Source organism: Manis javanica, chromosome 2 (assembly GCF_040802235.1).
Source record: "Manis javanica isolate MJ-LG chromosome 2, MJ_LKY, whole genome shotgun sequence".
Taxonomy (NCBI): domain Eukaryota; kingdom Metazoa; phylum Chordata; class Mammalia; order Pholidota; family Manidae; genus Manis; species Manis javanica.
The window spans coordinates 21,328,620-21,591,086 of NC_133157.1; the positions used below are offsets into that span (position 1 = coordinate 21,328,620).

The 262,467-nt window shown below is 38.2% G+C and overlaps 1 protein-coding gene across 12 annotated transcripts; it reads left to right on the forward strand.

Annotated features, from left to right (window-relative positions):
• The first annotated feature begins 115,391 nt into the window (after positions 1–115,391).
• Positions 115,392–243,098, forward strand: LPAR1 (lysophosphatidic acid receptor 1). Of its 12 annotated transcripts, none has more exons than XR_005063784.2 (5): positions 117,091–117,269; positions 163,397–163,556; positions 184,655–185,402; positions 191,928–192,017; positions 235,004–235,119. XR_005063784.2 is itself a non-coding variant. In XM_037027450.2 (5 exons), exons 3-5 carry the CDS (start codon positions 163,512–163,514, stop codon positions 235,303–235,305), a joined length of 1,095 nt encoding a protein of 364 aa, XP_036883345.1. In that variant the 5' UTR covers positions 117,091–117,269; positions 158,538–158,609; positions 163,397–163,511; the 3' UTR covers positions 235,306–243,098. The 12 variants fall into 12 exon arrangements, 11 of the variants coding, with proteins under 11 accessions (XP_017534225.1, XP_017534223.1, XP_073082447.1 ...); XM_037027450.2 differs by lacking the exon at positions 191,928–192,017 and adding an exon at positions 158,538–158,609 and having other exon boundaries at positions 235,004–243,098; XM_017678736.3 differs by lacking the exons at positions 117,091–117,269; positions 191,928–192,017 and adding an exon at positions 115,392–115,547 and having other exon boundaries at positions 235,004–243,098.
• Positions 243,099–262,467: the final 19,369 nt, after the last annotated feature.

Consider the following 262,467-nt stretch of genomic DNA (forward strand, 5'->3'; position numbering starts at 1 on the left):
CTAGAGTTCAAAGCCAAAGGTAATCAAGGGAATTTAAATCTCCTAGGAATATACAAGATCATGGGCAAGGAACTGGACTTTGACCAAACTGACATTTGGGTCACTGGGAATTGGTTAAAGAAATGGTGGCACATGCATAAAATTTATTAATTCTCCACATTGGGATAAACTCTAACCTCTAACTCCATCATTCCAAATGATGCTGTAGGAGAATTTTTAGTGAAATGGACAACAATTTTTGACATTGCTTAGTGAAAGTGGAAGGTCATCTCTTGGTAGTAGATTTATGGCTGAATATAACATTTTCTATTGCTTATTTGAACATTTTTTTATAATAAATTTGTTTACTAATATAATTAAAAAGGAAAAATTTATTCTAAGAAGAAAAGATACCTGGATTCTGTATTTTCTAGGTTTTTGTATATCTGGAATGATTATTCTTTCTTTCACACAGGAATAACTACTTGTGTGAAGATAATCTTCTCGTGTCATGACTTTATGCCCCCAAAATCCTATAGACTTCTTTATTTCCTTTGGCTTTTTTATTGGAGAGAATTTTGAGACCAGCACAATGTTGGTTTTCTTTTCTTTTCTTTTTAAAAAATTTTCCTTTGTGGATAACATTCCCTCTGCCCCTGTAAGCTTCTAGGATATTTTCTTTATTGTTGTGATTCAGAAATTTTAGATGGGTCTCTTTTGGTAATTCTGCGTAGCACATGTCAATCTCTTTTAATATGAATATTATAATCTTTATGTTTTGAAGCTCAGGAAGGTTATTACTTCTAAAATTGTTCTGATCTTGGTGTGATCATGACTAACTCTTTTGATTAGATTTTCATCTAAATCCTCTATATTTTTAACTTCTCACATAATTTTCAGCCCATCATCCTTTACAGCTACATTTTTAGAAGATTCTTCAAGTTGTTTTCCACATTTGCTTTCTTCCCATATCATTTCTTCTCTTCTCTGCCTCTGTTGCAGATTTTAATTCTGCAATTTTGGTAATAATTTCTATTTTGTTCTTCCTTATCTCACTCAGTTCCCTGTTCATCTCTGTTCTCTTCACATCTAGTTTTTTTGCACTATCTTACCTGTTCCTGTTCTTCCTTTTTTTCATTTGCTCTGACCTCTTGCACCCTATTAAGGATGCCAATTTTTCTAAAATTTTCCTTTGCTTCCCACCAAATACCATTTTCAGAGAGGTAATTTTCTTTTAAGTCCTCAGAGTGAAAATGTTTTCCTTGTGATATTTATATTTTCCATACACATTTTTTTCTTCTGTTTAAAAAAAATGAAGATATAAATTTTTACAAAAATTGGAATAAAAAACTTGTAAAACATTAAAAAAATTTTTTAAATTAAAGTTGAAATTAAAGATTAAAATTTAAAAAAAATTTCTTTTTTTAAAAAAAGACCTATTCAGACGTGGTATGTATTATCCCTTGCCCAAGGAGATGTGTTCAGGAAAAAGTTGCTCATGTTTATATTCAAGAGATTTTGCCTATGTTTTCTTCTAAGAGTTTTATGCTTTTATGACTTATATTCAGGTCTTTGATCCATTTTGAGTTTAGTTTTGTGTATGGAGTTAGACAGTAATCCAGTTTCATTCTCTTACATGTAGCTGTCCAGATTTGCCAACACCAGTTGTTGAAGAGGCTGTCATTTCTCCACTGTCTATCCAAGGCTCCTTTATCGTATATTAATTGGCCATATATGTGTGGGTTTATATCTGGACTCTCTATTCTGTTCCATTGATCTATGGTTCTGTTCTTGTGCCACTACCATATTGTCTTGATTACTGTGGTTTTGTAGTAGAGTTCAAGTTGGGGAGCATAATAACCCCCCCCACCACTTTATTCTTCCTTCTAAGGATTGTTTTGGCTATTCAGGGTCTTTAGTGGTTTCATTTTTTATCCATTCAGTGACTCTATGTCTCTTGATTGATGCATTCAGGCCATTTACATTTAGAGTGATAATTCATAAGTATGTACTTATTGCCATTGCAGGCTTTAGATTCCTGATTACGAAAGGTTCAAGGGTAACTTCCTTACTATCTAACAGTCTAATTTATCTCACTTAGTATGCTATTACAAGAACAATCTAAGAGTTCTTTTTTTTCCCCTCCTTTTTCTTCCTCCTCCATTCTTTATATATTAAGTATCATTCTGTACTCTTTGTTTATCCCTTGACTGACTTTGGGGTTGTTGATTTGATTTTGCATCTGCTTAGCAATTACTTGTGGTTTTATTTCCTCTGGTGACAGCTATTTAGCCTTAGAAACACTTCCATCTAGAGCAGTCTCTCCAAATTACACTGTAGAGGGGGTTTGTAGGAGGTAAATTCTCTCACCTTTTGCTTATCTGGAAATTGTTTAATCCCTCCTTCAAATTTAAATGATATTTTTGCCAGGTAGAGTATTCTTTATTGGATGCCCTTCTGTTTCATTGCATTAAATGTATCATGCTACTCCTCCTGGCCTGTAAGGTTTCTGTTGAGAAGTCTGATGATAGCGTGATGGGTTTTCCTTTGTATGTGATCTTTTTTCTCTCCCTGGCCGCTTTTAATACTGTCCTTATCCTTGATCTTTGCCATTTTAATTATTATATATCTTGGTGTTGTCTTCCTTGGGTCTCTTGTGTTGGGAGATCTGTGTACCTCTATGGCCTGCGAGACTGTCTGTTTCCCAAAATTGGGGAAGTTTTCAGCAATTACCTCCTCAAAGACACTTTCTATTGCTTTTTCTCTCTCTTCTTCTTCTGGTACCCCTATAATGCGAATATTGTTCCATTTGGATTAGTCACACAGTTCTCTTAATAGTCTTTCATTCCTAGAGATCTTTTTTTCTCTCTGTGCCTCAGCTTCTTTGTATTCCTGTTCTCTATTTCATTTGCTATCTCCTCTACTTCATCGAATCAGTTTTTAAATCTCCCCATTGTATGTTTCATTTCAGATACCTTATTCTTCAACATTTGTATCTCATTCCTGAATTTCTCCTTGAGTTCTTGGATATTTTTCTGTACCTCCATGAGCATGTTTATGATTTTTATTTTGAAATCTCTTTCAGGAAGATTGATGAGTTCAGTTTCACTTGGCCCTCTTTCTGGTATTTGTGGGATTTTGGTTTGAACCAGGTTCCTGTGACGTTTCATATTTGTAGGTGGCGCCCTCTAGTGCCCAGAAGCTCTACTCTCTGGAGCTGCTCAGCCCCTGAAGCAATGGCAGGAGTGACAGGCGAGTGGCACTGGTGCCTGTCGGGAAGAAAGAGGTCTTTCCTGCTTCCCAGCTGCAGTGCCAGTCTCCACTGCCAGAGCCTGCGGGCTCAGTGAGCAGGGAGAAGCCTCTATGCTCTGCACTTATAGCTGCTGTAGGTGGGGCTGCCCTCTGGCTGGCCTGGTGCAATGATGGGGGCAGACAGTTTGTGTACCAGTGTCGGAGCTGCATAGCCAGCCAGGGGGATGGAGTGCCTGAGGCTCCTGAAAGTTCCTAACCTGCAGAGTATGCCCAGACAATTTTGTCCACCTGTCCTTTATCCTGAGTAGCAAGCTCTGTGCAATCCTTGCCCCTTTCGCAGCCCTCTCACTTTTAGGAAGTCTATCAGGCTGCTTGCCTTTCTTTTGTTCCAGAGCTGCCATATGTAGGTCCCTGTTTTCCACAAGTGGCTGGAATCTCAGTTTTTCCAAGTATTCTGCCTCTCTTAGCTTTCCAACCCCTCTAATTTCCAGAGCACCATGTAATGTAGGCTCATGCTCCCAGAGCATATCTTCAGGGCTCGGTGTTCAGCAGTCCTAGGCCTCCATTCCCTCCCTGCTCTGTTTCTCTTCCTCTCTCTGGTGAGTTAGGGTGGGGGAAGGGTTTGGGTCTCTCCGGGTCATGGCTTTGGTACTTTACCCTTTTCTTTGAGGTCTGCTCTTTTCCCCAGTTGTAGGCAGTCTGCCACAGCCTTCTTTCCTGTTCCTCTTTTATGATTAGATGTACTTGCTATATTTTTATATTATATGTGGTTTTGAGAGAAGGTTTGTGTCTCACCTCTTACACTGCCATCTTTAAGCCTCTACCCACTTGTTTGTTTTTGATTTTGTTTCCCTTGCCTGAAGAGATGTGTCCAGAAAAAAACTGCTCATATGCTCATGTTCAGGAGATTTTTGCTGATGTTTTCTTCTAAGAGTTTTATGTTTTCATGTCTTACATTTAGGCCCTTAATCCATTCTGTGTTTACTTTTCTGTATGGGGTTAAACAGTAATCCAGTCTCATTCTCTTGCATGCAGCTGTTCAGTTTTCCCAATACCAATTATTGAAGAGGCTATCTTTTCCCCATTGTATATTCATGGGGAATATTGTATATTAATTGTATATCATCATATATGAATTGGCCTTATATGTGTGGGTTTATATCTGGGTTCTCTATTCTGTTCCATTGATCTATGGATCTGTTCTTGTGTCAGTAACATATTGTTTTTATTACTCTAGCTTTGTAGGATAGCTTGAAGTCAGGAAACATAACACCCCCAGTGTTGTTCTTCTTTCTCAGCACTGATTTGGCTATTCAGGGTCTTTTGTGGTTCCATATGAAATTTAGGATTATTTGCTCTAGTTCATTGAAAAATGCCATTGGTATTTTGAGAGGGATTGAACTGAATCTGTATATTGCTTTCTGTAGGGTAGACATTTTGACAATGTTAATTCTTCCTTTCCATGAACATGGGATAGATTTCCATTTATTTGTGACTTCTTTAATTTCTCCCATGAGTGTCTTATAGTTTTCAGAATACAGGTCTTTCATCTCCTTGGTTAACTTTATTCCTAGGTATTTTATTCTTTGTGATGCAACTGTAAATGGAATTGTTTCCTTTCTGCTAGTTCCTTGTTAGTATATAGGACTGTAACAGATTTCAGTGTATTGATTTTGCATCCTGCAACTTTGCTGAATCCAGTTATTAGTTCTGATAGTTTTTTGGTTGAGTTTTGAGGGTTTCCTATATATAATATCATGTCATCTGCAAATAGTGAGTTTAACTTCTTCGTTACCAATCTGGATGCCTTTTGTCTCTTTATCTTGCCATGGCTAGGACCTCCAGTACTATGTTGAATAAAAGAGGTGAGAGTGGACATCCTTGTCTTATTCCTCATCTTTCAGCTTTTTGCCATTGAATATGTTAGCTGTGGGTTTGCTATATGTGGCCTTTATTATGTTAGGTATTTACTCTCTATATCCATTTTGTTGAGACTTTATCATGAATGGATATTGAATTTTGTCAAATGCTTTCTCAGATCATGTGGTTTTTATGTTTATTTTTGTTAATGTGGTGTATGATGATTGATTTATGAATATTATAGCTTCCTTGAATCCTTTGAATAAATGCAAGTTGGTTGTGATGGATGGTCCTTTTGCTGTATTTTGAATTTCATTTGCTAATACTTTGTTGAGGATTATCCCTATGTTCATCAGGGATATTGGTTTAAAATTTTCTATTTTTGTAGTGTCTTTGTCTGGTTTTGATATTAGAGTGATGTTGGCTTCATAGAATGAATTTGGAAATATTTTCTTGTCTTCTACCTTTTGGAATACTTTAAGAAGAATGGGTATTAACTCTTCTTTCAATGTTTGTTAGAATTCAGCTGTGATGCCATCTGGTCCTGAAATTTTGTTTGTTGAGAGTTTTTGACTACCAATTCAGTTTCATTGCTGGTAATTGGTCTGTTCAGATTTTGTGTTTCTTCTTGGGTCAGTCTTGGAAGGTTGTACTCTTCTAGGACTTAAGCCAGTTCTTCAAGTCATCCAATTTATAGGCATATAAGTTTTCTTAGAATTCTCTAATAATTCTTTGTATTTCTGTGGCATCCATTGTGACTATTCCTTTTTCATTTCTGACTTTATTTGTGTACTCTTTCTTTTTCTCTTGATAAGTCTGGCTAGGGGTTTGTTTATTTTGTTTATTTTTTCAAAGAACCAGCTCTTGATTTCATTGATATTTTCTATTGTTTTATTCTTCTCTATTTTATTTATTTCTTCTCTGATCTTTATTATGTCCCTTCTTCTACTAACTTTGAGATTCATTTGTTCTTCTTTTTCTAGTGTTTTAAATTGTGAATTTGATGTTGACTATTTCAGGATTGTACACCAACCAGCTCAGACTCTGGGAAGTCCTCTTACACTAGGGAGACAGTATGTCTCTGCCTCAGTCACATTACCTGCTCATGCTGGCAAATGGAAATGGGCTTCTGTGTTCCTCTGGAGTTGTGGTGGGGGTTGCCAATCCTGAAACTTTGGATTCCAAGTGCTTTTCTCCATGCAAATCAATCCATTTTCACTACTCCCTATTCATCCACTTAGATTGTTTATTTGAATTGTTCTTGTTTCTTGAGGTAAGCCTGTATTGCATCCCACAAATTTTGAACTGTTGTGTTTTTGTTTTTATTTGTCTCCATGTTAACTGCTTAATATCTGTTTTAATTTGTTCGTTGATCCATTGATTATTCAGAAGCATGTTGTTTAGTCTCTGTGTGTTTGTTGGCATTTTTGTTTTCTTTGTGTAATTTATTTCTAGTTTCATACCATTGTGGTCTGAGCAGTTGCTTGATACAATTTCAATCTTTTTAAATTTACTGTGGCTCTTACAGAGTAGTATGTTAGTGTCTATTGATCTTATTTGCTGGTTTCATAGTTCCCTGAATCTTCATCAGAATGTTAGTGTTTTCAGGAAAGTTTGCTAAGCAGATACATTTTATACTGAAGCCTTATATTTCTCTCTATTTGGTAGAGATAACCAAGTGTTGTGCTCAATTGAAATATTTTACTTCAACATAGTTTTCTCACATAATTACTTATTCTACCCCATTCTTGCAATGTCTTGATTAATCTTTCCTTTCATTTCCTTTTAAACTTCTTAAAATCCTTTTTGGAGTTTGGAGAGACATAAATAGTAAATGAATATATGAAATGAATTTTTATTTTAACAAAAGTAGCCAAATCACTAAGATTAAAATGGTATATAAGTTCAAAAGTGAATAACATTCAGAATTTCCAAGCCAGGTTGCAAACAATGAATGCTTCTGTATATTATTAGGCTAATTATCTCATCAGCATCCTGCATAAGCACTATTATATTTATCTCTGTGCCAAGAATAAATGGACTGCAACCCATAGAGGACTTAATGGTTTGATGTTCACACTGTACTCTTGTCTTGAAGAAGTTCATGGCCATTTATAGACTTTTCATTCAGTTTGAGATAGTGTCCTGAGGAAGGAAGGGTTTCTATCTCTCTAGACAGTAGGTTGTCAGGGGCTTTCAAGTGGACATATAGGTATTCTTGACCATATGTTTTCTAGCCCAGATCTGTCTACTTCCAGATTCTTTGTTGTTGTTTTTATCTCTGTGCCATGATGCTTCAGTATTACCAGATAGTCCTGTCCCCCAAACAAGGATGGTCTGTCTTACACTCTGCAGAGAAATAGTATACTGTGATAACTGTACTCAGATGCAGACACTTTGGGTGCTGTCATAGCTGCTATGAAATCTTATTCTGTCCAAGTTCTCAAAAGTATAATAAATGCTCAGAGAACATTTCAAGACTAAGGGAAACTTTCAGACAGTTGTCTCTGTAATTTCCTTTTCCCAGATTTGTTCAAGAATATGGAAGGATATAGATTATTTCTTAGGGTATATGTATTCCACATACCATTAGGTGCTACCTATCCTAAAAAACAAACAAGGGTAGTGGTAATTTCTTCTACTTTTATAAATATTTAATCTGGCATCCCTAAATAAGAGATTAGTCTGGTGAAAGCTGATGTGACTGTTACAACTCTCAGTGAAAATTGTCAAGAAGTTGATGTTTTAGGTTCATATATTGCTAGAGTGTATGTAACAAATGGAGTTAATCTTTGCTGTCAAACATATTTTGGGTTTTACCATGTTTAATAAGTGTGTGCACACTGTTTGGCTTAGGTCTTCTTTATGTTCCTGGTCTGTCTTTCATAAAAAGGTTGTTAATGCTCAGCCAGAAAGCTTTGTCAACAGAAAAATGTTGTAGACCCTGGAATTTTACTTTAACAAGGCAAAATAGAATTTATGCTATACTTCAGCTTTTGTCTAAGAGTTAAGTTATTGAGGAACTAGAAACATGCCATAGAGCCTAAGGACCATATACTTTACTTCTAAATAATGCTGTGAGACAGGGATCTATATCTGTATGTATGTATGTATGTATGTATGTATGTATGTATGTATGTATGTATCTATCATCTATCTGTCTGTCTATCTATCTATCTATCTATCTATCTATCTATCTATCTATCTATCTATCAACTATAGAGAGAGAGGTGGAGAGGGAAAGAGATTATATGGTTGGCACAAACTACTACAGAGAGAAGGGTAATTTGAGTGTGGTTGATTTAAAACAATAACTTATCTAATTGCTTAATTCAACTGATTTTTAAGTCATCTTAATTTTTTGTCTCCTTTATTTTGGTGACAAATATACCCATTTTCCCATCTTGTGCCCTGTATTTCTCATCAATTTTTACAGACAGTAAGTGTTGCTGTACACACATGCATTACTCTTCTATTAATGCATTACTGTGCACATCAAAGAAGATATGGTAGAAGAATGTTGTTCTGGTCCATGTCTTCACTGTGCCCTTTGGGTGACAAAAAACCTTAAGAGAACCAACAGTTCAGAGAGAGTACTAACCACGAGATCATAAAAAATGCCAGCAAGAGAGTATGATGCAAATATTCACACTACCATAAAGATACTTTCTGTATCTCTCAGTACAATATATTTTACGGATTTCATATATCTGAATTGGTAGTATACAAAGTGGTGAAGAGTCTGGAGTCAGGCTTCCTGGCTTAAATCTCAGCTCTACCACTTCCTAGCTTTGTGATCTTGGGAAGATTGCTTAACCTTTTTGGTGGTAGTAGCAAAGGCTGCCAAACTGGACCTCTGGTGTGAATTTGTCTGAGGTTAGGGTGCTCAGCCTTCCCTAGTTCCTGTCCATTGCTTAAGCCTGCTTCTCCAAATTTCAGCAGTTTTAAAAAGCTTTTATCACTTAATTCAGCCATAATTTATTCTGTTGCTTATAGATATAGCTCAATGTACACAGCTGTCTAAAAATAGCATGACCATATTTTCATACATTTTAGTTCCTTTCTACTACCTAACTTCTGTTAGGCATATTGTCCAAACTTGGACACCTAACAGTCCAGGCCATTGCACACTGGTGCTCTATGCCAGTCAGCAGTTCAGTGTTTGCAGTGTCATTAACTTGATCTATAAAATAATAGTCTGGAATTATATGATAATTCTTTTCACCATTCTCCTAGCACATGTTTAGTGAATAAATACCAGTGCTAGGTCTATGGTTATTACAGTTGCATTATTTTTTAAATGAATTCTATTGCACATATATTAATATTTTATTTTCATTAAAAATCAGAACATTGTAGATTAAAGACTAGTCCCCCTTGACCACCCATATTCCAGTTCCGCCCTACACCTTCTTAGGTTAACTTTCTAGATACCGTTTTCTACCTATAAAAAATAATAGAAACTAGATGGAAAATAGGAAGTCACTCTGTATTTTCTGGGTGTAAATATTTAATGTAGGTAATGTGACTTACATGACTATTGGGCCATAAGAAAAACTGGAGGAATGAAGGGCATGCTACTTCTAATGGCTTTATCAGTTAGAGGATTAGTTGTATGCAACAGAAATGTACTCTGGCTGATTGAAGCCGAGGAAGATTTGATGACAGTTGCTCCGAATGTTGAAGTCATAGGAAGATCTTCTGTGTATCCTCTGCTGAGTGAAAGACTATTTCAGGAATGTACACCAAACAGCTCAGACCCTGGGAAGTCCTCTTACACTACAGAGACAGTATGTCTCTGCCGCAGACACATTACCTGTTCATGCTGGCAAATGGAAATGGGCTTCTTCGTTTCTCTGGAGTTGTGGTGGGGGCTGCCAGTCTTGAAACTTTGGATTCCAAGTGCTTTTCTCCATGCAAATCCACCCATCTTCACTACTACTAATTCATCTATCCTACCAAAATCCCATTCTCCATCTAGTATTCCTGTGACAGAATGGAAAAAGGGCATAAGGGAAATTCTGGAATCATGATGATGTACTGGGATGAATGCAGAGATTGACAGCACAGTGCAGAGACATTAAGACTACTGTATAAAGAATATTTCTTATGTAATGTACAGTCTCCACTGAATGAACTAAGTAATCAGTGGTCACTTGTACACCATTGCCATAGGAACTTTCTAGTCTCTGTCTCCTGAATCACAATGGACCATTCTTTTTTTTAAATGATATTGAAGCATTGCTTTCAGCTTTGAGCAGCATAATATTTAAGTGAAAACAGTGAAAGAGGATCAGAATAAGAATTCTTTTTTTATTGAAGTATAACTGATATACAATATTATATTGGTTTCAAATATACAAAATAGTGATTTGACAGTTATTTAACATTATTAGATGCTAACCCCAACTAGTATAGTTACTGTATGTCAACATAGAATGATATTATCAAATTATTAACTATATTCTTTATGCTGTACTTTCATCCCCATGACTAATTTATATTATGATTGAGATTTTGTGCCTCTGTATCCCCTTCACCTATTTCACCCACCCACCCCAACTCCTCCCCTAAGGTAACCACCAGTCACTTCTCAGGGTCTATGAGTCTACTGATGTTTTGTTCATTTTGTTTTGTTTTGTTTTGTTTTCGTATTCTACCAATAAGTGAAATCATATGGTATTTGTCTATCTCCATCTGGCTTGTTTCACTTGATATCCTCTAGGTCCATCCATGTTGTTGCAAATGGCAAGATTTCTTTCCTTTTTATGGCTGAATAATATTCATTGTATGTATGTACCACATCTTTATCCATTCATCTATTGATGGATACTTTGGTTGCTTCCATATCTTGGCTATTGTAAAAAAGTCAGGAATAAACATAGAGGTGCATATATCTTTTCAAATCAGAGATTGTGTTTTTTTCAGGTAGATTCCCAGAAGTGAAATTATTGGGTTGAATGAGATTTCTATTTTTAGTGTTTCAAATATCCATACTGAGAACAAGAATTCTTGATACACCATTAGTATACAATATTGTAGAGGAGTTATTGCCAATGCAATAATATTCAAGCAGTCTGGGAGCCTTAAGAACTTTTCTTCTTCATATCCATGATTGGTTATAAAAGATCTATAAATAAGGGAACTATTGTCTCAGTTTCCCTAGGAATGTCCTAGGTTTATAGTTGTTGTCCCAGTGCAATGATCTATAGTGTCCCAGTTGAATGATCAATTATAATTACTCTGTTTATGAAAGTCTCCCTCCCTCTGGGTATCATTATCACAATAAATCTCTATGGATCATCAGATTCCTAGTTAATGTAACCAATATTCCCTGATGTTTGGGGCAGATCTTTTCTGATTGTTTGTTTTCTACTCTTATCTTTTGAAATAATACTTTGGGATCCTTACTGCCCCTTAAGCACACTCTCATCTGGGATGCTGAATTTGATTACTTTTTCTTCTATTAACATTAGCAGGCAGGCACTATGTTCTTTTATTCTCTCTTCCATGATTAGAATTCTGAATGGTTCATACCTAAAATTATAAGCTTGGCACATTCTGGAAATTTATAATGGCTAGGGGAAAACTCATGATATAATGTTAAATAAAAGGATAAGGATCTTAAACTATTTCCATGTGTGGTACTAATTATGATTTTTTAAATAGCTATGACTGGAGACATAGTAATCTGAACCAGTAACAGTTCTTATCATTTCATGAGAAGCTTATAAATTGAATATTATTTTGTCTTTTACTCAAGCAAATTATTTTTATTCCACAATTGGTACAATGTCATATTTCAAAATCAGAAAAAGAATGTAAAAATCATGCATTGGTCTTAATTGTCTCTTTTGCCTTATGGAGTTCAATGTCTAGCAAGTTTTAGAAGCACCCCATCAATCCTTTAGTAGATGGGTTTTAGATTAATGACAAACTCCGTCACCTTTTCTTATTTACATATGAACAGAGATTCTGAAAGACAGATTTTCTGGGCTTCCCTATGGTGACTTAAGTGTTTCCACCAGAGGAAGTGGAGTCAAGGTCTCTTGTTATTTAGAAAACCTCTCATTAGAGACTTTCAGGAACTCCTAAATTTGTCAAGCTTTGCATCAACCATTTCACACTGGATCCTAGGCAATTTGCCTGGGGGTTCGTGTGCCACTGGAATAGATAGCTGGCTCTAGGCCCATCTGATGTTTCCTCTTCATATTCCAAACATGGGTTTTATTATCTAATCCAGACATAAAACAGTCAGTTAAACATGTGGGTGATCTCTGAGGAACTTGCAAGAATTCTCATCTCTTCTGAGGCGGCAAGCTTGATGAGAAAAGAACATGAGTTTCCAAGTCAGGTTGACCTGGGTTTGAATCTTTAATCTACAACTTACTAGCTTTGTGTCTTTGGACAACTCATTTTTTTTAAATGCCTATAACTCTGTTTTCTTATGCTAATCACAACTCCTCACTGATTGTTGGTAACACTTTTAAAGTTTCTTTGGTGGTGCCCACTTGGTGACAGCTACTTTGTAATTGTCAGGCCAATGGTCTGCTCTAGCAGCTGGGGTTCCATGATGGGCAAGTGTCTTACTTTTCAATTGGTTTTCCATGAATGCAGAGGCATACTCATTCCAGAAGGTGTCAGTCTTATTTCCAAATGCCAGGTGGAGAAGGGGGACGGGCAAGCAGAGTCCTGCTGCTTTGGCTGCTGCCACGTGTTGCCATTGTAACGCTGGTCCTGCCCAGGTGGACGGACGCCTGTCTGTAGCTGAGGAAATGCTCTTGAACGTCTGGATTCCTGTCAGGGGTGCAGTGGTTCCTGGCCGGGCTACCACGTTCTGTGCTTGGTCACTGTTCTTCAAGAAGCTCCACACTGTGCCAGAGCAGCTGACTCTGCAGGGCTTCCTGTCTCAGCCGCCTGCTGCCTTTCTCCCTAAAACCTAGGCTTGTCTTGAGACTGCATCATCTACCCAAGAAAAACTGCCCTGTAAAATTTTTCTTCCTCAATGGTTTCTCCTTTGGTGCACTTGGTGCTTTCTTCCAGCATCTCTTGCTCAAGGGCACCCTGGTCCATCACAGATTTCCTTGGCCTTGGATTTGCGGGGAATAGGACTGCAGTCTCCATCCTTGCCTTTTTTAAAATTCTGGGCTTCTTATGCAAGTTGATGCAGTCTCTGCCGAGCACTGTCAGGGAAAATGGGCAACCTTTCCCTAGGTGAAAAGTGGCTGCTGGTTTTATATTTGCATGATCAAGAGCGGCTGCAGAAGTGAACATCACAGATCGCAGACCAGATCCTAGGGAAGTTTTTTCTAAGTCTCTTTTTAAACCTAGAATAAAAACAAAACAAAACAAGTAAAGCCCCTGTGTCTGATCAGTCACCCCACTAGTTATTATATTTTGTAAATTCTAAGATAACATTGACAGTGGATGCAGGCTTATTTTAGGTTCTACTAAGGAAAATACAAAAGCAAGCAAGTGAACAATAAAACCTTTGCCAAATAAACTGCAAAGCATCACTGACTGTAACACCCATCCCATCTCAGAGATGTTAAAATATGAAAACCAAAGAAAAATCAAAAACCCAAACCAAAACCTGAGTTCAGAGTTGAAGAAAAACAGATGACTGTCCCGTCAGTAAGAAAGAGCCTCCTTACCTCAGTTAGTGGTTAGGAGACTAACCAGGCCAGACAGCACGCTGAAGATTCAGGGTTAAAGGTTTGGGGTAAGGAGGCAAGGAGGAGGGAATAACGGGGCTTTCCCTTGGTATTAAATGCAAGCATGTTAAATTCATGAGTGAGAAACCCGCCGTTTTAAGCCTTTGTTTCCAACTTGGAATATATATATATATATATATATATATATATTTCTCCTTTCTTTCCATCTGGACTTTGTTGAAAACCTCAGGTCAAGCCAGCTTGAAAAAAAATACAGCGGAGTTACCTTCTACAGTATGACATCATGTCTCCTCTGTTTCTCATTATAAAGTTAGTTTCAGATGTTAAAATCATATCCTTTCACCCCTCTTTGCTTTCTTCTTTCCCTCCCTCTCAACAATCCTATCTTGATGAAATACCATTGTTTTTACAGTCGAATCATAGTGTCATACACACAAAATTATTAACCTGACATTGGAAAAACACATCTCATGACTAAGAATTCAGCTTCTATAATTTTTCACTCTATGGAGTATTTAATGTATTTCTTTACCAGCTGCTAGTTTACCTCTTATTTTAACTCCCCAGTTTTGCCCTACATACAAGGAGGTTATGTTTTTTAAAATGAAAAACTTTGAATTTATTAAAAAAAATCACATAATTTCTTAGGCAATATTTGAAGTTATAACATAATTTATACAAAATGTATAAAAGAAATAGTGATGTAATTTAAAAAATTTAAAAGTAGTAGAAAGATGTCACAATGATGCTTATTCTTTCCACTGGAAAATATAGAAAGGCTGTATAAAAATTTTGACTATAATGTACAATAGTATCTAAAATCTTAAAAAACAACAAAATTATATTATTGAAATTTATAAGAATTTATAGTGAAACTACAACTTCAAATACAGCTCAAGCTATCATTAAGATTATTTGAGTAATTATAGCCCCTGACTTTTTATTAAAGAGGCACATTTGTGAAAGGTACTGATTAATGTTAGTGAAAAATAGCAAGGTAGCCATTTCTAAAATAAGCTATTTTTTAAAAGAATTATAACAATGGGATGTGTAATGCTATCATGTACCACTAGTCTGCCATCTCTAAGCATCTATTCAGGGAGAAGTTGTAGAAAGCTAGAAAAAGGGTAAAGGGAAATTAGCAGAAGGGCTGGTTATGGGAGGAATGTACCAAATAGGCAAAGTGTATTAGGTAAAAACAGACAGAAACAAGGTGGGAGATCTGATTTATAAATATGTATAAAACTTTGTATCTTATAAAGAAAACATATTCTTTATATACTTATACTTAATATATATTTGTATATATATTTATATATTTAAAAATTATGTCATCAAGTAATAAAGTAAAAATGTTGTCAGTTTAAGAAATAGAAATAACTCAACTTCCATTGCTTGATCCACTGAAAAAAATTATAAATTTAAAATAAGTAAGTCAGCTAGTTTAAAAATATTTTTAATATTTTTATTTTATTTTAATATTTTAATTGTATTATTTTAATTTTAATAAATATTTTAATGCTTAAAAATATTTAAAAATAAAGGTAAAAGCAGAAGTTAACCAAGACAGAGAAAACAGAGTAACTGCCAATAAAGTTTACCAGGTACAAAACGCCTAATGTTATGAATTAACATTGCATCTAATTCTAAATAAAAGTTATAAAAAAAATCTATAAGATTATATAATATTTGATACTAACAAGTATAAAAACTGGTAGTTTTGTAGGAGAAAACATTGCTCAAACTGAGTCAGAATAAAGAAAAATTGAACAGAAACAATAATAACCTTCCAAGTAACTGCAAATGTTGAAAAAGAATTATCTCCAAGGTGGATAAGGACTTAAGACATTTTTATGTGTGAGTATTTTCAAGCCTTCCAATAACTGGTTATTGCCACAATACATGAAATATTCAGGAGTACATAAGAGGAAGGAAAGTTCTGAATTCATTGTGCAATAGTAGCTAACACTGATAACAAAATCTAACAAAATATGCAGACAAAATTAAAATTCTATATTTATAATCAGTGAGGCAAACCTTCATAAAATACTTATCACAGGAAAAATGTTCTGCATTTACAATTATAGAGGCAAGAAAAATCTACTTAAAATGTTTATGAAAGATAAAAATGAAATCTCTATTTACCACTATAGAGGGGTAAAAACTACCTAAAATTTTTACAGCCCCAAAGTAGTACTACATTAAAAGAAATATGCTTTCTAAGAATATGGAATAATTTAATATTAGAAACTCTGCTAACATAATAAACATGACGTCATTAGATCAAAGGAAGGAAACCATTTGAACATTCTAATATATTATGGAGATGAATTTTCTAGACCTATTTTCTATACCTGGACATGCAAAATTCTATACCTATCCAACATATAATTCAAGGAAAACTAAGATAAACAGACAATGTCTTAATATGATAGTAAATATCTCTCTCAAACTAACACCAACATCACACTTACTAGTAAATACTAAATGCATTTTATGAAGACTACAAAAAGCACAGGAATACTAGCTTTTATCACTTTTCTTTCAGTTTTGAGATATAATTGGCCTACAACACTGTGTAAGTTTATTCAGCCCTTTTTAAAGATACTTTTCTGGCAGTTTGAGCCAAGAATAAGGCAGTAGTATCACTATTTCTTAGTGACATTCTCAGTAAAAACAAGCAAGAAGAAGAAATACTAGGGAGAAAAAAAGAGTAGTAACAATAAAGAAGCCCAGTTAAAAGAACTATACTATTATTTTCCCATATATGAGAAAGAGCCTATTGGTTAGTATGGTGGGAAAATATACAATTAAAATTTCTTCAAAAATAATTTTTTAATTAATTAAGGAAAAAATAAAACAATGAGAGAGAATGTATTCAAATAAAAATGAATAAATGGAGATTAACATGGTTTTGATAATATGACCCAATATATTATCAGTTCTCTTCAGACTAATTTATGTATTTAATGTAACTCCAAGCAAGACCCCAAGTTGGGTATTTTGAATCTATCAATTGTTGTGTGTGTATGTGTGTGTATTTTTAATTATATAAAGGCAATAATGTGCAATAAACATTTTTAAACATTGTTTTTATTGCAGTGCAATGAGTACAGTGACATGTTCAAATCTAGATTCACAAATCAGTGAATTTTCACAAATATATATGCCCCTTGTGACCACCGTACAAGAGACAGAACATTTTCATGTTGCTAGAAAGTTCCCTCGTGCTCCCTCCCAGTCAATAGTTCCAATACAGAGGTAATTACATTATGATTACTATCATCACAGATTAGTTTTGTCTTGTATTGAATTGCATAAAAATGCAATCCTACAGTAGTCTTTTTGACATTCATTTATATAGGAGTGTATATCATAAAAAGTCTTGTTCTTTTTTATTGCTGTATAACAGTCCATTGTACGATCATAGCACAACTTGTTTATCCTTTCTCCCATTCTCCTATTTATCCATTCTTCTAAATAACATTAGGGTTAGTGCCAGTTTTTGGCTACTGGGAATAAAATTGCTATAAACATTCTTTATCAAATCTTTTTGTGGCCATATGTAATTATATCTTAGATGTAAACATTGGAATTGAATTGCTAGATCATAGGGTAGATGAATGTTTAACTCAGTTAGAAACTGACAAACATCTTGCCAAAGTGTTTTTTTAAATCATTTTCACTCCCATCAACATTGTGTGTGAAGCCCAGTTGCTCCACATTCTCAGTAGCACTTTATATTGTCAGTCTTTTAACTTTAGCCATTCTAGTGGTGTGACATGATACCTCACTGCTGTTTTAATTTTCATTTTCCTTAGTCTATTGGTGCTGCTATTAAAAGAATACCATATATGGGGTGACTTAAACAAAAGCACTACTTTCTTTCTTCTTTTCCTTAATTTTTTTAATGTACAGTTCCATTTACACGAAACATCCAGAAGAAGCAAATCCACAGGCAAAAAGTAGATTAGTAGTTGCCAGGGATAGGGGGAAAAGAGAAATGTGCAGTGACTACTGATGGATACAGTTTCTCTTTGGGGTGATGAAAATGTTTCAGAATTAGATGGTAATGATAGTTGCACAACCTCATGAATATGCTAAACCCCAAAGAATTGTACACAATTTAAAGTGGTGATTATTATGCTGAATATTTTCTCAATGAAGAAAGTGAAAAGAAAGAAATAGAATAATAATATTAATTTAAAAAAAACAAGAACAAAAAACCAGCTAGCTCTCTGGTTTCCTCTACTTTTCCCTTTGCTTCCTTGTTCTTCAGAATAATTCTAAACACCATTGAGTCTTTACTCTTGTAACTGTCAATCAGGGAATGAGTGGGGATGTCATAGTCCCAGTACCTCAAATGGCCAATTCCGAGTCCCCCAGCCTCCTGGTTGGACTCTCATTCCCACAATTTGCTATTGATTCAGGACATCAGGAGCCACATTTAAGTAACAGTGAAGTAGATAATACTTCATGGAGAAATTTTTGGTACCAGACAGCTTCCAGACATGGCTAGGGGTTCTGTAATTTGAAGAGTATGAGGATTAAGAGTGGATGAAAAAGAAATTTAGTGACTATATAAACATCAAAGAGACAGGAGCTTGGACTACAGTTCTAGCTCTGATTTTTTGTTCCTGAGTGATTTCTGGCAAATTCCTTTTACCCCTTTACATTCAACTCCCCATTTCCATCCTATTGTTCCTTACAGGACTAAAGGCCCAGTCTCTCCAAGTTCCAGCTTGATAGTTTGATGTCTGACCTCAGACAAGTGGATATCATTTCTCAGGTCCTCAATTACCTCATTTATATGTGGAGAAGATTAGACTTGTCATGTGACCCTCTCTACACTCCACATCAGAAATCTTTATTTTCTTTTCTTGCTCCTTCATCTGTAGGCCTAGGTTTGTGTTTCTATTGTAGAGTGTTCTTTGTTCATGTCATCTCACGTTCCTTGGATTCCAAACTGGGTCTAGGTCAGTGATCCTTAAACTAGACTGTATGTGTATGAAAATTATTAATTAAAGATATCTCATCTCTCATTCTCTGCTTTTAAAAAAATTCCTTTTTCTCTGTGTTTTAATTTGTTTCTATTGACCTGTCTTCAAGTTCACTGATTCTTTCTTCTACTGTATCTAGGCTGATTTTAAGTCCATCCAAAGCATTCCTAATCTAAAATATTTTAGAATTCCCATTGTATTGCTGTTAGTGTTTCCATTCCTCTGTTGAAATTCTTCATCTATTCATCCATTATATTTGCTCTAATTTCAAAAACATCTGGTAGTGATTTTATAGATATTTTCAGCTAATCCCACATTTGGATCATCTATAGTTCTTCTATTGATTATATTTTTCCTTTGAATAAAAGTTACATTTTCTACCTTTCTTCCATAGAGACTGGAGTAAATATTACTTTCCCCCAGGAAGGGCATATCCTTCTGATAAGCAGCCAGAATGTGGGTCAGGAGTCTTTTTGCTTTGGTCCTATCAGGAATTTAAGTGGGTTGGGGCTGGTTTGAGGCCTTCACAGTTTCAGGTTGCATTTCTTTTCAAATTTCTTATACGTGCCCTCTTTCTTCTAGTGGACTTTGGGATCTCTGTTTTCTGACCTTGCCTCCAGCTTCCCAGATGCTTCTGCCAGACACTGAGAAGTCCAGTGGGAAGAATTACTGGCAGGAATTAGTAGCTATGTATTTGGGGCTCCTACAGTTCTATTCCATTACACCATATCACATGGTATATTCATTATACTAGTCAAAAATTTAACTGGTTTCTCCTTACCTCAACAGATTCTTTCTGCCTAAACTCAGCAAGTGCTCCTGGCAGGAGGAAAGCAATCCATGCCTCCTGCTCACCCAAGAAGGGCCTGTCTCTCTCTGGAAGTCTTTTCATTTATAGCTTTCCAATATGTTAAAACAGGAATTTTTAGTTTATCCATACTTTTCTAATTGTGCTGGTGAGAGCAATGGTCTGTCACAATCTTCTACATCTTAACATGAAATAAAACTCTGCAGTAAAATTGTGGGAAAAGAATTAGAAGGTGACATTTGCATCATGGAATTTTAGAACATATTATAATTTCATATTGTGGTACTGGCCTAAAAGTAGACCAATGTAGTTTAGTAAAACAGAATAGAAAGTCAAGAAACAGACAAGGTTTTAGCTTGTGGTAAAGATCATTTTCCTAAAAAATTTTCAATGTGAATATTCAGTATAAGGGAAAAAGTACCTATTTGTAAAAAAAATAAAGTTAAAGCCTTTACTCACCTAATAGTCTGAAAGAAGATTGCTTGGGTGTTAATTTGAAAAATGAATCCACAAGAAATCAATTCTAAAAAGTACACAAGAATTAGATTATGCATATAGGGTCAATAAAATATTTATAAACATAAAATCAAAGAAAAATTAGTAAAGGAGAGTAAATAATAGAATCTTTCTACCTCAGAATTATTATAAGCAAATTTAAAAGTCCAATGCTAAAACATAAATTATATTTGTAAAATAAATGATGAAGTCTTATCCTTTACACATAAAGAGCTCTTATAAATCAGGAGGAAAAAGGCAAACAGGAAAATGTCTTAACAGGTAATTCATAAAAAAGACATACAAATGTCTTACAAATATGTATGCATCATTAGTAGTGAAAGATTACTCTTACAACATTTTTTGTTTCTTTTCCCCCTGTGGAGGAAAAACCTTGATATTTTAATAGGCTTAAATGATCATTTTAAAAGGAATAAAAACTTAGGGAATGAATTATCTAAAACACAGTTAACATGAAATATTTCAGAAACCTGATTGGCTTCTATTCAGGTTACTTCACTGGCTAAATTTTTTTGTTGTCCATTTTGTGGTACTGATTTTAATATGCTTCTTTGTACAAACTGATTTTCCCCAGAACTCCCCAGAGTATTGGTCTGGATAGAGTCACTATAGTAATAAATTCCACTGGCACTTACCCAAGGTTGACAAAGGAAGTCTAGCCTTTCCAGGTCTTACTTTGTTATTTCATTGGTGTCTTACTTTAGGTTGTGTTCTACCTTGCGCATCCATCTGAATGATGTTTATGAAGCCTCCTGAGAGTTGCCATTCAGCATCACCACTGCTGCTGGATCCACCATGAGAACGTTGGTGAGACTGCCAAAAGGTGGCTTCCCAAATCCTCGGGCCCTTGGGGTGCCTGAATGTTACTGTAGGTCCTTCAGTCCTCACCAGATCAAAGCTGTGGTGTATATGGGCAGATGGGAGGAGTCTGTGCCACATCTTGCCACCTGGGTCATTCTATGCTCCTTTCTCTTCCTTGGGGAAATAGCTCCTTTACCTCTTTCATTCAGTCCTTCCATCTAATCTAAGGTTCCAGGCTAGGAACCAAGTGTAAGGTTGAAGGCACTGGGGGGAGGGGTGAGCACGTCGGACACTGATGATGTGCCAAAGTCCCCAACCTGAAAAATGTGCCTTGGGCTAGCCAGTCCTCGCGCCACTGTAAATCTAAGCTCTGCCTCCCACTACTTTCTTTAAAAACTCGCTGCCTGTCTATTTATGCATGACTTTCCTAGCCTCCATTTCTGTAGACTGAGAAACCTCGCCCGGGAATTGCATTCAAATAAACTACCTGGCCCTTTGTTGCCTCTCTTTGCCTGCTTATTTCAGCTGGAATTTATCTTACACCAAGACCAAGTTATACCCTTTTAACTCATCCCAATTAGAGGGCGGTATACCAAGCAAAGTTCATTTGAATTTCTCCCCACATGAATGAATGCAGATTTCTGGTCTACCTTGTATCTGTCATATCCAAATATTGATGAATCTCCTTTAAGATCATTTATAATACACAAGAATACATTCATAGACTGCATTAGAAACAAAGGATATTTCATTCCATGATCAATTTTTGAATTTTCCTTCACGCATGGTGGAAACTTTACTTCGACACTGACTGTATTGCTAATACCTGTTTGGCCTCAGCTAACCCATTTTGCTCCATGGCCCTCATTTTCTTTCTCCATATGGTAAGTAAATATCTTTACCTATATCCAGTGATAAAGCAAAGCACTACTGGTTAACTATAGTGAAACAAGTGGCTGAGAAGCCCAAGACAGGCATAATGAAAATCTTTAAGACTTGAAACCAATAAATCAACTAACAAGGCAAAAACCTCCTGAAGAAAGAAGACTGGCCTGAGCTGTTGTCCCTTAGGGAATATTAGTTTTACCTTTTCTGCTAACGTGATGGCAACCAGGCTGGGAACTTTGTACAGATTATTTATTCAATGTGACAGTCCCTCCTCCTCTTTCTCTCCCTCCAACCCTTTACCCATGACCTTTCCAGACTCTCCAAGGTTTTTTTTTAAACAAACCTCATGAAAGAATCAGAATTTGGTGAAAAGGCATTGATTACCTGAGTTACCTTTATTTCTCTTTGTCTAAAAGAAGCTTTAAACATTTCCCAGGTGCTCTTTGCCTGTGGAATTTAATGGCAGCCAGCAGTAGCCTTGTTAAATTATCTCAGTGATGCTCAGAAGAAAAACCAAAGTTCTGTAGATCCAACTGCTTGTGTGGTAGAAGGAAAAATGAATTTTTCAAAAAAGCCTGTTGATTATAGCTTTCTGTTGTTAGAAGAGTGTTTGCTCAATGGGAAATGGAAGGTCACACATCTTCCACTTTTGGAACAAAAAGGTAGAGTTATAATGCCCTAGAAAAAATAAGACCTCCTTCCTCCATGAGCTGCTCAAACCCTGCACGCTTGAATAATGTGCTAAGGTAAGTAGGGAGGCCTGCGATGCAGTAATTACTCCAAGGAGGCTTCAGGGAAAAGGGTACGTTCCAGACACCTACTCATTTACAATTGAGTTTAATGAGACAGTAATTTACAGCTTTGGGAGTGGAAGTATGGAAAGGTCCCTGCCAGGAACTGGGCAGACTCTTTAAAATCCTGGAGTTTAATGAAGGCATTGGAGGGTAGAATCATACAGCCGAACTTGTGTAATTCCATCTGCTCAGGGCTTGGACAGGAAGTAAATGACAGGGCATTTGGGACCTACATCTGGAAACAACATGTTTCAAAAGATTTTATAAACCTTGAAGTAAAAGAAGAAGAAAGAAAAAAAAATAGAGGTGAAAGGGCATAATAATGGGGGGAGGGGAAAGCATAACAGAAAAGGGCCTTTGCAGGTTCTTTTTAGTTTAGAGAAATAACATTTTCTAATGTCAAGGTCAGGCATTGATAATAATTGACAAAGCATGCTTGTCAATCCCAATATGAAAACAGAAAGGACTGAGGTTTCCTCTCTTGATAGGGTTTGGGGGAGGACTACAGAGAAGTTCAGGATCCACTGGAATTACCTAAACACCCCTTTTCAGTCTTCCAGTCATGTTACTGGCACCTTCTTTATTGTTGTCATTTCTTGGTTCATAATATACTTGGTTAATTTTACTTTTTGTTCTCTGGTGTTTTTTAAATACAGCTATCATCTGAAGGGAGTTTGTCCCAAATAGATATAAATGGCTCAATGTACAATTATGGAGTATGGGGGCAAAAAGTAGCTGTTTGACTGGCTTTTTATGTCATACCAGTGATTGACATATACATAAATCAGGATTTGTTTTTATTTTTTGTTATCCTATTTTGACTCTCCCAAGAGAAAACCTCATGCTCCTCAATTTCTAAAGCTCAGAATCAGTCTCCTGTTTGTAACCAAGTTTCTACAGTCTTTTTCCTTCTCTAGTTGTTTCCGAAGTTGGAAAGAAAGTTAAAGGACCAATGAGGGTAGACCACATGACATCTCTTGACTTTCTAGAGCATGGATCCAGGTTAAAACGCATCCCATCATCAGGCTATTACAAAATATTTCAGAAGGGAATATTATGTGATTGTGTGCCAGGTAGGAAGAGATATTGACTCACGCACAGCAAACTGTTCTACCTATCATGACCCCAGTCACATTCACAGTCATAATCAATGATAACAGTGCTTGAGCATTTACTCTGCTAGGTGATTACATGTTTTATTTCATTAATTCTTTCACTAACCCTGAAAGTACAAAATAGGTCCCGCTTTTATTCCATTTTTCAGATGAGAAAACTGAGGCTCACCTAAGTTAATAGGTCAAGGTCACTAGGATAGTAGGTAGAAGGAGAATTCAGACTGAAGTCTGTCTGATTCAAGAGCCTGTAATCTTAACTCATATGTTATCTTACCTTGAATTTATGTTCGGATATCAGATCATAGAGATTTTAAAAAGATTTGTCCAGAAGACAGAGTGATGGTCCTAAAGCATCTAGGAAACCATTCTATTCATTCCATTCTCCAAAAGCAAGAAATTCTATTTCTATGAAGTATCTCATATGATATTTGGACTACTAAAAACAGAAAAAAAAGTGTTTTTTCTCATGTAACATCTTTTTACCATAGATCTTAGAATCTGGCTCAAAGCAAAGGGGAATTTGGTACTCAAAACTGTATTTTTCTATTTTCTAGAAAACAAGTTGTTTTGTTGTTTTCTGTGTCTTAATTTTGAACCCAATCTTTTGCTGACTAAAAAACATAAACAAGTTTTTAAGTTTCTCAGATATATAGTCTATCTTTTGAAAGTCTAGACAAAATATGTACACTGGAATAATAATTATTCTTTGGAAAGCTATGTATGCCTATCCACAATAAGAAACATGTGACAAGGTATTCAGTTATGGTTTCAATACATGTGAACTGAGAAGGACTTTCAAGTTAAATAAATCTTCACACGTGTGACAAAAACAAGCTTTGGTACACTATTGCTAATGCCAGCTGTGAAATCTGAGACCAGAAGTGGTAATGAGGGTGGAAAAAAATGGAAAATTTTAATATTAAGCTCTTATTTCTCTCTCTTTCTGGTCTGTAGAGTTAATAGCCTGATTGTTGGAATTTCTTTTGGTACTGCTAGCTCATTCCTAGTTTTAAGAATATTATACTGCTAACCTTAGAAAAACCAATCTCTTACTTGGTAAAAGCATACTAGTTTATCCACAAATAGAAGTAGTTTCTCTCTTTAGAAGATCACAGAACAGTTAAGTTAAGTAAGCAGTCTTCTATTCCCTGGACCAGTAAATACCAACTTGTGTGAGATTGTTGAAATTAGATGTTACTTCCACATACCAGAGTTGTGATATATAATTTTTGAATACCTTTGGCAGAGTCAGACACAAATTAAAATAAAAATCAATTCTGTTCCCTGATTCTCTTTTTTATCCTTTGGAGAAGTACATGGATGTCCCATTATCCAGCATGATTGGGGGTTGAACTCTGTTCCATTAAATAGATTTTTTCTCCCCCGGAAATTTACCTCTACAAATGCAGGCTTTAAAAAATTGCAACCAGATCCTATGGGTATCTTTCTAAAATCTATGAGTTCTCTGTCTACCTTCTTGAAAAGAATATACTACATACAACTTAGTCTTGTCTTCACAGTCTCAGATCATTGTTCTAAACAACTGTCCTGTGTCACCCTGTATTCAGCTATTGGAGGAGAATCGCAGTAGAGGTGTGCAGGGCTGTGTTAAGGCTAAGTGCAAGCACACTAGATCATTTAAGTTCTTGCAAAGGCTTTTGGGAATTGTGTGTGCATGTGTGTGGGGGTGTGTTCTCTCTAATACCATTCTCATACTTGGTGGTTTCTAAGCTTCTGTGGCTAGAATACCTAATCCTAAACTTGTGGCTCTGAGAGAACCCACTAAGCTCCTTGTGTGTAAGCTCAGGCTTTTCAACATCTGCTTAGGTAATTTAGAGGCTGTGGTTGTTTGGTTTCTCATTCTGGGTGGTGTAGTAAATGTCCAAGACTGCCAGATTACTCACCTCTAAGTAAGCAGGCGATTTCTCTAACGTTATACTTATTTTGCAAACTGTTAAATGATTTCACAACTCTCCATCTCAAATCTTCCTTCTTTTATACACCCTACTTCACAAAGTTACTGGCATCTATTCCAGTCACCCCTAACAAAGGCCCAGGTTAGAGCATGAAGCTTTGGGGTACATGATTTTAAAGTCAGGTACATTTGGGTTTGAATCTCTGCTTCCCAGCTTAAAAATAACATAATCTTAGGCATGGTAATTTATAGAACAGATTTAACAAATATTTATTGAATATCTGTTATGTGAAAAGCAAGGTTCTGGGCCCTTGGGATAGAGTCTTTGGAGATTACAGCCTAGCTGGGGGAGATAGGCAACCAAGTGAATATATGGTGTGTCAGATAGGGGTGGGCAAGGGGTGTGGGAGACAGAGGGTGTGAGCAATGGAGATAGTTTGAGGAGGTTTGTGAAAGCTACTTTATTGGAATGCTTGGGATGAAAGCCTGAGGAATACATTCAAGAGAGAATGGTAAGAGTGGGATCTGAGACACCACATATATTCAGACTTTCATAGTTTTTGCAGAAGAGGAAGGCAGAGACGTGCTGTGGTAGCTGGAAGGGAATGTGAGGTCAAGTGAGGGTTTTATTTTAAGATCTAGCATTTTTGTGTGCTGATGTGAATGACAGTAGAGACAGGGAAACTGAAGATGCAGGGAGAGAGGAAACAATTGTTGAAGTAGCATTCTTGAGCTGGCAAGAGGGATGAGATGTACCACACAAGTGAAGGGCTTGGCCTCAGCTTGGAGGCCAAGAGTTCATCCATGGCCACAGGAGGGGTGGCCAAGAGGAAGGGCCTGCACGAGAATGTGTCCGGAGATGTGGTAGTGGGAGTATGTCAAAACCTTTTTTGTTTGCTCCTGAGTTTTTCAGTGAAAAGGAAAGCAGACCCACTATAAAACTATTAGAAGACAACATATACAAAAATCTCCTGAATATAAACATGAGCAACTTTTTCCTGAATGCATCTCCTCAAGCAAGGGAAACAAAAGCAAAAATGAACACGTGGGACTACATCAACCTAAAAAGCTTTTGTACAGCAAAGGACACCATCAGCAGAACAAAAAGGCATCCTACAGTATGAGAGAATATATTTGTAAATGACATAAGCGACCTTGTAAACAAGGTGTTAACCTCCAAAATATATGAAGAACTCACATGCCTCAACAACTAAAAAACAAATAACCTGATTAAAAAATGGGCAGAGGATATGAACAGATAATTCTCTAAAGAACAAATTCAGATGGCCAACAGGCACATGAAAAGATGCTCCACATTACTAATTATCAGTGAAATGCAAATAAAAACCACATTGAGATATCACCTCACACCAGTTAGGATGGCCAGCATTGAAAAGACTAAGAATAACAAATGCTGGCAAGGATGTGGAGAAAGGGGAACCCTCCTACACTGCTGGTGGGAATGTAAGGTAGTTCAACCATTGTGGACAGCAATTTGGAGGTCCCAAACAACTAAAAATAGAAATACCATTTCACCCATGAATTCCACTCCTAGGAATTTACCCAAAGAATACAAGTTCTTAGACTCAAAAAGACATATGCAGAGGGGCGGAGCCAGGATGGCGGCGTGAGTAGAGCAGCAGAAATCTCCTCCCAAAACCACATATATCTATGAAAATATAACAAAGACAACCCTTCCTAAAATAGAGACCAGAGGACACAGGACAACATCCAAACCACATCCACACCTGCGAGAACCCAGCACCTCGCAAAGGGGGTAAGATACAAGCCCTGGCCTGGTGGGTCCCGAGCACCCCTCCCCCCAGCTCCCAGCAGGAGGAGAGAGGTCTGAGCAGGAGGAAGAAGGAGCCCAGGACTGCTGAACACCCAACCCCAGCCATCCGGGCCAGAGCGCAGACACAGTGCATGTGTGGGGCCTTGGATACTAGGGAAACAGGGCAGCAAGTCCGGTGAGCAGGTGCCCAAGGCTGGCGCTGGAGAATAAAGAAAAATGAGCAGCCATTTATTTATTTATTTTTTTGGTGGTCATTGTTTTGTTTTGGTGGCTGCTTTTTGAAAGTTTTAAAGGGGCAGGGTGGGACACTTAGTCCAGAGGTAGGGAATCCTGGGATCTCTGGGCACTCTAATCCCCTGGGCTGCAGGGAGCACGGAGGCCCCTTATGGAGATAAATACTCTCCTGGCCGCTACCCCTCCAATGCAACTCCACCACTTTGGAGCAGCAGCCCGAGCCAGGCTACGCCCACAGCAACAGTGGAGATAAACTCCATAGCAGCCAGGCAGGAAATAGAAGCCCTGTCTGCATGCAGCTAGCCAGCACAAGCCACTAGAGGTCGCTATTCTCCCAGGAGAGGAAGGCCACAAACCAACAAGAAGGGAAGTTCTTCCAGCTGTCACTAGTCCCAGCTCTGCAAACTAATCCTATCACCATGAAAAGACAAAATTACAGGCAAACCAAGATCATAGAGACACCAGAGAAGGAGACAGACCTAACCAGTCTTCCTGACAAAGAATTCAAAATAAAAATCATAAACATGCTGACATAGATGCAGAGAAAAATGCAAGAACAATTGGATGAAGTCCGGAGGGAGATCACAGATGCCAGAAAGGAGATCACAGAAATGAAACAAACTCTGGAAGGATTTATAAGCAGAATGGATAAGATGCAAGAGGCCATTGATGGAACTGAAACCAGAGAACAGGAACGCATAGAAGCTGACATTGAGAGAAATAAAAGGATCTCCAGGAAAGAAACAATATTAAGAGAACTGTGTGACCAATCCAAAAGGAACAATATCCATATTATAGGGGTACCAGAAGAAAAAGGGAGAGGAAAAGGCATGGAAAGTATCTTGGAAGAAATAATTGCTGAAAACTTCCCCAAACTGGGGGAGGAATAATCGAACAGACCATGGAAATACACAGAACCCCTAACAGAAAGGATCCAAGGAGGACAACACCAAGACACATAATAATTAAAATGGTAAAGATCAAGGACAAGGAAAGAGAGAAAAATGCCACCTACAAAGGAAGACCCATCAGGCTAACATCAGACTTCTCGACAGAAACCCTACAGGCCAGAAGAGAATGGCATGATATATTTAATGCAATGAAACAGAAGGGCCTTGAACCAAGGATACTGTATCCAGCACGACTATCGTTAAATATGATGGCGGGATTAAACAATTCCCAGACAAGCAAAAGCTGAGGGAATTTGCTTCCCACAAACCACCTCTACAGGGCATCTTACAGGGACTGCTCTAGATGGGAGCACTCCTAGAAAGAGCACAGAACAAAACACCCAACATATGAAGAATGGAGGAGGAGGAATAAGAAGGAAGAGAAGAAAAGAATCTCCAGACAGTGTATATAACAGCTCAATAAGCGAGCTAAGTTAGGCAGTAAGATACTAGAGAGACCAACCTTGAACCTTTGGTAATCATGAATTTAAAGCCTGCAATGGCAATAAGTACTTATCTTTCAATAGTCACCCTAAATGTAAAAGGACTGAATGCACCAATCAAAAGACACAGAGTAATGGAATGGATAAAAAAGCAAGACCCATCTATATGCTGCTTACAAGAAACTCACCTCAAACCCAAAGACATGTACAGACTAAAATTCAAGGGATGGAAAAACATATTTCAGGCAAACAACAGCGAGAAGAAAGCAGGGGTTGCAGTACTAATATCAGACAAAATAGACTTCAAAACAAAGAAAGTAATAAGAGATAAAGAAGGACACTACATAATGATAAAGGGCTCAGTCCAACAAGAGGATATAATCATTCTAAATATATATGCACCCAACACAGGAGCACCAGTATATGTGAAACAAATACTAACAGAACTAAAGGGGGAAATAGACTGCAATGCATTCACTTTAGGAGACTTCGACACACCACTCACCCCAAAGGATAGATCCACCAGGCAAAAAATACGTAAGGACATGGAAGCAATGAACAACACAGTAGAGCAGATGGACCTAATAGACATCTACAGAACTCTACATCCAAAAGCAACAGGATATACATTCTTCTCAAGTGCACATGGAACATTCTCCAGAATAGACCACATACTAGCCCACAAAAAGAGCCTCAGCAAAATCCAAAATATTGAAATTCTACCAACCAATTTTTCAGACCACAAAGGTATAAAAGTAGAAATAAATTCTACAAAGAAAACAAAAAGGCTCACAAACACATGGAGGCTTAACAACATGCTCCTAAATAATCAATGGATCAACAAACAAATTAAAATAGAGATCAAGGAATATATAGAAACAAATGACAACAACAACACAAAGTCCCAACTTCTGTGGGACGCAGCGAAAGCAGTCCTAAGAGGAAAGTATATAGCGATCCAGGCACACTTGAAGAAGGAAGAACAATCCCAAATGAATAGTCTAACATCACAATTATCGAAATTGGAAAAAGAAGAACAAATGAGGCCTAAAGTCAGCAGAAGGAGGGACATAATAAAGATCAGAGAAGAAATAAACAAAATTGAGAAGAATAAAACAATAGCAAAAATCAATGAAACCAAGAGCTGGTTCTTTGAGAAAATAAACAAAATAGATAAGCCTCTAGCCAAAGTTATTAAGAGAAAAAGAGAATCAACACAAATCAACAGAATCAAAAATGAGAACGGAAAAATCACGACAGACTCCACAGAAATACAAAGAATTATTAAAGACTACTGGAAAACCTAGAAGAAATGGACAACTTCCTAGAAAAATACAACCTTCCAAGACTGACCAAGGAAGAAACACAGAAGTTAAACAAACCAATTACAAGCAAAGAAATTGAAACAGTAATCAAAAAACTACCCAAGAACAAAGCACACGGGCCGGACGGATTTACCTCCGAATTTTATCAGACACACAAGGAAGACATAATACCCATTCTCCTTAAAGTTTTCCAAAAAATAGAACAGGAGGGAACTCCCAAACCTATTCTGTGAAGCCAACATCACCCTAATACCAAAACCAGGCAAAGACCCCACCAAGGAAGAAAATTACAGACCAATATCCCTGATGAATGTAGATGCAAAAATACTTAATAAAATATTAGTAAACCGAATTCAAAAGTATATCAAAAGGATCATACACCATGACCAAGTGGGATTCATCCCAGGGATGCAAGGATGGTACAACATTCGAAAGTCCATCAACATCATCCACCACATGAACAGAAAGAAAGACAAAAACCACATGATCATCTCCATAGATGCTGAAAAAGCATTTGACAAAATTCAACATCCATTCATGATAAAAACTCTCAGCAAAATGGGAATAGAGGACAAGTTCCTCAACATAATAAAGGCCATATATCATAAACCCACAGCCAACATTATACTGAACAGCGAGAAGCTGAAAGCTTTTCCTCTGAGATTGGGAACTAGACAGGGATGCCCACTCTCCCCACTGTTATTTAACATAGTACTCGAGGTCCTAGCCATGGCAATCAGACAAAACAAAGAAATACAAGGAATCCAGATTGGTAGAGAAGAAGTTAAACTGTCACTATTTGCAGATGACATGATATTGTACATAAAAAACCCTAAAGACTCCACCCCAAAACTTCTAGAACTGATATCAAAATACAGCAAAGTTGCAGGATACAAAATTAACACACAGAAATCTGTAGCTTTCCTATACACTAACAATGAACCAATAGAAAGAGAAATCAGGAAAACAATTCCATTCACAATTGCATCAAAAAGAATAAAATACCTAGGAATAAATCTAACCAAAGAAGTGAGTGACCTGTACTCTGAAAACTACAAGTCACTCAAGAGAAATTAAAGGGGACACTAACAAATGGAAACTCATCCCATGCTCGTGGCTAGGAAGAATCAATATCGTCAAAATGGCCATCCTGCCCAAAGCAATATACAGATTTGATGCAATCCCTATCAAATTACCAGCAACATTCTTCAATGAACTGGAACAAATAATTCAAAAATTCATATGGAAACACCAAATTCTCCGAATAGCCAAAGCAATCCTGAGAAAGAAGAATAAAGTAGGGGGGATCTCACTCCCCAACTTCAAGCTCTACTATAAAGCCATAGTAATCAAGACAATTTGGTATTGGCACAAGAACAGAGCCACAGACCAGTGGAACGGACTAGAGACTCCAGACATTAACCCACACATATATGGTCAATTAATATTCGATAAAGGGGCCATGGACATACAATGGCGAAATGACAGACTCTTCAACAGATGGTGCTGGCAAAACTGGACAGCTACATGTAGGAGAATGAAACTGGACCATTTTCTAACCCCATATACAAAAGTAAATTCAAAATGGATCAAAGACCTGAATGTAAGTCATGAAAACATTAAACTCGTGGAAAGAAACATAGGCAAAAACCTCTTAGACATAAACATGAGTGACCTCTTCTTGAACATATCTCCTCAGGCAAGGAAAACAACAGCAAAAATGAACAAGTGGGACTATATTAAGCTGAAAAGCTTCTGTACAGCAAAAGACATCATCAATAGAACAAAAAGGTACCCTACAGTATGGGAGAATATATTTGAAAATGACAGATCCAATAAAGGCTTGACATCCAAAATATATAAAGAGCTCACATGCCTCAACAAAGAAAAATCAAATAATCCAATTAAAAAATGGGCAGAGGAACTGATCAGACAGTTCTCCAAAAACGAAATACAGATAGCCAACAGACACATGAAAAGATGCTCTACATCGCTAATTATCAGAGAAATGCAAATTAAAACTACAGTGAGATATCACCTCACACCAGTAAGGATGGCTGCCATCCAAAAGACAAACAACAGCAAATGTTGGCGAGGCTGTGGAGAAAGGGGAACCCTCCTACACTGCTGGTGGGAATGTAAATTAGTTCAACCATTGTGGAAAGCAGTATGGAGGTTCATCAAAATGCTCAAAACAGACCTACCATTTGACCCAGGAATTCCACTCCTAGCAATTTACCCTAAGAATGCAGCAATCAAGTTTGAGAAAGACAGATGCACCCCTATATTTATCGCAGCACTATTTACAATAGCCAAGAATTGGAAGCAACCTAAATGTCCATCGGTAGATGAATGGATAAAGAAGATGTGGTGCATATACACAATGGAATACTACTCAGCCATAAGAAGAGGGGAAATCCTACTATTTGCAGCAACATGGATAGACGTGGAGGGTATTATGCTCAGTGAAATAAGCCAAGTGGAGAAAGAGAAATACCAAATGACTTCACTCATCTGTGGAGTATAAGAACAAAGGAAAAACTGAAGGAACAAAACAGCAGCGGAATCACAGAACCCAAGAATGGACTAACAGGTACCAAAGGGAAAGGGACTGGGGAGGATGGGTGGGTAGAGAGGGATAAGTAGGGGGAAGAAGAATGGGCGTATTAAGATTACCATGCATGGGGGGGTGGGAGAATGGGGAGGGCTGTGCAACACAGAGAAGACAAGTAGTGATTCTACAACATTTTGCTATGCTGATGGACAGTGACTGTGAAGGGGTTTTTAGTGGGGACCTGGTATAGGGGAGAGCCTAGTAAACATAATATTCATCATGTAAGTATAGATTAAAGATAACAAAAAAAAAAGAAAAGAAAGAAGGAGAAGGGGGATTACTCCCTGATAGGATAAAATGAACTCTAAATCAACGATTAATGCATGCTTTAAATATCCTTAATTTTGATCACTTAAAGGGTGTCAGATGATCCGCTAAGGATGTACACTTTTCTGGTAACATGCCTTTCTCTTAAAAAAAAAAAAGCAGTTCCTGGGTGGTGACCTCCAATGAGTTCTACACGATGGTATAAAGGGCATATCAAAGTGTGGGCAAAGGGTCTGTTTGTGTTTATACAGAGGATCAAAGCCTAATTTGGCTACCCAGAAAATGAACTAAGATACGATATGAAGAAGAACTTCCAACGTCAGCACTCTCTGGAGGAGACATACCAGAAGATGATCATCAAAAACCTCAACAAAGATCCAGGCGATGCTGCAGTTGTAGCTGCATTCATCCCACCGGTTCCTGGACTTGCCATTGGAATGAAGAAGGAGATATCTAAGCTGGCCTGTGCATACAGTAAAACAACAAATCTGACTGGATCTATACTGTTGGAACTCAACCAAGAATTAGGAGAAGTGCAAGTTGCAGCGCTCCAAAATCTTACAACTACAGACTATCTACTGTTAAAAGAACATATGGGATGTGAACAGTTCCCAGGAATGGGTTGTTTTGTCTGATTTCTCTCAGACTGTTCAAGTACAGTTGGACAATATCCATCATATCATAGACAAATTCTCACAAATGCCTAGGGTGCCTAACTGGTTTTCTTGGCTTCACTGGAGATGGCTGGTAATTATAGATCTGCATTGGTTATGTAACTGTATTCCTATTATGTTAATGTGTGTGCGCAATTTAATTAGTAGCTTAAAACCTATACATGCTTAAGTTACTCTACAATAAGATATGTCAAAGAAATAATCTTCCCATGTTTTCTTCCATCTGCTACCTGTATAGCTTTTCTTTTTCCTTCCTAATTACAACCCTTAAATAGAATTCGTGCCTCATATCGAATTCACTGAGTATCATAACTCCTCCAAGTGGCAAAGAAACCTCAAGACAAATGCTGGGCATAGAAGCCACAGGGCATAAACCTGCAAAGAAGTAAAAAGCTAACCTTTTCAAACAATATGGCTTCTCTCCACTTACCAACTTTACATTTCCCTGTATGGCCCCGGAAGATGACTGGTTAGCCAGAGATGGGTAAGATTCCTCAAGGGAGGAACAACCTAAGACAGGCACAGTTGCAGGGGGGCCATCAGGTGAGAAATTGGGAATCAACAGAGGTAAGGCTTAGAACCTCACCCCCCCTGTTTTGAGAGAAATCTTCTGCATCCGTGGATGTATTATTGCCCTTGTTTAGCTTGGGTTAACACATAAGTCTACAGGCACACACCTGATCATCTACATTTGCTCTCTTACAACACCAAACTATGTTTTCTACCTTTATCTTGCATCTACCTACCACTTCAGCATTTTATTTAAAAAAATAATAATAATAAAGGGAGAAATGTGGGATTCACACATAAATCAAGTATAAAAATCAAACGAATATTCATATTTGACCTGATTGTTTATAGTTCATAATGCGTGATCAAAACCGAAAGTTTCTGTGATGACTGCCCTTGTACTGTTCACCATGTAAGAACTTGTTCACTATGTAAGAATTTGTTCACTATGTAAGAACTTGTTCGTTATGCTTCAGAAGATTGGAGACTGACGAGAATTAGGCTGGGGGTGGATTAATGATTGTGCATTGAGCATTGACTCCCCCATACAGAATTTTATTGTTGTTAACAACCATTTGATCAATAAAAATGAGAGATGCCCTCTCAAAAAAAAAAAAAAAGACATATGCACCCCTATGTTTACCGCAGCACTATTTACAATAGCCAAGATATGGAAGCAACTTAAGTGTCCATCAGTAGATGAGTGGGTAAAGAAGATGTGGTACGTATACACAATGGAATATTATTCAGCCATAAGAAGAAAACAAATCCCACCATTTGCAACAACATGGATGGAGCCACAGGGTATTATGCTCAGTGAAATAAGCCAGGCAGAGAAAGGCAAGTACCAAATGATTTCCCTCATTTGTGGAGTATAACGATGAAGCAAAACTGAAGGAACAAAACATCAGCAGACGCAGAGACTCCACGAAAGGACTAGGTAGCGGTTACCAAAGGGGATGGGTGGGGGAGGGTGGGTAGGGAGGGAGGGAGAAGGGGATTGAGGGGTATTATGATTGGCACACATGGTGTGGGGGATCACAAGGAAAACAGTGTAGCACAAAGAAGACAAATAGTGAATCTGTTTTTTTTTTTTGTTTTTTTTTAGTGTAGCATCTTACTACACTGATGGACAGTGACTGCCTTGGGGTATGGGGGGCAGATTTAATAATATGGGTGAATGCAGTAACCACGTTGTTTTTTTATGTGAAACCTTCATAAGCGTGTATATCAATAATACCTTAAAAAAATACTAACAGCAAAAAAAAAGCAGACTCATCATCTGAGAGAGTACTTGAGGAGGGAGTGTTGGAGGTGGGAGGAGAGAGAAAATGGTACAAACTAGTCATCTTAGAGAATAGACAAGTTGAATTGTCAGGAGGTCCTACGGGACCGTTGAGATTGGTGATCATCATTGTAAAGCTAGACCAGCTATTTTCTTTTTATGCAACATATTTCCCTTATTTTTCTACCTTTTTTTTTAAAGGTTGTAATTCTGTCATTGTGTCTGAGAAGCATTGGATATTTTCTGTTTCCATCCTCCCCTCCACATCCCCCTTCACAATTTCTTTCCCTTATTCCTCTGCCCCTGAGGAAAATTAGTGGTTTTCTCTTGAATTTCCAGAACAGTTTACACACACCTTTATCATAGCACTCTTCAATAAACTGCAATCATTTCTCCTCAAGGCTGCCTCCATCTTCATCCCTGGTATGCATGAATTCCTATTCCTGGCCTCTAAGTACAATATCTTCATATTATAGACTTTTTAGGTAAATATCCAATGAATGGACAAAGAAGGAAAAAAATAAAAGCTCTGTCTCTTATTTCTTTATTTACAGTCCTTATAAGTGTCCTATTTCTGGTATTCAAAGATTAAAAAGCAAATTTTCCCTTCAGTGTATATCCTGAGAGATGAATTAACAGTGGTTTTTCTTTGGACTATTTTAGAGATTCCATTTATTTACTGAATATTTGTTATTTTTCTTCTGGTATGTCTGAACAGTGAAGAATATTTCTTGGCACCCCTTTAACAAGACCAAGTCAAGAAAGATTTATTTTCTAACAACTGTTTCCCTTCCAGATAATGGCAAATTACACAAAACATTTCTAGGTCAGCCGAGGCAACTGAGAAATCTTGACTTTGACCGCGGCTGAGGCAATTTGCTTTGGAGATGGCTGGAGGCACAGAGAGGTTCCCGAAGCCCGTTGGGGGGCTGTAATTGATTTCAGATGTGCTCTGAATAACACTGAAGATAAATGTCCCAGAGGTAGATTACTGGAGAGCTCTTTTGCTGTTTCTAATAAAATTTTCTTAAAAATTCCAAGTTTTTTCTACAGATGCATATAATAATTATAGCATGAATTAGCAGGCCTTAATGAAAACACGTTTGTTAATAATTTTCCATTTCCCCCAATTATGAAAGGAATTCATGGTCTTGGTGGAAAAATGGAAAATTACAGATAACTATGAAGAGCAAAATAGAATCACTAGATAGTTACATACATGTGTTTATCTAGTTGAGATCATACAGTACGTAGTTTATGTATTAATTTTTCTGTAATATATCCTCAGCCTTTGTTCTCATCATTACAATTTTTAAAAAATATAAATTCAGTATCAGGAGTTTTATTGTGTAATTTTTTTTTTCAGTTTTCCATGTAACCTTGGGAATTCATAGATGTGTTTGGGGGCCACCACAGGGCCTGGGGGAGCAGGAATTGGGAGGGAGGCCATTGAGTTGGTCAAGGTCTAGGCTTCCCTTGTACTTTACAAACAAAGTAGCTCCACATTTAACAAATTTTTATATTGGGCTTCTGTACAAATTTCTGTTGAAGAAGGGTGCCCAAGCATATCCAAATTTGAAACTGATTACTGGTGAGTCATCATTTACTTAACTATTTCATATTTGTTGCATATCCAGTTTTTCTGTAGTTTAGGTAATATCATGGACAACTTTGTACATACATACACATATATAATTATGTAATGTAAATATATCAAATATAATTAATGAAATATAAATATGCAAATAAATATATACTATTTATTTTAAATTTACAAAACATATAAACATATAATTATTTCTCTGGGATGCGTAAGTAGATACAGACGTAGATACTGGGTCAGGCATAGATAACTCTTATATTGCTTGATAAATGTGGCGTGGAGAATGGTTGTGCATCTTTACCTCCTAATAACGTACAAAAGGATCTGTTTCATTGTACGCAGATTACCTTTTCTTGGTGTTATTTTCCATTTTCTGATTGGAAAACTGATGTGTTCATCAGTTATTTTAGCAAACAATTCTTTCATTATGGTGCGGTCAAACTTTTATTCACACGATTACAAGCGATATTTTCTTGTATGAATTTTCTTTGCTAATATTTTTATTGGAGCATTGGTATTTTTCCAATGGATTTTAAGATTTGTAATATGCTTTGTGTATTAAGGGTATTAACCTTTTTCTTATATGTGGCTCTTTTTCCAGTTTGTCACTTAAGTGTTATGAATTTTTAAATATCATTTAACATATTTTGCGGAGTCGAATTTATCAGTTATGCTTTAGAAATCTTGCCATGGTCTTTGACTTGGAAAATCTCTTTCCATTTACTTAAACATTCATCTATTTCTGATAATCTAATAGTTTCATTTAAAAAGTTAACATTCATTTGTAAGAATTTGGGATTAAGATGTGTTTTGTTCTGAATTTATAATAATTAATTTTTATGTTATTTTTTGAATAATCCATACTAGCCTTATTGGATTATTAGTACATGAGGATGCAATTGATTTTACGTATTGATCTTTTATACAATTTAGCTAAACTGTATTGTTTGCAGTGGGAGTTTATTTGAAGAGTTTTTTGGAGTTTTAAATGTTTAGAAATTTCAGCAAATAATCATTTTTTATTTCTTCCTCTCCAAACTGTGTGCCACTTATCTTTTCTTATTTCCCTACTCCTCTGGCTAGGGTGTGTGGTACAATGTTGAATAGAAGTATTGATTGTGGGTATCCTTATCATGTTCCTGTCTTCAAGCAAATGCTCTAACTTCTCAGTACTCAGGGTGATTGCTGCAGGCTTTCAGTAGATTCTGTTTATCAGGTTAAGGAAGTTGACTTTTATTTTTATTTGTAAAGAGTTCTTTAAAATCATGAATATTTTTTGAATAATAAAAAATTATTTCCCTCACCCTTTAAGATGATCATGTCTTTCCTATTTTATTTTGTTGCTGTGATTGAATTACACTAAGTTTTCAGATGTGAACCCATCTGAAATTGGGCACCATGCATTATGTATTTAATCCATTGCTAGATTCAATTTGATAATATTTTATTTAGTTACTTTTAAATCTGTATTTTAAAAAAAGACCAGCTTATTCTCCTTCCTTCTAGTACTTCAGTATGCCTTTGGAATTGAGGTTATATAAGCATTATGAAGTGAGTTGGAGAACATTGCTTGTTTTTCTATTCTCTGGAAAAAATATTTCATAGAATTTGTCTGCAAAGCCGACTGGGCATGAATGTGCACAGGTGCACAGGTATATCATAATAACAGACTTCACTCTGGTAGGTTGTCTGCAGAGGTGAACATGAGCAATGGGGTGAGAGGATCCCATCCTCCCTCGTTTACATGTGAAACTCCTCCAATAGACAGAGTCTATTTACCTTTCTTTGAACCTGGATCAGTGTGCCTTGTTTTGGCTAATGGAATGCAGGTATCAGTGTGCTGTGCTAGTTGTGGGCCTTTAAAGACTGGGCAGCTTCTGTTTTGGTTCTCTTGAGATAAGCCACTGTGTAAAGAAACTCATGCTAGATTATCAACAGATGAGAATCTACCGAGTGAGAGAGGGAGAGATGGAGAGATCCTGCCAGTCTCAGACCAGCCCTGCCATCTCAGGTGAAGCATTGGACACACGATCAAAGCCAGCTTGGAACCTCCAGCCTCAGCTGAGCTTCTGGTCAACCCATGAGGTAGAACTACTCTGTCCTGAGCCCTACCAAAATTTCAGAATCATGAGAAAAAATGATTTTTATACTAAATTCAATTGTTATACTTTGGTCTGTTTCTGTCTCTTATCATTTAGTGTGATTTATTATAAACCTGGGTTTTTTTCTGCCCATCTCTCACTTTGTTCTTAATATCACTTCATTACGTATTTTAATCTGGTACCGTAAGTCCACCTTCTTGTTTTTTCAAAATATCATCACTCTTACCATCTGGTTTTTCTTTCAGGTGAACTTCAGAATATTTTTTTCTGTTTCCTAAACCCTTTGGAATTTTCATTAGAATATCATTAAATTTATGAATTATTTAGGGAAGAATATTTGCATGATTATCTTCACAATGTAAATCATGAGTTGTCATTCCATTATCTTCAAATATTTTTATATCTCTTAGTCATTTTTATAGTCTTTGCATATTTTATTTACTCCTTTATTCACACATTCATCCATTATTAATCCAGAAGGCACATTTCTTATTAAGCTCAAAGTTGTAGCTCACTGCTCACAAGTGTATAGGATTTTACAGAATGTGCTTTATGTATTAATCCTGTTACCTGGTATTATTTTATTCTCTATTTCACACGCTTTTTCTATTTATTTTTATTTTATTATAGTTCTACTGTATTAAGGCCACTTTGAGTCATACTGTGTGCATTAATGGGCGAGGCTTTATCCCCCAGCTTGCTTGGTCATTAGATGCAGGCTGCCTTGGGAAGGGTGTGACTGAGCAAAGGAGTTCTTGGTGGATGGGGCTGACCCTGCAGCTGCTCTCAGCCAGAGGTTCACTGCTGACCACTTTCTTGTAGCTGAACAGCAACTCCATTCCTGTAGGGGGACCTGGGCGGTGTATTGCTGTGATCACCACAGCCGAGTTCCGAGAAAGTTGGGGAGTCACATTCTTTGCCCTGCCAAGTGGGGTGGACAAGGTGGCTCTTTTATAACATCTGCTGCTTCTCGCTGTTCTGAATTCTGTTTTTCTGAACCACAGCTTTTCCTCTTTTCCATGATGGGTGTTTATTTAACTTGCTTTAAAGTCACTGGAGAAGCTTGACTTACAGCTTTGATGTTAAGAGTGACTGCAAGACCCTCAGCATGTAGCTGTTCACACGTAAGCCACAGCAAGGCACAGCCCTGACAGAGCGAGAGGCCTCATTTCTGGCACTGGAAGGAGCCCCCAATTAAATTGCGTTCACAGTTTTACATGGACTCGAACCCTCTCTGCATGCTGCTGCCACTGTCTTATCTGTCTGCTCTGCTTTGTGGCTTGCAGATTGGCATCTAGCTCTAACTCCCTGACTTCCTGTAGGTAAATAGGCCTAAAACATCGTTATTGCACAGTTGGCTGCCATTTACATTTCTCTACAGGCAGAAGATGATGTCTCTGATATTTTCAATGGATATTTTTGTCCCTGAAGCAATTTAATCATATTTGGCTGATGCCATCATTTAAAAAGAATCCAAAGCACAATAAACTATCTTTCTTTTTTTATATTACTTGTTTTTCCAATCATCTCAAGTAAGTTCACCTTAAGGCCATTATCTAATAAAAGGAGGCAAATTTAGAAATGAAATTGTGAGTAGCAGAACCCCAAATAGGTTTATATTAAAACAAATGATAGCAAAGTTATATGCATTGAATTTCCAAGGAAATGTATAAATCTACTTATAATCAGATATTCTCATCAAGTAATTTAAAATAGTAATCTGTGATCAGGATATTTTAAACACTCTTAGGTAATGGTAACTGTTTATTTTAACAATGCTTACTTAGATTTTGGTCCTACCAAATTTGCTTTTAAAACTCAGTGTATTATATACCCTTTCCCAGCATTCCATTAGGGTATTACTAATATATAAAACTAAATAAATGAAGCCCCTAGAAACTATGGCTAATAGGAGACCATGCTCCAGAGAACAGAAGGAAATTCCACCAGCTGCCATGACACAGAAGCTGGGTTAAAACTCAAAAGATTCTGACCTATATGCTCCCCTACAATGCCAGAGAGCATGGCAGAATAAGGCAGAAGGAGATCCGAACTCACCTCTACTCTTTGTCCTTAGTGATGGCTAAGAGAAAGGTTGCCAGCCAGAAAAAGGTCAGCCCCCTTCCCCACCTAAAACACATGAATTTTTTGGTAAAATACATTTTTCTCTCTGCCTCTGTCTTTCTGTCTCTCTCCCTCTCTGTCTTTCTGTCTCTGTCTCTCAAATTACAAGCCCCCATCAAGTGTCCTCCTTCTTCACTCATGGCAGCAACCTGACAGTTGCACAAACTAAAGGACAGGAATACAGTGATGTGTTATTTCCCAAGACGTGTATTTACTTCCACTGAAAGGTTATATGTCGGTGAAGAAATGAAGGCTGTGGAGAGTGCAAGGGAGGTTTTTGGGGTAACCTGCTTGAACAAAATAAAGCCCCAGGCTGCATCCCATTTCCTATTAGGTCAGAGATCTGAGCCACACTGGATGGCTGTGGACATCTGTGGGTCTGAGAGGAAGATCTGGTTAGGATGTAGACAAGTACAGGAAGAGCGAGGATAATGTCCCCATTCTGGCAGTAGGCTCAAGTAAGGTCTGAATAGATATCTCCTCATTTAAGCATGAAAAACAAAACTAAATAACATTAGGTCAATGCCACAGTATTCAATTTTCATTTTCATACCATTATAACATAAGCACTTTTGTTACTAGAAACTAAACATATTTTAATGACTATGTATTATACCAAACAGATATATTAATATTTTCTTACTCTATTCTCATCAAATATTTATATTATTTTTCACTAACATAAAAACATAACAACCAAATCTGTGATAAAGAGTCAATTCTAAAGATCAAATCAAATTTTTATTAGAAGATAATCCTAGAACTGGGATTATTGGTATGACCATTACTTTTTAAATTATCTTACCACATATTATCTAGTTGCTTTCTAAAATACTGTAGCACTTTTTGCCACCACCACCAGTGTATAAGAAGTGACTGGTGGTTACCAGGGGAGAGGGGTTGGGATGGGTGGGTGGGTGGGGGGAGGGGGTAATAGGGTACAAAAATTCTCAGTCATAATATAAGTTGGTCATGGGGATGGCAGTACAGCGTGGAGAATATAGCAATGATTCTGTAACATCTTCCTGTGTTGATAGACAGTAACTGCACTAGAGGGGGTGAGGATTTAATAATATTGGTAACTGTTGAACCACTGTGTTGTATACTTGAAACCAATAAAAGATTGCATATCAACAATATTTCAATAAAAAATACTTTTGAAGAATAGAAATATCATCACTATAATAAAATTAATCACTATCCTAAGAACACTAATAATTTTTGTTGGGTCAATAGTAAAACTTATAATAATAATTATTATTACTTTTTTATTAAGGTATTGATATACAACCTTATGAAAGTTTCACATGAGCAACATTGTGGTTACTACATTCACCCATATTATCAAGTCCCCCCCAGATACCCCATTGCAGTCACTGTCCATCAGCATAGTAAGATGCTATACAGTCACTACTTGCCTTCTCTGTGCTATATTGCCTTCCCCGTAACCCCCCTATATTATGTGTGTTCATCATAATGCCCTTTAATCCCCTTGTCCCTCCCTCCCCACCCATCTTCCCCACCCCCTTCCCTTTGTAACTGTTAGTCTCTTCTTGGAGTCTGTGAGTCTGCTGCTGTTTTGTTCCTTCAGTTTTGCTTCATTGTTATACTCCACGAATGAGGGAAATCATTTGATATTTGTCTTTCTCTGCCTTGCTTATTTCACTGGGCATAATACCCTCTAGCTCCATCCATGTTGTTGCAAATGGTGGGATTTGTTTCTTCTTATGGCTGAATAATATTCCATTGTGTATATGTGCCACATCTTCTTCATCCATTCATCTACTGATGGACACTTAGGTTGCTTCCATATCTTGGCTATTGTAAAAAGTGCTGCGGTAAACATAGGGGTGCCTATGTCTTTTTGAATCTGGGATCTTGTTTTCTTTGGGTAAATTCCTAGAAGTGGAATTCCTGGGTCAAATGGTATTTCTAATTTTAGTTTTTTGAGGAGCCTCCATATTGCTTTCCACAATGGTTGAACTAGTTTACATTCCCACCAGTAGTGTAAGAGGGTTCCCCTTTCTCTGCATCCTTGCCAGCATTTGTTGTTCCTAGTCTTTTCTATGTCAGCCATCGTAACTGGTGTGAGGTGGTATCTCACTGTGGTTTTAATTTGTATTTCCCTGTAATTAGCAATGTGGAGCATCTTTTCATGTGCCTGTTGGTCATCTGAATTTCTTCTTTGGAGAAGTGTGTTCATATCCTCTGCCCATTTTTTGCTTTTTGGGTTGAGGGAAAAAATAATTATTATAGTGACAGTAATAGAGAATATTTCATATTTTACAAACTTTTCACATATCCATATTTGCAACATATTGTGAAATAAAAGTGTAATTTATAATAAAGCAGCATGTATTTCTGATCCTAATTTTGTTAAAAATATGTACATATTCAAAGACATACAAATATATGCATAGTTAAAAGATAAATGTATATTCCAAAATGTACACTGGTGAAATTATGAGTAATTCTTAATTTTTTAAAATAAAATCTCTTTATTTGAAAACTATAACATTTATTTATTCTTTCTTTAATCACCACACTTAATATTTTTTTATATTTTAAAGCAACCTAAAGAGAATTAAAGGCAAATATCAGACATAACCATTTTTAAATGGTTAATACATTTACTGTGTAAAGAACCCATGTAATTTTATCAGAAAAGTTAATACATTTAATATATAAAGAACCTATGTAATTTTATCACATAGGAAACCTTTAGTGGAATGGTAAAAGGTTATGGCATTTGATCCTCATAATCTTAAGCAAATGGGACAGAATTTTTTTTCAGATGAAGAAACTATTATTTGGAGAAGTTTGGGGGATTTTCCTAAACTCAAACAGTTAATAATTTATGAAGCCAGAAGTAGAATTATAATTTTCTGAATATGAATAGGCAGCTGTAGACTCTTAAACCAATTAATATTCCATTTTTAAGGACAAACAGCCAACTAAAACAGCTGCAGTCCCCTGTAACCAGAAAAATGAGGAGAGAATGCCTTGGAGAAAATGAAGTCAAAACTTGGAAAATCAAGTGGTGATGGGAACCCCTCAGGTTGCTATCTGCTGGTGGGTGTGCTCGTTCACGGTGCAGCCAGCGGTGTGAGGGCACCCTGAAGCCCAGAGGGGTGGTACCCGTGGAAAGAACAACTCCAGCTGGCCTCTGGCTCCCACGCTGGAGGGCCAGGCCATGCTGGATGTGCTCCAGTTACCCCGAGAGGCAATAGGCACAACCATGCTAGTGTGTCAGCTTCAGGGCCAGACCTTCTCCTGACTCATAAACACAGTCCAAAAGTGTAGCTGCAGAGCCAAGTCTCCATTCCCTACTCACACATTTCTGTTGAAATTTTAACTATTTCAAATTCAGTTGCTTAAAATGGCTTATTCTGCTTAACAGACTTGCTTTGCTCTCCTGTGTCTAGGTAGCAGCTGTTCTAAGAAGCAGGTATCCTAGAGCACTCCTGTTCTAGGGAGTGGCTTTCAGGTGGACCAGGTTAGTTACTTCGGCTTCCTCGAGTACTGACTGTGTTGGACTAGCTGTTGGACCTCGGCCCCATCTTCACTAATACCCAGAGAAGAACTTCCCAATCATGAAATAGAACCAAATATACAAGGTGACCTAGGTCTAGATACAGTAGCGTAGGGTCCAGGAAGTGGATGGGGGAGTCTTAAACCCTTAGCCAGCATTCATAGTGGGTATAGGTTAATGATGCCTCTTTATGAAATTTTGGAATCTGGGCTAAGAAGGGGAGGAGAAACCAAGCCTAGGAAATTTTGATGGATAGTTTAAGATGGTCACAGTTGGTGTCGGAATGGCAAAGCAGGAGAGGGAGAGAAAGCGAAAACCAGAGAGGTGGTGGTCAAGTGAGTAATAAAATATCTAGCGTCTTGTTAAGGGTGACAGAAAAAATGGTAAAGTGCACTATCATGTTTATTTAATTAATTTATTTGCCTGTTCAGCATCCATTTTGAGTTTCTTTTGTTAGTAGCACCCGAATTTCCATTTGGAAATTATCTTTCTCCCATTAAATTTAGTCTAATGGTCAACAAGGATCAGTTGGAAAGTGTCTGCCTGAAATTTTGAACTATGAGCAGAATGATGAAAGACTATGAACTATAGGAGTTAATTCATTAGAGCATCAGTTCCTGGGGCAACAGTGTACTTCCTGCTGCCTAAACTCCCCGGAACAGGCTAGTTTCTGTAAGTTCTATGCCTGTTTCTGAGACTTTCTTCAATCCTGTGAGCTCCCCCATATCCTTCCAATAAATTCCCTATTGCTTAAGTTAGTTGTGTATATGCTGATCACAGCCAAAGAAACTTACCTAATACTCGAATACTCCGGATTAGGCAAAGTAGTTAAGGTTGAGGCATGTGGTGTTCACAGTACTCACAGTGAACTGAAACAAAACAGGCACTTCCATTTGGGGGAGGAGAATGAAGCTGTAATTCCAGAAAATTCAGATGATCAGGAGAGGAAGATGTCATTGGAGGCAGATACAGCAAAGTAATAGATTTACTTCATAATTTATTTAGAGCTGGGCTGGAGATGTGAGTTCATTTCTTTTTCCCTCCAGCATTGTATTATGAAAAATTTCAAACACAGAGCGAAGTTGAACAAATTTTACAGTGAATATTCCTATGCCCACTATCTACGTTCTATTGTGAACATTTTACTATACTGGCTTTGTCAAAATCCATTTATCCATCCCTCTAAGCAACTATCAATCCATCTTTTTTTGATAATGCAATTCAAAGTGAATTACAGACCTCAATATACTGACATCAGCATACTGTATCATGTATATCACTAACAAGAGTTGAATATTAATTTACAGTCTTTTCTTTTGTTGTAAAACTTACATACAATAAATGAACAAGTCTTAGGTGTTAATTTCCTGAGTTTTAACAAATGCATACACTTGTATATGCCCTATTAAGTACATTTAACAATGTACTCTTAAGATAGAGCATTACCTTTATCTCAGAACATTCCATTGTGCTTCTTCCTAGACAATTCCTACCTCTGCTCTACTTCCCCCGACCCTGAAGTCAGCCACTCTGATTTTTTTTTTTTTTATCACAGAGATGATTTCCTGTAAGTGGGAAGCAAGTGAGGCAACAGGACAAAACCAGTTCAATACTAAACAAAACACTCGGGAAGAGTGTTCTGGCTAGATAAGCACTTGGGGTGGAGGCACTGACTTCCCCGGAGTGAGCTCTAGTCACAGTCTGACGGCCTCTTGTTCCAGGACAGTGCGGAAGAGGCTAAGGTCTTCCTGACCCAGCATTCAGTTGGTTTCGCCTTTAAGTAAAGGTTGCACACATACCTAAATAATATCTGTTTGTAGGTATGTGAATGGTTACTTATATGTTATGTCAAATTATCTGTAAGAGTCCTCAGATGTCTGAGGAAAGGAAAGCATATGCTAAATAAATGTTTGGCAGCTCTGCTTGTGTCGCTTTGATTACTAACTAGGAGGCATATACTCGTTTCAACTCTTGTCCATTTGCTACAGAATGCTTGCCTGAGAAGATTGGAAAGAGGGAGGAAGAGTGAGTGCAGTTTTAAATTCACAGATGGCAGGCTCTGGACAGCGGGAGGGGTGGACGGGAGTCTGGTGCAGGACACAATGTCCTCCCTCTGCTCTGCTCTTTTGTCCCGTAGTAGGCTCCGCAGCGGTCTGTGGTTGTCATGAACTGGGGAAGCTCCAGATTCAGGTGTCTTCTGTATACTTCTCTACTGCTTTTCCCTGCCCTTGACAGAGGGTGATCTGACCACATAGCATTACTCAGTTTTAAGCTTGCCCCCACAGGCACAGGCAGGCTCCTTAGTTCTTTCAAAGCATCTCTTTACCTGGAAGTAAAAATGTATGTGGTTCAATGCGACCTTCTCACATCTGTTAGGATAATTATTATCAAAAAGACAAGATATAATAAATGTTGGCAAAGATGTAGAGAAAGGGGAACTCATACACTTTTGGTAAGGATATAAATTGATATAGCCATTATAGAAAACAATATGGAGGTTCCTCAAAAAATTAAAAATGGAACTATCATTCTACCATGTGATCTACCATATGATCCAGCAATCCACTCCTGGTATATCTGAAGGAAATGAAATCACTATCTCAAAGAGATATCTGCACTTCTGTATTCATTACAACATTGTTCAGAATAGCTGAGATATGGAAACAACCTAAATGCCTTTGGGAGATAAATGGATAAAGAAAGTGTGGTATACCCATATAATGGACTATTATTCAACCTTAAAGAAGAAGGAAATCCTGCCATTTATGACAACATGGATGAAACTGGAGAGGATTATACTAAGTGATACAAGTCAGAGAAAGATAAATACTGTATAGTATCACTTATATGTGGAATATTAAAAAAAACCAATTTCATAGAAATGAAGAATAGAATGGTGATTGCCAGGGACTGGGGGAAGGGGTAATAGGGAGAAGAAAGTCAAAATAAATAAACTTATAGCTGTAAGATGAGTGAGTTCTGAGAAGGTAATGTATAGTGTGGTAACTTAATAATACGGTATTATACTCTTGGAATTGGCTGAGAGTGGATCTTGAGCATTCTTACCACACAAACACATGAAAGAGTTAACTGTGTGATGTTAATGTTAGATGAGTTCATTATTTTAATCTTACTAATCATTTCATAATGTCCAATCACAATATTAAATCATTATGTTGTACACTTTAAATATAAAATTATAGTTGTCTATTATTCCTTAATAAAGTTGGGGAAAAAAAGAAATAAAATGTATGAGGTTAAAAAATGTATAGGTTAAAAAAAGGTATGCAGTTTCTCAATATTAGGATATTATTCTTTTTCTTCTGGAGGCCTATCATTTATCTACTCTGTAAGAGCATCCTCTTTTTGGTGACCCTCCTTAAAAATATTCAGTAGGGCTGAATCAAGATGGTATCAGGTCTAGGAATTCTGAACCCTTTTGAGGCACTGACTGGAAGGGTTAAAAATGACAATGTGTGGGTGGCTGACCATCACATAGCCCTAATCACTTTGAGATTTTTTTGGTTGTGATCCAGAAATCATGGAAGCAAACAGACATCATATATATTTTCACATATAATTTTTCTTATAAAAGTAATTTCAGTGCTCCAAAAAAAGAGAAAAATGTCCATAACTCATCACCTTCATAATTGTTATTAGCATTTGTTATATTAGCTTTGTAACTATGCTTTGTAAATAGGATAGGCTTATTATGTTTGCACATTTTATGTTGTTTTTGCCTTTATTATTCACTTATAAGAAGTTTCTCAGGTTGCATCTTTTAAAAGTATATTGAACTTTAATTAGAAAATTGTTTTCTATGGGTTCTGTCACTGAGCTAACTTAGTATAGGATGTTTAATTATTTCCCCACTCCTGGTCATTTCAGGTTGTCTCTGTATTTTACTGGTATAAACACTGTGGTGGACACCTTTTTGCACATAATGTTTCCATGCTTTGGCACATATGTGCATGTATGGATGGAAACTACTAGTGAGGGCTATTACTGTTTGCTGAGGAAGACGTATGCCCTACCCTCAACATGTGAAGTTCAGGTAGTGAGGAGTACATAAACAAGGAAAGGTTGGCTGGTGAAGATAGTGAAACGTGCTCTCTGCCTGTACCATGATTGGCAGCTCTCTGTTCCACCAGGAACTCTGAGGTACGGGAGCCTCTTCTGCTGTGAACATGCTGCTGTCCTTTTGCAACTTAGTATTTCAAATACTTTTAATTGCTTAAAATATTATTTGTCATTTTGTATTTGGGCTGCTGCCTATTTTTTTTTTTTTACTTATCTTTCCAGTTTTAAATGTGACTCCAAAATTTTTATGTATGATAACAGTACAAATAATGTATATTTCCCTTATAATTATTAATCAGTGTCATTATCTCTACTAATGAATCCATACTTTCTGCTTTGAATCCCAGAGTTGTAAGTCATGTTTGTTAACCTAAATTTATAGTGTTCTACTCCTTTTTGTGCCTTCCCCTATGTATTTTTTTCCTTCCCCTCTATTTTTGAATTACTATTTTAAGAGGTTTTCATTAAATAGAATTTCTAGGTTTAATTACACAAGTATTTTGTGGCTCTTTATTCATATTACTATACATGAAGATGCACCATTTATTGTACCATCATCTATATTCAGTGCTTTTTTTCAAAACAAAGCTATTAATATATATTTTGAAATAGAGCTTTTAACAGTATAATACTGTATAGCAGGAAGACACAGCAGCAACTGAAAAAGTAGTTTTTGTCTCATTAAAAGAATTTTATTGCTTATTAAAAGGATTTATTGGTTTGTAACCCAGAGGTTGCTGACCTCTACCATGTCAGAAGTAACTTCCCTTTAATTATAAGTGAAAAGATCTGAGCCCTCATTATTTCCTGATGGACCACAAGAAAGTTAGGCTTTTCCCATTTTTCCCCTCCCGGAAATCCCTGGGACTCCCCATAGAATACCTGAGTGTTTTTCAGATCAGTCCTAGATTTCATTCACTGCATACTTGGACCAGTGACCTCTCTCTGGCCTGCATCCATGATCTTTGGATGGTAACTTATTATTTCTTAACTAGCTTCTAAGGACATGGCAGCTCATCCTATATAGCTTCAACCCAAATATGGACATAGGCCCATCAATTAATACCCAGAACTCTTAACCAAACTCTACTAACAATACCAGATAACCAAATGAATTTCAATATAGAAAAGAAAATACTGGATATAGAAAAGAGTATTTCTAAATGCATAAATCAAAACCTATTTCCCATTTCCAGCATTCTCTATGGCATCTATCTTGTCACTCGCTATTACCAAGTTGTAGGAACTGTTTCATCTCCTCTAAATGGGTATCTTTGACCTTGTGCCCTGCAAGAGAGGCCAGCCTCTCAGTTCCTCCACAATCTAGCAAAGGGAAAAATCTTCCCCCATCCCTCACTTGTAGCTCAACATCCTAATTAAAAACCAACCTAACAAAAATCTGCAGGTAAACAACTTTATCTGTAATGAAGCCTTCATAAATTCCAAAGAACATATACTAAAAGACATGGAGACTGAATCTTAAAATTCTTTAACCAAACACACATCCATAAGGACATTTTAAAAAATACTGTGTGAAATAAGTATTGATTCAAATTGAAGTGTAACTACTGAGATTGAATGTGAGAGTAATATAACATATAACAGTGTTATTCAAAGTATCATAAGTCATAGTAATTTGGAGAAGACTCAAAGAATAAATCTAAAAATTATTAGAATTAATAGGTAAAATATCTGAATTAAAGAAAAATATATACAGAATTGAATGTTTTTAACTATTTACCATGTTAATGATAGGTATAATAGGGAGATTAAAGTTTTTCAAAAGGAAAATATTTAATGATAACTTGAGAAATCCGGAAATCCAATGAAGTTGTCAATTATGCTAAGTGATTGAAAAATTCCCATAAAGGTAGAATCCTATTGTTTATGCACTTATTCTTTAATTACACAATTATCTTTGTGTGTCTATATGACAAGGACAATACTGAGCACTGGGAATACATCCTTGAACAAGAGAGATGTACAGTCTGATTTCACAGAGATTACTACCTATTTTGGGAGATACACATTTAAAAATTTTGCATACTTAACATACTTATAAGACTAATCAAAACTATGATAATTGCAGAGTATAAAGTAGGGACTACCTATACATGTGTAAACCATGAAGTGGAAGATGGTTGCACATTTGAGGAATTCAAAGGCCATGGTGACTGAGTATAGAGCTGGCGTGAGAAAGAGTAAATTGGAGTTGCAGGGGGAAAGAGGCCCTAGATCCTGCGGGGCCTTGTTGACTATATTAATGATTTTGACCTTTATTCTAAGAGCAATAGGAAGCCATTGAAAGGTTTTCTGAGGGTTAAAAATATTAATAACAGGAAACAACCTATGTATCCAACAGAAGGGGGAAGGCTCTAGAAATTATAACCAGAGATAAAAAACTTTTCATTATGAAAAACGTTTATTGGGTATTTTTAGTGATACAGAAAAATGAAGGTAAAGTAAAATTAAATATTAAATGTGGTATCAACTATGTAAATATATGTACACAAACAGAAAAAGTTAGCAATGGTAATCTAGGATTGAGGATTTCAGTGAATCTTATGTTTTTTGGGGTTTTCTACATTTTCTATAACTAATGTGCATTAGTTTTACAAATCTAGAAAAACATTGTAATATTTTAATTTTGATTCCTTCTACATTGGTCACTTATCAATAATTTATTTGTGGGTCCAGTTAAAGTTAATTTTAGGGTGAACTTTACTTACTTTTCTTTGTTTAATTTTATTTGGGTGTGGATGAGCCTAGCACATGTATATATGTAATTTCCACATCCGGTAACCTAACCTGTACCTTAAGAGTGAACATGTGTGTGCAGAAATGAATTAACAAAGCAGGCCAGAGGCTACTATCCTTGGAAATGCCTGTTTGCAAGGTGGCTGACTGGTGTCAGGGAACTTGGGTTTCTGAGAAGTTTCCACCATTCACAGAACTAATAAGACTGGCTGACTGTGCCTAGACAGTTTGTGCAAACAATGTAGTTTTTGCTGAATACCTGCTTTCCCTCTGGGAGTCTGGAATTTTGGAACTTGCTAAGCAGAGGGTGTCTATCCAACCAGTCCCCACTAAAAGTTCTGGGTGTTGAATTTCTAATGAGATTCCCTGGTAGACAACATTTTCATGTGTTGTCACAATTTGTGGCTGGAGAATTGAGTGCTCTCCTGTGTGACTCCTCTGGGAGGACTCTTGGAAGCTTTGAATAATTTCCTCTGGCCTTTACTTTGATTTGTTGCTTTGATATTTTTGCTGTAATAAATCATAGCCATGAGTGTGGCTTTATGCTGAGTCCTGGGAGTCCTCCCAGCAAATCATCAAACCTGGTGGTGGTCTTGGAGACCCCTAACATGAGCCATCTAATTCTTCATATTGTTGAAACTCTTATCCCAGAATTGTATTTTTAAATGACTATTAAAAGGTCATTTAAATATAGGAGTTTAAGTGAAGAAACATGTTGACTCCATCATTTCAGTAAACTGTAAACTGTGGCAGTATGTTTATATTTGCATATGACAACATAGAAATAGTTAAACTTGTGCTCATTCACAATGAATATATTTCTGACTTGTTTATTGATGATTCATAATGACAGCACAATTGTATTTTTTTTCTTTTAAAGGTATTTATTATAAAAGTTATATGCTCATTACAAAAAGTTAAGCAATACTGGAGTGCATAAAGTAAAACAAAATTTGTAATACCTCTGGTTTAACACATTTTTAACAGTAAACAGTAAAAAACATACTTGTATTTGGACTCAGCAGTATCATGTCAAGGAATCTATTCTTTAGAAATATTATCACTATTATGTAAAGATATGTAAAAATGTGGTAGACTTGCTTGTAATAGCAAAACAATGGAAAAAACCTAGATGTCCATTTGTAGGGGAGTTGAATAAGTTATGGTGTGTGCCATTAAAAGTGGCCAACATAGACCTAGATGTCCTGATTCATCCCAGATATATTGTTCATTACAGGTACATTAGTAAATGAAAAAGCAAGGTGCAGATCATAACTGGATTCTTTTTTCATTAAAAAGATGTATATATATGATTATATATGTATATATAGTACATGTATCTGTGTGTGTGTGTATATATATATATATATATATGTCTATTTTGTATCTCTCTATATCTATCTATGTATCTACCTATGTGTCTATATGTGCTTTGGAGTCAGGAAAGAGATGTAGTGAATAGGAACTTATTGGGGTCAGGAGTGGATGGGAGGAGGGAACTTGGGGAGAAAAGATAACTTCTGCCTTGACACAATTTTTTAAAGTAGTAAAATTACTGATGACTTTTAATTCTTATGATTTTTAAAGTATTCAAGTCATATTAATTTTTTGTTAAATTAATTTGATCCTTTACAATTATGGAATAGCACACAATTGTATTTTAAAACAAAAATTTCTAAATGACTTCCAAATATTATGCAGGTCATCTGAAACCAAATAGTTCCTACTTTATACTTCACCATATTTTCCTATTTTGCTTAATGTTATTAGAATTCAACACAATGTATATTTTTAGCTTCAAACTTCATGAATATGTGTTTCTATGTATATTCCTGTTTTGTTTTACTTAACATTGTCATGAATATCTTCATGTCAGAAAATGTCCTTTTAGAGCAAAATCTTGTTTGCCACAGTGTTTTATCTTATGGATGTTTACAGAATCAACTAATCTCATCTTATGATACTTTTAGGCAGTTCCTCAGGTTTTAGTATTTAAACAATACTATTAATATCCTTAATCCAGAGTTTTGAAGGATTATATTTTAAAAGGATTATATGCAACATATATCAGATAAAGAGTAAAAAATTCAAATATATACATTATAAAAATTATATAAGTATTAAAAATATCTAGTTTCTAAAGATAATGTAGTTGAATATATAATCTTGGAGAGAGACTTGTTAAAGCATGGTTTCAAATCATGGCAGAAACTATAATAAAAGGATTATTAGTTTTGTCTGCATAAGAAATGGAAACATATTTGCTATAAAAGAAAAAAACATAAATAAGGTTAAAAGATAACAAACTGAGGACTAACAGAGAAACAAACTGAGAAAACTATTTGTAACCCACATGACAGACTAAAAATAACAGTAATAACTTATAGGCTTATTAGAAAAAATAAATAAATGCAGCAACTGATAAATGGGAACCAGTAGAGAATTTGCAATGGCCAAGAAAAACATGAAAATATTTTCAACTTCATTATCAAAGATAATAAAAATGCAACTCAGAATAACACAAATATATTTATCCTATCTTGTCAAACTATGTACAGTGAAGAATTACAAGATTCACTATAAACACGGGTATAATGAAAAACTTACCACTGGTGGGAGTGTAGACTAGCATTATATTTGGCATATATTAGGCCCCCCAAATATTTGCCAGTTGAAAAATGCATGAAAGTAAGCTTCTAGAACTGATATTAAAAGATGGTTAGTGAGCACACCACTGTTAATAAGAAGGCAACTTGGGTTTTGTTGCACATTAGCTCCATCCTCCTCTTTGACAGGGAGCTGTGCTGGTAAATAAAGTTAATTCAATAGACATTAATTGTTGCCTTCAGCAAGGTGTGAGTTACAATATGCATATAATCAATAAAGAGAAATACAGTGTTAGGTAAGTCTAACAGTGAATTCTGTGGATGTTAATTTTAACTGCCATTTGTGGGACCTTGTTCTGTATCTATTGAATCACAATCTCTAGAGGTGACTACTGAATACCTGGGAATTTATAAGCTACCCAGTTGACTCTTAAATGCACTAAGGTTTGAGGACCTTTGGGCCAAATGCCAGAAACACAATGGGAACTAATTAATGCAGAAGATTTTCATATTATCTTCAGTTTGGGTCCCCCAAGATGTCCTGATAATCTGTTCATCAGTGACTCAGGTAATGATCTAAGGATTGTTCTTTACAAATTTTCAGATTTCACAGAGCTAGCAGAGTTAATGAACACCTTGAATGATTGCATTACATGCAAAGGATTGGGACACCTAGATCAAGATGAAACTTGATGGAAATAAAGATGAGGTCATTCACTTTATTTCAAATATCACTGCCTAAGGGCCGAGATGATAAATATAGTTTTGGCTTAGCAGCACTGATAATGAACAAGTCATAGGGCTTTAATCACAAGTTGCTGACTCCGTTATCAATCAACATTGTGAATTAGCTGCCCAAGAGGGCTAATATGATTTTAGGATGCACTAATAAAAGTGAAGTAACCAGAATAACCAAGAAAATAAACTTTTATTTTGTGCCAGTCAGTCCACATCAAATGTATTAAGGTTAGGTGCTAAACTCTAGAGAGACTATTCATAAACTAATCTATATTCAGAGAAAATTAAGAAGGCTGAAAAAGTGACTTGAAATCATCCATATGAAGGTGCATTGAAAGAGGAATTTCCAGCCTGAAATAGAATAAACTAGCACTGGAAAAGGGGATGCTTACTCAGAGTATTTAATTTTCAATATGCTTTTTTGCAGGATTTATTGTTTTGATATTATAACAATAATATATTGCATCATTTTAAAACTTAAAAATGGAAAAGTACCTGGCTGTGTATGTTTTTAAACATTGTGACATTTCAATACACACACATACTATATATCCAGGAGAGCTAATTCAATAACCTCAAGCAACTTAAGTTTTATATTTTCCAGATTTTTTTTTATAACTCTTTCATGTTTATTTTCCCAAAAGAAATCCTTTGTCAATCCTTTTGTCAAGTGAAAAAAGTCCTATTAACATTTTGATTGGACCTGCATGGAATTTATGGATTCATTTAGGGAGTTTTCATGTTTCAAATAAGACAGCCTTTATTTTATGTCTTTCTACAGAGTTCTTCAACTTTTAAAATTAAGATATAATTCAAATACCTTAAATTCATTCTCTTAAAGTGTATAATTCAGTGGATTTTGTTATCTTCAGAGAGTCGTGCAAACCACCACTATCTGGTCACAGAACATTCTCATCTCCCTCAAAGAGACTCCTTACCCATTAGCAGTCACTTTCCATGCCTTGTCCTCTAAGCCCCTTGGCAACCATTAATCTACTTTCTTTCTCTATGGATTTACCTATTCTGGACATTTCATACACATGGATAGATATAATGTGTGGCCTTTTGTGTAATAGTATATGTATAATACTTAGTATAATGTTTTCAATGTCCATCCATGTTTGGCCATGTATCAGTACTTCATTCCTTTTTATGGCTGAATAATATTCCATTGTGTGGCTAGACCACATTTTGTTTGTGCATTTGTTAGTTGATGGACTTTGGATGATTTTTACTTTTTGGCTGTGAATAGTTCTACTGTGAGCATTGTATACAAGTCTTTGTGTGAACATTTATTTTCAGTTTTCTTGGTATATGCCTAGGAGTGGAATTGCTGGGTCATGTGGTTACTCTGTGTTTAAATTTTTGAAGAACTGCCAAACTGTTTCTGAAGTAGCTACAGCATTTACAATCCCACCAACAGTGTACAAGGTTCTGATTTTTCTGCATTCTCATCAACAAGTCTTTAGCCGTCCTATTGGGTGTGAAGTGGTATCTCATTGGGGTTTTTATTTGCATTTCCTAACAGCTAATGACACTGAGTATATTTCCATGTGCTTATTATTAGCACATTTATGTATTTTCTTTTGAGAAATGTCTATTGAAATCCGTTGTCCATTTTTCAATTATTGCTTGAATTATAAGAGTGCTTTATATACTATGGATATAAGTTCCTTTTCAGGTACATGATCTGCAAATATTTTCTCCCTTTCTGTGGATTTTTTCACTTTTCTTGCTAGTGTCTTTTGAAGCATATGAGTTGTAAATTGTTATGAAGTTCAGTTTATCAATTTTTTCTTTTGTTATTTAAGCTGCTGGTATCCTACCTGAAAAATCATTGTTTAATTCAAGTTATGAAGACTTGTGCTATGATTTCTCCTAGAAGTTTATAGTTTTAGCTCTTACATTTAGGACTTTGATCAGTTTTGAGTTAATTTTTGATGTGGTACGAAGTAGGGGTCTAAATTTGTACTTTTGCATGTGAATATACAACTATCTAGCAATATTTATTGAAAAGTGTACTCTTTCACATTGAATTGTCTTGACCCTCATCAAAAATTCCTTGGCCATAAATGTATGGGTTTATTTCTAGGCTCTTGATTCTATTCCATTGATCTGTATGTCTGTCCATATGCAAGTGCCATACAATCTTGATTAATATAGCTTTTGTAGTTAAGTTTTAAAACTGGAAAGTGTATGTCCTTCAATTCTGTACTTCTTTAATAAGATTGTTTTGGCTATTCTGAGTTCTTAGAATTTTCATATAATCAGCTTGTTAATTTCTGTAAAACAAAAAAGGCAGCTGGGATTTTGTTAGGAATTTATTGAATCAATAGATCAATTTTTAGAGAATTTCCTCTTAACAATATTAAGTCTTCCATGAACATGGAATGTATTTCCATTTATTTAGATCTTTGATGTATTTCAGTTATTTGCTGTAGTTTTCAGTGGTCAAATCTTGAACTTTAAAAAAATTTATTCCTAAGTATTTCATTTATTTTTAATACTATTATAAGTGGAGTTTTTTTTTTTGTAAAATGCATTTATCCTCATCCTTTGTGCTATTTTTATCATGTATTCTGCTTCTACATGTGTTATAAATCCTACAACACAATGTCATTATTTTTGCTTTAAATTGTCAGTTTCTTGCACAGAAATTAAGAAAAGGTAAAAGGTGCTAGTCTTCATATTTACTCATATATGTACCATTTCCAGTGTTATTTATTCCTTCTGTCAACACAACTCTTTCTCTGATACATTATTTCCTTTATCTTAAAGAACTTTCTTTAGCATTTCCTGTAGTGCAGGTCTGCTAGGTACAAATTCTCTTAGGCCTCCTTTACCTGAAAATGCCTTTATTTCATTCTCATTTTTAGAGGATATATTCACTGGTTAAGGAATTTTATGTGGACTTTTTTTTTGTTGTTTAGCATTTAAAGATGACATTCCCTTGTGTGCCATCCTCCATTGTTTATGATAGAAAATCAGACATCATTTTTATCCTTGTTTTTCTGTATTTAATGTCTTTTTTTTCTTCTATAGATTCTTTAAATTTTTTCTCTTTAGTAGTTTGACTGTAATATATCTAGATTTGATTTCTGTTTTCTTTTCTTTTATCCTTCTTGGGTTTGCTGGTTTTCCTGGATCAGTAGGTTTCTGTTTATCACCAATTTTAGGAATTTTCAGCCATTGTGCCTTCCAATATTTTTGACAATTGCTCTCCTTATTCTTAGGGTGTGACTTTTACTGAAGGTCATGGTCTTTATTCCTATAACACGTGACATTTGTGGAGATATCAACAAAGCCTCTTAACATTGGCTGGACTAGAAATCCCACACCTCTCAGCTCCATGTGGCCTCTCTCGAATCCAGTCAGCTCTCAGTCCTGCATTGTCTAGTCTTTGCTGGGCCTTGTGGAGTCTCATCCTGTGTATGTATAGCTCGACCTTTCTGACTAATACACTGAGCATTCCACACAGACTTTATAACCCCTCCTCTATGTAGTTACTTCTTCTCTTGAACCATGATGCACGAATTCCAGCTGCTTCAGTCGCTTCAAACTCTGACCTCTGCCTCATTAGCCCAGGGAGCCTGCTGTGCTCTGCTTGGACTTCACCTCTCTATTCACTCATCTGGAAATTGTCCCCAGGCAGCAAATTAGGGAAAGCATGAAGTTCATCTCATGCATTTTCCTTCTGTTGGGGAACATGTACCTTCCTCACTTGTGGTTCAGTACCTGAAAGCAGTTGCCTTTTATAATTTATTCAATTTTAGAGTTGTTTAGGGTGACTATTCTATCATGGCCAGAAATGGAACCTACCTTTTCTTGTTAAATACTTTAGCTTATACAAAATACAGAGTCAGATACATCTAGTTTAAATAAGGTTAGTAAGTTTAGTTGCCCACAGGAGTAATCCAGTAATATTCAAAATAAATAAGGTGGTCTAGACATAACTTTTCTAGCTGCTGAGGTGTATATATTTTCTTTGAAAACATGCAGGCCAAACAAAACGTTCCAAGTTTATTTTCAGCCTATTATAGTTCATGTGTCACTGGTAGTAACCTCTATTGCCTCAGTTTCCTCATTTATAAATTTAGAATAATGACACTTAACTTACGAGGCTGCTATAAGGTTTAAATTAAATAAAGACAAACAATACTTGGTATATAATAGCCATTGAGTAAATGGAAGCTCATCTTGTAGCTAGTCCTATCTCTACGTTCTGGATGCACCATGATCTCAGGCAAGTGACTTAAGCCTTCTGGCCTCCGGGACCCATGACCACCTTTCTCAAAGGCGATCAGATCCTTGATGCTTTTCATTCCTTTTGCGTCAGAGAATCAATGAAGTCCTCATCATGCTTGTTCCCTCCTTCATCTTGAAATAGCCACTCTATATTTCCTCCCTTCCAAACTCTTTTGCTGTTCTTTCTGAAAATGCTCCGTAACCAGTGATATATTTTCGACCTATCACCTGTGTACTCCCTCTACTACCTTGCCTTTGATGAAATCTGCCTTTTTCCTGAGAAGACCTAAAGCTCTCATAAGGCTGTGGTTGTTTATTTTCACAAAAATATGCAGCCCTGTATATTGTAGGACTAGGGGTTAGGGCTGCTGTCTGCCCAGCTTACCAATGCCACCTCCACATCACCACAGTCTTGTAGAAATCTCTCCGCTGAAGCTTATTCTTTTTAAGTTTCATTACACTCTCCCCTACTGCTAGCTATCACACACTGGCTTTCCCAGTCATTTCCACTGCCATTCATCTCAAACAGTGGCATCTGGCTGATCTTGTCCATCTCAGTTCCTCCCATATTTCCTTATTACCTATGGGTGATGATGGTATGGATGACCTATTACATGTCTTTTTCTCTGACCTCCTTAATCTCCTAGTAAGTAACGATATCCTCTTCCTCTCCGCTTCCACCACACACTCTCATATTGATATTAGCACTTCTGAATGATCCATTTACAGGATCATTGCTTCATACATCATTATCTATAACCACAATTCCTTCCCTTCCAGTTGTTTGTTCAACACACCTACCAGAATTTTCATCTGCTCAAAGCATGTTAATCCAACAACTCTTCTAGCTTCTTTTTTCTTCATTTCCTTATTTATCTGTAGTTTAGAGTTTAAGACTTAGGATTTGAAAAACACTCTTTCCTGTAGCCAAAAGTCTCTTTCACATCTGTTTTGTTCATCACCTTGATCTAGCAAATCCCTGAGCCTGATGAATCCATTTATTTATTCCTTCCATGTCTGCACCAACTGCTTGAGGAGGAAGTCACACAATAGGTCACAATGGTTCAGCTATAAAACTGTAATTTACTTACCTGTTCTCCACAATGCCTATGTCAAACCTCCTATTCTCCTGCCTTCTACCCTGAAGTTTTTGACAACTAGATCAATGCATTCTGGGCCCTGCATTATGTGAGGCATATGTAGAGGCTTCTAGTCCAAGGCTAGGAGCAAATGCCTAGCTTCTGTTCATAAACTTGGACAAATGTGAGAAGATCCTTCAAGACGGGTTCATACAAGAGCAACATATTTCCAGTGCTCAGTTTTACAAAATGAACCCAGTTCTAGATTAGCACAGCATTTGAGTCTTATGGTATCAGCTTTCTTCATCACAGGGCACTAAAATTCTAGCTCCTAGGGCATCTCATCTGGGTCCTGCGGGCCTCCTCTGACTGTAGTTCTTACTGAACACTATGGGTTCCTTCTCTGTTTCTCATACCTTAAGATCTCTTCCCGTCTCTTTCTATCTGACTGTATTTTTAAATATTTTTGCTTATACTTTTTTATGTAGCATTTATTTGGAATGGAAGGGAATGACTTGTAGTGTGTGCATTTTTCCATCTCGACCTAGAAATCTAAACCTCTTCTTTTGTAGCATATATACTTTTGTTTGCAACAGATGTAATTTTGTATTTGTTGTGTGATGGTTCAATTCATGTTTATGTCCACCATAAGACTCAAAGTTTTGTTAGGGAGACTATGTCTTCTTTTTCTTACTATGTATCCCCAGCATAGGACACAATTCTGGTATTTTATAGGCATTCAATAGAAATGAATACATCATTTTTATTATTACACATATAGCAATGTCTTTAGCATCCTAGACCACTGCTGTCCCTAGACCATACCTCTTACCTCATCAATTCAAAATTTTCCCTCCCCTGAGACTCATGCTATTTGGATCAGGCCATTCACTTTCTCTTTGCCAGCTTCAGATTTCATTCCATATTAGTCACTTACAATTGTAAAAATATACTGTCATCATCTGAAACCACCCTTGAATCATTTAAGATGCCTTTGGCTGCAATGAACAGAAAATCAGTTTAAGGTGCCTTAAAAGATAAAGGAGTTTAAAGTCACATAATAAAATGTAAGACATGAGGCAGTTTTAGGCATATCCATCAGGCTGATTTTTTTTTCTTCTTGAAATTCCCATGGATTCTGTCCCCCTCTCTGTATTGACTTCGTCCTTAACCTAACAGCAAGGTATCCAGACACTACGTATCCAGAGAGGAAGGGGGGCTGGCCTTTCGCCCTGTGCCTCCTCTCCATAGTGGTAAAAATGGAAGCTCCCCAGCAGACTTTCCCCTGTAACAGCAAGACTAGATTACAGGCCTAGTCCTGAACCAGCCCTTCATACTGACTGAGATGACCTTGTTGGCTTTAGTCCATTTTGATTTTCATAACTTTACATTTAAAATCCCATTGCACTTTCCATTCTTTCATTTTTTCCTCTTCTTGACTTCCATTCAACCTCTTCTTTGCTTTATTGAATCCTATACTCTCTCAATACGAGTCAGTTTTTCTCAAACACCAGCCCACAACTGGCAGCTCTACCTTGCCTTCCCGGTCTAGCATTCATTTCCACCGAACTTTTCCCTATGGTCGGTTCCTTCGCTGTACCTATGCCTCAGCTGCAGCAACCACAGGAATCCTCAGTCAACCCAAGATGACTTCAACAATTTGTTTTCCGCACTGGTTTTCTTGAGTCGCTAAGCCTTGTGGAAAAAATGGCATGTTCTGCAAGTTTATATTACTGTAAATTCATAGATGTTAAACTGAGAATGGCCCATATTGCCATGCAGCAATTCTTTGCTTCTTGGTAGGTTGTATCCTGATTCTACAATTTGCTAGATTATATGACCTCAGGCAAGTCATTAAACTTCTCTGGTTCGCTTACTTAACCTCTAAAATGTGAACAAATAGTACCCACATCAAAAGATTGTTTTAAGGATTAAACAGGCAATGTATGTAAAACAATTTGTCCACTGGTTGGCACATAGTATTCAATTAATGGGAGCCTTTGTTTTAGGGCCAAATCCTAAATTTTGCTCCTCTCCTTATGTTCTCTACCTTGAATCTGCTTTTCTTCCCCATTGCCTTCTACCCTTAACAACTGTCTTGACTTTACAAAGAATAGAGGCCAACATTTGTGCATACACTTGTTTCTTTTCATCTCCAAATATACCAGAAACTGTATTCATTTTTTATACTTAAAATGCCTACCACAGGCCTGGCACATTATAATAGCAGTGTTTGTTCTATTGGATTTAAAACATTCTTATTTATTATGTTCATTACATGAGATTCGGGAAGGATAAAGGGGCAGGAATCACAATGTGACAGTTTGGAAATTAGGCTAAATATTTGCTTGTGATGGTTGGTGAAAAATAAATCCTCTGGTTTTTAAGATTTGCCTGAAGAAGTCTTGGGAATCAGGAGACGTCTAAATGAAAAGACTCCTTTAGCTCTGAGAATTAGTAATATAAACATAAAACAGACGAATAAGCTGGCTTTATTTGTAAATAACCATTTATGATCCAAATAATTTTCCCTCTGTGACAGACTTCCCTGCTCAATATTGCAACATCTCTCAAATACAAACAGAAAAACAAATGGCTGCAGACAATGGTCAGTGTGTTGTATGATAGCAACATTGTTTTATGATTAGCAGTACAGCGGAAGAACAAACATTTTTCTACTAACTAAACAACTGACCAAGCAATGCCATTTTAACCTTTCTTGGGACAGGATTAGAATATAACAAGTAATTTTTCAACATACCCAAACTGGATTTCTATGGCCAGTTCTGACATAAATTAATTTTTCTGAAGTAAGCTTAGAATTAGGAGGGAACATTAGAATGATGTTATTTTCTTAAGGAAATTTATTCAGTAGATAAGTGTTGTAAGCTCAGATCTTGGTATAGAAAACAGATTGGGAATTTTAGCAAAGAAATCTTGTGGATTCAAAATCCTTTGAAAAGTCATTCTCTCAACAACCTTTCTTTCTCAAGAATATTCATTTTATTTGTGTTTCCCCAGTGGTAAGTATATATAGATTTTCACAAGCCCCTGGTCTTCATGGGGTTTTGGAAAGGGAAGCAGCTTCTGATATTTTCTGAAATCTGAGTACACTGGCAAAGGGAAACAAAACTGGCTGTGAGTCAAACACGCTACCATTTAGGAGTTTAGATAAATTAGAGATTATCTACCTTCCACATGAAATTTCATGTGCCATTGATTGCAGTGATCCATTCCTAGAACTGCCTACACATATAAAATGGGTTTTCTGCTTTTATAGTGGAGAATTATAACTCACTTGGCCCCCAATTTCATTTCTTTGGCTCTTCTCCATTCAGCCATTTCTGTTCATTATTTATTTTCCTGTCTATTAATTTCTCATATTTTTCAAATAAAGAATTACCTGAAATTGAGAAAGGAACACTGTCACAAGTTCAAATTGACATGATGTATCAATGTATAAAGTTATGTTAACTCTATATGTTCATAATGATGATCTATCAGTTAGGATTCTAAGTAATGAACCAAACTCTAATCGAACAAACAAAAAATTTGTTTGAAGGATTCTAGGGAATCTCATGGGATTCAGGAGCAATATGATGCGATTTCAGGAACAGACTGAGAAGGAAGTGCTCTCTACATCCTCTTTCTTCATTTTTTCCCTTGTTCTCTCTACACATCTGCTTTATTCTTTATCCTACTTTTATTGGCTTCCTCAGCTCTTCAGACCACATAGATGGACTGGTAAAGGACGGTGGAATTCCTAAAAAATATATTGGTTTTGGTTGACCGAACAGTAGTTGTCCACTACAAATCTTCATAAAAATAATTCGTAGAAATATTTTCATGCAATAAATGCCACATATTTTAGGTAGATCATTAATTTCATGCTTGTTGTCTGAAAGCAGGGCCAAATAAGCTGTTTTTCTTTGTGCATTTTTGGCTGATTAACATTTCTTCCCACTTTCTCACCCGTTATCTACCCTTCCCTGCACTGTTGTTTACCCCAGAAGCCTGACCTCTTCCTTTCGCATCATGGAGACAACTCTGCCAGCCAACCTCCAGTTAGATTTAGCTGGCGACTGGAAGGTGGGATGAGAGAGAGACAATATTTATTCCTTGATCCTTCCTGCTTTAATGCTACATGTTGGATGAACCCTGTGAATACAGCTCCCTGCTGGCGACTCTCTTCTCACTGGACTCCAGTAACACTATTTCCTCCTGTTCCTCAGGCCTAGATAGAAGTGGTCGTGGCTCCCTGTTAATACTAACGTCAGAGTACCTCATAATTCATTACTACTTTCCTTATATTTATAATCAGTGCTTTAATTAAAGTCTCTTAATTTGAGCTACTGGGGGGAGTTCTGCTTATCCTCAGCATCAAAATCAAACCTTCAGCCTGGGATTTCTTGGGCAAGATTTCTTTCTTATTCAATGAAAATAACCTCTCATCTTGAGTGTAGGTGGGGAATGAGAAAATGGTGAGATGATGGCCGTGGCATCATGATCACCAAACTTATCATTAGTGGTGTCTCTGACTGCAGCTGCTATTCCAAGTGTGATAATTCTGCTAGAGAAAATTAATACATACCCTGGTATTTGATGTAGGACTATTGACTAAGCAAATGGTCTTTGTTCTATCCTAATCATCCCTTTCCTCACCTGGTAGGGAAAACAATACCCTTCACCGTCTTGACTTAGTGCTGTGTTAACTCTCTTGCTCTCAATGAACATTCCATCTGAAGGAACTTAGATATCTTGATATGCCACAAAATGGCATACTAGTTTATTACACTTACAACATTATGCTAATCTGACTTGGTAAGCAGGATGTAAAACATACCTTACATGCCTTAATTAGATATGTATGCCAGATGGTGGGAAATGAACTCTATTTAGCCAGCAGGTCTGGAATTTAGGATTGGTTGTATGAGATACGTGGATGGACCTCACAGAATGGCCAAAGAGTGTGAAAATATTTGTATCCCATCTGGTACCCACAATAGAGGAGGATCTTAACAGTCAGGTAGTCAAGATGACCCACCATGTGAGTGTCAGTCTCTTTCCCCCAAACGGCTTATTTGATGTGCTTTTGCACAAAATAACCATATTGGCAAGACTGGAGGTTTTGCATGGACTCAGGAATGTGGATTCCCCCTTATTAAGGTTAATTTGGCAGTTACCCCGGTGACTGTCTGCCTTTTCAATAAGTGAGACCAAAATGCTAAGGCCCTGACATGGCAAAACCTGAGGTGACCTGCTGTCTCCGTCCTGGAGGGTGCAGCGTCTCATCCTCACAGAAGTACATTGAAGTTCCTGACAGATGTGCCTCATCCTGATGGCACTGCTCTGTGGGTTTATAGATGGCCCTATCCATTGTAATGGTATTCCATACAGCATTTCTTTTGACTAAGAAAAGGTGAAAGAAGTATGTCAAAGGCTATGTGCCCAAGGACTTAGTAGTATTATCATGTACCTCATCTCCAGAAGCAATGAATGACCTGTTGAAGGGAGTTGGAAGACAAAATCCTTCACAATCGGGATATTATCCAGTATAATGCATGACCTACTTTAAATCAGCATGAATATTCTCACATATTTTTTAGGTTTTTCAAACATCTGGTTCCTGTTTCTCTCAGAACTGAAAGATTTAGCTTATTCGAGGCCACTCCTTCGGCTGATCTGAGCATTCTTCAGGAACCCTTATTCATGTAGACAGAAAAATCATGTATCTAAAGTACTTCAAGTGCCATATATTTGTCATAATCAATAAAATGACTTATTAAAGGTTTTTAATAGTTTGACCAAAACAATGCTAACATTTCTCAGTATGGTTTTGCTATTGTTAGTGTCTATTTCTTTTTATGTTTCATTAAAGTGTATATAAGCAGTCATGAATATTATTTATTCCATTTAGATAGATCATTTTTTAATATGAATTGTCTTCTTCGACCCAATTTATACTTTTTGCCTTTAATTCAAATTTATCTATTTGTATTGCAACCTTCACTTTATTTTTGCTACTATTACCTTGATATCTTTGTATCTTTATCATAGCAATTTTGGTATTATTTTTGTTTTGAATTTATTTCATAGAAATGGAGTGTAGGTGAACTTTATTTTCTAACATGTCTGAGAGAAGTTTTTTATTTCCCAGGGAAGGTGATTTAATTTACATATACTATAGTTGATTTATTTTTTTCTTATTTCTGGCATTATTTCCTAACTAGCTGCATGTACAGATTCACCTTCGTTTCTTCCCCTCTGTTTCCTCATCTCTAAGTCACAATGGCTGGTCTGAGTTGATATAAGGATTAATGTAAAGGGGAAAAGCATACACAGTGATTAGCTAACAGGTGCTCAATAAACGTAGTTAGAACTGCTGCCTCAGTTCAACCTCATGAGAAACACTTGGAATGAGGATGCTCTTAGCTAATTATGGGAGCAATTAGGAAATTGCTTCCTATGGATTAGACTTTACTATTTGTTTTATGAAAATGCAAGAAGCTCCTCTTTGTATATGTCTGTTCTGATTCACCAGTTACTTGATGGGAATCTGAAAAAGGAAGAAAGTCATAATTTATGTGCATAAGGTGACCTTGAAGGGGAACTGGAAAGGGACACTCATACATGAGCAACTGTTTGCTAGTCACATCAAGACAAACACAAAAGAATAAATGAGGAAAGTGATACACTGAGAGGGAGGAAGACTTACGCATGTTAGATATGTCAGGTCTGGCACCACTTCCAATACTGCTTAATATATTTTTCATTCAAACAACATTTATAGGACATTTACTTTCTTCTAGGCACAGAGATAGAATAGAGTTCCTGCCAGTAGGATGGTTATAATCCAGGGAGTGAGACAAACAAATACATGAACAGTTGCAAATCAATGGGATATGTGCTTGGATAAATACGTGCACAAGAAGCTTTGATTGTACACAGGAGGGACTGCTTCAGGGGACAGGGCATCAGGGAAGGCTTCCTGGAGGCAATGATTCCTAAACCTTGAAGAATGAGCAGGAGTCGGTTAACCAAAGAAGTGGCTGAAAGAAATTCGTCGAGCGGCACTGTTGGAAATATGAGAACAGATTCTGGTAAGTGCATTGTATGAAACATGGATGGAATGAGCTGTTTAACTGTTAAGCTGAGTATCTGCCAGGTATAGTGTTCAATAATTATTTATTGAGTGAGTGAATGAGGGAAATTGTCAGGTGCCCTGCTATATATAGCACAGGTACGTATTTTCTACTGCCTTTTCCTGGTCAGCCTAACATAAATCTGTTAAAAGAGAAGTGAGGTTAGCTTACCACAACTCATTTTTATGTAACCGTAATGGATCTTGTGATTACTGATTTGTTTTTCAGTGGTTATAAGTTGCTCTTAAATAAGGGCTAATACTAAAATTTGTTAATCTAGGGCCTGGAGAATCTACCTTTTTCAATATTGGAATTACATTTTCCAAAAGTCAGAATCTTCTACGGAAGATTTCATCAGTAGGTTCTCTCTGTAAACTAGTATATTACCACATCTCCTTAGCCAGCAGACTCTTCTGTATTGATCAGAATTAGGTCAAGAAAGGGAATACTTTTACAAAAAATGGAAATGTATGGATTTGAGAATACAATTAAACTCAGCTTTGAATTTTAGTTTTCCTACTTACTAGCTGTGTAACCTTGGGTAACAGCAGTAAATGTGATAACATCTGTGAAAGCAATGATTAATTTTCCATTTCTGTCCTCTCTGGATAGTCAGACAGGTTTGTTCATTTCCTTTTTCTCCCCCAGAAAAACTAAGAAAAATTTTAAGGAAAGTTATCTCCAGTAACTCCATTTCAATATATAGTTTCATTTTTCCATATTCTACTTTAATTCTTCTCTGTATTCAGATCCCTTATTATATAATCCATTTTCACATTAGCTCCTCACTGCTTGTATTACTTTATGAAGTGTTTCAAAGTGGAGTATTGAAATCTTTGTTGGAAATTTTACAAAAGTTCAATAAATCTAGAAATCAATTTGGAAGTGACTTTAATACTTTATCTATTGGTAAGTTGATCATTACTCTATATAGATTATGTAAAGGTCCAATAATAGTTTTATGTTCTACATGTATAGCTACATAGTACTCTTCATAAACCACAAGTAAATATTGTTGTACTCCTTTCGCCAATGGAGAAATTGAGGCTCAAAGGGATTTAGTAGCTTGTCCTAAATTGTATCTACAAAGTGACAGAGCTAGGATTTCAAAGCCAGGTCTTTTCTCATCATACCATGATACCTTCTATTTTATGATTTTCATTCTTGTTTTATACCTTTACAAATTCTTTCAAATTTAGCATTAGCTTTATTCCTGAGGTTTCTGTGGCTGTTCTTGTGGCAGTTGCAAATGGCCCCCTACACCCTATACCAGATTTAATAGCTGTTAATAATGTCATAGTTGCTTCAGATCTTTTTTTCTATTAAAAAAGTAAAATGTTCCTGATACAGCTGAAGGCCATCTTTTCTTTTTCCTCCCTCCTGGGAACTGAAAACTAGCTAGTATCCTGAAGTTCTCATGCATGTCTTATTTTACCACAAATGTGTATATCCATAAACATAGTATTCTAAATATGAATAATATAGTCGTTTCCCCTTGTATGTTTTCATATTTAAAAGAATCAGACATTATTTCAAGATGAACCAATTCAAGATAAACCAATAGCAGACGTATCACTTAACAAAAATGTGGGAGGAAAATCTACCAAAAGCATTATATTTAAAACACATGCTGTATTATCTGAATTGATTCAAAGAAAAAAAAATTTTTAATCCCAGAATGAAAAAGGAAAATGGTCAGTTTAAAAAAAACTGTTACTTTATAATAACACAGGCATTTCTCCTCTAATTAAACTTCCTGAGTCATGGAATTTAAATTATATTCAGAGATGCTCTGTCAAAACATACTCTCCTGCTTCTCACATAATTGAAAACAACTGAATGTTTGCCCCTGGCCCACACCATCTGGGAAACATTCATATATATATATATATTTTTTTTTCCAAGCATCTATACATATAAAAGCAAATATCTCTAGTCTCCCAGGTAGTTTTCAAATTTACCCTTATTCAATATTTTGTTGAATGTTAATTGTTACTAAAATTATGTCATAGACATAGCAAAATAAAATCAAGGTGATGGGAAGCTTAGCTTGAGCTTGCCTACAATTCTTGTATGTTTACAGCCATGTGTTTATCCTGGCCTCAGGCCTATGCTAAGTGCAGGTATTTTGGGTTATTTCACTTGGGTTTAGGATTCTTCTGTGGAATGCAGCCTCTAAATTGAAGCCCTTGGGAGCCAGGAAAGATAAGGGTGGAACTCAGGTGAGTTCAGCCTTGGAAGCTGAGACATCCCTAATCTGTTAGCTTTCTCAAGCCAAGGGAATGATTTCCAAACCCCTGGGACTGTTTCCCAGAGATGGGTCTCAGTCCCAACTTCCCCTTCTCTTTAGCTTGCTGGTCCCTTCTTTTGAAGTGAATTACTACAGTTGCAGGATACAAAGGATCTTAAAATCGACAGGTCTGTAAATATTTTGATTCTTCATTAAAAACATCCATAGAATTTACATTAGAAATAACTATTCATATTCAAGCCATAAAGCACTGATTTTCAAATATCTCAGGTTTGGAATAATTTAGAGAAATCCTATAACTATACTTAGGCAAATAGGAAAGTCAATCAATTGTTAACCTCTTAGTTAATCAATAGTTAAATTGGGATATGTCTAACAGATATCTTTGAAATTGCTTTCAGCAAAATATAATTTAAGGAATTCTTCCTGAAAAGATTGATTTTTTAAAAATGGCATTGAACAACAAAAGAATGATTGTTCAAAAAAATTCTCCCTGTAAAACTGGTAGGCTTTTTACAATATAAATAATATAAATTAATAATATAAACTTAAGCTTTGAAATTAAACATGAAAACAAAATATATCAGAAAAAGAATTCTTGATTTTCAAGCTCTATGTCATGTATGTCATGAAAGAGAAACAAAGAGACATCATGAGAGAAAGAAATTTTAGACACAATTTAAAAAACCCACATTTTATAAAAATACTAATTTTTATACTGGTTATTTGTCCCTGAAGGGATGTTTGCATATTAGGGATAGGTGCCACCTACACAGACAGAATTCCAAGTCTCTCTACAAAAATCATCTCCTTCGTTGGTCCACTATTGTTGTAAGCACCCTCCTGAGCTCTATTTAAAAACTTCCTGCCTGAAAATCTAATTTCAAACCTTTTTGGTGAATTAGACAATTGATGAGAAAAAATTAGACTAAAAATACCTCAGATTGAACTTTTTATATTGTAAAACTTTTCTACTGTTATGCCATGCTGAATTCTTGCTTCCTTGTTTTTCAAATTTGCATCCCTCCCCCTGTTAGATTGATGGCCTCTTTTCTGCTATATCTACATCTTGTACAGACTTTAATTGAACCACTAATAACCATTGAATCATGCTAGATAACTGACACACTTATAAAATATACTGTGAGATCTTTGAGAATATTTCCTTTATCCTCAGAGTATTGCAAAGAACTTGTCATATGGTAGACTCGAAGTAACATCTGTTTCATGAGTAAATAATGGGAAGGTGGAGAAAAGGCCTGGGGCCCCTCTGTGTGGCACTTCAGTTTAACTAATCATGGCTCTGGGAGCTGGAAAGGAATGATTACTTCAAAACCAGTGTTGACAGGAACAGGGAGTTTTCAGGTTTGCAAGATGAAAACATTCTGGAGATTGGTTGCACAACAATGTGAATACACTTTACTACCAAACTGTATACTTAAAAGTGGATAAGATGATCTGTTCTGTGTTTTGTGTATTTCGCCATGATTAAAAAAAATACCCCACCAGATTTGAGAGACAAGGAAGAGGACATATGAACCCAAGAAATCGTAATTTACCTGAAGATCACTTTAGTGGGGTAAAGTGGAGGTAATACCATGGCAACTGGCTATTTGAAGTTAATCTTTTTCTTTTCTGGTGCACAGAGTTTTGCAAATTATATCTTTCTTGATTTTTGTAGCAATCCTATGAATGGAACATCTTTTTAACTCCCATATTTAAGATTAGGAGACTTAAGATGAAAAGAAGTGAGGTGATTTTTATGTGTGAATTGAGCTGGGGATCCACTGAGCCGAGCCCCTGAGTTTGATGCTTTGCTGTCCTGTATTAGCCCTGTGGCCTGGGCATACAATCTCATGACTGGTCCCAGCTACAGCGCTTTAGGCTTCAAGAGAGCCACCCTGCATCCACTTGCCACTGGGGCTCTGAGGCCTGGTCCAAGGTGCTGCTTATAGGAGGTCATCCTGGAGCTCACAAGAGAGGAAGAGTTTTATCTCAGCTATGGCCACTACCCTCCTTCAGGACCAGAATCCTCTGAAGCAAGTAGTCTCCTTTTTGGTGGCAGACACATTGAAATCTGTGGTGAGGGTCCATTCTCCACTCCCGTTCCCTTGATGCATACAGTAACATGGACAGTGGTGGGTCATGGGAACCTGCGTGCTTTGACTGTATAGGATCAATGTTTGTATCTACTTGTGCTCCTCTGCTGGGCCAGCCCTCAGGTTCAGCTGTTGTATGCGGATATTTCAGTGGGTAAATGTCCTGGTGCACATTATAAATGCTATGATCCATGCCAGTCTTGGCTGAGACTATTGGATCAAAGTATTGCTGACGGCTCTCAGTCTCCTGTATTGCCCAAACATCATCCACACGGGCCTCTGCCTAGGCAGTGTTGGCCACTGTAACCCAGTTACCTTTAAACCAACTCATAGAAGTCTGTCTCTGAATGCACCCGACATCTAGTGTGGGGAGTGCAGCAGAGACCTCTAATCCTCCCTTCTGGCTGCACAGGTGCAAGCCACGTTTCCCAGCAACCTGGCAGCTGTGCACGGCCACGTGACTGAAGGTTGGCTGGTAGGGTGTGAGGAGGAATAGTGTGTGCAACTTCTGGACCAGCTTTGTTTAAGAAAGTCACTTGCACTCAATTTCTTTTATGCCCTCTTCCCATGGACCTGTCTAGTGAGCTGGCTTCCACCACGCTGAGTTGGTGGGAGGACTTCTCAAAAGTTTTGATCTCAAGACCATTTCAAAGTCTTAAAAACAATAGAGGACCCCAACTAGCTTTTGTTTCTATGGATAAATTTACCCCTATTTAGGAAGTGGAATGAAGAAAATGTTATTATTTATTAAATCACTTAATAACTGTAATGAACCTATTACCTATTAACATAAATAGATATGTATGTTTTTATGAGAACTAGCTATATTTTACAATAAAATTTTAGTTATGTATTAATTTATATGAAATAATTATAATAGACCTAGTACATGTTAACGTAACATTTTAATTAAAATAACTGTGTTTTCCAAGACAAAAATTCAGTGTAAGAAGGGAATTGTTTTACATTTTTGCAGATCTCCTAATGTCTGACTGAACAGAAGACAGCTGGATTCTTGCAAATGCTTCTGCATTCAATGTGTTGTGAAATGTTCTTTTAGTTGAAGTAAATGAGGAATATCTAGCCTCACACAGATAAGAAGCTGAGAAAGGGAGGGGTGTTTAGCAGCCATTTCAGAAAATTTTATTTTCCTTTGATACTACACCGAATGGCAAGTGGTAGTTTCTTTCTTTTCTTGAAATTCAATAACAAATATTTTATTTCAACAGAAAACCTTAATATTGTACTATACATAAATGTGCTGGCTTGTCTCACTTTAAACTCATGGCCACAAACCTCAAGTGTGCCCTCCGGGCTGCCTAACAGTCCTCTGTTCCCCCAGGCACTTCACTCTCCCTTTTTTGGGACTCTTGATTCTCATTTCACAGAGAAATTTGCAATCAGTACGTGGCTTCCATAGCCTCGCGCTTCTTCCAAGTTTACCAGCTTGCCTCTGGTTGTCTTTGTGTGTACCCCACCTTTCATTCTTTGAGAATGGATGAGCTGCCTAAAGCCAGCCCATTCACCTGTGCCCTTCCGCCCACACTCAGCCTTTACTCCAGCAATTATTCCTGGGCCAGTGGTGGTTTCTTAAGGTTAGTAGCAGTGTGAAATTTGAAATTATATCAAAGAACTTTCACTCTCAGTTACATGAAAAATCTATTGCTTTATCTTGTGCTTTGAGTGGATCTTTTACCCATTCAGGGTGTCACAATATTGTTCCCCTGAGTTACGTAGATCTTTTCAATGTTGCTATATTTTATTATACAACATTAGAACATCCCAAATGTTCATAGCAACACTAATCTCAGAAAAACAAGTTAAGTTGTCTCTAAGGACTGGAAAGCAATCGGTTTCATGATATAGGTGCAAATTTTTCAAACTTGTAATTTTTGCTTGAAATCTTACATTTTGTAGTGGGCCACAAAGACTGCTGGTTGTTTCTCTTGAAGTGATAGATAAATTTTTTTAACTTTCAAAAAGATATCTGATGGACATCCAAATCTGAATTAGAGTATTTCTCTTTTGAGTTATTCTTTCAAGTAAAAATTAGGCTCCATGGGGGGGAGAAAAGGTAACTAGTTCAGCTTGGAATTCAAAATTGCACAAGTACTTTTCTTTGAGACAAATATGTTATCTTGGTATGATTAAACGTAATGCACACTGACAGATTCATCACACAGAATATTAAAAAAGAATCAACGGTTAATGGAAGTAATACCTTCTAGACATCTTAAAGTGCAACTGGCTTTCCTTCTTGTGAATATGTCATAGTAAAGGATACAATGACTCTTGGTCCACTAGTGTATTTTAGTGTCCCTGCCTTGACTTGTCCCAGTACTTTTCGTACCATTGCTTTTTGTTCCATCGGTCCCAATATTAGTGCAATGAAAAAGGCACAGTATCTTAGTATTATTATGAAAGTAGTTTTGCTGAAATATTGGGGAAAGTAAAGACCTTCATGTTCTTGGAAATTTCCCCAGTACCCCCATGGAGCTGTAACAAGATATTAAATGCAATGCTACTGCAAGGGCTACCCAGAGAACAAAGACTTATGACCTACTCTTCTGAGCATTCTTTATTCCTAGATGACATAAATTATCAGGAATGGGAAAGTGAGTTCCTTATGAAACCTTTACTCAGGACATGGGAGGATGAGGTAGGAGCAGCAAGAGGTATGGACTGGTGGTTTGCCAAGGTCCCTGCAGCCACAGGCTCCTTGGGAAGAGAAATGGACCTGTTGTTTCAATGCTTCTGAAAACCTGGATAGCAGGGATGTCAGAGGTTACTTTGCCTGGGAACTCTTCCACCGAAAACTTCCATGAAAACTTCCACTGAAAAGATGTAGCTTCTACATCCCCATTTGGAGATTGCAGACCCATCCCTCTACCTGCTAGTCCTCCAGAACAGCTGTTCCTCCATCCTGCCTCCACTCAAGGTATCAGAGGGACCTAATGTTGGGTGGGCTTCTCATACCCTTCAGGTCGCTCTGGAGCTTCTCCTAGCAGGGTCCCTACCAGGCTCCCGGTGTTCTCACTTGTAGAACAGCACTCTTAGGATAGTAAGCGAAGTTTATTTCAAAGTAAAGGACATACTAGAAACTGGGAGAGGCTGTGTCTCCTCCCCTTTGGGGGAGTGGGAATTCTGATGGCATCTTGGGAATTCTGTGTGTGGTGAGGATCTATTTGTGCTGTAATTCCAATGGCATTTTGGCTTTCCCTGTTGCTGGTTCAGGATTCACCTTCCTTGGGTCTGCTAAGCTAGTTACCATTCATCTTTCTGCATTTTTAACTTCCAAAATTTGTTGTCCTTATTTTACTCTGACTCAGCTCTGAGGTGCTGACAAAAGATCTCTTTTTCTGGTATCATGATGCCCTATTGGTCATGGTCCGTACCCTGACACATTTGTCATACTTCATCTCTAAATGAGGTCCCAGTGGTACTTTACATCGTCATGATGTTTGTCCATTTGACAAAGGCGCCTGAGCCAGGGAGTAAATGGGGGCTGCTCTGCTCACCAAGTGGGCATCTTTTTCTCTTGTCTCTGCAGAAGGCATACCTTTCTCTACCTCATACAAAATGCTTCTGTACAGGCTAGCAGTGGCCCTATCACGACCTGTCTGGGCCCATCCTGAGTCCTTTGGATAATGTTTATTCCTTCACGACTGGCCCTTTTATGTCCTACTTAAAGGGCTGTCTCTAAGAACTTCCAGATGTAAATCCAGTTGTCTATGTTCTTCTTGTCCAAAGGGACAGGGCCCTGGAGCAGTGGACCAAAGGCTATACTTCCTCCCTGCTGGACAGCTGGCACATCCTCCTTCTGCGAGCAAAGTTCTTCTATTGACCTATCTCCTACTCACATTTAACACATACCCTCTTACTCAGCAAAAAGAGAGCATTTGTTTTTTGTGAATATAGGAAGGAGTGTCTGATGAGCCAGGGACCGATACACAGTTGGCAAGCACCAGACACTCCCAGGGAGACCACGTGAGGGAGCACACAAACGTGGTTTTGCTCTCATCACAACCAGGTGATGCAGGCTGTGACAGATCAGATGCAGTCCTGGCACTGACTGCTCCTACTAGGCCCTGCTAGCAGTGCCAGTTCCTGTTCGGCACCTCTTCATCCAGAATTGTGGCATGCAAGCAGATTCTGATACTGGTATTTCTTTCCTCTACCCTGTCCCTTCACATCAAGGGGTCCCCTTAGCTTTCTGCACTTGCTGGTCCTGAAGTGCCTCCATGTCCCTGAGCTCCTTTCATCAGGGCCTGTGTGACAAGATCCTTTATTAAAATGTCTCTTAACAATTCACCTGGGAGTATAATCAGTATCCTGCCCCTGGCTGGTACTCACATCATCATATAATCACACAACCTGGGGACAAAGAGAACGTCCTATCAGCTTGGAGGTAGAGGTGGGCAGAGAATAATTTTAGATTTTTCAACAGCAACACAGGAAGCTAGAAATCCATGTGGGCACGTTCTGATGAATTCTGAATAAAAGTTATTTTCAACTCAAAATTCTATTCCCAGTCAGAATATTGGTTAAATATGAAATAGACTGAAGTTATTTTCAGACTTTCAGGGCCTCTAGGAATTTACCATTCAAACACCCTTTCTTAGGAAGTTACTAGAGGAGATGCTCCACTGCAATGAGAGAGTAAATACATAAAAAGGAAGACATGGGACCATGGGAGGCAAAGTGGGTGGGGATCCTAAAGGTGAGATCCCAGGATGGCAGTTGGGGAGCAGACACAGTGAGCAACTGAACCAGTAAAAGCTGGTCGGCTATCTCCAGGTGACATGGCTCCAAAAGAGGCAATTAACAGGATACTGAAAGGAGATTTAGAGGATGGAAAAGAATTTGAATCAGCTTGAGTGACAAATACATAGAAAACAAAGCAAAAAAAAATCCAGGATTAATACCATAGGAAGCCACAGTTGAGTAAGAATGAAACAAGTAACTAGAGCATACTTCCTGGCTCAAGTTGAGAAAATGTAAGCATTGAGTATTGATCAAACTAAAATTAATATGAAAACATGTCACAAGTACGAGAAGATAGGATGTGGGTGTATGTGTGTACCCGGCTATGTGGGTGAGTGTTCATGTGTGTGTGTGCATGCAGTAGTGGCAGTGGCGATGGTGGATGTTGGGGGGAGATGCACCACAGTCCCTGCAGAGGAGCCAGCCAGCCACCAAATAACATCTAAAATTGAGAAATCAAGAAATACTGCTATAAGCATGCCATTGAGCTGTATGGAAGTAAATACTTAAAGAATCAGCTGAAAAGATTCAAGGTGGTTGTTTATGAGTAATAGGAAATTGGAAAGAACTGTGGAACAAAGGATTGCTGTTTTTATTTCTTCGTTTTGTGATTTGTTTTTCTTTTTCTAACAAACCTTATGCATTTGAAGTTATATGTAGCTGTAATTTTAAAAAATGCAAAAGCTAAATTTAAAGTACAGTAAGATAAAATGTTTATGGAGAGTATGTTAGCATAATGGAAAGAATTTTTATTTTATGTTACAAGACAACAGCAGGGTGCAAATTATATTTCTGGTGTAAGCTTACCCATTAAAAAAACCAAAACCTAAATATGGGGAAAAAGATGCGAGAGTGATGGAATTCATGTGACTATTTTTTTCTTTTCTCTAATTTGCCTCATTAATAAATAATCTTTCACAGGACAAAAGCATTAACAAGTGGACCTGAAACAAGAGAGTTGGGCAGAAAACACTTCCCCTGCTACCCTGAGCTGGCTCAAGGGCTCTTCCCAGATGGCAGGCTCACACCCACACAGCTCTCCTCGCTGCGCTGAAAATGAAAATACCATTTCCTTCCTGAGCATGGCCACAGCTCTCTGTGTTCTAATCACTCCTCACCCCTTGACCTCCCTTAATCTTGACTGTTGCATTTTGTTCCCCAAATGATGTGTTCAAGTCTTAACCCCAGGTCTGTTGAATGTGACTTTATTTGAAAGTGGGGACTTTGCATATAGCATTAAGTTAAGGATCTCAAGATGAGGTTATCCTGGTTTCAGGGTGTGTCTTAGGTCCGATGACTGTTGTTCTTCTGTTGAGACACACAGACACACAAGAGACACAGGGAAGAAGTCTGCCTGAAAGCAGAGGCAGAGAATGGAGTTCTCTCAACCATAGCCGAGGACGCCAGAGCTGGAAGAGGCAAGGAAGGATTCTCCCCTGGAACTTTTAGAGGGATCATCACCCTGCCAACACCTTGGTTTTGGATTTTGGGGCTTCAGATCTGTGAGAGAATACATGTCTGCTGTTTTAAAGCCTCAAAATATGTATTGATTTGTTCTGGTTCCCTGGGAAAACTAATACAGCAGGCTAATGCTGGTGCAGGAGAAGCAAGCCCTGGAGCCCCGCTGTGCTTCTCAGGTCTCTTCTCATTAAACAAACATCGACTGAGCACCTGCTACTTGTTAGGCCCCGTGCTGGGCCTCGGGGCTATAGAGATGAGAATGTGCAGGGAGAGGCAGCTTGACATTGGCACCCTGGGCTGCGTGAAAGCATTTGGGCTTTATCTCATGAGCCAGAATGGGACCCTAAAGGGTCATAAAGATGAGTTCTGTGCTTTCGAAAAAGAATTTGGGAGCATGGGGTAGTAGTGAGAATGGACTATAATGGAGACTGAAGAAATGTCAGAAGAGGGGTTTTCAAACGGGAAGGAAGCATTGGCCTCTTCACCCAGGAGACTTGAGCAGGAGAAGCCTGTGATGTTTGAAACAGAAAGTCCAACATGTCTGTGTTTTCATAAGGTAAATAACAAGAAAGCTAAACATGTGGAAATCTTGGCTGGTGGAATCATGCACATGAGAGCAAGACAAGATGTAGGGTGATGGAGTTTAAAAGGCTAATAATAGCATGCTCAATATTTTCTGAGTATTTTACTATGTACTACACCAATTACTTTTTACTTATTATTTTCACCAAATCCTCTAAGAGCCCAGTGAGTAAAGTACTGTTATTATCTCTACTTTAATCATGAAAATTTGAAACTTAGATTCGTGGGGAGCCACACGATTTCTAAGTGGCAGAGTTGGGACTCTAACTTAAGCAACTGTGCTCTTTAACCATTGCACAGTATTCCATTCCCTCTGAAAGGTTTAGCTAGGTAGCTAATAGAATGGGCCATAAATGATAAGAGTTTGAATGAAGATAGTGGCAATCAGCATGGGTGCAAATTGAAGAAACAATCAGAACAACAGATACGTATGTAGCCTAGTCCCAAAGTCCTATCTGTAGGAGTTTTGAAGAATCAACTCAATAAGATCTGCTTAAAGCAGTTCACTGTATCTTGAGGTACAACAGACAAGGGCCAAATCCCATCTGAGCCACAGAGTGGATGTAATTCCACAGAACTCTCAGTGAATTCTGTGCCAAGATGATCAAGAACTCAAGTAACCCCATGCTAGCTTCTCTCCTAGATGGTTAGACTTCTATGGAAACTGTAAATAAATTAACATATTTTATACAATACCATGTGCATCATCAGTGCCCTTAATTGCAAAATAAGCCTGATTTTTTTTTCCCATTTAACTTCACCTTGGGAAATCCCTGGCCCATATTTTATGCCACACGTAATAATTACCTGTATTAGTTTGCTAGGGCTTTGTAACAAAGTACCACAGACTAGTTAGGCCTAAATGGACTATTTTCTCACGGTTCTGGAGGCCGGAAGGCCAATCAAGGTGCCCACTGGTTTGGTTTCTCCTGAGGCCTCTCTTCTTGGCTTGCAGATGGCTGCCTTCCTATTGCATCCCTCGGTGCACATGTGTGCCCAAAGCCCCTCTTTCGGTAAGGACACCCCTCATCCTGGATTATGGCCCACCCTAAAGACCTAATTTTATCTTTATTACCTCTTTCAAGACACTATCTCTAAATACAATTACATTCTGAGGTCCTGGGGGTTAAGACCTGGGGCAGGGAGTCGGCAGACAGTTCAGCCCACAGCATGGCCCAAGGTCACACAGCTCAGAGCCGTATCCACACCGTAGAAGCCATTCCCTGAGATGATGGGATCCAGCCACTCAGGCCATTTGTACAGTCAGAACAGAGCCAAAAGTGACTTCACCATAGGACATTTAGGGAAGCTACCTCCCTCTTCCTTATTATGTGGCCTGTTTCCCAGGGCTAAGGAGAACTTTCAGTCATTCTTTGGCTCTACTGCTGGCCATGGGGAAATCTGCATCTGATATTTGAAAGGGATGAGAACATGGGTGGGTGAAGGTTGAAACTGTTTGTTTAGATACAAGTACATGGAGAGGCTGAGTGAGGCGATGTGACCTCAGAGGGAGTATTGGAACTGTCAGAGAACTTTGAAGGTCAGTCCTACGGGGCCTCTAGAACTATGCCCCCTCTTCCCTAGTGTGGTTCTCTCTGTAAAAGGTCACTACACATTCGTCAGTTTGACATCACAGAGGAAAGGTTTACTCTAAGTCTTGTGTTTTCTTATATCTGACTCAAAGGCCATTTACTAGAGGAGAATATTGTGGAGGTATCTGTATATTCCTAATAAAGCGAGGGGATTTTTTTCCCCTACATTCTGTTTGATTAAAACATCTATTTCCAACCAATTAGCTTTCTAACAAAGCAAAACCACTATAATAACCTTCTGTTGTTCGGAGACCTTTCCTTCTCTCCCCAAGGAAGGATTCTTCTGATGTCTGCTTCAGTGAATGGCTGCCTTTTTTTTTTTTTTGTCTCACTTCTGGCTTCATGCTAAGGAGTTTCAAATCTGAGACTACCACCTAGAATATTCTCCTGAGCTTCAGGAGTCTTTCATGGATTTTCCTGAGGTCTTGCCATTTGACTGCTCTCCAGGCCTGGAACAGTATATGCAAAACTGACCTTGTTAGTGTCCCTCAGCAATCTGCTTAGACCTCTACATGCCGTCATGGTTCATGAAACTTCATTACCCTGTCCCACAAAGAACTTAAGGAGTTACACATCCAGACCCCAAGTCCTAACTCTAATGTCTCAAATAAACTTCCTGGCTGTGCTTATCTTTTCATTCTATTGAATTTAGATCCCAGTCATCTTTCACCAAGCCTATTGCACCTGCTTCCCTGGTGTCTTGGTGATTCCTGGCTCACCTCCCTGTCTTTTCATTGGCACCCTAAGGCTATATGATAAATGTCAATTATCTTAGCCACGATTCCAGACCCCCATCCTGGGCCTGGAGATTTACCAGCATCCTATCCTGAAATACATCCTTTGCTATAACTATTTATAAAAACTTGTCACTTTAACATAACCTAATGTTCCTTGCCTTGAGGTCATCTGTCTGCAGTTTGTCTTTCTGGCAAACTAACTCCTGTTTCTCAGAAGCACCACACCCTTGGGACGCCTTCTTTGGTCCCCACAGCCAGGACTTGGTGCTCTTGTCTGTGGCCCATGGCATACTGTGCACCTCCTTTCTTTTACTTGTCAACTGAACTGGACCAGTTTCCTTGTCTGTGTTTATACATCCGAGTTTCGTTTCCTTATACTCAGGGACAGTTGTATTCACCTTTGTGCCTCCAGCATCTAGTCAGTGCATACCACAGAGTAGTCTCCTTAAGTGTATTGAATGAACAAGTGTGAGACTGCTTTGAAAAGTTTTAAATTTGGTAGAAGTGTAGAGAATTTGTTCTTACAAACTTTATTCCTTAAATCTTTATAATGAGCTATTACTTTATTGTAAGAAGAGTGATGAAATCAGGAGCTTCAAGTTCCATTCTATGTCTATCACTAGTAGTTAATTTCCTCAGCTGTTCACTGGGGACAGCAATACCATTTAAGCCAGTTGTTAGGAGCATCGACTGTAAGAATGTGGGTAAAATTTGCTTCTAAAGTATAAATACTGTTCTATTAAGACAGGAGTTAATATCAGCTATGCTAAAGTTTTTCTAAAACTGATGTCTTTCAAGTCTTTCTAAGACTAAAAAAGATATATTTGTATATGCATGTATGTAGATAAACTATAAGATATTTTTGTACTTTGTCTTGCTTGACTATATAGAATAGATCTCCACCTTGAGAATGTTCCCTTGTGAGTGAAACAGTGACTTTCCCATTTTTGAGGGAGAGCAATACTTTTTTTTTTTTAATTAGAAAAGAGGAAATTTGTTTAATTCAAATACAGATTGACTGAAGAGGCGGAAAGCATTGGAACATTCCTGGGCATGTGTCTATAGCATGTTATTTTTAGGTCAAAACATGGGCACCAACATTCAACCCAGGCTAGGCACGTGGATGTTTCATTAAGAATATCATTTGCTCATAAATATAAATTTGTTTACATCCATTGATTAGACCAGAATAACTTGCTCATTTTAATGTATTTACACATCATGATGAAACTATAATAATTAAAGTTCAACATGTGCCTAGAGATGATCTAATGAAATTTTAATGACCAGAAGAGTTCCCAATAATTATCTTTCTGCTTGAGCAGCTTAGCTCATCAAACATAAGGCATTTGAAAATAAGAATGGTCTAGAGTCTTAGAAAAATGACCACCGTTCTTAATGATTTTAAAAATAATGTGGAAAATAATGTAACCATTAGCGTGAGATGATAGTTTTGTTATGGGTCAGACCAGCTTCTGAGAATGGTAAATTCTGTTTAATTATGTAGATTTGTTTCTGCAATGAAACCATGAGCTGTCACCGAATGGTGCATAGGAGCAGCAGACAGAGATGGTCAATGAAAGGAGGATCACACTGACCTTCCTGAAGAGGGCTTGGGCAAGGCTTCTGGAGAAAGAAGGAGAGAAGAGAAAACCGGAAGGCAATGGACAGTGAAATAAATACCCTTCATTCTAAAACCCATTTTGTTTTTCCCTAAAAGAATAGTTCTTACATTTTTTGGTCTCGAGGTCCTTTTTAATTCTTAAAAATTATCGAGTCCTCCAAAGAGCTTCTGGTCATGTGAGAGCAACACTTTTTTATGAGATTAGATCTCAGTGATCTGCTCCATCACATACCAATGCAATTAAATCTAGAATTACCTATCAAAATTCAATCTGTTTTCAAAAATCGCAAGGAACAAACTGAATCCTTTTTGGGTAGAGAGTTGTTCCAAGCCAGAAAAATCAGTGGGTGAATGACCTTGACACTCATTTTTATTTTCCCTGAAAGAACTAATTGGTTTGAGTGAAACCTTTTGGTATTTGGAGAGCAGATGGGAGTTAGCACTGATTTTGGATCTAGGAATGAAGAACAGCTCCTCTACACACACCCCTGGGCATTTTCTGTTTTTATACTAGATATACAGAAAGTGCTCAATAAGTAGTATGATCATACTTCCCATTTTGTTCAGCACAGTCCTGGTATGACCTTTGGTCTTGGTGGAATTAATAAAGCACCTCTTTCATTCTCTTGCCTATCCCTGTTTGGATAATAAATTGTATGTGCCTCCCAACCCCAGTACATAGTGAACCAATGAATTCCTAGCTTCATCCAACAAGAGGAAAACAAAGATAAACATTTCGCCTGTAGCATTCTGCATTATATTATCCAAAAGTGTTTTACTTGGAAGCATAATTTAGCCATAGAAATAAAGATTCACGTTCTCTTATGGAAGAAGTAAAAAGATTCATCTTCTCTCCCCAGTTCTCTTCTCCTTTTTCTAGACTTTCTCTGTTTTCTTCTTGAAAAAAATTAACATGATGATCAGGCCTGACAGCAACTGGGGCCATGGAGGTTCAGCACTGGGAGAGGCTGTTGTAATAGAAACAGATGCCCTGACTCACCAGATTGCAGTGTCCTTTTTCTTACTATGTGTGATTTTAACTTTAATCTGGCCATGAGATTTAAAACATTTGTCTGTAGAGTTAACATTGACTTCATTTGATCAATATTTGAGTTGCCTTTATCTGAGTTCCGAGAAAGTGGGATTAAGATTATGATAGTTAAGGGTTTATTCGGTTTGTCCTTTGGCCTGTCCATTTCAGAACACCTGGAGGAAAACAAGTCCTTTAATGTGTATAAAACAATCACCTGTGGACCCTTCAGGAGACTGGCTAGGAATAAAAGCACACTTTATATAAGTTCTTTGAGCAGGAGCTCTAGGCAGGCAGAGGAAGGCTGTTGAAATCTCTCCTCTTCACAGAAAGTGTGGCACAAGCAGTCCAATTAGCATTAGCTGAGGCTATCAGACTAGGGGTCTTGCAAACAGCCGTCTAAAGCTGTATATTTACTTAACACCCTTGAGCAGGGACAAAGGAAAGTTTATGGGATAGGCTCTTGCTAAGAGAACAAATGCCTAAGGGAATGGAGGAAGCTAATTAAGGAGGAAAATCAGAAACCTGCTGGGATTTCATTTCCTTGAGTGCTCCAGTCACAGGCTGGTTTACTGGGCTCTGCTGATGTGGTCTTGTGGTCCTACTCTGGGTGCAAATCCCCACCAAATGTCAGCCCCTGGCATTTGAGAATACCCACTGGGACAGCTAATGTACTGGGGCCTCCACCCTGAAACCTGGGACTGCAGAAAATACAGATAGGGCACGGGCAGGGCCATAGGATCTCATGTGTATGCGGAATCTAAAGTCAACTCACAAAAGCAGGGACTATAATGGTGGTAGCCAGGGACTCAGTGTCGGGGAAATGAGCTGTTGGTCAAAGAGTACAAACTTTCAGTTACAAAAGGAAAAAGTTCTGGGGATCTAATGTACAGCATGGTGACAATAGTTAAGAACACTATATTATTGTATGTATCACATACATTATTATACATACTACCATATTCTACATATGTAATAATACATTGTATTATACTTGAAAGGTGCTAAGAGAGTAAATCTTAAGTGTTGTCACCACACACACAAAAAGGTAACTGAGGTGATGGCTGTGTTAATTAGCTTGATCATGGTGATCATTTTACAACAAAGGTACGAATATCAAGTCACAGAGGCAGCACTGGGGTAAAGTCTGTACAGCCAGGTCTGCAGATGGGCACACTGACTCAGCGTGGGGGCAGGTGTGAATTCAAGCTGGTAGGACAGGGACTCACACTCCTAATGGAGACCTCCAGGGGGTAAACTGACCACTAGCTCTGCCTGAATCATCATTAAGAATGTTACTTCATAAATGAAGACATCAATCAGGCTCCTGGGAACAGGGAAGCCTCTTGAGCAACTGAATGAAGAATAGCCAGTATGTTCCCCATTTATTGTTTGGAACCTGCCTTTTAAGAGAAAGAGCTTTAGAGTCTCTCCTCTGAGGTGGTTTCAGGTGGTTCAGGTCTCATTTTAGGATGGCTGACCCTGCAAACGGCTTGTAGTTGCTTATTTTGATGGTGTGGCCAAGTGAACACTTGTGGTGACTGATTCCCAAGGAAGGGACATGAATAGAGTTGCGTCCTGGGCCAGAGCTGTAGATCCAGACCCAGCTTCTGTAGGTGCTTTGTAACTTTCTAGACCTTTTTCCATCAGTAAAGTGGAACTAGTAACGATTTGGGATTAAATGAGATTTAAACCTGCGTCTTTACACAGTGAGCCTTCACTGAGTGAGACCAAACGGCTCATGAACGGATTTTCTTAGGGGAGAAAGAACTGCTGCTGTCCCTTGCCGGTGCTGGAGACGCTGGGTCTGGGCTTCCCCCTGCTGCTCACTCCCGCCTTCTCAGGCAGTTATGGTCTGGTCAATCATTGACAGGCTGTGGCTTTATCGGACAATGTTCCTGCCTGCGAGCTCTTGTATAACAGACATGAATCTCATTAAGGCTCCTAGGATGGTTATGACCCTGAGGTGGGAAGGTATAATAGGTCTTCAGAGGTACAAGTTACACAAAGTCCACCACCATGGTATAAATCATCTCTAACATTGTTTTGAATGTTACTATGTGACAGAGACTATCCTAATGTTTTAAATGGATTTCTTATTTAATCCAATAAAGACCCTATGAACTGTCAACATTAAATGCATATCCTTCATTAAGAAAATCAGATATGCGGAAGTTGTCAGGGGGTTCTTTTAAACTGCAAGCCCCTTTCCCCCTGCTTCAGTGATCACCCTCCCCCTCCAGCTTTACGGAGGTATAACTGATAAATAGAAATTGTATATATATTTAAAGTGTACAATGTGATGACTTGATTTACATATACATGGTAAAAAGATTGCCATAACCAAGCTCATTAACACAGATATCTGTCACCTCACATGGCTAACTTGGTGTGAGTGTGCCTGTGGTGAAAAACACTTAAGTTTTACACTTAGCAACTTTCAAGTACATAATACAGTATTATTAACTATCATCACCATGCTGTACATAAGATCCCAGAACTTATTTATCTTATAACTAGATATTTATACCCTGTGACCAACATCTCATTTTCCCCAACCACCAGTTCTTGGCAACCACCATTCTCATGTCTGCTTCTGTGTGTTGACTTGTTTAGATTCTACATATAAGTGAGATCATACAGTATTTGTGTTTCTGTGCCTGGCTTATTTCACTTAGTATAATGTCCTCCAGGTTCATCCATGTTGTTGCAAATGGCAGGATTTCCTTTTGTTTATATGGCCGGGTGACATTCCATAATGTGTGTGTGTTTGTATATGTATACACACACATATATACACCACACTGTCTTTGCATTTATTAACTGATGGGCACATAGGTTGTTTCTATATCCTGGTCATTGTGAACAATGTTGCAGTGAACATGGGAGTACACATAATTTCCCGAGGTACTGGCTTTTTCCCTTTGGATATATATACTCTGAAGTGGGGTAGTTCTGTTTTTTGATGATTTGAGGAAACCCCGTAGTATTTTCCATAATCGCAGTTCCAGTTTACATTAACAGTGTACCAGGCTCCCCTTTTCTCCCCATCCTCACCAACACATCCTTTTCTCTTGTCTTTTTGGTAACAGCCGCCCTAGCAGGTGTGAGGCGATATCTCATTGTGGTTTCGACTTGCAGTTTCCTGATGATTAGTGATGTCATGTAATGGCTCAAAATTTCATTTGATTTATAAAAGTTACAGGTATAATCATTCACATACTTTTCTGAAAGGCAAGGTACACTTACGGATTCAGAGTTTTGAATAGTGTTCTTTCCAGGTGAGTTCTTCTGTTTCTTCTAATTCTTAATCTAGTGGGTCAGAAAAAGAAAGCAAAAAACTCGTTGCCTGGAGAAGTAGCGACGAAAGCCCAACTTTAGCTCTCCTTCTCGCAGGGCCTCCAGGGTGTCAGGCATGCTTCTGTTCCTTGGACAACTTGGAGCCCGTCAGACAGGAAGTAGCCCATGCAGACAGAGCTTGATCTTCCTGAAAATTGTGCCATCGAGTCTCATCTGCCTCTCAGCAACCTGTGGGGCTCCATCTTTTGTTTTTCCTACATCACTTCTTTCTCCTTCCACACCCTGTGCTCTGAGCCCTTACCATGCTCTCTTTTCCTCCCTATCCCCATCAAAGTCAGCTCTCAGATTCTCCTGTCACACTGAAGTGTGATTTTCAAAATGTGAAAGAAGGACCATGCACATCGGAATCTCAGATGGGGCCTGTGAAAAATGTAGATTCTGAGCCCCCTCCCAGATTTGCCAAAGGAAACTCTAAGGTGAGATGCTGGCAATCTGCATGTCTAATAAGTAATTCAATTTTGTCTCTGCACATTAACGTTTGATAACCAATGTAGAAAAGTACACCAAAGTATTATCTCTCCCATGGAACCTAAAGTTTGAACAGAAGTGGTTACTTTATACCGAAGGCTGCTAAATTACAAGAAGAAAAATATCTTTGTTTGCAGTGGCTCCCAGCCCCGAGTTTCTATTAAAATCTTCTTGAGAGCTTTAAAAAAATTTTTTTAAAGCATGCGTGGACCACACTCTGTCGGAGTCTCTGGAGGACTTGGGCATCAGTACTTTTTACATGCTTTCCGGACAATTCTAATGTATAGCTAGTGTGAGAACTACTGCTCTGCAGAATAGAATGAGGATGAGAAAAGTGGGGCAATGCTTCTCAAGCTGTATATGCATGTGAGTCACTTGGGGATTTTAATGAAGTGGAGATTCTGATTCTGTGCATCAGGATGTTGCCTGAGATTTGCATTTCTAACAGGCTCCCAGGTCCTCTGACCACACTGTGAATAATGAAGCAGTAGAGGCCTTGTTCTCAAACTCTGCTGAGGCAGAATCAGCAGGGGAGTTTTCCAATAAGTCGACGCCCAGGCTGCCCGCTGGACTATTATAAATCAATTAAGTCAGGATTTCTGGGAATGGCTTGAGTAGTTGTTTAAGCTACCCGGGGGACTCCAGTGTGCATCAAGAGCTGGAGCCAGTGCAGGAGAAGGTTAGTAAATTCACCTAAATCCCGAAGAAGAGAGGAGGTTTTATCCACACTGACCCCCCAAAGAGCAGAAGAGGTTGACTCCTTTACTAATAATGTCAACATCTAGCATCACTGAATTTTTAAATCTTCCTTTGTTTCACTTGGTTAATGGGAATATTATTCTCCCTGGAGACTCCCACACTCCCTTGCACACACCTCCTTGTGCCGCCTCATGGTGGGTACGCATACGCTTCTGCATCTTCCTGGTCCCGAGCACGACTGGGGGAGCTTCATGCTCAGTTATTCTGTCATACCATTGTACTCTGCTCAGACATGGGCTGTGCTGACTTTCTAGATGACACACGGAGTCCAAACATTTAAACATGTGAGGTCTTAGGAATCTTTTGAAACCAAATAATCTGGTGCTCATGCAAACAAGAAGCTTAATGATGTCGCCTAGGAAAGCTGTCTAGAAGGACTTCCTGCAGCTCTCAAATGGCTCCTGGTTGTCACTTGCTGGGAGCATCCCAGCTGGCTGCCAGGGCATCAGGTGAAGACATGTAAGAGCTGCTGGACAGAGAATTTAGAATTTTGCTACATGTTTAACTCCACAGGGGCAGATACTTCATTTTTTCTCTAGCAGAGATCAAATAGAGAATTTTGATTTGCAAACAAGTCCTAAAAACAATTCATATACCAGCAGTACTTGGTTTGATCTTCATCTTTTCCTAGTGTGCACTAAGATGAGTCTTATCTAAGTTCTTTCCATGAACCCTGTTGATTTTGACCCAGGATTAATCCAGTGTATGAGGTAAGCAAGCCAGCCTTCCCTAGTGTTTTTGCGTCTCCTGTAGGATATGACACACAAGCTTTCTGCCTTCCTTGCCTGGCTGAGTCCTCTGGGTTCTATCTTGGGATAAATATCTCAGCACTGTATTCACATTTAAGTTTGAGAGTTGTTTCGTGCCTTCCTTTAATAAGTGTTGCATTTTTGTTTTGGAAAGCAACTTATCTTACTTTTAGATCTTCTCGATCCTCTCCTTTTTCAAGTTCTGTTAGATGCCGAGTAAAGTATCTTTACTCCAGAACTAAGCACTGTTTCTAAAGTACAGCCTTCCGCAGATTCTAATGAATGCTGAATGCTCAGTGAGGTTTCCCCACTTTGGTTGGTCAGACTGAAATATTTAGCCCTGTGAGAGTTCTGTTAGTTGTTTAACATCTTTCCCTGGTAGTTGCTCTTGCACAGTTTTATCCTGTAAGTATACAGATAATGATTTCTTCAAACATTCAGGGCCATCCCTGTGCAGACTTATGGAGCAATTTATCCATGCACCTCATTCCTTTTTGGCGCTCCATACAAATTCGAGCCACTTTGGCCTCCCTGAACTCTGGTCTCTGTCTTCAGCTCTTTAAGACAGCTGTCCTCTGCTGGGATTCCTCCTCCTTGTCAGTGTCTCGTAAATGCCTCCATGAAGAAAGCTGGGGTAATCCTTGGGTTCAACTCATTTGTTTCCCTTCTTTCAGAGGTCACAGTTCTGGGTTGCCAATTGTATGGTGTCCAGAAATAGTTTTTCTACCTATTTTGTCCAGTTTTATAGCAGGAAGGCTTGTCTGGTACCAGTTACTCCATCATATGGTCAGAGTGGAAACAGTTCTTTTTTTTTAAGTATTATCTCATAAGAGCTAAAAATCTTAGTTCCCCAAGCTCCGGTTTATCTGCAGACCTCCAATGCCCTTCATGGTCAGAGTAGGGTAATAAATTTGCTTATTTCCAAACCAACCTCCTTGGTTATCAAATTACGCTCATTGTAAATCAGTCACTATGCAGGATGGATTATAGCCCTTGCTTTGCTCATTCCAGTCATGACACTGAAGATGGAGTCAAGTGATCTAATGTATGTGAACTTTATGGGGGAGGGAGTGAAAATTATGGATAATGTTAGGAGGGGGCTTGGATTCTGGGGCGGGTAACTAACAAATATTCACTATACCCATTTGTAAATGGTAAGTGGAAGGACAGAGATGTTAGGTGACCTGACCCACATCTCAGGTACAGTAAGTGACCAAATTAGGACTTAAACCCTGATTTGTTTGACTCCAAACAAATGATGATGACAGAGAAATATACTTAAATAGACTACATAAATTACAAAACACTTCTCATTTTTAATTCTTCTGTCAATCAAATGGGTTAAGCAAGGCACATATTGACCCCACTTTACAGATGGGAAGCTGTGTCTCAGAGAAATAATGTAACTGATTAAAGAATACATGACTTGTGCAGCACTGGGATTACAACCCAAACCCACATGCTCTTTCCACAGAACACGATCATTCCAATATTCTTTTAGTTGTTCAGCCCATTTTTTTGTTTTTCCCCTTTCTCTTACCTGTTAAAGAGAATGGATTCCAGAACTTCATGGTGAACCATTTGGTTTTCGTTTCTTAATTTTACAGCTGAGTTCCTTTCACTGGGAGTTGCAAACCACATAAGGAAAGATAAAACAATGTGTTTGTTTTGTTCCTTTTCTTGGTGAAAGGTCTTGGCTCCTAGGAGAAGTTGCTTTGTTTGGCAACTTGAGATAATCAGAAATTGATTACTTGAATCATTTAATCTCTTTATAATTTTAATCTTTTCATGCAGAATTAAATATGGTCATAGGTCAGAGACTACAGGCGAGAAGATTGCAATACATGCTCTTTCTAAAAGTAAGGAAAACAATTAAAAGACGGGATCTTGGAAAGAACAAGGGCTTTGGAGTCTGGGAGACCTGAATGAAATCCCATCCTGGTTTCTTAGTCATTTAACTATTTTAAGCCTCAGTTTTCTTAGTTATAAAATGGGAATAATGATACACACTTGGACAGGTCATTTTAAGAATTAACTAAGGAAGGTTCCTAGTGTAGCACCATTACATACTTAATGCTCAATAGCAGCTATTTTATTACTACCTTAATACTATGGAAAAGTCTTTGTTGAGAGCAATGTGCTAACATTTTAATTTTTGTCAGATCCTTTCTCCCAGGCTCATTAAAATGCAGCAGGAAGAAAATCAGGGTCCAAAGTCTTAGAAAAATTAGTTAGGCTGAGATGACTCCCTTCTCTCAACCTGAGAATTATGGTAGGCTTGAACCCTCAAGTGTAAAACTGATGAAGCGGACAGGCCTTGGGGCCAGAATGTCTGAGTTACTCCCTGGCTGTTGTATATCTTCCTAAGCTTCTAATTTCAACATATGTAAAATGAGGATGATTATAATAAATGTGTCTAATTAGAGAATTAGTTAAAAATGAAATGAAATAATCTATGTACAATACTCAGTGACTAACACCCAGCAAGAACTCAAATAATGCTGTTTGATATTGCTGAAGTCAGAGAAGAACCTTGAGTCCGTTGGAGAACGAAGGCAGTTTCTTGGTTCCCCATGAATTCTGCATTTAACTCCCAGAACAGAGGGTTTCCCAACCACATTGACCTATTTATTAACTTCTCCAGAATGCCTATACTGTCATTTTTCTTTTTCTGATTATTTTTTTTAATCTCTTAAGAGCTGAACTCTCTTTCTGGAAACAGGGCTATAAAGAAGACCACAGAAGTTGTAATAGGTAAATGCTATGCAGGGCAGACTCATTCAGGACAGAAGCTGTAAATCCCCAAAAAGAGGGGAGAAAAGTGACCGAGTTAGGAAATACTGCTTACCGAGGAGAGTGAGGGATGTGGGGTGGGGGCCAGAGGAACTTGGAGACATAGTGTTTAGTGCAATGGTGGCGAACAAAGGTTTCAAGAAATTGTGAGGGTAACTATGGTTTTACGGGAGGAATAATAATGTATTTGTAGGTTTGAGAATGGAGCAGTGGGTAAAGGCACTTGAGGAGGTCAGATAATACATTCAGCAATTGCAGCTCAACGTGTTGCTAAGTGTGAAACAAGAGTCACGAAAGGGTCCACCACACAGACCTCTCGGAAGGAAACTGCATTCATTGAGCAGCTCTTAGAGGCCACTTAGTGTCACGTGTATGTCACCTCAGCAAACCCTCACAACAGCTCTGTGGGTCAGGCATTATGATCAAATCCATTTTGAATAGCTATCTGGTAGCTTTCCCAAAGTCACATGATTAGTTAATGTCAGAACTAGCCATCTTACATCATTCAATTTAACATAGTTGCCTTTTGAGAAACCTCTGGAGATGGTAACAAATTTATATAAGCAAAAATTAGGTAAACTAGGTACTAAGCACCAATTCACTGAAAGACTAAATGTAGCTGACAAATAGAAATAGAGAAAGTAAATTTGGTGAGAGCAATTATTGATAAGCTAGAAATCATATATACTCTAAGTGCCAACTTTGAAACAATCTAAAATATTTGATTATTCAAATGAAGATTGCATGCATTAAAGTAGGTTTTAATATAAAATTTATCCTCTTCCTCTCTCCCCCACCAACATGAGACCATGCCCTCCTGTATCTGGGTTCTCGGGAATCTAGGATTACGGAGTTTTTCCTGGATCTCTTAAGGAAACCATGTTGTTCAACGAGCACTTTCCATAATTTTTTACCGAATCCCAAGGCGTTCCCACTGATCACATGGTGGTCCCTACCAGCTAAAATCTCTTCCTTCCATTTTAATCAAGAATAGGCCAAGGGTATTCACCCTTTTTTAAAACCCTATCCAAGTATTTGGCTTATCTGGGTATCAACTCCTGCCTCAACAAATCCAGCCAGTGAGAGCCATCTGGGCCAAGGCCTTCAGGGTCCCCCTCCATATGCTCCAGGAAGTTGTGGGATCTTCGTTTTAACTGGCTCCTTCTCTAAATGACCACTGGCTTCACAGATTAGCCTCACAGTTGGCCTGAGGCTAGCAGAATATCCTCCCAAGGCAGGATTCAGCCCCTCTAAGTCATCACCCTTTGCTATCGCTCTCTGAAAAGAGGCCATATAGACCTGAGGTTCTTTGGAGACCCTTGGGGTTGGCATTTTTCATTCGATCTCACAAATGACCTCACAAATTCTTATCGATGAGGTCAGCTTTGCCTCTTTACTTTGCTAGAAGCCACGGGCAATTTGCTGTCAGCACCCTTTTGAAAGCTACCCTGCCCCTACAACTAAGTTCCTATTTTCCGTTTCTTTAGCATCTGCCCTTTTGCCTAGATCAGTTTCTAGAACAATCCTCTAATCAAATTAGATTTTTTTTTTAATGTTTCCATGTCTGTCCATAATGCTTAACCCAATAACAGATAACTGGCTGCTCTCTTAGAGTAAAGCTCTCCCTCTGAGATGGAGTTCCCAGTTAGATAATTTATTTCAGGATGGATGGCACCTGTGTCAGTTACCCCTTTCCACCAGCCATCTCCAGAAACAGTTTTCCTGTAAATGACAGCTCTGGGCAGTCTCTGCATTTCTTCTCACTTCTTCCTTCTTCCCTGAGACAAGGCTTTTAATTACCACATTTTCACACCCTCTGCCAGGTGTTAGTGCAAGGGGAAGTGTGGGAAGGGTGGTGGAAAAACTACTGTCATCCCCTTCTAGTGGGGTGTTATTGTTCACTTTCTTGAATAACTTTTTCCCTGACACCTAACTCATGTGTCTGGCAAGCATTCAGAGAACAGCTGTCCCACCAAAGTCTTCTGCCAGCAGAATTTTGATGGGTCCTCATTTTCCACTTTGGAGCAATATTTCCCCATAGCCTGCCTCTGAGAGAATAGAGTTAAGAATGAGAAAGTTGGGATCTTACTCCCTGTAGCCAAGGAACTTTGTGAAAGCATGCTAAGGATAGATTTGGAACTAGGTTCATTCTCATGTGTGATTTAGCTTTTTTGTCCCCCAGGAAATAGGATCCCTTTACACAAAGAAGAGTGTTTAACTTACATAACTCACTCTGAGAATCTAATGAGACTCTCGTATTGAGATGATGAGTGAGCATAGTGCTGGGTGGGTGGGGCAGGGTGGGGAGGTTTCTTTGAGTCAATGACCCGTCCCTGTGGGCAGGGATTGGACTGAGATCTCTAGTGAGGGAGAAGAGGAAGTGAGTAAGAGAAAAAACTGATGAGGAGAGAGAGAAATAGTGACAGGTTCCATATTTCCTCGTTTTCTTTCTCTCCTTTCTTCAGCTCAGGGTGGGAGGGAAATTATAATTTTAAAAGTATAGAAGTGCTATTACCCTAGGATGCTTTGGAATGGAATCCTTAAAAGTAAGTAAAAATAACCTAAAGTAGACATCTTTTGGAGATTTCAACTCATGGAGAATACAGAGATAGCTGTGGGATTTCTTCTCTGTCCTACCTGAAGTATTGCCTTCTCCTGCACCTGCCAGTTCTTTTAACTCATGTTCTACTAAGTGGTGAACTTCAGCACTTAGTAGAAACAAATACAGGACCAAAAATAGCATAGCAGCATTACTAAGGTCAAGTTTGAGAAAGTTACCTTTCTTAAGCATTCTATATGTTTGGGGAAAAAATAGGAATTCAAAATTGTGGAGAAATAGATGTCTTGGTATGAAGATAAATTTAACAGGGGGAAAAAGGTCACAGTCTCTGGGACTTGCTACCCAAGGAGAAGGAAGTTGTCTGCTCTCCCCTCAGGGCCTGGATCCCCTTCCCAGGCCAGGTACTTGGCTGAAGCTCTTTCTGACTGGACGGCTGCTGAGGGAAGGGGGTTTTGGAGCTTGATTCTTAGCTAAAACATGGTCGGTTCAAAGCTCCCAGTAGTTCATTGTTTTGTGTGTGTATGTAAGGGGAGGTGTGCATTGGGGGGCCATTCCTTTCCTATGGGAAGACCACCACAAATACCTTATTTTGGGAAAGAGGGAGAACATGTGGTTTCCAGGAACTAAAATCTTCACTATTCCTGTAAAAGGCTGACTTCATTGTCGGCAGAGTTGGATCTGTGCAGATTTTATTTCCTTTAGGAAAATACTGCTTTTCTAAATATGATTTACCTGTACTGTTGTGTGAATACAACTTAAAAGTTCTCTGAAGTGCATGGAACATTGCAGCTACTTCAAAGGTTAATTTTCTGCTATCCCTTTGGAACATTGGGATTTAGAAATTATGTGCTGTCTTTGATAGAGAGATTTGGTCAAATTTAGGTGTCTTTTCCCTGGTCTGATTTTTCCGCCCCATTACACTTTGCCACCACTCGAGTTTGAATGACCTGTACTAGGCAACCTGGACCCATCGCGGGATGCCAGGTCACTAGGTAGTTTCTAGGAAGGCAACTACTGCGTTCTGTTTCCTGGAAAAGCACAAAAAGTAGCATGGTCATGGAGACAGCAAGGCAGATGGCCAATCAACTGTCCCTGAAGGTATGTAATTTAATCCAGTGGCTGAGTTAGAGGGAAAAGAACTCTGAGATAGAGGACAGTAGTAAATGGCAGGCACTCAGCAGATCTGAGAGGAACAGTGAAAGCATTTAAGGAAAAAGTGTTTCTTGATGTTGAAGCTAAGCTTTTAGGTTATTGTGGATATAAGATGAAAGCTATGTTTCAACTTTGAGATAACATTTCCTCTCATTTCCTGACATAATTATCAGGACATTAACAAGATGCATGCTTGAACTTTGAACTCACAATTGAGATCCACGGGGAGCGGTCGTCGTTGTGTGCTCTAACCTAAGCACTCTGAGACTCCAGTGTTGTCTTAATCACCCTGGATAGATTTAAAAGGGCACTGGTCCAAGCTCCGTCTCAGCCCCCCTATTTGTTTTCTACGGTAAAATGTACAAGGATGATCATGCCTGTGTGATGTACAAGTCAGGAGCCATGTGACTTGTGGTTTTTGGAACTTAATTGGCAGCTCTTTCCAGTGTGTCACATCCACCCTGCTGCTAGGAATATACCCGAGAAGCAGCTATGTAGATTTGTTGATGAGTGGACATGAGACATTGTACCCTCTACTGGGGCTGTGGTCCTGGTGCGCAGACGGGAAGCGGCTATGCTGACTGGTGTGCTCTCAGACCGTAACTGGAAGGATTGATGTCATTTTATAATCTGCATTTCACAATAAGGCTCTCAGCCTAGCTCTCTCTTCTCTCAGAACTGAACCATGTGCACGAGCCTAAAAAAGGAAAACTAAAAGCAGAACATGAAGAATATGTTCCATTCTAAGCTCAGGAGGGAGGTGAAAAGTTTAAGCAAATGAAAAACAGAATCATTGTCAACGGATGGATATCCTGATTCAACATACAAATGCATCCATTAACCAACTGCCAACTGTCTTTTGGGGACAGAATAAAATACTATTTGATATAAGATAGATACTTAGTTGTTTTTTACACAGCATGATAAAACGCAGGCTTTCAATCTCTTACCAACTCTTAAGTGCTCTGGAGAAAGAGTTTAAATGCAGAGGACAGGAACAGACTCCAGCCCCAGGGACACGGAGCTGGTATAATCAGAGAAGGAAAAAAGACCTATTACTTAGGATAAACAAGAAGGGGAGAGCAATTTAATTGGCTCCTAATGTTCCACATAACGCAGGCCAGAGCTTTTAAAACCTACTGGCTTATTTTTATTTGTGAATAGATCTGATTTTTCAAAAAAATGGGTTTTCCATCTGTGTTGAGGGAATGCCAGTCGAGAAACTTCAATCCTTACTGCTTTGATCTTGTGTTCACCTTTCAAAGCCATTAAAAGGTCTTCTTTTTCCTTTATGTAAAAGTACTTCTAGTCAATATTTTATCTGAAGGAGATGTTTATCAGACTTGGGATGGGCATATTGAAGCTATTCAGGGGCTGGTGCTTTCTTCCCATCTCTTCTTTTCCTTACGTGCGTTTTTGCCCCCTACCATCCTCGGTCCCTGAATATATCTCCTGCCATGAGTTTGTACAGCAGAAGGAGGTTTAGTTGGTAATTAATAAAGTTATTATAAAGTAAGTAAGAAGAATAGAACCAGGGGGATTGCTGTGTTAGGAGAAATGTGTGTGTGTTAATTCAGTTGCAAGGGCTCTGACTGACGGCGGGCTGTCATGATTTCAGAGAGCTGACAATTTCAGCCCTGTCTGTTTCCAGATCTTGATGTGAAGTCCAGACTCAGACACTAATTCTCAGTTGTGCTGCTCTTACTTTTTTTCCCCTTATCTCTAGGAAACCGTCTATAAATTATTTAAATTCAGCAAATCAAAAAGTTTCTTTGTGAACTTTTGCAAATAAAATGGAATTTGTTATTTTAAAAACCAACCCATGATGATAAAACAGATCATTTTTTATTTTTTCGAGGGAAGGAAGTTATCTAGTTCCTGGACACAGAGCCTAGTCATCTGAGACCATTCTAGAGCAAACTAACATTTTTCAGTCCACTTTCCACATAATGTTTTCTATAAACTGTGATACTCATCCGTTAATTTATGTATAACTAGCCTTTTTCTTATGCAAGGTAAACAGGGGTATAGCTTTTGTGTTTCTTCCAACATTTAAAGCAAAACACCTCCACTTTAAGGAAGATGGATTTTTGATCAACATTAATTTGCAAAATAAGATACAGTAGGTTGAATATTTGCACATCAAAAAGAATTCATTCTTTGATCAAAAAATTTCTTCAGAATTCCTTTAAATTACAGACACTGAGAATGTATTTAGATATACTTTTATTAACCAAAATTTAAATAATATGCAGCTTTTCAGTAACACTGATTGCAATAAACAGTACATCTCTAAACAGTTTTCTTTTGGCTTTATTTTTAATAAAATAACCCCCGACAGACTTTGCCTGTATCATCCACTTCTGCAGCCAACAGGTTTTAAAGAGATTTCTTCGTGTTCTACTAACACAGAACTCTAAAATCACATGGCAGAATCAAGCCTTTTTACCTAAGGGCTATAGAGAGGAAGTTTTCTTGAAAAACAATTAGTGAAATCGTGGTGAAGGATAAAGGAGGCAGGACAATGTCAGCTTTTAAATATATATTTATCACACATTCCAGATGATGGAAAAGAAATGCGGGGGCAATAGGTCAGCTGTTTCAGCGTTTCTCCCGAATCAAAGACGGAGGGGACTTTATAGATCCCAGCTGTGCTTATTTTCAGGTTTCCTGGCTCTTTACCATTCTGTACTGTGTAGTCTACATGTCCAAAACGCAAGGGAGATTTCGGTCCAGCCGCTCCTGCCCAAGTTACAAGTTAGTTTTCTCTTCTTTGGTCTTCTTTTTCTTTTTTGTAATAAAGAGTGTTAGATACTTGTAATGCCCAGTGAAGAGTTAGATACTACCGTGATGTGCTGAAGTGATGTGCTGAAGTGACAGGGCGAGGCAGGACAGGACTGGAGAGAGACGGGGACACACACACACACACACACACACAGTGGGAGAGATTGAGAGAAGGGGAAGGATGAGAGAGAAGGGAGAGAAGGGACGGGAGGAAGACAGACTAGAAACCAGAAAGTGAGCCGGACACACACACACACACACACACATACACACACACTGGGAGAGATTGACGGGAGGAAGACAGACTAGAAACCAGAAAGTGAGCCTGGTGTAGTTCATTACGTTCCAAAGGAGAAAAGGCAAGGAGCTGAGAGGACTGAAGGCCTTAGATACTCTTCCTTCCTAAGTGTTAGTGTGCATCGTCATCATTTGTAAAGCTAGTAACATGAAGACTCCCCAGACCTGCTGACAGTTTCAGATTTGTCTGGGGTCCAGAAATCTGTACCAGAAACAACTTCGTCTTAATAATGTTGGAGGGCAGTTCCAGGGCCAGTAGAAGTTGCCGGAAGATGTGCACATATTGAAGTCACTTAAGCGGAACGTTTCACTGGGAACTAAGGGGAACATGATCTGAGAAATGCATACAAAGAGAAACAAGACTGATGCTAACGAGATGTGGGAGAAAGGGGTTAAAAGGAGCGGTGAGAAGCTGCAGAGATTCTTTGTAGCTTAGAACATCCAGATTCTAAGATGAGATAGAAGACAGGCAGAGGAGGAGAAATAGATGAGCAGGTTGATTTAAGACATTAATTAAATTAGCCCAAACGTGTGACTAACTTCCTTGATCAGCTGGTCAGTTGTATGTCACAACATTTCTCTTTGGGATACCTATTGCACAATAGGGAAGCCGTAAGAAAAGAACTATCAGAAATAAATGACTGACTGAATTCCCGGCCCTCATTCCCAGAAGTCCTGCTGAGGCACCTACCTTTTGTTAGAAAGGAAGATGGAATTTTAAAGTAGCTGAAAGGAGATCGGATCCAGAAGAGATAGGGTCTGAAATTACTGAAAGAAGGATGAAATCTGTTATTCCCTGCCTCAGAAAAGAAAACCTCAAAGTTCAAGTGCCCATTTTAAGAGTTTAGAGTTCAAAACGGTTTCTAGTTAGTCCTGATGATTACAAAACGTGTGTATGAGGGAACGGGTGGCAGAAAATAGCAGCGTATACAAGTGGGAGAAAGTTAGCTGTTCATCTCAAAGAATAAGGGGTGAAGGAGATTATTGGTGGTAGGGTGGGGTTGGCTAAAGCCATCCTAGTCTCTTTTTTGGGGTGGCAGTAACAAGGCTCCTACTCTCTGAAACAGACTCACATGAGGTCTCACTAAAATATCTGTAAAACCACAGAGAAAATGAAAACGTGAGTTTTAAAGAGACTGATATTGCCTACCTTCTGGTGGGGGGAGGTGGGACTCAGCTGACTACAAAGACCTCGAAATAACCTGTGCATATCTTACCACCTGAAATAAAGCTGGGTAGGAAGTCCCCGTCACTGCAGCCTCTTTGTTTCAGCAGCAGACACTTGCTGGTCTGTCAGTCCACCCAGTGCCCTTGGGTCATCCACATGAAGGGACATGAGGATATCTGGTTGCCTCGCACGGCACACACAGCTGTGGGGAGCCATCTCTCCAGCCATTTCTCTCTGCCAGTGCTGCATTTTAGCTCTCACGCATTGCTGAACACCCATTGAGCAAGTACAGATAGGGCTTCCCTACAGCCAGGGAAGCAGTCCACTCGCTCCAAAGTCCTCAGGTTCCCTGATACCTTTTCTAGATGTTTTTTATTGACTTCTGTGCTACGAGGAGGAAAGTGAGATCCCTGGGGTCTGACTTCATCTTATCTTTCTCTCCAAACTCCACTAGATGAAGAAAGGACAGACTTCCATTCCTTCCTATGTGGCAGGGGCTTTGCCAACTGAATTCTCTCTGCTTTGTGGAACTCTTACCAACGGAAAATAAAAGGGTGCAAAGAGGAAGTCTTGAGGTACTTCAGAGATCATGCTCAAGCTAAAGATATGAAGAACCAGAAAACATTTCATTTAAATTAAATACTTGCAATCAAGGATGATGAATTCCATTGATAGTAGGAGGAGCAAGATGACACAGAGAGAACAGAGATTGAGGCAGCAACTGAGTTGCATTAAAGGTGGGATTTAAAGTGAGTGTCTACTGACCTGCTGCTCATAGAGACCCAGTTCCAGTCTCCGTGAGATGACTGAGGGCAGCAGAATGCACCCAGACTGAAATGTGTCTGTGACAATTATACCCTCGGACTTTTGGGTTAAGATGATTGGGTTCTTAATCATCAAACCACATACATTTCTGAAGTTGAGAAAATAGAAAAGTGTCAGTATTTTATGGGGAAAAAAGTCTCAACCTTTGTTTATTCCTCTGTTTGATGCACTTAAAATTACAGTGAGAGGAGATATACTATTTTGTTTGGAAATATTCATGAGAGTCATGTCTTCCTGATAATTAAAAATGGCACAGACATGCCCCTCACAAAATCTAACCAGTAAGTCTTTTAGAAATGAATCCAAATGAAGTTCTAGTAGCCAAGGGACTTCCCTCTTAACAGTTGAGTAGAGATGTTTTCTTAATATCGTTTGTTAAAAATGTCAGCTTGGTTGTCAGAGGAAAAAGCAATTAAATAATGGCTGCCAAAGCTTATAGGACCTGAAGAGACACTAACTGACCCTGGCCAGTTGGAATATTTTAAGGAGACCTATGGAATGGAAATGATCTGTTAGGAAAAGTGGGGAAGACCATGGTGAAAGATTCAGAAAATAGGAGTATTAGAATAGATGCTAAGCTATTAAAAAAAAAAAGACCTCCAAAATATAGGGGCTTAAATAACATAGAAATTAATTTCTTTGTCAAGTAACAGTCTAGTGGTGAGTGGTTCAGGTTGGTGGGACAGCTCTCCTGTCTTCAGTTAGCTATTCAGGGACATCATTTCTTCCATCTTGTTGCTTCTCCAATCCCCAGGGCATTGTTCTCACTAATTGTTTGAAACTGGATCCATTCCAACTGGCTGGGAGGAGAAAGTACAGCTATGGAGGGCAAGCAATTTCCTTTTAAGCAAATGATATAGAAGTTGCACACGTCTCTTCCACTCACACTCTTCTGCTTCCATTAATGAGCGCTAATCACATCGTAACTGGCTGCAAAGCAGGCTGGGAAGTGGAGGTCTAGTTGAACATCCACGTGCCCAGCTAGAATTCCACTGTTAAGGAAGAAGAAAAGAAAGGCTTGTGGTAACCCCTAGCAGTCCACCACATCAAGGTAATCCCTACATAGGGAACAAATCTCTTGAAAAGTATGAAAACCCAAGTCAATAATGTCTTTCCCTGAGACCCCAAGGCCATTTTTGTGGGTTACTAGCCGAAAGGCCAAATGACTCTGAAATTTGGCACAATAACACACAAATGGAACCTCTCAGTTACCACCATAAAACTTCAACTGTTGTTGAAATTGTTTTCTTTTCCCTTTGTCCGCAATGATTCTGTATGAAAATACAGAAAAGTTTTTTTTTGTTTTTTTTTTGCCTTTCTGAAAGGGGCTATCTAGACCCTGTATTTTAATGCCCTGAAAGATTAGCTCTGCTCAGGGAGATAGTCAAATCCCAACCCTTTTGTTTTTCTCCTGAGCCTTCCTCAAGTGCTCAATTGTTTCCTCTTGCAAAGGAACAGAAGACAAACTCTCTCCAAAGGGGCGGGGCTCTTAGTTCTCTCCTTTTGTCAGAACTCCTTGGGTAGCTCAAAAAGCTTAAATAAAGATTGGAATTCATTGGCTTATGTGAAAGTCCAAGAGACACAACCATAATGTAAGTTGATCACGGGGATGGTGTACAGCATGGAGAATATAAATATAGCCAATGATTCTGTAATACCATCTTCCTATGTTGACAGATTGTAACTGCACAGGTGGGGGTGAGGATTTAATAATATGGGTAACTGTGGAACCACTGTGTTGCATACCTGAAACCAATATAAGATTGTGTATCAACTATACTTCAGTAATAAAAAAAAAGTTCAAGAGACGGACTATAGGTACACCTTGATCCAGGGGTTCAAATTATGTCATCAGGATGTTATCTTACTCCCTCTATGTCCCTCAGTGCTACTTTTCTGAGTGTTGGCTCACCCATTTGGCAAGTTCTCATTCATGGTGGCCTCCAACATTTCATTTATAGCAGGAAAAGAGAATATACCCATTTTTCCTCACCTCAGGCAAAATTACCCAAGATTGTACATCACTGGCTCTGGTAGGATGACCGGCTCATCTTTGAATTTGATCAATGTGATTGGAATGGAATGCTTTGGTCAGGACCACATCCTAGGAAAAGGTTAAGTCAACACAAAAGAGTAGAAAGAAATAGAGTGCTGTTAGCAGAAGGGAGCAGGGATACTGGGCAACAAAATAACAGATTCACTTGCTTATGGAGTTGACGAATCTGAACTAGTCCTAGGATGACTTTAAGTACTTGTCTTTGAGCAAGGACATTCTCTAAAGCCCTTTAAACTACTTAGTTTCCCTAAGTCTTCCTCTTGCGGGGGATGCTCCAGATGTTTGCTGTTATCATGTCTCCACATCCTTACCTTGAGGGCAGGCATATGCTTTCCCACCAGGACTTACCGATCATGAGTTACATCGCAGCATTTGCCATTTTGCAATTGTAATTTGTAATTTTGATTTTATAGCTCACTGACATTTTATGTGACTTTATGCTGCACTTCATTTCTAATGCAAATGTATTGCTTTAAAAAAAATTCATGACCCACTTGAAAATAGTGGGGAACACCAAGACTACAGCATCCAAAACAAGAGTAATTTGTAAAGGATTCTAGGAAAGTAAACCTCCTTTATTTCTTAAACAGAATAATAAATCTTTCCAAGATGCAGTGTAGACTGGTTCTGTTGATAGGCAGTTATACACCCTGGCATCTTCTCTAGGACTTGAAATAGATGAGTTATTTGCCACACTAAGAGCAAGACCCTGTTCACATTAATGAGTATTAAATAGGGAGCAGAGAATCTGGTTTTATCACTGTTCTCTTGGAACAAGCTAGATTACTTGGGACTTAGACAATGTAGGATGGGGTGAGGTGGTTAAGAACACAGACCCAGAAACCTTTTTCCCTGGGTTGAAATCCTACTTTTACCACTTACTGCCTATTTGACCTCGGGTAAATTACCTTAAATTTACTATTTCTTAGTTCCTTCATCTATAAAGTAGAAATAATAACAGTATTGATTTCACAGACTTGATGTGATGCTCATAAGAGTTAAATATGTATAAAATGTTTAGAATAGTGTAAGAACTCTGAAAGTAATATAAGAGCCATAAGTACACAGTAAGAGCTTTGTTGGCAATTATTAATTTTCCATGAATAACCAATACATTTCATACATAAATAATCAATGAACAAAGTGAGAGAAGCATTGTTCAGTAGCAAGTTCCTTGCAGAAACAACCAAAGCACAAAATCCAAGTGTTCTTTTTATGAATCCCGCTTAAATAATGCACATCTGAGTAAGAAAGTGGGAATGACATACTAATGGAAAAACAGGCTAATAAGCCTACCCTGTTTCACATTTGAGGGGTGGAATAATTTATGGCAAAGCTCTCAAGGCTTCTAAATGCTGCAATCAAATCACTATATGGAGAAAGCTACAAAATCAAATTCCAAACAATGAAAACATCAGTTTCTTAATGGAACAGTTCCAGCCATCTGGCATTCATATGTTGTTTGCAGGGGTGGTTATGGTGCAGACAAAATGACCCAATCCCACTTGTAGGCAAGAAGCTTTCATGAAGGAAGTTTACCCTGGCCATTTGTGGCTGGTTAATATTACCAGAAGGGGGCTTTTTTTTTTTTTTAAACTGTTCCACTGTTAGTGTTTCAAACTTGGACTTTTTTCCAAGAGAACACAAAAAGGAGCACTTCAAATATATTTGTAGAGTGCAGAAGAGTGGGCAGGAGATTTTAACATCTCAGAAATAAATTTTTTCTTCTAGGTTATTAAAAGTAAAGGTGCCCTGTTACATAGGTTAAACAGAGTCTTGATAATAATTAGTTATCTCTTCTAAGCAGATTGTGATTAAATACTGGATCATTCTCTTATAATACGTTAAAAGCTGATTTTGAATCAAACTTGAAACAGAAAAGAGAGTGATGACATTTCATTTTTCTTTGAATGAACTGCCAATTTTACTGGCATTTTATCTTTCCCTTTGCTATAGAACTTGATCTACATTTGAAGGTTCATTCACTCAAAATTAATTAAGCCAACAGTATTTACTATGCTTCTACCAAGTGTCAGATACTGAGTTAGGCATGCATATTTAATAGAGTGTAAAAAGACAGGTTTTAAAGAAATGGGAACAGGTATGTTATGAAAAGAGCAGATTGATATTTAAAATGTCAACAGCATGAAACATTAAAAAAAGATAACTGGGTAAGATGAAAAAGAAGATGGAAAATGAAAGGGAGACATGCAAGAAATTTAAAATTCACTGTAGAGAAAATCTACATTGGGGTAATTAAAGAGAAAAAAATGCTATGGATAAGGGAATCAGAGATGGATTTCACAATTTATAAGGGCTCCTTCCTAGAATGGAGGGGAGGCAGAGATAAAAATGACAAGAGAGATACAGAATGGAGAACAGAACAAGTAGCCAGTAATATGTGAATAAAGCTGTTCTTGAAGGAGATATAACAGATGAAGCAAGGGTAACAATGAGCTGGAAAGCAGAAGAAAATGTTCCTGAACTTATTTATTAATCTAGTATATAAAGATGAATTTTCATAGATTAGAAGGTTTCTAGGTTACAACATAGTTTTCTATTTTTGAAGAGAACAGAAAACATTTGATATGCAAAGACTGAAATATATGCCACCCGTAAAGCTCTGTTGAGAAATGTAAATACTGGTTCAAGTGACTGAGTTGCATACCAAGTGCATCTTAAGAACATTTCAAACTTACCATTAAAAGGAAAGATTAATATAAATTAATTCAGCATTCAGTACCAGAAACTAGAGTGAATTATGAAATAAACCCAAGTCAGTAGGAAGAATTTGACTATGAACAAAACAACTGATGAGATATACAGCAGAAAATGAATAGCATTGATAAATATATCTTAGATCTGGTTTTTCTATAAACAGTAAAAAAAGACCTTAAAACAAAGCAAATCATTAAAAAATAACATATCAATCTATAGTACCAGGATAAACAAAGGGATAAATACCATAATAATTCTAGTTCAAGCACTTTGAAAATCAACAAAATGGCTATTACATGATAATTATTTAAAGATAAATAGATAACTGTCACAGGTTGGGTTCTCTGGGAAGTAAACATAGGCTGAGAGAGGAGTGTGAAGAGTTTATTTTGGAGTAACAGATGTGAAAGGAAAAGGTGGAGAGGCAGGTTAGGGCAAGGGGAGCCATACGCCCATGAAACAGACCTAACAGTTTTTGCTAGCCCAATGTGCATTTTAAGAACAAAAATGGTCCAGTAGAGGAGACCCCATTGGACAGAAATGGCTAGGTGCTTGTATCACCCCCTTGTTCAGCCATTGGCCACGGTCTAGCATGACAAGGGCGTAATCTTGGGTATCACTTTGCTCATTCATCGGCTGACGGGATGCCCTGAATGAACGTGGTCTCACCTCTAAAGCTACAGAGGGCCCTGAAGGTGCCACAAGGCATGGACTAATCACACTCTTTGTAGCTGGGGAGTTTTCTCTTGAAAAAGATCTGAATGGCACTTCTCCATGTCTGCCCTAGTCCACTCTTTGCTCCACATGGATCCACTTCTCCAAACTTGAGGGAGCAGCACCTCCAGGTATCTGGTGAACCTCTCTTTCTGAGGAAAAACTTAGAAGAGGAGATAAGGGGGATTAACTCTAACCCTCATCCCTGTGCTTCATCTCAAGGCCACAGCTGGTACTTACCCCTCACCCCCATACCGTCTAAATTCCCTGCACCCTCAGCTAGCATCTCTGCTAGTCTTGGTGACTTAATCTCATGATGTGACCCAAGTCCTTATTTCTTAGTGGTCTGTGTCCTTTATAACCATATTCTTCTTCCATTGCTATATTTGTCTGTTCACAGTCACTATTGGTCAAGGGAGCATCAAGAGAAACTCCCTGAGCCACGTGAGTTCCACACATTTTCTCCCTGTCCGTATTTAATAACAGCAGCTCTACCTCCTCATGCCAATTATCAGTGTGAATTATCCCTGAAAGGATGGTGACTCTACTTCTTGTCTACTGGTCTTTAGATACAAGGATTCCAAATTGCCCAAATAGAAATCATTGCTTATAGTTCAATGGGACTTTTACTCTAAAGCTTGTATCAAACCCTGGTACAGAACCTCTACCTTGCAGATCCCAGAGTTGTGTACAGAGAAACACAAGTCCCACAGTGGGTCCTTGACAGTGATGGTAAGTGGGGTCATTTCTGCCTCTACTCTCTAACTTCATGGACCTATATATTTTTCTTTTTGGTGACAAAACACCACACAAAGATCTCTGATCCAATGTAAATACTGCATTCTGAAGATTGTTCCCCATTCTTACAGGGTACTGTTTCCAAGTTGGTGCTTCATATGTGTCTTTAGCAGGACATTCCATTCCTCCACAGGAAGTTTCTGGATGGAGCACTATGTGATAAGACCATATGATTCATTCTTGCAACTTTTTCACTGTAAACTAAATGCCTTGGCTGAATGTTGTATGGGATTCCATGCCTGTGGGTCAGGCATTCCATAAGCTCTGGCTGGTGATGCCGACTGAGGTCCTGAAGGCAGGAAAGGCAATGCCAAATCCAGAATAGGTGTCTATTATTGTGAAAATGCACCAGAGGCCCTTCTAGGATGGAAGAGGCCCAACCTAGTGAACTTGCCAACAAGTTGCCAGTTGGTCTTCTCAAGAAATAGTCCAAACTAGGGGCTTAGAGTTGGTCCATGCTTATGTTCATACTTAGGGCTTTGAACTGGTTTCTGCTGCTGGCAGTTGGGACATTCAGAAGAAGCCTTAGAGGGATCAGCTTCGGTTAAGTGGGCGTCTATACTGTTGGGCCCATATATAACCTATTCTCGTTCATGGTGGCCACTTCATTCACCTGTGGTTGTGGTGCCAACAAAGGCTGGCTCAGCATTCCTGCTGTGAAGATGAGCACGTATACGATCTATTCCCTGTCCTTTACCAGGTGGAAGAATTATGGAAGGGGAATGACCATGTTTCTTAGTAGATTATGATACTCAGTATAATTTACACTTGCCAAAACCCATCCCAGATGGGTCAGATCCATGCTCTCTATAAGTCTCAATTTCTACAAGTCAGTGCAGATTTCTGTCTGGGAAGAAGCCCAGTTACTGTTATTGCTAATCTTTCAGAAACTTACTCCTAGAAACAAGTTTTAAAGATACATTTTCACAGATATTTTTCTAGATATTTTCTTGGAAATTAGAGATAAGGTAACCTCATCAGCAAATTCTATCAAAGTTCAGTTGCAATCACTTCCTTCCTTCTGGTCATTCTGCATTTTCCCAAGGGTTTTCAAGTGTCTTGTATCACTGCTTCACCCTTCTTGCAGTCCATCTTTACTCTGCAAATTAGCAGTGACTTCTGCAAGGGTGCTTCTTGTCTGCATTGTAACCCTCCCAAGGTGTGGCCATACCTTATGTCAAACTGGTCCTTATTCTAAGGTTTGTTATCTTTCTATGGCTCAGACCTGGGGTGACCAAGGATTCCTAGTCATTGTGAATAAGAACGCCACTTAGTGGGTGTTACAGGCTGAACTGTGTCTCCCCAAAATTTATACATTGAAGTACTAATCCCAAATATCTGGGAGAATGTGACTGTATTTTCAGTTAGGGCCTTTAAAGAGATAATTAAGGTCAAATGAGAGAACACGGCTGGGTCCTAGTGCATGTGTCAAGAGATTAGGGCAAAGACACACGTACACTGAGGGGAGACCAAGGGAAGACTTATGGAGAGAAAACACCACGTGCTAACCCCAAAGAGAGGCCTCAGGAGAAGCAGCCCTGCCGACTGCTTGATCTTGGACTTACAGCCTCCAGGACAGTGGGACAATAAATTCCTGTTTTGTAAGCTACCCAGTCTGTAGTACTTTGTTACAGAAAGCCTAGCAAACGAATACAGTTGTATTGGATCTCAGTCAATGAACTTAGATATTCAACAAATATCTTTCCATGTTTCAAATTAAATTCTTACTCTGGATCTCCCTATTCCTAAGCATTGGTGGGAAAACATGAGCTCAGTTGTTTTGGAGTTTTCCTGCATTCTAGGGAATGAGTTACACATGCCTGTCTAGATAAGTCACTATTCCAGAGTTTTATATAATGTCCATGTGTTGGACAGGTGCATCTAGCATTGATCCTTAGAGGTTGCCTATAAGACTTGCTTTGTTTAAGTCTGCTGCTGTTTTGACATCCATGAGACATGAACATCTGCTACTAAGCTATCCTAAGTTCCATCTACTCAAACACACCTTGCAGTCTTTTCTTCCCAAATGTCTTCCTATCTATATCCCCACCAGCATTGAGGGCAGAAGACCTCTCTGTTCTTGGGATACACAAACTTCTGTGTTACTCTCCCTGAAAGCATTGTTTTTCTTTACCACTTGTACTGGTCAGTTCCCTTGTCCTAAGACCTTAGACTTTCTGTCTTAAAAGTTCTCTTCTGTTTTCTGTTTTGCCACATACTTTTCTGAGTGATGAGCACAGAGCATATGACCACTCAACAATGAGACAGAGGAAAGTAGAAATACAGGGAGAAGAAAACCTTGAATAAACATCTCAAAATACAGTCCTGTCATGTAATTATTATATCCCACCAAAGACAGAAGAAATACACTGTCGATCATAGAGATATATTTTATGTGATATAGAATTAGGATGCTAGCTGTGGAAAAGCACACGCTTTTTACACAGAACTAATCTATTGACTTGTTTATTATAAAGTTAATTTTTCTTAGGACATGTCTATACTTTGATTTGGTTTTACATTGTTTTCTGCTCCTTGGTATTATAGTGTTTACAAGTGTTCACTCACAGCAGTAGCTTCCAGAGGATGTGATGGCTGAACATTATTTTATGATAGTTCATTTTAGAAATACTACTGTATGGAGAAAGGCAAGTAATTTCACTTGCACTTAAAAATGTATGATTGAGGTGTAGTTTACAAACAGTAAATTGCACCAGTCTTCAATGTTCAGTTCAATGAGTTTGGACAATTACACACCCATGTTACCACCACACAAAACAAGATCCAGGACGTTTCCCTCAGGAAGTTCCCCTGTGTGCCTTTTCAGTCAGTCCCCGCTCCCTAGGCAGCCATTGTTCTAACATGATACATCAGTTTTGCCTGTTCTTGAACTTCATAGGAATGGAATCATATACTATGCGCTGTGCGGGCCTGTCTTCTTTTGTTTAGTGTGTTTTGAGATTCATCCATATTGTTGTGTATATCAGGAGTTTGTTTTAATAGTGCCAGCTAGTCTTCCATTCATGTCCCTTTTTTTTTAAACTCTTGAAATTTACTCTGCCTCCGCTTCTGGCAGATATGCACTGGCAGAGAAATGAGGGGGCTTGGCAGAGCCATGCAATTAAATGTAATCAGAGCTTAATCAGGCAGAGTTTGTGCAAAGGTGTAACATCTCTAACTTGCCTACTTTTGTTGAGTGCCCCCCAAGAGGGGAGTACATCCGAATCTCTTTTCTTAGATCAATCTACAATCTAGGTAACAGGGTATCATTGAACCCCTGAGATTACAGTAAAAATGTGTGTGAATACATATATTACTTAAGCCAAGGTAACTGATAGAGCTCAGAATTTAGTGACTCAAAGGACCAGAAATTTCTTTTTCACATAAAACTCCAGAGAGGGTATTCTCATCAGTAGAGAGCCTCTCCTTCACATAGACACTTAAGAGTCAGGACTTGTTGGATGCCTGTCATCTTCAACCCATAGCTCCATCCCAGTCAATCAGAAGGGACAAAAAGCACGTGGAAGCTCATGTGAGAGGATTTTATGGGCAGTACTAGAATGGCAGAAGTCACTTATGTTCACATTCTACTGGAGAAAGAACTCAGTTACATGGCCTCAACTAACTGCAGAGAAGCTGGGAAATCCAGTCTAGCTGGTACCCAAGAAGGCAATTACAGATATTGTAGTTAGAGGCCTCTGCTACAACATGTATACTCTACATTTATTTGTAGGCCAGTTTCATAGCTTTGATCAAGTTCTGAAAGGGGTCTACACTCAACAGCACCTCAGAGCCTCCTGTTGAGGAACCACTAGTACTGTAGCTACCACCTTTCTCTGGCAATTATAATATACTATCAAGTCAAAACAATAGAAATGACCTAAAATACAAATGACTTAGGAAAACCCTACGCTCCACTTTTGTCCAGGGTGGCACAGCACTGTTCATATTCCTTGGAATACTCATTGCAAGACATGAATCAGACATCATGTCAACTACTAGAACTCACAAGAATCTAGCAAATTAGAATCAGCCATATTTTTCTTGAGAGAAGCAGGCTCTTTTATGGTTTGTGCTTTTTGTAGCTTGTATAAGAAATTCTTTTCTACCCTGAAATGATAAAGGTATTCTAAAAATCTGGAAGTTTTACTTTGCAAGTTTAGGTCTTTAGATCATTAAGCACTTATTTTTGTTTATAGTGTGAGGTAGGGATTCCATGTTATTTTGTATATAGATGGAGAGGGAGAGGGAACGAGGGACGAGGGAGAAAGAGGAAGAGTCAGCAAGGGAGCACGTGCATGTGCTGATTATGTTGGCACCATTTAGTTAAGAAAACATCTTTGATACATTAATTTGCATAGACATCTGTCATTTATATGTAGTTGTGTTTCCGAACTTGCTATTCTCTTTCATCAGAATCACTGGTAAATACTGATATTTACCAACACTACATTATTTCAGCTGGTGAAGCTTTAGGAAATTTGTTATCTGGAGGGAAGTTTTATAATATTCTCCATACAGATACTATGCCTTTTTATTAGTTTTTATCTAAATTATAATAAAGAGTTGTTGCTATCATGAGTGACACTTTTAAGGGCTTATTATCACTAATGGGCTGTGGTGTCTTTGTATTTTGATATTCAGCAGTGTTGCTGGACTCCCTTATTTGCTCTAATACTTTATTAGATTTGCTTGGATTTCTTAGTAGACAACTATATGATCTAAAAGTCATATTTTTCTTGCTTTTTAACCCTCAGAGCTTCTAATTTTTTTTTTTGTGTGTGTGTTTTTATCTTGGTAAAGGGCTTCAGTACAATGTTGGGCAGAAATGGAAACACTACCTTTGTTTTGTTCCTAACTTTAAAAGGAAAATGTTTAATGAATTAAAACTAAGAATAATGTTTCCAGAATTAGGTTGTTGGTAGCAACTCTTTATCATGTTCAGGAAATTCTTCCCTTTCCTAGTTTGCTAACATTGAAAAAAAAAGAGAGAGTGTCATATTACTCTATATTTTCTAATATCAAACCTAACTTAAATTATGGGACTCAATCCAATGTGCTCATGATATATTCTTTAAAAACACATTGCTGATCTTGGGTTGACGATAATGCATGTAAGAATAAAATGTTTTGCTCCTTTTGAGATTGCCTATCATTTTCCTTTCTATTTTTTTGTCTGATTTTTGGTATCAAGATTTTATTAGTTCATAAAACAATTGGGATGCTTTCCTTTTTCTCTTTTAAAACCTTTTGAATAGGGATTATTATTCTATGAAGACTTGGTAAATCTTTCCCACCAAACCTTTGACCCTTTCTGCAGATGGATTTAGAAATAGGAATTCAATTTATTTAATGGTTATAAATTTATTCATGTTTTTAATGTTTTGAATCAATGATTTTTATTATTTACTTCTTACTAAAAAGCATTTTTGCTATGTTTTTAAATGTTCACAATATACTCTTAGTATTAAAAAATAGTACTGAAACTATAATTACAATTCCATTCATTACCTTGTTTCTTTTCTTTTTCCACTGTCAGTTTTATTAGAAATTCACCGATTTTATTATTGTTTTATAGAACTAGCTTTTTGTTTTGTGACCCTTTCTATGAAATTCTTGGGTCTAGGTCTATTTTTAGCTCTAAAATTATACTAACAAATAAATATTTTCTTCATTTCTTCTTTCCCCCCCTTGGTTTTAGATCAAAGCCTGTTTATTTGGCTGAAGGAGACTACAGGAAAGGATTTGCTAGTCCTTCATCCACTTCAGACATTGCCCAGGTTATTCATGCAGAAATAAGTGATAAGAAAAGGTGAGCAGAGTCAGCCAAGTTAGGGTTTTCACTTCCTCGCAGTCTAGTTCTCAGAAGGCTGCTGCACACACAGTTCCAGCCTCTGCTCCCATTCCTGGAGTCTCCTAATGCCAGTTCTATTGAAGAGTGTTATTTTTTTACTAAATTGGGCCACCTCACCCACCTCTGCCACTGGCCTTTTAAAATAGAAAGGTTTCCTAAGGAGAATAATTTATTTCTAGCCCAGGGGAAAAACACCAGAGAAGTACAAATACCCCATTTTAAGAAGGAAGAAACCTATGTGTGTGTGTGGTGGTGGTGGGGGGGACCTGGAAAACTTTCCCAAGCAGGCTGAATTCTCTCAGGGTATTGTTTGAATCAGTCTCTACGTTAATAGACCGTAGGGAAAGTTTCCAACAGATCTTTTTGCTGATAGTTTTGATTACTCTCTACTAGAAAATTTCAAAGGCTTTTTGCCAGGCGGAAGGGAACACGGGGAGGGAGAGCGAACTAGCATGACCAGCAAACCCTTCCGAACAAATAATAGAGCCCAAAGCAGTGGCAGCTAATTTTTCAATCCTAAATGCTTTGCAAATTACAGTCCTTGGATCACTAGGTAACAGCAATAATCTGACAAAGTCTATGCTATCCTTTAAGATATTAATGTTAACTCTATTTGAAATATTCCTCATTAAAATACTTTTCATCTTGCTGAAAATACTTTTTTTTCCGTCTCATGTTTGACAGCACCAATTCTCGTTGGGTCTTTGGTTGTGCTGGTCGTTGAAGAAGCAGCTTCGGATAGTAATTGACAATCTAGAGAAACATCGCTTGGCAGAGCTTAAGAGAGAAAGGTTCGGTCAGAAAGCAGTAGGCCGACTGTCCAAGAAAGGGAGTAAGTCTGAGTGGCCTGAGGGCCACAGACAGGTAAGAACATTAAAGAAAGTATATCAAGGTATTCTTCTTCATCTTGGTTGAAACAATATCATCCACTTTAGTGCTTTAAGACGACTATTCAAATGTATTTCTACATTTGACAGTACAGTTTGGGACCCAATAAAATGAACTATACTAGTATTATGATCCTAATTGAATGGAGAAGAAAACCAGCTCATTTGGAACACAGTATTTGTTTTGTTAGATTAACCTCTTTGCTGAACTGAGTTCTGGGTTGGATTTCATTTTCTCTCTCCTTTCATGCTGGGCATACAACCTACATTTATTTTAAAGTTATTGACCTAAAGCTGCCTATAGAGCAGTCTCATTCAAACAGGTCCACACTTGTCAGGAAGACAGGTCTGTCCGGGTTAACATTTTAGGCCATGGTAGGCCAAATAAAAAGGAAGTACTGTTTTATAGCTAATAACTTAGAATTCCTTGTATACATGTTTTGTGGGACAGAACTCCCCACTTAATGTTAAAAAGGATCACAGTGTAGTTAAGGCAGTTGATATATAGTCAAAGCAGAAGGAGCCATATTTCTTAAGATGATGAGAGATAAAAATACACTGGAAAATATTCAAGTTGAGGGGTACGCAGGAAACTCATTTGCACTTTACTTTTGATTTGTGAGGAAGGGCTAAACATTGAAATAATTTTTAAAGAATCACTTAATATTTATTGATATAATTAATATAATTTATTTAAAATAAAAATTTTAAATATTCTTTTCCTTGATATAAAAGTTCTGTTATTGAAAAACCTAACAGTGAATAAAAAGTGTGTAGTAAGAAGGAGAGAGGAAAATTAGCTAAGGATAGAGCTATGGTTGAAAATGAAAGCCCCTTTCAGGGTATTTTTCCTTTTTTTTTTTTTTTTTTTTTACCAATATATATATATATATATAGTGAACATTTTCCTATTCATCCCAATATAACATTTTTTAGCATTTAAGATCAACTCCTGTCACTATTGGTGAGAATAAAAGTATATGCGTTTGTGCATGTTGTGCTTGAGCATAATTTTAATATATACTATTCATGTATTAACATTTCTAATGTCTTTCATATTTTAAGTGTATTATTATAAAATCAATCATACATCGGTAGGAAAGGACAGAAAACAGAGTCGTTTAAAGTTGATTTAAAGAAAAAAGAGAATTTGATAGATTGTTTTAAAAGTTAAAACAGCTTCTGATAGTAACTGACCAGGGCTTAGCCTTGAGCATCCTGTGAAAACCACAGGGCGAATATTTTTTAGCATTTAAGATCAACTCCTGTCACTATTTGTGAGAATATAAGTATTTATATGCATTTGTGCATGCTGTACATGAGCATAATTTTAATATACTGTTCATGTATTAACATTTATAATGTTTTCACATTTTAAGTATATTATTGTAAAATAAATCGTACATCGGTAGGAAAGGAGAGAAAGCAGAGTCATTTAAAGTTGTTTTTTTTAAAAAAGAGAATTTGATAGATTGTTTTAAAAGGGAAACAGCTTCGTATAGTAAGTGACCAGGGCTTAGCCTTGAGCATCCTGTGAAAACCACAGGGCGAACTCGGTTCTAAGCAGTCATTGGCGGGACACGGTCATGCTCCCTTCCAACCATACTTCACTGGTAGCTTGAAAAGTTTCCATCCCTTCCAAGAAGTCTTCTCCGCACCCACTGCGGTCTACAGTGACCTCTCCTTTCTGCGAAGCCCAAGATTGCTGTGTGACCGCCGCCAGTGCAGCCCTCCCTGGCTGTTCCGCGTTTCTTTCTGTATGTAACCAATCCTGCAGATTCCCTGGCCATGCTGCGGTCGTGGCCTCCTACGTGACGTTTCAGGCGAGCGTTCACCAAACTTTTACTTCTAAGCGGCTACTTTTAACGTGTGGCGGCCTTTGCAAGTGGAGCAAGAGGCAGAGAATTGCCAACACTCCGGAAATCCTAGGAAGCCAGGGGTGGAAGTGGGCGGGGGTGGCGCGATTGGAGGGCCCTCGATGGACTAGGTGTAGTTGTAGGAGCAGGCGAATGCCTGCGGCCGCTGCTCTCCTGGCTAAGTCCCCAGACCTTAGACCCGCAGCGCTCCTGCCCACACCTCCAGGTGTGCATTCCCCGCCCGGAACTACTCGTCCCAAACCGGTAGTTTGCCCTTGCTAAGTTACACTGGGAAAGTGGAAGATAAATTTATAACCGTGGGTATGGAGATGTAGGCGAGCACAGTCACACTTGCCTCGGTCTGCAGACCCAGTCAGAAGAAGACTCAGAAATAGAAACGTGTGCACCTTCCTAGCAGAGAAGTCGACTCCTGCTTCTTGCATTCTCCCGTTTAAGTCTGAGCTGGGAGAAACTTTGTGCCTTCTGGAAAGTCAGAAACTGAACTACGGGAGAGGCCATGCTAAAGGGGTTTGCGGGCCCCGCGATGTTTTCCAGACCTTTTCAAGTGGGACGAGTAGAGCGACAGAATGAAAATGCAACATGTGGGAGAGCCCACCCGAGCCCCGCAACCCGAGGGGCCCGGAGGTGAGCGCCAGTGGGGTTGGGAATAGGGATCCCAAGCTGGCTGCTGCGGGTGTGTTTGGGGGGGTGGGGGTTGATAAGATAATGAATGAGAGACTTAGGCTACCCCTCCGCCCCTGCCCTGCAGCTGGGGCGGGAAGTCCGGCAAATGAATGGGGGAGGGGAAGCGCAGAAGGTAGAGACCCTGGGGGCGTCACACCAGGTAAGGGAATGCGCCAAGGGGAGGGAGTCTCGGGGTGCAAGAGCTACTGACTTGTGCTACGTGGAGCCAGCAGAAAAGAAAGAAGGCGGAGGAAGAAAGGAAGCTGGCGTCGGAGCTCCTGCTCCGGCGCCCCCTCCCCCGCCGCGCCTGCCAGCGCGCCAAAGCCGGAGCAGTGGGGGCAGAGCTGAGGCTGACGCTCGCGGAGTTACGACCCCTCCGGTCTGCCTGCCCAGATCCTGGGCGGTCTGGGCCCCTGCGCTGCGGCGCCCTCCCCTGCTTCTCGGCAGGGCGCGGGACTCCTGCCGGGTGGGCGCAGGGGGCCGCCCGGCTCCGACTGCCGAGGGGCGGGCGGAGGGCCGGTCTCTGTTGGCCGCCGGGCGGGAGCCGGAGAGGGGGGCGGTAACCGCGCAGCCGGAGGCCAGCCCGAGGAGGGCGGGAGCCGGACTCTCGGCTGCGGGCGCAGGTAAAGGGGCGGGCGGGGCATGGGGACAGCGCCCTTGGGCGCAGAGCCTGTGGCTGCCGCGTCCTCTCCGCGGCCAAACGGCGCGCTGGGATCGTACTGACCCGCGGCAGACTGGCTTTGTGGCCGTGCGAGTGAGTGTGTGTGTGTGCGCGCGCGCGCCCGCTCGCTGTGTCGGGTGTGGGTGGGTGTGCGTGCACGCTAGCCGGCCTGCAGGAGGCGAGGCTCTCCTGGCCTCTCTAACCAGCCAGTTGACCGAGCCCCAGGAGGGAAGTTGTCGCAGCCGCCCGGGCCACCGGCCCTCCAGTCCCCTGACCAGGTCAGTGTGCCCGGGACGCTAGCTGTGCGCTGCGTCTGCGGCCCGGACCCGCCCAAGTGACACGTAGGTGGCCTCCGGTTACCTGGGTCTGGGTGGGAGCACAGGAAGGCTTGCGCAGGGTGGGGCGCTCGAAATTCCCCCAAACCGGCGTCGGGGTGGACGTGGACCGCCGGGGGTCCCGCGCCCTGCAGCGCGGAGCTCCCGCACCTCTTGCTTTTCATCGACAGCTCAGTAATCTTTCCCGGGATGAGGACTTTAAACCTAAGTTTCTGTCCAGCTAGCTGCCTAACAAACACGTTTAGCAAGTAACTTGGAAATTAAAGCAAGGGAGGGACCTGGTTTTGAAATCGACGAGCCAATTTAGAGTAGGGCTGTTTGTTGTGAGTGGATTTAAAGTTTATTCTTGTTTTTCTTTGCTGCCATTTGGCCTTTGATGTGTAAGAATGACGGCATCCAGAACTTGTTGCTGTCTTCAGTCTGGGGCCTGAGATTGTTGCCCTCTGCTGTTACTTCTCTTTTTCTTTTTGTTGAAATTTATGAATTTTTCGTAAATGTGGGTTTCCAGGGAGTACTCGCTTGTTGAAGTTTCACTGTGAATGCGTTGGTTCCCACTGGAATAAATACGTATTAGCAAACATGAATATTGGTGGAAACATGTAACTGCAGTTATGAGAGCAAACTCGTCTGTTACTTCAGGCTCTAATAGTCCGTGTTTCTCACCTATTTGCGTAAGTATCCTTTGCCCAGCGTAAGCATAACGGTGAAGCCATAGGTCTGAATCAGAGCCTGTAATTCTTGTTAAAGGGAGACTCTACACTGGGAAAACTTCTAATTTCTCGTTAGAAACTATTCCCTTGTCAAACAGAAGAGTAAGCACCAAGGAAAAAGGGTTTACACTGGAATTATGGCTCTTTGGACCGAACTAAATTACACACACACGCACACACACACACACACACACACAGCCGTCTACTTGTTCTACTTGTTTCTATCCTTGATTCTCAAGTTCAGAGTAGGAGTGAGTTTATTTGCCACAAATGCCGTATTTTAACGATCAGCCTTGCTAAATATGTTAAGGCTGCGTTTTCTTGATTCCATTTGTGGATGAAGAGTGGCAAGAGAAAGAGGTAGTGTGTGGCGGGAAGGCTTGGGCTGAGGGGCCCCGGCGGGAGGGCTGGGCTGTCATATTCGGCCCTGCGCGCGCGCCGCGTCCCCTAGCGGTGCGACGGACCGTTCCCAGCCAGGTCAGCGCGTCCTCCGCCTCGGTGTACTCATCTGGAAAATGGAGGGGCTTGACGATCTCTGCTCTTCTTTCCAGCTCCCCAGATAACCAGAAATGAGGGGCGATTATGCCATGTTATTCTAGTAGGAAGGGAGTGTGAACGAGTTAGTCCGGGAGGGAAGCGAGAGGGAAAAGAGGGTCAAGAAGGTGGAAGAAAAGCAGCGGTAGGACCTGCTTGGAGAGGGAAGAACCCTGAGCGGGGTTGATTTTCCTCTCTTCCTTCACCAGGGCATCAATAATACTTCCCCACTCCCCCATGGGTCTTCCATTACCTTTATTATTCAAAGTACGTGTGCCTGCTTAGCCTTAAAATTGCCGGGGAGTGGAGTGAAGGTGATCCCTGTAGTCCGACCTGACCGACTTCGCATCTGTCTCACTGCCTCTCAGGGGATCTGCCTCTGGCCAGTGCTGTGGGCACTGAGCGATCTCAGTACCCTTGCGAATGATGGGGAAAAAATGACATCAGTGGGAATGTAAGTGGCAGCCCTTTCAACGACTTGAATTTCTAAACATATGTTTTCCTTTGAAGCTAATATTTAAAAAAAATAATTTGACTTAAAAACCTGTAGACCTTTCAAGGTTCTACTGAATCTTTCTCACTGTTAGACCTACTGGAAAATTGAAAGAAAATAAAACTCACTTGCTAAGTCTTTTTGATACATGATGACATTCAGTCTGAAGTTAGTGATGTTTAGAGCCAAGTATCCTATTTCAAATGCTTAGTAAGGAAAGTTGCAATCTGGGCGGGATACACTATCATTTTCACTGGGAAGCTCCAAGTGTTCAGCAAATAACAAAGACTGAAATTTAATTTGAGATCAGGATTTTAATGTCTGTGCTTGATGTGTGTGGCCTGTCTCTAGTTTTTTTGGGTACCTATATGCATACACACTTGAGGAATGTGATTTATTTTAAAGGTGCAGGGTAATTTAATAATACCTGAACATAAGCACTTGGTTTAAAGTCTGAAAGTTTGCTCTGGCCCTTGTTAAGTCAGCATCACACTATGTTTTACATATCATGTTATTCCCCCCAAATCTCTATTGTGTTATTATTTAACTGTCTCATAGAGAACTATTATGGATGTCTTAAAAGGTTGGAAGAAAAGGAGGAACATTAAATTGAATAAGCAATTAGTGAATTCCTTCTATAGTGGCAGATAAAGATGAGGCTCTAGAAAGCTACTGCACGGAGGGAAAAGATGCAGCTCGCTTGAACATATAGCAGCTGCACTGTATAACTAGGTGGCAGCTGTAGACTCCAGGAAACTTGTCCTGCCAGAGAATGGAAAATTAAATTCTGACTCTGGAGAAGACTTCACACAAGGGACTTGAAAGATGAAAGTGATGCATCTCTTAAAAGATGAATGGTGGGAAGGGAAGATGTAGTTGGAATGTGGGTAAGAAAGGCTGGAAGGGTACAAGGCAGTAAATTATGGGGACCTGGGATGTTATTTTAGGGAATTGTGCTACATGGGGATGGAGGTGGGAAATATTATTTAACCCCAAGATGCAGGAGGACACTGAGTGACACAGATTGGGGCTTCGTGAGGGGTGAAGTGATGGAGAGGATGGGGCTTTCATAAATCTGTTACCTTCTGTTATAACTCATGGCTGCTAGGTTAGTGCACTGCTGCCAGCTTAACCAGGTTATATAAAGGTTTAGAAAAAACAAAAATGCTGTTTCTTCCCTCATATTCCCCCCAAATTGATAGTGGTCTCCTGAGAAATCTAGTAGAAATTTAATGATATTATTGTGTTACCTCTCGACCTTGTGAGGCCTTTTGAACATGTGAGTTAGACTCACTCCAGGCACAGAGCTGACCAAGAAAGCATTTTGTTTTGCTTTGTTTAGGGAAGGGCCTGCTAGTTAATGCTAATTTAAACATGACTCTAAGGGCAACTAGCATTCTTAACCCTGTTTATGTTATACATAGTATTTAACCACAGTGGTTGAATTTTTGTAATACAGAAAAGGAAGAATTTTTAGTTTAGGAATGGAGTTAAAGTTCCTAGAAAGGGTCGGGGATGATAGAAGGGAGGAGGTGGCAGGAAAGTTGCACCTTGGGGATGGCAGTGAGGCTGACACAAACCTGAAAGCCCTTTAAGTGCGTAGCTTGCTTACTAGTGTAGACTGATACTCTAAGAACCTTTTTTTCTGATCATCTGCTTTCCTTTCCCCTTAATCTCTGGAGTGAAGTTGTTTAGTTCATTAGGTCTCAGATGGGAAGGATCCCTGTGGGATCCTTTGGGGAGGCATTCGGCAGCAGCTCTCTGCTCTGTAGGTTCCCTCTCACACCCAGTACTTTGGTGTCACTGGAGGGAATGGATGGCTTTTCAGCTGCATGTCAAAGGTGGAGCTGATGTGGGGGAGTCCTCTAATTACGCTTGAATCTGGAGATGCTGGACTGCCAAGGAGACAGGCCTTTAAAGGAGATGCGGTCAGCTATTTCTTACTGTCTTCTGAACACAATTTGAATGAATGATCCTCCCAGCCGTTTGTTTTATGTTCTGCACGGGAATTAGGGTTTGACATGTTTAAGCAATTAGTTACCTTAGTCAAGGGGAAGGAGCCCAAGGCCTGTATACTTTATTTCTTAGAAGGATACATTTTTGTTGTTGCTGTTTGTTTGTTTGTTTGTTTTGAGGGGAAGGGAGGAGTGGTATTGATTTCACTTAAATTCCCTCGCATTTTTTTTTTCAGCAGGTTAGTATGATTTCAGAGTAGCACTGTTGTTATTTTTGAAACATGGGATGGGGCAGCGAAAATTGTTTTAATAATTTGTTGTTAGCTCCTGTCATCTGATCAGTGCTATGGAAATTTTGATCTTGAATTTCATGGAAAATCCAAATTTCTTTCAGGAATGAAAGATGACTTTATTTTCGCTACATGCCTGGGTTTAGGTTATATTTTGTTATTTTTTTCACATTGTTTTTAAAAAGTAGTATAATGACAGGCCTGACCTTAGTCCAGTGCTGATACAAATGGGCAGAAACCCAAGTGAGGTAGAGCAGGCTGGGTTTGTTGCATGTAATAAGGAGATAAGGGAAAATGATTTCAAAACTAGCCTTTCCTAAAAGAGCAAAAGAAAGTTTGACTAATACCACGTCACGGATCTCTGGGGAGTTTCCAAGATTGAAGCTGTTAAGGGAAATGATGTTCATTACGGCCATCATGTGCGCCTGTGCTTCTTGCGGTTTAGGATTCACTATGCAGACAGTGCTCCTGCGGGCCATTCCTTTTCTTTCTTTTCAGCAAGTTTTCCTTTGCCCATTTCTTAACTGTCAATGGACTGGATTTGATTTCACATAAATCTGCTATACTCAGTTTCCTTTATGTTTAAGTGGTTCTTCTTGGCCAATCCCTGAACTGCCTTCATCCTGAAATTCTGTCCTGAAAGAAGAATCCTGGCTCTTTGGGAGGAGGAACGATGCAGGGACAGAAGAAACTAGGTCCGTTCAAGCCAAGGAGCACTTCATTGACTGTGTGCTATATACCAAGTATTGTGCTGGGTGCTAGGGGTAGGGAGCGGGGGTGAACAAGGCGGGACGCCAGGACAAATCCACAGACATATTAACAGATGGTTGCTCTTCAGTGTAATCAGTGTGATGGTCGGGATAAGCATGCAGCATGATGGGACAAGCACGGGCACCTGACCCTCGGGCGTGGTGGTGGGGAGGGTCAGGAAGGCTCCTGAAGGTTAGGATTTGGAAGAACCCTAGTTGATAAACCAAGGAACCTACAAGATAAAAAAAGGGATTGAGATAGAGGGCATTAAGAGGCTTTTTCTTTCCAGGTTTCCTGTTGCTGGGTAAGTCAAAGTTCCTTTCCTGTTAATATCTGTAAAATAGGATTAGGAAATGATATTATCTGGTTGCTAATTCTAGTTTTCATTGGCTTGTTCCTTAATTTAATCTATTCATTTATTCTTTCCATATTCAGTAGATATTTGTCACACACCTTCCATCCTAGGGACCAGTGAAGATCCACGTGTAAGGGCCTTTCAGAGAGCTTGCATTCTATCTTATGTTCACACCAGGAGTCCTTTTGAAATGCCTTCAAATACAGAGCACGTTGAGTTTTTCTTCAACCTTAACTAGTCCCTTTTTTCAGGTCAGCTTCTGTCTTAAGAGACAGAGCCTGATAGTCTCATCTTCATTTTATAAACTTGAAATGTCTTGCCAAGATTAACCTGCTAGTTGTCAGCTACAGACACAGATGTAGCTGTGTCTTTTCTGCGATCCTGGCTTGCTTCCATCTCATTTGGGATATTCTTAATTTTGACCCAACTTGTGTTTGAGTTTCTATATTCAGGTTATGACTTCTTAGAATAATCCAAACCTAGTGTTTGTGGGAAGTTGGACCTATTTTGAGGTCATGCTGTCACAGCACTTTGTTAATGCATTTTCCTTATCTTATTTAAGTAACTAAAGAGCTGAACACAACAAAGTATTCCAACCAGCAGAAGGTAGCTGCATTCATTTATAAAAATACGACTTCTATAATGATTTGAACACTGTAGACGTGTCTAAAGTAAATGTAATAATCTCACTCTGCCCTTTCAACCTTCCCAAATCTTTGTGTGTATATGTATTTATGTGTGTGTCTGTGTGCATGTGCATGTACACATTCACTCCTGCCTCTGTTCAATTTAGAGAGGCTGTTTTGAGGCTGCCATTATGGGTCAGAAGTTTGAAGTCTGAAGAGCCTGCGTGGCTCCTCTTGCATTGGTGCAGCACGATGTTACTCAATTAAGAATTCTTTTTGGAGAGATATGAGTATCTGGCTGTTAAGAACAGGGAACAAGAAAACTATTTACAGCTGCATGACAACTGAGAACAAATATTGCAGAGAATGTTATTTCCACAAGAATTCAGCTTCATCTGGGTCTCGGGCAAGGGAGGAGGGGTGTTTCAGAGCATGTGTTTGGCATTTGTGAACTGTTTGTTAGGTGGAAGACAAGGCATCTGTGGAAGGCCCGTCAGCCACTTCTGGAGCAGAGAAGATTGGTGGAGTTACTCATTACATGCAGATTTCATTGGGGGAGTATTAAAAGAGGACTCACTCCAACGTTGGTAATCAGCAGATGATAAGGATGGAGTGTGCTTAGGGTGGGAGAAACACAGCCGAAACAGAGTTGCCTTTTGTTAAGGGACTGCTTTGCCATCTTGGACTATGATTTGTTGGGAGAAGGATCATTGTCCTGTCAAGAAAACGAGGCATTCATTCTGTACTCAGTATTAAATGTAGTTTCATGGGAACTGCTTGCATTACTTTCTGAGAAGACACAGACTTAAAGGTTCAAAGGCCAGGGCAGGATGACTGTATTTTCCAACTTAGCAGTTTATCTGTTGTCTATCAATTTATCCGAGACCCTGCACTTTTATGAAGCTGAAGTCTTTGAGCCATTATGTGGGTAAATCCTTATGCTTGGCTGAGGACACTAAAAGAAAAAAACAGCCACTGAGAAAGTGTGGTCCCTGCTCTCAAGCAGCTCCTAGACAGGGAGAGCCATGGATATAAATGCCTAGGATCAGGCAGACAGTGATAAATACAATAATGAAGGTTTAAACAAAGTGCCACCTGCATATCTGAGGATGGAGAGGGTAACTCTGCCTCAGAACAGAGGGGATATTTGCAGCAGGATTCTGGCCACAGTGGACAAGTTGTCTAAGAATCCCACGGTGCAGGAGCAATAAGGAGGGCTCAAGCGCTGCGTGCGAGTGAAAAGCTCTGGTTTGTGGCTTGGTGGTGGCATGCTTTGGGTCAGTTTTGAAGGGCCAGCAGAATGGTGTTGGGGACAAAAAAAAAGTGCACATTGATGCTATTAACAAAAGAGACGTGAGAGTATGAGGATTGTCCCAGAGTGGTATGTTGGTTTTAGACATGAATAAAATCAAGAGATGTTCAGCTGACAGCTAGAAACTAGAGTTTAAAGCTTAGCTGAGAAGTCAGAGCTTGGCAGGATTTAGGACTAATTGTGTTATGTCAAAGTAAATACGAAGTGAAACTTATGTGATAAGTTGGAGAGAACTTTTAGAGTGAGAAGAGTGATGTATACTGTATTTTTTAAAATATCTTTATTTTTTCCCCCAGCTTTATTGAGATACAACTGACAAATAAAATTGTTAAGGTATTTAAAGTGTACGACGTGATGGTTTGCTACATATACACATTATGAAAGGATGTACTTGTTTTAACAAGGACTACAAGATGTATTTTGATTCTTTAGGTTATTGTTATTATTAGCAGGTGATTAAAATAGTTTTACAGGTTATCAAACATCCAGTGAGCATCCACTATTGGCTTCTTTGCATGAGGTGGTTCTGGGGCGCTTCAAAGAAGGTGGAGTTGCAGCTTGATGTTCCTTTGGGGCGAATGAAATCCCCCAAAATAATCCATCCCAGCAAAGAAAAACAAATCCTGCAAATATTGAAAGACTGATGGTGATTTGGGGGCTGAGAAGAATTGCAAATGTAGTTTTAATGTACTGCAGGAGACAAGCTGAAAAACTTCATGGAAGAGCTTTGGAACCCCCAGAAATCTGAAGACCAGGCTTTGAGAAACTCCAACAAGTTTGTCATTGGGGTTTATGAGACCTGGTCAAGTAAATTTAAGCTTTTATTGCCTGATGAAAGTAAAAGTAGAATACAGTATAACTTTGTACTTTACTTGGTTAAAAACACCTTTTCCAATTAAAAATGTATCTCCATTTCAGATAATTGATATGTCTTCTTGCGTGTGAAAGAACAAAGATAAATCTGTTCTTTGTCTTTTTCTTTCTATGTTATTATGACTCTTTAACATTGCGCTCATTTCTGTTTGGTAGTAAAAACAGTACATGCTCATTTTAGAGTTTGGAAAGTACAGGAGACTCATCCTTAGTTCCGCCACTTAAGAATAACATCCTTATTCCATTTTGAGATAATTTCTTGCAGTTTTAAAAATATTTGATCCTCCTGAATATTCAATGCCATTCTGCTTTGTATCCTAAGTACACATGCCATTAAAACCTTTTGTTTTCAATTTCCATTGAACATATTAAAGTCACAATATTTACTATGTATCATATTTAAGCAATCGTTCCCTATCTCCGCATGCAGCTTCTCTGTCTCTTTTAAGGGTTCGTGCTCTTCTGCCTGTTTTTAGGTGCTGATGTTCCCGGAGTTCTAGCCTTACTCTAAGTGGTCTCGGTGTCTGAGCTTCCCTCCACAGAGGGCTGTGGTTTCCAGGCCATTGCCACCGACTGTCTCCTCTGCCTGAAATGGTCTGTTTCCATGGACCTCTCCCCGTTTTCAGGTCTTCACTCAGATGTCACCTTCTTCGCGAGGCCTTCTCTAATTACTACATCTAAAACTGTATGACCCCATCTACATTTTCTTCTCTATTGTATTTATCTTCTGACTTAGATGAGGGGAAGTATTAACTTCTCAAAAGCCCTGTTTTATTTACTACTGTTTTCCAAATGCTGAGGACAATACCTTGTACATAGTAAAACTCAAATTTTTTGAAGGAAAAGTTTGGGTGAACTGAAGCTGTTTGAAAAAAAAAATTGCCGTCTACTGAATGTATTATCATAAAGATATGGTTTTGACTGCATGTGATTTACTATCTAGTAAAGGAGACAGCCTCTGAACAAGTAACTCAAGTGTGATGGGAATTAGGGAGAAAAGCAGGCCGTCCTGGGAGAGTGTAACAGGGAGACTGTCTCTGGGAGGGTGAGGAAAGTTTCTCTGAGAAAGTGGCATTTATCCTGAGGCTTGAAAGATGAGTTGAATAGTTGGGTGAAACTGGGTGTGGAGGATGGAAGAGGGAGGAGATATCGATAAAGAAAGAGAAGGGTTGATTTAATTGAAAACAAGAAAATTAAAGTCTGATTCTCAGCGAGTTGAAATTAGGTCCTTGTTTTAAATGATGAAAATTATATAAGGATAGAAATTGATCAACTGGCATTTTTGCTGTTTAGCATTTCATTTTTGCTAATTTTGAATTAGCCAACAGTATTTTTATTTTTAATTTTGTTAGCCATTATTGAGGGAGGAAGAATTTGCACTCTGAAAGTTAGCAATTTTTAAAAAATGGGAATAGTTTAAATTCTATTTTTTGCTAATACAAATCACTGTAGAACTTTATGATGGTACAGGGAAAGTAAACATTCTTGTCAGTACTTCATTGGGAATGGTTCAGTAACTAATGGTTCAGTAAGACTTGAGTATTTTATGTACATAAATATAGAAATTACTGGTTTTATATATCATAGTAACTTAGGTTTGTACAAGTTCTATTTTTTAGTTGATTAAGATTTCTGTGTCCTGATGCTTGAAAAGAGCATGATTTTCTCTAGGTGATAATACTAAAATGTTTATTAATTCAGCCATTATAATAGTATGATTCACATCTTCTGTGCCCTGATTCTCTACTTGAGCTGTCATAGACTGATAGTGGTCCTTTAGTCTCTCTGTACAAATGAGCTTTGTTAGCTTATTTGTAACAATTTCTGAGTGTTAGCATAATATTAAATACATAAAGTCTCTTTTAAGGCCTTTATTATGTGTTTATTAATATAAAATAATCCTCTGTACATTTAGAACTACAGTCTACATTTTTCCTGATCATAATGCTGTCAATTCCTCTTTTTTTGTCTTTTTCTGAAATGGCTTCACTCATCCTCATGATTTAAAAATTTTGGTGTCATTTTATTTAATATATTTTTGCCTGTAAGTAAAAACGAATTAGATTTTGTTTGAACATTTCTTAAAGGGAAACTTATTTACTTTTATATTCATTGTTGTAACCAGTACATTTGATCTTAGTGCTTATACTTAAGTTGTCTCTTTGCTGTGTAAGGTACTACAGCTTTGAGTTAAAAGCACTGGCTTACCTTTTCCCCCCAGTATTTAATCACATGGCCTTAGATCAATTACATAATATCTCTAAGCCTGCAGTTCTCTATTTGTAAAATAAAAAACAAACACATACACAGATTCTCAATTCTTTAAAAATGCATGACACACTGAATGTATTAGCTGTCACTATTATTGTTGATAGGTTGCCTCTCATGAAATTGTTGGTATTTGACTGTTCCTGACCTATAAAAATTGTTTTTTTGAATATAATATGGTTCAATCTGATATGTTTCCTGGCCTTTATTTTCTGTCTTTTTTCTGTGTGTTGTTTGTTTCAGTATATCTGTACTATTTTGAAATGGCCAAGTCTAGTTTTCAGTTTTACTAGCAATCGCCTCTATGTTTTCCAAATAGATTTATAAACCTATGTTTCTTTGGTTCCCAAAGAATTAAACTTTTGATCCCACTCCTCTGTATAACAAATAATTTAGTATACCTTTATTTTTCTTGTCTTCTCTCCCTTTCCCAATTTCCACTATATATAATGTATAAATTTATGTATACTTTAAGTGACTTAAATTTTAAGTATGCACCTTTGATTTTTTTGTATCCTATTTTGTAATCTGCAGCAATAGTTCGTATGTTCCTGCAATTAGTTCTGACCCTCATTAGCCCTTGGGGCCACTGAGGCCCCTTGCTTTAGAAAGGCTTGAAAGGTGTCTCCCATGGAGCTGGGAGGTGTCCTCATATTTATCTGGCTAGTTGCATCTTCTGCATTCCAGAGTTAGATTCAGGATTTTTTTCTACATTCATCAGAGCATCTGTTGTTGAAGTTCAAAAGGTGAAGTCTGCATCTTTCAGATTCATGTGGTCCAAGAATATGCTTCTTACCCATCCTTCAAAGAGTAATTTAGAAATAATGGCTGATTTTGTTCCCTAACCTTTTCTGGTACTGTTGCCAATTTTTGCCATTTTGTACAGCTTCTTGAGGATTTCAACAGGAAATTGGGAGGTAATGTACTGGACATCTAGATGAGTGGCTTCAAACTTTTTTTGACCATGACCCAGTTAGAAATGGTCATATATATGAATAAAATGACAGTTTCCTGTAGTTTTACTACATACAGAAAATTATGATGTTGTTTCTGTATTTCCTACTATAATTTGTTAATTTTCATTAAAAACTATTGGTCATAATGCAAGCTTTGAAAACACTGATCTGGTCACGAACTACAGTTTGAAAAACACTTACCTAGTCTGTTGCTATTTATGTGGAGTTAGGGTCATTCATTCAATGTGTCTTTACTGGTATAGTACCAGTTCCTGTGCCCTTGCCTGGGAATAGAGTGGTGAATAAAGCTATCATTCTCACCGGAGGCATGGAGCATGGAATCCAGTGGGAAGGAGAATTCTGACCAAATGGGCACCCAAATATATACATACAAAATGTCATGAATGCTAGGAAGGAAATGTTTCGTGCTGGAAAGGAGTTTCAAGAGAGATTAAATGGGGAACCTCATCTGACTTTGGGGTGATTCAGGATTTCCCTGGGGAAGTGACATTTGATTAAATCTGCAGAATAAGAAGGGGTTAACGCTGAAGACTGAGGTTGGGAGTGTGTGTGTGTGTGTGTGTGTGTGGGTGTGTGTGTGTATGAGAATGAGAGAGAGAACTTGGAGGGTCTTCCTGTTCGTGCCATTTTTCTTTCTACTTGGCAAAGGTAAAATAGGAATAGAAAGAGTATTTTTGAGGGAATGGGTGTAGGTATTTGTTGAAGCAGTTTTGTATTATAGCAATTTTGTGTATTGACAAACAGTAATAGCTTGTATCTATTGAAGGCTTGTTCTGCCTTAGGAACTGTACAAAGCTCTGCATGGATATATAGAAGTGGTTTTGATTGGAATAAAAAAAATACTCTTCTATACTACAGTTGCCAATTTGGTAACTGTGTAATTGTAAAAAGTAGAACACTGAAGGTATGTTTTGGAACATGAAGATCAGATGATTGGTCTCCAGGACTTAGTACATATTCATAGCCTCTTGGTGATGTTTTAAAAATAATGACTTGGAATTACTGCTGTTAGATTTTAATTTTTTTATTTACTTTTCCACAGTAGGATTTTAGGCTTCATTCCCCACCACCCCTCCATCACACCTTTTTTTTTTAAAGCTGTGTGGAGAGTTTTTAAACAACATTTTTAAATTGGAAATCCATGAAGTAGGTTTGAGATTAAATGAGACAGAAGACCATAATTCAAATGCCAGATTTCCCACTGCTGTGCAGAGGATATTTGGCATTACCCACACTTTCCAGGCCCTTGGGTCCTTGTCTTAAAATAGAGGACTTGATCAACTTGCTCCAGTCATTCTCCCTGTCGTATTATTTGGTATGTCTTTTATTTTCAACTCCACTCTGGCTGTTTTGTTTTATCTTGAAGGAGTCTGTCCCATGCCTTAGAGCTACTTTGGTCTGACAAGCACAAGGTAAACGTGGAGAATGGCGGGTGTTTGCATCCTTCTGTGTGTTAATGATGTAAGGCTCAGGTAGCCCCCAACACCTTTAGAGTGGACAGTACCGCTGATGTTTCTCTGGGAAGCATGGCAGAGTGATAAAGATTGGGACTTCCTTGAGCAAACCCTTAAGACTTTAACATCATAGCTTATCCACACTTGAAATTAAATACTTTAGCCTTTCAGATTCAGTGAGGGTGACAAAATCACTATCTTAGGCTTTGATACCCAATACATACTTTGGCAGTAATGTGCCATAGCTAAATTGTTAAATATAATCCATATTATATAAAAACCCATTGAACAGTGAGTGGTATTATTTCAAGGAGACTTAAAGGACTAAAGAATGTTATGGAGGACTAATTCAGTTTTAGTGACTATTCCGAATTTAAGGAATACTTGATAAGTAATGGGCTTGATGTGCAAGGGAATGAAAAGTACTTAGCAACTCAGCTTTTATTCCCAGTGTATTAAATCAGTTGATCGAAATACACTTTTCTTTTAGTAATTTCAAAATTTGCAGTCTTTGAGTTTCACTTATGAATACTTTATTTCTCTTCTTATTTTTGAGGAAAAAAAGATACATTCTTTTTTCTGTTTGAGTTCTGCCTAATTCCTCATATGTAACAACTACCCACAACTGGGATACACAGTGTGTTTTGGGGCTGGTTCGTCAGCTTATATTCCTTGATTTGCTGTTGAATATCTTCTCCTTAAGCTGATATTGTGTAGAAACCTGGCCAGGACCTCGGGCTCCTGAACTGGGACAAGACAGGGGCAGGTCTCACAGGCAGTGTTTGGAATTAGGTTGGGTATAGGTCCCGGCAGGTAAAAGGCGTAAGTGTTGCTCAAGGCTAGTACTAGACATAGGCTGGATCAGAAGGGAGTGGAGTCATGGGGTTAGGTTGAGTTCAAGGCAGACAAAGCCAGGAAGAGGCACAGCTGTGCTCACGCACTGCCTAGGTTCTTAAGGAAAGGCACTCTGGATAGCCCTAGGGAGAAGCTGTGGAGACAGAAGTCTAAACTTCCTGGGGGAAATTTATTTTCAGAGTTGGGCTCATCAGTTGAACATCTCTGCTTACTTAAGGGAACCTCAGCCCTCAAGCAGGGCTTTGCCACCCTGGCTTTGGGAAACAACTCTTCAAACATCTGGCTACCTCAGACTGAACGGCACGAGTCACGTATTCTTATCCGATTCAGGGATTAGGGACCTTGTTGAATACCATCTCTAGGAGCAGGAATCAGCCCAGGTTTCATATCTTAAGTACATTATTTCTGCAAGGGACTTACTGTAAAACATTTAACATTCCATTCATGCGGGGAAAAAAAGGCTTAACCCTGGTCAGCAGCTCTTCTGACAGAGGTTGTGGACTATCTGGGCTTATTCTAATACAGGGAGAATGTGCAGCACCATTTACCAACCTGTGTCCCTTTCCTTTTTCCTACTTCATCCCATTTTGATGGTGGAATAACTCAGCTGGTAAAATTTTTCTGTAAAACACATCTTGAAGTATTTAAAACTGTTCAACTCATTTAAAAATATTTGTTTTTATGTAAAACACTGCTTACAATATTCTTTAAATGTTTTAAAATTAGTTCTGAAACCACATTATGGCAATATTATAAGTAAACAAACCCACTCATATTTGCAGCTCCCTAATGTAATACATTTTTCATCCAATCATGTTAGTTTTATGGCCTATTTCCAGGATGGTCTATTTTATGGTTCACTACTTAAGAGGTGTTTTTGTGCCTGCTGATCATTTTCTATCTCTTGTTAGACATGGCAATATAGTCTGAATCATTATATTTTAATGGCCTAATAGTAATCCATTAAGTTGTTAAACTGTTCATTTGACCATTGTCCTCATTTTGGACATTTAGTTTTATTTCTCATTTCTTTGCTATTTTAAAAAACACTGTACCCAATAGATTTTTATGTAATTTTCTGAGACTATGAGTGGGATCACTTGTTTGAGAGTAATGTCATGTGGTTTTCAAGTTGATTAAGGTCACTAAACATTAAGTTACAAAATAATGAGTTCATTGCAGAAGTCACATTAAAATATAAAGATGATGATGAAGAAAATGCAGCTATAATTCCCACCTGGAGATAGCCATTGTCAGCTTCATGGGGTTTTCCTTCTGATATTGTCTCTGTCCCTTTTACATGGTTGAAATTCTGTTGAGTAGCGTTAATATCCTGTCCTTTGTTGTACTAGTATATCATAATCAGAGGTGACCTTAATTCCATTCAGTGCCTCTGCCTCACTGCAGTGAACTCCCTGTTGCACAAGGCTTTTTCTGCGTTTCAGGTGATTTCTTGAGGGTAGATTCCAGTTAAAGAATTTACTGGCTCAAAAAGTAGATATGGTTTTTATGACTAGGGGTAAGAAATGGTTAAATCGATTTCCAAAACAGTGATAACACTTCATGCTCCTAGCAGCTGGATTTGAGAAAAACTCAAAGGGAGAAATATTTGTATGAACATGTGGATTTCTAGGACTTGGAAAATGATAGAGCAACAGGAAGTTCTAATAGTAATCAGCCCGGGATGATCCTCAGTGGAACGTCCCTGACTTCGATGTGTTTCTGCCTGTCACGGTGGTGCCCTGTAGCCCTCCATGGTTTTGCCTCCTCACAGAGAACATCTCGAGGCTTCCCTTGGTCCTGTACCCTTAGAATGCACAGATTTTAATATGCCATGAAATATTGTGGTTTTAACTGTATTCACTGTATCAACTGATAGTGAAATATTCCTGGTTAGTATGCTTCTGTAAAAGAACTGGTTAACTACTAGAAAATGGAGCAGATACTGTAAAAATGGATAGCAAAGAATGAAAATGGAACAGTATCTATACCTGTACTTGTTTAGTATGTATTCCTCTTATTTGTTACCCTAAGTTTTATTTTCTTTTATATGCCATTGGTATCAAGGCCAGGAACCACTTCTGCTCTTTGGGGAAATTAAGTGAGTTTCCTTATGAGGGAAGCAGTTTACCACTTCATCCCTAACTGGAAGTAGGTAAACCTACTTCCTATATAGTACAAGTCAATTCAATTTGACATTCAATTAATAATCACTTGTCAGATTATGGAGATACAAAGATGAATAAGATGGAGGCCTTGTTTACAAAACTCAGTAGCGCTGGGAACTTTTGAAAGATGAAAATGAAAATACTACATAATAAATGCAGTGCTGGAAATTAGTTACTTACGTACTTCCCTACTGGCGATAAAGAAATCTAATAAGCACAGGAAGGAAAGGCAGAACAGAAAGTGAGACTGTGGGTTTCAGCGGAGACCAAGACTGAAGGGCAGCTCCGGGTTCTTATCCACATATTAGAAAAAGGCCCACACCTTTTACTGTCCTTCCTAGTACTTGACTCGAAGAGGAGACACAATGAGCTGTATGATTCAGAGATCTTATAAGGATAAAGACACAGGAGCACAGGTCTTCACGGTGCTGGGAGGGGAGGGCATTTTATCTATCAGTTGTTAAACATCACTTATGGCACTATGATGAGCAATGTCTCCAAACATAATCTGTACAATGAATAGAGCAATGGGGTTAAAAAAAAAAAAGTTGCTCAATACAGGTCGATGGCAGTGTGCCAAAGCTTATCTCAGAAAAGCAATTCTATGGTTTTCTGTTCAGACAGAAAGCAAGACAATTTAGACAAGTATTTCTTTGCTGGTGTGTCTCTGTCCAAGGACGGACATTCCACATTCCTTGTGGAATGATGGGCCAGATACCTTTCAGGATATTGCCTATGAATGTTATTTCTTGCAAAATAATATTTTTGGTAAGAATTGAGTAGCAGTGAGTTCAAGGTTATACAACTGGACACTGCATCCTTTCCTTGTAATTAAGTGTCAGGCCCACTGAGGGTAGTGTGAGCAAGGATCAGCCTATGACCGCAGGTATTTGGGCTCTGGGAATACTCACAAGCATGTGCTGTAGTCTTTTCACTTCAAGAAGGAAGAGACATGAAGTCCCTAATTTATGCCTTTGTCTAAAGTTTGCAAAGCTAGCAGTCTTTGTGCTAAATGAATCTGGCTCCATATATATTTTATTTGTTCAGTACAGGGTTTTAAAAGGTGACTTAGCCAGGCAGGCATTATGATTGGTCCTGGTGTAAGCATAGTTTTTGTATCATGGAAATTTAAGATCTGTTTTCACTAGGTACTTCATGTATTTATGATATTATGATACCTGGTTGGTCCCTGTGGGTATTTATGATGCCTGCCAAAAGTACGGTCACATATATAATGTGAAGTATGCCTTAGTTTTAGAGGCAGCCTAGAACAGGTAGTGATTATTCTGGGTGGGGCCGAGGGTCATAAATGTTTTCACTGAGAGGTGATTCAGAGGCTGGGACTGAATGTAGGTGATGGCGAAGCATAGACCTTGGACAAGGAGGTACTCTGGGAACGTCCAAGTGCATGTGCAAAGAAAGTTGTGTGGATCTGCATTATGTGGTAGGGGAGTTTGAGTTTATCCAAAGTGCTGGAGCTTAATGAGAATGTAGGTTGTGGCTGAAGTGGGAAGGAGCTGGGTGTGCTATGCATGAGGAGGTCGGACTTGAGGCAGTGGGAAACCATGGAAAGGTTTGAAACAGCTTCGGTGTGCTTCATTTCTGTTCCAGGAAGATGATTCTCCATATAGCTAAAAGGAATGGTGGTAGGTAGAAGGGACTGGAATATCCTAGGAGAGATAATCGGGACCTGAATTCAGGCCGAGACATAGGGTTTGGAGGGAAGGAGGCAGATATGAAAGACGGTGAGAAGGAAGAATTGACATAAGTTAGTGAATGTGTAGCGTGGTAGGTGAGGGAGAGCCAGGAGGATGGTGATTCCATTGACTGAGCTGGAGAAGTAGGAGCGGTAAGGACGGCAGGGGAGGTGTGTGAGTCTGCAAGGGCAGCCACAGAGTCAGTGGCTTAAACAATGGAAATTCTCACTACAATTGTGGGGGCTAGAATTCCAAGATAAAGGTGTCAGCAAGGTTGGTTTCTGATGAGGCATCTCTTGTGTGTGTGCATGTCTGTGTCCAAATTCCCTCTTCTTGTTAAGGACACTGGTCATGTTGGACTAGGGCCTACCCTAATGATTTCATTTTAACTTAGCTCTTTAAAGACCCTATGTCCAAATACAGTCAGATTTTTGAGATCCTAAGGATTGGGACTTCAACATACAAATCTTTGGAGGGACACAGTTCAACTTCTAACAGGAAGGATGAGGAAAGTAGTTTGGTTCATGTAGAGTTTGAGATGCCTAGGTGTATGCAGAGGGCAGTGGTGGTTTTAAAATGCGTTTATATTTGTGAGAATGCAGCTGAGAAAAGAGAAAAGGCTGTTAAAACCATGAGAGTGGATAAGGTTGTCTTGGCCAGTGGTACCCAACCTTGGCTTATGTTAATAATTACCTGAGTGAGCTGTTAAAATAATCCACATGCAGGGGCTCCGCCTCAGTCCGATTGACTCAGTCTTTTTGGGGGAGAGGCTTCAGACAGCCCCCCAGTGACTCTAATGTGCATCCAAGTTTGAGGAGAGTGGTTTAGGCTTCACATGGTGGGTGAGCCTGAGAGGATACGTAAAAGAATGGCCCAGATCTTCAAGTGATGGGTGGTAGGGGAGAGAAAGGGGGAAAGAACAGAGCTTACAGCTTCTTGCCTGATATCTACCACTAATTTCTGCAAGATGGATGTGAAAATTATGGAGCTTTATTTAAGAAAATTGAAGGCTTAGAAGAGAGGTGGTGAGAAATGGAAGAGAGCAGAGAGAAATGAAGGTGTGATTGGCTACTGTTGAGGGCTCTGCTGAGAGTAGAATATATTGGTCAGTAGTGCCTCTTCATCTTGGCCTTATATTTTCTCCATGGGGCCTCTGAAGTTGTGAATGGGAGCAGGACAGGCATTTCGGAGTTGAATCAGAATTGGGATGTTAAGGGGCAGAAAGGAGTATGGGAGGTGGCTCCCTGGAGTGGCCTGTGACATTTGGGGTGGACAGGGCTGATGAACAGGGGAAATGGAGCAGGTAGCTGGGTAATTTGACACCCAAGGGGCAGATATAGTGTACATGAGTGTATGTGAGCAAACAGCTTTACAGATATACAGTTCCAGGTAGGGGGATTTTAAAGTGTCATGGGGCAATTCTGGGTAATGAGGGACTAAGCAGAGAGGTCAGGCTTTTGGATATATTGGAATCGCCCTTGATAAGGACTTGCCTGATGACTGAGTTATTTGGCGGAGGGGATGGGAAGTGTGTGTGTTGGGGGTGGAGGGGATTACTAGATAATCTTTATGGCCTCTTCCAGCTTCATGATTTAACAAAATGTCATTTTTTGAACCACTCTTTTTTTTCTTCTTCTGTTGTTTTGGAATCAGAATAAAGCAATCTGGAAAGTAACCATTTAACAATTCCATTTTTATTGATCTTGTAATTGTAAATGTTTGACAGATTATGGCCTCTTTAAATGCCTTTGGAGTCCATTAATGCACATTTCATAGAGTTCATACAGGGTGAAGTAGTACATTGGTCAGAAAATGTCTCCACCAAACAGCTGGCTGCTGAGGCCTGTAATGGTCGATTATGACAGGAAGGAGAGGAGGAACTGAAGTTCTTTTTAAGGTAACATTAATTGGATTCATCTTTTACCACATGGTAAGGGTCATTATTATTACCTCTACCATTACAGGTTTGGAATTTAGCCTCTTCATTGTGGATTTGTTGTTCCTGGACATTTTCAGATTTAGTTTTGTGGCAGGATATAGCGTCTGGAGTTCGCATCTGTATTTGGAACTAGAATGAAGGGTAGTTTTTAAAACAAGGACCCACAACAATGGAAAGAATTGTATGGGCGCATTCTGTGTTCAGTGTTAGGATTTCTTCTTGCCATTTGAGGAAATAAATTTGATCCTCATCCTGGCATATAAAAATGATGCTTGAATTTTTGCTGCTGTTCTCATTGCAGCAAATGCAGACAGCAATGACTTTGATTTTGAGTTTATTTGGGGAAGAACACTTTCCAAACTGCGTAAAGCTTAGTATTAATATAAGAAAGCTTGACAATTACAATTGTAACAGCGACACTTTCACAAAGTTATACACTGAATCCAACTGGTGCATCCGGTACAGCCACAGGAATTCCCCTTCTCTATTTGTTGGGGTTTCCCTTCTTTTCTCTCCTCTCGTTTTGTGCCTCCTGCCTTTTCCTGTCCTCTCTTTTGTCAGGTTCCTCCTAATTCAATAGTTTCTCAGCTTTTTACCACTTACCTCCAAGGACCAACTGTGAGGAATTGCCTGAGGCTATTTATTTCCCCCAATTCAGCCCCGTCTAATACTCTGCTTCTCTCCTCATTCTCCTACTACATCCCAGATACTGTTTGCTACTTTTGGGACAACTTGGACTGGAACTGAAAGAAGGGATTACCATTACTTGGTTCTAATCCAAGTTTAGCCATCAACCGAAACCCAGGTTGTACTAATCATTTTGTTTCTGCTACTGTGAACTGCCAGGAAATACAGGGTGAGGGATTGTTATGTGGTACAATAACAAGTTGGCGGTCATGGGGTTGGGCTTCGGTTCTTACCTTTTACTTTGCGTCAGAATCACCAGAGTGTATTTAAAATGCAAAGTCACGGGCGGTCACAGAAATTCTGACTCAGGTAGTCTGGGCAGGATCCGGGACTGTATTTTTAACCAACTCTCCTTGTGGACCACATCTATGAGACACAGTGGAATTAGGGACTTTAATTTTTATAATTCTCAGTTTCCCACTAAGTGCATTTTTCAAAGCTGAACTCATTTGAAATAGCTGTTATATCAAACTATAGACTTGATTTCATTATACTGTGCTCTCTAAAGACCTCATATCTGAACATTTGAAATGACAGCAAAGAAGATGGTTTCACCATATTCTGGGTTGGTCAGTACTGCCCAGCAAGGGTACTTTGTCGTATTTTAGGTGTCATCTGAATGGCAGTACTCTCTGTGGAGAGTGGAAGGGGGTCGTAAAGGATCTGTGAGGTAGGAATCATGAGGAAGGAAAGAAACAAACGGGTGACCCAATCTCTCTCTTCATTTGCCTGATACACCTCCAAGTGTTTGGAGGATGAGGTTGAATTTGATAATAGAAGAGCAACTGGGTCTCATGGATGGATTTTTTGGTCAGGATGCTTTGAACTACACTTCAGAGAGAATTTCTAGTGAACAACCCACCCAAGGACTTGATGGCTGTCCTGGAAAGGTAGGGAGCTTCCGGTCATTGGAAGTGTTCTAGCAGATACTGGAGAATGTAGACACAATTAAAGCGCTGGATAACAGGTAGAACTGGCTGATCTCAGAAGTTACCTTCTAATTGTGAGATTTTTAAAAAATGAGATTTTATTAAAAGTTTAAAAATACTATACAAGAATCCCAGAAGAATCTAGTAGACTAGGTAAACTAGAGTTGGTCAATTGATCACACACACACACACACTTGCACACAAATGATAAATGCCAGGCTAGTTTTGGGTTGCCTTTGAAGTTTATTATTTGCAGGTGTAGAAGCTCTTAGTTTTAGCTTGTAATGTTTCTAGAAGCAAAGTCTCTCTTGAACTGTCTTTGATGATTTGATGTTTTTACATCAGGTCTGTTGTGAATTTGGAAAGCACAGCAAAATCACTCCTTTAAAGATCAGAGGAAGGCTGGATAGAATAAAAGTTTCCTCCTGATATTTTGTTTTTTCTTTTTTTAATGTCCTTTTTTCCCCCTGTATACATAAAATTAACCACTTTAAAGTGTACAAATCAGTTGGTTTTAGTATATTCATAAAGTTGTGCAACCATCACCACTAGTTTTGGGACATTTTAATCACCCCAAAGAGAAACCCCACGCATATTAGCAGTTGCTCCCCATTTCTTTTTCCCCTGTCAACCACTAATCTACTTTCTGCTTCTATGGATATGGCCACTCCGGATATTGCACATAAATGGAGTCATACGATCTATAGCCTTTTGTGTCTGGTTTCTTTCATTTAGTATGATAAAGTGCGATATTCCTCCATGTTGTAGGCTGTAATCCTGGTATTTTGTATTCTTGTTCTTGGGCTAGGGATCTGCCTTCAGAGACGTGCTACCAGAACAAGAGGGAGAGTTGTGATGTTTCACGTGAACCTAGCCAGGCAGTGTAAGGTTTTCCTGCCTTTAGGTAATAATGTATACTTAAAGTCACATGGAAGTATGTTGCCTGTGGCCTGAATTTTTATTCCTGAATAAGTTAGAGATTAAAACCTGGTTTTTAGTTCAGAGATATTGTGCACACACACATTCTATGTCTGATGTGGATTTTGATGTCATTTCAGAGAAGCGGTAGCAGCCGTGCATTATTAGCTCTGGCCGCTTTTTCTTGGTTGCACTGGTCTTTTCCCAGTATGCCGAACGGCCATAGTAAATGTTGACTTTCCCCCACCAAAGGCCAATAATTGTAAATGTTAATGTGTGTCAGGATAGGTGGCTTTAGCTCCTGTCTTGTTTTCCTGGTACTCTTGCTTCCACTGCTCTCGTTCCCAAGACTCAAAATTGAGGCCAGATGTGTGTCCACACTGAGAAACCCTGACTGGCCCTCTTGTTCTCTCCCTCCCCAGATATTAATGCAAGAAGGAAACTGCAACTCTGGGACAGCACTGTTAGAATTCTTCTATTATGTCTGCTCCTGATTCCCCTGTAGGTTCTTTGAGATCTGTGCGTATTTTTGTTCTGTGTTTTAGAATTTTAACATTTAAAGGCAACACTTTCTCATAACATTGGAAGTCTGTGAAAATATTGTGTAGGAATATATGTCTATGCTGCATGTTTTTCACTTCTGATTGTTTTTAAATGGGGTTTCCTTGGACAAAGTTTTATCCAGAATTCTAAGGCCAACTAATCCTCTTATGTATCCGCATGCATATGTTAAAAAATTTTTTTCTTAATTATTAAGCAGCAAATGAAAATGTGTAACATATAAACAGTATAAACAATAGAATAGATGAAAATTTGTACAATATAAAAATTACAAATCACATAACTTAGCATCCATAGTAAAATGACTATTAATGTTTTTAAATACCAACTTTCCCCCTCTGTATTTATATATATTTACTTTGATCATTGATCAGAAACTATTGGTAAAAATCATCCACATTCTTACAAACTAGGAATATTAGCTGTTAACGTTTTTAGTATATGTTTCTTTACATACTCGAATACATAGATATGTTCAGTGTTTTCTTTTAATTTTTACTAACTTTTCCTATTAGAAAAGTGTTTTGTTCTGTGCTTTAAATATTTAACGTTTAAAGGCAACACCTCTTTTTCTTATTAGAAAAGTGATATGTACACAATTCAGAATTCCTGGGAAAGGTAAAAAGCATAAACCAATAGTTGACAGAAATCTTTCCAATTAAAAATAAACATAAACCAACCATTTTAAAAACCAATGGTATATACATGTACACCAAGCATGTACATGTCTGTAGACCCACACTTTTAATAAAGTGTATACTAGAGTATATACTGCTTTTTGATTTGTCTGTTTTGTTAATTCAGCAAAGTATCAAACATTTTTACATCAATATATGCTCTATTAAATTTTTTTTGGTGTGGATTTCTTTATAATGATTTTGCAGTTTTCTGAATCTGAGTGTTCATGTCTACCACCAATTCTGGGACATTTTTGTCCTTTATTTGAATAAAACTTTATTCCTGTTCTGTTGGTTCTCTAGTTCTGGATCTCTGTTAGATGTTTCTGAAACTTGAACCTCACTTTCAGATGTTCTTCTCTGTGCCACTGCCTTCCATTCTGTGTAATTTCTTTGCAGAAATGGTCACGTTATCGCATCAGTTGTACTTAATAAGTTATTTAACTCACCCATTGGGTTTCTCATTTGAAATACTGTGTTTTTCATTACTAGAAGCTTTGGAGCTTTTTCAAAATTGTGTGGTCATTTTTTAATCTGTCATACTTTTAATATATCTTCTTTTATTGTTACACATTAAACATTTTTATCTTAGTCTGTATCTGATAATTCTATTATCTGTAGACTTCTTAGGTCTGAGTCTGTTTGTTGATAATTTTTTGAGAACTTAAGGTGAATCTGTTCAGAAAGAACTTGGATTTGCCTCTACTGGATGCCTTAAGGGCACTATAAACAAAAAAGTCCACTCAGTTTAAATAGCTTGAGACTTTTTTGGGTGGCCACACAAATCGTATGAATTCAGGCCTCTAATCTATTAATGGCAGATGTCTGGATGTAAGTTCTCAGGGTAGACCCTTTCCGGATCCAAGAAATCCAGACCTAGATCCAAGCCCAAGGCAGTGACGTTTCCTTACCTTCTCCTTAAGTGACGCAGGCTAGTATGTTTTCCTCCAGTTCACATGGTGAGGGTAGGATGTCCCAGTTTTTTGCAGAAGTCTTCAATCTGACTTCCATTTTCAACTTGATTTCTGCCTGTAAAACTCAAAGGTAGAAGTCACCCCGGATTGGGATATAATTGGTTGCTAGGGTCAGTGTTCTTTTTACTTTGACTTCTTAACCCATTTGGCTTCCCAGGAAGTTCATTACTTTTTTGGCTAACTTGGCTGACCATTTACAAAGGCAGGGGTGTGTCTGCATGTGTGCGTGTGTGTGTTTGTGTATACATATACTGTACACATACCCAGCAGTTTTAGATGTTTGTGTACTGGGAAGGATTCCAGGTATTTTTCCCCCAGCGTTCCTGGAAAGGAAGTTTAAAGTATGACTCCTTCATAGTAGGACACATTTCATCCTTTAAATATATTTTTATTAAAAATTCCCTTCCTCAGAGCCTTAATGTTGCTTTCAATTTATCTGTTACAGTGTTGCAATGAGTGTCCTCATATAGATATCTTAGTGTAGTTGACTGATTATTTCCCCAAGATAAGTTTCTTGAAGCAGATTGCAAGGTCAAAGAGTATGTGGTTTGGTTTTTAATAGATCCTGCCAGAGTCATCCTGAAGGGATCGGTATGATTGTCCTATATTGAATCTCCTGATCACAGTTCCTTGAAAGTGCCACACTTAAATTAGCACTGAGTGTTTTAAATTTCAACAAATCAGCTATATATTGGTGGGAATGACAATTTAGTTTTAAAACTTTGATGTCTTTGATCCTTTCTTTGAGAGGGTAAGCACAATTTTTCCTTATACTTTTTGACCATTGGCCTTTTTCTTATACATTTCCTGTTCATGCTATCAATTGTTTTTCTACTAGGATGCTTATTTGTACATTTATTTTATTTAAGCTCTGTTTAATATATATATGGTTCTTTTTAAAACTTAAGATATTAATGAATTTTTGTATGATGTAAAATATTTTTCCAGTGTGCATTTCCTTTTTTGTTTCAAATACAAAAAAATCTTTAAATGTTTGGGTAGTTAACCTTTATCAGTCTCTTAGGATTTTTGCTTTGGCATTATGCTAAAACAGCCTCCCCTGTACTCTAGGATTATGTAAATGTTCTGTGTTTTATTTTAGGTATGTTAAGGCTTTATTTTTCATAGAAAATGTGTTTGTTTATGTCTCACATTACACTAGTGTGAATTTCTTTTTCGACTTCATTTACCTATGTACCTGTCTGGAGGTATGAGCTGGATAAAGCCAAATCATTTGGGAATTTTTTCATGTTGAGGCTGAAACTTTTAAAAGTAGAATTGTCATGATATGGAATTGATAATGTAGATGTTTATAAAGACAATGGTGAACTCCAAATTCATGATGAAAAAAACAAGTGAATGTGTTGGGGAAGAAGGAATGAATTAAGGGATGTGTTAAATAAGAAGGTTAACTATAATGCTTAAACATCAGAGGGTCCTCTTCCTTCCAGTTTATGTGTTTTTTCCTTTGTCCTCCAATTTGTGTGTATTTTTCTTCTAACGGCTATTGGGAATAGAACATGTGGAACTGACCAGGAAGGCTGTTTGCATTGCCGGTGTTCACAGTGATTTGAGAAACTTTGTTTCTTGTGTGATATGGCCCTTTGTGTGCAGTGTGTGTTCAGGAAACATTTGTTACAGAATGAATGAATGAATGAATGGTGATTCACCAGTTAGGAAATAGAGTTCAGTCGTGTTTAAATACTTTGTAGGTTTGGGTAAAACAATTTTTTAGTTCATTTTTCCTTTCTAGTGGCCATATGCCTGCATTCATTTCTACTGTTGTTACTCGGCAGGCTTTATTGTTCCATGCCAGGCACACTGAGCGTTAGGATAAAAAGATAATTATGGTGCTGACTTTGTCCCTAACTACAGAGTCCAGTAGTTGCCTCATAATTGAGTAGAGTTTAGAGTGACGAGTGCCCATCTCTTACCTGCAAGGGGCAGAGATAACGGCATATAAGAGGGCACAATCAACCCACTGCTGGTGGTGGTGTGTGTAGTGTGTGTGTAAGCAGGAGACTTTTGAGACTTGATAATGAAAGACTGAAAGATAAAAAAAAGAGGCTTTCACCTTGTGGGTAAACACTGGAAGGGGAATTCGAATCAGTGAGAACAATACGAAAAGGCATGACATAACGTGGTGATTTCTAGGAACTCCAAGTAGTGGCTGGGAAATAATGGAAGACCTGCTTATGCATTAGGCAGAGGCCAGATGGTGGGAGGTCTTCTGGAGTGTGCAAAGGAATCTGGAATTGACCTCTTCCCTCCCAATTCTTAACAACTGAAAGGATTTTTAGTACCCTCTACCCCCTGCCATATAGATCATGGTGGGAGGTTAAATTGGAGAGGGACAGAAAAGTGAAGTAAAATTAGAGATAGAGAGCCTTGCAGTTGTCCTGGAGAAATGAGTGAACTAAGCAAGTGACAGTGTGGGCTGAGGAGAGAGTGGATTTGAGACTATTGAATGGAATGTACAATAGGATTTAGTGACATGCTCAGTCTAGGAAAATAATAAATTGGGATACTTTTGAAATTTGAGGTCCTTAAATTGTATTCAGGTCAATTGTAGTATGGGAGAATGTTCTGGGTGGGGATACTTATTTAAGAATCATGAGCCTGGTCCATGGTTCCACTGGTATGAATAAGATTTTCCAGGGAGAGTGAGCAGTGGTAGAATAGAGAAGGGCTAAGCAAAGAACTCAGGGGTTCACCAACATTTTCAGGTCCTCTGAGGAAGAGGGTCCTGCAACGATGCCTGAGAAATAGCTATCAGAAAGTTGGCTAGGAATCAAGGGAATATGGTGTCATGAATAGGGCAAGTTTAAAAAAACAGTGATTAACAATATAAAATGCCACTACAGGGTCAAGTAAGAAGGACAAAAGAATGTCCTAATTTAGAGGGAAGTGATCTCTCAAAATTTTGAGTGGTGAGGGCAGAAGCCATGGCGCACCCTATGAGGATGCAGAAGCAGTGAGCACAGACTGTTCCTTCCATAGTTTTGGCCTTGAAAAGAGAGAGGGGGTGAGGGAGAGGGCAAGGAGTGGGGAAGAGGAATAAGTAATAGTTGGTGTCAAGGGAACATTTCCTTCTGTTTTCTTAATAGGAATTATAGCATGTTTTTATTGCGAGGGCTGGGAACTGGGGAGGGGACAAAGCTGAAGGTGCAGATGAGAGAATAATTGAATGAAGGAAACTTCAGTCAAAACTACACATGGCCAAAAGAGGACTAGAATGGGTGGGAGAAATGTCTTGCAAAGTCATTTGTTTGACCCAAATTGGTGACAGTTACTATCATCAAAACAGAAGGTTTTTTGAGGCAAGCATTTCACAAATGTTCACGGGCACGAAGATCTACCACAGTTGTCTTCTGGGGCTGTGACAGAACCTTGATTATGTCCTCATGGAACAATTAGTTGGGTGTTTTCCCCTAAGTCTGAATTGTTGAGATAGCGTTTATTGGAATCATTAATATGACTTTGGACACTCCTAACAGTAAAAGAATATTACATGTCTGTTGGAATCAAATTCAAAATACTTTTGGATTATTACTGCTTAGCCTAATCCTTGTTTTTATTTACATTCCTGTTTCTGGAACCACAAGAACCTGAGGTACAATGAAAGGTTTTAGGGGATAATTACTGATCACTAAGAAAATGTCACTCCAGCATCTTGCCTTCAGACCCGTGGGAAGGGAGGGAAGGGAGCTCCCGACCCTGTCACACTGCATGTGGCTCTGCCCATTCTGTGATTGCTGCCACCACTTTTTAGTCACTGCACCTCAAAAATAGTTCACCTTACATCATTCCCCCAAACAGAGGGACATTTTCCTTCCAAGTAGGAAAATTCCTTAAGGCATTCTCAGATATGCTGGCGTGTTTATAAGCCTTTTAGCACCAAAGATAGCCTTTCTCTTTCCATTTGTGGTACCTTTCCTTAAGCAAATCACATTAAGTTTACCTGGAGGTTGGGCTTTAGGATGATTTGTGTGTTGCCACTGCTGGTCTCACGCTTGTCAGCCTTTATCCGAACAAGCACTTGAGATGGGAGTGTGCACCTGTGAATGCTCCCACCTTGGAGTATTGTGGCTTGAATTGGGGCAGCCATAGTCCTTCCTTCTCTGTCCAAGAATGAATCTCTATGGTATTAATACTTTTCTATTGAGTTCATAGGACTTGGGATTCCCATTCTAAATGGGCTGCTGATGACCTGCCTGGAGTCCAACAGTTACTGATCTGGGTATGCAAATTTAGCTTCCTGTAACCATCACTTCCATATTTTAAAGAGAAATTACATACATACCTAGTGTTTTAGGCCTTGGAGGGAAAGTCTAGAGCCTGGTTGTTGTATTTCTTTTTAACTGACAGCTTTCATTGCTTCATTCTGTTACCCATGGCAGGAAAATTCTAATCTGTATGTATGGTTTTAGATTCTCTGGTTTATCCAACTTTGATTAGGGATAAGAGAATGTCCACCCATCTCACTCTGAAAAGGCAATGGATATTGCTTTATCTTCATCCTTTCTGTTTCCCCCTTATTAGTTTAGATTGTGTTACACTTTTTCCCCATTTTTGAAGATAAGTTCTTTCTGAAATATATTCTCATTGGTTTCCTTCTGATTTTGTGTAATTAACTTTGACATAGAATGAATGTTCTGTGGTAAAATTGTTTATTTTGCCTTAAGATAACTATGATATATAGATGTATTATAGTGATTTGTTTAGTGTGCAGATTGAGGTGGCTTAGAAGTTTGAAAATTGATTTCTCAAGGGAATTTTACAGGGAAAGTATAATAGATTAATATAAACGAATATGTACTTAGAAGCCTGTTCCTTTTTAAGGGATATTACTTTGGACAGCTCAGAGTTTCCATGTATTTGATTTTAATGTATTAAAAGTTAGAAAATGTGCAATGAACATAGTTAATTATGAGCTTATTACAACTGTCTTAATGTGTACATTGTTCTAGATGTATTTGGATTTCATTCTGACTCCAAAATGATAGAACTCTTTGAGGACTACATTTTGTAGAAATGTACTTCATTTTAGTTGAAAATAGCTAAGCTTTTTTCTACTTCACAATTTTAATCAACACAGCACTGTCAAATACCCATTTTTTCAATGATGGCAATGTTCTTTTTTTGTGCTGTTCACTTATGGCACACGGCTATCATATCAGCAGTGCAGCCTAGACTTTGGAGTTAAAACCACCCTTCATTTACTAGTTGTGTAGCTCCCAGCTGGTTTTAGAAGGCTTATTTTGGGCAGGCACAGCTCTACACTCACGCACATAGCTGGGTGACTGGTACAGCACTTGCTGGATTCCAGCCCTGCCTCTCCCATTTAGCCACGTGCCCTTGTGCAGTGAGCAGCTGGTACCATCAGAAGGATGACCCCCTCTGACTGCCCCCCAGAGGTTCTACACCTTTACTGCTGAAACAGAAAACCCTGGCCTCGTCCCCCAAGGAAGGCTCCCCAGTCAAAGTGGGGCCCCTTCTTTCATGAGTTACAAATGAATACTAAGAGCCTTGCCCCGTGACAAGGAAATTCTTCAAGTTAGACTTCTTCCTGCGCCTGCCAGTGGATTCTGTATTGTGCTTGCTGGTTTATGAAAAATATTCTTTGCACAGAACTTCTGAAAGTGATGGGAGAAAGGGGGGAATCATGGATTGGCTGCCTGGTTGTTTCAGAGAGCAGAGCTGTACTGTACAGAGCTTGCTGCTTTCTTTATTCTGGAAGATGAGGTAAAGCAGAGGAGGTCTGAACCTTCTAACTGTTGTTTCTTGGCAAGCAAAGCATTCATTGGATACTGATTGCTTGTAGCCCAGCTCCATTTTCACTGTTACTAATAGATATTACTCCCAGATTCTTATTAATGGCTGGCTCTTACTCTTGGCTGCAGAGCGATTGTGAGTTTTCATCTTTTTATTTGTCTTTATGTACATTTTAACTGGAAATTGGGCAGAGTCATATCAAGGTCATTTGAGGTCACTGATACATTACACACACAGTCTAGTGAGTGATTCTCAGTGTGGTCCGTGAAACCTCAGCACCAGTGTCACTTGAGAACTTACTACTAAATGCAAATTCTTGAGCCCATCCCAGACCTACAGAATCCGAAACTCAGTAGGGTGGGACCCAGCCATGTGCGTCTGAACAAGCCCTCCAGGGAATTCTGGGTGCTGCATGCTGCAGTTTGAGAACCACTAGTCTAATGCAGTAGGTAACTTATCTGACTTCAGCCTCTGCTCATTTTGGGCACTTGTTAAGTACAGATTCTTGGTTCCCACTCACACAATCCTGATTCGGTAGGTCTTGGGCAGGGCTCAGAAATCAATCTTTTCATAGCCTGTGGTGGAGCCTGTTTTGGGAAACTGTTCTCACCTTCCGTCATCATAGATCACTCAGTAGCATACACTTAGAATACAATGAAGTGCATTTGCTGCTATACAAATGGCTTTGTAGAATGCTGATTTAAGACAATGACATGTAAGCAGAGGTTTGCTTCAAAATTACTTGAGGAGACTTAAAAAATACAGGTGACTGGGTTTTACTAAATCAAAAGCTCTGGTGAGGGGTAAAGAGAAGTGTTTGTTTTTGTGTATGTTCTGGGTTTAAATTGCATGGTTGTTAGGCCCTTCAAGAACCATGGATTTTTGTCTTCGGCTTTCATTGAGGGTTGATAGAGAAGAAATGGCCATACTAATCTTTCTGTGTATTTTGTACCACATGATCACGTTTACTAAGATTTAGTAAAATAGTCTCTCTCTCGTGATAATCGGTATGAATGCTTCACTTACTCTTTTGCTTTAGTTACCAGAAAGCTGATTAAAATTTTGCACTCAGTTTTGAAATGCCTATTCCCCTTACTCACTTCAATCCATGACTCTTATTCTTTGTGTCCCCCATTTTTATTGAGATATTACTCATATATAACATTGTGTAAGTTTAAGATGTACACATGAAGAATTCATACAAGTGTATATCACAAAATGATTACCACAATAAGGTTAGATAACACATTCATCATCTCCTATAATTACTTTTTTTTGGTGGTGAGAACATTTAAGATCTACTTTCTTAATGTACAGGTACATAAACTGTGTTAATTATAGTCACCATGTGGTACCTGAGATGTTCAGAACTTACTCATTTTACAACTGGAAGTTTTTACTCTTTGACCAGTGTGTCCCCACTTTCCCCACTTCCCTAGCTACCAGCATTTTACTATTTTTGAGTTTGCTTTTTTAGAGTTCACATATAAAAGAGATTACATAGTATTTGTCTTTCTCTGACTTATTTCATTTAGCATAATACCCTCAAGGTCCATCAGTGTTGTCGCAAAGGCAGCATTTCCTTCTTTTTATGGCTGAATAATATTCCACTGTACATATATACATCACATTTCCTTTACCCCTTCATCCATCCATGGACACATAGGTTGTTTCCATGTTTTGCTCTTGTTAATGTTGCAATAAGCATGAAAGTGCAGATATCTTGTTGAAATAGTGTGATTTTATTTCCTTTGGATACCCAGAAGTGAGATTGCTGGATCATATGATAGTTCTGTTTAATTGTTTGAAGGACCTCGATACTGTTTTCCAGAGTGGCTACACCAATTTGCATTCCCACCAACATTGTGCAGTAGTTCCCTTTTCTCCACAGCCTCACCAATAGTTGTTATCTCTCGTCTTTTTGATAATAGCCATTTTAATGTGTGAGGTGATGTCTCATTGTGGTTTTGATTTGCATTTGCCTGATGATTAGTGATGTTGAACATCCTATCATGTGCTAACTGAAAAATGTTCATTTAAGTCCTTTGCTGTTTTAAAAATCAGATTGTGTTTTTTGCTATTGAGTTTTATGAGTTCCTAATGTACCTCAGATATTAGTCCCATATCAGATGATGGTTTGCAAATTTTTTTCTCCCATGCCATAGGTTGCCTTTTCATTTTTCTGATTATTTGTTTGACTGTGCAGTTTGATGTAGTCCCACTTGCTTATTTTTGCTTCTGTTCTTTGTACATTTGGTGTCATATTCAAAAATTGTTGCTAACATCAATTGTTGCTAAGAGCTTGTTTCCTTGTTTCCTTCTAGTTGTTTTATAATTTTGGGTCTTATGTTAAAGTCTTCAATTCATTCCAACTTAATTTTTGTGAATGGTGTAAGGTAGGGGTACAGTTTCATTCTTTTGCATGTGGATATCCAGTTTTCTCAGCATCATTTGTTGAAAAGACTATCCTTTCCCCATTGAGTATTCTTGGCTCCTTTGTCAAATATTAGTTAATCATACATGTGTATTATTTCTTGGATCTTGGTTCTATTTCAATCATCTCCATGTTTTTATGCCAGTACATTGTTTTACTATAACTTTTAATAACATTTGAAGTCAGAAATTGTGATGCCTCTGAGTCGTTCTTCTTCCTCAGAATTGCTTTGGCGATTTGGGGTATTTTGTGGTTCCATCTGAATTTCAGGATTCTTTTTTTCTATTTCTGTGGAAGATGCCATTAGAGTTTTTTAGGGATTGAGTTGAACTTTTGGGTAGTATGGAATTTTAACAATATTCTTATCCATGAACATGGGATATCTTTGCATTTGTTTTTGTTTTCAATTTTATTTTATCAATGTTTTGTAATTTTCAGCTTTCGTATCTTTTACCTCCTTTGTCAGATTTATTCCTAAGCATTTTATTATTTTTGATGCCATTGTAAAAAGGATTGTTTTATTTATTTTTCAGACAATTCATTGTTAGTGTATAGAAACAACTAGTTTTTGTATATTGATTTTGTATCCTGCAGTATACTGAATTTATTTTAACAGCATTTTTTATTGGAGTCTTTGGGATGTTCTATATATAAAATCATATCATCTGCAAACACAATTTTGATTCTGATGTGGATGCCTTTTATTTCTTTTTTCTTTTTTCTTTTCTCTTTTCCTTTTTTTGCCTAATTGCTTTTGTGAGGATTTCCATTACTATGTTGAATAGGAGTGGGCACCCTTGTCTTGTTTTTGATCTTAATGGGAAAGCTTTCAACATTTTACTGTTGAGTATGATGTTACCTGTGGGTTTATTATATATGACCTTTATTTTGTTGAGGTATCTTCTGTTCCCAATTTGTGGAGAGTTTTTATCTTGAACAGATGTTGAATTTTTCAAGTGCTTTTTATGCACTCTGAAATCTTTAGGAAGATCATATTTTTATCCTTTATTTTATTAAAATGGTTGTATCACACTTAATTATTTGTGTTTGTTGAACTTCCTTGCATCCCAGCATTAAATCCCACTTGATCATGGTTGTATGATCCTTTTAATATGCTGCTAAATTTGGTTTGTTAGATGTTGTTGAGAATTTTTGTGTCTGTATTCTCATTAGGAATATTGACTTGTAGTTTTCTTGTGTCTTTTATCTGGTTTTGGGATCGAGGTAAGGCTAACCTGGTAAAATGAATTGAGAATATGCTCTCCTCTTCAGTTTTTTGGAAGAGTTTGAGAATTGCCATTAATCCTTCTTTAAATGTTTGGTAGAATTCACCTGTGAAACTGTCTGGCCCTAGTTTTTTCTTTGTTGAAACATTTTTTATTACTGTTTCAATTTCCTTGTTATTGGTCTGTTCAAGTTTTTAATTTCTTCATGATTCAGTATTGGTAGGTTGTATGTTTCTAGGAATTTATCTATTTCTTCTAGGTTGTCCAATTTTTTGGCATGTAATTTCTCATAGTCATGACTCTTGTTCTTTTTATAACCTTCTGTAACCTGGCTGAAACCTGTTTGGAGATAGATGGTGTCCAGACACAAAGCAAATGATGGAACATCTGCCCTTTGCTTTGAAATGCTTATTTGGAGGATATTTCCCAGATCTGGGTCATTGTCTCCTTAAAGTCTTCCTCCATTTGATGGATTCTCTGCAATAGTCAGTAGCCTGGTTGTGAAAGAGTTAATATTTTCCATTACCAGGCACTGACATAGGCAGTAGGGGAAATCTGGTTCATTTTGTTTCAAAATACACCATACCTCAAATAAGTACAAACAGCTGCAATGTGGGATTGGGGCCAAAGAAATCAGTGTGGCGCTGTGACCTCCAGCTGAGAGGAGTTCATGTGACATGGATCGAGATCAGGCTCCAACACGAAACCATCAGGTCTCAGCAGGAGAAGAGTCCTTGCTTGTCATGCCAGTCACCTCCACAGCCACCACCCAAAGAAACCAGGGTGGTTCTTCAGAGGTGTGACTTTTCCTTTTCCCTCTGGAGCTATTTCTCTACATACCACATTCAGTTTTTTGGAACCCAGAACTATAGTAGTGTAAAATGGAGAAATCTTGGAACACAAAGGTTATAGACATTTTGCCTGCTTATTTTATCTCATGACTTGGCTTAAAACAGCAATCATAGTAACCCGAGCCCTGCAACACACTCCTTCCTTTTCAAGCCCCAGGAAGTTCTTGGTTAGGTGGTAGAAACTTCTGCTGCTAAGTCTGTTTGGTTGTTTTTTCTTCTCCCAGATTTTTAAGGTAATAGCAGTTTAGCAAAACTTTTCTCCCCCTGATTCTTCCTCTACCAGAATTTCCTTTTTAATATTCTAGTGCCTTCTCTGTGAAGGGGCCATGTAATACTTTTTTCACAGTAGTTAGAAGTTTTCTGTATGACATTCTCCATTCTCTACATATTTGGATTCCCCCCTGTGATTTTTTGGGACTTACAAGACAGCATCTTTCAGGCTGATGGTCATCTGTCTTGAAAGTGGTGCCTCACAGCTGTTTTTAGGTCTCCAGTGGGTTTTTAGGTCACCTCTCAGGCTTAGGGCTTTGTGGCTACTTTGTGGTTTTATTATCTCTTCACAGTTTATAAAAAGGCTTATTTTTCCTTCTTATTTCTGCTGCTTTTGGGATAAACAGCTTCAATAATCATTTAAAGAGATATTCACTGTCACATTTAAAACCCTTTCATAAAAGGAGAACAGGAGTTAGAATACCATTCACACAAGTTAGGGAAGGGCTCCCTTTTTTTTGTTTTTTTGCTTGTTTTAAAGTTACTAAATCACTGTGAACAGGGAAGAGTCATTTAATTCCCTTTGCTTCACATTCCTAATATCTTCAACAGGGATGATCATATTTGAAATGTTGCTCATAGAACTGTTATATTAATGAATGAGGCTGGCCTTTCCTTACTGACCTTTTAAGTTGGCAAAAGCACATACGTGAATTCTCAGGAAAAAAGGTATTTACATATCCTCAGCTCAGCTGGGACTAATTCATCCTTGAGCACAATACTAGTTTTCTTTAGATTTCCCTCTATACTTACTGTTTTAAAGAAGTCTGTTTTAGAGAGATACTGCCAAAAGGGACTTCATGAGGAAAAGTGGTGTATATTGGGAGCAGGAAAGGAAATTAAATTAAGTGCTTCATTTTTTTCCCATGGAAAGTAGATTCTAAGAGTATATCAGCAGGTATTTTTTTCCTCTCAAAACTATGGGCAGGGTGTGTAAGCCTAGACTTAGGATATACAGATTTTTCTTTTTTTTTTAAAAGCTGTTATCTCTAGTTTAATTAGAGATTAGTGAAGGAAACTAGGTTTCTTATTTGGCTCTTGAACTTTGCAAATAAACAAAACTTTCATATTTTTTTTGAATAGCACATTGTGGGCCAAACAACATCTGGAAGAGATTATTCTTACTGGTAGGCAGAAGAAATTTCATAATCCACCATCTTCAAAAAACATGGCACCTTGTCACATTTCCTCCATATCCTGGAAAGAGAAGACATTTATAAAACCCCATTGCTGCGTCGACTGCCTTTATTTTTGTTTTGTGTTGAATGTGAATATATCTGTCTAAAACTAATTTTTTTTTTTTTAGCTGTACAAAAGACAACAAAACGTGGTGGTATGATATTGCCTGCACTGTTTACTGTGGTCCAGACTTCTCCTTTTTCAAAAAACCTATGTGACTTTTGGCAACATGCCTCTTACACTCTGTGATTTGTCTAAGACATCTTTTCCCGTTTTCTCTAAGATCGGGTACATGTGCGTCTAGGATAGTCATGTAATTTGTAGCAGTAACTTCTAACCTGATTAAAAATTTTTTTTGAATTCAATTTATTCTTGGGCATGTCTAGTCTTACAGTTAGTACTGACACATGAACACTCTCTTCCAGTTAAATGCATTGTATTTTAGATGATGGGACTTCTCCTGTGTCCCTGCTCTTTCCCTCTCTCAAACTTACAGGAAAGTTGCCAGCGCAGTACAGAAGGGCCAAGTCACTATCTCACCAAGTCAGTTATGAGTGAATCACCGACTTGATGTCCTAACAGCCTCAAAAACTTTATAATGTGTTTTCCTGCAAACAAGGATATTCTTCCACACAGTCACAAGACCACCATCAAAATTAGCAAATTATCATCATTACCTTATAACAGCTAATTTTCAGATTCCATTCAAGGTTTCCCCACTTGTCTCAATAATATCCTTCATAGCCAAGGATCCAGCCCAGAGTCTTGCATTATATTAGTCTGTCATGTCTTGTTAGTCCCCTTTAATCTGGAACAGTTTCTCTGGCTTTTTTTTCCTTTTATGACCTTGATCTTTTTAAGATTATCGGATACATCATAGAATGTCCCTCTGTTTGGGATTGACCCATGTTTGCTTTTGATTAAATTTAGATTTTGAAATTTTGACAGGGATATCACAGACGTGATGCTGTATTCCTCTCATTGCATCCTATCAGGTGGCACACCATTAATTTGTCCCAATTTCTGGTGATGTTTACTTCAACCGTTTGCTTAAAGTGGTGCCTTCCAGATTTTTCCACTGTAAAGATAGTGTTTTGATGCATTGTGGAGTATTTGAGTCTGTAAACAAACTGTCACTTGTCAAACTTAAATTAGCCTATTTGTATTAAAATGAACTCATGGATTCCTACTTTACTCAAGTCTCGTTTCCTTGTCCTTTTAATATGTCCCCATAATTCTTTTGAGTGAGTCTTCTTTCTGGCAAAACAAGATATTCTGAGTCATCATGTATTTCCCTGGACCCACTTCTGGAATCAGACATTTCTCCAAAGAGCCTGGTTCCTTTCAGTTGAAAATTATATTTAGAGACCAAGATCTAAGGGCTGAGTAATTGTGATTGAGGTGTTACTAATCCCTCTTACTTAATTTTTTATTTTTCTTTTATTGATTTTCTATTATTGTATCATTAATATGCACTTACATGAGCAACATTGTGGTTACTAGATTTCCCCCATTAACAAGTCCCCAACACATACCCCATTACAGTCACTGTCCATCAGCATAGTAAGATGCTATAGAATCATTACTTGTCTTCTCTGTGTTATACTGCCTTCCCCGTGTGCCCCCCCAATTACATTACATGTGCTAATCATAATGCCTCCTTTTCCCCTTATCCCTCCCTTCCCACCCATCATCCCCAATCCCTTTCCCTTTGGTAACTTAGTTCATTCTTGGGTTCTGTGAGTCTGCTGCTGTTTTGTTCCTTCAGTTTTTGCTTTGTTTTTATACTCCGCAGATGAGTGAAATCATTTGATACTTGTCTTTCTCCACCTGGCTTATTTCACTGAGCATAATACCCTCTAGCTCCATCCATGTTGTTGCAAATGGTAGGATTTGTTTTCTTCTTATGGCTGAATAATATTCCATTGTGTATATGTACCACATCTTTATCCATTCATCTACTGATGGACACTTAGGTTGTTTCCATTTCTTGGCTATTGTAAATAGTGCGGCAATAAACATAGGGGTGTATATGTCTTTTCAAACTGGGCTCCTGCATTCTTAGGGTAAATTCCTAGGAGTAGAATTCCTGGGTCAAATGGTATTTCTATTCTGGGCTTTTTGAGGAACCTCCATACTGCTTTCCACAATGGTTGAACTAATTTACATTCCCACCAGCAGTGTAGAAAGGTTCCCCTTTCTCTACATCCTCACCAATATTTGTTGTTGTTTGTCTTTTGGATGGTGGTGATCCTTACTGGTGTGAGGTGATATCTCATTGTGGTTTTAATTTGCATTTCTCTGATGATTAGTGATGTGGAACATCTTTTCATGTGCCTGTTGGCCATCTGAATTTCTTCTTTGGAGAAGTGTCTGTTCAGCTCCTCTGCTTATTTGCTTTTTGTTTGTTGAGGTGCATGAGCTCTTTGTATATTTTGTATGTCAACCCCTTATTGGATATGTCATTTGTGAATATATTCTCCTGTAGGATGCCTTTTTGTTCTACTGATGGTGTCCTTTGCTGTACAGAAGCTTTTTAGTTTGATATAGTCCCACTTGTTCATTTTTGCTTTTGTTTCCCTTGCCCATGGAGATATGTTCATGAAGTTGTTCATGTTTGTATTCAAGAGAGTTTTGTCTGTTTTCTTCTAAGAGTTTTATGGTTTCATGACTTACATTCAGGTCTTTGATCCATTTGGAGTTTACTTTTGTGTATGGAGTTAGACAGTAATCCAGTTTCATTCTCTTACATGTAGCTGTCCAGTTATGCCAACACCAGCTGTTGAAGAGGCTGTCATTTCCCTATTGGATATCCATGGCTCCTTTATTGTATATTAATTGACCATATATGCTTGGGTTAATATCTGGAGTCTCTATTCTGTTCCACTGTCTGTGGGTCTGTTCTTGTGCCAGTACCAAATTTTCTTGATTACTGTGGCTTTGTAGTAGAGCTTGAAATTGGGAAGCGAGATTCCCCCCTGCTTTATTCTTCCTTCTCAGGATTGCTTTGGCTGTTTGATGTCTTTTGTGCTTCCATATGAATTTTAGAACTATTTGTTCCAGTTTGTTGAAGAAAGCTGTCGGTGTTTTGATAGGGATTGCATTGAATCTGTAGATTGCTTTAGGCAGGATGGCCATGTTGACAATATTAATTCCTAGCCAAGAGCATGGGATGAGTTTCCATTTGTTAGTGTCCTCTTTAATTTCTCTTAAGAGTGTCTTGTAGTTTTCAGGGTATAGGTCTTTCACTTCTTTGGTTAGGTTTGTTCCTAGGTATTTTATTATTTTTGATGCAATTGTGAATGGAATTGTTTTCCTGACTTCTCTTTCTGTTAGTTTGTTAGTGTATAGGAAAACAACAGATTTCTGTGTATTAACTTTGTATACTCCAACTTTACTGAATTCAGATATTAGTTCTAGTAGTTTGGAGTGGATTCTTTAGGGTTTTTTATGTACAATATCATGTCATCTGCAAACAGGGACAGTCTGACTTCTTCCTTACCAATCTGGATGCCAGGCCTCTTACTTTGTACACACACACACACACATTTTTATTTCTATAGCTATAAAACCATGTGTCCATCTCTCTCTCTCTCCTATTCTTCAGGCTCTGATGCATGCTCTGGACTGATTTCCTATGGGGAGATCCTCCTTACCTGTTTAATCTCTGACACTCTGCATTGGACTGTCCTGGCATTGTTACAAACATATGATTATTTATATATATATATATATATATATATATATATATAATGGTTGGATGTTTGTTTGGTGGTCATATTTTCCTAGAAGTCAGTGTTTTTTTCATTTAAGGAGAATCTTTAAATATTACATTTTAAGGATCTATAAAATAGCATTTTTTCTTTATTATAAGATGTATGCATTTAAAAATATTTTTATTGGCATATATTTAATGTGCATAATTTGGTTTGTTTTGACATGTTTATGTCAAAATCCTTGAAATCATTATTGCGATAAAGAGTGAATGTATCCATCATCCTTCAGATTTTTTCCTGGTGCTTTGAATTCCCTTCTCTTTGGTTGCCCTTCCCTCCCCTTCTATTCTCAGGAAGTCACTGATCTGCTTTTGGTCACTGTAAGTTCGTTTGCATTTTCTATAGGTTTATAGAAATGAAATTATATAGTAAGTGCAGTTTTTCTTAAATTTTGCTATCACTAATGTACAATTACATGAACAACATTATGGTTCATAGACTCCCCCCATTATCAAGTCCCCACCGCATACCCCATTACAGTCACTGCATCAGTGTAGTAAGATTCTATTAAATCACTTCTTGTCTTCTCTGTGTTATACTGCCTTCCCTGTGTCCCCCCAACCCACTACATTATGTGTGCTGATTGTAAAGCCCCTATTTCCCCCTTATCCTTCCCTTCCCACCCATGTTCCCAAGTGCCTTTCCCTTTGGTAACTGTTAGTCCATTCTTGGGTTCTGTGAGTCTGCTGCTGTTTTGTTCCTTCAGTTTTTCCTTTGTTCTTATACTCTATAGATGAGTGAAATTATTTGGTACTTGTCTTTCTCCACTTGGCTTATTTCACTGAGCATAATACCCTCTAGCTCCATCCATGTTGTTGCAAATGGTAGGATTTGTTTTCTAGTAAGTGCAGTTTTTTATGTGGCTACTTTCACTGAATGTAATTGCTTGGAGATTGATAAGATTCTGTCACGTATGTGAATAGTTCATTTCTCTTTACCAGTGAGTAGCACTCCATTGTATGAATGTACAACAATGCACTTATCCATTCACTTATGAATTGGGGTTTGAGCTGTTTGCAGGTTTTGGCTATTAAAAGTAAAACTATAATCATTTGTGCTCAAGTCTTTGTGTTGACCTATGCTTTCTTTTCTCTTGGGTAAATACTTAGGAGTGAAATGGCTGGATTGAATGGTAAGTGTATGTTTAACTTTTAAAGAAACCACCAAATCATTTTCCAAATGGGTTCCATCTTACACACCCACATCAGTGGGTGAGGGTTTCAGTTCCTTCAAATCCTTGCTCTGTACTTAGTATAGTTAGTATTTTAAATTTTAGCAATTCTAAGTGACATGTAGTGGTGTTTCATTGTGGTTTTTATTTATGTAGTCCTAATTCCAGGCCTTCTGGCTAATCCTGTAACTTTCTTGTTGTATTTTCCTTCACTTTGTTTTTTGTTCTATACACTGGGCCAGTGCTACCCTTATATTCCAGTCCTGTAACTGTATTTCGAAGGATCAGTTTTTAAGGATCCTGTTTTTGTTTCAGCGGATGCAGTGTCTTCTTCATGTTACTATGATCAAGTCTTTTTACCTTCTCAGATTCCAGAGAGAAGAATCTTATCTCCTCAGGCCTTAAATGATATAAGGTGATAGAAGACTGGTTTCAGATGCTGATTTGCTCTGGTAAGGGGAATAGATAAATACTAAGAAAGGCAAGTTATAGCTCTGACCTTCCTGTATCACATCATCTTCTTGCAGGTTTGGGGTTTCAAGTATTTTTCTGTTTGGTTTCTGCCAGATGATAGAGTTCTCTGCAGAACAACACAAATTGTAAGTCTGAAATTTTTTCCTGTTTTATTGAAGTGGCTCTATTTAGATGTAACACTTCTTTAAAATTTTGAGGATCAATTTTTATTTTCCGAGTTTCAGCACTGATGACTTTGTTCCTCCTTGACTCCTTTTTGTTCGTCTGTTCTGCTTTGGGGATGGAAGCTGTGAAATCTTTACCTATGTAGATTCAGCTCCCAGTCCTTCCCAGCCCAGCTCTGCTTTGTCTTCTGCCTCACCTAATACTGTTTTCTGCTTTTTTTGGTTGCCTTCATTCAAGTTCATGATTCAGATTTCTTTTTTCTTTTCCTGATTAGTGAAGACTCCTTTCTGATCTCCTATTTTTCTTATGTTTTCTTTTATGTATTGATTTCCTTTATACCTATTTCTTAAGTAAATATTTGCTCTGATTCTAGAGTCTTCCATCTCTTTTTTTTTTTTTTTTTTGGTAGGGGGGCTGGAATTCAAGCCTGGGGTCCATCTGGGTGATAGTGCTATTTCTCCTAACCTTTAGGCCCAGCTTACTGCCCGCCCCCCACCTCCAGAGCTGGACTGTACCATGCTGGCCTGGGAAGGTGTTAAGTAGGGGGGAAGGGATCTTTATCTTTGAGTCTTCCATCTCTTGAATTATTGTATTGTTCATGTGCCTGGTGGATTTGAATTTTTCTCTCACTTATCCTTAGAGAGGGAAGTCCACGCATATTGAGGATCGGGTATTGCCCTGTGTTCTTTCAAGAGACTGAAATGAGTCCCTGTTTGACTCATGTCCAGATGGCGGTAAAAGGTTAGATTTATAGTAGATTAATTTGCCAATTAGAAATTCATTTCCTATGAGACCTAGGGAAGGAGCCAGCATCAGCTGCAGTAGTAATCAAAGGGAAGTTTGCCTTAGAACCAGAGAGATTCTGGAGGTACTTGGTGTGGCTCTCTAATTAGGAAGGTCCTTGTCACTTGGCATGGCTGCCCATATCACAAGTCAGCTGGTAATGTTTTTTTCCCTCATATTTTCTGGAGCAGTCCTCATGGCCACATGTAAATTAGAAGTAAATACAACCAGAGATTACTTGCTCTGTTGGAGCCAGGAACCCCTTTTAAGGGGTGAGTGTATTATAAATGTACTCCAACTCTTCCTAGGGTAGTTCCCTCCACCCCTCAGCCCTCTGCACAGAGTATCATGAATCTGTTGGGCTCTCATTTGCTTACTTGCTGTCCATGCAGTTACACCTTCACATGAGGGGATGTTGTGCCTAAGTCCTTCTGTCACTCTCCCATGGTGGTTCTTTGTGGTATATATTTCTGGAAGTTTAAGCTGGGAATCTATCTGTGGCTTCTAGGGCTGACTCAGGATATTCCCTCTTCTTATACTCAGTTGGTTATTTCTCTAGTAATCTGGCATAAAGGAGTGAGCCTTTGTAGCTTTCTGATTTTACATCGTATTTTATATATCCATCTTGAATTGTGGAGAGGGATATTGAGGTGATTCACCCCCAGTGATTATAGGGAATGAATGAATGGGCAAAGCTCATCTTTTGCAAGTGAGGATCATTGGAGGTGGTTTTGTGAAGAATGATATAGATTAGAAGAGATGCCTAGAATGGAAAATGAGGCAGCTAGAGAAGAGAAGGCTGGCGAGGGTTAGTGGGGCCAACCCACACTGCTCTGCGCCTTTCTGTAGCAGGGGTAGTCTTGGGGTCAAGTGAAGGAAATGGAGAGTTAGGTTGAGGGCAGAAGAACTGTAGGACTGGTATCCAGATACTTGGAAGAATTCCAAGGTGGGTGAGTTTCTTCAGAAATTCTGTGCAGCCCTGTATTTGATGGTCTGGGGCTCTAGGAGAGCAGAGGGCTGTTATGCCAGAGTAAGCCAGCTTAGTTAGCTAGAGACTGAATGGCATTATTATTTCAGATACAATCTTTTTTGTCATCTTGTCTAGTCCCCTCATGATTTATGCAGGTTTGTAAATAAGTTGGGAAATGAATAGGTTTCCTAAATGTAATTTTAAGGCATCCGTCCCACAAGAGAGCTGATTTATACCCTCTGAGGTAGTATTGCTTAGCCCTTGTATTTTCAGAGTTTAAGTAACCATATGCCATTTTATAAACAACTCTTAGAATATAAGAATGTGTTCAACAGAAGCCTCCAAAGTAGATGTACCTTAAATGCTTTAGGGGATGGCAGTTCATTTTCTGCCTTACTTTGTTCTTGAAGATGTGAAACTAATGATCTATTATCTATTTTGTATCTCAAGGATGTGTAACAAAAATCAAATCCAGGGCACACCATTAGAGTTTCATGTGCACGAGAGCAGCATGGGGTTCTCCGTTTCAGGGTCTGGGGAAAAACGTTCCACTGCGGGACCTCAGCCTTCTATCCTGCTGTCTTCAGGACTGTCTGAAATTTTTGATTAAAAAAACTCTAAGCACTTTCTATCCTTCATTCTCTTCACTGGGGGGTTGAGTCTATGGAAAGAGTATGGGCCCTGACCGGGTCCTAGTTCAGATCTTGACTCCCTCATTTCTTGGCTGTGTGGCTTTGGGTGTGTTGCATAACCTTTCAAAGCCATAGGTTTCTCATCCATAAAAGGAAGCAATTTATGAAAGAGTATCTGCCTCAAATTATACATGAAAGCACTGTTCCAGTGCTTAGCATCTAGGAGGTGCTCATAAACCCCCAGCTCCCACCTTTCCCTGCTTTGGTTGTTAGCAACAATGCCACATGGCATGTTTGTCACATCCATTTCTATATCCCTTTCTTTGCAATAGGGTAGGTACCTAATATTCACCTTTCAGGCAATTCTGTTACTCTAAATTTCACACATATTTGAAGGTTATACTGCTTAATGACTAGGCTTGGCAGAAATGATATTGAACCTGAATACACAGTGTGAGTTCTCAAGAATAGAATCTCCCTTGCCTATTTTGCTTTTTGGTTATCATGCTATTGATATATCTATCTGCCCACCTCACATATGATCGAACAAGATAATGTGAATTATAAATACATGAGAAGGAAAAAGGAAAAATAAAAAATTAGGGATGGGCAGAAAATGATGCCAGGAATAAGTTCCATACAAAACAGTGCATGAAGGGGTTCTGTAATTTGCTGAGAGGTGTGGCATGCTAGCAGCCATCCCGAAAGAGGAGAGGCACTCCCATACACAGATCCCTTTCTCCTGGGCTCTTCAGTGAAATTCACATAAACATCCCGTCTTTTACTTCCATTAAAACCGGGGCTAAGGAGAAAGCCAGTGCTGTCTCAGGGTAGCTAGAGAGGTTTGCATTGAATGTTATACCAGAATACCTTGATAGCTTTACTTACTTGCTTTTTTAAATAAAAATAGTCATTAGTAGAAGGAAGAAAATAGAAAGGTGCCACAATAACTGTAAACAGAACTTAAAGTGATTGAAACTACAGTTTGAAGGATAATACACGAAGGATGAAAATCAGAATTTAAATAAAGTTCGTAGAAATTGCTGCCAAACCTGAATTATTTCTTAAGAAGCAGTTCTTCTGAGGTTTTCTGGCTTGCCTCATCCAGCTAACAGAGAGTAGTGCCACAGGATTTGAGGCCAGAAGATGCACAGTGACATGGCTGACTCCATCATGACTACTGCGTAAGACTTGAATCTCGTGATCTCTGGTTCATTACTTTTACTATTATGAAAAGTGTCATTTTCCAGTAGTTTAATAGCATTCAGGTATCATCTTGCATGCTTTTGAGGCTGGAAATTATATTTACAGACAAAAGCTCCCTGAAGGCTAGGCTCATTTCATTTTTACATTATGCCCCTAGTTGACCATTGATGTTCAATAAATATCTCTTGAATACATGAAGGTTATTGCTAGTTGGTATGAATACAGCCTAAACATGAAAAATGTTCTTAAAATGGAAGGATTTTCTTTAGTTAATAAAATGAAGAAAATTTCCCTTTTTTAACTAAATTCCAATCCTATCAGTCTTTTGATAGAATTTGGGCCATTAATACTGCAGAGAAGTTAGAGTCTTCCTGCATTTTCTAAATGACCATGTTAGTAATAGAAGATCTGATTGTACTTTGTGCTTATCTTTGAGGATGTCAAAAGGACTTGAGAAATGCACCTTTCCTCACACATCAACCACATAGCGGAATACTCAACCCATTCCTGGGACTGGCTCCCGTAACTTTAGGGTGCCTTGCCTTTCTTTAATTTTGAAAGTGGTAACTAAGCTCCCAGAGGAAATACACACATGGGACATATTCACCGTCTTTGTTTCCCGCTGGGAATTGGTTATTCCTCTCATCCTGGTTCTGTCATAAATGAAATGTGTGATTCTAGTCCCTTTTCTTCTTCGCACCTCACTTTTTCCATTTACAAATGGGTGGGCTTGAACAGGATGATCTCTAAGGCACTTGATGACATTATTCTCTTTTCCCTTTTGTACGTAAACTATCAACTCTTAATTGTGGGCCACTTAATGACGTTATTGTTTAGTGACAGAATGGCTTCCCCGCATGCATGGCCCGCTCTCCCTATCTTCGCAACTTGAAACTACCCTCACCCCCGAGACATCAAGCCAGCATGCAGAGTTGGATTCAAACTTATGAAGATAACAGCAACTTGACGTGATTTGGGTGAATGGTACAGAAATCCTGGCTCTGAGATGTTAGGTGCTCCTAACTGGGTTCCTCTTTTCATTAAGCTGGTAGCTGGCATATGGTGTAGGGGATTTTTGCCCCTTCTGGCCAGTGGTACTTCACTCCCATGTGCTAGTCCTTTTAGGCTAAGTGTGGGTGTTCCTATCCTTTTTCAGGTCCCCAGTTTCTGCTAGCATGACTGCAATCTGATCAGCAGCCACGGTAGTTTAACCCCTGTGTCTGGCGCCGGCGTGTTGGGGCCTCGTCACCGCCCAGGACCACCGAGCTGCCATGGTCGCTGCCCCTACGGCCACCCCTGCAATTTCACAGCCCCAGGTAAGTGAGCCCACGTGGCATAGGTTTGGGCTAATCTTAGTTTTGTCCAGTATTTAAGTTGAGTTTCAGAAAGTGTGTTTGACTATAGGGATCCTGTGTATCTTTCTCATTATCATTTGGTGGGTATTTGGATAATAGCGCTTTTGTGAGGGTGGTGCTATTTAGTTCAAGAAGCAGCTGGAACAATGAGCAAGTGATTTTAGTGAACTGGCCTCTGTTCTCAGGGCGCTTGGTTTTCAGTGCTTAGGATGTCTGTCTGATACTATAGGCATCGAACTCCAGATCAGGGCAGTCAGTAATAAATCCTGCCGCTTTCCCTCTGGGCTCTTTTAGGGTATAGTGAAATATCTCAGAACTGATCTAATCTTACCAATTTTCTGAATGCTTTCTCATTGTCGTCTTCCTGTAATTATTATTTTGCCCTGACCTGGTCTAGGAACGTTGAAAAGAACATGCAATTCCAGTAACTTCTGAACACTAATCAGCGAGTTACTTTCTTCCATCCAATGAGGAATAGTTACAGGGTAGGAACATTATCTTGCTTAGATTATTTATTTGAAGTCTGATGTGTTAGAGTGTTCACTGTAGCCTTTCCGTTTTAGCAGGCAGCCTGGTACAATAGGGAAACAGGCTTCGGATTCATTAGGCCTGAGTTCACATACCGACTGCTGGTTAAGGCGACTAAGTCATGCTCACCTCTCAGTTTCATTTTCTTCTCCTGCAGTCCTACCTTACAGGATGGTCATGTGGGTTAAATGATAGAATATATGCAAAGTACATAGTAGGTGCTCAGCAAATGTAGTGTCCTATTTGTTCTTCCTTTACCTTCTCCTAGAGGGTGGCCTCCCATCTCATTCATGACAATTGTTTTTAGGTCAAGGTTAAAGAAGAAAGTGTATTTCTGAGAAACAGCCATAGTGATTGAAATTTGAATCTTCATGATACAGAATATTATTCCACCCTTGTTTTGTCCTGTATCATTTTTCAGGTTACTAAATTATGTATGCATTTCAAAAAGGGTGTATGTGTGTATGAGGTGGGAGGGAGAAAGGAGAAAGGGGTATTTTTACTTCATTTACTATAAATGTGTCTTTTTTCCTCTAAGACCTTGGAATTTTGTCGTATGGATAAAGTCCTTGCTGTTCTTTAACATCTTAAAGCTCTTAGTATTATTTTTCCAGAATATTTAGTGTTACCACCATCATGTGTGTGTCTTTCTGGTAAATAGATCATTGCCTTTACATCACCTCATTTACTTTGGGTATTTGGTTTCCATTCCCCTCAATAGAGTTTTTGGTGCCCAAGAGACTTGATGAATGGATAAAAAGATTTAGTACCTGTTACCTGAGGTCACCATTTCAAAGTCCGTGTTCCCATGCAATGACTGTTAGCCTTTTGTGAAGTGAGTCAGGGCCCAGTACAGGCTTTCTGGAGGTGGCATTTCAGCATCCTAGCCTTGCTGTTGTCATTTGTCAACATTTCCAACAGCACCATCTTATCTACACATCTTTCCTCTTATGCCAGCTACTATCAGCTGGTGAGTAATACAAATATTTTTAAATGACTCATTTAATTAAAATGTTTGACACCACTCAAGGTAGAAAAATATCATATTTAACATAAGCATTTGGGGAAATGTGTACTCTTTTAAATTCTCTGTGAGAAGGTAAAAATTGGGACAGTCCCTCTGGAGGGTTATTTGATGGTATCTATTGAAAATTATATCCCTTTGCATATGCTCTGTTCCCATCTTGGTATCTACAATAGGAACACACTTGTATATGAGGCCAGGGAGACGTGCATGGTGATATTCATTAAAACATTAGTTGAAGGCCCAAAAGTGCAACACTTTCTGAATATGCAGTGGTGGAAGGACTTAATAAATTAAGCATGTTGATATGATTTAAATACCATGCAGCAGTGAAAAAAATGATAAATATATTATCTCACCACAGCTATATTTTCCCAAGATATCTGGTGGAGGGAAAAGAAATCAAAATGCAGAATAGTACAGGCAGATATTATTAAAACTGTAAACAAAGACCATATGTTTTTAGGGGTAAACATGTGGTACATTAAATGTGTAGTGAAAGGTCTAGAACATACATTGTTAATGGGAATTATGTTGCCCCCAAGAGGGCAAGAACTGTATCTTGGGAGATAAAAAACCCCTCTGAAGTTTAACTCCACCCAACAAAATCTTATTCCTTAGTGTTTAATTTCTCTCACTAGGGAAAATTTAAATTTAATTAAAACCTTCTCCTTCAGAGTCACCAAAAAAAAAAAAAAAGTCAAGAAACACTGGTCTAGAAGGATGCACGAGAGCTGTCCAGTCACATTGTTTGGGTTCAAATCCTGGCTCCAACATTTACTGAGCCCGTGGGGCTGGGAGGCAGAAAAGCATTCACTCTCAGTGCCTCCAATTCCTCATCTGCAAAATGGGCAGATAATAAAAAAGCCAACTTCATAGGCTGGTTTTAAGGATGAAAGGATATGGTATGTGTAAAACAGCATCTGGCACATATTGCTCAATACATCTCAGTTACTATTGTCCAGCAAGCATTGGCAGGTTTGGGGATCCAAAAGTATCTAAGACAAACAAGACTTTTGCCCTGCCAGAGTTTATAAATGTAGTGGGAAACCATAAAGTTACATGGAAATTTAAAGTTACGAACTGTGCCACAAATACTATGACCCAGGAAAGACTTAGGGGATCAGGGAAGGCTTCTCAAGGAAGACCACCAGGCTAGGAGTTAATGACTGAGCATGAGTTACTCTGATAAGAGAGAAGAAATAGCATGCGTGAATGCTGAGTATCCCAAGGTGAGAGAGAGCATGGCGTTGGGATGTTCGTGCAGGAGAGCTGCAGTAGTTGGGGTATGAGGTGTTAAGCAATGATGTGCTAGAGCCAGCTCTGCCGGCTCACAAGAGCTGATTGTTAAACTGTCAGGAATTCTGTGAGCTGATTGACTTGATGTTTGTTACTTGAAACCAGTCAGGGTGGTGTATTTACACCATGGAAATTGGCAAACACAGTCCCTCACTCCTGAGAGCCCATTGTTAAATATTTATAGGCATACTTCTAGTTTTAGAGAGATAGATGGATTAGGTTACAAGGTTGGAGATTTTCCAGAGCCTTGCAAGCTATGCGAAGGAATTTAGCATTAATGTTGGAAGAAGCCTGTGTGACTTTGGAGTCTACCAGCTGGCTTCAGACTCTGACTTGAGAATTTCTTGAACAAGTTCCTTAATATCAACCAGGGTAGTAAGTCCCCTTATTCTTACTATGTACTGAGAAACAGTAGTAGCCTCTGATACTTAGGGCCACAAGCCCACTTGGAAGGAGTCAGCTATTAACTAGGGTATTAGGTTACAGGGAGAGGCAGGTTCCTTTTTCTGGGAAGATGCAGACCATTGGGTCACTTTGTTCCCAGGATCCTGTGGTCCGTGATGGGCCTCCCGATTATCTGTATGTCAGCTCTTCACATGTAATTGTGTGGTCAAATTTTAGTCCAAGGCTGACTTGCCCTTGCTCCTAAGTTTGTGTTGATGTCTTCTCTCCTCTTATCAAGATTTTCCCAGATTCAGAGAAGGTAAAAGTAATTTAAACACAGCATCTCCTTAGGCAAGCCGTAATAAGCAGTTCACTCAATCAGCTTAGCCTGGTATTGTCTGGCACATCAACTTGCATTCTTTTAGGGTGAATTCAGAGAGTTGTGTAAAGATAAACCCACATTCAAGTGTGAAAGGCCTGACAATCCTTTTCTAAGGCAAAAACAACAATTTTTAAGAAAGCTTTTGGTTTTGTTTTCCTCTATTCATTTGGTTAACAAAGAGCATTTTTCTGATCAAGGCTGCCTAATACTAGATATAAACCAATTAATATGAACAAATAGCCTGCAATTGTTTCAAACAATAGTAGGGAAGAAAGCTTTCATTGTTACTCTTGCTGGGATTGCTGTGTAGGTTTTGAAAGATTTGCTTTGTGCTTTGAAGTGGAACAAGTTTGTATTCCCTGCTTTACTCCTGACTAGACTATAAGACGGAGTTTTGTTTTCTCATGCTGAGAGCACCTTGTTCTTAAAGCTAAATGAATACTGAGGCAAAACTGGACCAGCAGCACAGGAAGACTGTGTGTGGCTGCCGTATAGTCCTGCTGTTCCAGACACTGATAAAGAGTTCCTTACCCAAGGGGAGCTCCAGGAATGTGTTTGCAGACAGGAACATTGTTCATCATTAAGTTAAGTTACTACATTTGTACCCTGTAGATTTGGGGGGGGGGGATTGAGGTGGGTAGGAACCTGAAAACTTTCTACTTGACCATTTTCTGTTTCTAGAACTCTGTTGAGCATTACTTGAGTTGTATTTCATCCAATTACTTGTGGGCTGAGTTTGGATTAAAAGTTTTATTTTCCTTTCAAAGGGAAGGGTCAGTAGTTCAAGATGTGAGTGAGTGATTTGGCCTCTCTTGAACCCAGGGCTGGTATTAGAGATCAGAATAGGTGTTTGAGAACTTGGAAGGTATTCGGATCTCACACCTATGATTCCAGTAAAGAAGGAGTCTTTTCCATTAGTATTTTGCAAGATATTTCTTACTATCTCTCATTTACTAGGTGACTATCTTGGTTTTAAGCTAAGAAACAAAGATATTTTGATCCCTCCAAGTGATTTCCTGGGACTTTCACTAAAGACATGAATTTGGGTAGATTCTCCATGTCTGGCAGATTTGTGCTCTGGTATAACACAAGAAGGTCTCTACTTGTTTGTTGGGAGACAGGTTTTTTTGAACATCATTACCAGTTGGCTTCCCTAACAAAGTCCTTCCAAAATATACATTTTAGAGGTTTTATTTCTGATGTTAGAGAGGCGATATGTTTGATTAAAGCAATTGAATTCCATATCAAATGGGAAGAATTGTTTTTTTAAAACTTTGTATGTGGCAGCTCTCAAACACTCACAAAAATAAAAAGAATAATATGATTCCCAATATATTCATCACCTAGATTCAACAATTATTAACATTTTGCCATATTTGCTTCACTTTCTCCCATTTTGGGGGAATGAAATATTTTAAAGCAAATCCTTGGCATATGTCATCTCATCTCAACCCTCAAACATCAATAGACATCTCTGAAAATGATTCATTTATATAACCACAACACCATTATCACACTTAACAAAATTAAAAGTAACTCCTTAATATCATTTTGTACTCATTCACATTCAGATTTCCTCAATTGTTTCTCTAAAAGTGTTTCTGCAGTTAGTATGTGGTGTTATCGTTTAAAAATATTGATTAGGTCAGTTCACTCTTCTGCATAAAACTATCTGACGACTTTTTAAGGTTTAAGAAGTAATTCTAGTTTCTCCATTTATTTTCTAAGTGAGGACATGCATTGACATATTAACCAGAATATTTCCCCACTGAAGAATAAAAAATGAGACATACACTGAAGGCTCCCAAGGAAGAGAATGGTTGTAATAGTTAAATTTAGTTGTAATTGTTAAATTATCAGTTGCCAACGGGTCATGGATATCTTTTCGGCTGAAGTATGAACGATTAATTGCAGTGGGAAGTATGTTTCCAGTGCCACACAACAAATTCAGTGTGGTTGGTTTCTCCTAACATGAAACGGAGAAAAGAGGATGCATTAGTTTAGGACCAGGTGAATTTGGGTTCAAAGGTAAGTTCAAATTCCATTCGTAGGATATGTTCCAATATAGGTATTTTTTCAGTTTTAATTTTTTTAATCTCTAGAATTCAAATACTATACACTGTGCTCACAGTTTAAATGGCAAAATATCTGTTCAGTGTTTTGTACAGTACCAGCCCCTTACCAGCTATCAGGCATATGCTGGTTCCCTTTTCCTTGTAATTATTCTGGGAGTTCTTTATAGAGACAAAGTGGTTACCTCTACGTATGGTCTGTGTATATGATGTGCTTATGTAATAGGCCAGAAGATCCATCAAAGGAAAGCCAGTTAGATAAACACTCCATGGAAAACTTCATTGTATTGCCAGGAATAAATGCGTGTGGAGATAAACATTGAGATTTCTGACTTACTCCATCTTGAACCATGTTTCTATTAGAAGTTAAATTTGTTCTCATGTTGCAATTTAAATGCATCTGTGCCCCCTTTTGTGTTTATAAACTCAGATAAAGTTTGAGAGGATATCTTATTTCAGAATCTGAGGGGACATTCTGAGTTTTCTATTTGTAAGACAAAACTGTACTAGCATATCTAGTTAACCACAAATGAGACCTTTCACGTTTGTTTCTTTTTCTTTCTAATGCATCCTTTCTAATTGGTTTAGTCTTTAATGATTAATGGAGCTTCCCTTTTATCCTTCAAAAGGACCTGGTTTTCTCTTTCTTACTGCCCATTACGGTGTTGTTCACCTATTTTCCTTCACACTCCTTGCTGCTTCAGCTATTTTTCTTTGAACTTTTGTTGCAGTTTTTCCATGAATAAACACTAAGGTGGGACAACGCCCTGGTGTTTTTACCATCTGAGGAGATCATAATCACAGGGTCTAGGGGATTTCTGTCTTTTGAGAACTGTACCTTGCTATAATAAGACTGTCATTTAAAAAATCAACCTTCATTTGCTGTGTAATGACGCTGCCATTTGGTAATTGCATAGCGTCACCTAAGAATTGCCTTTAGGTTAAACTTACGTGTTTCATAAATGATGCTTCTAGGCAGGCTCAGACTAGGATGACATGATAGTGGATTGTTACCTGCTCCTTAGCAGGAGACAAAATGTTTATGAAAGGACCGTGGAGCAGATTAGTTCCTGAAAGGCTAGGCTGACAATAAAGCAACTTTCAAAGATTCAGACCACTTTTGGGAGCAAGAACTCCAGTCTTGTAAGAAGAGGGGTACAGTATGCTTGTTGGTGAACTAGGTAGTTGTCTGGTTCAAGATATTTGCACTTACAGGAATTCCTACCAGCCAGTATAGGGTTTTGGAGCCTTAGTTCAGGCCTGGAAGGAAGATCCATTCTTCTGCCTTCAGGTTTGGGTCACAACTCTCAGGGCTTTGCATGCTCCAGAATTCTATTGAGCATTACTTTCAGGTGGTTGATTAGGTTACTGAAGTAACCCAGCAAAAGCAACGGAAGGGTGGACGTAGGAGGAATCCCAGCCTTATGGCCTGTGTTCAGGGCTTACGTCTGACGGTGCTTGATTGCATGTGGATGGCCAGTGGGGACTTAGAATTCAGCTGTCATGGTCAGGCACACATCCCACCCTTGTGAGGCATGTCAAGATGGAGGCTCAGCTACTAACTACTGCGTGGTCTTATTCAAGATCAGTTTGGAAAACTAGGGCAACACTGAACCTGCAGGTGGGGGTTTAACTTTATGATATTGAGAAAGAAAAGGTAGAAGAAACAAGGTGCCGTGATGTGGAATCTGTGAGGGTTATAGACCTATTACACCACAATACATGGCTTTTTCAAATGATGTGTCAGGAATATACACTTCTTCTTATGAGAATGTTTTTTGTATAATTTTTTTACATGCTATTTTCCTTAAAAATATTAAAAATAAATTGCATTAAATACTTAAAATATTAAATGCTGCTTTTTGATTTACATTTTATTGCTTTCTTTAAGCTAGTTGCAGAAAAAGCACAGCCAAGCTGTAAGAATAAATGAGTACAGGGAACATAGTTTGTGGAATACAACAAAAACTTAGAAATAGGCATATAATTGTATTTTTAAAAATTGAATACCTTAAACTAATACAATGCTATGTCAATTATATCTCAATAATAAAAAAAAAACAATTTTCAGATGAGAAAATTATCCAAGAAAGCTACACAAGTGCATTAAGTATATCAAATACCTAAGAATAATAAAATTCTTATAAATAAGAATGAAGAATTATTTGAGATTATTTATAAAACTTTATTAATAAACATTAAAGAAGACTTTAATAGATACCTTGTTGATGGATTGTAAGATTCATTCTTTGATGTCAATTCTCTGCAAATGCATCTATAGATTGAATCCAACCACAATAAAAATTCCAAAAAAAATTTTTTGAAACCTTACAAGCCAATTCTAACACTTATATAAAAATACAAAAGGTCAAGAATAGCCAATATAATCTTGAAGAAGAGCTACATAGGAAAAGCTACTTTTCCAATCAGAATTATAATGAAGTTAAAAAATAAGGCAATATCAATATTTGTATAGGGACAGATAAGCCACTGGAAGAAATAGAGAACCTAGATACCAACATTATCATTGTAAAAAAAAATCAAAATTGAATTGGAATGAGATAATAAGGGAGAATATTCTGCTGCTAGTCTGTGGGAAAAATGGGCTAATGGAAAATAATTTTTCATTTTCTTCATAGGATGAATTGCTTTTTTGATCTGTGAGTTCAAGAAGGCTGTGTTTTAGAGATGGTATCTGCCTTAAGAAGGTCCAGCCCTTTGGGTTACTGGATTTAGAAATTTCAAGAGAACAGATGTTACAGAAACTGAGTACTAAGTACTCAATCCTTCGAAGAAGCTAGTGTCTTCTCTCCATTCCACTGAAGAGGAAACGAACTGCTAAGAGGAGAGTGTTAAATGATTTATTGAAATCATATTAGGAAATGAAATGGAATTTGAACTCAGGTCTTACCAATTCTAAGGCCTAAGTTCTCAGCTGCTATAAATCTATCATGTTATCTCCCATACCCTTTGCTGTCTCTCAGGAAATAGAACTTCTAAGTGAAGTGTCATCACATGTTTTGGTTTTTATCCACTAATTATTCTTGGGGCCTGGTGTGGCTTAGCGGTAAGCTGGCTTCCTTCCCCCCTCCTTCCTCTGTTCCCTCTTTTGTTAACAGACTCAGGCTGGAGTAGGTGGCGGTTTGTTTTTTAAAAGTACGTCAAGCATACAGGAAAGTGTAAAGAGTATTATAATACAATAGTGTATCTATGGCCCAGCTTTGTAAAATTTGAACATTTTGATGCAATTGCTTTAAAACCTTTCGGTCTTTTGTAAATGAAACAAATAATCACAGGTGAAGCTGAAGCCCCTTGTACTCCTTCCCAGTTCTCCCTCCCACTTGGCTCAGATCATAAATTGATATTTTTCATTTCCCTGAAGGTGTGTGCAGCTGTATACATATGTGGGAAAAATATAAACAATGTACAGCATGTTTCTGCAAGTTTTTGACATTCCTAGGGATGGTGCACTGACTATACTTGTGCAAACTGCTTTCATCATCAGTTTACGCCAAGCTCCACTTTGTTCTTCCTGTTGCTTTTTAGTACACCTTTCCGCTCACATTGCATTTTATCCATTCTCCAGTTGATGAATATTTATGTTGCTTCTGGAATTTTGATATTATAAAAGGATGCATGTCCAACTTCAGTGTTTTGCCAAACTTTCTCAAAGCAGTTGTGCTAAATTTTACTCCCACCAGCACCGTATGACAATTTTGACTGGCTCTTGATAATTTCAGACTTGTTAATTTTGCCGCTCTGACGGAGGTAAGTTGGATCTGACCGCAGTTTGTATTTAACTTTCTCTGATTCCCAGTAAGAGTAATTAATTTTTCATGTGATGATTGGCCATTAAGGTTTCCTCTTCTGTGAATTGCCTATCCCTATCTTTGCCTCTTTTACATTTTTGTTTAGCTTTCCCTTTCTGATTCATAGAAAGTCTTCACAGTTCACTGTAATCTAAGCCTTTTTGATGTGCATTGCCAAACTTTCTACTGGTTGTCAGCTTTACTTTTCAGTGATTACAAAGTCTTTGCAGAATAGAAGTCTTGAATTTTTAGTCAACTTTTATCAATGTTTTGGCTTTGCTTAGAAAACTCCCCCCATATATGGATTATAAATATATCTTTATTTCCTTCTAGAAGTTCTAGAGAATTACTCTTTTTTAAAAATGTATTTTATTGAAGTACAGTTGATATACAATATTATATTGGTTTCAAGTGTACAACATAGTGATTCAACAGTTATCTACATTATTAAATACTCATCCCAACTAGTGTAATTACTGTCAACATGAAATGATATTAACGAACTGTTGACTATATTTTCTATGCTGTACTTTCATCCCCTTGACTAATTTATATTGTGTTTGAATTTTTGTGCCTTTTTATTCCCTTCACCTATTTTATCCACTCACCTCAACCCTTCCCCTGTGGTAACCACCAGTCACTTCTCAGTGTCTATGAGTCTGTTGATGTTTTGTCATTTTGTTTTGTTTTTAGATTCTACACATAAGTGAAATCATATGGTATTTGTTGTACTCTATTTGGCTTATTTCACTTAGCATAATCCCCTGTAGGTCCTCCCAGGTTGTCACAAATGGCAGGATTTCTTTCTTTTTTATGGCTGAATTCCACTGTGCGTATGTACCACATCTTCTGTATCCATGCATCTATTGATGGACACTTAGGTTGCTTCCGTATCTTGGCTATTGTAAATAATGTGGCAGTAAACATAGGGGTGCGTATATCTGTTCAAATCAGAGGTTTTGTTTTCTTTGGATAAATTCCCAGAAGTGGAATTACTGACTCATGTGGTATTTCTATTTTTAGTTTTTTGAGGAACTTCCACACTGCTTTCCACAGTGGCTGCACCAATTGGCATTCCCACCGACAGTGCAGGAGGGCTCCCTTTTCTCTGCATCCTCACCAACACTTGTTATTTCTTGTCTTTTGAATAGTGACCATTCTGGCTGGCGCAAGGTGATACCTCATTGTGGTTTTGATTTGCGTTTCCCTCATAATTAGTGATGTGGAGCATTTTTTTCATGTGCCAGTTGGCCATCTGTATGTTGTCTTTGGAAAAATGTCTGTTCAGGTCTTCTGCCCATTTTTTAAGTGGGTTATTTGTTTTGTTTGGACTTTATTGCGCTGAATTTATATTTAATTTTGGAAATATTGACATCTTAACATTTTTCCCTCCTTGCAATATTTTCTTTCTTTAGGTTTTCTTGCAAGCATTTGAATAGTTAGACTTATTCCTGGAAACATTAGATTTTGTTGTTAATGTATTCTTGAAATAATAAAATAATAATTAAATACTTTCTGGCGTTTCTGCAGGAATACAGTTGGTTCATGTAGCTAAATGATTAATCCAGCAAATTTGTTAAACCTCTTTTAATACAATTTGTTTAGAGATTATTTTGCTCTTTTATGTAACTGATTATATCACTTGTGAAAAACAATTTTTTTTTCTTTTCCAGTCCTATTCATTTTTGTTTTTCATTATTGTTCTGGCTATGACCCCTAGTACATGCTAAAAGCAGCTGGTGACTTATTTAGTTTCTGTTTCAAAAGGGAGTATATCTACCAAATATTGCCATACACCTTTTGTCAAGTTAAGGAAGTTCCTCTAATTATAGATTGTCAAAGTATCATGAAAGGGTATTAAAATTTACCAGACACATTGTCTATGTTTATTGAGATGATTGTTGGCCTGTTTTCTTTTGTTGAATTTGTTCATGTGATGGATTATATTACTAGATTTTTAAATGTTAAATAATCTTTGCATTCTAGAATAAATCCTATTTAATTGTGATCAGACATTTATACACACATTTATACATAATCTACATATATTTATATGGTATAATATATAATTTTACATAATCCATGTATAATTTATATTAACATTATATTACATATAAGTATTTAACATGTATTTTATTTAGGAGCTGCCATTTATGTTCTTAAATAATATTGGCTGATAATTTATTTTACTCTTAATATCCTTGATTGTTTTTGTAACATAACTATGCTGGCTTCATACAGAGATAATCAAATAAACTTTGGAAACATAAAACCAAAACAGTAATATCAAGTAATTTTAGGTAGGTTTGAAAACAACTAGAAGTAAAATGCTGAAGGACAGTAACATGTGAGATGGAAGCAGAGGCATTGGCATAAAAGCTTGTTTCAAGGAAAGAGGACTGCCTTTAGACTTTAAGTGTCCACGTGAAAATATTAAGAATAAGCATTACAAAGTAGAAATAGAAAGTGTATCTCTTGAAACAGTTGAAGAGGAAAAGGGGACATATAAAACCCCAGTCATTTTAGTTTTCTCTTTAATCTGGTGTTCTTGGGTCTAATCCTGCTGTGTACTTTTCAGCCAAGTCTCTCCCGCGACATGCTTCCTGGGTGTTTAATCTGTCGGATGATGAGTTCATTTCCAGTGGGGCTGAGCTGAGGGAATCCAGTGGGGCTGCCTTGAGGTCTGGCCCTTTGGAGAGGAGTGGTGCTTGCCGTGCCAGGCCCGTGGAGTGGGAGGGGGCTGGGGACACCATGGGCTCAGGACTACGGTCTGTGTCCATTTCTCCTTCTCTGGGTTCTCGGACGTGACAGGTGGTCTGACTTCAGTTTCCATCCATGGGTGACTTATAAGATTGGGATCATAATTTCTGAAGATTGGGATCATTTATTTCCCAACCTGGAACCTAAGTGAAGACACAAAACTTCCTCCTTTTCCCCAGTGAACTGAATAGATGATTTTACTCTGTTCTACCCCTTTACTGATAGGGAGGACGTCAACACTACTAGCTTAATGATTGGGTCTCCATTCTAACCCCCTGCCCCCCAAGACCAAGAGCTCATCCTCTTCTCACAGTGATATTTAATGCCCTGTCTCCATAATATGATAATCTGCCAGGACAGCACGTGACCTCGGTTTGAAGTTCCCCTTGATCTCAGCAGTGCATCTAAAGGACTACTTATTGTATTTTCTTTAGAACATCTTAATGTTTTTAGTGTATTTTTCCATTCCTTACTTTTAGGACCAACTCAAAATTCTCACTCCTTGGAAATTTGACAAGTGTGATGTTGCTTATTTTCTTATAACCCCCTCAACAAGGGGCTGTTACAGGTACAAAGTATTGTCATTGATTTACAATTTGTTTTCCATCTGTTCTTTATATATATATATATATGTGTGTGTGTGTATATATATATATATATATATATATTTACATGTTATATGTATATACATTGTTTACTTTATAATAAATAGAATTTTATGTACTTTTTCAGATAAACTTAAAAATCTAGTAGTTGCATATTTTTTAGTTATTTTAAGGATTCTGGCTTTAAAATATTTTTAGTCTGTGTCAGCATTGTTTTTTGGACCATTTTCTAGTTCTTGTGGCAGACTGTTTCACTTTTTTGTTTCTAACTTGAGGGTCTAAAAAGGGTGAGAACTATTTTTCTTGTAATAGAGACTTCAGGTATTTAATTAAATTCTATGCTATTTTGCTGATCTTTTTATTTATTTATTTTTATTAAGGTATTATTGATATACACTCTTATGAAGGTTTCACATGAAAAAACAATGTGGTTACTACACTTACCATATTATCAAGTCCCCACCCTTACCCCAATGCAGTCACTGTCCATCAGTGTAGTGTGGGGGGTCACAGGGAAGACAGTGTAGCACAGAGAAGGCAAATAGTAAATCTGTGGCATCTTGCTGATCTTTTTTTTTTAATTTTTGGTTTGGGGGAGGAAATGTGTGGAAGGTCTGATTTTTTTTTTTAGAGTTAAGAACTAGAATTGAAGAGGCCATAGAGATCATTCATATCTTACTTGACAAATAAGAAAATCGACACTCGGCATTTATGGACTTGCGAAGACCAAATTAGCTGTTGATAATCAGAATCAGGAACAAGTCCTCACCCACTCTATTGTTTTTTAACAGTACTGGGAAACCAACTTGGCTTGATTTATATTTTACTACTGGTCTTTATCCAGCATAGATCAAGATATCTCTTTTAGAAGGTCAGTTATGCACATATTTACATTCATTTCTAAATAGTCACTAAATCATGTAGGTTTAATTACCAGTCTGTGAGTTTGTGCCAAATGTGCCCTTTTCCTCCTGGCTAATGAATATATATTGTCTCTCAGGAGATTAAAAGCATTGGATGGACTGTGAGTGGCTCCACAGGCACTCAGGTGGACAACTTTTTGGTGAAGTGCAATGCCCTTCCCATATCTGGCATTCCAAAAATGTTTGTGAATGTGCAAATGAATAAATGAAGTGCATAGCAAAGATACCCACCATATGTGTCTCTTTAGAGTTAGACTTGGCATATTTTTTAATGACTTCTTTTGAGATCACACCATGGGGTGAAATAAATTTCTGAGATTTGGAACATCTGCTCTGCCAGAGGCCTCCTCCCTTGGCCCCTTCATCCTGAGATGTAATTGGTCGATGTGAAAAGGGCATGAATGTGGACTCCTCTTTTTAGCATCAAGGACAATTTATTTTTGGAATAATCCTATTTTATTTACATCCTTGGGAAGGGCAGAATTCTGTAACTTCTATTATTACAAAGAAATTCCTGATTGATTTGGATTTTAGAATAATAAACTTAAAAAAATTGGTTATTGAGCTTTGTCAGATATTTTTGTTTACCCTAAATTTCTTATAATACATGTTAATTACAATCAATTTGGTGATTTTTGAAAATAATTTTTGAAAATTACTGTTACAATTTAAACAGTATGTCTTGATTCTTACCTGAATAAAAAGGGAAAATTAACATACATTCTTTGTTAACGTTTTACATTTATTAACATTTTACATTCTTCTCCCACATTTCAAGTTCTTATTGACATTCTGATTTTAATTCCCGATTATTACTGAATTATTTTTATAGTAAATGTACTTCCAAGAATTAGTTCTGGTATTTGCTTTAAGTTTTATAATCACATGAAGAGCAGTTACTTAAATTCATGTGTTTTATGGGTTTTTGATGCTTGCTGCCACTGTTTTTATTCTATTGCTTTTTATTTTTACTTTTATCCTGGCTCATTTGCATTTGCATTTTCTTTAGGAAAGAAATGTAGATGATGTTCTTGCTGACCTTCCACGTCTCTGAGATTGTTCTTTGTTGTCCTCATATAAGAATATCAATATAGGTGGCTGTGGAATTTATGTATCTAGATGTTTTCTCCCTCTAATGAAGGTTTTTGGTTGCTTGTGTTCTGCTCTTTAGAATTCTGCAGCAGTAGCTTGGTGATGTCCTGTCTTTCTTGAGTACATGATTTGTTTGTTCTTTGTTTATTTTTATGGTTTTCTATACTTTTGGAATTTTTATATTTACCCTTGAGATTCCAGAATCTAACCAAGCTATATCCAAATTTTAGTTGCTTTTAATTAACTCTGTTTTGTAGTTTATATAAATTAAACCAGTAAGCCAAAGTCTTTCTTCTTAAGCAATAACTTTTCTTATATTTCAAGCCATATTCAACTTTGTTTAGTTTTTCTTGGATTCCTAGTATAACTAGATTTATTTTCCTGTATGTGCATCCTTTCTTATTATTCCTGTCATCTCTGACCTTCTCTGAGTGCTGGATGCATTTCTTATGTCTCTTATTTGCCATTTCAGTTTTCTGGAATTTTTAGACTTCATTTCATTGCCTGAATTGCCGTTTTTAGTTAAGAAATTGTTATTCATCATTTTGGTAGGCACAATCATGACTTTCCAAAAATGTCCATTATTTAATCTCCAGAATCTATGAATATGCTACTTTAAATGGCAAAAGGGACTTTTAAAATGTGATTAAGGACTTTGAAATGGGGAGATAACCCTAGGTTGTTTGGGTTGGCTCAGTGTAATCATAGGAGTCCCTAATGTGGAAGAGGGGAGAAGAGTTTAGAATGACACAGTGTGAGAAAGACTTGTCTGGCTGTTGCTGGCTTTGAGGATGGAAGGCGGAGCCATGAGCCAGGGAATGTGGGTAGTCTCTACAAATTGGAGAGGTTGAGAAAAATTCTCCTCTAGAGTTTCTGGAAAGGAACAAAGCCCTGCCAATACTTTGATTTTGGCCCATGACAATAAGATAAGAAATATATATTTTTCAAGTTAGTATAGTTGTGGCAACTTGTTACGGTAGCAATAAGAAATGAATTCAGTCTCTGGATAGTTTTTACTAGATTTTTTTTTGGTCTTTATCATGGCTTTTTCTGTTTATAATGTTCGTACCCTTACAAAGCACATTGAAAATACAAATTAGAAATATGCTATTATTTAATCTTTTCCCCCATAAATCTGCTGCAAGAGGAGGAGGTATTTTCTGTTGTTCTTCAGATGGCCATCTCCTTTGAGATTGTATTTTCACCATTGTTTTTGACATATATATATATATATTTTTTTGTTTGCTCTATCATTATAGCCAAGATTACCTTCAAGGCTTATAATCAAGTCACAGTTGAATCGGATTCTCCCAGAGTTTGATGTGGGTTTCTGCATAAGTCCATTAGGTCCTGAAGAGGACAGAGAGCCCTTTCAGACTGCCCTTCTGACTATTGGAGATCTGCCATGATCTCCTTCACTTGTTCTGGAGGCCTGCTGCTTTGTGCAGGTGGTAAGAGAGGACGTTTAATTATTGTTTCCATTCAGTCCTGTTGTACTAAATCTAGCTGCAGTCCCTCTTTTTCTCACGTATATATTCTACCCTTAGTATTTTTAATTCCTGGTATATTTTCTACTACAGTATGAACATTTAGCTGGTAATTTTTTATGAAATACAGAGTTCTTACCCAGAATTCCTTTAGTATAAAATTTTAAATCTGAAATAGACCTTAGGTATAATTTAGTCCAATTTCCTCATTTCACAGATAAAACTGAGGATCACAAAATCATAAAGTATGTCATTAAATAGGATATGGTTTTTATGGTATCACTATTCAATTTCTGAGAGATAAGATATGGCATAGGCCTGGGTCACGTGCCATTTGTTAATTCAATATATGGGACACCACTAGTGAACATCAGTCAGTTTTATTCATCTTAGCCTATTGTGACTTAAAAGGCAATGTATACTTTTTTCCTTTGCCATCCTTAACTGTGTTTCTAAGCTGGGAAGAGTCAAGGAGCTGCACATACCACTGCTTGCTTATGTTGACAATTGGTGTTCACAGGTTGGAATGCTGTGAGGATGTGCTTGATATGTGATTTAAAATTTATTTTTCCAGAGAGAGTAAGTGTTGTAGGGGCTAAAGGAAAGAAGAGAATCTTGGAATTTTGCATTTGTGCTAACATTTCAAAAAAGTACCCTTTGCAGAAAGGGAACTGGTAAAATGGAATTATCTTTAACTTATTAATGCAAACTATATATATTGAGCATCTAATCAGTCTAACTAAGAGTTGGATGCTATATAACAGTGAATAAGAGAGCTAGATCTCTGCCCTCATAGGGTTTATAGCCTAGTGTAGGGAGGTGTCAATAGATAATTAAGCAATTATTATACCGTGCGGTAAGTGTTGTTGTAGGAGAAGTGCAAGGAATTGTGGTAGGACTCACCTTGTCTAGAGTTGGGAAGGTCTCGGGAAGATTGGCTAGAAAGAATAACCTTTCAACTGCATGGGGAAAGAAAAAGGTAGCCAGATGGAAATTGGGGGAAGATTTTTCCAGGCCAGTGGTCCTCAAAGAGTAGTCCCAGGACCAGCATCACCTGGGCCCCCACCTCAGATATCCAGAGTCAGAAATTCTCAGGGTGTGGCCAGCAATCTGTGTTTTACAAACCTTCCAGGCAGTTCTGATGCAGAAAACCACTGTTCTCACTGAAACTGAAAAGCAGATGTGAGAAAGCACAGCACATTAAGTAGAGCTGAGATAGAATCTGGTCATTAATAGTTTGAGTTGAGGCTGGAGGGCAGGTAAGGCCTGATAATGTGGCTTAGATTTTTCTCTTAGGTGCACTTGTTAGCCATCGAAGCATTTTCAGTCGGGGGACAGCTTGACCTACTATCGCTTTTAGAAGATCACCAGAGAACAGATTGGCACTGGGTAGAAAGAACACTTAGGAAGCCAGTAGTAATAAAGCTGGTGGTCATGAAATGGACTAAAGTAGACAGGTAGAGCAGATACTTAGGAAGGAGAATACACAGGATTTGGTTATCGGTTTAATGATGAGGACGAGGGGAGAAGAAGGAATTCCCAGGTTTAGCAGTCAGGCCACTGAATTGATCATGGTTCTCTGGCCTCTGGAATAGAGAATATAGGAGGAGCAAGTTGGGGATCACGAGGATGGTTATGAGCTTGCGTTTGGTTTTGAACACAGAGACTGAGGGGTAGTCAGTTAGTATACCAGTAGGCACCTTGACATTTGCCTAGAGCTTAGGAGAGAAGTGTGGGTTAAATATATAGATAGAGGAGTATTTGAGATATATAAGAGAATTGAAATCTTGAGGACATATTAGAAAACTCAGTGCAAGTGTGTTGAGTGAGGATACAAATTGTGTAGAAATATCAGTATTGCACAGAGCATAGTGAACTCTCAGGAATGACTGAGAATGAGCAGCCGTAGAGATGGACCAAAACCCCAGGAGAGTATGATGTCAGGAAAGCCAAAGACAGAATTTTCTAAGAAGAGCCTCTCAGTCATGTATCTGATGATCTGAAATGTCAAGAAGGTGAGGACTGAAACGTTTCCATTGGAATAGCCACCGATTGGTGTGACTTGGGAAGTTATATAGAACTCAAGAATTTGACTAGAGTGGATTTGGTGGAGGGGTGGGGGCAGAGCTATAATATAGTTAACTGAGAAGCGGAATGAATGAGACAGAGACCAGTTGGCTATGAAGGAGAAAAATGATCAAAGCTGGAAGGTGAACATGCCATGGGAGCCTTCTTTTTCTTTTTTCTTTTCTCTCTCTTTCTTTTTTTTTTTTTTAAAGATGGCAGAAACTAAACTTACTTAAATGTGTATAGGGAAGATTTGGGAGGGGTAGGAAGGAGAGAAGGGGAAATTGGAAGGGGGATTGACGATGCAAGGAGGGGAAAGGAAGCAGTTCATAGAACAAAGTTCTTGAAATGGGAGGAATGGATGAGGTTGAGAACAGATGGGTGACAAAAGGTAGACCTTTTCCATTATAACAGAGGAGGAAGAAAGGTTGGATTTTTGCATAGGTAATTTTGTCTTTTTGATGGTAGAAAGGTAAAGGTAAAAGAGTTCCAATCTGGTGACTTCTATTTTCCTCCTTTGATAACTGCTGATAGAGAGAAGGTGGGTCTCAGAGAAAAGTAGATAAGTTTAAAAAATCATTGTGGAGACGATATAGAATAATAATTAGGGGGAAAATAATATTTCTTGTGGCACTGAGGTCTTAGTTGAGGTTGACATCATGAATTTATATCAGAATCTATCTGCCAGATATGTCGATTTTTCTCTAGCATTTCTCAGAAGCCCTGTAGGTGTGGAAGTGGCAACCAATTGCATTCATTCAGGACTGGTGTTATGCTAAAAATTATTATGAAAGTATGTGGGACAAGTAGATTAAAAGATAAAGGTCTCTTCTTTCTTATCTGAAGTTAAAAAATTCAAGAGGATCCAAAAATTTAAAGTTTTTTCATAACTCAATGTCAAAACCTGCTGTGAATAAATTGATGTGAGGCTATTTATGATGTTTGTTTATTAAATTTAGTATATATTCATATGTTTTGCTTTAGAAATTAATGTTTGATTGTGGAATGCTGCTCCAAATTTTGATGGGGATGTTACATCATGTATGGGACTGTAGAACTGTTCTTAAAACCAGAAAAATTTTGAATTCTGAAGGACGTCTGACCTCGGAGTCTTCAAGAAGAAAATGCGTTCCTCTGTTAGCAATGAAGAGATGGAAATGATACACTATGGGATCTAAAAATTGGATAAGGAAAAGGGGAGAATAGGAAGGCAATCTGTTGGGAAAAAAAGATGCTTAAAGAAATAGATGACTTGGAAGAACTGATATACCAAGGGTGTAATGAGAAAACTGGGACTATGAAAAGTGCTAAGTAACTAAAATGTATGCAATTTCCCAAGGGAGACAGTTCTGAATGGTTATGAAGTCCAGGGTGTGACCACAGGAGTGGGCAGCTGAGTTGTAATAGAATAGGTCATTAGAGATGAGGTCAAGCAACTGAGAGGAGAGAAAATTGGATGAATAACCCAGAGTAATCAGCAAGATTTGGGGTGCGATGGAACTTACAAGCCAAGCCCTTCAACTCTTCCCTGGACCCTGATCTCTTTAAGAAACAGACAAGTGAAGTGATAAGGAATTATGCATCATGGTAAGTGTAATGATAGAAGCATGATCCAAAAACTATTAAAGTTTTAAGTGAGGACAAGTCAGAAGACTAACCATTTAATAAGCATTGCACTGTTCTGGAATATTCAGTGTTTGGTAAGCATATATGCAAGCCTATGGATATTAGAGTATTTGATCAGGTATAAATTAGTATTAATAATTAATAAGCAAATACATTCTAATTGATGTTGAAAAATAAAATACATAACAATAGTTATTCCACTTTTTCAAAGGTATACTTTTTTCTAATCTAATTGTAGAGCAATGTCAAAGTGCTAACTGCTTTTTGGAGGTTACATTAGGTAACATATTTCTTGTGTCCTCTAAAAAGAAAAAAATTCTCAAACGTCACAGATGGGTTGACAAATGCTATTCTGGGGATAAGGAGTCATGGGGGTAGACAGTGCTGACCACAGGAATGTCAAGTAGCAAATGCTGGCTTTGGGCAAAAAAGCTTTGATGCATAGTGACCTCTTTGAAATGTCAGAACTGATGGTCCTTCTGAAGATTTGCATTACAAAAGGCCTGTCGCAGATTGAACATACAATGTGAGAACAGAAATATAGAATAATAGGGCAATAATGCCCTTTCTATAAACCAACTATACTTACAGGTTCCCTTAAATAACAGGTCAAGAAACATTTCACTATGGTAAATTTCCAATTGCAATGCTCTGCAAAATTCTCATCTGTCTCATGTATTTTAAGATTTCTGGGCCATGCGGCTTTTACAGTAGACTTAAGTGACATGCAACCACTGAGCACAGACCTTGTCATTTTTTTTTTTAACTCCAAGTGTCTTTAATCTTGAAGAGAGTAATACAGAGAGAAACCTTGGGGTTTCAACATAATCCTAGAATGTTACGCAAAATAAGATTTTCAAATTCTTTGCCTTTTTTTTTGGTTTGTTTGCCACATTTACCAAAGAAGTCTTGTGTTGTCTATACATATCTTTAAATTTGCATCTGTGGTTTCTTCTTTTCTTTTTTTTTTTTTTTTTCATCTTTCTTCCTTTTTCTTGTAGTTCACAACCATGAATGAACCGCAGTGTTTCTACAATGAATCCATCGCCTTCTTTTACAACCGGAGTGGAAAGTATCTTGCCACAGAATGGAACACAGTCAGCAAGCTGGTTATGGGACTCGGAATCACCGTCTGTATCTTCATCATGTTGGCCAATCTACTGGTCATGGTGGCCATCTATGTCAACCGCCGCTTCCATTTTCCTATTTATTACTTAATGGCTAATCTGGCTGCTGCGGACTTCTTTGCTGGGTTGGCCTACTTCTACCTAATGTTCAATACGGGACCCAATACTCGGAGACTGACAGTCAGCACGTGGCTCCTCCGTCAGGGCCTCATCGACACCAGCCTGACGGCGTCTGTGGCCAACTTGCTGGCCATTGCGATCGAGAGGCACATCACGGTTTTCCGCATGCAGCTTCACACACGCATGAGCAACCGGCGCGTGGTGGTGGTGATCGTGGTCATCTGGACCATGGCCATCGTCATGGGCGCTATCCCCAGCGTGGGCTGGAACTGCATCTGTGACATTGAGCATTGTTCCAACATGGCGCCCCTCTACAGTGACTCTTACTTAGTCTTCTGGGCCATTTTCAACTTGGTGACCTTTGTCGTAATGGTGGTCCTCTATGCTCATATCTTTGGCTATGTCCGCCAGAGGACTATGAGGATGTCTCGGCATAGTTCTGGACCCCGGCGGAATCGGGACACCATGCTGAGTCTGCTGAAGACTGTGGTCATAGTACTCGGTGAGTTCTACCTCGACTGTAACCTACTTTACAGATTCTCAGTGTCTTAATATAAACCGTATTAGTTTATGATAGGGGTGAACAAACAGTATGAATAGTCACAGGTGGGTATATGTGCAGAAATTACAAGGGGATGAGACATCTTTAAATCAAATGTCTGTGAAGTCAGCATACTGGTCTTTCTACAATTACAGAATTGGTTTTAGGGAAATACACATCTCAGGGTTGTGATACAAATGAGGGTGATGTGAAAGGTGTCACTGATGAGTCTGGCTATCAGGTATTCAAAATATCAGCTTTTGAAGTTTCCTTACAGCCCAAATTGTGGAACTTTTGCCTATGGGCTCTCTATTACAGGTGTTCATATAGAAAGTATTTTTATTTAATATGAATGTGCTTTCATATATATTTTTATGAGTCTTTCTGAATGTTATCTTTCACAGTCTATAATTGTTACTATATACGTGTAGGTATGTACATTAGGGTTTTCTATAGATTTACTGCACAAATGGATTGGAATTAACAGCATTCTGTGACAGTCATCTTTGTGAAAACTTATGTTTTTTCCATTAATTTTCTGTTTTTAGTGGTGGAAGTTAATTCATTTTTCAAGGTGAAGAGCAAGATTTTACTCTTTTTTGTACACTCAAGTAACTTTGCCTTTAAATAACTATTGTTCTTCCTGGATGAAAATTCATGGTGGTAATCAGGAGGAATATATTTATTTATCAGTTCATGTACTCAGAAAATAATCAAAGAGTATATAATAAGTTCCAGGCCCTGTGCTGACTCCTGGTGATGTACCCCAAAGAGGACCCACACAGAACAATGTGTTTGGATCTTATGCACCTGTTTCAAAAGTTCACTCAGTGAGAATTTGTTTTTAACATTCCCCTATTGAATTACATTTACTCTAGAGACTATAATCAGGTTCATGTTTGATCACATTTAAAAAATATCTTAAGTAATCTTTAGCATTTCATTTTTCCCCATGGAAATGTAACAGAAAGTTCTTCCAATACTCTGCTCCAGTTGGTAAAGCAGTGTTGAGTCAATGTAACCTGGGATTGGGTGGCTCCTTTGGAAAGAGAGTCCTAATTAAGGGTAAATAAGCCAGCATTCTGGCTGATGCATTGGTCCCATCTATGGTTAGCGCAACCCATCAAGGAGATCATATCTGAGTATCCTGACTGTGACCTTCTGGTAGATCTATGAGAATAAAGACAAGGCCTTGGGATTGCTGGCACAACTAAAGCCTGTCTGTACCTAACTGGCCAGATAATATCCCCACTGGGGACTCCATCACTGCAGCCCATGAAGTTTAGTAGAAATATGAAATGGTATCCTATTTGTTTAATTAACCCCCCAAATCTTGAGCATATCCTTACCACAGGGACACATTTTCTGTGATATAAATGATAACATAGTTTACCGTGCATGCTATTTTTGTATGGAATTAAGTAACCCAAGATATTTTACTTCTGTATTGACTCAGATATTTATTTGCTGGTGATCTAAATGTTGCATCTTTTCATGTGGGTGTGCCTTTCCTGTTATCATCTCACACCCTGTTTACTTCATAGAACTGCCAGCAGAAAGTGACTACTGAACTTGGACTATGAACCTGCCAAGTTCTTGTTTTACTTTTGATCTTTGTGTATTTGATTTGTTTTGGTGTGTAGTATGCTTTAATAATTCATATAAAATTAACGTTTGTGCCTTATCGGATTGTTATATAGATTGAATGAGAATTATTTGGAGGGCTTATGGGGCAGTGTTTTGATGTACATCTGCCCTGAGTGCCTCTTCCAGCCCATCACACCAAACCCAGACTTAAGAATAACGGAAATAATGTTGCCCTCTGAGGTTTAACTAGTAGACTTTACAAAGATTGAATACATGTAACCGCCACTGGGATAAGTAGGGTTATTCCTAGAGGTGTGATGGAAGAAGTTTTAGAACATGGAAAACTCCAATCAGGGTGACAAGTGAAGAAGTTTGGTGAGGCAAGATGTGTATGCGATTGTACTATAGGAAGGAAAAGCTAAATAAATGGACTGTGGCATTTTTGAGAAAAGCGGTGAGAATGCGAGAATCAGTAGGGCAAGATAGTGGTTGGTTGGAAAACTTAGGGAATTCAAAATCCTAATCAAGGTGTTTGTCAAGGTGATGCCTAATGCCATTCATACAACGTACTCCCCTGTGTGGATTTTGTGCGGTCATGATGACATGGAAGAGATGGTTGGTCTTGTAGGAATAAGAAACCTTGTTTCCCTGAAACTCTTCTCATTGTAAATGAGCTTATTGACAATCATGCTTTTATGGTGCATATTAGGGTTTTAATATCTATCTTCTCTGCTGGATTGTCTTTGTGGTGGCAGGCAGGCATTGTAATGGTGTGTTGTCCATTTCCCCACATTGCCTGTTGTAGTGTCTGGCACAAAGTAGGTGCTCATTAAAAAATGTTAAGTGAATGTGGTAACAGAACCAAGTTTTTGAGCCTTTACAACCAAAGACCAGAGAGCCATAGTGAATTCACTAAGGTAATCCCATTTTATTCAGCCGAGTGGCAGAAGCCAGACCTACCTACACTCCTATTATGTTTTGTGCCTTCCAATCAAATACAACAGCTTGGAAAGTGACTGGTCACAATGGATGTACAATAAATAATCTGTTTACTTTCATTTGTTCTGGGGTGATTCCAATTATAATCATAACTGTGTAGAAAACCTTCAGTTTCCATTTAACTACCTCAAAATGTTCAGTCCTCATGAACAACAAGGGATTTATTGGTCAACAAGTTGAATTCCTAGGAATTAACATAAAATAAAGACATCTTTGAGATTGATGATGACAATATCTGTAGCAGTTTTTAAGCACAAGGTTGTAAATAACCTACTTTTGAGCGAGTAGATTGCATCTTAATATTTTTATTTATCAAACTCTTATTTAGCACTGATCATGTGCCCAGCACTACTCTACCTTAGAAATTAGAATCTGTAAATAGCAACACTATGGAATATAAGTACCATTATCTGTTTGTTATCCTCATTTTGTAGAAGTGAAAACTGAGGTTCAGAGAGATTAGGTAACTTGCCCAAGGTAGCACAGCTAGTTAAATACAGGAGCTAGAATACATGTCAGGCACTCTGGTTTCAGCTGAAAGTCTGTGGTTTTCAGCTCCTGTCTCTCTCTCTCTAATAGAAGCTGGTCAGGAGGCTGTAGTTTGTTACAAGGTTTGAACAGCACTGTCTTATTAAATAGAAACATTGTGATTCCATTTGTTTCTGTTGATACTGCCTAGATGCCTGTGCTTTGTTCCTGGGTAGAAGAAAGTTTTTAAGAGAGCATTCCTTCTCTTTGCATCTTATGATGAAGCTCATGACTCATTCCATCAGCCCTTTTCCACTGTTTGGTATTGGAGCACCCGTAACTGACTGCTTCTGATTAAGGGAGTGTTTTGTTCAAGGTGTAGTTAACTTGAGGGTTCATTGTCCCAGCATGAAGTCATATAATCCTGCTGCCTTGCTTGACTTCTCCCAACTTGACATTTTACCAAGAATTCCTTTTGAGTCTGTTCCACAGTTGAATCAGAGTGGCAGTCTAGAAGTTCTTCCTTATTTGACCACGGTCTATCTTGAGTGGTAAGCCCTTGCCTTTCTTGCTATATTCTTTGTGACGACACTTGTGTTGGAAATAATTAGAAAAGAGGAAAACCAGATTGGAAAGGGAAAATAATGATGTGAAGGTTTTGCATCTTAGTCTTTGTTTGTAGAGCAAGAAACAGAAGCCCTACATGGATTTATTTTGCTTTATCTCTTTGGGGAAGAGAGGGAGACACTTTTTCTAGTTAGATCTGTTCTGACTGGAAATAATTACCACTGAAGCTAAATTACCACTTATTACCTGTGTGCTCTGTGCTGGGGCCAATACTTGGCACAGCTCTTCAGGCATGGTTCATAACCTTATGCCAACGAAAATTGTATTTCCCCCATTTTATCATTCATTTTGTAGGTGTCAGAAGTGGAATTCAGCTGTAAAATTGCTGTAGACTATGACCTTTCCTCACGGGACCCTGAATCTCCACATAACATACAAGAGACTTTTGCTGAGAGTAATAATAGTGGCAGGGGCTCAATGACTTTAAGCCCATTCTTTTCTTGTTCATTCTGATGAAAGATAATTTTGCCAATATCCTGTTAGAAAATCTTAAGGTACTTCTCTTTTCAATTTAATTCAACAAACATGTTGTGAGTGCTAATGATGTGTTAAGGGATAAAGAACGTTGAATGAAGTTTGCTCCTTTCTGCACAGAGCTTTTGGTGTTGTAGAGGAGACTAAGAGTTGCAAAACAGCTGGGTCCTGGTTGCTAGTAGAGGTATGGGTGGAGAGATGACAAGGGGAGGGAAGCGAGGCCCCCTGACGAGGCAATACAGTGCTGATCTTGATGCAAGTGGAGGGAGGAGCTTGCCATCCTGTGGGGTGGGGGTGGGGGGGAAGCTAAGCAATAGCAGGAGCAACGGTCTTCACCTTTGGGGAACAGTACACAGTCAGGTGTGATTAGCATATGGTGGGTGTGCTGGGTGGAGTTTTGACCAGCGTCAAAGGCTTCATCACGTACTCAGGAGTTTGAGCTTCTGCTTTGTAGGGGATCTGAGATGCTGAAGGATTCCCCAAGATAAAGAACACCAGTTCCTTATAGGGGTAGTCATGTAAGTTATCATCCAAACTGAGACACTTTGCGGGGTGAAAACAGGCACTAACTGGTTGGGACATTGGGTCAACAGGCATAAACCAAGACTGGTCTGGTCAACTCAGGATGTATGGTCCCATTCCTTCTAGGCTCTGCTTTCTGTTTGTTTATATTCTTTCTAAATTTTCTTTTGACCTTTTAAAAGCAGAGCTCAACACTGGACTTTTCCACATTGTGTAAAGATGGTAAAGGAAAACTTAATAAAAAACCAAGATAAGTGAGAAATTAATACAATGCTGTTAGTAATAAAGCTAACAAGATGCTAATATGTGTAAAACTATGCAACTTAGTAGATATTTTTTAAAATAAAGATCTGTCCTGTTTTTGAATTATAAAGCTGAAAAGGTCCTTAAAAATCACACCATCCCACTCCCAAATTTTATGAATAAAGAGAGTGAAGCCTCCAAGTTAATTGAGACATTTGGGTCTGAGTTAGCTGCTGGCCCAGACCCAGACCCAGGTTTGCTGACTGCCAATAAGGTACTTTTCTTGCTGTGCATGCCTCCAGCTTGTTCAGTCCCATCCACACATCTGACATTTTCTTCCTTGTAAACATCAACATGTATTTATGTGGCCAGCCAGGATGAAGTGTAAACACTGGCTATAAATGTACCTGGCACCCACAGAAAGGGTCCCCTTGAGTTTGGTCTCATTATAACTATCTGGGAATCTCTGTAATGAAGCTTTGACGAAAGTCTTTGGAAACTGAATTACTTGTACGTTACATAGTTTTTATAGATATTAGCATCCTGTTAGCTTTCTTAATAACAGCATTGTATTCATTTCTCATTTATCTTGGCTTTTTATTAAGTTTATCTTTTACCTAGTGTGGGTGGCTGTGTGTGTGTGTGTGTTGCCACTTAACATTCATTGAGGCGAGACGCCTCTGGGACCTGCTCCTGACCCTGTCATTAACTGTCTGGTTGATTCTGGGCAAGTTTCTCTGTGCATTAATTTCTCTGTACCTTCATCTGTAGGATGAAGTTGGCTACTTTGATTTCCAAAATTACTGAGAGGCCTATTCATTACCCTATAAATAAAATAACGACATAACTACTATAGATTAGCCACACAGAATTTTCTGGTAGAAAAACAGAAATAGAATTGGAGTAAGAGCAAAGGACTATGATTTCATATCAACGTCTTTAATGATTAGCTTTAGCTGTACTGGTGCACCATTAAAAGAAGTAGCATATTTAGAGGGGAGAGTGTCAGGCGATTTTTTCTTCTTTATTCTCCAGCAGAGAGCTGCATTGACAGGAAGGGAAGGTTTCCCAGCTGGTCCTGCTTCTAGGGGAAGGCAGTGGAAACAAGACTCTCTTATTCCCTGGCCACAGGTGACCAGCTGTGCATCCTGTTGCTCTGAGGAGGAGCCAGAGTGGCCCCAAGTCTCCTCAGGTCCCCGTGGCATCCCTGTTGAGGCCTCTTTGAGGGGGAACCTGAGAGCATATCCATGAGAGCCTTGACTGTTCAGCCAGCCCCAGGGCTGGCTTGGCGCTCCGGGCGTGGTCAGGCGGGACGCCCTGTGGGAGCCCCACAGCGCTGCCCAAACCCCAAATCCTAGGCCTCCGTCAAAAGAGAAAACCACTTGCAAATACCAGCTCTTTATACCTTTTTGTTGCCCAACTTCATTCAAATATTTTCACTTAGAAGAAACTTTTCAACAGAAACAAAAAAACAAAAATACCAATAAAAACCCCAAAAAACCCTAACAGGGTTCCTTTTGAAGTGTGGACGCAGCAGCCAGACCATGGAGCTCTTTCTTATTTTAGGTCGGATGAGGGTGACTCGGACCTTGTCTAAGTGACACTCCCGTCTGTCCCAGGATGAATTCGAGCAGTCATCTGTACTTATCATTAAAGGTGAGAAGATGCAGATCGCTGTGAGTGATTGGTGGTGACCACTGGGCATCGTCGCTGCTTGGGGTTTGCGACCTTAGATTTGTAACAAGGCCAGAGTTCGGAATTTAAGTCCTGATTCCTCTCTTGTTTCATAACCATGAGTAAATGACAACCTCTATGGGCCTCAATTCCAGAATTAATAATATAAGGATAGTAGGGACTTTCTCATTGAGTATTTTGAGCATTAGATGAGCTGGTTCATGTAAAGCACACTTAGCCCCGGATCGAGCTCATGCAAAGCACTTATTAAATGGCAGCAAGTATTCTTACTGCTGTCAGGTCTTGTCCACACGTGCAGTGTCCACCCCCCTACCTTCGTCTCTCTGACATACGCACACACCAGCTTATACACAATGGGGGTTTGGTGGCTGGGGAGGCGCTTCCCTTCTATGACGCGGTATAAAAGTACAGTTGTGTTTTAGCAACTGGTGGCTCTAATAACGGTCTGTAAATTGTATTCTGAGTGGCCTTTGCTTTTTGAAAGATACATCTATACTGCAGAGTCACCTGTATCTTATTTGTCAGCTCTATGTATGAAAAGTCATATAGCACCATAAGAAATAGCAGTTTTGATCTGGTAACCCTCTGAGGGCGATTAAATGGTGTTGAACATTAAAATGAATTTTGAAATGAAACAGGCCACTTTGTCAATTTCCATTAGCAAGGGTCCTTGGCTCCCTCAGATGTCCTTGCAGTGCTAGGAGAGCCCAACCACCATTTAGGGCACTCCTCTGTTCCCCTTTGATGAGCCATGAAGGATCCTGTCTGGCACAAATGGAAGAAATGGCAAATGGATGGGGTCCTGAGATTTTATTGCTCTTCCCCAGTTGGTCCCAACTTTATAGAGTGACCACCTGTGATTCCTGTGGTCTGGGCCTCTCACTGTCCACCCAGGAAGAAAAGGATATTTAACTCTTCCTCTAAACTCTCACTGCTACTTTGTGAATCTCTTTGGATATCATTATGGATATTCCATGATGGCAGAGCTTTATTTTAGTTCCCAGCACCTAGAAAAAGGGCCAGTACTTAGCAAATTTTAAATATTTGTTGAATGAATAAATGAAATATACCTTTTCTTCTGGATGGAGTTTTACAGATTCCTTAGTAAAAATAGAATATACCTGTGTAGCTTGAAATTCAATGTGATTTAATACTGAGTCTCATTCAAAGGAATATCTGTTACAAGATAGTTATAATAAGGCAGTTACACATTCTGTTAAGAACTTTTTTTTAGTTCAAGCTCCAGTGTGAACTGGTTAATGATGGTTTATTTTGTCAAGAAACATGTATTGAATGTCAACTAGGCCCTCTTAAGGAGTAGGGATGCAGAGGTCAGTGGAAATATGGACCCTGTTCTCAAGGAGCTCTCAGTTTAGTAGATCATGAGAGATAATTTTGATAAATATAATATGGTAAATATAATATTCAAGGGGCTAGGGCTGCACTGTGTTCTGATCGGGCAACGTCAGGAAGGACTTCATGATGAAGGTGATACAGGAACGACCTCTTCTGTGATGGGCAGGAGTTTGCCATGTGAACTCAGGCAAAGAAGTTATTTCCATTAGATATGCTTTGAACTCTGAATCGAATTAAATATTCAATCACTTCCTTTTATTGCAATTCATGCATAATTAATCACAATATAATTGTGAACAGCCAGACTATTAAGCTTGCCCATCTCACGTCAACTGCTGGGGGTGGGAGGAGAAGTTTGCATTATTTTAAAACAATATTGCGCTTCTAATTTTTTTGCCTACATTTTACACTAGTATAATACATTCACTTATTTGAATTAACCAGAGTTAGCAGTTTGACATCAAATTGGTTATGAAGTAAATGAGTGTGATTGGTTACTGACCTAGAAGGAGAGAGATGAATTTCTACATGGGCAGATCAACATCCTGTGGACAGTAAGAAGGATTCTATAATGATGTACATGATTTAGTACCTGAAAGATCATTGTCAGAAAATGTTGACACCTGTGCTTAGGATAAACACACATACATGCATGAGAATTCCCAGATTTAGCTAATAAAAATAATTGCATGGGACAGACTTACACTAACAAAAGTATTGATTGTCTGTCTGAAGTTAAAATTAACTGGGCATTGTGTATTTTATATGGCAACCCCAACACCCACAGCATTGGATGGGAAATAAGGCATTTTTGATGGCAACTCTCTCTACATAGATTTTTCTTTGTCTTATAGGTTTCATATTATCCTGGAAATCATTTGAAGTACACAAGGGGTTTCACATATTTAATATTTCTGATTTTTATTTTGAGTTGTCTAGAAATGAAAGGACATATGTGGTCTCTAGAATCTTATATCTGTTCCTCAGAAATTGTATATGCTTATAAACAGGTAATATTCTATACCTCCAGTTCAAAACTGAATTATTCCCTCCTTTTATGTTTTCTTTGTCATTCTCTGTAAAAAAAGTATTTTACTGAAATCTATTTTTCTATATACACAAAGGATTTTTTTTCTTCTATTTGTTCCTTTGATATTTTTTTCTTTGAGGTCTAACCTAGAGCCTTAGGGCCTCTGAGAAGCTACTTTTTATTCATGTGTTTTAGTAAAGATGATAGTGTCTAGACTGAATGTGGTCATGGCTTTACTTAAACCCTGGCAAGTCTCCTTCACCAATAGAGGAGATGTTCTAATGATCCAAAGCAAATACGGAGTTCTAATAGGGTGACACAGCAATAACAGGGGCTTTTTGAAAAAGTGGGATTTAATCTGGCATCAGGAGACTGGAAATTCATGGCTTCACCTATTTATCCTGCCCAAGTAGACTTTTGTTGACACAAAGAACACTGAATTTTAAGTAGGGTTTTCCATGAGTTCATTCTAAACAGGCATTTCTGCACTTCAAAAAGGCTTTTCTTCATGTGGCGGGCATGAATTTTTTTGCTCGAGCTATTTTCTTTTCTTCTGGGAGAGGGAAGATAGCCACTTAGGAGTCCAGCCTTACAGGACCCGCACAGGAAACTGATGAAGTGAAAAGTTGACGAGCTTTTGCTGTAGCCAGCAAGTGATTCACCATGTTGTGCTGGAGGGATTTGCTTTGCTAACCTTGCTGAGCACATGGTGCCTGGGAGTGCTCCTGCACAGATTGCCCCAGCTGAAAAGGAAAAGCTGCCTATAATTCTATAATTCGAGGAGCTGGAATCAGTGAGTTTCTGAAAGAAAGCAGGAAAACCTGTGTCTGGCTCCCCTACAGAGCACATATACAATGATCAAACAAACAAGTCATAGAGATTAGAGCACTAGCTTTATTTAATGTGGCAAATTCTTCTGTCTTGGGGGCAAAAAAGTGAAGATGTTTTCATGAAAAAACACTATGTCTAAGGCACTGTGCATATACTGTAGCATATTTACAAGTACCAATAGACAGACAACTTGTTTAGAATGGAGAATGCTGTAGAAACCAAATGTGAACATTAAATCTAACTGTAGTATAGATTATTACATTGCTATGTTAAGATAATAAGATTGATAGTCTATAATGAAATTTCTTAATATTTTAGTTCAATGTGAATTGGCTCTAACACTTTTAAGGCAAGAAATCTTGCCACAGCACACAATTAAAAGACATTAGAAGCAAGAACAGAACAAATTAGAAGCATAACTAGAAGATACATGCATTTCCATATATTGATCTGTCTGTATTACATAATAAATGGTTTACATTATATCTTCAATGCATTGGGCCTCAGCAACTTTTGACTTATAACTTCAATAATGTATGTAGCATTATTAGTAGGTAATTTATCGAGGTTATGGAATATTTAGACCCATTGTTTTGATTAGAACTCAAGGACATTTTTGTACTATCTTTGTGAATATAGATATTTAAGTCAGAGTTAGAGTAACATTAAATTTTTGTTGAGAAGGGGTCTTCTGGAGTATGTCATTAACCTACTTAAATACCTTCAACAATTTGATATATAGCACAGCTAAAACATTTCTAGTTTGCTACTTTTTTTTCCAGATTTAATTTAAATGAAATTTTCAAGAGAAGCAAAATATTTTTGTATGGATTGTAAAATGAATTTAAAATTTATCAGTCTGAAAAAGTCAGTGGTAACAAGTAAAGTGTCTACCATGTAAGTTTTCATTTTTCTTTCATGTTTACTTCTTGCAGTATTATTTTATAGCTGAATTTTATAAAAAAGACTTTACTTTTTAGGTTTTAATATATAGTAGGTTTTATTGTGAATAGTTTGACTATTAATTTTATCTTTAATTGAGGTTTTCTACCAATTTTAACTTTTGCTGGGTCAGTATTCATGAGAGTTTCTTTTAAAAAAAAAAGGATAATAATGGTTAACATTTGAGTGCTTACTAATCATCAAGACTCTAAGTTCTACTGCTTTGCCCCAAATATACATATAAACTTTTAAGCTAGAATCTTAATCCCTCTGAATTTCAGTTCCCTCATCTGCCAAATATAGGTAATATATTTTTGTGAAGATCATATATGATGATTGCAAAAGCTCTCTTTATAGTAAGTGTCACATAAATGTAAGCTACGAATGTTTTTGCAGCTGCTGTTTATAGAGCAGTGAGCAAAGAAAGTTTGGAATGCTAAGGAAGAAATGTGGTATAGTGTGGTTGCAAAAGCATTAACTATTCTAACTCCAGAGTTGCCACTTACTTGGAGCATCCACTTAACCTTAATCACAATTTCCTCATTTGTACCATGAAGGGCTTCAATATGTCAGTATTTCTCTGAATGTGGCCCAAGGACCACCCTCATCTGAATCACTTGGATGCTTGTTGAACAGGTTGATTCCTGGGCCCCAGCCCAGACCTACTGAAGCAGAATCTTTGTGTTGGTATCCAGGCATCCATTGTTCAGTGACATAAACCTGGCATTAAACCTGCCCTTGCTCATTTCTGAAGTCTATATTTCACCTTTCCCACCAAAATGAACACATTGTCGGTAATCTCACTTAAACTGTAATTGCCTCCACACGTGGGCGCTGGCATACCTGCTCTGCACGGGAGAGGATGGGCAGAGAACGATAAAGTTAGGGAGAGTTAGGGAGAAAACTTTATTAAGATAAAATTCTTGGCTCTTGAAGAGCCTGCTATTAAAGAAAATGAATATTTTTGCACTAAATAGACTTCCCTCTTAAAATATTTGAAGTATCCACATGAATTGTTATCACCCAAGGAAAATTTGTCTCCTTTAATATAACAATTGAAAAGGCAAATGACCTATTAAAAAGGTAACATGAGAAATCATGGCATCTAAGATTTTTTCAGGTAGGCATGTGATTTTATATTATGCTAAGGAGAAACTTTTAATCCTTTCAAGAGAAGAGAGCAACAGCATTTGTTTTTGCATTACCATGGTACAGTTGTAAGGAGACATTTACAGAAAAGGATAAATCAATAGTTTAGTGGTTCATAGGTTACATGAAGAAAATCCTGTCCCAGGAGGCAGCATGGAATCTAAAGAGCATGGAATTAGGGTTAACATGTATATGGGTTAAAAACTACTTCAGCTGACATATACTTTGTGACCTCAGGCAATATATTTGCCCTTTCTGAGCTTCTGTTCCCCATCTGTGTTTGGGGAGAGTGTTACTTATCCTCTCTGCTCAAATGGGAGGTTGTTTTGGGAGTTAAATGAGAGTGCTTAGAATGCTGTCTGGCACACGTTTGGGTGAACATGAAGTTCTATGCCTTACCTATGGAAGTGCCACCTGTGACTGGCTGCAATTAACCTTTGAAACTGTTTTCTTAGGGTAGTCATTCCCAGGAACCATTTTGCCTCTTTTATCGGCCTATCACTAGTGGCATTTTTCCCACTCTCTGCCCACAGGAAGGGAGCTGAGGGTCCTGTATGGGGATTCAACCCATTAGTTTGTCATTCACCCATCCGTTGATCTTAATTATTCATTCAACCAATGAATGTAGAATCCTGGAAGTTGGTGTGGGATGAGCCTGTAAGGATTATGCCTTTCACACCCTCTTCCAAAGCCAGGTTCGGCTTGTCTGTACACTAGTAATGACACATGGTCTTTCAGCCTCTGCTCAAACATCTTGGATGCAAGGAACGCTCTTATGTCCCTAGAGGCCAGACTGTCTTCAGATAGATATACTATTATATATACTGAACCAAAATCTAGGAAGGAACTGTTTTCTAGGGTGTCGCCCACTGGACATAGTTCTTTCCCCTGGGTGCCAAAAAGTACACTGAGATGATGTACAAGCCAATTCAGTTCAGCTTCTTGTATCTTGGGATAACAAAAATCAAAATGTGTCACCCCTACTCATGTACCACTATGACAGCACTACAAGGTGGAATGGCGGGAAGGCTTCTGGCAGGTCCAGTTCGGAGGCGAGTAGGGCTCTGCCATCCTAAAGCCCGCAGTCTGGTAGGAAAGATGCCGCATGTATGTGGATGATTGTTATAAGAGGCAAGGAGTGAAAAAGATACCAAAGAAGTTCAGATGATGAAGCTGTATGAGAATTTAGGGGAGGGAGAGACTTCTCTCAAGACTGTAGGTAATCAGGAAAGCTTTATGTAAATGAGCTTTGCGAGTTGAGTATTAAACAGTAGGTGATGTTCAAAGAATGCAGTATTCTGTTAGACTGCGTTTATCCTTTTAAGTACTGAACCCTGTTCTAATAATATTTATTCCTTTTTTCTTTATTACTAAAGTAAAACATTCATTGGGGGAAAGAAGAAATTAAAATTAAAAATATTTTGAATTCTATACCTTTCAGAGAAAAACCAAAATACTAAAATGAATATGCAAGTTTTTTTTCCAGTCCTTTGTTCCAATTAGTAATTTACAATTGAGATCATACATTACAAATAATTTTATTGCATGATTTTAAAAAATATTCTATCCATATTATCATGCCATTAAGTAATCTTTGAAAACATGAGTTTTCTACACAAAGTTCAGTACATCCAAATGATGGATATTATATAATCACTGGGCATTTAGGCCTTATCTCTTGGCCCCACCCCCTCTCTCTTTTTTGCTTTTATAACACTGAGAAAAATATCTACTATGAATCTTTACTCTTCTGAGACCTTATGAATCTTGATTACTTATTGTTTAATGTCCTCTGGAAAGTTTGTACCAACTTACACTTCTACCACAAGGGAATGAGAATATTTTGTTACATACATGCCAATATTGGATGGCTTTTTGTAACCATGTTGTTCTAAACATTTACATTAATTTTGATCATGGAGCTAATTTAGCAAACATGGGAAGACATGGAAACTTTTCTGGGATTTAGAAAAGAAGAACAAACAAAAGTCAGAATGCATTTAGTCCCATTTCAATATCTGTCCTACTTTGAAGTGCTTTATTCCATGTAAAAGTCTAATGTATATTTATGTCTTTAGAAACCCAAAGGCCTAACAGCTGAGCAGTGTAGTGCAGGAATATGCGTTACCTCTGAAGTACCAACTGCCTGGATTCTAATCCTGGCCCTACTACGTGCTAGCACAGTCAACCTGGGCAATGCATTCAATTGCTCCAAGCTTCTGTTACCTTGTCTATATAATGAGAGGCAGGGCAGAAACAGTAAAACTTCAAAAGATTAGAATTTATTATATAAGAGGCCTGGCATGAAAGTACCTCGTAAATACTACTATAAAATACATAACTTGGTGTTTTCATTGAATGATCACATTGCTATGTTAAAACCAGAAGCCCCTGAGTTAATCCTCATTGTATAGATCTTCATTCTATTGTGAGAAGAAGGGGCAGTCCAGAAGGGTCAGGATCCATCACTTTTCTGGGACACAGTGGGACAGGTTTTCCTTGGATTGTGTAAGGGGTCCCAGAAGAATCTGAAAACAGATAACACAGCCCACTTCCTAGATCCTCCACTTTTCTGTGTTCCTTAGACAACTTTAATCCCTAATATAGAGATTCCTGTGATTTTTTTCAGTGCCTCTATTGTCTCAATAATTTTTTCACAGTGCTTATAGACCAAAAGAAATACTTAATGGTTTTATTTATTAAGTGGTCAAATCAACTTAATAAGTATATAGGTCCTAATAAATTGTAGCATTTCATAAAACCAAAACACATACATTAAAAAAGAAACTTGTTCTTATCTCATTCTTAACAGCAGTTACTAAGGGATGTGTGCACCTGTTGGACACTGCACAACTTCTCAAAATTTGGACTCACATGGGACACTGCCTCCCTCATATCCAGTTTCACACTGCATTTTAGGCAATATTTGGTTTTTATCAAAGCAGACATTATTGCAAAGACATGATATCAGAGAAAGGAATGTAATGCCATCTAATGTTGAAACTGTGAACTACTTCAAGCTGCTAGTTCACATGTTTTTGATACATGTCGAGTGTCACTGTTGCCCTCTAATTTAAAATACGTGACAATGCTTTTTAAAATTAGCTATGGGACTCAAGGTCCCTGGAGCACAGTTTGGGAACCAGGGCCTACTGTGTTCCTGGTTTCTGGCTTTGCTTCAGTTTTGTTTTCTTCTGGCTCCCTAGTTCCTGTTTTTATTTATTTCTTGTTCCTAGCTGCCTAATTTCCTTCCCCCTTGCCCAGGGCCATCCTCCGCCTCATCTCCACCAAGCGGCAGCAGTCTCTGGAGCCGCTCCGGGATTCTTGCAGACCAAGCTGCAGTCCCGGAGGCCCTGATATGGTTTGGTAGCTGGCTTTGGGACAAGCGCTGTGCCCTGAATCTTAGCGGACTCCTTCAGTTCTCAACTCCAGAAAGAATCATGTCCGTTGTAGGCTCCCTAAGTGGTATGCCAGTGATGTGGCTTATCTTCACGCATCTGTCTGTGGGCATGCCCTCCACCCCAGTCCACCTGGGGTACCCTTTGCCTTATAGCAACAAAGAACTGGCCATACCACATCGCATTGCCCCTGTTATTGGTATGTCATCTCAGAAAAGGGAACTGAAGCAGGTGAGTGGTTGTGGGTTGTGGGTTCTGGGTTAGACAGCTGGCTTTTGTGTCCTAGGTTTACCACTTACTGCTTAATATCCTGAAACCTCAGATTCTGCATCTGTAAAATGGAGGTGATAATAGTTCTGTCTTCATGTGAGAATCAAACGAGAAAATAAGTGGTGCCCCTTAGCACAATGCCTGACATCAGTAAATGTTATTACTGCCTCCATGTCCATGATGCTTGGCTTGAGAGCTGCCGCCTGGGGTCCTTATGAAGATTCGATTCTTGCTTGCCCAAGAATCTAGATTTGAGATTCTAGCTTACCACTTTCTAAATGTGAACCATTACTATTATTCTTTCTGACAGGAATTATGGAATTCACTTTCAAATGTTTTAATTTTTGTTAGGAATAAAGTAACAAACTGCTTATTTAAAAAATTTCATACCTGTCTTTAGGAGAGAAAGCATCAATATTAAAATGAAAAAGCATCTTACATTCATATAATTCATTCAAATGAATTCATATAATCAAATTCATTTGTATGTACTAAAGTATCTTCACAGACATCTAATCTTATAAGGTTTTCATGATGTTATACATAGGTACCTTACAGATATGATAGTGCAAATACTGTTTCTCCCATTTTAGGGTTGATAAAAGTGAGTCTCAGGAGATGATGTAATTGCTGAAGATAATATTTTCTGGAGCTCACTCTAACTCAGGATTTGTCATTTCAGTGCTAGTGCTCCAAACTTGCTATCTTGTTACCTTTTAACATTTCATAAGTTAAAAATGAAAGAGGAAGAAGAGAAGGCCTATAGGTAGAAAGGAAAGAAAAGATCATTGTTATTCTTATTGCTCCCTTACTATGTTGCTGCCTTTAATATTTCAAAAGTTAAAAAATGAAGGAAGGAAAGAAAGAAGGAAAGGAAGGGCAATTGTTATTCTCTTTATTTTTGTAAGCAATGGAAATTTGCTGCTTATGCCGTGTCCAGTACATTTCAGTGTCATGGTAGTTTTAATTAGTGTGTAAGAATCACAATAGTGAGAAAAAAAAATTACCAGTGCTTTGTTGCTCATAGAAAAGAAAGAGAAAATGCTTGGCCTTTGAACTGCATCTCAAAACACTGCATTCATCATATACACAAAATAATACAAGAATTTTTAAAGTTCGATCTCTAATCAGAAAAACCTTCAAAAAGAGAAAGACATACTTTCCCTTCCCCCATTCCTTGTTTTTCCAAACGTTCACATGCCTAACCCCTTCACCCGTACTCAAGCCACTGTTGCCTAACCGCCTTCTGGGCACAGTGGCATGGAAATACATCATCAGGGTATAATTTTGCACACAGCAGAGAGAACATGCTATTATGGATTGAGTCGCAGCTGAATAGCCTGGTCGTAGACTGTGTTTTGATCTCACTGTTAACAATGGAAATGAAACCTGGGCTCCTTCCCTCAGGTCTGTAGGAAGTTTGCGGGTCCTCATGCTAGTTTGGTGGCTTTTGTGTGCAAATAGCAGGTGAGGGGAGAAGAAATGGTCTTGAAGGTTTCAAGGTGGAAGGCCTAGACTTGAGTGTGCTGAGTTGGGTCACTCTGACAACCTAGAGATGTAGTGTGATTCTCTGCTGCCTGACTAGAAAATCATAGAGGTCACAGGCTGGCCAGGCTAAAATTATGGAAGTCACAAGCTGGCCAAAGGCAGGTTTCTTTGGGTAAGCAAGAATTGAATCTTCATAAGGACCCCAGATGGTGGTTCTCCAGCCAAGCATCATGGATAATCACCTTTCCTTTAAGTATCCAAAACATTTACTGTGGGAGAGCTTGGCTAAGCAAGATACGAGTAGTTGAGAATTTGATGCCAGTCATATGTCAATAAAGTGGTTTAAAAAAATAAACATGAAGGCTATAGAAAAACAATATAAATGATAAATACCTAGAAACTCTTGAAAAAAAAAGTCTGAAATTTATATTCCATTTTTTTCCATTTGGTTAATACTAGAAGGCAATTCCCATGCAATCTGACTCTCTTTAGAGGTTGTATTAGTTTTCTAAGTTGCATAACAGATTGCCATAAACTTAGTGGTAAAACATCCATTTATTGTCTTGCAGTTTCTATCGGTCAGAATTCCAGGCATGCCTCAGTGCATTCCCTGCTCAGGGTCTCACAAGGCTGAAATCCATACGTTGACTGGGCTGTGTTCTCATCTGGAGGCTTACCTAGGGAAGGATCTGCTTCCACGATCTCCCACGTGGCTGCCAGAATTCATTTATTTGTGGCTGTTGAGCAGCTTGCTTCTGAGTCAGCAATGGAGAGCGTTTCTGCTGCTTACAGTCTTTGGCCTCTAGTTTCTTTTTAAAAGAGCTTATCGATCTTATCCATTAGGTCTAATTGACTTAGGATAATCTCCTTTTTGATCAATTTAAAGTCAATTTAATTATATCTGGAAAATCCCTCCACCTTTGTCATATAACAGACCTAATCAAGGGAGTGACTCCTGTTACCATTTCCGTATTTTATTTGTTAGTAGCAAGTTACAGATTCTTACTACACAGGGATAGGGTAGGGGAGGAGTTGGAGGGAGGAAGACTATATTAGGGTGTGATTCATTGGGGATCACCTGGAATGTGTCCATCGTAAATGCACCATGTACTTCATGAGCACTGTTGGAGAAAAAAATTGGCTTTTGAAAAGCACCATTTCAGAGGGAATTAATGTTATTAGATGGAAGACTGAAGGATAGACTATCATGTATTCAAGTCTAGACTTACTTGAAAAAAAAGCTATTTGCACCAGAAATATCTGTCTTTCCTTAAAGAATGTATCATTTAACACATCTGACTTGAATTTTTCTCTCCCTTTGGCTGCTGAGACCTTAGTCCCTCTTGATTGTCCTATTTCTTGACTCATTCCTTCATTTGTACTTCCTGCAACCATTCTGTTTTTGAAAGGTCACATTTCTGGCCTGACAGCTCCCTTTGTCTATGGAGCTCAAGAAAGCTGTGAGCCTTATACTGCAGCCACTTACTTCCTGAGCACAGTGGCACAGAAACACATAATCACGATGTAATTGTGACCCTGCAGAGAAGTCAGTCACTCTGTTGGGGTCAGTTTGTAATCTGAGCATTTGCTAAATGGCCTGTGGGTGACATTCAGTGTTTGGACCTCACTGCTAAAATAGAAATGAAAATGTGTTTTCTCCTTTTGGTCTGTAGAAGACATGCTGGTTCCATTTATGCTGGGTGATTATTATGTTCAAATAGCAGTATTATATAAACAGTCTGACAGATGTGTGTAGAGTATGTGCCTGTGTTTGTTTATCCTTAACCTTGTATAAAAAGGGATTTAAGGCAGCTTAAGAAGATGCACACAGTTGAGAGGACAACACTGAACTAAAAATAAGTGAGAAAAAGGAGGGAAAGGGAAAAATAAATGTAAGAAAGTGACATGGAGTCAGGCAAGGGCATGCTTTCCAGCAGTTAATGGAGACATAAATGCAATCAGACTCAGATTTGGTAGCCATAGAGCAAAATCAGGAGAACCAGCTCTTCTGAGGACTGCGCCCAAAGAGACATTTCTCCTATGGGTCTTCTTCTGTGATTGGCCATGGTGCGATGTAGTGGACAGCTTACCAATGTTCAGCACATGCAGTGCCATGTCCCAAAGGTCATTTCTTACAACAATGTTCCGTGGAGACTGGTGGCCTGCTGCCAAAGCAGATGCAGTTCATGAAGTCACTTCTGCGGGGCTTGACTTTCTAACACATTGGTTGGCTCAATCTAGGTAAAGTTCAGCATGGTATTTCTTAGTCTTTTTAAAACTTACGGCCCCGTTTCCCCAAAAACTTAAGAAAGTTTAAAGATTTCTTTTCCCATCTCTTGGATTGTGTTTTGAAAAGAAGTTGTCTTTATCTTCCAGCTATAGAGTTGTTACAGCATTGAAAATGAACCCACACAGCACTAGGTATGCTGTTCTATTTTTTTCCCAACAGCCTTTAAGAATCTTTATTCTAGCTTAGCAAGAAAAATGAATTTGCAGCTCACCATGCATGTTATATTATAGTTCTTTTCTCAAGGTTTTTTTTTTTTCAGATTTTTATTTCTTGATAACATCTGAAGACATTTTTTTCTAGTTAAGTATAGAATGTTTGAAGTCAGTGGAGTTTTGTTTTGTTTTGGGGTGAGAGTAATTAACACTCTAGAGGAAACCTGAGGACTAGAAAGACATCTACCTCATCAGGAGACTGTTCCCCCTTAATTGCAAGGAAAGGCAGGGGGGAGCCCACGGCTGAGCCAGGGATCCAGACGTGATAATGAAGGATGCCTTGCACAGCAAGGGGCTGGGCAATCTTGGCCTCTTGGCTTTGAATTACAAAGCCTGCATGTGCTATTAATTTACTAATCACTAGTTTATTCCTGATTATCAAAGTAAATCACATCCCGTGTCAGTGTCTTATACAGAAGTATTTGAATAAGGATGTAAAGTCATCCTGAATTTGACTGCTTCCACTCTGACATTTCTCTCCAGTGTGTATTTTCTTATGGCAGTGTAGCCTTGTGGCTTGGAAGGAGGCCCTTTGGAGGTATTCAGATCTGGATTCATTTCCCAGATCTTCCACCATTTATTAGTTGAATTGCCCAGAGAGATTTCTTGAGTCCTCTCAATCTCAATTTCCTCATTTGCAAAATAAATAGGAATGCCTGTCTCACCAGGTTATTGCAAGGACTACGTGGGAAAGTATATCCAGTGAGTTTAGCACAGTGCAAGGCATATGGCAAAGGCTCAGTAGAAGCTGGCTATTATGTGTGTGTGGATACATGCATATAAATACATATAGTCATATTATAAACTTGATAGCATACTCGATACTATTTCCTTTATCCTTAATATTTAACACCTGCCTAATCTTTTACCGTAGGATTATATCATTCTGTACTTACCTGTTTGCTTTATTTTGGTTATTATTGTTGTTGCCATGGTTTAAAAATTATAATATAATTTATTAAGTTATGTTGCTAGACACTCAAGCAGTGAGAACTAAAAGAAGGCAAAGTTGTTCAATTTCTTTGGGAAGTGAGTTACTGTTTCATTATTGATGATAAATAGGAAAAAAGTAAAAATGTACATATAAAGACTAAACTGTCTTTGTACTTCTAAGGATTCTAAGGGGAAAATGTGCGGCTGTGTGCATGTACATGCATTTATGCATATGTATAAGATGTTCACTGGTCTGATTGCAAAGATGGAAATATAAAGTCTACATTTCAATTTTCAAGTGTTCGACATTTTATACTTATTACTCATAATCATAAAATAGCAATAAACATTAATGTTTTAAAATAAAAGAAGGTAAAGAAAAACTGTACAATCCTAAACACAGTAGTTAAGAGGACAATTATACAGGGAGTTTAAGAACACTTTAAAGTATCCTTGAGGACAGTGTCCGTGTCTTAAACACTGGAGCCATATGCTGCACATATATTTAGTTTGCAGAGGGGCCTTTATCATATTCCAATCACCAAATGAAGACTTTTAACCTGTGAAGTCTGCTTCACCCAAGTTCCTGTGTAAGCCAAGTGGTTAGAACTAACTTCATATTCCATTTTTTTGAGGATGGAATTAGCACATGACTTAGACTGAAAAGGTAAAATATTCATTTTCAAGGAGAAGGTGAAGTGAAAACACAGAAGCAGCATCAGAGCAAGTGAAATCAAGCAAACTTCTTTCTGAGCCTAGTGAGGAAAGGGTGTGGAAAAGAGAAGGCTTTGGTCTGCATGCTGTACTAGGCATCTTTGATGTAAGTATCCACATTTTGTTTCCTTTGCGAAGAAGACCGTTTATCTGGGGAAAAAGGTAACCGTGGGTTAGTCTTATAACCAGGATTGTTCTAGAAGTTTGGTAGATTTCCATTTGTTAAAGATGTTTGTGCACACAGTGGTAAAACAGTTGAAAAGTTAGGGAGACAGCTACATAAGGAGACAAAGGGAGACGTAAGTAGAACCAAGCAAGGGCTGGAATCTTGTCAGTTACTGGGTGTGGAGCTTGTTTCCCCCTGAGAAGAGGCACCTTCTGAGATGATGGCATCCTTTGTGAGCACAAGGGGAAAAAAGCAACGGGGAACTTCTTTTTGTCCTTCATTTCCTGCCTAAGATAAAGGACAGTTACATGTGTCAAGTGTGGACATGTCTTGTTAATACAATCTACTAACTGCCAGCACTCCTGGGGAGGAATAGAGCTGGTGCCCAACTGAACTCCTTAGCCGTTCTCTCCACTTTTAGCATCTCACCCTTCCTCTGTGTACATCCTGCAAAATAGTCACTTTGATCTTCCTAATCAATAGTTCAAGTAGATCCCTGCTGACATCCCATCTTTCCAAAAGCATATTGCAGCTTTTCAGGCTATTTCCCATCATTCCCCTTTGCTAATTTTGTTCCACCCAAAATGGGCTATTGATCTTGGGCAAAGCATGTGCTTATCTGCTTGTCTAGTCTGGTTATTACATGCATTTGTAATATGTAAAGCTAAAAGTGGATGTACTTATTTAAAATATATATTGAACACCTTTTATCACTACTTATGCAAAACTTGGACTTTGAGACTCAGAATCAATATGTGCGCAGTGACAAGTTGGTGCTGATTTTCATTTCTCTTAGGATGAACCTTTCTGATTCGGCTCTGGAGCTGACTTAAAGGTGGTGAATACTACCTTTGCTGGCTTAATGTCATGACTGCTCTAAAAGTCTGCATTTTCCATGCAACACAGTCTGGTGGAAGAAATGCCCGTGAGTCAGATAGTTTAACATTTTATTTCCATGAAGGTAGGTAGGTAGGTAGGTAGGTAGGTAACACCTGTTATATACAAGAAGAATTCTGGGTCTGGGAACACAATGTTATATCGGGATTTGACCACAAATTTCAGTTTGAACAGTAGCTTGACAGTCAACTAAATTCAACTTCAGTTTCCTCATTTGGGAAATAGAACAATGGATGCTGCTTTGTACACTGTGTTGTTGAAGGATAAATGCAAAGTGTCTGTCCTGGAGTCCTCATTCAATGCCTGTTAAATTCCTAGCCTTGATCCCGCGCCAGATCTTCCCGAAGCTGAAAATCTGACCTTCCCAAGACTGGCCAGTTGCTCAGTGCAGTGAAGCCAGCCCTTTCACACACTGGGGCAATCCCAAGAGAGGCAAGATGAGCAGCCCTTCTCCTCTGGAGGGTGAAAAGGAAGGACACAGTCCTGGTGACATTTACAGTGGAATCTCTAGCCCTTGTCTGTGGACAGTTTCTGATCAATGAAAAGACTAATGTTGAGACGTTGTTTTCAGCAAAAGACATATAGCTCTATTTTTTTTTTAGGAGAGCAAGGCAGAGGCTTTTATTTAGAGAGAAAGCGAGATGACAGAGCTCCTGGCTCAGGCCAGGAGGGGACAAGATAGTCCCATATAGCTCTATTTTAATAGTTCAAATTTAGGCTGTGCCAGTTCTGATGAAAGCTTGATTCTCCAAACACTAGCTCCATTAATAAAATCTCAGCGCTTCCTGAATGACAATGTCTGAAAATGGGTTTTCTTGTGAAGGGAGAAGCTTGTCTAATCTTGCCTCTCCTGTCTTTGCTTTTAGAAGTAAAAATAATTAAATGAGAACCCTGCTTTCAGCAAAAAGGTCTTTGACCTTTGTTAATTCTCTCTCTTTTTTTTTTTTTTTGTAAACTGTCCCTGAAAGATAGGGATTGTCCTTTTTCAAAGTTTCTGTCCTCTGTCTTTGGGTCCAGAATCAGGCATTTGCATCTGTAAAGAAGTCAGAATTGTTCTGAGGGAGTGAGATCCTTGGCCCTGTCCAAGTTCCCAAAGTCCAAGGTTCTGTGATAGGAAGTTGTACTCATTTCATGAAGGAGAGGGTCACTGCGAAGAGGCTTAGGCTTATGGGTGGTCAAAAGTAGGGTGTGTTTGGAAAGAAGTTGTATTTTTCTTTCCACTGTCTATTAAGTATTTAAAACCTGTGATTGAACTATTTTGTGTCTGCATTGCTTCTGTGTTTGCCTCTCCTCTTCCTCAGTCCTCCGTGACCCAGATTTTCAGTGGTGTCCACTTCCTCTCTCCCTTGGGGTTTTTTGCTTGAGGTTTTCCTTAGACTGAAATAGTGTTTCACTCGCCTTTCTGCCTTCTCACTGTCCCTCATACAAGCAACCCAGAGCTTTTGTGTACTGTTCAGTGTTTAATTCCAACCTCAACTGAGAAATAGAATGTAGCAGGGATATGGGGAAGGTACCAAGAGAGGTCAGCATCATACAGATCTGGTCTGTAGTTCTCTTGCCCCTCCTGAAATGCAAACTACAGGTCCCATCGGATTTTTCCTGTGTGTGGAGCACAGCACCTCTCCTGAAAGGGCAGTAGGCACACCTACCCTGTCCTTCAGCGAAGTTCTTTCCAGCACGTGGGCTTCTCAGCGTCTGTAGAACTGTCTGAGTTGATAGCCCCTGTGGGAATGTGTGCCCACATCAGTGAGTTTCTGGTCCACAGAGGAAAAGGCATTTCTTCACAGTGTCTAGTTAACCCCACCACCTAATGAGTCTCTCTCTGAGAGACTAGAATGTTCTATTTAATGCAGTTACTAAAATGTGTTTATTCTGTTTGGTTATTAGTCTGTATTTGCCTCTAGATTTCTTTCAAAGATATTATGTGATAAGGCATTAATTTCTATAGGAGTTTTCTATTTTAAAACTTTAATAACAGATTAAATTATTATTAAGGTATTTTCATAGTGATCTTAATAGTAAAACTACCCATCTAAATAAGTTTATTGATATTTTATTGAGTATTAATCATTGTAACATTTAAGAATGTCTTAACTTTTTAAAAATAATAAAAATAAAATTGTTTACTAAGTATTTCTAAATATTTAAATAATATTTGAAATTAATAGCCCTTTCATTCGTAGTTCAAATTGGAGATATTCTTAAAATATGCTTCGGGGAAAAAAGGAAGTAAAAATACTGATTAATTATTTCCCGAGAACAAATAAAGGAGCAACTGATGGTAGGCTGAATTATTTGGATTGGAAAAAAGAGCTTAGCATTTATCTAGTGTAGTATAATTTTCTTATGAATCCATTTAAGCCTTTTTTGATATGCAAATTTTAGAACAATTTAACTGACACGAATCAGAAATCTGAAATATTCTTTGAATAGCAAACCATCCTACTCCCTCTAGTTTTTGCCTCTTGCACTGCTTTAGTCTCTACATAATTATTAATGATGTTTATTTTCTTCCACTGAGAAATACTAAAAGTGAAATAGTCACCTTAGTCCCGTCACACAGACAATAATGCCTCACTATCAGAGACGTCCTTCCTATTGTCCTGACGTAGGAGCAACAGGGGAGAATAGAGAATGATTAGACAAGGACATTTCCTGTCTATTAGACAAAAACCCTTATAGATGTTGCTTTACTGGACCTTGACTTAGAAGGTAGAAGAGTCTGAGGTCAGTCTGATTATTCTCCCTTTACAGATAACCTGTTTATTTTGGCCTTTGTGGTTATGTTGTTCTTTGTACTCCTTTCTCTGTACTCGTTTCCACCAAAGAGCCCGTCGCATTGGAGGCCTGGAACTTATATCTCTCACCTTGTACAGTGCTAATTGCATTAGAGCCATCAGCATGGGCCTGCACGTCTCTCACAAAGATTCTAGGTTGTTCTCTTCCCACATCTGTTGGTCTTGGCTTCTCTCTATCCCTCCCTTGATGGTTCCATGATGGTATTTGTGGGAAGGAATGTTATCAGAAACATTGGTTGTCTGTGACATCATTGCTATCAAATTCTTAAATTTGATACGGTGTCATCTTTTTCTCCCCTTTGTTAATGCAGTGTGATCAATGCATATTTAATGTTTTCAAATATACTAGCTTTTGTGATTAGGTATATACATTGTAATAACAAACTATAGATAGTCATAGAAGTTGTTTTATTCTTAATTTTAGTTTTTTTAAGTTACAAAATTAAAATATCAATCCAAATCCATTTTGCATCAGTGAGGGATCGGATCCCCTCATATCATAGTTTTTAGAAACTTTCTTTATGCTTAAGTTGGCCCTTAAAGTGTACCACTGTAGAAGCTGAGCTCCCATGCAGAATTCATGTTTCATATATATCCATTATACTTTTTATTTGCTGAATATATTTATACATTTTATATAGAAAATCATTTTAATTAAAATGTTGTCCTAAAGAGATCTAGAAGAAAGCTAGCTGTTTTTCAAATACTTTGATAACTGTTTATACTTGTAATAGCGATGAGGGTCAAATCCAAGAATAATACTAAAATATAAAAAAATTCTACCATAGAATGATCGGAATGTGTGCTTTTATTAGATTATTTTTTGAGGTGACTATTTTGGCATGTTTTGGATTGGTATTAAAAAAGAGATGATAAGCTTGCATTTCTAGTATGGGGTGAAATTATGGAGATGATACTCTTATAATCATCTTAAAGATGATTGTCTTTACTCAGAACTTTTCTCTCAAAGAAAAGAATACATAGCTTGAAAGAAGCTTTTCAAAAAATCACTAGTGTCAGAGTTACATTATACAAATGAAGTATGATTTCACCCTATTTTATGGAACACATTATACCAAGTATGGGAGGGGTTACCACTGCCCTATATGGGAGACAGGACGGCTCAGCATCGTAGCCGTGTGGTAAATGATTGCAGTTGTCTGATAGACAGAAGCCCAGGTAGACTGGGGCTTTTAGGATTGTATCACAATTTATTTACAGTGTTTTTTGAGTTTCCCTCTTTCATATTGTTTTCTTAATGGTTGCTCTGGGTATTACAATATGCATACATGACTTATCACTGTCTACTGGTAACAACATTTCACCACTTTGAAGTATGGAAGCCTTACTTCCATTTAGGTCCCTTTACCTTGGCCACATTAAAATATTGTCTTGAATGTCAGGTGGTGGTATAGCATTTGGTTCAGTCACCTAATATGTTTTGTAAAACTCATGAGTATTCTTTATTGCATATAGTCATATTTCTGTTCCTTTTGCTGTTCTTCCTTCTTTTGTGATGTTTCAAGATTCCTTCTTTCACCATCTCCTTTCTGTTTGAAAATTTTCTTTTAGCTATTCTTTAAAGGCAGATCTACTAAGAACAAATTCTTTTAGTTTTCCTTCATATGAGGGTATCCTTTTTAACCCTTCATTCCTGAAGGATAGGTTTTCTGGATTTAGAATTTGGAGATGACAGTTCTTTTTTCCCCCAGCATTTGGAAAATGTGCCACTTCTTCTAGCCTCCATAGTTTTAGATGGAAAATTTGCTCCTATTTGAACTGGTACTCCCTAATGGGTAACGTGTCATTTCTCTCTGGATGCTGTCAAGATTCTTTTTTAAAATTTTTTCCTTCAGTTCTCAGAATTTAATGGTGAAATGTTTCTTTGGGTTTATCCTCTTTGGAGTTTCATATAGCTTCTTGAATCTCTAGGTTTATATTTTTTCCCAAATTTAGAAATTTTAAACTGCTGTTCCTTCGAATATTCTTTAAAACTCAGTCTTTTTCGTCCTGTCTTTCTGGGACTCTGATGATATATATGAATGTTGGATCTTTCGTTGTCTCAGTGTCTGCTACTCTGTCTTTTTTTTTCTTCTCTCTGTTGTTCAGATTGAGTAGATTTTATTTATCTCGGTCCTGAGGTTTATTGAAATCTGTCCTTCCTCACCTCCATTCTACTATTGAACCCACTAAGTTTATTCTTGTTATTATTGCACATTTTAGTTTTATAACTTCCTTTGGTATTTATAGCTTCTAGTTCTTTGCTGAGATATTTCTATTCATTTGTTCTAAAGAATTTGTAATTGCATGCTGCAATATCGTTATGATTGCTGCTTTAAAGTCCTTGTCAGTAATTGTTACATCTGATTCATTTCAATGTCAGTATTAGTTGACTTTTCTCAATCAAATAGCAATTTTTCTAATTTTCGGTGTGATGGTACTTGTTCATTGTATCTTGGATATTTTGGCTCTCATATTAAAGGGCTCGGGGTCCTATTTAAATCTTTTCTGTTATCAGGCAGTCATCTATTTAGGTTTAACGTACAGAACCTGCCCTAATTTTTTGTAGGCTGTGCTTCCAATAACACAGTTCCATTTTCAGAGTCTTCGTGGTGCTGTTTTGGTTGGTTCCGTTTACCTGGGGCTGGTGGGGTCCCTCTAGTCCCCGCTGATTCCATCTGATGAGATGGAGGAGTTTTCCTGGTTGGGGTCTCCCAGTGCCTCTGGTGGGGGGTTGAGGGAGAATTCTTTGACCAGTGAGGACAAACATGCTTCCTGGCACTTGTGCTGTGATCCTCCTTTCCCCTCTCCTTCCCCCTTTCCCTGTACTGTAGGGACGGAGAACACCTCACCCCATACGGGTGAGGACTTTTATTGGCAGGATCCCCTTTGCTGGTGCTTCCAGCAGCCTGCTGTCATTGGAGGGAGTCTTGGCCCTGTGAGTAAAGAGAGTGCTTTCCTTGACCACTTATTCTCAGTGGAGCTCTCGGTTCCTGCCCCTTGCCAGGGTGCTGGCTTAGCTTCATGGTGTCGGTAGGGTTCTGTCTGATCTAAGGGAGGAATGAGCTTCCTCCTGTTGCTAGGTTGGGGGTCTGGGCTCGGCTAGCCTTTTGTTAGGTCAGGGGTTGTAAGACCATGCAGCTCTGGGGTCTCTAACTAGTTTGCCTTCCTTTTTCTGCATTTCAGAATTCTCTTTGGTTGCCTCTTGGGTTTTTTTTTCAGGGTTTGTATTTATTCCTAGCTGGGAGGTGCAGGGAGAAAGTAGTCTACACCATATAGTACTGACCAATAGTTATTCAGGGACTTTGCTGGGAGCCCCCCTGAAGACCATCCATAATAGAAAAAATATATCTGGGCAGTGGCTTCATTTCAGCAGAAAGTAATCTATGCCTTTTTATGCTTCTACCTGTCATAGTTCCTTGCAAACAAAACCAGAACAAAGTCTGCCCTGTCCGTCTTTCCCTGCTCCTCCCCCTACTTCTGTAGTCATGCTGTCACCATAGACTTCATGAATGGAAGTTCTTGTACCTCTGAGAGTGCAGAAGAGTTCAACTACAGCCTCCGTTTCGGTTTGCCACTCTTTGTGGCGGGCAAGTGAGTCAGCAAATGCTCTCTCCTTAGACCCCTACGTCTCCTTCTCCCTTCCTCCTAACTGCCTCTTGTCAACCCCACCAAGCTTAACTTCCAAGCTTGGGAAAATGGGATTTTAGAGACAAGTCGTCAAATCTCGTACATCAAATTCAAGAGGACAAGAAACCTTAAATGTAAATGCTGTGTGGCTTTACTCATCACAACCCATCTCTTTCAGAAATAGTTGAGCAGATCCAGGCTTTTACTTTAAAGAGCAGTTTATAGAAACAGACTGGAGAAAGGATTTCTTTAAAAATTTTTTGAACTACAGTTTGATTTAATTAGTCACTAATTTTTCTGTAAATGAACATGCCTTAGTCCTTGGCATGTATGAGAAAATATCTGAAAAGTACAGAGACACTGCTGATGGAAGGTTTGAATGAGGGTTCAGATAACCAACAACTTCTTCCACTTTTAAGGGAAACAAACAATTTAAAGGAAATTTAAAGACGTATTAAATATAACTGCTATAAACTGAATGTGTCCCTCTTAAATTCATATATTGAAACCTAAACTCCAAGGTGGGGTGGGGGAACTTGGGAGGTGATTAGGTCATGAGGATGGATCCCTTTAGTGGGATTAGTGCCTTTTTAAAAGAGACCCCATGGAACTTTCTAGCCCCTTCCACCATATAATGATATAATGAGAAGTTGGCAGTCTACAATGTATAAGAGGGCTCTCACCAAAACCTGACCATTCTGGCACCCTGATCTTGGGCTGCCACCCTTCAGACCATGAGAACTTAATTTCTGTTGTTTATAAGCTACCTAGTCTGGTAGCTTTTTTTATAGAAGCATGAATGGACTAACACAATGACTATATACATAAACAAATGGAATTTTCAAATTGTAGGAAAAAAATAAAAATTTAGAAGTGAATGTTATTTTCTGATTTATTGGTATTAAAAATGTAATTTTATGCCAATCTCAACAGGGTTGGGAGGCATGGGCAGTGTATAAGCATGTTAACATTAAAAGTAGAAAAACTTGATTCTTCCTTAGACAAATGTATGTGTGAATTGAAAATGCTCTACAGTTGACCCTTGAACAATGGCGTTTAGGGGCACTGAATCCCCTGAAGTAAAATATCCATGTGTAACTTTTGACTTCCCCAAAACTTAACTAGTAATAGCCTATTATTGATTGGAAGCCTATGATAATATAGTTGATTAACACACATTTTTTTTCCCACACTTGTGGCATCAATTTTATTTTATTTTTACTTATTTTTTTTTGAGAGGGCATCTCTCATATTTATTGATCAAATGGTTGTTAACAAAAATAAAATTCTGTATAGGGGTCTCAATGCACAGTCATTAATCAACCCCAAGCCTATATCTCAACAGTCTCCATCTTCTGAAGCATAACAAACAAGTTCTTACATGGTGAACAAATTCTTACATAGTGAATAAGTTCTTACATGGTGAACAGTACAAGGGCAGTCATATCACAGACATTTTCGGTTTTGATCACGCATCATCAACTATAAACAAGTCAGATATGTTTATTCGTTTGATTTTTATACTTGATTTATATGTGAAGCCCCACATTTCTCCCTTATTATTATTATTTTTTTAATAAAATGCTGAAGTGGTAGGTAGATGCAAGATAAAGGTAGAAAACATAATTTAGTGCTGTAAGAGGGCAAATGTAGATGATCAGGTGTGTGCCTGTAGACTAAGTATTAATCCAAGCTAGACAAGGGCAACAAAACATCCACAGATGCAGAAGATTTCTCTCAAAACAGGTGGGGGGTGAGGTTCTAAGCCTCCCCTCTGTTGGTCCCCAATTTGTCTCCTGATGGCCCCCCTGCAACTATGCCTGTCTTAGGTTATAACACACATTTTTTAAGTGATATGTATCATATACTGTATTCTTACAATAAAGTAAGCTAGAGAAAAGGAAATGTGTTCCAAATTGTCATACATCTCCAAAAAAAATTCTAATATGTTTATTGAAAAAAATCTGTGTATGAGTGGACCCATGCATAGAGTAAGATCATAATTAAAACCTATGCACAGAATAAGATCACAGTCTTCTGGACCTTTGGGGAAAATTTTTATCTTAAATTATTTTAGGTATGAAATTATTTACTGCTTCAAATTTTCATTTTATTACTGTGGTAGCAAGAAGAATGGCCCAGCAAGGATATCAGTATCTTTCCCCTGGAACCTGTGACTATGTCCCCTTATGAGACAAAAGGGACTTTGCAGATGTAACTAAGGTCCATGAGGTGGGGAGTTTATACTGGATTGTTGGCTTTGGAGGTGGAGAAAGGGTCCATGAGCCTTGGAGCACAGGTGGCCTCTGAAAGCTGGAAAAGTCAAGGAAATGGCTTTTCTCTTAGAGTTCCAGAAAGATATCCAGCCCTGACAATTCTTGATTTTAGCTTACCTCAGACTTCTGACCTCTAAACTAGAAGATAATAAATTTGTGTTGTTTTGACCCACTAAGTTTGCAATAATTTGTTATGGTAGCAATAGAAAACTAATACAATATCTAGGTTATTTTTAAGGATGTTGCTGTTCACCTCATATACCTTTCTGTATAAAAACAGTATCTAAACTATTGATTTTACCTCTCCACCCGACCCCAGACATTTGGCAATGTCTGGAGACATTTTTAATTTTCATGACTCGGGGTTTGCTACTTGCATCTAGTGTGGTGAGGCCTGGGATGCTGCTAAACATTATAATGGAGAGACCAACACCCCCTCCCCTTGACCCCCAGAGGCATTATGCAGTCCAAAGTGTCATTAGTGCCCAGGTTGAGAAATCCTGAACTAGGTTTATTTACATACCCAAAGCATGAAGGAAATTGAGACCCACCATGCAGTGTGCTCGAAAATAGCTGCCTAGTCTCTACCTGCACTGTCCAGAAAGGTGGCTATTGGACATGTGGATTTTAAAATTTAAATTCATTAAAATTAATAAATTTAAAATGCACTTTCACAGTCACACTTGCCATATCTCAAGGGCGTGGTAGTCACGTACCTAGCAGTTACCGTATTGGATAGCTCTGCCTGAGAACATTTCTATCATTGCCAAAGGTCTAGAAGACCCACGTTACCTGAAATGTTATACATGGACAAGTAAAATCAGCAGCATCTGGGAGCTTGTTGGGAATGCATACTCTCAGGCCCCACCCCGACCCATGAAATCAGAATTTGCATTTTAGTAAGATTACCAGATGATTCGTATGCATCTTCAAGTTTGAAAAGCGCTTGTCTAGGTGACTTACTCTTCTTTCTTGTTTTCTTTTTCCTGCTGCTTCTCTCTTCTCTGTTTCCCTGTAAATGCTTTCTTCCCACCTTAACTTTCTAGGTTCTTCAAGCCAGAGTTGTGTCTTTTTTCATCTCTGTATCCCCCCAAAGACACTCAGCACATTGCCTTGCAAAAATTAGCTGCTTGATATTATTGTTTCTGGATTGAATTTTACTGAATTAACTTCCAAACAATCTTAGTGTGGGTCATTTTACTTTTAATGACAAGGAATGGCTATTTTCATCTTTATAACTTAATTTGGGCATTTCCTAGTTTCAATTATGAAAAAAATAACCTATTCAAATATCTGGATATTTCATAATGAATTGAAGATTCCTCGTGATTTCACAATGTGAAGAAGAGAATGCATAATAGGTGTGCTATATTCAGATTCTTCTCTGTGTGTAACAAAATGTAGCAAAAGTTATCATTCTAAATATTAGTTGTAGTCATCTCCAGAATTATCACTTGTTCTGATGAAATAATTTCCATTATATTAAAAAAAGTGGCCTGTTTATCAGTCACCCAAGAGGGTTATCAATTTTTTTATTTTTTATTTTGGTATCATTAATCTATAGTTACATGAGGAACATTATGTTTACTAGACTCCCCCCCTCACCAAGTCCCCTTCACATACCCCATTGCAGTCACTGTCCATCAGCATAGTAAGATGCTGTAGAATCACTACTTGTCCTTTCTGTGTTGTACAGCCCACCCCATGCCCCCCCCTCACATTATGCATGCTAATCGTAATGCCCCCTTTCTGTCCCCCACCTTCTCCCTCCCTTCCCACCCATCCTCCCCTGTCCCTTTCCCTTTGGTAACTGTTAGTTCATTCTTGGGTTCTGTGAGTCTGCTGCTGTTTTGCTCCTTCACTTTTTTCTTTGTTCTTATACTCCACAGATGAGTGAAATCATTTGATACTTGTCTCTCTCTGCCTCGCTTATTTCACTAAGCATAATACCCTCTAGCTCCATCCATATTGTTGCAAATGGTAGGATTTGTTTTCTTCTTATGGCTGAATAATATTCCATTGTTTATATGTACGGTTATCAGGTTTTTTTTGGTATCAGTCAAACGCTGTTACTTTATATATAGGTGCAAATACAAGGAATTCACTTGTTCTTTCTTTGCACTAAAGTGACAAAAACATTCATAGGATGTTTTGGAGTGAAGGTGATATACACTGCAGAATAGGCTTGATTTGATGAGTATTGCAGCTTGTAACATAAGTAAGAATTAACTGCTATTGAGAAGTGGGGCAAGTTTATATCCTAGTTCAATTAGCCGTGGACTATTTAGGCTAGAAGTTATCTCCTCCATTTTGCAAATAACGAAACTGAGGGCCCAGGAAGGAAGCATGAGGCACAAGTGGAGCCCTTGGTTTATGTACTGAGGAAGGGGCACCATTAGACGTCTTTCTTCTAGATTTCCTTATCTCCATCTCCTAAATGTATGCAGTAAACCGGATGATCCTTGAGTGTCTCACGACTTGTAAAACATTTTTAATCCAGTCCTTCTCATTTTAAATATAATTTTCTTTTTACAGTTTCATACCACCTCTCTGTAGACTATTTCTATTTGGGGAGAAGGAAGGATGGGGGAAACAATTGTGAATAGGTGGAGGGGTGGGAGCCCCCACTGCAATCCTAGTATTGAAGTTATATTTAAATTCATGTCTTGCACATATTAATCTATGTGAAAAAGTTTTTCATATGTAGCTGAATAAAAGCTACACATTATGTTCATTCTCTGCTATTAGGGTTCTGTAATTCCAAAGCTACTAGACAATATCAAACAAACTTTGAAGAAATTACTGTAGGCACAGCTACAACTAAAAAAGATAGTTCGGTCCAGAAACTTTGGTGTGGATTGCCTAGACATATAAGGAAAATGTCGTTTCAGGATCCTGTGTACCCCCTGAGGATAGAACCGTGGCTCTCTTTGGACTCTCAGAGGGGTTAGTGTACCCAAAATGATTAGGAGCCACTAGTCTTTAACTCCTGACATATATATCTGAAGGCCAGTAAGAATGTGACTTGTCTAAGACTGTAAGTCTAATTAGTAGGGTTTCCTGAATCCCCTGTTTTCCTCATTAAATGTTTTCTTTCCACCTCAAAAAATTCTGTGGTTGAGGAATTTATGTAACCTCTATGAAATAACCCCCAAAGGATGAAGATTCAGCAACAGTGGTGTAGAGACAATAATCATTGACAAGAGTAGTGTGGCTATCTGCTTAGTTAAAAACATTAAAGAGCTCATTTTAGTCAGTACTCAGCTTTTTTTCTTTCTACTTATTTCCAATGTTTCTCCCTATCTCTCTAGAATTAATTCTCCATTTGTCTTTTTTTCTTGTACCCCATGTCTTCTGAGCTTCCAGGTAAGTGTGATGAGGATGCTTTCATTTGAAGAACACGGGTGCCCATAACTTTAGTAAGAGAAAGCTAAGTGATACTCTTTTCTCAGATAAACAGATGGCCCTAAAGCAATATGATCTATTTGCAGTTTTGATCCATAGGTTTGTCATATACTAAGGGGACTGAGGGAGGGAAGGCAGGATGCAGGGGGGAAAAATTTCTGCCTGATTAAAATGTTACATATTCATATTCAACTTACACTACCCCCCAACTTTCAAGCCTTGTGTAAACATATTATATTTGTTTAATGTTCAGAGCTTTCCAATCTTATTATACTACTCCATCCATATATTATTCTATCCATATTATTGTACTGTTCTTTGGTGATCCTAAGATTCTTGTTCATATCTTGCTGATCATTTTTCTTTCCTACTTAAGTGGTGGGGCTGCTTTCCACATTGTACCATAGAACACAGTGGGGAATAAAAAAAAAGTCGAATACTTAAGGCAAATTACAAAGCAAATTGTCTTAGTAATTAGACTAGCAACTACATTTCATACTCTGAGATGCCTTGTTAGCGTTCCAAGTGTGAGTTACCCTGATAAATCTGACTAGCATTATAAAAGAGATCATGTAAAACTGCATTTAAAAAATATGATCACATCTCAAAACTTTCTGTAGTTAAAATCAAAAAACCACAGAAGACTGGACGATATAGTAGGTGTCTGAAAATAAAGGTTTAGCAGAAGGAAACTATGAGTAGTTTTCTGAAAAATGAGAGCCCTCAGAAGTATCAGAATTGCAATCTTAAGTGGTAGGAAGACTGATTACAAATTAGACTGGAAGCTCTTGATTAGTATTACATCCCTGGATTAAATTGAGAAAGTCCATCTCTCTCTCTAAAGTGGAAGCAGATATTTTAGTAACAGCTTGGAGCAAAAAGGTAGGCAAGTGAACTGGCACAGCTTCTGTCTTCCCTAACGAAATTCTTCTCTCTGTAAGCCTGATCTGATTAAGACCTTTGATTAAGAAATATGTATGAAATGGGTGTGTGTGTGTGGTAAGAAAAGCTTCCCCTTCCTTGCAAAGCAGACATGATGCCCTTCTGGACTCCATTCGCTTTTATGTCACTGCTATTCTATTTGTTAGGAAAATTGTTCTTTTTTTTTCCCTCCCTTTTACCAAAACTAGGCTTCAGTGGAATTCTCTGAGCGTTGGCCCTTGCCCAGCAGCTCATCTGTTTCAGGAGGGTGGGGCTCAGTCCTACAGAGGTGGCTGGAGTGTGTCCACTGAGCACCCCCACTCAGCTGATGTGCCTCACAAGTCTCCGTGTCCTCCTAAGCTGTGACCTTAACAGAAATGTGAGGACTGTGTCCACTCCCTGACGAAGACCCTTCCCTGCCTTACGTGTTTTCCTCAAACATCTCAGCTGTGTCAGGCCCTGTCATTAAAAAACAAGTCAGCTCATCCAGTTGCCCAGCTAGGAAGATCTCTGCCTTGAGTCTTGTCTGGGGAACTCGGTCCTGCCCTTCTTGACTGTGGGGCCCATACTACCAAGGGGCCAGGCCCGAGTGAATCCTGGAGCAAGCTTCCCAGAGCTCTGCTGGGGGAGCTGAGGGCGCAACTCTGAGCGTGCCCCGAGGAGCGCGATGCCGCTCCACCGTGTCCCGGGCTCTCCAGAGCCAGAGGGGCTTTGTCCTTCTCCAGAATGCTGGAGTCGCGTGGCAGCCGCAGCAGCCTGACGCTCTTTAGAAACTGTTCCTCTCGGACTAAAGCATAGTAATCAAGGATCAGTTAAACTTTGTATTAACTTGTCCTTTACCTCAAATCTGTTTTCAAATGAGATAGGGTCTAAAAGTAAGAAACTAAAAGAAAATATTCAGTTGATTTTCATTAATTCATATTAAAGCAGAAAGAGGACTGGCCTTGAAATCTGAGAGTTCATCCAGAAATGCCGGGGGCGACCTCCAGAGGGTTCTCAGACTGAAGGGGGGCGACCTGGCGGCCAGTCTGTGGCTGGGTCCTGGCAGCTCCCCAGTTTGCTCTCCTAGGCTGGGAGGACCAAAAGCTGGTCACCCCAAGTTTCCGTATTTTCGTACATGTATCCCTTGGGTTGTCCCTGAAGAAGGAAGAAAGAGAAAAAAAAAAGGAAGGGACACTTTTAGGTGGTCCTGTGCTTTATATTCTACCTGCGCTGGCTCACTGAGTCCTCACAGTAGTGTCCAAGGTAAATTGTGTCCCTGTTGTCTCAGCACAATAAATAACTCGTACAGTGTCACACAACTAGTAAGGGAAAGAAACAGTTTGTGATCTCAGGTCTCTTTTCCCCTGTAAAATAAGAATATATACCCTTAAATCCTCCGAATCACACAGCCTGGGAGATTTTAAAGAAATTGATCTCCAAGGAAGCTCACTCCATCATCTTCCTCGCCAACTAGCCTCTTGAGTGCCCATGGGACTAGTGCCTGATTGTTGTCGTCTCTTCCCTTAGTTACTAAAAAGAAACATGGCCCTTTAAAAAGAAAGAACTGAAAATTACAAAAATATTTCTTAAAATTTAAAGTTGACATTACCTTCCCAGATCCCTTAAGTAACTACTGTTATCAACAATTTTGTGTGTATCCTTCTCAACTTTTTATATTGCACATAGAGTATATATGGATATAAGTACTTAGAGCAATTTCATAATAAATGAGGTGGTGCAGAGTGTAAACGTACAGACTTATAATTTGCTATTTCTCATGCAGGTAAATACAGTAGAGAAGTGTTAGTCCATGTGATGGCTGCTTACCACTCTGCTTATTTATAATATCGATGCATGTGTAGATTTATGATTTTCCACCGGTACGTATATTGCTTCACTGAGTATTCTGTACTCATAATTTTATATGCTTCAGGTATTTCCGGATGATACCTTTCTAAAGGTAGAGTTGATAGAGAAGGACATTTTAAATTTAGGGAGTGCCAAGTTGCCTTCCCCCAAAATCATTAAATCTCTCTTCTACCAACAGCATGTGGGTGTGACCATTTATTTCTCATTCCATCATTAATAGGATTTTATGCCAATAACTCTTTTTAAGATAGAAACATCATATTTAATGCTGATGAGTTTTAGTTCTGCAGCCAACAGGGCTTTCTAACATTTCGTTCCTGCGTCAAAAGACTCAGCCACCCAGCCACAGACAGCGCTGGATGACCACGCGACTCCCAGCCCACAGCCTGCATCGCTAAGCTGACTGCATGGTTTTGAGCAGGCTGGACACATGCTTCCTCCCAGCAGGAACTGAAGATGGTGGGTGCTAGTCTGGTCGGTCTCTTTATCTCAGTTTCGTTCCCTCCCTCCCTCCCACCTCTCTCCCCCTCCCTCTTTACTGGAGCATAATTGATATATAACAAAGTGCCCATATTTACAGTGTACCATTTACATGTAACTGGCAATAATCAAGTTCTGGTAGAGTATCTACAAGTATTCTTTACAAATAGGAGCATATATGCGGAGGACTATGTGGTTATACGTACACCTACAGAGCTATTCTTAACTTTAACTACTAGATTGGTGGCAAAGGCTTTGTAGAAGCCTTTAGTCATGCCCATAGTCACGTTTCTCTCATCCCCCTCGCAGCAAAGCTGCCTAAGGACGTTGCCTATTCTTGCCATATCCAGTTTCTCTCCTGGTCGCTCTCGAATCTACTCCAGTCTGGCATCCATTCTCAAGACCCGCTGAACTTTCTTGTCGCAAAATCCTTTATTTCAGGTGCATGCGGGTTCCCTGACTCCTCTCTCTACCCCCAACCTCCAGCCTATTAGCAAATCGTATCAGCTTTACCGTCAGCATGTGTCTGTGACCATCACCTTCCCCTTGTCAAAGCCATCGTTTTCTCTTCTCTGGATTCCTGTGGGAGCCTCTGACTGCTCCCCTTGCTTCCACACTTGCTCTCTCATAGTCTCCAAATAGCCCCCCTCTAAAAGATATTTAACTGACTTATTTTGTCAGTTGAATTTCGCAGCCCTCCTAGAGCCTCAGTTCAACGAGGGGAGAGATTTTTTTCCCAGTTGATTCAGTGTGGTATCCCCAGTACCTGACACATAGTACACAGCCATGTATTTACATGAGTAAAAAAAGTTGGTAGACTACAGCTTAAAGCCAAATAATTTAGCTCTGACGGTTACCAAGACTCAATTGTTTTTTGCTCCTAAGGCTGTTTATACCAAGTTATTATGAGAATAAGGTAATTAATTACATGTTATCTAATAAAGAAGTGAAGAAAGAAAATGTTTCTGGGAAAAGGAAGGTAAATATTTTGTTAATACTTAATGACTGCAAGTTGTCAAAAGAAATTGGTTTAAATTTGCTAGTGTGAACAACTGTATGTTTTGGAGACAACCATAAAAAATCTGCAAGGTGTTTGTACTCAAATTGCAGGAAGTTTAAGTTCCGACTCCACTTTAAAGGAGGCAATTCAGAAGTAGTATATTCATACTTCATGGGCATGGTTTTGCTTGGAAGATGACGCAGAAATCCAATGGGCAGATCCGCATTCAAACACAAAGTCTTGGCTCTGTGTTACATGATGGGCAAATGACTACAATTGGTATTAAGTTCAAATAAAATCCTTAAGGTATCATTTTTATAATTTCATATCCTAAACATTTTAAAAATTGATTATTAGCTTCAAAGGGGGCTTCTAGGGCATCTGTGTTTATATGTGCACATGCTTCTTTCGGTTGTGGTTGCTGTTATTAAAGCATATTTGGTAGCATATTATACATACATATTCTTCTATACTTTGTTCTTTTTACTTGACAGTACCTTGGAGATTACTTGGTGCCAGGCAGGATGTAGCGTATCGTAATAACTTTAAAAATTGAGTAGGATTCCATTTTATGAATATAATGTAATTTATTTTGCTTCTCTACTGTGGTTACCTAGATTATTTCCAGTTTTTGAAAATAATGCTGCAAAGAATTCCTTGCACATGTGAATTGTGTTGTGTATGAATAAATCTATAGGATAAATTGCCAGAAGTGATACGGCTGCAGTTCCTTTAGATGGTTTTAGAAATGATTGACTTTTGTTCAGGATTCGTGTCTTAGAATTTGCTTTGTCTTGGGTTTTGTTCGTTTTAGGCAACCAATATTTCACTCTATAGTTAGTTATAATTCATGTAGGAAAATGTGTCTATGATTTTGAATCTGGAACTCTTCAGCCTGAATACCCATTTTCCAATTGAATGACTTAAAAAAAATTCAAAGTTTTTGATAACAGGAGATGTCTTAGGCACACAGCTATTGTTCTGCATGTACCAGCACACACTGTACCTCCCTCCTACTCTGAAAGAATCTGTGCTTCATAAATACCAGTCCAGGACATTTGACAAGTGTAGGAGGTATAGCCAATCTAAAAAAAAAAAGTCCTGTTTGTAATTTCTGCTCTTCTTTTTTTCATGCCTTTCAGCCATTAAATACACACACACACACACACACACACACACACACACACACACACAATTTTTTAAATAAAAATTTTAGCTTATAAGAATATTTCACAAAATTTTCTGAATTTGCTTCTGGATTAAACTTCTTTCCCCATTTTGTTAGTAAGAAAATGAACTACAAATGAAATTTCCAATACATTCTTTGTCCTTGAAGTTCATCTCCTGCGTAATACATACCTTGTTGACCTATGTCAGTAGTTTATGAACTACAAAGAATAAAATCCACAGGGGTCTGTCATCAGCTATATTCTGTGAGCATTTTCAGCCAGATTTTAGATCTCATTTAGACTTATATCATTTGGGGAGAATCTTAATTCATAGCTGAAAAGTTAAATATGTTGCAACACCAGTTGTAAGGTCCTTGTTTGTGTTGATATGTTGAACTTTTGTGAGGGGAAGATTCTGGGGGTGGATTTTATTTATCCTTTTAAATGGATAAATATTATTCAGATCACCTAGGTAACAGCTGGAGCACAGTCACGCAATGTGTCCTGTATCACTTTCTGAATTAGATGGTGTTGGTCTGGAGTTGACAACATTGATGTTCTGTGAAATTTAAGATTTATCATTTAAAAGAAAATAAGGGAAAAAATTTGCTTTTTGAAAATTAGCTGTCACTAGGTTTAGGAGGCAAAACAGATTGGTGGATTATTTTGACAGTGGTGAATTATTTTCTATATGAGGAATATGTAAGTGGCATCCTTTTTGGTAGGGTGTCATAGTCTACTGCATGTGGAAGAAAATATATCTCATTATCTTTTTTAAGACACTAAAATGCAGTGACTATTCTGACTGTGTGTATAAGTATGGATATGTATCCATACACACATAAATGTATGTTATATATACATTTATATAGTGTGTATATATATATATGTATGCATCTATAAAAATTATACATATTTTTGTAAGTTTAAAATTTACTGTCATTTGAAAATAGCAAGAACAAGAAAATCTGTCGGTAGGCATTTGGGGTAGCCCTGGGTTTTAGCTCTTAGTGCATGACTATGCTCTGGTGAGCCAGTCTTGCCCTCAAATAGTTCACTCCCAGACAGAGCTGGGCAGAAATCAGAGAATATGTTTAGGGAGGAAAGGGAGAGGCACTGACCCATTTGACATAGTTTCATGTATATTGGCTTTTGTTGAAAGTCAATTAAGCATTTCCTGTTTTTAGTGCTTATAGAGACATCAGGAGTCATAGACTACCCAGGAGAACATTAGCTACTGTTGGAAGTGGAGTGTGGGTGTGTTCCTAAGGACATGTAACTCACTGCATCTTTAGTTTGCCCGTTGTCTCCTATTTCTTAGAATTTGGAGCTAATGAGATGGCCATGCTGCTTCTGTATTATGTGAGCATTATTACAACTTCATTTTCTCTGTGCACAGATAAGAACTTTCAGAGGAGCACACCTCTCCCCATGTGACTGCCCAATACAGCATTTTGCCTACTCATGAGATAGCATCACTGGACGTTTTAAGTCTAGGAAAAAGCTGGCTTTGGTGGCAGTTGACTATCCTGTCTTCCTGGGGAGTTCCCTATTCAGGAAAGTCTCCTGCATGATGGTTGGACGTTCCCTGAAGCATGGTCCCCCCCAGCCACCCCCCAGTGCATTTGTTTGCAGTACAGCATTGTACATGGAAACAGAGGTAGTGTCAGAAACACAAAACAGCTTCAAATAAATTATAATAAATATTCTCACAGATTGAAGAGGATATTTTATTGACCAAATCAGGATACATTGCTATATAACAACCTTAATTAGAGAATACAAAAATATTTCTGAAAATAAAAATCAAATGCCTTCCCTTACCCATCACGAATGAACAATCTTTCTGTGTTAATTTTGCATGCAATCAGAAAAAAGGGCACAAATTAGAATAAAAAGATAAATTAAGTATCTCTAGACTGCAGGACTATTAGGTGATTTAAAAAAATGTCCTATGTGTATTTTTCTGTCTTTTTCCAAACTTCTTGTAGGAAAAAAAACATAATAATTCAAGAAATTAACTTTATGCCATTATGTAGACATCAGTCACTGAAAGGAAAGCAGCTGATATACTATGCTAGGAAGAAAAATTAGATTAATGAGAAATATCCTTATCACCCTCTCATGCATTATGAGTGTTCCTTGAGTTAAGTAAACTATATTACAAATTATCAGGATGTAATATTTGAAAACAGCTCACTGTTTGAGTCCCTGCAAAAAGTGCACATATAACACTTGAAGAAGCCTTGTGAATATTCAAATTCAATATTATGGATGGACACTGATTATGCTGGTAAGTGATTAGAATTGTACTTTGTATTTTTTTAAATGGTAAGATATTATATGCCAGTGGGTAGGATAGATTCTCTATTTCCTGATAGCTAGAGCATGGATATGAGACTTAGTCATGGCCAGTCAAACGCGCTGCCAGAAATTTTGAATCTTGAGGGATTAACACAAGGGTGTGTTAGGTCAACTAGTGATTTTTTTTTTCCAGGCAGCTACTGAAGAAGCTAGAGTCTGGTGGAGCAGCAGCAGCAACTTGATTAATGCTATGTCTCTCATCATTCCTGACTTAACCTGGTTCTCCAGAATTGAGCAGATTCCATAGATTAATGGATACCCATCACTATTGTTAACAATGGGCTTGTTTGTGCTACGGTAACAAATGCATACATAATGATACTTTTGCATATAGGGTCCACCTCCTGCCCCTTGAATGCCTTGTAGTACCCATGCAAAGACCTTGCACACTATAGGTATAGGTGTTAACGTTTATTTACCAAACCTTACTGAATGTCTGTTCTACTAATTTTCCTTGTTTTGGACATGTATATTGGACAGTTACCTGTGACTTGCCAATTCATTCAGCAGAAGAAATATGAGTGTCCACTGTGTGCCAGCCACTGTTCTAACAGAGGTACAGGTATGAAAGAGATACCATTCCTTCCTTTACAAAGCTCAATTCTTGTTGAAGGCAGGTAGAAAATAAACATGCAAACCAATAAGTAAGATAATTTGGGGCGTAGGTAAAGGATATGAAGGTGATAAAATGGGATAGTGTAGCAGGGAGAGGGTGCGGCTTTAGCTAGAATAACCAGGGGTAGCTTTTGAGGAAGTGATATTTAATAGTAAGGAGATGTGAATGTTTATAGAAAGAGTACTCCTAGAAGAAGGAACCATTAATGCAAAGGTCCTAGGACAGAAATGAGCTAGGTGTGTGTGGTTAGAATCTAGTGAATGAGGGCTGAGTGGAAAGAAATGAGGTTGAAGAGGCTGGCAGGAGCCAGTCATATAGAGCATTATAGATTATGGTAAGGATTTCAAGTAAAAAGCCTTTGCGGGATTTTAAGCAAGAAAGTGATGTAATGTGAATCGATATGCTCTTTCGAAAGGTCATTCTGGCTATTCTGTGTAAGCTGGATGTTAGGGAAGAAGCATGGAGGAAAAGGAATTGGTTAGGAGTCTTGCAGTAGGCAGATAAAGGTATTGCTGGCTTGGCTAGGATTGTGGACGTGAAGAGGTGGTTTTTACTGGCTGTTCTCAAGTGCAGATGTTCTGTAAGAGGCAGTTCTAGCATGCAAGCCACTTCAGCATTTGCTTTCCTATATAAAGTTGTAGGATGATTTAGACTCTGTCGTAGGATGTGGCAAATGTTTGTGTATGATACTACTTAATGTGAAAGAGAGTAAAAAATGCGAGAAGGAAGGCAGGGTTGGCATTCTTTCGTGTATAGGAAACCAGCATTAAGTTGATCAAGATGTATTAATTAGGCTGCTGAAACTTGCACCCAGGATTAGCTAGAAAGAGAACAGAGTGAGTATTCCACTTTGCTTTGCAGGTCTGTGTGGTGTCAGTGCCCTTCTCTAAAAGATAAATGAGTGATGAAAACTCTGCTCTCAGGAATGAGCAATGGGAACATTAGAGTACATCACACAATGAATGAGATCATGAAACTTTACACTTAAGAAGCATTCTCCATGACCATGAAGAAATGGGACTGAACTAAATGAAGTAGAATTGGATCAAGATGGAAATGACTTACTGTGGAGATATCTCAGTAGCGTTAATTGTATTCTCTCAATGTTCTGGAAAATGGTTACTCCTTTAGAAAAAGCTTTAATCTTAAAAAGGTATGCATGTACATCTGTATTACAATCATCCCTGAACTGCTAGACCTAAGAATAAGCTTTTTATCTGTGATCTATCATGTAACAGCCTCTTTTAAGATCTGTGCATATATATATTTCATAAAATATATATGCCTTCATAGCAGAAATCACACTATAGCCACAGAAATGAACTGAAAAACTGGATTGGAAACTGGGATGGCAAGATGTGGCACTGAAAATACACAATTTAGTGACAGTAGAAAAGGCCATTTGTGTATTTGAACACATACTTTCCCCTTTCAATCCCTTCCAAGACTGAGATAGGAGGGCTGAGATCCTCATTTCAGAAACAAGAAGAGTAGAACCAGAGCAGAGGTTAACTTGGGCACAGCACTGGCACTGAATTGATTTACCTTGACTTGTTGTAAATCTGTGGGATGTCTGATTTTTTTTTTTTTTGTAAAAACACACATTTACCAGCCGGACTAGAAATGTTTTCTGTTTTTTTCATCAAAATGCTTGGGCTCTTTCCCCAGAGGTCTTCTCCATCAAAGCCTTTTTCTCTTTAATTTTGGTTCTTATGTTCTATACATAAGCAAAGTTCAACTGGTTAGGAAAAAGTCACTCTAGGAGAAAGACTCTAATTGTGAGACCAGATGGTAAGCATTATTCAGCTGATGGGCTTGTGCAGATTGGAGGGAAGGTGGTAATACGATCTTCTTCCGCAGCTGTGACCTGTTGTCCCCAAACAGCCTCCTTCCTCTCTGCTTTTTACGTCTGCATTCCAGCACCTCTCCTTCCATCTTTGTGGGCACTGGGGCCCTCACGGATTGATTTGGCAAATGTATAAGAAAGGGATGAACCTTGCTCTTGGAAGAGCAGCCTCTGCTATTTATTCCAGCCCACAGATATTTTCTGAATACCCTTCTCCCTGTGTTACCTGTAATGTTGGCAAATCATGCAGAACATAACCACTCTTGTTCAGGGCACTGAGAGACAGTTTCCCGGGACTCAAACTGCCATGAGCCCACCCTCAGGTCTTTCAGGCATATCCTTCCAAAGGCTTGCAGGCACCACAAGCTAAAAACATATGAAACCAATGTCATCATGTCTGTTCTTCTCATCTTCCCTCAGAAAACACCGCCCAGCACCTGCTTCTGGGATTCCTCCTTCAGTGAAAGGCAGCACCGTTCTTGCTCCAGCCAAGTGGAAAATCTGGGAGTCATCCTAGGTTCTTTTTATGCATTTCATGCGGTCCATTTCCTAAATACCTTCTCAGTTCTTCTGTACCTCCTTCCCCTTTGCCACTGCCGCGATTCAGACTTTCATTATTTCTCTTATCGGACTTTGGAAACATCTCAGCATTTGGGTGTTTTGCTTTTATTTTTATCCAGATCATTTTCTTCTTCCACTCTGTTGCAGTGTTGTATATTAAATGAGACTTTGACCAAAAAGTCCAATGAAATTGAAGTCTCATAGGGGGAGGTATAGGTGAAGATCGTTATTTCTTTTTAACTCTTCCAACTACTGTAATATGTGCCTAAGTTGAGAACCAGTGCTGGACTAGAGGAATTTCAAATGTTAGCTGGATATATAAGGTCTCCGTGACCTTGGACATCTTATGCCTCTTCTGCTTCTGCTTTTATAGTAAGTAACCTTAAACTTCTTGTGCTCCCTCTTACTTTCATAAGTAAGTTGTAGGATGATTTAGACTCTGTTATAGGATGTGGAAAATGTTTGTGTATGATACTACTTAATGTGAAAGAGATTAAAAAATGCAAGAAGGAAGGCAGGGTTGGCATTCTTTCATGTATAGGGCATGATTTGCCCATCAGAGATGTTCTGGAAAGCACTGTCCCTATGTACCACATTATTTTATTTGCCATCTTGGGGTTGATTGAGTCAACCTATGAGAACCCCCAAAATAATTTGGGGCTCATGTGCATCTCTGTGTTCCCTCTTCTCCTCCTTATCCTCCTCACATCTAACTGCAAGTCCTTGGAATCTCTTCCAATCAGACTGGCAGCATCGCAGAGCTTTTTGAAATACCAGGTATTCACAGTCCAAAACCTGCTTCCACATTCTGCCCTGGAGGAAGTCTGCCCTGACACGGCACTGCTCCAGCCTTCCCACATCACGCTACCCACGATGGGAACAGGGAGTTGAGTCAGGTAGATGTGCTGCATATAGAGGACTTTTGGTATTCCAATTTAATCCTCACTACACCCCATGAAGTAGACAGGGAGCTATTCTCCACTTTACACATGTGAGGATGGAGGTTCTTTTTACTCTTATCAACGTTCTTTTTACTCTTATCAACGTGCCTTATGGGTGTACACCTGAGTCTTCACAGATTATGTGTTGATAGGGTCCACAATGCACACCTCAAGTCCTATAAACTGAATTACAATTGGCTACTTGTTACTAAAGGAGCCTGTGACTAGCTTGTGTGTTTAGGAGCTTGGGGGTAAATCCATAATTTGAGCAAGCTTGATTTCCTAGTATTCACTCACTGTTGTTTAGAAGCCACGTTGGAATTTTCCAGGCCCTGATCCCCACATCTGTAATCCATCCTCATCTTTTAGTCTGTTTGATGCTTGGCACCTCTACGAAGAGAAGGGAAGGGAGAAGTAGGGATAACTGTACAATTAGTTTTAGATGTTAGTTTTTGAGGCCTGAACTATATGAGTCCCTTGAGTTCTTCAGTCAGGTCTTGAAGAACTGAACACAGAGTGTTAGTTAGGTCTAGTGGAGCACTAACAGCAGTTCCTGTCAGGGAAGAAGGAAACAGACTCCGAGTTCCTCAAGGAAGTGCCCTCATACGTTAGCTCCTGAGTCAGGCCATCGTGTTCCCAACTTCCTGTCTCTGATCTAGTGCAGCTCTCTGCATTATTTGGTCTTTTTAAAAGCAAGGGTTATGGGCTTGTTTCTGAGATAATGGCTCTCATTGAAAAGATCTTGCTCTTTTTGAATTTAAAAATTAGAAGACATTATACACAGCAAATGACTGTACTTGAATTCTGTCACTTTTGGACAAAGTCCTGCCGCTCGAGCAGGTCCATGAGAACAAGGGTGTTCCATTTTGTCTGGGGGGAGAAAAAGATAATTTCATTTAAAATAAATCTGTTGAGATGCATGTTGCTGGTATCCAATCAAGCTCTGAATTGGAGTTCAATTAGAGCTTTGATAAAAGAAAGAGGAAAGGAAACTGGAAGGAATGCTGCACCATTCATGAAGGGCCTGCATGTTTTTAGTGTCCAAGTAAATGGAATAATGGGACCATGCATTTTCCATCCAAGCATTTTCCACCCTGAAAATAATTCCCTTCCTGGCTTCTCAATGAATAATGCATTATTTCTGAAACCCAAGAGGCATTCCTTTGATATTCCTTTATGTTTAGCTTTCTGAGTGATTTTCAAGCAAGGAAATTTAAGGACTTGGAATGAATGCTTTATTAACATTTTTACTTGAAGTTCAAATAGCTCCTTGCTATTATCTTCTGATATTTGAAATATTTTTTTTCTCTCTAAGGAAAGTCTAAGGTATTGTATTTATTAGAAAATGAAGCACCTTGGACAGTCTTCAAAGTGAACAGCAGTTTAAAACCAATACACATTTGTGTTTTAGAACAAAGAGCTTCACGGGGGTACTTTTCTCCTTTCTTTATTTTCATTTCCCTGCTGAAAAAATTCAAGAAAGAAAGCTCACATTCAAAATTGGTCTGTTGGGAGACTAAATCTCATTTGTTTACATCTGTGAAGCTCATTCCTTGAGACTAGACCAAATCCATGAGCCTGACTCTGCCTAGGCCAGAACCATTTAAATCTAAAGATTCAAATGTTCTTCTGTGATCACCCCATTCCCTGTCTGCTCATTACAGAGCCTGATTGTCTATATGGGGTGAGATATAATGGGCTATGAGGGCGTGTGGGGACAAACATTGCCTGCTTGTAACACGGAATTATGATATGTCCACCTGGTCCCCTCTTTCAGGCAGGATGCTAAGTATATGGTGTGTTCATGGCCTGGGGCTGGCCAAATTCAGTCCTGCCTTACTGATGGAAACATCTTATTGGAAAGCTATCCCTCTGCCTGAGGTTTTGTTCCTTAGAGTGCTGGTCACACAAGAATGAGCCCTTCTAGGAAAGCATGTAATATGATCATAAATCACATATACCCTTTTGGCATGCATCGTCTCTGTCCCCTCACCCCGGTGTACATGTGGTTTTTGTCTCCTCATGCCATGTAAACAGTTCCCTCCCTGTCCAAGATAGTAGTGCACCATCTTGTCTAGCCAGCTACTCCTGGACTCCTGTACCCAAGTCCCAGTGAACTCCCATGTCTTATATGCTCTTTCTGAGTCTTTCCTTTGGTCCCATCACAGCTCCTCTAGCTGGACTGCGATCGGGCCTGTGATCACACACGGTGCCCACGGGTTCTGTTGGTTCATGTGCTATTAGCTGAAGACCCCAGCAGATCTTGGGGTGGCACCTTGGTAGATTTTAATGCTATTTCTCAACCACTGTTTTCCCTAGGAGCCAAATGAGTGATTTCAGGAACCAAATAAGCTGGAATAAAATATAATCTATATTTCCATTCTTTTTACAGTTATAGTAAAATCTTACTGATGCAGAATAGTTGGGAAAGAAAGAGAACAAAGTTGATCTGAATTAGTAAAACATCTGTAGCCTAACATCTGGTTTAAAGGGTTTAGTTTTATTAATTTCAAGAAGTGGGAGTAGAACACATTATTTTCTGGAGTGTGGACCTTGGAACTGGCCTAAGGGCAGAAATCTGGGGTTTTGTCTCCTGTCTGCCATGTTCCATGACCATGGCCTTCAGCAAGTTATTTATCTTTTCTGGTTCTCAGTTTCTTCATCTGTATGATAGGGTACTCATTTCTATCTCATATGGCTATTGTGCAGATTAAGTGAGTTAATATCTGTAAAGCAAAGAGAAAAGTACCAATTAATGTTGCATAAAAATAAAAGTAAACATATCATTAGAAATTGCTATTTCCAGACAGACCCATGTTACTGAGCAGATAGTAAACAATGTCATTGTTGTTACTGGTAAGATATACTGGGTGATCATTTTCTTAGCACTCTTTTACTTCTTACAGTAAATCAATGAGGTAAATACAATCACTTCTATTTTTCACATGGGAAAACTGAGGTAAGAAAGTAAGTGCCCAGTTCACTTGGCTATTTATTAAAAAGCAAAGCTTGTGTTGGAGCCCAGTCAACATGAATCCAGAAACTGCACCTTACCTAAAAAGGACATTGTCACAGAGCTTATCTTTTACTTGAAAAAAAAATTATGCTGTTAAAAACCATGTCTTTATACACTTCGACATGTGTATCCTGAATGCAGTTTTTCATGTCTCAATTACTTAGCAAGCTCTGTGTTTTCCTCAAAGTAATTATCATCAGTACTCAGTTTTAGTAGGGTCTGAATTAGTGGCATTTTATTAAGTCAATCAACATTTTTTTCAGATTATTTCAGAAAATGAACATTTCATTTCAGATGGTATCTTTGAATCTTAGTATTTTGATTTTATTTTGAACCTGAATCATTTCACTTTTTAAGGTCACCTGTTTCATAATTCCTTTTTTTTTTGTCCTCATAGGTGCCTTTATCATCTGCTGGACCCCTGGATTGGTCTTGTTACTTCTTGACGTGTGCTGTCCACAGTGTGATGTTCTGGCTTACGAGAAGTTTTTCCTTCTGCTTGCCGAGTTCAACTCTGCCATGAACCCCATCATCTACTCCTACCGGGACAAGGAGATGAGTGCCACCTTCAGACAGATCCTCTGCTGCCAGCGCACTGAGAACACCAGTGGCCCCACAGAAGGCTCAGACCGCTCAGCTTCCTCGCTCAACCACACCATCTTGGCTGGAGTTCACAGCAATGACCACTCTGTGGTTTAGAAAGGAAACTAAGATGAGAAGCCAGCCGTCATTGATTGAGGGATGAGCAGACACCCCCTACCTAAATGCCAGGGCCAGGTGGGGTGTGAGAAGAGGAAAAATAAACTTTTGTACTCAAACACTAACCCATGGCAGTATTTGTTCCTAGACCCACAAGACTTGATATATATTGAGAATTAGCTTATGTGACAACCGTCATCCTAATCCCCATTCCTTTTGAAAGTACAAAGTGGAGATCTTGCAATGGAATTCGTAAACAGACTCTGGAGTGTCCATTTAGGCTACACTAACTAGACTTCAGAAGATGTGTGGTTTGGTGCAAGTCAGAATAAATTCTGACTAATTGAATCCACAAGTCCATTTACATACAGGCTTCCCTTTTTTACTTTTAAAGGATACATTTCATTTAATAAACATGTTTATACCTATCAGCATGCTTGTGATGGTTAAGACTATAGACTGTTTTTAAACTACCGTAACTCCCATTTTTTTCCTTATGTAGGAAAACTGTAAATTAGAATTATTTTAGAAAGCATACATATAAGGTATGTATGCAGTAGGCCTTACTTAAAAAAGATAAAAAGGTGTTAATTTTAAATCTTCTAAGAAATAGAACCCAGATGTCAAAGCCAGTATTTGTTTAGGTTATGAAACAACCAATCCCCTCATCACAATATTACCTTTTTATTAAAGTGTTGTAATACATATAAAACAAACAGGGTATAAGTTTATTTCCAAAAGAATATATATACTTAAAAAGTCATAGAAGATGAAGCACAGAAATATTGTCCCCACATATTTATAAATGTATAACAACAAGTACATTCTAATTATCAGTGCATCAGAGGAATTTTTAACAGCCTGTATTTTCCTGTATTATAAAATAATACACAGTTACTGTAGAAAACTTGAGAAAGCAGAAGTACGTAAAAGAGAAAAAATACTGATAATATCACAACCCAGAAATAACCATCATTAACAACTTTATCCCCTGTGTATACCTCTATGTATGATATACCTTTTGATATAATTGGGATCATGCTGTAAACACTTTTATAACCATTTTTTCCCCCACTGCAGTATTGCCACATTTTCCTACGGCATTAAAAATTTTACAAAAACATCATTTTAATGACTGTATAATATTCCACTTAATGGGCACAACTCTTATTTAACCATTCCCATATTGTTGACTACTTACATTATTTCTAATTTTCACTACTATAAATAATGTGAAAATTTGTGTACATAAAATTTTGTCCATATAATTGATTATTTACTTAGGACTTATTCCCAAGAAGGATTTTTAAAAAAATGTGAAATGTCTTTTTATGTTCTCTTATAAAAAGGATTTCCTGCTTTGCACCACATGGGTGGCAACTGTGAGGAAAGACAGTTAAATTACCTTTTTACAAAGGAAATGCAGTAGTTACTTTAGTTGAGAGTGACCTAGAACGTCAACTGTTACAAATTCGAGGATGCCCTAGTTAATATCTCTAGCAATTCCAAAATTTCTTTGAGGGGCCCATTATCCAGCTCTTGGTAACCACAGCTGTAGTGTAGAATTGAAGAAAATGCAAAGACTCAAACATGAAAAGTGAATAAAGGATCTTCTTATTAAATAGCTGGGAACCTTTCTGTACTAATGGGTTGAGGGTGTCAGTATGTGATGTGACTGGATACTGTGCATTCTGTAGGAATCACCCCCAATAAGCTGCCCCCCTATTAGGTGATAACCTGTTTAATGCATTGTCCAGGTGAACTAGCAATTGCACCAGTTTGTTATAAGCAGTAAGTCATGGTCATGAAGCAGTTGTGGGAAAGTCAGGAGTGTGTTTAAGAGAAAGATGTCCAGAAGAATTGTCTAGGAAGGAGGCAGCTAGAGCATGGTCAGCCTTTAAGAAGAGGGCAGACCTGCAAAGTGCCCATGCCCACAGTGAAAACAATGTGGGGAACCAGTTAGCAGAAAGGTGTTTGCACACAATTTATACAAAATACAGAACATTTTATCTTGGAAGTAAAAGAAATGGACTTGAACTTTTCCTCATGTGCATATATTCTGAAGGAGATGTGGACTATTTGAAATTAAGAGCATACTAATTGGGCCTTAATAAATCGTTCTCAATCAGTGTTTGGTAGCGTGTGGTTCTGGTCAGTGCTGCTGCTCTTGTTCAGGAACTTCCAGCTTGTATGGCGTGGTGCATTCCTTCTGCAACCTGCTTTATTTCCCTGCCCCAAGGGCTTCTGAACTCTGAGGTGAAGCCACCAATATGTTTCCTCAGGTCAGAACTCCTTTTTTTTCCAGTTCAGTATTAAGTCTTTCTAGTGTCCAAGGATGATGGTTTATGTTGCATGAAAGCGGGAACATCTTGGGACAATACCTTACTTCAATGGTATAGCTGTTAGAGTTTCTTTTGGAAGAATTCTGATTTTATAAAAACTTTATGACAACTTCATGAAAAACCCTCACTAGGAGTTTACAAAGTGACTGTGATCTTCATGCTGATTGATTTAATAACTAATAAAAGTGACAGATCCCTTCCAATTATATGCTGATTCTATTCTTTTCAGTATATTGCTAATATGTTGGGGAAAGATAACACAATGTTTGTTCAAGTGGATATGTCATTGAGTATTTGAAAGAGGATTCCAAACCTTTCAGTTTAGGTGGATGTAAGATTGTAGAAATTAAATGTCGTAGAACTCTTCTTCACAAATTAGCCACCTCTTAGTATTCCCTTTTTATAAATTAGTGAAGCCCTAATTTCCTAGACTCAGAATGTCAGCTGATATCATACAGTTACTATTACCAGGCTTCCAGTTAACTGTTGCTTTAGATCCCATCATTCATCTTCCTTCTAATGTAGTCCATTAGTCTCTTAACTTTTGCAGTGTCATTTTCTGATATTGTTTCTAGCTCTTCTTCTTAAACCCAGTGTGTGGTTTCTACTAGATGAAAACTGTAGAAACACGTCATGAGGCAGGTGTGGGAAACGTAGGTTATTTCTAATTTTCACTATTATAAATAATGTAAAAATTTTATGTATACAAAACTTTGTCCATGTAATTGATCATTTACTTAGGACTCATTCCCATGTTGAGACCTTTTGAAAAAAATTATTTTTTTTAACAGCAAGTGAGCTTCCCCTGACTCCAAACCCTCAGAAGAATTGGGGTTGTTTTGTGTGTTGGGCTGGGCCTGGATTAGGCACCGTCTGACCAAGAATATGTGTAACTAAGAGCCAAAATGGGTCATCAGTCTTCCAAAGTGGGGTCTGTTTATTCTGTAACATTCCCCTGTACCTTGTATAGTCTATATATAAAATTCTCTAATTCTTTCCTGGAATTTATGATGCTCATATTCACAGAGTATTTACTAATGATCTGTTTAATGATGTGGCATGTATAGACCATTTTAAACCCTAAACCAGAGGTTGGCAAACTAAGACCCATTGGCCAAATCTCTATGACTTGTTTGCTAAGGATGGGTTTTACATTTTTAAATGACTGGGGTGGGGAGAAGGGGGGAGAATTGGAATATTTTGCAACTCATGGAAAGTATATGAAATTCAAATTTCAGTGTCCATAAATAAAGCTTTATTGGAACACATCCACACTCAGTTACTGTATTGTTTCTGGCTGTTTTTGTACTACAGTAGCAGAACTGAATATTTGCAACAGACACTGTATCTCAAAGCCCAACATATTCACTATCTGCCCCTTACAGAAGAGGTGTGCCAACCCCTGATTTAGAGAATTCTATGTTCAATCATGCTATCCTCATTGGACCATGTTCATTGGAAGAGGAAAGAGAAATTGAGTACACCATGATCTCTTGAGCTGTAGACTCCAGGAAAAAATATCAGTTGCATTTTTTATACTACACATAATTTTTATTTTGAAATAATCTCAAACTGGGAGAAAAGTTTGCCAAATTTACAGGACATTTTTCCTGAACATTTGTATGTTGTCAACATGACACCCCATCATCCTTGAATACTGTGTAATTCCTACAGACAAAGATAGTCCCTTTCATAAACTCAATACACCCATCAAAATCAGGAAATTAACACTGATACATAAACTATTATTTAATTCAAAGCCCCATTCCAGTTTCACCGATCTTTCCAATAATGTCCCTTATAGCAAAGTAAATTAAGGATCACTGGTTGTATTTAGTTATCAGATCTCTTGAATCTTCAGTGGTGAACAGTGTCTTGGTCTTTTCTTGACCTGCATGATCTTGTTATTTACAGGTCGCAGGCCAGTCGTGTTGTAGAATTTGGTTTGTCCAATATTTATGATTGGATTCATATTATTTATCTTTAAATAACATAGAAGTGCTACTGTGGTTCTCACTGTATCACGTAGCACATGGCATTGATCTGTTCTATTACTGGGTGATGTTGATTTTGACAACTTGATTAATGTTTCTTCACTATGAAGAAAATTACTCTTTTTTGTTTCCTCCTTGGCAATAAGCATTTTGTAGGAAATAATTCTGTTCCTCATTAAATTTTAGCACCTAGTCTTAACACCCGCTGATATTTCTTGAATGAATTAATCATTACTCTGCTGGTTGCCAAATGATGAATTTCTAATTCTCTTTTCTCTTCAAAAAGTTTGTTAGCTTCCTACTGTAGGAAAAAGTTCTGTCCTTTCCCATTAATTTATTTGTTTATTTATACCAGTATGGGTTCATGGATCCAGATTTTATTCAGTTAGTTGTAACGTTGCAATCATTTTTAAATTACAGTTTCTTTTTGAGATAATTGTAAACTCATATGCAGTTGTAAGAAATAATATGGAGATCCCTATGCCCCTTACCCAGTTTCCCCCAGGGGTGATATCTTGCAAAACCATGGTGTAACCAGGATATTGACAATTGATACAGGAGGCAAGGTATAGAGCAGTTTTATTACAATGATCCCTCTGTTATACTGTTAATAGCCAAACTCATCTCCCTTACCGCCATCCTGAGCCCTAGCAACCACTACTGGTCTGTTCTCCATTTCTTCAGTTACATTTTAACAATTTTTTTCATACTGAAACTCCTAAAACTTCTTTATAACTGGTTTCAAGGTATGGGGCTGACAGTTCTCTAGGGGTTATGTGTGTGTGTGTAGTCTAGAGAGAGATTTCTGTGATTCTAAAAGCTACACAAACTTAATAAATGCTCCAAGGAATACAGAAATTAGTAAAGTAGAAAGTAAAAATCTCTCCTGTAGGGTGGAAGCTAGACCACAGATATCTGCTGTATATATTACCTGGTAAACATGGACATTTTCAAAGTGATTTTACACTTCTCTGTTGTTGAATTTTCAATGTCTTCCCTTTGGCAGCAAAGGAGCCAGAATTCGTCTTGTTTTGTATTAAAATGGTAATTGGTTCTCATCTTACCTCTTGCATCTTTCAGGAGAGGAATCTTATTTTACACTGTATGCTTCACCTCACATAACACAGTGCTAAACAGTATTTTAAACTTGCTTGGTTAAATGAAGTAAAATGTGTGAGCCACAATAAAGGCATTTTGACCAAGAAATGCTCCATGGTTCTACAACCCTGATGAAGTTTTTCTTCACACTTTAGAATATTGCAGTTAAAATTAGGTAGGAATAATGAAAAAACAAGATCAAGGCCTTTGACATCATGTTTTGTCAATATTAGTTTGTGTTTTCTGAGTGTGTCTTCTTTAACTTATTTCAGCATGCTTTGGAAAGATTTTTTATTACTGTAGGTTGAATTTGTGGTGTGATGTACAGCTTCCAGAAGACATTAATGTAATTTGTATTTTGATCTTTGCAATGACCCTATTGAAACTGTGTATCAGAAAAAATTGGGGGCCTAATATTTGTTGCAGAATTATTTGAATCTAATTACATAGTCTTTATATTGTAATCCATAACTCCTCATGTATTTATCTTGACTCCATAAACAAATTATGATTTTAATCCCTTAAAGAACTTAGCACATGCAGTAGAATTAATAGAAGATAACATGAAGTCAGGAACAGGTGTATGAATTGTTCTCTGGGTGCTCGTGTTACAGGTATGCCTATATCTCAAGCTAGATTATAAATTCTTTGAGAATGAGATGATCTTGTACTCTTGCTTCCGTTTTATGATCCAGATGACTGGGACAAAACTAAAAATATGGTGCCATTTACTTAATGTTTCCTGATTGAGAACTAGAAAACCATAACTCAGTGTGATAATTGTTATCACTATCTCATTATTTATTGATTCACAAGTACCTTTTAAGAGCCTTCTATAAATGAGGCCCAAGTGGTAACTGCTGTGAATGATATTATGCAAGTTCTTAAATGGAGCTTAGAATTTGGTAGCAGTGATGGGAGAAAATGGGGAGAAATGAATCAGTTAAGATTACAAATTGTATTGAGTTACAAGGGAAACTATGGCATGACATAGAAATTAAAGGAAATAAAAGGACTAAAGAAGGTGAGGAGAGGAACTACCTTTCAAAGGGTAGTTTAGGGAGGTTCCATCTTTGGATAGGAACTGCCTTTTCAAAACCTGCACCTTGGGCCTGAACTGCACAAATGTGTGGTTCCATCAAGCTCTTGAGCTTGCATGCACTCTGGTAACCAGTACATCAAACAACCATTTGGAAAAATGGCCATACATCTAGCAAAGGTAGGTAGGAGTTCCCAGCAAGATGTGTAAATACTTGGTGAGAGAATGCATGTCATTTGGAGAGAAGAGCAAGTATAGCTTGTGAGGCAGAGGCTTAATAGGCAGGCTGGCATGATGTCTTAAGTGATTTTGAATCATTTTATTCTGAAAATTGTGGAGAGTGGGTTAAGCATTTAAGTAAAGGAGTGGCGCTGTCTGGTTTTCATTTCAGAATAAAAGTAAAGGGAGCCCGGAGGTAAAGAACAAGATTAGAGGCTGTCACATTAATGATGAAAGACAAAGTAATGGAGGTGCAGAGAAAGAGAAGAATGGATCTGAGAGGGGTGTGGGACCTGGTGACTGTGGGGGTAAGGTCATAACCCTATGATGTTGGCCACTGGATGAATGGGGATGTGATATGGTGAGATAACAGAATGAGGACTAAGTTTACAGGGAAAAGACTGAATAAAGTTTCAGGAATCTATGAGACATCCAAGGAGAATGAGACACTAGGGAATGGGCTATGTGATACATGAAGTTCAGGATACATCTCTGGACTGAAGATCCAGATTTTGGAGTTTGATTTCTCTTACGATATCCTGCCACATTTCTCAAGACAGGAAGCCTGGAGACTTTGATCTGTTTGAATAGAAAGAAAAGGAAGGACATGGAGAAATAAAAAAGCAGAACTTAATATCTGAAAATGTTTTCCAGAAATATGTAGAGATGTCTCTTTTTAACAAAATGAGGTTAACCATATTTAACATTTGTTGTTGTTTTAATTTGGTAATATAGCCAAGGTTGATACATGCATATCTACCTCACTGTGTAATTGAGGTAGAGATTTTTAGAGATCATCTATATCTTATTTCCCCTTCCTTCCTGGGATTTTGGAAACTACAATTCTGTTAGTTGACTCCATGTGACTAGTTATGACCAGTGGATATGACAAGTGTGATTTCTAGGCTGAGGAAATAAAAAGTCCCTGGGCTGCTCTCCAGAACTTATTTTTTCCTGAAAGCCAAGCACAGAAATGTGAACATTGAGGAGAGCAAAGAACCCATCAGCCTGGGACCTTTAGTGTAGAGTAAAATCCCTGCCAACTAACCATCCCAAACTGAATGTATAGCATGACCAAGAAATAAACATTTTCTGTGTTTATGGCATGGTTTTATGGTTCATTTGTTACTAAAATATAACTTAGGTTATGTTGACTAATAAGTAGCATTAAATTTTGATGAATATTAAGGTTCTTTCTACGTTTTTGTTTTTCTGGATCATAGGAAATGTACATTAAAAATGATAACTTTAGTAAAGAATACCAAAACACATTCCAAAAATAATTGTTCCAGTTTCTAATCCCAAAGTGTCTGAGAACATTATACCTTCACCAGTACTGATGCTATCAGTTTTTGAAGTTTCTTTAGCTGCAGGAGAGTCTGAATGAAAAAAATCCCAAACTACTTGGAGATGAAGCACTTCTAAATAACATATGGGCAAAGAAAGTTTAAGATAAATTTTATTTTGAACTAAATAAGAATGAATATAGAACTTATCAGAATTTTTGGGATGCAGTGAAAGCAGTGCTTTGAGGGAAAATTATAGTAATGAATGTTAATATTAGAAAAAATATAAAATCAATCATCTAAACTTCTACCTTAGTAAACTAGAAAAAGAAAACATGAAAGAAGAAAAACAATAAAATGGAGCAGAAGCCAATGAAATTGAAAAGAAAAAATACAGAAAAATCAATGAAACTAAAACCTGGTTTCTTTGAAAAGATCAATAAAATCAATAAACCTCTAAACTGACTAAGGAAAAAAAGGACATGATATCAGAAATGAAAGAGATGTCATCACTATAGATCCTTCTATGGACATTAAAAGGATAATAAAGGGACATGATCAGCTCTATGCTCACAAATTTGAAATGCGAGATGAAACAGACCAATTCCCTCGTTGTGCCAAACACAAGAAGAAATCTGAATAGGTCTATATCTGTTAAGGAAATTGAATCAGTCATCAACCTTTCAAAACAGCATCAGGCCCAGATTGGTTCACTGGTGAATTCTATGGAAGGCTTGTTAAACATTTAAAAAAGAATTAATCCATCTCACCAACAGACAAGAAATCATGCTCTCATATTAATAGTTGCAGAAAAAGCGTTCAATAAAATCTAACATCCACTCATGATGTTACTAAGTAACTCTCAGTAAACTAGGAATAGAGAAGAACTCCTTTTGATAAAGAGGAAGAACTTGATAATTCTACAAAAAAGCTACAACTAGCATCATATTTAATGGCAAGAAACTCAAAGCTTTCCAATGAAGATCATGTACAATGCAAGGATCACCATTCCTTTGCAACAACATACTGAAAGTTCTAGTTAGCATACTAAGACAAGAAAAGGAAATGAAAGGTACATAGGTTAGGAAAGAAGAAATAAATCTTTGTTTGCAGATGGCACAATTGTCAGTGTAGAAAATCTGAAAAATTAAAAACTGAAATAACTAATAGCAAGGTTGTAAAATATAATATTCATACATAAAAGTCAACTCATTTCCTATATATCAGCAGTGAACAAGTGGAATTTGAAATTAAAAGCACAATACTCTTTACATTAACACCAAAGAAAATTAAATACTAAGGTATCAATCTAACAAAACATGTGCAAGACCTTTATGAGAAAAACAATACTGATGAAAGAAATAAAGAAGGAAATAAATAGAAAGCTATTCCATGTTTGTATATAGTAAAAACTCTGTGTTAAGATGTCAGTTTTTCTGAGATTTATAGACTAAATGCAATACTAAACAAAATTCCAGCAAGTTACTTTGTAGATATTCACAGACTGATCTAAGGTTTATATGGAGAGTTTATATAGAATAGCTAAAACAATATTGAAGGAAAAGAACAAAGCTGGAGAACTGACCCTATCTGGCTTCACGATTTACTACAAAGCTACAAGATAGGCTGGTATTGGTGAGACTAGACAAACAGATCAGTGAATCAGAATACAGAGCCTAGAAACAGTTCCACACAAATATAATGAACTGATCTTTGACAAAGGAGTGAAGGTTAATACAATGGAACAGATAGTTTTTTCAACAAATTGTGCTGGAACAACTGGACACCCACATGCAAAGACATGAATCTAGACAGACCTCACACCCTTCGTAAGAACTGAACTGGATCAAAGACCTAAATGTAAAATGCAAAATTATAAAACTCATAGAAGTTAACATGGGAGAACATCTAGAGAACTTTGTGTTTGGCAATGATTTTTTAGATACAACACGAAAGGCATAATCCATGATAGAAATTATTGATAAACTAGACCTCATTAAAATTAAAAACTTCTGCTCTGCAAAAGACACTCTCTAGAGAACTAGAAGATAAGCCACAGACCAGGAGAAAATACTTACCAAAGACACATTTGATAAAGGACTGTTATCTAAAATAGGCAAAGAACTCCTAAAACTCGACAGTAAATCCATTTAAAAATAGGCAAAAGACCTGAACGGGCACTTCAACAAAGAAGATATATAGATGGCAAATAAGCATATGAAAAAAAAAAACTCATCATCATATGTCATTAAGGAATTACAAATTAAGGAACAATGAGATACCACTACACACTTATTAGATGGCAAAAATCCAATACACTGCCAACTTCAAATTTTGAAGACATGGAGGATATGGAACAATGGGAACTCTCATTCATTGTGGTAGGAATGCAAAATGGTACAGCCACTTTGGAAGACAGTTTGGCAGTTTCTTGCAAAACTAAACATTCTTACCATAGGATCCAGCAATTGTACTCAAAGGAATTAAAATTTTACGTGCATTCAAAAACCTGCACATAGATGTTTTTAGCTTTTGGGAAGCCCTGTTGTTAGTATAGTTCTCAGAGGTACCAACTGAGATCTTTTTGAAATCTGAAAAAATATTTTATAGTCACAGCTTCATCTTTAGACTATGTTTAGAGCTTTCAATTTGTTCTTTTCCAGAAGCCATTTTTAGAAATGGATAGTTTTCACACCAAACAATTTTATATTTATATTTAACAGTCCTTTCTTTAGCTCATCTTTCTCCTTTTGCATTTTACTCTAAGTGGGAAAAAGAAGATAGGCAGCACCTCCCACACTTACCTAGAAATCTTAAACCACCCAGTTCATAGGTACATTTCCTACTTTCCATGTTACTGTAGGTGTCAGTGTTACTAACCGTTCTGCTACTATTTTAAAAGGATCTCCTTTCCTCCAGTTTCCAAAATCATTTTTTCTCATTTTCCTTTAAGTCTTCACCAGCAGCAGCCTTTGAAGGCCATATTTATGACCCTACCTTTGGAAATTTCATGTTTGTTACCAGTTTGGTGTTGTTAGAATATATTATTAAATAATTTCTTCTGCTGGGGTCCCCCAAAGTTGAGGCCTGGGCCTATTCTTTTCCTCTCTTTTCTCACTAGGTGCTCTCAGCTGGCTGGTTCAATGGTTTTAAAAATGCTATAAGCTGATGACTCAAATTTTCATCTGTAACTACAGCACAGGTTCTGGACTCCCCACATTAAGGTTCCTCATGATGTAAAAAAATAAAAATAGAATCCCTAATTTGTTTTTCAGATTTCTGTAATCTGAAATCACAGTAGAATGCATTTTTGTGGACATATTCAATATATCATGTGTCTCTACTTGTATTTTATGTTTCAAAAATAGGATCGCACTTGACCTTACCTTTTCTAAACTCCTTTGAAATATTTTTGTGATTCCTCATGAAGGATTTACTAAGCATATCACATGCTGTGTTAAACATAATGGCACATATTTTAGAGAGTAGTAAACAAGAAGGAGATGGTACCTATCCTCACAGAAAGGAAGAGAGGGGCATCATAGGGGACTCACGCTTGTCTGAGGGTGGGGAGGGGGCAGCAAACGAGGCTCCTTTGAGCAAGGAACTTCGAAGTCTATAGCTGGGGACTGTGTAGAAGGTATCTAGGCAAATGGACAGCATGGAAGGTTGATGGAATGTTACATGTAAACATTTTTAAACCATGCCCTTGAATACCTGAATGATTATATACATGGAGCATGAAACGAAAAAGCTGGAGCTGAGATGATTATTAGGCACTGTATCAGGTGGAACCCTGTGATTCATGCTGTGGAGTTTTTCCTTTATTCTAAGGGCAGTGAGCCATGGAAGGGACTCGAGACAGGGAGGGAAATCATGAGTGATGCAGGCTTGAAAGCTTGCCAGTTGGATAATATTTTAGATGGGGGCACCTGTGGATGAAAGGAGATCAGTGGAATGCTACTGATGTGTCTGAGGTGAAAAATGATGCTAGCTTAGACTAGGGTGTTGGTGGTTTAGATGGAAATAAGTGGGGATCTTTTAAATATATATGTAAGAAATAAAACCAACCAAGATTTAGTAATTTGATGCTATGTGTGTTGTAAGGGAGAATGAAAAAAGAAATTTCTCTTGCCTTTGTCTTAAGCATCTGCATGATAGTGATGCATTTACTAAGATAGGAAAACTAAGAGAAGGAGCAGATGTGGGGTGAGCATAGAGAGAAGCTTTTTCTCATGGGCTGGGTGGTTGCTCCCCTGGGATATCTAGGAGGAGGTCTGTTTATGCCTGAAGCCCAGGGCTGGGCGTGTGTTACTAAGTTTCTCTTATTAAAAATGCTACTCTTGTATTGATATATTTCCTTTACACTATTAGTGTACAAATACTTACTTTATTTCTTGATTAGCTTTGGTAGAAGTTTTCAAATATATTGGTATTTTCCAAACAACAGCCCTTGGGTTTTGTTATTTCTTCTGATACTTGAATTCATTAATTCTTGATTCGATTTTTGTCAATTCTTTTCTTTTGATATCCTTACCATGTTTTGTGCCATGTGGTTTGAATGCTCCATTCATGTATAAAATATTTTAAACACGTGAATTTACTCTGAATGAATTCAGATTTGGAAGAATCCTTTTGATTTTATTTAATTTAAAATTAATTTATCATGTAAAATTTACATTATCATGTTACACAGAATAGCAAAGGAATGATATATTAAAAAAAATTATATATACTTATATACAACATTAAATATAATTAATTATATACAGTGACCATGAATAACTGCAAATAAGTATATAATTATATACATAAAACCTAGAATTATGTGAATAAATTAAGTGAGAATATTTTAGTTTTGGAAGTGCTATGAAAACTAGTAATAATTAAAAAGTTCCCTACTTGTTTCACTGCATTAATTTATACAAGTATATTGGAGCAGAATGGTATGAGAGACTTGAAGTATCAACTATGTTAATGAAGCGTTGCCTTCCCCGCCCAGGCCATTGAATGGGGCAGAGTCCCAGGGCTCCCGGTTATGGTGAAGGCAGACCTAACTAAAGCCGTCACTGTCTCTGCTGGAGATATTTTCTCTCCTTCATGACCAGAGAGCAGGCCCCAAGAAAATGCAGAATGGTGTAATGCCGTGGCTCTCAACTCTATCAGTCAAGGTGCCTTTGTGAACAATTTTTTGGTTAAAAAATGATTATCCTGTAATGAGATTCTTAGATAATGTTATCTAGCTAACTCATCATTTTTAAAAAATTGACATAATTCTGTAATGGTAATAAAACGGAAAACACATAAGGGCACTATTTTGCAATGCAACGATGTGTAGAAAAACACTGCAGGAGAGGAGATAATGAGGTGTCAGGTGTTGTGCTACTTCTGTTGCGAGAGTTTAGATTTAAGAGAAGTAAGACATCATCATTCAACCGAATACAGTAAATCCCACCGGGAATAGAATCAGTGAGGCCCAACAAATTTAATTACATTAAAAGCAGTGCCACATTATTTAAAGGTCCATGAAATGATTAAAGCAAAGGGCCTTCTGAGATTTCCTGGGGTTGGCTGTGTGGCCAAAACTGTTTCCTCCCTGCTGTGGTTTGGAACCTCCTGGTGGCAGTTGCCCTGCTCCACCTTAAGACTAGGGAAGAATTCCAGATCCTGCACTTTCACCTATTCTCCTTTAGACCAGATTGTAACACTACTGGTTCTCCCATTAATTAATGAGCTAAATAAAAATCTTTGCCATGTATACCTTTTCTCAAAGTATTTTTCTAAGAGACTCATGATTTTTTCTCTTAAAAAAGTAACCACTTAGCACTATTATCCTCTCAAAAAACCATGTTGTATGGCACAAATGCTGAGAGAGCTGGTGGGTAAGAAGAGGCTGAGGGTCTGCAACGGAGAAGGTAGAATGTGAGTGAACCCATGGCCTACGGACATGTCAGGAACCTCAGAAAATAGCAGGCATGCTGCAAACGTGCAAAAGTACAGCAGGACCTGCTACCCATGGGCAGGAGCCACTGGCCAATCCTCAGACACCTGGTGGGACAAGCCTGGAGTCTTTGCAAGTCTCAGAGAGAGACCACACTTCCTCTTTCCAATGCCATGGTATCCATGAACTTCCTGCTATACTTATATGCCTCAAATAATGTTTCCAAGATAAAACAAAGAAGAAAATGGAGCAAGGGAGAAAAGTTTCCAAAAGAAACTGAGTTATGCTTCAATAGACAAAGTTTTCAAATAATTTTCAAAGTTACTCTGTATATGTGAGGTTGATTTTTTTCTACTGCTCAATCAAAATAGGTTATCAGAAGATTGAATACAGTTATAAAGAAATAGCTATGCATATCCAAGATGTAACTATAAATTTTAAACACATCACACAAAAAATCGGATCCTGGCATAGATATTCCATTGTGATCTGTTTTTTTCCCTCTTATTTTGGACAATTTTCATGCATCTGCATACATAGCTATCTCAACTTTAAATTGCTGCATGATATTCCACTGTGTGCATGCATAGTAATTAAAATAAGGCTTGGTGAACATTTAATTTTTTATAATTTTTCCCTCAAAAAAATGCTGGGATAAGATTCTTATAAGTCTTTGTGTACCTGTCTATTTCCTTAAGAGAAATTTCTAGCAGTGCAATTGCTGATATACGAATTGAGTATGTGCATTCAATTTTTGATACTATTTATTAGATGTCTTTGATTTCTGGTTATCAGCCCATTTCCCAAGCCTTTATCAATAGTGATCCTGAGCAGTCTTTAGATTTTTGGTCCAATTGGTGTGTGTGTAACTATTTCTCACTTTTATTCTACTTTTGATTCCTTTTTTATTGGGGAGATTGCGGTTTTTTTCATATGTTTATTATTTTTCTTTCTCTGTTTTCTATGAGTTACTGGTCATTTCATTTGGAAGTTATTTGTTATATTAAACTTTTGTCTTATATATGGTGAAGGTTTTTCCTAGCTTTGAATATAATGTCTTTGGCTACATAAAGGTTTTTCATTTTCCCTTAGGCAGTTTATGGGGAATTTATGGTTTCTGAATTTTGTGACAATATTAGAAATGCTTTGTCCTCCCCCAATTTTATAAATGTATTTGACTATCTTTGTTCCCATTTACTTTTGTTTCATTATTTTTAGTGGTAAAGTATTCAGTCTCACTGCATTTTATTTAGGTGTATGGTATGAAGTGGAGATGTACCTTTATTTTTTGCAAGACAATTTTCTAACACCAATTATGGAATTGTTCATATATGTACATATATATGTTTAAATGCATGTGCATATGGAGAAAGAGAAAGGATAAGAAAGAGGAAAAGTAGCCTGTTTATCTCACTTTTTTTAGTTTAACAATTTATATAATTTAATATTTATTTTAATAATTATAATGTTAAATATTTTAATGTATCACTTGGGAACTTATACTATTTATTTTTGTCAATATTTTTGTATGTATTCTTACATGCATGTTCTATTTATAATTGAGAATTAATGTGTCAAATCCCCAAAAAGCTTGAAAAGCCTATGTTCTTTACTAGATGTACAGATCTGTATTTTCTAAGAAAGGTTTTGATTGGTATATTTAATTGAATATATCATAATTTATTCTCTTCTATTTTAGGTATCAAATAAGATAGTTTTTGTCAGTCTCTCCCATTATGATTATGATTTTGGCCAAATTAAATGCTTATGGTTTAGATTGACATTGTCCAACATTTTTTTATCCATTTCCATGAAATATAATTTTTTGTTTGTTTGAATTTAGACTTCTCCAAATATTAGTATTTCTAAGCCTGTTGTTTTCTTCCTTATTCATTTTCTAACTCTATTTTGTTTTGGGCATATAACTTGGAAACAGCAAAAAGCTTGCTGTTGCTTTACTATCCATTCCATAAACTCTGTATAACGTTACTTAGTTGATTCTCTTTATTTCCTCTTTATTATGTTTTTGTATATTCCCTTATTTTTCTTTGTTTTTATTTGTGGGAAATTGCTTATCTAGTTTCTTTGAAGTTATACATTTTAAATGTTTTCAAAAACATTTTCATCTCTATCAACAAGAAGAATATGTATGTATTTCCCTTTTCAAGTTCAGAAATTTGCCAGTTTTACTTCCTTTTTACCCTATTCTTCAAAATTCCTCATATATTTAAAAATATGCATATTTATTTTCAGATCCTTTTTTCGTCATGCAGTTTCTCTTTGAAGGATCTTTGACAACATATGCCAATAAGTCCTTAGATAACTCTACTTTGCTGATTATTTTGTTCGTTAAGATTTTTTTATACTGTATCTTCTTTCTTTACCTCTTTATGCTGAATCATTTTTCTTTTGGCTTCCATGAATGATTTTTTGTTCTTCCAGAAAGAATACTTTGTGACTGCTTGTATGTGTGAAAACGTATTTCTTTTTTCCTCTCATATGAAAATTTTTAAGCTAAGTTTATAGTTCTTGGGTAATAATCTTTTTTTCTTAAGAAATTTTTAGTATTGCTCCATTGTCTCTAGCATCAAGTGCTGCAGGATTGACAAGCTTTGCCAATATGGTATATTATCATAGTGTAGGATTTAATCTTTATTTTGGAATTCAGAAATAAGGAGTCTCTATCTAGGTATCTATTTTTCTCCTAAATGTCTCTTGTATGCTTGAGAAGAATTAATATCTCTAATGGTTGGGGGCAAAATTCAATATATTTTAATTAGATCAAGCATATTGATTATGTTTTAAAATCTTTGCTATTTTGCTCTTTTCTGCTTTCCCTATCAACAACTGAGAAAGACATATTGAGATCTCCTTAGATGATGCAGTTGCCATTTTTTCCTTGAGGGTCTATGAATTTCTACTTTATGTATTTTGAGGCTACTTTAGTAGGAGTATTCATGTTTAAAATGATCTTCCTAGTGAAGATCTCTAAGTCTTCCATCATTATGTAGTGGTTTTTGTTATCTCTAAGAATGCTTTTTAACTTAAATGTTTAAAAATTTGATATTAATATAATTGAATGCTTCTTTACCTTTCCTCCTTGGTGGGAATCTTTCTGATGTAAACCTCAGTCAGCTCAAAGAAATTTTCTTCTATTGTCTCTTTTACATGCTCTCTAGTCTCCTGGAAGACCTAATTATATAGATGTTGGATTATCTTCATCTATCATCCATCCATATTACTGACCATTCCTCTTATCTTTTATATCAATGTCTCTTTTTCCTCTAAGTCTATAATAATTCCTACTAGAATGAAAACTCCATGGGAGCAGAGGTTTGTTTGCTTCTTGTATCCTCAGAGTCTAGTTGGGAGCAGAGTACAGAAGATGTACTTGAATAATATTTATTGAATAGGTGGATGAATTCTTGGGTGCTTGTTCTAATTTCTTTTCAGGAGTTCAGTGTTAACTCCATTATTTTTAGCCTCTATTATTTACTTTAAAATTTTTTAAATCTTGTTTTTAAGAACTCATTTTTATTTTCCAATTGCAATTTTTTCCATAGCACCCTACATTAATTTATGCACCCCAATAGTCTATTAAATTGCACTGAAAATACACATAGTGATTTTTAAAATGCATTTTCCTGTTTTTGTAAACTGTATTTCTACAATAGGAGGAGCTTTGGCACTAAGCTAGTGATCTTCTCTATGGCAAGTTACTTTCGATGAGTATCTTTTTTATCAGTGAAGGGTAACCTGATCAGTACTGGAGCTGTTCTGAGCTCTTATCATAATTAATGTATGTCACTTTTTGGTGTCCCCAGTACCTGATGACTGGAGGAGTCTGAAAACAAGCTTTTGTCTAAGTATGGATAATCAGTGGGGATTCTAGGATTCATGCAATTTCATGATCAGGAATTATTAAATAATATTGAATTTCACTGTTCCTCTATAGGCCCTCTAAGTCTTGCTATTTGTGAAGAAGAACAGAGTTAAGAAGGAAAAGAAGTCAACATTTTAAACTTTTGGAATAAAGGATTTTGTCACAAAGTTCAGAACTTAATGCTGGGTTACAGTGTGTAGACACATCTCCAGTCCTTAAAGACAGAGCCCCTAAAGGACAGGTGCCAGTGGCACTCTCCATGTTCTGGCTCTGAATCGCATTGCTAATTACTCACTGAGAGGCTCTGCCCACTCTTAACATTCATCCTGCCTTTGGTCACTGACCCAGGTTGGGTGGGGTACATTCCTTAGTTTAGGTTGAGAGGAAGAGGGACATCTAGTTATGATTTCCAACCAGTTGTTACCAAAGACACAACTTCCGTGCCAAAAATCTGGGATGGAGCCCCTGAAGAGACATCCAATTAAATATTGAATTGACCGTGTCTGCTTCCTAGGAATTTGCCTGTCCAGCAGCATCAAGTTTCGTAAATGGGGGGCTGTGGCTGTCCACTTGAGACATCCAGAGGCATGTTACAAAGGAAATTTCACGTGTTCCCAGTAGAAGAGAGGGAGAAAGTTAGACTGTAAATAAAAAGAACTTTTGGGATCCCCACTTAATATAAGCATTTCGTGTGTGTGTGTTGGGGGTTGATTTTGACCAGAGGGGGACATAATCAAACATTATTAATCTGTGTGAAACATTTCAGCATCCACCTTCCCCAGGAGAAAGCTCTCTTCCCACCTCGGCTGTTTCTCCTCCACTGCTCTCTGAGGAGCAATTTCCTCTGCCTCACCAGCTCCTGGAAACAATGAAAGGGCACAGAAACCGTATTCAGGGATGGGAAGTAGGAAGAGGGGAAAAGTGACTGGGGGAAGACACTTGAAGTTGATCTCCATTCTAAGTCAGAGGGAAGACAAGTGTTTTGAATTGGGTACCGTATCCTGTTTTTTATTTGTTTTGAGTTGCATGTATAAGATAGAATTTTTAAAAATGTACTTTGACGGTGCATCTTTTGATATGACATCATCCAGGAACCCTGTGTCCTAGATTCATGATGGTCCCGGCGTCTGTCCTTGGTGCCGCCTCCCCACGGCTGCTTACTCCTGACTCAGAGCTCAGAGTTCCGGCTCTTTCCTGACATGGCTCTACAAACCTTAGCACGTGGACCTCGGGCTCTGACCTCTCTGCCTCTCTTGCAGGAAGAAACTGACCCTTGGCTCCCCATTTAATCAGCTTGGTCCATCTATAAACTCCTCCTCACAGGTCTAGTCCCTGATCCTCTCTGTCGATATGCCACTCCCAGTGTCCCTGTTCAAATACTTCTAAGTAGAGCAAAAGGCATGTTTCTACCCGATTGTTTTTGTTTTTAAGATCTGTGTTCCCTTTCATTAGTTCCCAAACAGAAGCTTTTCTAAATAGCATGCCTACCATTTGGTTATTCCTCTAGGAGTCTCATACTGGTTTCCTTGTTATTACAAGGTGGCTATTTCATAAAAAGATTAGTTCTAATTCTGGGCCTTTTTTTTCTATTAGCACATGGATTGTATTTATTGCATAGTATTATGCATGCTTTTGTTATCCTATAAAAGAAACTGATTTTGATAAAGAAAGGTACCTTTGCTTGCTTCCTCTCCCCAGCCCACCCTACTCTGTTGTACAGTACAGGCAGTGCTGGGGATCTTTGCACCAACATAGACTATTCCTTTTAGATGTCTTCAATGTAATACCAATGGGGAGAGATATTTACAGGTATCCAGAAAAAATTCACTTCTTTCCTTGAAAGCAGAACCTCAGAGGCAAAGCTAAACAGAGCAGGCGAATTAATGAGTTAACTACAGCTGAAGGACAATTTTAACATCAAGTATATGAAATGTTACTCCAAACAGGATTGGGACCAGCTGCTTTGACTCACACTTGATAAAAGCCAAAACAGGCTGTAGATAGAGCATGAAGCTACTAAAGAGAGGAAGCCTTGGCTTTGGAAATGAGGTCTGAAAATTCATCCTCTGAAGATGGAATGAAAACAAGCCTTCTATTCTAAAATAGTGGAGTACTTTTGCTGATGAAATATTTCCAAGTCTTCAGCAAAAGACCAAGAAATATCTCTTGTTTAATCAAGAACACCAAACATGAATATATAACTGGCATAGAGTTGAAGTAAACAGTAATTTTCTTAACTGTAACATGTCAGAAGGACGGTTGTCTGTGTGGGGTCTAGAGACAAAGCCCAAGAGTGAGTCATTTATCTCCAACCCCGTTTAGAGCAGGCACTTTACAGGCTGGAGGGGTAGTGGAGCTCCTGATAGGAGTATCTCTGCGGGGAGACCCTATCTGGTTCAATGCTCCCTGAAAAACTTCTTTTTCAATTGGCAGTTTTTGTTTGTGGGTATTATTTCATGTGAGACATTTATTACATTCATCATAAACTTATATTTTTACATTGAGTATTCTGAAAACTGGAAACAATATCAAACAATCACTCAATTCATTTACCTGACACCATTTTTGGCATGTATTTCTTCTAGTCTGTTTACTAGGAAGATGGATTATAATGATAGTGGGCAAACAGTTTTGTTCTCTGTTTTTTTTTATCTTAACATTCTACCAGAAGCATGTCTTATAAGCTAAATCATATTTGATAATCATCATTTTTAATGTCTCCACACAAATATCACAAGGCTTGTCTGTTTATATATCACAAAAGAATTAAACACAGAGTGTGTGTGCCACCATGTGAAAAGTTTTACAATACATTATCCATGCCAGTGTGACTCTCATCTGTGCTGGAGGCTGCGCAGCTCACCCAACCTGTGTAGTGGTATCTTTTCATGAGTGTGAGAATTGGGTATCCAGGTTGCCTTTCTCCAGGCTTACACAGGGATGCCCAGCTGCCTATTCATCTGGGTTTGGTGATGAGTTTTGCATTAGCATCTCCCCAAGATAATGCTGTCAGATTGCTGCTCTCACTGACAAATCTCTGAGCTACCACCACCATTGCAAGAACAGGCTTTTGGAATATTGAGCCCAAAATAGAACCCAATGTCCAACACCTTTGCTTGTGGCCAAGAAATACTCAAAAGTATTGGGAAAATTTAAAGTATTTTTACTCGCGAAGTTTTTCAACTTACTCCAGGCTTCGATGGAGCTGGGATCCCTGAATAACCAAGGTTAAAGTTTGCTTGTTCATGGTAGAAAGACACGTTTCTTCACATGATGGTCATCTGTAAATAAAAGTTCATATATATGTGTAGGTGCCAGTATTGTAAAAACCAAGGGTAAAATTGTTTTGGTTAGCAAATTAACAACCAGTTTGGGCTTCATTTACTTGAGGGAATAGTGTTAGGTGGGGTGTTCTTGCCTTTTTAAAGACCTATATCCGAAAGTAGAGGAATTTTTTCCCCCTCTGACTGAGAGTTGTGATATACTTAGTAGTAATGGCAGTAAGACAATGTGCCAATTTTGGTTTATCATTTGTCTTGGAGAGAAACTTGATGGAAGCAGGCAAGGATGCAGAGAAGGGACAAATAGACCCCATTGGCTGTTACCAGCTTATGTACTGCTACAGTTTAGCACTTAACAAGCAGCCACAAAATCTTGCTGCAGGTAACGAATAAGTATCTCACATGTCGGGGTCAGCTGATCACAGCTGGACTTGGCTAGGTCAGCTCACTGGAGAAGTCCTGCTCCATGAGTTTCCTATGCTCCTACTGTGAAGGGCTCATGCGTGTTCTCATAGCGACGTCTGTTTAAAGAGACTTGAACCGGCACATTATTATCTCTGCTTCTGTGCTATTCGCCACAGCAAAGTACAAGGCCAACCTCAAAGCTCAGGTGTGGGGAAGTATGCTGTGCTCTTGATGAGGCTATGGCAAAAAGGTCAATGCAGAGAATGGCAGAGAACTGTGACCTCGAATGCAAGCCGTCACACTGGGGATGAGGGACAAATGAGCTGATGCTAGGAGGGGAGAAGAGGAAGTTAGGGGTTTGGAATGGTGTTTCAACAGAAAGAAGGGAGAGTAGGAAGGCCAGGATACATGCAACAACATGATGTGTTGGGGAAAATAGAAGTAATTTATTAAGGTGTTAAGGACTGCGGGAAGTTGATTGAAAATGAAAGTCTAGAGATAAGATGAGGCCAGACCATGAAAGACCTTGTATACAAAACAAAGGCATTGAAATAATTTTAGGGTCATGGAAACCATTTAAGAGTCTCCAGTTTGCCTTTGGTAAATGTCATTCTGGAAGAAATATTTAGGAAAAATTGGTCTGGCCAGAAAGTCAGGGAGTTCAGGACAGAGAGTAGAGAAGCTATTGAAGGAGTTGCCCTAAGATTCTTGAACTAAGACCGTGAAGGTGGGGGTGATGAGGAAGAGACACAAACAAGGTAGAATCTATAGAACCTGACAATCTAGTAGCTGGAGTTATGAAAAGAAGCCTTGCTTCTCAAACCTTGCTTGGTAGCATTGATTTCACACAAGAAGCTCATCTTCTGACTTAGTGTGTATATTCAGGGTGCGTGGGGTAGATGTTGGTTCAGTTTGGGGCCTGTTGTGTTTGGTCTCCATGGTTGATTTTGGGGACAATCTCCAGTCTGTAGTTCTGGGTGGATTTGGATGAGGCTGCTCAGGGAAAGTGATTTAAACCCAAATAACTGAAGTACTGAATATCTGAGTACTGAGGTCAAATCCTTCACGCAAGGAGTGAGATAATGAATAGGGAAAAGAATCATCTGACAGGTGGGAGGAAAACAGAAAGGTGGTATTACGAAAGCCCAGGGAGGAAAGGTGATCAGCAGAGTCCAAAGCCATAGAGAGGTTAGGAGAGATTTTGATAAAGGGTCTATTGGGCTTGGGAGCCAGCAGGTTAAAAGGTGACATCGATGAGACTCACTTTAGGTGACTGGTGACTCAGCCTAGATCACACGTAATGTTTAAATGGATAATTTTGGATTTAGACCAGTGTTCTGACTCCAAGTCATTTTTCATTTGGTACATGTAGGCTACGGATCTCTTCCTAGAGATAAATTAATATGTTGATTTCTTAGCCACCAGAGTCTTTGTGGGAGAGATGCATCAGTGAATGGTTTATCAAAAAGTATCTGGTCAGTTCAGTAGGCTAAAGCTCTTGGATATCCCGATGGCCCCTAGTTGAACAGATACCCTTGGGCTCCTAGGTATGCAAAGCTGAGGATTCCTTTTTGCCCGGATCCCTGGTGACTCCCGCAGCCTGCAAGGCACTGCATGGCATTGTCACTCTGTAACGTGTCCACACAAAGGACTCTGGGTCCTTCCTTTTACTGCACACAGCTGGACGTTTTGACCAGTAGGTCAGGGAATAAGGAAATGTATAATGTTGGTTCTTAGCTTTTCCACACTCCCTTTGGAAAAGTTCTTCCTTTTTCCATGGGGGTGATAAATCCCGTAACTAATAAAATGTCAAATCACTGTAACCTAAAGATCCGTGAAAAGTCCTCTGTTCTTCCTTCTAGTTAATATACGGACACATAAGAAATAAACTCTCTGTCCAACATTGTGGTTTCAAGTACTTTTCCAGGCAAAATAGGCAAGGGAAAAGAATGTAAAGAATCTTAACTGGTATGCATTCTTGGGAGGTGAAGCAGGACTTAATGATTTCCAGTTTATGGGGACTGTACAGCCTGGAAGACATATTTGTGCTCTAACCCCCACTCCCACGGCCACTCCCATGCACATTTATCTTGTTTTGTTTTTCACAGTCCTCCAGTCAGTTTCTTAGAATATGGGAATGTTCTATTACTGAAAATGAATTTGAAGTTGATTTTCTAGTAGTTTTCTATTTATGTAATCTATTATATAGAAATAATTATTTTTATTTTCCTTTTCAAGAGAAATCTCATTTCTGTTTTTTACTGACTGAGACTTTGTTTAGTGTTTTGGATTTTTTAAAATATGTCTTTTCATTTTTGTTTTTTCCTCTAAAAATAGACATTCAATGTTATCAAATGCTTTTTGGCACATGAGTTTTTAAACTATAATTATTGTTAGGGTACATCAATTACTAGGTTTATTCAAATAGAACCATTCTTATATTCCTGGAATAGTTCAGACTTATTGATATGTTTTCATTTATGTAATATTGTGTACTGATGGTGGTATAAAGCAGTAGTCAAGAAAAGTGTTTGGAAGGCAGATTTCCTGAATTTAAGTCCCCATTCCACTATTTACTGACTGATAACTTGGCCAAATTTCTTATCTTCTCTGTGCCTCAGTTTTCTTATGTATGCAGTGGGCATATTAGTCCTTATCCTACAGGGGCTGTTACCAGGATACAAGAGATTATGTAAATGAAGTATTAGCATGATGCCTAGGGTGCCTGGGGTGGGGGTGACACCTAAAGGGAGTGGAATTTCTTTTGGGGTAATGAAAATGTTACAGAATTAATTGTGGTGATGGCTGCACACCTCTGTGAATATGCTAAAAGCTACTGAGTTGTACATTTTAAATGGCTGAATTGTACTGTATGCTAGTGCCCCGTAAATGTTAGTTAACCATATTAAATATTGATAATAATATTTAGTGTTGTGATTGAGAGCTCAGGTTCTGTAACAGATCTGTTTTGCCCAGCTTAGCCACTTATGAGCTGCGTCACCTCAGGCAAATTACTCAACCTTTTCTGTGTCTTAGGTTCCCTCAGTGTAAAATGAAAATAGTAATAGTATTTACTTCTTCAGTTGTTATAAAGAATAAATATATTAATACATTTAAAGCACTCAAAAGAGTGTCAAATAGTAAGTTCCCAGTAAATGTTAACTTATATTAAAATTATTTGTTAGCTAATCTTTTACTTAGGAGAATTTTTAAAAAATCTTTATTTTAAATTATATGGCTTCATTGTTTTCCGTTAAATTTTTTAAAAAACAAACTTCTCCTGTTTAAGAAATTATCAGCAAGAAAAAGGAAATAAAATGAACCCAGAGCCCCACTGTTTTGAGATAGTCATCGCTATCATTTTGGTGGACAGCCTTTCTCTTTCTCATCCATTCTTTCTCTCCACAGATGAATGTGTGTGCATATGTATTTTGTTACATAAATTGGACATGTATATTACATGTAACATATCCATTACTGCATATAACACAATTTACAGGGATAATTCACAAAATCGAATTATATTCTTCATGCTATTTTATTACCTGATCTTGAAATTCAATGATCCACTGTGAACATCTTTGCATACCATTACACGTCTTCTAATTCTTTTAATAGATACATGACAGTCCATATGATGTACTATAACTAACTTACACAATCTCATACGGTAATTTTAGGATGTTTCCGATTTATATTATTATATAACACACTGTAACATATAGGATGTTAATACTTAGACTATTAAAATTAGTTTAAATATTAGTTTAAATACATAAATATATCTATATTTTGTTCTACTCTATAATTCGGTTCTTTACATGTAAATTATCTGGGGGTTATTTTAGTTTGTGCAAATTGGTCTAATGCACATGCTGGGAAGCTAAAACCTGCTACACATTTGTGCAAAAAGTGTTTCTGATGTGAATAGAACATGCTTGTGTGAGACTTGACTGCAAGTGAGTTGGGTGGGGAAAAAGGTAGAGTTTATGACATCCATTTCCATGATACAGATGTATGGCTTCAGATCCAGCAACTGCAGAAACAACTTAGCAATTTGTCACCAACTCTTTTAGCCCAGACCTGTCATGTGGCTTTGGGACTCATTCCTGGAAGTATAGCCTAGAGTCTTTTTTTTTTTTTCAGTCCTTTTAATGATTCTGTAAGCCATTTAGTGTGATGCAATAAATCCTTTCTGTTTGAACTAGTTGGAGAAGATACTGTATTTTCTCAATTGAACATGGTAGATATATAATGGTTCTAACTTTGTTTTCCCCCAGTATAGTTCACCAGTTAATCCATTCTCTTCCCATTGATTTGAAATTTAACCCTTATCATATGCCAAATACCTATATGCATTTTAGTCCATTCTCTCTCTTTTCTTACCCCCCAGTCTCCCTGTATTGATCTCTGAATGTAGCAGAATTCTGGGAGACTAAGGGCCTGGGTGAGTCACATATGTCTCTGCCCCATGTAGTTCTTTTAATTAACTAGAATTTTTTTTCTGTTTATTCTATTGCCAATACCACACTTTTCTGATTACTATTTTATGGTAATCTTTAATATGGGTTTGGATGAGTGCCCCCTATTAATCCAATGTTTTATAAACCTCATGGGCTTTTCTTCCAGATGAATATTTTTGTCAAGTTCTAAATATATCTTTGCTGAATTTTAATTGAATTCAGGAGATAACTTCCTTCTTCCATATTAAATAGTCCCTTCTCAAAACATGTGTCTCTTAATTTAAGCAATCTTTATTTCCATAAAAATGTTTAGCTTTTTGTTCTGGCTGTTTATATAGACCTTACAGATTTATTTTCATTTCAGTTCACAGATAGTTTATATTTGTTGTGATTGGGAGTGACATAATCTGTACTACATATTTTAACTAGTTTTATCTAGAATATATTGATTTATACATGTTTATTTTTAACTATATACATCCCTGAACTCTTTAATAAATTCTTACAATTTTCAGTTACTCAGGCTATTGAGTAGTCAGTCTTATTTGTAAAATGATAGCGTTTCCTCCTTTCTAATACACCTCATCCTCTCTCACTGTGTAGTTTTAGTTAACATAATATGGTGGATTAGGTATCCTTTTGATGGATCAGCTTTTATATCAGTGGGATCATGAGAAGAAGAAATCCTTATGGTTGGTCAGCTTCCTTTAGATTTATGTGGTGTCTGCTATGTTCCATTCCTTCTAGACCACACTATAGCATGCACTCACCCACCATTCTGCCCATTCAGTCCAAGACTCCCTGATTTAGCATGACTTTATTATCCTGTATTTAGCCACAAATGATCTCATCATTTTCCCAGTGGAGGAAAACACAAATTTCTATCAATAGGAGCACTTGTTCCCTGAGTCCAGAATATCTTCCTGATATCCATTCCTTCTGTATTTCTGTAGCGAAGCCATAGTGTGCAAAATCCTCTTCTGTGTGTGCCAACCACTAGAACATAAGAGGATTTGTGAAGATTTCAAAGGATGGAAATGCACAGTTAAAAAGAGTGGAGAAAACAGGACCCTGATGTTGGATAAATGAATCCTTATTGAACTTTCTGGGGAACAACTTTGCAATATGCTTCAAGATCTTTATAATGTGATATGCTATGTTAATTAAAATTATTTGGTAGTAAGTAACAGGAAGCAACTTGAATTGACTGA

Bases quoted from the DNA above. Each gene is read 5' to 3' on its own strand.
- LPAR1 (XM_017678736.3), top strand. From the start codon at position 163,512: ATGGTCGCTGCCCCTACGGCCACCCCTGCAATTTCACAGCCCCAG. The intron at 163,557-184,654 runs GTAAGTGAGCCC...TTTTTCTTGTAG, and splicing joins CTGCAATTTCACAGCCCCAG to TTCACAACCATGAATGAACC. The intron at 185,403-235,003 runs GTGAGTTCTACC...TTGTCCTCATAG, and splicing joins GACTGTGGTCATAGTACTCG to GTGCCTTTATCATCTGCTGG.